Source organism: Callospermophilus lateralis, chromosome 20 (genome assembly GCF_048772815.1).
Source record: "Callospermophilus lateralis isolate mCalLat2 chromosome 20, mCalLat2.hap1, whole genome shotgun sequence".
Taxonomy (NCBI): Eukaryota; Metazoa; Chordata; class Mammalia; order Rodentia; family Sciuridae; genus Callospermophilus; species Callospermophilus lateralis.
In genome coordinates, this window is record NC_135324.1 from 18,719,423 (window position 1) to 19,007,780 (window position 288,358).

The following is a 288,358-nucleotide window of genomic DNA, read 5'->3' on the forward strand; positions in this document are numbered from 1 at the left end:
ATATCAAATAAAATAGATTTCAAGCCAAAGTTAATCAAAAGGGATGAAGAGGGACACTACATACTGCTCAAGGGAACCATACACCAACAAGACATAACAATCATAAATATATATGCCCCAAAAAATGGTGCAGCTATGTTCATCAAACAAACTCTTCTCAAGTTCAAGAGTCTAATAGACCAACATACAATAATCATGGGAGACTTCAACACACCTCTCTCACCACTGGACAGATCTTCCAAACAACAGTTGAATAAGGAAACTATAGAACTCAATAACATAATTAATAACCTAGACTTAATTGACATATATAGAATATACCACCCAAGATCAAGCAGTTACACTTTTTTCTCAGCAGCACATGGATCCTTCTCAAAAATAGATCATATATTATGTCACAGGGCAACTCTTAGACAATATAAAGGAGTAGAGATAATACCATGCATCTTATCTGATCATAATGGAATGAAATTGAAAATCAACGATAAAAGAAGTAAGGAAAAATCATGCATCACTTGGAGAATGAACAATAGGTTACTGAATGATCAATGGGTTATAGAAGACATCAAGGAGGAAATTAAAAAATTCTTAGAGATAAATGAAAACACAGACACAACATATCGGAATCTATGGGACACATTGAAAGCAGTTCTAAGAGGAAAATTTATTGCTTGGAGTTCATTCCTTAAAAAAAGAAAAAACCAACAAATAAATGATCTAATACTTCAACTCAAAGTCCTAGAAAAAGAAGAGCAAAACAACAGCAAAAGAAGTAGAAGACAAGAAATAATTAAAATCAGAGCTGAAATTAATGAAATCAAAACAAAAGAAACAATTGAAAAAATTGACAAAACTAAAAGTTGGTTCTTTGAAAAAATAAATAAAATTGACAGACCCTTAGCCACGCTAACGAAGAGAAGAAGAGAGAGAACTCAAATTACTAGCATACGGGATGAAAAAGGCAATATCACAACAGACACTTCAGAAATACAGAAGATTATCAGAAATTATTTTGAATCCTTATACTCCAATAAAATAGAAGATAGTGAAGGCATCGATAAATTTCTTAAGTCATATGATTTGCCCAGATTGAGTCAGGAGGATATAGACAACCTAAACAGACCAATATCAATTGAGGAAATAGAAGAAACCATCAAAAGACTACCAACTAAGAAAAGCCCAGGACCGGATGGGTATACAGCAGAGTTTTACAAAACCTTTAAAGAGGAACTAATACCAATACTTTTCAAGCTATTTCAGGAAATAGAAAAAGAGGGAGAACTTCCAAATTCATTCTATGAGGCCAACATCACCCTGATTCCTAAACCAGACAAAGACACTTCAAAGAAAGAAAACTACAGACCAATATCTCTAATGAACCTAGATGCAAAAATCCTCAATAAACTTCTGGCGAACCAGATACAAAAACATATCAAAAAAATTGTGCACCATGATCAGGTAGAATTTATCCCTGGGATGCAAGGTTGGTTCAATATACGGAAATCAATAAATGTTATTCACCACATCAATAGGCTTAAAAATAAGAACCATATGATCATCTCGATAGATGCGGAAAAAGCATTCGACAAAGTACAGCATCCCTTTATGTTCAAAACTCTAGAAAAACTAGGGATAACAGGAACATACCTCAATATTGTAAAAGCAATCTATGCTAAGCCTCAGGCTAGCATCATTCTGAATGGAGAAAAACTGAAGGCATTCCCTCTAAAATCTGGAACAAGACAGGGATGCCCTCTCTCACCACTTCTGTTCAACATAGTTCTCGAATCACTGGCCAGAGCAATTAGACAGATGAAAGAAATTAAAGGCATAAAAATAGGAAAAGAAGAACTCAAATTATCACTATTTGCAGATGACATGATTCTATACCTAGCAGACCCAAAAGGGTCTACAAAGAAACTATTAGAGCTAATAAATGAATTCAGCAAAGTGGCAGGATATAAAATCAACACGCATAAATCAAAGGCATTCCTGTATATCAGCGACAAATCCTCTGTAATGGAAATGAGGACAAACACCCCATTCACAATATCCTCAAAAAAAAATAAAATACTTGGGAATCAACCTAACAAAAGAGGTGAAAGACTTATACAATGAAAACTACAGAACCCTAAAGAGAGAAATAGAAGAAGATCTTAGAAGATGGAAAAATATACCCTGTTCATGGATAGGTAGAACTAACATCATCAAAATGGCGATATTACCAAAAGTTCTCTATAGGTTTAATGCAATGCCAATCAAAATCCCAACGGCATTTCTTGTAGAAATAGAGAAAGCAATCATGAAATTCATATGTAAAAATAAAAGACCCAGAATAGCAAAAACAATGCTAAGCAGGAAGTGTGAATCAGGCAGTATAGCTATACCAGACTTCAAACTATACTACAGAGCAATAGTAACAAAAACAGCATGGTACTGGTACCAAAACAGGCAGGTGGACCAATGGTACAGAATAGAGGACACAGAAACCAATCCACAAAACTACAACTATCTTATATTCGATAAAGGGGCTAAAAGCATGCAATGGAAGAAGGATAGCATCTTCAACAAATGGTGTTGGGAAAACTGGAAATCCATATGCAACAAAATGAAACTGAATCCCTTTCTCTCGCCATGCACAAAAGTTAACTCAAAGTGGATCAAGGAACTTGATATCAAATCAGAGACATGGCGTCTGATAGAAGAAAAAGTTGGCTATGATCTACATACTGTGGGGTCGGGCTCCAAATTCCTCAATAGGACACCCATAGCACAACAGTTAATAACTAGAATCAACAAATGGGACTTACTCAAACTAAAAAGTTTTTTCTCAGCAAAAGAAACAATAAGAGAGGTAAATAGGGAGCCTACGTCCTGGGAACAAATCTTTACTCCTCACACTTCAGACAGAGCCCTAATATCCAGAATATACAAAGAACTAAAAAAATTAGACAATGAGATAACAAATAACCCAATCAACAAATGGGCCAAGGACCTGAACAGAAATTTCTCAGAGGAGGACATACAATCAATCAACAAGTATATGAAAAAATGCTCACCATCTCTAGCAGTCAGAGAAATGCAAATCAAAACCACCCTAAGATACCATCTCACTCCAGTCAGATTGGCAGCCATTAGGAAGTCAAACAACAACAAGTGCTGGCGAGGATGTGGGGAAAAGGGTACTCTTGTACATTGCTGGTGGGACTGCAAATTGGTGCGGCCAATTTGGAAAGCAGTATGGAGATTTCTTGGAAAGCTCGGAATGGAACCACCATTTGATCCAGCTATTCCCCTACTCGGTCTATTCCCTAAAGACCTAAAAAGAGCACACTATAGGGACACTGCTACATCCATGTTCATAGCAGCACAATTCACAATAGCAAGACTGTGGAACCAACCTAGATGCCCTTCAATAGACGAATGGATAAAAAAAATGTGGCATTTATACACAATGGAGTATTACTCTGCATTAAGAAATGACAAAATCATAGAATTTGGAGGGAAATGGATGGCATTAGAGCAGATTATGCTAAGTGAAGCTAGCCAATCCCTTAAAAACAAATGCCAAATGTCTTCTTTGATATAAGGAGAGTAACTAAGAACAGAGTAGGGACGAAGAGCATGAGAAGAAGATTAACATTAAACAGGGATGAGAGGTGGGAGGGAAAGGGAGAGAGAAGGGAAATTGCATGTAAATGGAAGGAGACCCTCAGGGGTATACAAAATTACATACAAGAGGAAGTGAGGGGAAAGGAGGAAAAATATAAGGGGGAGAAATGAATTACAGTAGAGGGGGTAGAGAGAGAAGAGGGGAGGGGAGGGGGGAGGGGGGATAGTAGAGGATAGGAAAGGCAGCAGAATACAACAGTCACCAGAATGGCAATATGTAAATCAATGGTTGTACAACTGATGTGATTCTGCAATCTGTATATGGGGTAAAAATGGGAGCTCATATCCCACTTGAATCAAAGTGTGAAATATGATATATCAAGAACTATGTAATGTTTTGAACAACCTACAATAAAAATTAATTAAAAAAAAAGTCATGAAGAGAAGAAAAATGTCTTCACTCTAAAGTTGACATGAGAGTCTAGAAAATCCCTGAGTTTCTATTCATATACTTCTGGAAATAATAAGTGAATATAAAAGAGGTAGGATAAAAAGATAATATGCAAAACTCAAGTGCTTTCCAATATAAAAGAAATGGCTCTATAATATGTGAAATAAAGTCTAAAAACAATGGAATTTATATTTATAGTAGATATTAATAGTAGTACCACCAAAACTAAGATATTGAGGTTTAAGTCTAAAAGTATGTTCAAGCTCTCTATATGTTGAAAGTACAATGAAAGAAATCAAAGATCTAAACAGAGGGAAATATGTTCTGTGTTGATGTCAACTCTTAAGAATTTATTTGCAGATTCAATGCAATTCCAATCAAAATTAGAGCAAAACATTTTGTAGATACTGATACTAATTTCAAAGTTTACATAGCAAAGGAAAAGATGTAGGGTAGCTAACAAAATATTCAAAAAAGAAGAAGAAGAAAGTTGGAGGAATCAACACCATCCAAGTCCAAGGTTTAATAGCTGCTACGATGATCAAGATGGTGTGGTGTTGGTGACAGATCACAGGACAGAATAGAGAGCCCAGAGAGACACCTGCACAAATATAGTCAATCAATATTTGATAAAGACATAAAAGGAATACAATGGAGAGAGGATTATATTTTAACAAATGGTACTAAAAAATGAATGCCCATGTGCCAATAAATAAAGTTAGGAACAGACCTTAAATCTATACAGATGTTAGCTCAAAATGTATGATATAAAAAACAAAACTATAAATCTTTTAGAAGAAAACCTGGTGTGAAATCTATGTGATTTGAGGTTTGGATAGAATACCAAAAGCATAATCCATGAAAAAAAATTTTTTAAATAAACATTATTGTTAAAATTTTAAAATGTTTGCTCTGCCAAAGATACTATTAAGAAAATGAAAAGAAAGTTTATGAACAGGGAGAAATATTGAAGAAAACATATCTGATAAGCTATTGCATCCCAAATTGATAAAAACAAAATCCTTAAAACCCAATAACAAGACAACAATTTGATTTAGAAATGAACTAAAGTATTCAACACACACCTCAGTAAAGAAGACATACAGGTGGCAAGTAAAGATATGAAAAGAAACTTGGCATCATCTATGTTAAGGAAACACAAATTAAAAGAACAACAAGAAATACTGCACATACATTAGATGCCTAAAAACAAAAACCCAAGAACACCAACTATGGATGAGGGTGTGTAGCAATGGGAGCACTGCTGCACTCCTCCCAGGTAGGCAAAATGGTGCACCCACTGTGGAAAACAGACTTAACATGGGATCTAGCAACTCTGTTCCTAGGTGTCTACCCAACTGATTGAAAAGCCAATGTCTACAAAAAGTTGCATATAAATTTTTATGGTAGATTTATTCATAAATGATGAAAAGTATTAACCAACAAGATGTCTGTCAATAGGAGAATAGATTAACACGCCATGGTACAACCTCACTAGGAATAGTATCTATGATGAAGAGAAATATGCAATGTGGAAAAAACAGACATGGAAGAAATGCACATTTCTGCTCGTAAGTGAATGGAGCCATGTGAAAAGATCACATGTGACAGTGCTCCAAGCACAATGCACTTTGAAAGAGGGAAAGATTACTGATAAAATCAGAGTCCACCAGGTCTCTTGGGCAAAGGCAGAGAGGGCTAAAACAATGAAGCCCAAGGAATGTTTAGGCCAGGAAAACCCTTCTGTTTTACTCTGTAAGGTTACATATAGGACATGGAACTTCATAGCACAAGAATGAACCTTCATATATGCAACTAAAACCCATTTAGGAGGTAAGGAGATCCTAGCCTTAAATGAAAAATGTAACAAATTCAGACAAACCTGAGTACATTACACCTCACTGAAGTGGGGACAGGGAAAGGGGATGCTCTAGGTAACTCTGGACGCAAGTGGACCCTGAGATGAAAGGCAAGAGAAACAATAGTTGGCATTGTTTTGTAGCCTCATAGTGTTTCCTAAGGACCAACAGTTCTGATAGCTTATAAATGTGTACAGGAATTACATAAGCAGGCTTCCTGGTGCTGGAGTAGGAGTTTAGAGAGAAGGCAGGGAATGTTTAAATCAGCTTTTCATCTCTGTGACCCAAATAGATGACAACAACAACTTGGAGGAGCAAAAATGTACTCTGGCTCATAGATTCAGAGGGCTCAGTCTGTGGTCAGCTGGCTCCGTTGCTCTGGGTCTCAGGTGAGGCAGAATGTCATGGCAGAAGGGTGTAGTGGAGGAAAGTTGCTCAGCTCTTGGCAGCCCAGAAGTAGAAAGGAAGGGAGGGAAGGAGAAAGGGGCCGGGACAGAGACAGTCCCTTAGGCCACACCCCCATGTCCTGCCTGTCTGGTTTTCACCGCCTCACAGCAAGTACATTCAGATGATTAATACATCCAATAGATTAATCCACCAAGGAGTCAGAGCCCTCAAGATACAATCATTTCATCTCTGAACATTGCAGCACTACCTAACACACGAGCTTTGGGGGGACACTGCAAATCCAAACACAATGGGGGAGGAGTCTCTATGACACACGTGGCAATGAGTGAGAGTTGAAGACATTAGCAGGAGTTCCTGATTCATGCTTAGTTGAGTGTGGGTAGAAATAGTTGCATACAGAATTACAGGTGTTAGGATACACATGTATTTTCTTTTGTCTGACAGCTAAAAGTACCTAGAGACAACACCCAATGGTACTGTGCAACATTAATACCCAGACCTTGGTTTGCAATACCATTCTCTAATAAAATTGACCAAAGCTCCTTGGAGAAACAGCTAATTGGAGGACTAGGCAGGAAATATGAAAGAAGTGCCTGGAGCATCTCATGATGCCTGAAAGTCCAGTAATGCTAAAAACCCAAACAAGCAAAAAATCCACAAGAAGGCAGTATAAGAGCCACCTTCAAAAGCTCCCAGTAGACAAAGCAACAAGATAAATGAAATAATATGGGATTGTAGCCAAAAGTAAAAAATATATGGGCAAGAGCTTATACTATTATAAATAAATAGTTCAAGAAATAAAGGCATAAACAAGATAAGAGGTAGAATTTCCACTTGGGGAGGTGAAGCCCAACTCCGGCTCCTGTGGTCTGTGCATCGCCACCTCTTGCCTAGCACTACGATATGGGAAGGAAGAAGCAGAACCCTGACCTCCATGGCCCACCCAGGTTATTAGGTCAGTAGCAACCTTTCCTCACCTGAACCTTTCACATAACATGGAGCAAAAGGCAAGTTCATGGTTTTCCTTCCCCAGCTCACGAGCCTTTTCTCATCAAGAGGAAAACATAAGGTACATCTTAACCTCAGAATGTTCCATAAACTACGTCAAAGAATGCCTTAAAACTGCCAAGCTCTTTAAAAACAAGGAAAGTCTCAGGAATTGTCACCATCAAGAGAAGCTCAAGGCAAAAAGAATAAATGTAATGTATTAACCTGCATTAGGCCTTAAAAAGGAAAAAAGATTTTAGGTACACGCCAAGAAAATATTAATAAAGTATGGACTTAAGTTAATCATAGTTTTGAATATTAATTCATCAACTGTGACAAATGTACCATATTAGCGAAATGCTAATAATAGAAAAAAATGGATGTGAAGTATGTGGAACTCTGTGAAATAGCCTTACGGCTTTCTGAAAATTTAAAACTATTCCAAAACAAAAGGCTTATTTAGAGAATTTATAATAGGGGAAACAAACAATATAGTTTCAAAAACCCAAAGCCATGACACTGAAGAGCACACATGATGGCAAATAAGCCATGAAGAGAGGTTCAGCCTCATTATCCAAATGCAAAGCAGAACCACAAGGAGAGATTGCAAACCCCATTGGAATGACTGATGCTGAAAATGCTGGTATCACCCAGCGCTGGAGAGGAGGCAGAAACCAAGGTGCCCACAACAGTCTTTCCAGTGGGAAAGCCACTGGCCACTCTGGAAATGTTGGGGAGCTCCATGCACCACAGTAGGACCAAGCAGTTAAGTCCTGGACACTTCTCCTACAGAAATGAACTTTTATCTCCACATAAAAACTGTACACTATGCTTTTAGCAACACACATGGGCTCTCTCTCTCTCTCTCTCTCTCTCTCTCTCTCTCTCTCACACACACACACGCACACACACACACACACACACACACAGTTTTGAATAATCCAGAACTCAGCGATCATCCCTCCCATGAGTCCTCACTGGGGAAAACAACTTCCTAACAGAAGACACATGAAGGAAATATAGCAAAAGACCACCCCTGAGGACTAGAGAGGCGCAGTGTAGACACGAAGCCAGACAAACACAGGAACCACATACCCACCCGGGAGTGACAGGAGGGAGCACTCACCAAGAGGGGTGCACACCAGCAGATGAGACCTGGAGAAAGTCCAGACTCAAGCTCAATAGGGAAGAAGCCTAGGAAGACGTCTGCAGCTCATACCACATTAAGTGGTTCACGAAAAATAAGAAAATCTCAACACAACACGGACAAAGGTCACAAACAGACCCTGTTCCCTGCTGTCTCTCTCTCTTATATATATATACACACACAGCAGTGACATGATTTAAAAATACCAGGTATAAAAAAATGATGAATCACAGGTGCTAGTGACGGTCACTAAGACAGACACCCTGCAACAGATCCAGCAGCACTGCAGAATGAAATGACACCTTTGGAAAGCAGTGTCTCAGATGCCAAAACAAACTTGCACCTAAACCTTCAAATGTTCATCAGAAAGAAATATTCCCACACATGGTCCCCATGACTCCTCTTGCAAGGCATCTATTGGAATGTAATTCCACATTTGCACAAGGACATTTAACAATGCCATACTTTATTTAACACTAACTGCCACTCGTTCTAGTAAGTGCTTGACATACGCACAGTATTTTAATCCCCATAGCTCCATGATGTAAATATTATAAAAAGATACATAGTATGGAAATAATGTAGGCCACAGAGCAGGAATATATCAAACATATGCAGATATATTCTGCAATTGCTACTCCATGAAGACACATAGCAACCACCACCTAGAGCTGTGCTAGGCGCTGCGATGTTCCGCAGTTTTCTTTAAAGGACCCCACAAATTTCTCTTAAAAGAGATCAAGAATAACAGGCAGAGAGATAGAAGCGGGTATACTGCTAGGTTGATTAAATGCTTGCAACTTGTAAAAACATACCTAAGGACCTTCATGGGTTTTTAAACATTATTGTTGTAAAGCAGAGGTAGCAAGCTGGCGGCAGTCACACCACATGGCCAGCTAGGCGATTTCTTTGGCATTCTGCAATTACCATATGCTCTCATTTCTCTTGTCTACTCTTCTTTTCCTTGCTATCCATTATTTTATTCTTTCAATCTGCTTCATCCCATTGTGGTCCGAAATTTAGTACAGAAATACCTGAGGTGCACTGTCAACCATAGAGACAGTGGGCTCCACCCCAGTCCCAGCAACACCCTTCTCTGGCAGGTGGGGTAACATGGGGAGCTGCCCCTGAAAGGTTTCTTGGATGATTACGACTCACACCCTGTCCAGAGAACCACTGCTAACTCCCACCCGTAACACAGGAGGCTGCTGCCCTCACTGGAAGAGAGAGATCCAAGGCAGATGGCAGATCTTTCCTGGGCCCCCAAATTGCATGGATCAGAATAAGTATATTAGTTAGAGCCAGACTTCTCCAGACATGACCTGTGGGTAAAAAGCAGCCCAGGGACTATGCATGCATGTGTGTGTGAGCAGGGATTTCCCAATGCAGGGGTTTTCCAGCTGTGCAACATGGGTGGTCTCTTTCCCTTTTCTCCATCCCTCACTTCAAGTGGATGAACTCTTTGCCTTTATCTGTTACACACTTAGTATTCCATGAAATATTTCATTTGATAAAATTTTCTGCCTCTCAAGGGGAAATGTTTGAAAAACTATTGGTATGGTTGTACCATGAACTTCTTAAACTGATTTGCCATGCTGACAGCGCAGAGACCTGAGGTCAAAGAGAGACATGGGAAAGAGCTCATAAAAAGGAGGAAAGGCAGAATGCCATTTTGGGTTTCCTCTTATTTAACATTGACCCCTGTTGAGAAATTGGAACTCTTGGGTTTGCTCTGTTAGTTTAATTTCTAATGTTTGACCTTGGACTTTATCTCTTAGGTCAACTGATTTCTAACTTTTTCTGTGGTTTGATACAAAAGAAAATCTAAACTTGTCCTCACCCTCTAAGAGTCAGTCCTTATGTTATCTCCCCAAGTGAAGATTCTGACTTCTTCCATCATATTTAAAGAATCCTTCCCTTTTTGCCACAACCCTTTACAGGCATTTAACACAGAATTGTAAATGACGGTTTGCATATGTATATCCTCTCTAGAGAATGGCCAAATTGTAAACACAGGCATAATAGGTACATGCAAATGATTGCAGGAATCTAATTACAGAGCAAAAGATACAGGCCTGTGCATGAGCTAATTCTACAGTGTCTTCAGATCCTCTTACTAAAGTGTTACCCATTTTAAATTTGTCTTCTATTTTGGGATTTATTTTCTTGCTTTTTGATCTTCATTTTTGGTGAAAATGTTAGAAGAATATGATGTTGCCTGCTGCTGGGTTCATGTTGAAAACGGCACTATGTCGAGGTGCAGCTTGGAACGGGACAGCATATGTAAATGTGTTGGTGACACTAAAAATACATGGATAAATGATGCATGACAGCCACCGAGGGTGCACAACTCTGTGTTTATATAGTACCTACATGTAGACATTAGGATTCTATTTATGCACTTGCCAAGAAGGGGAAGAGAGTCTACATATGTCTCGTAAATATGGATCCGGGCTCACGCCCAGTGCAGATGCTGCAGCGAGACACTAGTGGGGAAGGGGCTTGCTGCTCTGGGAGCAGGCTGTCTGTCAGATCATTTCCCCGGAATAGGTTTCTGGAAACATGAGCAAAGATGATGGCCCCCAGACAATGAAAATTTATCCAAAGAGGATGAAAATTTCTTTCCACAGTGTTTCAGCAGAAGGCATATTTCGTCATAATTTTTGGAAAAATGATAATCCATAAATGTCACTTGTGGCTACTTTTACTTAAAAGAACCCAAGCACCCTGTTTCCCAATCCCCTAGAGAGGTCAGAATGACACCTGTGCCTGGTCTATGGCAGGGGAGTGACTTGAGAGGAGGCTGCGGGGCTCAGGAGAGGGTGTCCACAATGTCAGGTGCATTTAAAGGCTCTGCCTCAGAGTCATGAAAGCCACACGAGAGCCCTGGTAGTAGCACTCAGTGTCTGTAAATTTAGGCCTCCAAGCCCAGATTGTTTTATCTATAGTGTAGGGATGATTACACGTATCTACCACATCCTGGAGTATTTAAATGGTAGAACCAGGCACAGTGGCACATGCCTGTCATTCCAGACACTCAGGAGGCTGAGGCAGGAGGATCACATGCTCAAGACCAGCCTGGGCACTTTAGTGACCCTGTCTTAAATAAATAAATGAGGAATTGGGCTCTAACTATGGGGAAAAGCACTCCTGTGTCCTATCTCCAGTGTTGGAAAAAGAAAACATGACATGGTAGAATGCTGGTAACATGATTAGCAATAGAGACAGGGCATTTTAAGATACAATGCATGGTCACTATTCATTATATTACACTCCATTAATAGTTCTCCTTCAAGCAAAATAGGATTTACTTCCTCATTTAGAACTATAGTAAATAACATTTTAATATTCTCATTCCAAAGTATGAGTGTATAATTCCAAAATAACTTAGCACATACAAACTTTCCTCAAAATCTGGATATTTTTCCCCACTTATGTTATAATATTTATAATATTTATAATATTAGACCTTGCTCTGAGATTGTTACACTATGTTCAAAACTTTGGCAGTCCAAGTGTTCATCTTATGACACACAAAAACTAAAGCAAATTCCATGTCTACTGTCCAATTCTACTCTAATATTTTCTTCCAAAATAGCATCGAAAATGTGCTATAGGTTTTGCTGATAGGGTTCTGGAATATTTAGCATGGTTTAGTTAAAAAGTTTCTATAATTTTGTTACTTCCTTTTTGTCCCTCAGTTAAAAAAAAACAAAACACAATTCATTGTTGCAATAGGAGAAATTACTTACTTAGAGAGCTATCGGCAAAAGTAAGTCAATAGCCACTTAACTAGCACTGTTTCTGAAAAGGTCCTCTCCTTACTGCATACTCAAGTATTAACATTCGATGATGCAGAATCCTTGTCTTGAATTTGGAGAATCTGACTCTTTATGAGCTCAATTCTACAGAGCCTAATCCACATGCAGGACAAGGATGAGGTATCCTGAGGGTACTTCCTGCTCTTTTCCTTCTATTAGTTCTTTGACTTTTTTTTTTTTTCACTCTTCCCACTCCTCCTTCCTCTCTTATTCATTTCTTACACCGACAATGACATATAAGTAAAATGGGAAATATAAGATTCTGGCTTTGAGTAGCAAATGTGCACAATAGACCTCTGTTCTGCTCATGAACTCAGATGTCACATGAAGGACTTCTTCTGTGTGGTAGAACTATTCCACAGTGGTCTGGTCAGGTGTGAGTCTCACAGCCTCAGCTCATACCCCCTCAGCCTGTATAGTTGATGTCTACTGCTCTACCACAGGAGAGTTTGATACACAGGAAGCAATGCTGACCTGATCCTTCAGGAGGTTTGAGATGCTACAACTATTGCTCCCTCTAAAATAATTTTCTCTAAATAACCCAAGAAATAAAAGTCAATTAACTAGAAAAGAGTAACATCTCCATATCAGGATTAATAATAAAAACTGAGCAATCATATTCTTAGCAAGTAGATGACTCTTCTTCAACATGGTGGCTTGGCTTAGGGAACAGGCTCACTAAAGTTTTAAGCAATCATAATATAATTTTAATAAGGTTGCGTTTTTATTGGGTCCATTGAAGCACTCTTTCTGATCCCTCATATCATACTCAGCAGTTAAGCAGTTTTCTTGTGGAGCTTTTATAACCACCTCATTTGGCATTAGTTATATCTTTTAGTTTAATTAAAGCATTCCTCTTGCTCAGGAATCGGCAATTGTTTTTGGTTCTCCCATTATGTCTAATTGTTTTCTTTGATACATGCAAAACCTGGCAATTTTTCATGGCTAATTAAATCAACACTTGACCACTGTATCGAATGCTTAGCTTGGTTTTCCTTCTAATCTTGCTTTCCTGAGCTTCTGCACATGCCACATCTTGGAAGGATTGATCCTATTAGCAAGGTGCACACTGCCTACAACTTGTCCCTTCCCTTCCCTTCCGTAGAGGCAAGGTGCATATTCCAGGAATTCCAGCAGAGGGCAGTCAAGCAAGAATAATCCTTTCTGTAACAGGAGGAGAAATTGATGATGATGTTTCCTGATACTTTTTCAAATCAAATTAACATCGGAGTGTGTGTGAGCGTGTGGATGTGTGTTGGGGCTGGGGGTGGGTGGAACAAATCTCTCCTTGGCGAGCCAACTCGTTTCTCACTTAACCTCTCTCTCAGCTGAATAAGAGCCACTGTGTGCACAAGATAAGAGACAAGATATTTTCAAAACACTCCTAGTATTAAAACCAAAGCCATAAATTCTGTTACATCAACTGACATTTTTATCACTCCCTACTTTGGCTTCTTTTACATTTTATGGATTTTAAGACTAAGTTCATATCATACTTGAGGGAAGTAATCAAACTTTTGAAAAATACTATTTCTCACCAAGAGATCTTTAAAATAAAACATATTAATTACAAAGTAATAATATAAACAAAAGTAAGTTGGAAAAAAATGGAACATGTATTCTCTATTCCCATTAAGGAGACAGGAGATGGAATGGCTCATCCCCAGAATCGCACTTAGAACATGGTTAACAACCCCAGCTGCCATTCCTGGCCACTGAGACCTCCACGCTGTGCCAGCTGCTCCTTTTTAAAGAGGCCTCTCTCTCCAAACAGCTGGGAACACCACTCCAGGATCAACTGGCCAGGGCTGGGGAACTTCAGTTCCTCCAAGGCACACTTCCAGTGGTGTGCTGGGGAAGGGTTAACAACCAGCTCTACAGGAGCAAAGAGTCCCCTTCACAGCTTTTGCCAATTTCCATAGTGTAAATTTTCAGTGATGTCACACTACCAACAAAAAGTTAATGGTCACATAGCAGGAAAAGATGCAGAGATCATGATTCCAGCTGACAGCTGGGTAGACATAAGTAACCTTAAGGGCAAAGACAACTGTAAAATGCAGGAAGCAATAACTTTTGAGTGTTTGTTACTTTTTGTTTTTAACACAATTTCTTTAACTACAAATTAGTATAACTAATTTTTGACAATAGCTATATTTAACAACTGGCTTACAAAATGACTAAAAATTTAACAGTGATCTCTTGGGAGGTAATAATTTAAATTCACTGTAAATATGTCAGACATTCTAGAACTTACACCTAGAGGTGCAGGATACTGGAGCATCAGGCACTTACGTGGAAAAGCAGTGAAGTTTTCACAGGGGGTTTGAATGTTCTTAGCACAGAAATGCATGTTCCCTTAGTGGACAGCACTCTAACTTTGAAAATCATTTTCTCCCCTGATAGTCACATATTTTCATATATAATCATGTACATGCTTTTAAAATTTTTTACCATATCTGAGAACATCTGTTATTATTTAACTTTGTAAAAATCAACTCAGCTTTTAAAATTAATAGTATTTAAAAAGACAACATCACATTCATACAGGGAAAATCATTATTATTTCTATAAACATTTGTTGGCCATACTATTCATAATAGAAACAAAAGGAAATTCTATCTTTTAGATACCTTTTAGCTACCATTACCAAAAGCTTTATATCTGAGGCTTACTCTCTTTTTGTCAAAAGATGTTGTAGCAAGCTTTTAAAAGATGGTCATTAACACCATTTTTTAAAAAGATGGGTGTTAAAAAGAAAGCTTATTAACACCCATGGGCATAATCAGAAATTGAAACTGAATTTAAAAAGATACTTTCTGGGCCTGGTGTATAGTTCAGTGGTAAAGTATTTGTCTAGTATGAACAAGGCCCAGGGTCATTCCCCAGTACCAATAAATCAATAAGTAAAAATTAAAAGGGACTTTCTCATCATGCAATTCAGTGATTTTATTTTCATGTCCATGTCCTTGTACATGAAATCCTTGAAGTGCACACTACAGTCACCTTGTCTCCAATAGAAGGGGTGCATTCCTGATTCTTAACATCACACATACTACCAGGCAAGCAGGCTAACCCCCCACCTTATACTTTTCCTTCTCCAGACCGCAGGCTCTAGCAGTTCTGTCGCAGAATTAGCCATTTTACTTTAAGAGTCTGGGCAGATTACTTAATCTCTGCTAATCCTGAGTCTCCCACTCAGTTACCATGAAGAATAAAAGCAGTTATCCCAGTAATTAACTAGGATAAAGCAAGGGTTCCACAAAAGCTAGGTGCAATTGCTGTTCTGGGTGGAGTTGGGAGGCTTAATAAACCCAACTATTGTTATGCTCTAATTCGGGACCTCCAGAGACCACCAGAGACCCAAGATCGATGTAAGCAGCAAAGAGGTGTTTATTGCGAGCTAGCTCGGTCCTCCGCACACACACACACAGCAACTGGTGACACTGAGAGGCCCCGAGCCCAGGGTTTGCAGCAGTTTTATACATTCTTTGGAGAGGGCAGGGACTTCACATACATCATAGCAAATCATCACACACCGCGGGAAAATCAAATAACAACTCTAAAACATGATTAGCACATTCACTGGTGGGAACAAGTTAGGTAGGGGTGATTGGTCAGTACAAAAGGGGTATTCATTTGAACTGATTGGTTTAAGCCAAGAGGGGTGTATGTGCTGAACTACATGGTTTCCCAACTTGTTATCAACCACCATGAACTGCTGGGAGGGTTATCTGTCATCCCAGGTATTTCCCTGTCTCATGCTGATTGGTGGCTGCTAGGGGGCTGCTATGGATCCTCACCTAGCCTGACTGAGTCAGGGACACCTGGCGCAGCAGATCTCTCCTGTTATTTGTAGATAAACAACTTAGCAGGGTGGGAATGTGCCTAGGAGTGCTCTGTGGGTTTTTCCAAGGACAAAGGCCATGTCCCTTCCTTGGACAGGCTTTGCTCTGAGATAGAGGCTGGTTTTTCATTATGTGGTTCCTGACCCTCATCACATTAAAGCCTTCAATGAGAAGCAGAGACTTCATGGGATGAACAGTCTTTTTTAATATTATTTTTTTAGTTATAAGTGGACACAGTGTCCTTACTTTGTTTTATGTGGTGCTGAGGATCAAACCCAGTGCCTCACACAGGCCAGGTAAGTGCTCCACCTCTGAGCCACATCCCCGGCCAGAGGGGATGAACACTCTTAGGGGCAGAAAGAAGTATCAGTTAATTGCTGCTCATTCATGAGAAAAGAAAACACCAGACCAAGGAAGGTATTTCTAATATAAGAATAAAAGGAAACCATGTGTGCCTGAGCAAGAAGCTGACATCTCTCAACACATCTTGCCAACCTCATTGAACAGTAGTAGTTGGGACTTATGGTCAGGATTCAGGGTGATCAAGGAAATTTTAAACATTTTCAATTATTTGTTTAGGAAGGTTAGTGTGTAGCACCCTTTGTAAGTCTTTTTTTTTTTTTAAGAGAGAGAGAGAGAGAGAGAGAGAGAGAGAGAGAGAATTTTTTAATATTTATTTTCTAGTTTTTTCGGCGGACACAACATCTTTGTATGTGGTGCTGAGTATCAAACCCGAGCCGCACGCGTCCCAGGCAAGCACGCTACTGCTTGAGCCACATCCCCAGCCCTGTAAGTCTTTTTTAAAAATGCTTAAATTTTCTAAAGTTGGTTAAATGTATGTAATTTGATGATTTTATTTTATAGGCATAGAAAGAAAATGGAAAGTTTATATTAAAATGTTAATGATTGCTATTGTTAGATTCTGGTTGTGATTTTTATGTGCTTTTGTGTGATCATTTCCAAATTTTCTTGAATGTGTACTATCTTGCAATGCATAAAAGATTGTTTTATAAGAAACAATTTTGTAACTAAAGGGAACTACTTTACTTTTTCAAAAACTTTGATTTAAAATAATATCTGCTTCAGAGCCAGGAATGTGGCTCAGTGATCAAGTGCATGCCTAAGCCTTGGGTTCAGTCTCCAGCACCTAATAAAAATATAATAATAGTAATATCTGCTTCTCTGAGGGTCCTTGATTGGACCATGACTGTGGCTCTTCCATTGAGTGTCATCAGATTCATAAACACAGAAGGGACAAACCATTTTACAACTATTCCAATTGATAAACATGGCTTTAAAGCTCTTTTTAATAATGATGACAAATTTAACTATGGTCATTCCTAGTCTGCTAAGCATTTTTCCCTTCATTTTTTCTTAGAACATGTGAAAAAAATATAAATCAAATGTAATAAGAAATCCTGGGTAAAATAATCCAAAAGATCAAAATGAATGAACAACGCCATTGTTTTGAATATGATCCAGTAACACCGTGATCAGTAGTATTATGTATTTGGTTTAGCTATAAAACTTTCCAATTTTAATTTTTATGTTTATCTCTTAAAATGGAGATAATGTGAGATAAAACCCATTAGACAAGTAAGGCCTCAATGGTATTTCCCACTAGCTTTAGTAATGCCCCCCAAAGCTCAAACACTATAATTAAACTAACAAGGGATAAGTACATAATATAACAAGGAATAATAACATAAGTTCTCCTCATACATTGGGCATTGAGTGTCAATGATATTGATTCTACTATTCATATTCCTGCTCTGTGGTTCTCCCCTTTACTCTCTGTCCCTCTATCCATTCTTCGGTCCATGCAGCTCCCATGCCTCTGTTCCTCCATCTTCTCTATTCCTTCCTGTCACGGACCTATCAGGGAAACTTCAGAAAGCTCCATCTTCCTAGAACAATGCACATTTTCACAAAAACTTACACGAGATGTCTCACACATCATCTCTGCAACTCAGCATTCAAGAATCCCTGCTCTACATCCTCTAGTTTTTATTTTTTAAATTATCTCATGTTGCAATACTTTAAGCAACAATAAATTCTAATTAATTAATTTGAAAAACTTTAAGATAACCTGTTTTTGATTTGCTGGGATTCCACAACAATGTTATTGGGCATGACATCACCAACCCACTCCCCTTTTTCTTTTTTCTCTTTTTTTAAGGATAGTTTGGGATCAATCTCAAGATATTTCCCCCAAAGATGGTGGAATGAGATGGACACCATTACCCTAGGTACATGTACGACCGCACATATGGTGCGACACTACATCATGTACAACCAGAGAAATAAGAAGCTGAGCTGCAACTGTGTACAATGAACCGAAATGCATTCTGCTGTCATATATACCAAATTAAAATTAACTAACTAAAAATAAAGCTATTAAGGGAAATGACAAAAAAATTTCCCCCTTTTTCCCATTTCCTTGCTTTTATTATTCTACCTTCAGAAAGAAACCCACAACTCTATCTTCCAAATTTAAAATTGATTTCTTTGCTAATATTTTTATTTTAATTACCAAGAACTCTCTTTGGATTTCTGTTTCTATGTTTTTTCCACATTTTTAATTGTTGTATTATGGTAGTACATAATTCTGTTTATTATTTTTAAAATAGTATTATAGTTGTGCTTTATGAAAGTAATGTCACAAATGTCTCTCAGTGTTCTAATTAATTTTCTTTTTAATTTTTCTTGTTTGTAACTTATCTAACTTACCCTCATGACTTTGTCTACTCCCAATTGCCTCTCAAGGGTCCAATTTCCAAACACCATCAACATGTGAATTTGGGGACAAAGTTTCAATACATGAACTTTTAAAAAATTTATTTATTCTAGTTAGTTATACATATAACCAATACAAGAGCTTTTGGGGGCACATCTGACTAAGGCAGTGTCATTCCTAAAGGTTTTCCAATGTCAGAATGTGGAGGTCTGTCCTTTGTAGCTGGTCAGTTGAGCCAAAAGAGAAATCTATTGCCTCTACCTGAGAGAGGGTGTCTGACTGCTGGTGTTCTTCACATTGTCAATGGTAATGACTTATTTTCAACTCCAGAATTTGAGTACAGCCCTTGTTCCTAGCCCATTTTTAGTATGCTCTTGCTAAGCACTTCAGTGTATCAGTGTAATTCAGCTACTGACTAAGTTAAACCAAAGCAGGGTAGATCTTTGCGCTAGTTCAGCTCACCCAAGAAGCAGAAACCCACATGTGATTTAAAGCACAAGGGTTTTATTAAGGAAAATGCCTATGTGAGAGGAAATGGAAGGGACCCAGGCAATGTTGGGCAGGCAGTCAGACCATCAGGTAGGGCTGACTCTCAGTAAAGGACAAAGGAATGTATGCAGTCCAAAGAAGTTAGACCAAGCTGCTGGGGGGCCCCCGGGTCAACTGTGGAAGCCCTGGACCGGCTGCTACACTCAGGCACTGGGTTTCCCAGTGCAGCAGCTGGGGTTGTTGGCCAGTTATACTTCCTGCAGAGGCACAGCTCATGGTCACCATCTTCCTCAAGGTTCTGCATATTTCTGCTTTTACTAAAGGAAGAGTTGATTCGGCTGTTTGTCACCTCTGCTGATGATTCTAATCTAGGATCACATTTTTGGAGGTGTGTCTTTATTTCCAATTCTTTCTGACTTTCTTCATCCAGTTCTCAATTTTATCTTCTTTTTGTTGCATCTTTAATATTTTTCTTCAAAATGTCTAGTTTGTCTCCAAATCATGAGCATAGAACCAATACCTTTTAAATGGTATTTCTGTTAATATTTTAATCAACGTTTTACTTTTAAGTAATTGTGGATTCACCTGCAGTCATAAGATCTAATGCAGAGTTTTCTTAACCCAGTTTCCTCCGAGGGTAACATTTTGTACATCATCACAACAAAGCTGTTTATTTACACTGATACAGTGAAGACACAAGACATTGCTGTGTTAGCTTTTCATCACTGTGACCAAATACCGACAGGAACAATTTAGAGGAGGAAAAGTTCATGGTTTCAGAGGTTCATCTCATGGTTGGCTGGCGTCATTGCTCTGGGCCTGCGGTAAAGCAAGGCATTAGGGCAGGAGGGCATGGAGGAGAAGCACTGCTCCCTTTAAGGCCTCCAGGAAGCAGAGAGAGAGAGAGAAAAGCAAGAAACCAGGGACAAGATACAATTCCCAAGGACATGCCCTAGTGATCAGTTTCCTCTAGCCACATCCCACTTGCCTGTGGTTACCACCCAGTACAGTAGTGTTAGGTGGGCAGGCTTCCCTTCCCCCTCCCCTTTCATGGCGGCTGTGGGCGGGGACTTACCACCTGCGCAATGCCCAATCAGAAGATGACATAGCAAAGGACCCCAACCAGCACGGGTTCCCACTGGTGGAAGCAATAGCCCTGTCACCTCACATCAGCCCTGATGACCCACCGGGATAGGCAGGCGCCCCCTAAATTTGGCTTGGCCAACCTGCTGTCAGTAGATGCAATTTAGGTGGCCTAGACCCTCCTACCTCCAGTTTCCCTTATTAGCTTTGTTCCTGCTTTGCCTGCCTGCGACTTCCCCGGCCCTCACCCTTTAGGGACTAGTGAACCTGGCCCGGGGAGCGCCCCCCAATAAACCTTCTTTTGGTGCCTCATTCTTGCTCTGTGGTTGCTGATCTCGAGCGCCCCCTTTCTGCTTTACAAGTGGTCCTTTAAAATTATTAATGCATCAATGGATTAATCCACTGATGAGGTTACAGCTCTCATAATTGAATCATATCACCTCTGAACATTCCCACATTGCCTAACACATGAGCTTTTGGGAAACACCTCACAGTCAACGAGGAAGCTATAAGGTTGTTAATTAATGTGTCCTGGGCTGCTCCATCCTGCCCTTCCCCCTTCAGCCCACCTGGTTCCCACCCTCTTGGCCGTCCCATGGAGCATCCCTGGGCCTAGTCACATCTGCAGGAAGGAGAGAGACAAGGGCAAGAGGGCAGGAGAACAAAGGAAGCCTAGGACGCATAAAAGGGCAGAACACCTCGCTTCTGGGGATACCAGGATACCAGATGTGGCCCCCTTCTCCCTCCAGGGAGAAGTCTATGTTACCCTTTTTTAATAAACCCTGCTTTATCTGCTTGCCTCGGGTGCTTCTCTAATGTTCAAACTTAAACATGTGGGGAAGCAGGACTCGTCACTAGTAACCTAACCGGGGGTATCAAACCACAACATTTAACATCATCATAAGAACCTTTGACTCCACCTTTCATAGTCATGCCTGCCTACATGCTGTTCCCACTCTCTTCCTCACTTCTGTCAACCATAACCTCTTCTCCAAATCTATAAATTTTGTCATTTCCAGAATGTTATTATAAATGGAGTGATGCGGTATATAACCTTTTCAGATTGACTTTTATCACTTAGCATACAACTGTAAATCCATTGAGGTCGTTTCTTTTTATTGTTGGGTTGTATTTCATGGAATAGATGCAAGGCAGTTTGTTTAACTACTCAATCCCTCCAGGACATCTGGGTTGTGTTCAGTTTTTGCTTATTATAAACAAAGCTTATGTAAACATTTATACACAGGCTTTTTGTGAACATAAGTTTTTATTTCTCTGGGGTAAATGCCCAAGAATATAATTCCTGCATTAGTTTTCAAGGAAACTAGCAAACATTTTTTTTCAAAGTGGCACTACCAATTTATGTTCTCTTTAGCAACATATGTCTGATCTGGTTATGCAGAACTTCTATATTATCTACTGAACTTCTATATTATTTGTCACTATTTTTTTATTTCAGTCCTTCTTAAGGAACATAGTAAAGTGATATTTCATTGTAGTTTTAACTGTTATTTCACTAATTAATGACTAGTTTTAACTGTTATTTCACTAGTTAATGACTAATAAGGTTATTTTCATGTGAGTATTTGCTACTTACAAATCCTTTTCATGACTTTTGTCCATTTTTTACTGGATTATTTGTTGATTTAATACTGAGTTTTGTCAGTTCTTTATATGTTCTATATGCTAGTCCCCTTTCATTTATGTAATTTCAAACATTTTCTCCAAATATACAACTTCAATTTTCATTTTTTAGCTGGGTCTTTCCTTAAAAAAAATCGTTTTGTTTTTTTTGGACTGGGGATTGAACTCAGGAGTGCTCTACCCCAGCCTTATTTTGTATTTTACATAGAGACAGGGTTTCACTGAGTTGTTTAGGGCTTCCCTAAGTTGCTGAGACTGGCTTTGAACTCATGATCTTCTTGCCTCAACATCCTGAACCGCTGGGATTACAGACGTGTGACACTACAGCTGGTTTAGGCTTTGTTTTGATGAGGTCCTGATTTATCAATTTTTCTTTTGATTAATTATGCTTTTTGTTGTTAAATCTAAGAATTTTAAAATTCAATCATAAACGTATGTTCTTCATTGAAGTCCACTGATCCATTTTGAGACACTTTTATTGTTTTTGTTTTGTTTTGTTTTGGTACTGGGGATTGAACACAGGGGTTCTCTCAACTACCTGGTTACATCCCCAGCCCTATTTATTCATGTATTTATTTATTTATTTTGGGATAAGGTCTAAGTTGCTTAAGGCCTTGCTAAGTTGCTGACTTACATACGTTGAATATAAAGCGTGAAATTCTGTAATAGTTCTTTTTTGTTGTTGTTATTGCTTGCTTTTTAACTTAAGAATGTGGTATCATTTGCTAAAAAGACTATTTTCTTCCATTTACTTGGTTTTTTCTTTTCTCATCATTTTCAAATATCAGATATGTTTGTGTAAGTTTATTCCTGGGTTGTACATTCTATTCAATTGATCCATGGATCTATTCTTCCATCAGTATCTCACATTTCTGATTTCTACATATAATAATCCTTGAGATGACATAGACTTACTCTTTTTCAAAATTATTTCAGATATTCTTTTTGAAAAAATTTAAAATAATTTCAAAATATTCTTGTCAATATCTATAAAATTGTTTATGAGCTTCTTAAACATTTCTTCTGAATTCATTTAGAATCATATCAGACCATCCTAAGAATTTTGCTCAACTGTTGAGCATAATTTGAAAAATTTAAGAGGAGCTGGAAAATCTATTGTGCTTACCCATATCTTGCTTAGCATATTCTTTCTTCCTGATGTTCCAAGTTTGCTTCTTCATTGTTTTCTTTCTGTTGGAGAACTTTTGTAAGTCACTGTAGGGTTAGTCTGCTTGTGACAAACTCTTAGTTTTTCTTCTTATGAGAATATCTTGATTTTTCCCTTCCTTCCTTCCTTTAATATATCTTGTTGGATTTAGGATTCTAGGTTGACAGTTCTTTTCTTTCAGCATTTGAAAATGCCCTCCCTGCTGGCCTCCATGGTTTCTGTCGAGAAATCTGCTTTCTTTTGAATTATCTTTTCTCATAGGTAAAATGTCTCTCTCTCTCTCTCACTGCTTTCAAGATGTTTTCTGTCTCTTTTCAGAAAGTTTTGTGTACTTATTCTTATTGTACATTTATTTGGGTTTAACTGTTTTGGAGTTTGCTCAACTTCTTGAATCTGTGGGTTTGTGGCTTTGTCAATGGGGAACATGGGTCATTATGTCTTTGATGGCTTTTTCAGCTCTAGGATCTTTTTCCTTTATTTTAACAATTCCAAAGATCTAAACATTCAGTCTTCTTTTAAAAACCCAAGGGCCCTTCAAGCTCTCTTTATTTTTTAAAGTCTACTTTTTCTCTGTTTTTCAGACAGGATAATTTCTATTATCCTCTAATCCACTTGGGGTGCCTCACTACAGCCTAGTCAGAGAGAATATCTGGTGTCTCAGTGATTCTTGTTGGTATTTTGCTGGTGGAGTGGGGTCATGGTATTTTTGTGGTGTTTGACTTGGGCAGTGTGGTCATGGTCTAAAGGCTTTTGTCTTGCTAGTCCACCTCTTTTTTGGTCCATTAGTTGAAGAGAACAGGGTCTTCTTCATCTGTGCCCATTAGCATTTCTGGGTAACCAGCTCTATCAGCTCCTAGACTAGGATGTATGAGGTAGAAAGAAAGCCATATCCCTCAAAGTCATGTTTTTCAGTTCCCATGACCTTGAGTCAGTCCTTCCTCTCCTGTATGGCCACCTTTTTCTGTGGCTTTTAAAATATAGAATGTTCAGGTGGATGAACTGTTCTTACAGGAGGGATAAGGAACATTCACATCAACTCAAGCCTTTTTGGAAATGGACAATTTCTGGCAATATATATTTGTGAAATGTTTTTACTGTCTGACTCAAATACCATGAGCTTCATTTTTTCTGCTTCAGAATCTTGGGAAAAGCTCATTTCCCCCGATTACTCATTAAAGAGGGTAGGTTCAGGTTCTATACAAGTATTTTTTCATAAAATTTTTGTCTTTCTCATCTCTCAAGTATCAACCTGCTTATTCTTAGAATTCCCTTTTTCTCTTTGTCTCTCCAAATTAGGGAATGGTTGGTATGAACTACATCTAACCAATTTCACCATGCTTTTCACTTTTACATAGGGAATATTTCTTTTTTATGTGAAATGTAAATCTGTCCACAGGATATAACTTCATAAGGTGGCCTAGTTAAATGGGAAATGACAAATTCTTCACAATACCTGAAATAGGATGTATTTCACACAGTATGAGTACTATGGATCTGCTACTCAAGCCTTTTCTCTGACTCATCAACCCCATTAAGCTCAGTCCAGATTTAGGAGTAGACTGTTCCTTATGCAAAAAATGCTCTGAATCACCATTCACATTGCAACCCAAAGTCACCTCCTTAGAAACGCTGTTCCTGACCTCCTAGTCAAAATCATCATTTCAAGGGCAGAGTATGCTCGATTCCTTTCTCCTACAGTGTTTTCTTCAGACCAGGTCTCAGGACCTGAAATTCCTATTAATTTACTTGCATACTTTATATTTGATTTCTATATTTTTTCCCAGTTTGATGAGAAAGGAAATTATTTTGAATAAATGAATGGCTAACTGGTAAGCATGACATATATTATAAAACAGTCTTTTATTCATGATTAACTTTAAGATTTTAAGTTTTGGTGTGGAAATGATTTTAAAAATTACACATGGTATTATCTTTCCTAGACAGTTCTTAGATCATTGTATTATAGTGGGTTTATGATATTTCCAATATGATATTCTATTTAAATACACACTGAGAAACAAATTTATATCACAGACACCTATAGTATAGCTTTTTAAAAAAAGAAAAGAAAAGCAGGGAAAGTCCTGAATAATTTTAGTAGTAAATCCTGAGGTAGAGCTTTATATAAATATCATGTTCAAAAAAGAAGAGCCAAAAAGATCATTGTTCTTTAGAATTTCAATGCACCTACCGATTTCAATGAAGAAATGTTCTTTTTCTTTTTTGGCTAAAAAAAAAAAAAAAAAAAAAAAAAAAAGATGTAGCTCTTGTACAGGATATTTAGGAGGTCAAAAAGAGCAATAAACAGAACTACTAGTTTAGGTAATAATGAAGAACAAGTTTAGCACTCTGGACATTTTAATTGTCTGGAGATTCCTCTTCTGGCTTACAAGAGCTCATTTTTTCTAAGTGTCTCTGTTGTCTTCTTTGGGATTTAGGCCACAGTGTTTCACCAGCACTCCTGCTCAAGTCCAGGCATCCATAGGAAGATGTTGAGGTGGAAACATTCTACTTCTTCAGACTTTGTCACAGAAGCATACTGTGCAGTCGTGCCCACGAAAATAATGTATTTCTTGCTGCCATTTATTCTTAGTATCTTCTCCTCTTAGCGTTCCTTGAGGTTGAGGTACATGAGCAGAAGGATGCGTGTGTGAAGCAGTTACCATTATTACCGAGCAGTCCAGTGGCCCGAGTCAGCTCATGCATAATTTGTTTGTGCGTAATACACATTATGCAGCATCAGCTGCCCCTGCCTGGGGGAGAGGTGCTTGTGGCTTCTGCTCACCCTTCTCTCTTCTTCATTAAATGACCTTTACTCCCATCCCACCTCCACCTTCATCTCCACATGGCCAAAGCCAACTATTTCAACCCCAAGAGCCACCCATGTAGAAAGTGATTTCTCTTCTTCTCAAAACCCCTCAGACTTTATTGATCACCCTCGTTGGATAGATAAAAAGATATATTTATGAATCATTCTGTTCTGAAGGTTGGGTTACTGGCCTCCTCACACTCTTTCTGCCAACTGCTGCCCACTTTCTGAAAAACGTTCCCTATTTCCTCCCCTCCCTGCTACACATGACTCACGAGGAAGCAAATGTGCTCTGGCACCAGGGTCACCCACCAAACCCACAGCATCTCATGAGATAGATTGCTGTGGTGTGGGCCTGGGATGTGTCCCCTGGGTCACATGAAAAGAAAGTGGGAAGTGGAGGTTTCAGCCACTTCTCTTCATGGAGCTCAGATAGGAAGACCTCATACTGGAAGTGAATCATATTCCTTGCCTGCTCACAACACTCAGGGCTCCCATTTTCCCCAGGACAGACCACATTTTGGAACAGTGAGAGGTTCCTCAGTGACCAGTGCTTTTGTAACTTATCCTTTCTCCCCTTCCTCTTGCACTTTCTGCTCCAGGCCTGTGGGCCTCTGTGCTGTTGCACAATGCACCTGGGATGCTCCACCTTGAAACCTACTGCAGACTGCGCAGTCTCACAAAAGTCATGTTGAAACCTGATCCCTGATCCCTCCCCTATGGTGCCTGCAGCTCAAGCCTTTGGGAGGTGAAAGGTTTAGGTAGGTTTACCTGGTTTAGGCTTAGGCTGGAGCTTGATGGGATAATGGGATCCAATAAGGGATGTGAAGCTGACTCTCTCTCTACCACTTGAAGATGCAAATTGGGAAGTGGGCTCACCAAGACCCCAGCAATCCTGGCACCTGGGTCTTGGACTTCCAGCATCCCCAACTGTGAAATATAAACACCTCTCCTTGTACAGTAGCTTGCTACAGCCACCCAAGTGGAGCAAGATCTGGCTGTGTCCTCATGCTCCCTCTGCTTATGATCTGTTTTTTCAGGCACCTGTGTGATGAGTCCCTGGCTTCTCCTGGTCAATGGCACAATTACCCTGTCAATGAGGCCACTCTGACACTTGCCACTGTAACAGCCTCCCTCCCCATTCCTAGCATACTTGTCTCCTTCCAGGGCTCCAGCTGTTTTTTACCTTTAGCACCTGCCCCTTTCTAATGTTTTTCTTCCATCTCTTCTGTGATGGCCATGATGTCTGCTGTGTTTGCACAGCAGGGTGTGCACAGCAGGGTGTGAGCACTGAATACATATTTAATAAATGAGTATTTGTCCAGCCATTTTCTAGGATGTGCACAAAGGGGCAGCACAGGAAGGTCTGAGCCCACAGGCAGCACAAGACATCCATAGTCAACCTGTGTGTTTGTGAATTCTGTATTTGTGGTAATCCAATTGTGGATGAAGAATACTCAAAAATTGTACCTGTGCTAAACAAGTAAAGCCTTTTCTTCATGTTATCATCCACTGATCACACAATAGGCAGCTATTTACATAGCATGGATACTGCACTAAGCATCCTAAGCAATGATGATGATGGAAAGCAGCTGGGCATTTGCTGGCTGCATGACAGATGCTGCACTATTTTATGTAGGCACTTGGGTGTGTGGGGGATTTGGCAATGAAGAACAGTCCTGGGTCCAATCACCCTGGAAGCCAAGGAATGGCTGTGCATGCACAAAGAAAGTCAGAAAGGAGATACAGGCAAAGGAGGGTGGCCTGGACCTGGCTCCACAGCCCTCCAGAGGCCCTTCTCTACCCAGCCTTACTCCACATGACATCACTGTGTTCATAACATAAGCTTCCTGCTCCATGCAAGCCAGCTCCAGAAACCTCAGTTTGAATGAAGCCTCTGCATAATAACACATAAGAAGGCCAAAGCCAAGTCATCAAGGTCTGTCTTTCCACCATCTCCCTTGATTTGACCCAATGCTTTGCATGCAGTGTACACATTTATGTTAAATGAATGAATGCAGCTTTGCTTACCTGGAGTCTCACTCCCCAGGTTTTGCCCCATAGTGAGGAATTCCTACCCTGCCACTGCTCACAGTCACACTCACACCTTGACACACTGGCTTCCCTATGCTGTCTAACCCTGATTTGCTGTTAAACTAAGCCCTGTGTATTGCAGATCATTATTGGCACATCTTATGTTAGCATTTTTCAATCCTCCTCTGGACCCCGTTTGCATGTGATCACTTTCTGTTGAGGTCCAGCCAACCTGCCACCAGCACCATCAGCTCATGTCTTTTTGCAATAGTGATGCTGAAGCCAGATTTAAAATTAGGTAGTCAGTGTAGTTAAGTAAATCAGGTCTAATATCATATCGAGTGAAATCTAAAATGGAGGCCATGCTGACAATGATTCCGGAAAAGCAGGACAACTCAGGAAAGGCCCTAGGCCAAAGTCCACCCCAAAGAAATGTTAATGAAACCCAGGGAACAGCCCCAGCAGGTTTGAAGATAGCCCATCCCAAAGAAGTGTTAATGAAGTCCTTCCTGCCCAGATTACCTGTGTCCCAACTCTTTCAACCTACATTCCATCACCAAAACTATAAAAAGGGGAGACAACCGCACTTCCACGGATTCCACCTCTTGGGTCCCCTTCTTCCTCCGGGAGAAGTCTTTTCTGCTGTCCTTTAATAAACTTCTAATTTCTACTCTGACCTTGCCTTGGCATGCTCTCTGGTGTTATTCTTCAACATTGGCGTGCTCTCTGGTGTTATTCTTCAACATTGGGGAAGCAAGGACTAGTCACCGGTCAACAGCGGTAACAATGCCTTCTGTACCATGCAGAATTGGCTTGGCACTCCTGAATCAGCAACATGAAGTTAAAAACAACATTCCAGGGCTTGGGATGTGGCTCAAGTGGTAGCGCGCTTGCCTGGCATGCATGCGGCCTGGGTTCGATCCTCAGCACCACATACAAACAAAGATGTTGTGTCCACCGAAAACTAAAAAATAAATATTAAAAATTCTCTCTTTAAAAAAAATAAATAAATAAAAAATAAAAATAAAAAAAATAAAAACAACTTTCCAAGATGGGGCTCCACAACTGAGGAAGGGAAGTTCTACCACTGGATTACAAATATTCAAAACACTGACAGTACATTTACAAGGTTGTTGAAAAAGACTGTAATAAGTTCTGAGAATGTTAGAATTAAAAATTATTTTTTTTCAATTATAATGAAAATTTATAAAAATAGCTGTCACTTAGTCCATCAAAGGTGGGGATTAGAGGAGGCTGAGCCAATTCTGGGAATGCTTTGGTATCTTTCCTAAACGTCCCTCTCTTCCCTAGAAGATGCTATTTGAGAAGAGTTTTTCTCCTTAAATAAGTGTTTTTCTCTTCCTTCAATGTACTTATTATGGAGGAAATCTTAATCGTAGTTGTGCTGGAAGAGGTGAGTGTCCACCTGAAAGTAAACAAAACTAGATACAGACCTGAATCAGTCAACTCTGCACCTAGACCTTACCCAGAAAAACTCAAAAATATATCATGTACCTGATATAAAATGCAAAATGGCAAAGCTCCTGTAAAAGAAGATAAGTTTGGTTATGAGGCTTTATACACAACATCAACAATGAAAAAACAGAAACTATCTCAGCAGACACTTACTATGAAAGATGGACAAGTGCAAAATAAGATATGGAACACCTTCAACTTCACTGTCAATAGGGGATGTAAATGGAAACAGCATAAGAAATGAGGCTAAAATTAAAATTAAATATGACAATGTCAGTTGTAGGTCAGGGCAAGGGGCTTCAGGAGCTCTGCTTTGCTGCTTCTGGGACTGCAAAGGGGAACAGCCACCCTCGCAGACAGCGTGGCAGTTCAGCACAAGCCTAGTCTTACCATGTGACCTGGCAACTGTGCTCCTGAGGCTTATCAAACTGATCTGAAAATTCATGTCCACATACAAACTAGTCCACATCTACATCAATAGGCGAATGAATGGACTCTGGTCTTTCCATACAAAAGAACACTCTTCAGTGAAAAAAAAAGGAATGAGCTATTGAGCTTCCCAAAGATGTGGATCAATGCTGAGTGCTGCTGCTAAGTGAAGGAGGCCAGGATGAGCAGGTCACACTCTGAGTGGCTCCAGTACACACCTTCTGGGGCAAACACAACAGGGAAGATGGCCAACTTGTTGGTGGCCACCAGGGGTTGTGTGGGGTCAGGAGGGAGTTCAGTAGATCAAGCACAGCTGACTTTTTAGTGCAGTCAGAAATTCTGTCTGACACTGTAATTAATGGTAGAAAGGAGACATTTGTCAAAGTCATGGAAACTTACAGCACAAACAGTGAATTTTAAAGAGTGTGCTGTAGTGTGGATCTGGAATGTCCCCCCAAGCACACGTGTTAAAGGCTTGGTCCCCAGGCTAGTATTCTTGAGAAGAGGGGAAGCTTTGGAAGTGAGGCCTAGTGGGAGGTTTTAAGGTCATTGAGGGCATGCCCTTGAAGGGGACTATGGGACCCTGACCCCTCCTTTCTCTCTCCCCATTGTAAGAGGAGCAGCCCCTTCTGTCACCAAGTGCTATCTCAGCCCAGGCCCAGAACAACAGGGCCAACCAACCATGGACTGCAACCTCAACAACTGTAAGTCAAAAGAAACTTTTTCTCTTTATAAGTTGATCGTCTCAGGTATTTGCCATAGTGACAGAAAACTTATACAGTATCTAAATTAAAAATAATAAAGGAGGTTGGAGAATGAAAGGATAAAATCTAAAATGTGACAAAATCATCTAATTACACTGAAGAGGTTAAGATAGAAAGGACAGACCTAAGTAATGTTGGAAATAACTGGAATCCATCAGGCTGAAGGCAAGAGGTATTGCACATAAGGACTGGACTGAACTGGATGGAGACACTTCCCTGGGAACATGGGCGATCACCTCTGAAGGCACCCTACAGACACCCTGGAAATGAACAGCTGATCAAACAAGTGAGAACCATTGGGAACAGATTCTAAAGTCGGAGTGGAGAAAGACAGTGTGCTTCACATAGTAACAGATCAGAGATGGAGACCTCAGTACGAACTTGTGTTCAAAGTAGCACAGATGTGGACTGTCACATGTGGAAATGCTTCTTGACGTACGCATATAGCTTACACATGTACATTTCTTTGCTTTTTCAGCAGAGAAGCTCTAGAGCCAGTGACATCCTAGGAATAGGGTGCAGATCTAGTCATAAATGAGACTGTGCTTTCTGATGCCACCCTTGAATGAAAGGAGCCAGAAGTCCTTGCAGAGATGCCTGTTTTAGGTCTGGGACAGCAAACACAGCAGAAGAGCCTAGGATGTCCTGCAGTGCCAGAGTGAGGAGGCACCCAAGAACACCCCAGAATGATGGAAGTCTGTCAAAGGACATCAGAGCTGCTAAAAAGTCTCCAGTGGCCAAAGATGGAAAAAATCTGAGCCATAAAATGCATGAGGATTATAACCTAAAGAACAAAACAAATACTTATGGGTCCATATAAATAGGTAAGTGAACACATGAGAACAAACTCATTCTATGGGCAGAAAAATTCAAATGACTTATTTAGATCTTTACTCCTAGAGCTGGAGTAGGATTCCCATTCCTCCAGTGTGGGCTGAGAGTGACCTCCTTCCACAGGGTGCAGTGAGCAAAGAGGACAATGCCAGCACCCTGCGGCAGAACCTGGCAATACTGTCTCCCCAGGTGATAGAGACTAGTGTCCTAGTGACTGGCCACTAGGAGTACAGAAGCACCTGTCTCTGCCTCTTCTTCCCCAAACCCATAACCCCTGTTTGCTCCCAAGAAAGACATTAGCCACATCCCAACTGATAGAGCTCTTACAAAGTGCCAAAACAGAGCACAAGAAAACTACCAATGTCATTGACAGAGAGCAGCATCTGAGGAAGGCTCACTGTGCAGAGTAGCGTGAGTCAGGACCACCAAAGGTCAGGTGGTGTCCTGGATCCTGGAACAGAGAAAGGTCCTCATAGACATTAAACATCCTCCGGTTGCTGTACTGTCACAATGATGAGTCTATTTACCCACTGTGACAAAACAGCACTCATGGTTAATAAGAATGAGCCAGGCTTCATGAATTGTAACAAACATGCCATGCTGATGTAAGATGGCAGCAGTGGGAAAAGTGTAGGAGAGAGATCTAGGAACTCTAGCTCCCATTTTTTTTTTCTGTAAATCTAACACAATTCTAAAATAAAAAGCTTATTTTTAAAAAGTAATGAGGAATTGGCTTCAAGTACAAAACTGCCTTCCTTCGAAGAGAAGCCTCTCTGGTTCTCTTGCTTGGCACTGGGTACTCTTCAGAGCGTGGCACATGCACAGCTAGCTTACAAGACCTGCTAGGCATGCTCGCCAAATGCTGAGCTGAACCGTAAGATGGGATGCAGCCACCCCTACTCCTACCTGTCACAATTACAAACGCCAGCCAAAGAAAAGGGAACAGAAGAGAGATGTGAAGATGAAAAAGAGGCATATCTGCTAATGAAAAGAAGCATAAGCACATTTACACTAAAAGCCAGAGTCAGTGACAGTGACTGTAAGCATCTCTGAGTGGCCCTCAGCTACGGAGCAGACACCTCTGCCTAAAGGAGATGCCTCTTCGGGAAATGGAAGATGTACAGCTCATAAACTCTGTTACAGGCTTCAGCAGAGGATTAAAGACACTTGGGATTCCTTAGGAAGATTCAGCTTTCAATTGACCATTAATCAATCAATTTGGTGAATGAAAAGTGACTCTGGTTCCTCGGGAGTTAATCGGACACTAAGAACACACTTCGGAGAAGAAGAGTGTAGAGCCAGCTTCGCTGGTGTTCTCCATCAATATAGCTCAATTCAAAGTTGTCATCAATTATTTACCAGTTCTAAGCCAGCTAAGCAGCTATACTAAGGTACAGATACTTTCAGATTTTCCACTTATTAACAAGCACTGTCAAATATGACAGCAGGTGTATACTGCAGCTACTGAAGATACACGTTTGAAGTGAGTCACCTAGCGTTTCTTATTATAGCCACCATGGGATCTATCCTCAGTTTTTGCAAAGAAAAAAAAAGTGCATTCTGTCATCACTAATTTTTGACTCAAAAAAAATTGACCCCAACAGTCAACAGTAATGGTATTGTATACCGACTGACAATGGTTTGCACAGAATAAAGCAGCTCTTACTAAGGCTGCTCTTCAGACTACACTTTGTAACTCTTGCTGCAGAAGTGCTCATTTTCTTTATAGCAATCCCAGAAGTTCGTCAGAGGACTAAATACAGGGACAGTTTCACACCAGGGCTCCTTACCCACACAGGCAAATACCCGTTGGCCTGCACATCAGTGGTTCCCACATCTGCGGATTCAATTGCCAATCAAAAATATCAGGGAGAAATCTGCATCTGTACCGAACATGCACAGATTTCTTTCTTGCCATTATATTCTAAGCAGTATACTAAAACTACGGTCTGTGTACCACTCACAGTTGCATTAAATATTACAATTAGTATTACAAATATGGCTTAAAGTATGCAAGGGCATGTGCATGAGTTCTATACAGAAATGACAGCATTTTGCAGAAGAGACTACAACAGTATCTGTGGGGTCCTAGAACCTATTGCCCACAGATACTAAGGACATCCGTATTTACTTTGGATTTGATACTTTCTTTGATTTCCAGGGGTATGAACAGGCTATTGATAGATTCCACATATCACTTATATGTTTTAGAAATACTTGCATGTATCCAGTACCAATAAGGCAATATTTTAAGTTTTTCTTTATGGGAGTGACTACCATGTGCTAGACTGTATCTCATAAGAAAATTTTATAGTGCTTCATGCTGCTGCTAAGGGCAAAACTCTTTCTACACTTCTACTCTGACATCCTTCCTTTGTTGGCCTGGGTCCTCACGAATACAAAACAGCTACTATACCTCCAGTCATCACATTCACCTTCTTAACAAGGAAGAGAACACAGTCAAATAGAAAAAAGCTTTTGCCTCATGAAGTTTCATATGTAAGAAGGAAAAACTCCCTGTCAGTCTTAATCTCCTATCTTATGACTCAGAACATTGTCTCCTGCCCATTGTTAAACCAATCAGTAGTTGAGGGGAATAAGATCATTTTATCATGATTTGTTTTGGCCAGCCAGAATCTATCAAAATCGAACAATCTTACTGTCCCATGGGAATAAATCAGGGTTCTGTATGGTAGAAATTAGTTTATCATGGGATGCCTTTTAAGTAGGAAGAAAAAAAAAAAAAAACCAAACAAAGACAAAAATGAGATGTACCCCACAGTCCTAGATACCAGGGCAAGGACTGTCCCTGTGCAAGCCTCCCAGCTCTACCATGTCCTGCAGGCTCACCATGCAGCCACAGCAGAACCCAGTTGAACCAAAGTGACGTGAAGCCCCTCCCTGCCACTCATCCACATCAAGAATATACATCCCCAAGTACTGGAAAGACGGATATGGTGGTGATGGTGTGCCTGACAGCACCAACAGCAACGATGGCAGAGCTCACATGTGAAGGGCGCTTTGCCTGACACACATAAGCATATCTGAGCATCACTGCCACCCTGGGAGACAGATGGCATCAGCACCATTATGTTGCACAGAGGAGAGACTGTCAACTCTGTCAGGGTCCCCCAACACTCCTGCGTGGGTGGCTCCCTGGGAGCACCCTCAGCTCTCAGCTTGCAGCTGTCCTCATGCTAGGATTTATTACAGTGAAAGGACACAGAGCCAAAGCATTAAGGAGTGTGAGGGAGGCCAGACAGGAGCTTCCAGCAGCCACTCGCAGTATAGCTGCAGGGGACACAATGGGTCACAACATGCATGAAGATTGCCTTCCAGAGACACTCTTGAGAGATTCCCTGTCCAGAAGTTTCACAGGGGGCTGGGCACACAAGCAACACCTGCCTGACAACACCAAAATCCCAGATTCCACAAAGGAGAGCAGGGTTCAACATGAGTCTCATTGCTCATCCAAACAGTCTACACACAAGGGTCCATTTCTATCTGCCAAGGTGTTGGAACCTCCCCAAGTCCAAGTTCACACACCCTAGCCCAAGGCCAGCACTCTGAGCAGGTTGCTCTGAGGACAGCCCCATCACCTGTCTAGAGCACCCTAATGCTGGCACTTGAACCTGGATATTCCATCACCCACTATTGCTCATGACTACAAAGCGGCAACATTAGCAGGAAGAGGAGTAGATACAGGGACATCTGTAACTAGTGGTGATCATGAGAAAATGTCTTGCCCTAAATCACAAGCAAACTTTGCAAAAGATTTCAGAATGATGACCCAAAACAAGCCTATCCAAATGCTAAAGTTGAGCTTCCCCAGTTAAACCATGCTGTTTTATAAAATTGATCTGTAATAAATACATTTAAAATGCACTGCAAATTTATCTCAATAAGTAATAAAACACATGACTACAATCCTTCCATATTCAGAAGGGTTTAAAACTCTATCACAGTTTTTGGTATCTGCAAATTAATAAATTTCAAAGGAACTTGAGAAATAAAATTTGACTTTAGATTAGAATAGCATTAAACATGAATTTAAAGCTATAGCATGTAATGTGATCTGTAGAAAAACAAGATATAAAAGATATTATTAAATGAAAGGCACTATAAGCATTACTACTTTTATTTTTATATAAATTTTATTTGAGTACATGACTAATGAATTCCATTTGGAGAATCATATCTTTAAGATCAACTAGCGAAATGCACCAGCATAATGCAAGTTAGCATACAAGTCCATATCCCAGAAGTAGAATAACCTTCAAATATCAGTTATGGCATACAATTACACCAAGCAATGCCCACTCTCATTAATGAAGCTTGCAAAATGTATCATCATCATCATTGCAAGTAATTATAACAAAATTTGGGCATGCACAATGCAGAATATTTTATTTATTCATACTCTTTCCTTGCTGCCTTTTCCTTGGGGAAAGCTAATATCTGGATTGAAGCCATCAGGCAGAAGTTACAAGAGGGAAAACAAGCTCATGACAGGATCACAGCTGGCCAACCCGCTCCTGGAGCGGGCAGGTTGGACTAGAAGAGGAGCTGGTACTCTTATTAAGGTTCTAAATCCTGGAACGCCAGAGCAGTTATTTCTAAATTAAATATCTAAGAGCAGAAGTTGTAAAACTCTCTGTGAAGTTTAGATATTATTATTAAATCATTCTAATTTTCCACAACATGAGGGAGAGTACTTGATTCATTGGTGGTGGTATGGGAATAGTTAGCCATAGATGAACTCCTGGTACAAACTATTCTTCAAAGACCTATCTCCCTTCCTCCCCCCTTTCTCTCTCTCTCTCTCTCCCTCTCTCTCTCTCTCTCTCTCTCTCTCTCTCTCTCTCTCTCTCACACACACACACACACACACACACACACACACCTCTCTATTATATTTAACTCTTGCTGCAAAACATTCCAAAAAGAAGATGATAACTATCTTTAAAAGAAGCATTCACTAGGAACCAACATTGCTGAGCATATAATGTTGCTAACAAACTCAACTACTGAATTCTAGCAGGCCTCATCTAAGGAGTCAGGCCCTATGGTTTACTTATATTTTGCAAGACTGACAAAGAACAAAAGTTGTTCATAAGTAGGAGATGTCCTTACCAATCAAAACAATCAGAAAATGTTAGTTTCCTGACGCTTGACGTTTTCTGACTCCCACGAGTTTCTCCCACAAACCTCCCAGATTGACAGATACCTGAGTGGGAAAGGGGAACTCAGTATAAGAAGGAAAACTCAGGAAAGGAAGTAAACTCCTGTGTAACTTTAGAGATAACCACCACCACACTGATGGCTCCTGTCTCTCAACTGCCAGTATGAAGAAAACTTGCCAAGCACTCAGTTTCCCCAGAGACTAACAAAATTGTACAATGCCTGTTAAGTGGTCCTTGCCTTCAAAGTCTTGGGAACTACTTGCATTTTTGCTTTCATATAGCTGAACACACAGTTCTTAGATATTCAAAGAAATTGCTCATAATTTTCAAGCTAAAGTCACAATATATATTACTGAATCAAGCTGCAAGACTGGGAGATGGCCATGCTCAAAAGTTTTTCTGGGTGCTGACTAAAATTTTACAGAGTCTTTGAAATATAAATTTGACCTCAAAAGGAATGGAAGTGTACTCATTTAAGATATGAGGTTCCCTTTTAGGAAGAGTATCCATGCTTGCTGGAAATGCCAGTTACCAACTTCAACCAGAAGCTCTGACCAGACTTGCAGGGGTCCTGACTGGGACACCCTCTGTCCACAGGCTTTCTTCTGTTTTCTGTGGTAGAGTGCCCCCGACCCTGCCCCAGTTTGATACAACAAGCACAGCTCAGTGGCAAAGATCAACTTGAAACTAAATGCATATTTCAAATCTATCATCTGAAGAATTTGAAGATTAAGATTCCTATTTTTAAGAAGTCAGTATAAGTCTCTCAACCCTTTGCCAATGCCATAATAAAACTGTTTTCTTGTTGGCAAAGTGAATTTAACTTCTGTTTTCCATGAACAGAGCATGGAATAAACCCAGGATATTTTCTAAAAATAACCCAGATAGCAGGGGGCACTAGTCCTAGATAACCTGCGGACATTAGTGCCACTCACAATTATATCACAGGACATTCCCACAGTGATAAGTAAAACTGCTGTCCTTTTTTTTTTTTTTTCCAGTTCTATTTTTATTGTAGCATTAGGAGGGTGCTTTACTATGAGCATTTTTTAATTCAAAAGTCACCAGATGCAATAGGTTCACCTGTGGTCACAAACCTAGAACTCCTAGTTGAAAAAAAATCATAAAAGGATAGAATTGAAAGCCAAGAAGCTCTGGAGAAGCCATGGTTGATGTGTCATAGGCACAGAAAGCTGAACCTCCTCACTAATGCTTGTTCCTTCTGTTGAGGCAGGTGTGTTCTATCTGAAGGAGAGACCAAGTGCAACTAGGAAAATCCTGCTAAGTTAGCCTTGTGGAAAAATAGCAGTCCACAAGTTAGGTAAGGAACATGTTTTCTCAAACAAAAGACAGTTTGAGATGAACCAAGGATGATTCTAATGCAAGTGTAAGAAAGGACTGCATTCATATTGCTAGAGGAAATGGAATTGCTGCCTAGAAAACAATTATTCTTTGTTGCTAGGAAAAATGTAAAAATATCTATTGTTAATCTGGAAAAGTGGGAATTAGTTGAGGAAGGAGATAAATAGCATGCAATCAAGTTTCTAATTACTTGATTTATTTTAATCATTTTGTCTACTTCTATTTAAAGGATTTTAATTGTACATAGGAATGAAAAAAATAAATTGTAATTTTTAAAGAATGAAAATTAATATATACTGTTTGTGAATTCCAAAAATTTGAAAAAGTATAATGCTGAATACTTTCTCATGTGAAATTCTCATGGATCATTTCTGGTGAATGGAATTCTCTGCCTCATTGCAATGTTTATTTATTCACATCTACGAGATCTATATCCAGAGAAATGACAACTGTTTGGGTGACCTCAAGATTCCTTTTATATAGCATCTACTACCCTCATACCCTCCTTTCCTTCTTCTGCTAGGCTGAACATGATTCCTCTTGGGGGTACTGGAAGTGGTGTTAGGATCAGGTTATAGCCTTCAGATTTTCTTGCACAAATCTCAGAGCTGAGGTATAGAGGAAATCCAGAGATTTAAATTTAAGCTCCTCTTTCCCACAACTGATATCTTTGCTTATGATAGGAAAAAATACTTTGGGTCAGTAAGACACTAAATTTTCCACTTTGTCACTAACAAAATAAAGCTGTGGGAAGCCTAGGTTTTAATCTACTCATAATGAAGTCTGAAAAATGCTAGGAGAGAAAAGGATTTAAAAAAGCATCAATCTGACATATGTACCACTATGCAATATATATATTAGAAGTAAATCTGTGTGAAGTCTTCAACCAAGGTGAGACTATTCTTATTTCCAGAACTGAGATCTGGAGATTCACTGTTGAATTCTTTTTTTTTTTTTTTTTCTCATTGTACATATAAAGGAACTATGGGGTTTTACCCAAAGGGACTGATTTATGAGAGAACCACCAAGAGTAGATTTCAGGTACATCTAGAACCAAGTCAAATTTCCCTTATTACATCACACACTGCCTTTGATGAATAACAACAGGTGAAAAGAAAATTGCAAGTAGCATACAGTCAAATGCCAAATAAATAATAGACATCATGTGTGCCAACATTTCAGGAGAAGGGAGGATTGCAGTGGTATCAGAGGCACTGTGGTTTCTTTATCACAAATAAATGGGGGGAGACAGCCAACTGACTAGCAGTTTTTCCAAAAAAAATGGTAAATTTAAAAATTTTAAGCTGGGCGCAGTGGCCATACCTATAATTCCAGATAGAGACTAAGCCAGGAGGATGGTAAATTCAAGGCCCTGAGAAACTTGGCAAGAACATGTCTCAAAACAAAACCACAACAAAATAAAAAGGCTCCTAATGTAGCCCAGGGATAGAGCGCCCCTAGGTTCAACCCCAGTAATCAAGGAAGAAAGAGGTGTCTAAGACATCTGGCGTTCACTCTACTACATATTTTGTGCTTATTTTTATTTCCTTTTGCAAATTTATTTGTTGCCACTTCAAAGAATGTAGGAGTTGTGATAAGCTAAAGAGGTATTTTAGAGTAGTATTTAAGGTTTAAACATAACCTGGATCCCAAATTTGTAACTTAGTAGCAGAGCAGCTCTGGGCAAGTGTTTCAACTCCCAGTTTCTTCATTCATAAAAAGGGAACCAGACAGTTAGTTTAGGAGGTGTTGTGGGTATGGACAAAATAAATCTCATCACACACAGGGCTTAGCAGAAGACCAGACATACAATTAAGAACTCAATACATGGAAGCACTTAGGCATGATAATTGTTATAAAATTGAAGAAAGGGCAGAGTTTGCCTACATTGTAAAAGGGAAAGATATGGTCCTGCAGGCCATGGGTTGTTTTTTGGTTTTTTTTTTGTAATGAAGACTAAAGCTAGGAACACTCAACCACTGACATATATCCTCAGCTTTTTTTTTTTTTTTTTTTAATTTTGAGGTAGCATCTTACTAAATTGCTGAGATAACAGTAGTGTCCCTAGCTGATTTTTTTTATTCATACCAATGAAATACCATCTTTAGCCCACACCTCCTGACACACAAGGTACACATATTTATTTATATATTACATGCATCTCTCTAGGTGTTCTATTCTCAAAGGTAATAGAGAATATAAATCCAGATTTGAACTATCTCCTTGATAATTCTGATTTTTGGTGATTATTGTCAATTATGACTAGATAGTTATTTTTTAAAGTCTTAGAGTGGTGCTGAAGAGAGAGCAGTGCCTGAATAGCAGGAAGCTTGCTTGCATGGCTCTGTGATCTTCAGGTGTGACTCCTGAGCATGGATCTCCCTAATCCACTTCTAAATTTAGTTTAGAAAAAAACTAAGTTGCATAACCTGTAAATCTTATTTAAAAAGCACAGGTGGCCTTCATTGTGTCCAAATGATCTGAGAGCAACTAAATGGGAGAGGATTCCTTGCTGGCTGCTTCCAGGGAAGGATATACACTTTGTGATTTGAGACCTCCAGATAGGAGAACCAAGTGAGATGGTTATTGTCCAGCACTACAGGTGACATAAGCAAAGCTGACTTTTCCTACCTACCTTTAGTTTCTAGGAGATCCTACACAGGTGGCATGGAATTGCCCTGTCTACCCACATCGTCTGGACTATTACCACACAAAAAGGAAACGTGTCCAAGGAGTTTCTCAGTGTGGAGAAGTCAAAACAGAATGTTTGAGGGCTTCTTCTCGCAGCAACACACAGGGTAATTTGTATAAAATGAAAGGGGGAAAAAATGGACTAATTAAAAACAAACCTGTTTCGTAGACTCTAGGTTCTACATAAAGTTTTGCAAAGAATAAAATAAACACCACTAAAGGTTTTGCTTTTTGCCTCTAGTGATCCTGCAGAAAGGTGCTGACTCCTTGCACAGCATCAGGGTAGCTGTGGTGGCTCCAGGCATAGCTTGGAGACATGACAAGATCCTGCAAAGGAGACATTTGAAGTTGCCACTTACAAAACTTTGTAAAAATCATACTCAGCCGTGCATTCATTAATGACACAGATGCGCTCTGAGGGATGCATTTTGGGTGATTTCTCTGCTGTGCAAACATCAAAGAGGGTACTGACAGTACTAAGGCAACATCACCAGGCAACCTGAGCTTGCAGGACCATTGGCCTAGGATAGAAATGTTCACACAGCCTGTGACTGAATCTATTTTAATGATTGAGGTATTTACTTTATTATTTCTGCTTATTTATTATTTAGTATTTAATTTAATTTTTAAAGGGAAGAATAACCCCCAAGGAAGTCCCACTCCTATCTCATGGGCAGGACTGTGTCACATGCCTCTGCTTTCCATGCACATGAGGATGGAAAGGGGGTGAGTGGCATCTCAGCTTCCCAAGTGGGAAGCTGGCTGTGCCCATGAGGAAGGAGTTGGGGGAATAGCTACTACCCAGCAGCATGTGAAATGAGACCTTAAAGGGTGGTATCCACAGAATCAAGAGACACGTCCTAACAAGAAGAAAAGAACAGGGAGTTTGTTGTAGACAGGTAGTACAGGCTGAGTGTGATGTCAGAGAAGAAGAACAGCTTCAAGTCTTTGAGACTGGGTGGTCAGGAAAAGGTAATAACATTGGCAGAACAGAGAGCCAGGAGGCTCTACTCTGTCCAAGAATATTATGCAAAATAAAATTAAGTAACAGTTATTAAGAATTCACCCCACACCAGATGCTGCAGAGTGCCTCCTCACTTAATTCATACACTAAGCCATCTTAGGATCCATCTTAAGTAACTTCTTCCAAGAGAAGGCAATGAGCTCCAGGTGGGAACGCTGGATCTGAGGCTACACAGGGATGCCCATGAGGAAGCTGAAGCTGAAGCTGGACAGGAACTACCACTTGCAGCCAAGGTAGGACTGCAGGGATCACCCACAGCCACTCAGAAAGGGCACAGCCTGGGAGTGACCTGTGGCTGGGAGCACCCAAGGACAGGGACTCATTTCAATTCAGTGAGTGAATCTGCAAGAATCTACCCACGTGTATGAGAGTCTCAGCAAATGAGACAAGAAAACATAAACCTGAGGTGAGCTCCTGGCAATAACACTCATTTTCCTAAAACTCTATTTTTAATCTTTCCACTGCAGCTTCTTTTGAGTTAAAGAAAGCCATCCTGAAGCATCTGCTGACTTGACTTACATTAATGTGTCCTGCGCTGTTTATACAATGACAGAGAAAGCAACACTCTAAAAATATGTACATTTACCTAAACAATGGAGGCCTCCACGTCTAGATCATTCATAAGATCTATTACTACTGAATTAATAAAGCCCCACTTCTTTTGTCTGTGCGTACACTTGCAACACAGTAATTTAATTGTGAAGCTACTGTACCAAATCTCATGAGTTTCCCCCAAATCCCACACTAATGCCATTTTGTTCCATTAACTTTTATAATCTCCTGGCACTTGATAAATTCTGAATTGTGCCATTATTTGAATATGTCAGTCTTTGGTGAATAGAAGCAAATGGAACTTTATTCCTCTAATACTTCAATAACGATATAGATAAAGAGAAGCGCAAATGAGCTGACAACTGTGAGAAATAAAAACTTTATTCTATCATTTATATAAACAAACTGTTTAGAAAAATTTCAGTGGTGAATTATATATTTTAACATGGCTAAATGCACTTCTCTGGCAAGATCTTGCATGCAGACGACGTTGTTTCATTTTCATGCACAGAGCCTTGGATTTTCTACCTTATCTATCATAAAGTACAGTGAAGTGCAGAGAGTTCTGTGGAATGCTTAAGTCTAAAATAGACTGAATAAATTAGATTTGTGTGGGTGGCAAAATCTAAGGTCTGCTATCAAGTGGCCCTAAGTCTCGTAATGATAAGAAGAAAACAGAAAACACACCCTTCCCCTGGAGTCCTGCAGTGTGATAAGCTATTTGGAGCACCACCAGTCCACAGCATCAGGCCCTTCTCTGCTGCCAATCACATGGGAAGGAAGTTTTGGGTGGGTCAGCCAAGAGGGTTGACAGCAGCAAAAATCATGCATTGGAGAGAAAAATATGGAAAGGGATGGAAATAGAGCTGCTTGAGACCCAGGGCCATTCACGCCACATGTAAGTAATGCTTTGTGGAAGGTGTGCTTTGTCTAAGAGGCCGGGGGCGGGGGTAATTTTTGGTTTCCTATTTACATGGGATCGTCACACATATTGCTATCAACAGAAATAGAGTCAAATGAATACAAACACATAAAATTTTAACTCATCCTAATTGAGAAGTGACTATGCTCTGTTTTCACTTCTAAGTGTTTAAAGCTGTATGTACAATGAACTGCCTCTACTCCATCCTCCCTCACTCCAATTGATCATGCACAGCAACCTATTGTCCCAGCACAGTTTTTCTATATAAGCTTAAATGATTTGTTTAGATTCTCATTGGAATGTTTCATTGAGATATGAGGAAATTACAGCACTAAATTAACACTCAATGTAATTTATGACTATTTTTATATTTAATTAAAAATAGCAAAGTCTTCCTTCTTATGATCGACCTAGTTACTTTTAAACCAACATCACTGACTCACATATTATAGTACATAATTATCAAGTGCTGTATATAATAATTTTAGGTTGTTATAAAAACACTGTAAATGAAGGAATGATTGAATTAATAAATAAACAAATGCTTTAATACAGGAAAACAACAATGCAGGGTTCTTCCCCCTTCTTTAATTATTTTCTGGCATTCCTTTGTACCCACTAAAGACCTCAGGAAACCTGAAAGCTACATTAAAGATATTATATGAATACAAATATAGGTAAATTAAAGATAGCTTTTCTGAATGTGCCACTTAAACATCATTAGTTAATTTCTCTTTTTCATGTACATTAGATTACTGATGTGTTCTCAACGTTTTATAACAGACCTAGGAAAACAGATTTGGAATCTTGATGGGTGGAAGAAGATGAGAGAGATTGTTGGAATAGTAGACGAGATTTATTCGAAAATGGCAGCAGCCCCTAGCGAGCCCCCATCTTTCAGCTCCAGCCTCACGAGCCCTTCCATAGGCCTTTTTTATGCAGGCCAGACAGAGAAGGCACACTGCCAACAGGCTACGTCAATGGGCGGATGCTCACCGGCAGATGTCTAAGACCTCAAGTACAAAGGGTGAATCAGGGTGTTCATGATCTTAGCTATACAGTAAGAATAGACCACTGGAAGCCTGGAAGAGGGAATCTAAGTATAGCCATCTTGAGCCTGCCCAACAACTGGATATCTCTATCACTTCTGAAGTCTGCTTTAAAATCTATATATTCTTTCCAAATGAAGCTTGTAATTAGTTCCTGTTAAAGAGAATTTATACATTTATTTAGATTATTTCTTTTCTTTGAGAGTTAATTGGCCCTTTTTTCATTGGGATTAAATTTTATATCCTTTTTTTTTTTTACATAGACTTAGAGCATATTTCATCCTTAATTTTTAACCTATGGACTCCCAGAAATTTTCTTTTGCATATAAAATTATTTCAGGTTCTCTCAATACATGACAGCTGCTTTGAGTGATACCGATGTTTTTCTGATAATAAAAAAAATACAAAGATGAAAGCCTTCACTCCAATCATTCTGATTATCTAATGAGAAACATTTAATTTTGCTGGAGTTAGAAGAAACTTCAACCAAGCAAACCAGAGAGAAACTGACCTTATTCAGTTCTCCCACCCCAATATTTTTAAAAAGTAAAATCTTTTAAGATCTTATCACATAATTTTGCTTCAGTCCCAGAAAATATATCTGGGATTTTATTAAATATGCTAAAATTTATACTATCATTTTCCTCAAATAGGGTATGTTTTCTAGTTTTTCCAGCACACTGAAATCACCTGAAAGGCACCATTAAAATGAAAATTTTTATGTGGACGTTACAATTTCAATCATGTAAACTCCTGACTTCTTGCTGCAATACACTACTTTCACATGATTTTGCCCAACTTCCTACTTGAATTTGGTGTATGGGATTAAATTCTTCCTAATTGATTAATGAAACCAGACATAAACTGAGTTACAAACCTCTCTTATAGAACTGGCTGAATGAAAATGATTTAGAAAAATCAAGTGAAATAACAAAAAAATTTTCTAACCATTAACTGACATACTAATAGTGTTATTAAAGTTTTCTGAATTAAAAAATAAGACAAAAGTTAATAGAGCTTTTAAATCTAGTAACAAAGACAGAAGATTAAACTAAAAGAATCCTATGTTTTTCCCTAACTTTAATTCTAAATACATCCAGAGGTTTACTTTTGCTCTTATTACATGATGAACACAGAGCTGCAGCTCAGTGGCAGGCACATGTGCAGCTCAGCACCAGAAAAAAATAAATAAATAGCAAAAATGCCCATGAATGAGCATATGAAGTGATTATCTACAGCTCTGTACTTGATAGATGGGCACAGAATTTGAGATTGATTCTTTCTTTCCATGTTTAGAAAAGCTGTGCCACCGTCTTCCAGTTTGCATTATTTCCGATGAGATATTTCATTTCTCTTTTAACCTATCTGTAACACGTCATAACGATACCTTCAGAAAGAGTGACACATCTTTTTGCCCCAACTTTTAGATAATTTGATATGCTTTGATACAGTTTTATTTCTGTTTCCTGCATCTGAGGCTCATTGAACTTCTTTAATATGTGGACTCACAATTTTCACCACATTTGGAGAAATTATGACTGTTATTAACATGTTTTATGTCTCTCTCTCTCTCTCTCTCTCTCTCTCTCTCTCTCTCTCTCTCCTTTTTCTTTTTCTTTCTTTCTTTCTTTCTTTCTTTCTTTCTTTCTTTTTTTTTTTGTTTTTGATACTGGGGTTGAACCCAGGGGTACTTTACCACTGAGCTACATTCCCAGTCCTTTTGTTATTTTGAGGCAGGGTCTTGCTAAGTTGCTGAGTTGGCCTCAAACTTTTGATCCTCCTGCCCTGCTCCCAAGTCTCTGGGATGACAGGCATGCACCACCATACCTGGCTTTTCATGTCTCTTCACTGCATCTCTTTCTGGGTCTCACAATTAGACTGTTTAATGTTGTTCTAAAGCTCGGGATGCTTCCTCCTCCTCTCTTCTTCATGTGTTTATATTTTTAATTTGTGTAATATTTTAGAGAAATTCTATTGCTAGATCTTCCAGATCACTAATCTTTTCTTATGCAGTATTTAATCTGCTTTTAATCCAATTCAGGATAATTTTTCACCTCAGAAATTGTATTTTTCATTGCCACAAGTTCCAACTGGTTCCTATTCAGCTCTTTCATGTCTCTCCTTCTACTGTCACCTTCTTCCAGTCTTCCTTGCCCTGCGTGAGCTCTGGGTTTGATTCTTCCTTTTCCCTCCTGTTAAGTCTTTCCTGGGTTCTGCAGTTCCCTCTCATGTATGCTGAGCCATATTCACTCTAAGACTTGATAATTTGCTCCGTGCACATCTCTATCCTCTCCAGTACTCTGACAGGGGAATTCTGTCTGTCTTCACTTTCCCGAGTTCTGAACTCTGTCTTGTCAACTCTGGGAGATTGACAGACTCTGTTTGGGGCCCCCAACCCTGTGATATCTCTTCAGGCAGCAAACTGGGATAATGACAGTCCCCAACTCATTTCCTTCTGATCATGTCCCATGATTGTAGACTATATTTGTGGGGTTTATTATCATTTTTTCAGATGGCAGAGGAAGTCTGGTTCTTACCTCATTTATGTAGAAATATAAATCCCTTATTACCCATTTGATAGATGTGAGTGGTGATATTAACCATCATCACCAGCATCAAATATGCCTTGCCTTCCCCTTAATTCTTGCAGGGAATTGATTCCAGACAGCTCAAGTGTCCTAAAAATAAATCCCAAATCAGCAGATGCTCAAGCTTCTTATATAAAATAGCCTATACACGCCCTCTTATATATTTTAAGCTATCTGTTATTTGTAATACCTAATATGATTGAAATGCTATATAAATAGTAGTTACACTGTGTTGTTCAAGGAATAATGACAAGAAAAAAAGTCTGTGCATATCAGTACAGAAGAAATTTTTAAAACCCTTTCTCTCCATGGTTGATTGGTCCATGGATATGGAGAGTCAACTGCACACTCATGTCCAAAAAGGGCAAAACTTTTTATTCATGCTGTCCTGACATAATAATAGAGCCTAAATGTTCCTGGGAGAAAGATGGTTGTGTTTGTCAGCTCTCTTCACTGTGACAAAGACCCAACAAGAAAAACTTCAAGGAGGAAAACTATTTTGGCTCATGGTTTCAGAAGCTCAGTCTGTGGTTGGCTGACTGCAAAGGTCTAGACACCAGGTGAGGCAGAGCATCATGGTGAAAGGGTATGGAGAAACAAAGCTGCTCAGGACATAATGAGCAAGAAGCAGAGAGGACTCCACTCACCAGGAATACAATATGACCCTAAAGGCACACTGCCAGAGACCTGCTTCTTCCAGCCACACCCTACCTGCCCACAGTTAACACCCAGTTAATCCATATCAACGGGCTAATCCACTAATTAGGTTATGGCTCTTATAATCTAACCATTTCACCTCTGAACATTCCTGCATTGTCTCACCTCTCATCCAGACCATAGAAGAGAGTCCCCGGTTTACAATGTTTGGTGTGATTTTTTTGACTTTACAATGGTATAAGAGCAATATACATTCAGTAGAAACCATTCTTCAGTTCTGACTTTCTCTGTCTTCCCTGGCTACCAACATGCCTGGCAGCTTGGGTGAGCTGCAGCTCCTCATGTCACCTACTCAAAGGGGAAGCGACCGGCGCTCTATGGAGCTGTGGCCAGCACTGTTTGGATTCTGTGCGCTGGGGTCTTGCATCTTACCATGTCTAAAACAATGCCTCTCTCTCCTGCCTCTGGTGAGGAGCAAAGCCATTACTGAGTCGAAGCTCAGGGAACTGCCAGCACAAAGGCAGCAACAATAATGACCACAGCACCTGAGTCAGGCCTTGTGTAGCTGGCGAGCTCCACCACCCTCAAGGATAGAAAGGGTACCCTTTTCCCCACATCCTCACCAGCACTTATTGTTGTTTGACTTCATAATGGCTGCCACTCTTACTGGAGTGAGGTGGTATCTTAGGGTGGTTTTAATTTGCATTTCTCTGACTGCTAGAGATGGTGAGCATTTTTTCATGTACTTGTTGATTGATTGTATGTCCTCTCTGTGAATTGCCTGTTCAGGTCCTTGGCCCATTTGTTGATTGGGTTGTGGCATCTATACACAATGGAGTACTACGCAGCACTAAAAAATGATAAAATCATAGAATTTGCAGGGAAATGGATGGCATTAGAGCAGATTATGCTAAGCGAAGCTAGCCAATTCTTAAAAAACAAATGCCAAATGTCTTCTTTGAAATAAAGAGAGCAACTAAGAACAGAACAGGGAGGAAGAGCATGAGGAAAAGATTAACATTAAACAAAGACGATTGGGGGGAGAGAAAGGGAGAGAGAAGGGAAAACATATGGAAATGGTAGGAGACCCTCAATGTTACACAAAATACATAGAAGAGGTTGTGAGGGGAAAGGGCGGGGGAAACAAGGGAGAGAATTAAACAACAGCACATGAGGTAGAGAGGGAAGATGGGAGGGGAGGGGAGGGGGGATAGTAGGGGATAGGAAAGGTAGCAGAATACAACAGTCACTAATATGCCATTATGTAAAAAGGTGAGTGTGTAACCGATGTGATTCTGCAATATGTATTTGGGGTAAAAATGGGAGTTCATAACCCAATTGAGTCAAATGTATGAAAGATGATACATCGTGAGCTTTGTAATGTTTTGAACAACCAATAAAAATTAAAAAAAAATTAAAAAAATTTAAAAAAAGGATAGAAAGGGCTCATCAGTGCTGCCTGGGATTGTCAGCACTGGTTAAATCCACTGTTATCACAAAGAAAAGGGTGGGGCCCCATGATGGTCTGGAAAAATCGCTCATTACACAGTGGAAGCCCAGATACAGAGTATATGCTGTCACTGATCTGGGCTGGAGCCAGAAGTGTTTTCAACATGCTAACAGATGATCCTATCCTTATGCAAATGCGGAAAGCGAGTCAGAGGTGGTTCCAAAACTTCCAGAGCTATAGTTGTCCTAATGTGAAGGTCATGGTGGGACAGCATGTGCCCATAGGGAAGGTGCTGAGGCTTTGAGGATCAGCTGCCTAGGATAATGAGGGATGAGAACAATTTGTCAGAACAAATAGTTAATATCAATGGATGGCGTATCCTGAAAGCGTCTGCCAGAGTGTACACACATTCATCATCAGTAATCCAAGATAGTGCAAGAATTTAAGGCAGGAAAAGTAATGCTGCTTCAAGGCAGAAATGTATCAGAGTCAAAATGAAAGCCTTTCTGAATCTACCATTGGAGAACTCTAGCTCAGTTGAGAATATGAGCAAGCACACGCCTCCCGTTTATTATGGCTGCGCTGAGAGAGCCTGATTGACAGCACTGTTGTTCAAAGACTGGTTTTTGAACTTATTATTCCAGAGGCAGCAGAGTTTGCAGGTACAACAGCACTGTGTTCAAGACTCTCCACATTTTAGATGATGCTCTAGGGCATCCATAGCACATCTGGAAACAATCACATCTGTGCTACCAGCAGAACAAAGGGCAGCAGCTGGGTGTGAATCAAGCTATTTATGTCACACATTGGCACAGGCTGTTGAAGGGATTAAATCTGGCCGACCGCTCTCAAGAGTTTAAGAAAGGTTTAAACATTCTAAATCCTATCCAGAGTATCATGGAGCACGGGTTGAAGTCACATAGCAAAACATGAAGAGCATTTGGAAGAGAGCTTTGAAGACATATGTGAACACATTCAAAGATTTTAACAAAGCTCCTGCTCTTGATGAAACAGTAGTGCTTGGGATATAGCTGGCATGGGATGCTGATGAGGAGGTTCCTGAGCCTGCCAGCATCAAGGCAGAAGGCTTTACAAGGAGGAGCTGGTTGAATTGGAGGAATAAAGAAGAAAGTAAGTTGAGGCACTGAGGAATTTCAGAGCAAAGACACTGGTGGAGATAGGTGCTTCTATCGGCAATGCCTTAAGAGTGTCGGAAGAAATGGACGTCAATGAGGAGGTTTGCAAGAGCTGTTGTACAGATTAGGTTGCTCTGATTTGCTATGAGAAATAGACAGTAAAAACAAGGAAGAAACTATAGTCAAAACTTGATGTCTTCCTCAAAAACCCAGTGCTTGCTAACCCATCCATGAATGTCAATGCCTGGTACTCTCTGCAGCTATGCTTGAGCCTCAACAGGAGAGAGAATTTGATCACTGTCATTGCTGCATGCTCAGCATCTAGGAATCAATTTCACTTCAATGCTTCAAACACCCTTCAGGTCCAGCCTACCTTCAGCTGTGCATGTTCAGGGGGACACATATGCTATCATTCTATTTTTCACTTTCAGTATGGCTTTAAATAAATTATATAAGATATTCAACATCGTATTGTAAAATAGGAAGTTAGATGGTTTTGCCCACCTTACGAGTGTTCTGGAACATCGAAGGCCACTGGGCTAAGCACTGCTGTTCAGTAGGAGAGGTGCTCGGAATGTACTTTCAACCAATGCTGCCTTAAGCTTTTGGTGGGCTTACCTGGGTGCAATTGTCAGAGTACAACTAGGAGGTCACTGAAGAAGACAGCAAGAATGAAGGAACCATAACAAAATATGAAAGGAAACAATGTCCCAAATTTGGAGGTAAATTAAGAAGATGGCACAGAAGGGCAGAACTTGAGTGAAAGTTCTTAGTCCTCCACACATCTGCTCAGAACTCAGAAAGAGCCGCTGCCTGATTCCACACCACACTGCCATGGACCTCCACACCATCAAGCCGGAGTCAAAACAGAGAGGATTGTGTGATGCCCACAGCCACCACACTGTGCTGGGGATACACCTACTGCCTGTTCCAAGCAGCAGCATTTGGTGATCATTTCAGCTACAGTGACACTAAGGGATGGTCATTGTTATTAGTTCTCATTCAACAGAAGAGGAAACTGGTGCAGAGAGTGGATAAGCCTCCTGCCCCAAGTCAATAACCAAGTGGTAGTGCTGGGACATTGAGCCCCTTGGTCAGGGGTCAGTAAAGGATCTGCACAGATCCACAATGTGACCCCCTGGACAAGAATAAGAAAGACAGAAAGAGTGACAAAAGAAGGGAGGGAAAGAGGGAAGACCTTAAAAATGAGATTGGAAATCCCAGAACTCCTAAATGCTGTGCAGGTGTACTGTCCCAAATCAATCAATCTGTGGCTGAGATCAAATTGGCCTACCTAAGAACTGGAGAAAGGGACAAGGAAAAAAAGAGTGAAAGAGGATGTAAAAAAAGGGGGGGAAAGGTTTTAACAAAAACTTGGATGGTAAATATGTGAAAGAAAAACAAAACCAAAAACAGTTCAACACCAGGAGCAGTATCTATGCAAAGCTAAAAGGAAAGACAAAGAAATTTGTCAGATATTGCAGACCCATCGAGGACAGGCCAAGGCAGCAGGCGGCCAGAAGTTCAGATACAGCCTGCTTTACTCAAACAGAGATCTGATTACAATTTCATGTACCTACCAACTTTCCTCCAGTGCTGGCCTCTGTTTTTAAACATCTATTTACAAAATCAATATATGTTAGGCATATTTTATTCTTTTGCAAGAGGGCACTGTGAGGAGAGGACAGACAGGGAGATGGTGGGATTTGAAAGGAGAAAACTGAAAAAGAATAATAGATAGGTGTCAAAATTTCTCTCCATATAAGGGGAGTACATTAGTATTCTGATAAAATATTTTAATATATTTCACTCTTGCTGCATCAGTTAGAGACTCTTTTGAGCTGATTATTTTCTCTTTTGAAATGTAAATGAACACTTGAAAGTTGAGCTTTATTCAGTCTTTCAGCCATAACTTATATCAGCGAATCAGGTCCACACCTAGTTGAGATATACACAGCCCCCATGGGCGAGGCAACAGGATGGAAAAGGAAACATATGGAACCTGAAGGAACCCTTTCACTGTGTCACAACCGAGAGGCAGCTCATTTAGGGCAGCTCTGTTCTTCACTGTGCAGGATGTTTTTTGTTTTTTTTTTTTTTTTTAGAGAGAGTGAGAGAGGGAGAGAGAGAGAGAGAGAATTTTTAATATTTATTTTTTAGTTATCGGCGGACACAGCATCTTTGTTGGTATGTGGTGCTGAGAATCGAACCCGGGCAGCACGCATGCCAGGCGAGCGCGCTACCACTTGAGCCACATCCCCAGCCCCTGTGCAGGATGTTTCTTGTGTAACAGGGTTTTTATGCTCCAGGCTCCTGTCCTCATATACCAGAGCAGCAGCTGTCCCCACCCACTGGGGACGTATTCCAATACTCTCAGGGATGCCTGGAATTTTGGATACTATCAAACCCTACATGGACTATCTTTTCTCCTATACATACATACCTATGATAAGTTTAATTTATAAATTAGACATACTAAGTGATTAACAACAATAACTAATAAGCTAGAATTGTAACAATATGCAGTAAAAAGTTATGTGAATGTGGTTATTCTTTCTGCCTCTCAAAATATTCTATTGTGCTGCAGTCATTCACCCTCTGGTGATGGCATGAGTTGATACAATGTCTGCAGGTTAAGATGAAGTCTGGAGCCAGCAGAGACATTGGGATGAAGCATCAGACTCTGTAAGGGTTATTGAAACACAAACAACGTGACACTGTGACAGCTGATGTGATCACACAGATGTCCACTGAGCAGCTACTGGGTCAGAAATAGGAACAGTGTGGCTTACTGGAAAAGGGGTGATTCATATCCTGATTGGGATGAAAGAAGATGGTGCCAGATTTTATCACACCCTCAGAATGCTGAACAATTTAAAACTTAAGAATTATTGCTGGAATTTTCCTTTTAATATGATCAGACTGTGGGTAACTGAACCCATGGGTAAATAAATGTGGAAAATGAAATTGCAGATGGAGGGTCCACAGTACCATTTCCAGCCACCATGGCAACCTAAGGCACTCTCTAATGACCACTGCCTGCTTTGACAAGAGACTCCAAATGTGTCAACAAGGAGCCCTGTCTAGGTGATAAGTTTGCCTGACTTAGGCCTGCAGCAACTGGCATGCCTCTGCCTGAGCTGTTTGTCAAGGTGCACACGCAGGGGTTTCATGGATTAAAGACTTGTTCCCCCAAAGCAGCAGTGTTCAAAGTTGGGGCTTTGGGGAAGTATTCCCTTATGAGAACTCTGACCTCTTTAATGAATTAACCCATTGGTAGATTTATACTTGAGTGGATTACTGGGACATGGTGGAAGCTATAGGAGGTGGAACCTAGTTGAGGGGAGTGTGGATGTGTCCTTGGGAACCATATCTGGTCCTGGTGTTTCCTTCTTCTTCCTCTCCTTCCTCTTTCTTCTCCTCTTCTTCTTACCCTTCTCTCCCTCTTCCATTTCTTCTTCCTCCTCTTTCCCTCTTCTTCCTCTTCTTCCTCCTTCTCTCTTTCTCTTCCTTCCTCCCTCCCTCCCTCCTTCTTGGCTGCCAGAAGCTGAGCAGCTTCCCTCCACCATGGCCTTCCACTATGATATTCTCCCTCACCTCAGGCCCAATGCAACCAAGAAAGTCAATCAAAGCCAAACCTCTGAAACAGCCCAAATAAATATGTCCTTCCCTGAGATGATTTTCTCAAGTATGTCTGTCACAGTAAAGGAAAGCTGACTAAGGTTTAGAGGTATGCTATGGGGATTTGACCTTACACAATTAGGAAAGCTGGGTAAATAGAAGCTAAACAGTTTTTGTCTTTCTGACATTGGATTCTAGCCAGCAGAGAAGGTTGTCAGGGAGGGAAGACTTTGTGTAAAGAGAAGACTTTGTGCAAGAGCAAGCCACATCACAGGGGCAGGGGCTGGGACCCGGCAGTTTGCCCTGGACCTTCACTTCTTTCTGCCTCCACCCCTGAAGAGGCATGTGTCCTGCAGGAGAAGTGGGTACCCTTAATCCCAGGTCTAAACATTCAACATCCAGGGAGATGGAGAGGCTAAAGGAAGAGATGCTGGATGCAGACTGGCAGACTAGAGTTGCCACACCAATGAGGAGCCAGCAGATAAGGAACAACACCGAGGAGGTTCAAAAGGGGAACCTCAGCCTCCAAGAGTGAAGAGGCAATGTAGCTAACGCTGCACTGATGTTAGAAGGCATTCAGAAGAATCTCCCACAAAAATATCATTCATGGTGCTCCCTAACTGGAAACATGCAAAGAAAGGACTTTCAGGAAATGTGGTACAGCCTAACTAAGCTGCCACCTTATAAGGCCACCTCATACACCTGGAGTTCTGTAGTGTACAGCCTGCACAATGGAAGGTGTCAACCTGAAGATACAGTCAAGCAAACACTAAAACATTCTAACTCGCAGGTCAGGGCTAGAGGGAAGAGACAATAGTGATGCAAAAGGCTGGCAGAGGGACACCCTGCTTATTCTGAGAATCTGGCAACTGGGAGAAATGAACTGGCAATGCAGCAATTTTCCCTCTTAATGGTATTATCTTAGAATCCTAAGGCCCGCCCCAGAATCCCTATCAAACCATCTAGAAGGAAATGGACACTTTCATGTCACCTTTCACAAAGGCAAAAGATCTTAGATTAATCCTATACCTTCTTAACTTCGAACCAGATTTATGAGAAAAAGAATAGCTTTTGGTTTTCTTCTTGTGTCCTATGCATCTTAGAGGAAATTCATCATTGAAGAAAAGGAACCTTGGGCCTTTTATTTATCAGTGAAGGAAAGAAATGCCCCTTTTAGTCTAATGTGTGGAAAGAACAGTTCCCCTTTCATCATCTCTACTTTGTCCCATTCCAACATTTAACCTTTTTTGTGTGTGTATGTGTGTTTCTCTTTGCCCACTAAAATTTTCTCATCTCCAGAAGTCTGATTTTTTTCCCTTAGAATTTGTATAACATCCATAATTGTGTATTCTTAGTGTGCTATGATATTACCTATATATGCCCTACGTGGTTTTAACTTTATTACATTTATCATTTAGGGACATACTGATATTCTTTTCCAATTAGTCTCTATGGCTCTTCAAAGAATTATTTTATCTCAGATAACATCAAATAAAACTGCTTACAATTTTTTATTTGCTTTATAGTTCTTTAAAGGACACAAAGACATCATTTGTGAATAGCTGATCAAATGTTAGAATTTCCTTTTGGATCCAAACATCCTGTTAAACAGATTGCATTTGAAGTTCAACTTATTTAAATATCTTGCTTTATGCTCGACCCATGAGGGGTGGTCTAGCGAAAAGACTGGTACAGATAAGGGTTTTCTTTCTTTCCCTCTTGTCACTGCTGCAGGGAGAAGCCCCAACACTGCCTGAGAGAACGACAGTCGTCTATTCTAGTGGCAAAGGAGTTCTTGGGATGTCAGGGGCAAAGACAATCGTGAAGAGGACAAAGAACTTGGCAGAGAACTAATGCCATTAGAACACCTCCATGTAGATGGGAGATCTCCCTCCCCCAAAGAGGCAGACACTTCCAGATATTAACATTTAGGGGAAATTCTTCTGACATGCTATATTGATTAAGTAAGGCTTCATTTTCAGCATCATCATGCCTCTGTCAATAATATCTATTCATTTACATAATTATCTTAAATAATTATTGAGAATGTAGCAAGCAGTACTGTACTGTAACTATCTTATAAATCAATAGCTCCTCATTAATAAATAATGTCAAAATAATTTATAATACAAACTCAGGCACATTTTAAAGGGGAAATGGCATTTTGCTTTGCTAGAATCACTGTTATCCAAATATTATGAAACATCCAGATTTTTATGAATAAAATAATGCTGCAATTTCTGTAATTTGTAAAAATAAAATAGATTTGAGTTTATAAATGTACTAAAAGGTCACTGTCTTTTAAAAAGCAACACTATACCTACAGGCAGTCAGCATTCATTCTCATCTCTGCAATAGTTTTGAGAGATTGAGGAGGAGAATCTATATTACTGTCCTCAATTTGATACACTTTTTCCCCTTTGGAGGGTTTTCCAGTAAATTTCAGTTTAAGCAAATACGTCATAGTAGTCAATACAAAGGAAATTCATCTGGATCTCAACTAGTGTTTTAAAGGTAAAGCTGTATTCTCTAGGATAAAATTAATGGCTAATGAAGGCTGTTTTAAAAAATATGTTTTCTAATAATAGTTTTATTTATTTTATTGACTTTCTCAGTTTTTGCCCCTTAAAAGTTTAATTGGAAAAAAAGCAGAAACCATAAAAATTAAAATCACAGACTTAAACATAAATATTCATAAGGCATTATTTGTAATAGCTAAAATGGAAATCCACTCAACTATTCATCAACAGGTGCACATGTAAATAAATTGCGGTATATCCATACAATGAAATACAATAAAAGTAAATGAAGTATTGACACAAATATAGATGAATTTGAAGATAACTGTGCTTACCCATGTTTACTGCAGTGTGAATCACAGTAGCCACAATATGGAACCAGCCCAGGTCCCTGTCAACAGATAATAAAGATAATGTGTTATATACACACAATGGAGTTTTGCTGTGCCATAAAGAATAAAATCATGGCATTTGCTGGTAAATGGATGAAACTGGAAAGCATCATGCTAAGTGAAATAAGGCAGACTCAGAAAGAAAAGGGTCATATGTTTTCTCTCATATGTGAAAGCTAAAGGGAATAAATAAATAAAAAAGAGATTTCACAAAAATTAAAAGGAGATCAATAGAGCAGAGGAAGGGAATAGGGGAGAGAGGAGGAAGGGAAGAGAGGTCCTGAGGAATGAGATTGAGTAAATTATGTGCATGTAGAAATATATCACAATGAAACCCACTGTTGTGCATAATTATAATGCATCAATTTTAAAAAAAAAAAAAGAAAGATCATTATGCTTAATGAAAGATTTAGGCAAAAAAGAACTCATGTTGTATGACTCCATTCATATTTAATCTAGAAAACACAAGCTGATTTAAAGGGAATGACAAAGGAAGAGCAGGCTTGCCTGGGAGTGGGGTGGAGGGGCATTGAGAATACCAAGGGGTGAGGGGAAGTGCAGGGACAAGGATGCTGCTCACAATTGCAGTGATAGTCTACTGAGCGCACTGATATCACAAAACTGACCGGTGCACGTTTAAATGTGCATGCCAATCATACCTCAGTGAAGTAGCAGAAAAGAGTGGCTCACACGAACTTGTCTTCACTGCATGTTTACTGTATGTCAGGCTCTTCTTCAAGGTCTTTTCTTTGGTTAACCTGTTCGGCATCACAATCCCCCTCCCCCAACAATTCCCAAGCAGCAGCCATGGTTTTCTCTGCAGTTGAGGAGACTGACACATAGAGCTCCCCCACTTAGCCCACAGTGTCCACTTTCCCACAACCCTCACAGGCCTCTCCTGCTCACAGCCCTAGCTGACCAACTCTGCTGGCTGCAGACTGGATCCCAACTCCAATCTGGCAAATGGATTGGACGGGGCACCTTGAATCAACCACTTGGGATGTAATTTGTCATGGCCTCATCAGAGAATAGGGGACTAGAAATGGAAGTGCAGAGCAAGGCTATGTGTTCAGATCAAAAAATAAATATTTATTTCTCTGTAAGTGACACTAACTTAGCATCCGAGCCCACATTTCTGTACCTGGTGTGAAACAAGTTTTCAAATTCAAGTTAAGTCAATCTCTTAGCTCTCATGGTCAATGTAACTTCCCCTTGCTTTGCCACTTTTAGTACATGGTAGCTCTGTTATTGCTGGTCTTTGCTTAGGTGGAGCGCATCCTGCTCGTCTTTGGGGATGATCTCTTTCCCCACTGCTTCTTCTTTCCATGTTTAACACCCTATATTGTCTTTACTTGTGTCCTCTATTTGCACCCACTAGTGACATGTCTTATTGTGACCCAAAGCCCTGTTCCTATTTGCTGGTGATCTTGAACACTCATCTCAAACTTGGAGAAGTTTGGAATTCTCCCCAGGTGTCCTGATAATGAATTGACCTCCTGCACTCCACCTAATACCTGTCATCAATACAATACATTGATACAAGATAGGGTGCAGAGACTTCCTGTAAGTCTTATCAGGCTTGGGATGTAGCTCAGGGGTAAGGTGCATTTTTAGCATGCATGAGCCCTGAGTTCAATTCTCATCACCAGAAAGGGAGAGAGGGAGGGAGGGAGGGAGGGAGGTTGGGGGAGAGGGAGAGAGAGAGAATGACGTAGTCTTAAAATTCACTGGAGCCTTCTAGAAAACTGACAAAGATTATTTAGGGATCCTATTGCTTCGATCTCCAGGATTATATAAAACAATAATGTCCCAAGTCCCTTTTAAATGAACATCAGTGTCTAAACAAACCTAGTCACACATCCTCTTCAAACTTTGCTCCTATTCCTTTGTTAGAATTTAATTTTCTGGGATGGTTAGCTTAAATGCTACTTTCAAGCAATTTTGTATTCTTATCTAATATATAATTTATGGTTTAAGTGGGATCATGACTCTTTGGTACTTATCCTAAGAAGGACTTGCTTTTAAAATGACTGAGTCTTCTGTGAACCTAAAGTGAAATTTGAATCTCAAAGCTAAGGAGCCCTTTGTTCAAGATTGCATTTAATTTAAAAACTGCTCCTGCTCTTGGTCATGATGGAATAAATGGCACTGGACTTGCACTTATTCATACAGAGTTACAAGAGCAGACAAAGTACACAAAGACTGATTTCAAGCACTGGATGAGAGGCAAAAAAATAAATATATGTGTGTTTATACACACACTCTCACACACACAAGTATGTGTATGTATATATATATATATATGTGTGTGTGTGTGTGTGTGTGTGTGTGTGTGTGTGTGTGTATATATATATATATATATATATATATATATATATATATATATATATATATTCTATGATTTTGCTATTCTCAGCAAAAGAGCAGGAGCTACACAAAAGAACAACATGGAAACTCTAGAACTGGAAGCACCTCTGGTTGTGACAGTGGGGCTGCACAGAATACACAAGGCATACTTATTGCATCTCTGGACTTGTAGCTTTGGTGCAGGAGGGGGCCCAAGTGCAGGGCAGACTTGCTGGGCTAAGAACACAGATCGGAGTTGCTGAGTGCCCTCTGCAGAGTGTGGTTATAGGAAAGAGGCTGTCAAGTAGGAGAAGCAGGTTTCCCCACAGCTGCATGGGGTGAAGGGCTGCCTTGTGCATGTTAAGGGTTAGGGTTAAGGAAATCTGGTGCCATGTGATGTGCGAGAGTGAGCACTGAATGCAGGCCCCGCAGGGCTAGATGGCCTCTGGGCCAACCAAGTGCAGACATCTTGCTGAGCATTCTGGACTTTCAGCTCACACTAAGAAAGGACATGTCCTGGGCATGATCATTAGGGCCTAGAGCATGAACTATTTCCTAGTACTAGGGAAGGGATTGAAAGGACCCACCCTAAGAAAAAGAAAACGGAGCCTGCCATGATCAACCGTGTGGAGCAGCAGGAAGAGGAACAGGAGAGAGAAAAGGAAAGGGGAAAAGAAAGAGAAAAGAAGAAGAAAAAGAAAGCGCTGTCAACCAGTAATTAAATATCCAGGATAAATATCTTCCACAGAGGAGAGTGAACTAATGTCATTTTTAGATAACCAAAAGTGGAGAATCTCTCACCTGTAGACAGGCAAGAAATGCTGAAGACAGTCCTTCAGGCTGAAGGGGAAGGTGACAGATGAAGATAAAGTTTCCATAGGAATGACAGGAGAATGAATGGGACTGCACTCTCCTGTGTTCATATATGAATACACCACAGTGAAACTCCACATCATGTAACAAGGATGGGATTCTAGTTAGAATAAGTCATATTCCATGTATGAATCATATAGCAAAATACACTCTACTGTCATGTATGTCTAAAAATAAAAATAATAAAAAATTAAATAAAAAGAGAAGTAGGTAGATAGATAGATTGATTGATTGATAGAGGTCTCCAAAAGGGACAGAGAGGAGTAGAAATGGAAACTGAGTCAACATAAGAAATTTCCTTCTCTAAGTTTCTTTATAAGATGACCAGCTCTAAATACCATTGATTTGCATAAAATGTGTGTGCATGCATAAAATTTTGCATATGTACATATGAATGAAATGATAAGTCATTACCCATGACAGTAAGGGGAACAACAGTCACACTAACTAACATTTACTATGCATATTGCAAATGTCACAGGAATTAGGAATCTTCAAAATAAACTCACCAACAAACACCATTCACATTTATTTCTTAATATTTCTCACTGTCAACCAAGGTCTAAAGGTGATTAAAAAAAACAACAACTCTGTAATGTATAAAAATAATTTGGTCAAGGTAAGCAGCTTTTTAAAAGACCTGTCATGATACAAGAATAAAACTTACTCTTTTTTATTTCACTTACTATCTCATACCTAAACTTCTGATGAACTTTAATAACATCTGATAAATCCTCGTGGTGGTATGCTATAGTGTGTTGTGGAGTTTTCTTCTTGTTTTATTCACCTTTGTCCTTGACATTTTGGACCAATATTTATTAAATATTGGTCCAATTTGGACCAATATTCACTCCATGTGAATTCTTATACCAAGGGCACAAAATCCCAAAGAGAAATTTTCGATGTAAAATATTTGATCGCATATATTTGATCGCATATATTGGTCATTGGAATGACGATGGAGAAAATTCAAATCAATCATGCTAAATCATAGAGATTCCATTCTGCATCAGAAAACATGCTTTCAAAGGAGTGACATCACTTCCTGTGACACCTAATCTGTGTTTGTATCCAATGCACAAATGCTTCAGAGAGGTCTACTCTGCAAATGCATTCTCAAATCCATTAATCTGAATTGGTGACATTATCTACACAATGATTAACAGTATAGCCTTACAGTATGCATGCAACTTCATTGTTTTACAAATAATGGGAAGCCATAATATGGTGTTCTTTAGTTCATATAAGAGACTGACTAACATGATAGCATGCACTTATTATTTGTTAAAAGTCTTGGCTTCATGCTCTGGATCCCATTTTAACAAGAACAAGAATGTGTCAGGAGATAACCCTGAAAATTTTTCCTTTGACCAATGGTACCTCCTGCTGGACAGTTTGCCCTTACACGTTCTATTTCTGGATCAGATTTGGTCATAAAGTAGAGATACTGAGGTGTGAATGAAAATAGAAAAAACTGATCATGAAAAGTTCATTCAGAGTATCTCTATTCTAAAAATAAAAACAGACTTTAACAAGAAAAGTTGATCTCTGAGATCACACTCCTAGAAAGGAACCATGCACAATGAACATTATTTGGACAAACCTTTTTTGTTTTTTTCTTTTTTAATGTGCTAGCCCCCCTTGGATCTGTCCCCTGAGGCTGGCCTGCATGTTTGTACTCCAGGATTGTCTGCTTATTGCCTCCTGGTTTTCCCTGCCTGAGCTTCACCAGACACCATGCTCCCTTCACTCCCACTCATCAGATGAAAGCTTGCCTCTCAAGGGATTCAAATCAGAAGCAAACCAGACTCTTCTCCTGGGAGGAGACTCCTGTGGCCCAGAGACATCACTAGGCTGAGGAGTGAATGGTCTAAAGAGTTGTGAGGACACACTTAACACCACGTCCAACACCACTCATGCCATGCAGGTAATAGGTAGAATGCCAGGTGCCAGTCCATTATGTCTAAAGATGAGGTGCATGAGAAAATCAATACTACGCTTGTTTAAATCTACAGCTCCCATGAAAAACATCTGCAAGTGCTCAGAGACAGCAATGCAATGCAAAGTGTATCATCTACCCTTAAAAAATAGTGCTTTTCCAAATAAAAGAAAATCCCATATGGAAAACTCAAGAAAGGTCTGGAGATGTGGCTCAGTGGTAGAATACTTGTCTAGCATGCAGGAGGCCCTGGATTTGATCCCAAGTACAGGGGGAAAATATCTGCTGGGAAACTAGAAAATCTACCACAAGTAGCCTCTCAGAAAATTCGAATAAGGCCATATACTCCTAAGAACAAAAGCTAATTTAAAGAGTGAAACCAAAGTTAAAAGGCAATGAGAGGCAATGCAGAGAAAACTAAGGCCAAACAACAGAAAAAATTTCAGGTATTAGGACTTAACACATGTTTAAAATACATCAACCAAAATTAGTTGTAATTTTTAAAAAATTTATTGTAATTAGTTATACATGACAGCAAAATGCATTTTGATTCATTGTGCACAAATGGAACACAACTTCTCATTTCTCTGGTTGTACACAATGTAGAGTCACACCATATGTGCAGTCATATCTGTACCTAGGGTTAGACATTATTTTAAATTATAGAATTCATAAAATTTTCTGTCCTCATAAAAATTCTCTCTTCATAATGAAGTCTTACACAAGGATTTCAAAATTTGAAAATTATTCATCCACTAGGTCTCAAAATATGATAGCCATTTCATAAATGTAACATGTAGTGTACAGGTATAGGCAAGGATAATCAAAGATAAACTTTCCAATAATTCAAAGCCTCCAAAGTGAGAAATGTGGACATCAAATTGAGTAATAGGCTTCTTTTGATGCAGAAATATTGGAAAATAGTTGACCAAAGTATAAAAAATGGAAATCACCACAGGGACTGAGACCTGCTTCGTGAAGGACCTGGAGGCATGGCACCCTCAGGGGTGGGAACGGGTGCTCCCAGCTCCCAAAGTGCCTGTGGAACTGTGCTTACCTGACTGGTGGAGACATCCTTGTCTGTCTTGAAGAGGAGACAGACATTGCTTTCACTGAGGAATAATACTAACAACAATGTTAAAATGGGAGAGAAGATGAGCAGGAGGGAACGTGTCTGTGGTGTCCTCTCCACTCATTCCACACTGGTAACTCATCATCCCTTTCAGTCTGGACATTTCCACCTTAGATCTCCTTTAGCTCCTATGCTGCCTCTGCTCACTGCTTTAAGATCATTGCGGGACTACTGCCTTCCAAATGTCTTTCTGACCCCACTAATATGTAAAATTTAGGTAATTTGCTTTTCCTAAGGACAGTGATTAAAGGGAAGTAGATCAAGGTTACAACTACTTGAGTTGGCATCTAATGCCACAGCCTCAGAAAAGACAAATAAAGGAAGTTGGTAATCCTGTGTATTCTGACTTTGATATGAAGGAAAATGCTATCATCAGCTTTTAATCTACTGTTCTTATTTATCGAGCAATTTTTCATTGATGTCGATCAGATCAAACATGGAGCAAGATACACTGGACAGAGACAGAGACTGAGCTCTTAGGGACCTGGAGTATGGTCAGGAAAATAGGACAGGTTTACAGAGACTACAATGGAGATACTCAACACAAGAGCTCCAAGTGGGATCTGAGGCCGGAAAGGTCACTTTCAGATGCATGAGAAGGGAAAGGCTACAGGGAGGAAGCAGGGAATACAGAGGGATGCTAGCCCCAGAATCATGTCTAGGAACCTACACAAAATTGTGGCTGTGGGACTGTGTGTGGGAAGTCATTTAAAGAAATCTGACCATCCAAGGTCTTAACTTGCTGAAGTTCACCTTATTGATATGGGAGGAATTGGAAGTTATTTTGTATAAAAATTGACTGACCTAGGTAGATTTTAAAAGATGAGAATCTTGGAACTAAGTACAAGAAGAAATGAAGTTGGAAAAGCAGAGTAAATGGACACAAGGAAATCAGATAAAATTGTTGTCCAGGTAGAACACTGCAGAAGAAAAACCACTTTAGGGGAAAAAAAAAAAAAAAAATAAAGGAAATGACGACCTTTAGGAATGGTGAACTATTCATCACCCAAGGTGGTTCTTTTAGTTTTTGATCTTCCACTGAAAATAGTATTACCCTTACCTAAGTATCTAATAATAAATGCTCCTTAGAATATTATTCCAAAATTTTAAAAATGTCTGCACATGATCAAAATAACTTGAAATGTATTCTGTAGCTTTTATACACTAGAAAAAAAGTTCTTTTCAAAATACCAACTGCTAGATGAACTTCCAGAGATTGTAGCTTTCTTTTAACCCAAATCATCTGTGTATATATTTCAATATATTTTTTCTACACTTTTTAATATTAATTCTAAGAAATGAATGGAAGGTGTGGAAAGAAAGGATGGAGGAATCTTTGTCCATTTGGGGAGAGTTCATATTTTTACCCTGTTTTGCAGGCTGTAATTTTAAATAAGTGCTAGCCGAGAGGTTTCATTGTTTAGAACCACAGGCTTTATATTACCTTAAAAAAAAAAAAAACCTCTCAGCCACATGATTCTGGCAGCAATGCAAATCTAGCACCACCCAGGAGGGAGCAGGCTAGCTCCTCTGCTCATTTCTGCCAGGGTAGAGGAATGCTGGACACCAGGAGAGTAAGGAGGCTGCAGCACACTGCTCCCCAGCCCCACACCTTGGGCCTCCTGTTGGGACACACAGGTAAGCTGCTGGGCACTGATCCAAGCAGAGCACTACTTGGGAGCAAGCCACAAAGGTCAAGTTCACGGCACTGGAGGAGCCTCACACGGCTTCTCAACACCTCCCTTTGGCTGTAGTTGGGCTCGTTAGGTCCCAGGCTTATTACTTTACCCATAAATTCCTAAAATGATTCTTTTGCATGTTATTATTTATATCTTTGCAAATTACTCTGCATCAGGCTGTCCAGAAGGCTATAAAGATACACTAAAATAGCAACTGAACATGTTTGCTCATAACAAACCCACAGCTAGTTATTAACCTGTTATTCTTTGTTATTCAGAAACTGGATGATCTTTCAGCAATCTTTATTGCTTAACAATGGACTACTTCTGTATAGGAAGTTCAGTTCTCAATGTCAATGTTTTAAAATAACAAATGGATAAAGTATAGGACAACAATGAAGTAAAACACTATAAAGATGAAATCTTCCCATAATATGGCAGTAGTCTCAAAATATAAAACTTAGTGTTATAAATTTGGGTTATTAATGAATTTTTTATATCACAATTTGTATTTACATTTAGATGTCAGAAACTGAGCTGGAAAAGATAAAAATAGGAACAGCCCAGCATTTTGAAAATGACAAAAAGAATGTTTCTTGGTTGAAGGAAGGTAAGTCCTTATGCTCTTGATTTTTTTATATTGGTGTAAAAACTGTGATTTTATTTATAAGCAAAAGATGCTAAGGTAGAAGAAGATAGGCCTCAAGAGTTCAAGTGATTTTTGTACTTCTGATTTTCTTTTTGTCACACAAGTGGCCTAAGTAGTATCGTGAGCATCTTCAGTACTGAAATCCCTCTTAAAGTCTCTGTATGGCAGGAAACAGGTTACTCTGCTGGTAAGGTGTAATGCTCATTTTTACCTCGGGAATATATTCTCTTTGAGGGCTTTGTACTACTGTAGGTTTTTCTCCTTTATGGTCAAGAAGTCTAAGTAATTGGAGGACAAGTATTTTTAAATAATAATCACAGAAAGGAAAGCCTGCTGTAGGAAACAATGCCTACAAATAGAATCACCGTTCACCGCAATTAGGGAGGCCACCTTCCCCAGGGAGCGCACTGCAGCCACCAGCACAGCATGCGTAAACGGCTGCTTCTTGAAACACACACAATCGATATCCCTCCTGTGAGAAGTATACATCCGTGCACTTTGGAAACTAGGTCTAAAGTGATTATTTGCCAGAAGGCTTCATTTTCTCGTCTTTTGGTGTTATAAATGTCTTTAACATCTCTTAAAGAAAGCTGATTTGGTACTGCATCTAAAGGGATGCTCCATCTTGTTCACCTTTTAATTAGTCTACTAAATTGCAAGAAAACAGCTCTTAAGTAGTTAAAAGTTTTAATACTTGTCTTATGAGGTAGAAGGCAACTGATAAAAATATCAAGAAACTTATATAAACCCAAACAGCAATAATAACGTTAGCAACACTTGCAGTGTGTCATGGCGACTGCTGAACAGGGCAACCCCTTGCTGCACACCCCTCATCTACCAGTGAGACCACAGAGCCTGACAGAGCTCCAGGGACTTGCCCAAATTACAAGGTTACAAATCCCAAGTGGTGCAAACCTGGGCCATGATTCTAACCACCACCAGCACGATCACCAGGAACAATGGCTGAGTCAGCTGTCAGGACGGGATCCTTGATCACAAGGCCTTTTCTACAATGTTCAACACCTCCAACAGCTTCACCAGATCTCACTGCACTCCCATCCTGCCTCTACTCTTACACTAAAAATATTCCCTTTAAAAAAATATCCTTTCTTTTATCCAATTGCCTGCAACTAAATTTAATAATAAGAACTTGTTTCTTTAAGGGAATTTATTTCTAATAAAATAGTAGACACAGATATAAACTACTCTCATAATTAGTCTCTTCAAAAGCCACAGGGCTAGAAAATACTCTAACTTCTTTTTATCAAAAGATCTGTTAAATAGACCACTTTAAAAATAACAGGGAAGGAAAAAATAACTTGGCTCAAAACACCCCTTGCTTCTCTCATGAACTCCAAATCCATGGAGATAGAGCTGTTCCTCCCTGCTACACACAGTGAAGCTCATATTACTTATTTTTACTTTAATTGCTCTAAGCTGTGGGTGTCTCATAGAGATATAGTAATGAAATTGATAGACCAATCAATTGTTTCCTGAAGAATTTTCTTTAAAAATATTATGTCCATTAAGTACAACATAGGCATTGAATTCTTGTAATCTATAAAGTCTAATTTCCCAGCTGACCTGTATTATCCCATTTGGACACTTCATTTAAGCTACACTCAAATTATGTTTACAATATTTCATAAAAGGAAATTGAGCCAGATTCGACATGACAAAATCTTAATTAGGAATTATCAGGATGGGTTAGTTTTCAAACATAACTGTCTTTCTCTTTTGCGATTAAGAAAAAGTATATGAATCGGCTTATATTAAAAATAAAATAAAATAAAATAAAAGACAAACCATGTGCAGTGGAAAGAACACATCTGAAGTCAGGCAGACCTGGCATTAGATCTGCACTTCGATGTGTGACTGCAACGTGGTACCTCACCTTTCTGGGCCTCAGTTTCCTTGCCTGGAGATTAGACTACCTGCTTTGTGAGATTATGGAAATGAGATTCCATTATTTCTGTTTCTTTCCTTTTTTAAAACATGACTCAAAATAGTACAGTTATGTTTTTTGAAAGCGTGGCTCACATCATAAACACCTGTACTGAAAACAGCACTGTGTATTTCAGTGTTCTGTGTACATCCTTTTGATGCCTACAATCTGGTGTGCAGTAGAATTGTCTCTGTTTTACTGATTACGGGTTTGCAGTTAGGAGAAACTTTGCATCTTGCTCAAACTTGCAGAACAGGTAAGTGGCCGACTGAATCTCAAACCCAGACCCCCAGGTTCCAACTTTTATTCTTTTAATTAAACCACTTGCTCAAGGGACTTCCCCAACAGCAATCAATAAAAGTTTTGAATTCAACAACCTTTTTCCCACCACCCCACTTTATAAAAGTGAAATACATGCTTGAAGGTTTTCAAAACAGTTTTCTTCTCAGATGACAAAAGTGGTGACATCTCTACATCTCGCAGGGCAGAGCCTCTGTTGCCGCCAGAGGAACCCTTTCCTTGCTGAGTTCAGGTTGAAGCGCCACCCACTGGGCGGTGTGCTCAGGGCACCCAGCATAGCACAGGACCTTCTGCAAGCATGGCAGGGTGCCAGAGTCAGCGCTCTCTTCCCCATCCGGAGGGCAGCTAGTTTTCTAACTCCTCACCTCCAAAAATCTTTCAAATGCAATCCAGGGTTTAATAACTGTAATTTATTAATATATAGACAAAGTCTTAGAGCGCTTGTGTTCAGGGATCTTATTGTTTAATTCTTTTGCTTTTGTGGGAAAGAAGAAAGGCTCTTATCTGCCCTCACATGGATCAAGGGCTTGAGAGCTCAGGGGTGGTATCAAAGAGCTGAGGAAAGTCACACCCAGGGCTATCTCAATAACTAAGGTGAAACTGTTTGAGAAACACCACAGGCAGAACTGAACGGAATCCTATTTCACCCTCTCTCAAGTCATCCAATCACCTACCAATACCACTTGTGTTGCCCTGAACTTCTAATTTCTAAAATTGCACATGTGTCTGATTCTTGGGATCTAACTGAAGGAATTAGAAAATAATGCTAAAGAGCAAGACAACTGATTCTGAAATAAGATGTTCAGGGACATTTTTGGAGAAAACTTGCTTTAAGATCATCAGAGAAACAAGACTTGATATTGAAATAAACACCAAGAAAGGGAACTGTATCATGTAATTGGACCCAAGTGACCTGAAGGCCACTCACCATCTCTCTGCACTGGTGAAGAGGAGTTAAAGCTAGGGCCAAAGCCACCAGGGAGGCTGGAGAGGCTGTGTTGGAGTGAGGGAAGTGGGTGTGTTGGCTAGCTGTCTTTGTGTGCATTAACACATTAGAAAAAGGGAAAACAACTGAATTCCAACTTCACGTCAAGTGGTTGGACATTGGTTCCATGTTGTTACTGTGGATCTGAGAGCAGGGACTAATGTTCACATCAGTATGTAAATCTAACGGGTGTGCAGAGTGGTGTAGGGCAGGCAGAGGAAAGGACGAAATGGAAGAGAATGGTGGCTAAGACAGGAATATAGGTCCTGAGTGAAAAACTATATGAAGAAAAAATTGATGTAACATAGAAATTGGGGGGGGGGAATTACAGGTGGAACAAGATAGTGCAATACCCCCATTAAGTCAGGGAGCCGTCTGGGTAAGCATTTCAGTGAGCATTTCAGCTTGCAGCTCACACCATTTGACATGGAAGAGAAAAATTGCAAGAAGGGTTGGAGGCCCTTAAATTGTTGCCATTTGCAGTTTAAAATGACAGCATCACCAGTGTTTGTGGCAATTCTTTAGTGTCTCCTGAGTTTTCAGTAGAAACTGGAAGTCTGGGTTTCTATGTGAAATCTCTTCACTGCTAAAGAATAAGTAATAAAATGATTACAAAGACAACAATAAGATATCAGGCGGAACAAGTGAAGCCAGGTTCTGTGGGTATCTGTCAGTCCACAGTTGCCAGTTGGTAACTGCTGCCATAGGAGTTTGCATCTAGAAAAAATCTAATATAATTTCCTGAAACTGGTTTTCCATAAACATGGCTATAACAGCACAGATATCTACCAATCAATCATCTCCCTACCTACCAGTCTCTATACTCATACTTACACGTATATAGTATGTATTTACATATATGTATAAGCAAAGGTAAGATAATAATCATTTAACCTAGATAATGTGAAATTAAGAATATTGAAATAAAAAAACTCTTCTTCCAAAGACTAGCTACCTGTGATTGTTTTAGAGGATTTTTCTCTTCATAGTCATGATTGGGAAAGAACAAAATCATGCCAAGGTGCAAATGTACATTCAATGCACCCAAACAATGACCTGGCATCTTGAATACACTGGTTATCATTTAATCAGAATTAATAAACATTAGAAACTAACAATCCAAAATACTGGAAAATAACCTAGAGGTCCAAAAATCCATGTTCCCCAAGTTCCCTACTGAATGTAAGGCAAAGCCTGAAATTCCGCCTTGTTCCTGACCTCATGCTTGTTTGCAAATGAGATGGAGAAAGTGAACATCTTACATTTATTAGCATTCATAAAACCATGGACTTCTCTTTAATTCCAAGTGAAGGTGATTTATTCACTTGCTCAAATATTAATTTGAGGTCATGAACATTAAAATGATTCCAAAACTTTCATTTTATTCAATTTAGGAACCATCTGATGTGGCTCCTCTTGAACCTACAGACAACTAAAGACACGGATTCCAAAAGATGAAAATGTCAATGATTCCAGTGCTTAAGGAACTAAGAGCTCTGCTATAATGCCTAAATATTAACCCATGCTAATTCTGTCACTCAGATAATTCTCCCTTCTAAAAGGGTGTGTGTGTGTGTGTGTGTGTGTGTGTGTGTGTGTGTCTGGCTTAAAAATGCAGCCCAGGTAATGCCTATTTTAAATTGTTAATTCACAAGTAGCCTATCTGGACATCTCTTTACTATGTAAACACAGGAAATGGAATCATTAGCTCTTACTTCTGTACTTTCCATTAATTTGTGAAAATGTGTTACATAGCAGCCAAAGGAGGGTAGAGGAGAAGGCATCAGAGAAATAGAACGTTGTTTTGTTTCATGCATGGAAATCAGATATGAAGACGTGCCCTAGGGAGTCACATCACTGAGTAAAACAAGGACTTTGCCTCAGTCTATGCTGAATCCCACAGATACCAACAGAACACCACAGACTGGGTGATTTGGGAAAAATGAATTTTTTGCAGTTTGGGGGCAAAGAGGTCCAAGGTCAAGGGCCCTCACATGGTGATGCCTCTGACTAGGTCACCCATTCTCACACATGCCTTCCAGGGGACAAGTTCAACCCTCAGCAGACATTCCAGGTAAATCTGACCAGGGTCACTGCTTAAGACCAGGGTCATGCTAGAGACTGGTATGGAATCAGTTGCGTGGGTGTCAGCCCTGGGAGGGGCACCCAGCTGAGAATTCAATGATAAAAAGGAGCCAGCTCAGCTCTGTAAAACTTCTAAGGAGCAACCCAACAGGGAGCAGAGGCTGTGTTCAGAGACTGGACAGGAAGGATGAAAACAAAAAGACAAAGGAGGGAGGGAGGGAGGGAGGGAGGGAGGGAGGGAAGGGACGTGCTTGTGTTGGAAGGTGGGAGCTTGCTGGCCAGGTGGGGCATTGGATAGGTTTTCCTACTGGAAATGAGCAGACACTGGAGATTCTAAGCTGGGGGATGTGAGCAATCATGTATATTGCATGAGATGAAGACATCAACAGAAAGAAAGCACAGAAGATTGTGATTGGTCAAGCCAAAGATGATAACAGGGATAGGATGTCCCTGGGAAGGTGGAAGAAATGGATGAGGAATCTATTTGGAACTGGAGCCTAAAGAACTGGCTGTTGCTTTGGTGTGGGGTGACAGAAAGAAAGGAAGCCAAGGTGACTCCTGGCTTGAGACACTACATGATGGCAACGCTGAGTGGAGAAGAACAAGAGGCTGACCAGCCAAGGGGGGATCAGGACAGGTCATTTATGGAAGGAACCAGGAATATCTCTGTGAGCATTGCCACTGGGCCAACAGTATGTGCAGAATATGTAGCATCAGTTGATCTATGTGGAGTAACACAGACAAGGACATTCTCCTTGAGATTTTGCTTAGACCCTGAAGGAATAAAAATGAAATAAAATTTCTGGTTGAAGGAATGGCAAGTTCAAAGGTGCTAGAAAAAAAAAAGTGTCATGCTCAAAAGGGGACAGAAAGCAAGAGTTACTGGAACATTTTGGCCCAAAAGAAGATTGGCACCCCATGAGCACAAACAGGGACTTCAGCCAGGAAGGAGTTCTAGAGTCTTTCCTCCACCCAGATGGGCAATTTGAATTCCACTAACCTCTTTCCCCTGGGAATGCCTACCAAAGACACAGCTCGCATTGTAGTAATTATCCCTAAAGAACTAGGCGTGCAACTTCCAAAATTTAGCAAAACTGAAAGATAACTTTATCAGCTCTTAAGAGGAAAATTATGGACACTGAGTCTGGATAAGTTAGAAGGGGTTTATGGGAGGGTAGGAGAGCAGCTCCCAGGGCGGAAGGCAAGCTGAAGCACGTGAGGCAGGGACCAATCCAGCTCCTGTGAGTGTGAGAGGAAGACGATATGTTCAGGTCAGCCCTCATGGAATAAAGGAGCTCCACAGAATGCTTCTATCCTCAGCCCTCCTCTGGACTGTGAGAGAGGTCATCAACTTCAACCATGAGTCCACCTCCAGGCCAGGCAGCAGGGGACCCTGGGCAACAGCACTGCAAGGCTACACGGAGGAGAGGCCGTGTTTCTTCAGAAGCACACAGTCCCACATCAGCACAAAGGTGATTGCCTGCTGCACTGCCCCAGTCTACTCCAAGAGCCAGGAAGCAGTGACCTCCTTCTAGAGCTTTGCTCCACAAGGGGCAATATTTTCTAAGTACCCGACGTGCTGCTGATGAAGCACTGAACATTTCAGGAAGGAGCAGCACTTAAATGTCTTGGCTTCGACTAAAGGTCTAATGCCAGAATCATTTTGATTCTCTGATAACCTTATTTTATGTTTAGAAAGTTCAGGGAAAGATGAGATCTTCCGTGTTCTCATAGGTCAACAAATTAAATTCCAGTGGCACATCCTACACTTGGCGGTTGAAATTTCCTCCCAACTCAGCCTATAAAGTAGTCAGTCCATTTCGTATGAAATGATGCTCTGATCCCAATGGAGCGGAGGCCTAGAAGTTGCTATGTCAGCCTGAGATGACGACCCGATGAATTAATCAGTACAAAGTCCCTATCAGTTATTAAACAGCAGATTTAAAGACTCTCTTCCAATGATGATAGGGTAGTACATCAAAACCAGAATGATCTTAGCTCACCATTATTAATTGTGATTTTATGAACTAGGAGTGAAACAATCCATAGAGACTGGGAGCCAATCTCTCCTATCTCAACAAGAAGAGAAAAATGTAGATAACTAAAAACTTTGAGAGATTTACACCTTTCAACAGAGATTTCCAGCCGAATCATTCATTTTTGCCTGTGTCACAACAGCCATTGATGTGATACACCTAATCAACATTAGCAGAAAGAGCAATCTCATGGCGAGAGGGAAAAGACTCTTAGGTTCCACGCCTCAGGGATAAGGACATTGCCTTTTTTGTAAATTTCACAAAGAGATACTTTGCGTTTATATGATTATGGCCCATTTCTTTCAGCTTAGGAGATGCATTTAGAGGGAATATAGTCTCCAATAAAAGGCACCTATACAAGGTGCTCACCAGACCATTAGTAAAGAAAAGGAACGTGAACAGAGAGAATGGAGACATCACTCCACATGCATAAATCATTTCAAGCATTTCAACTATTATTTAAGTCTGTGGAGAAGTGAATGCAAAGACAAAGGCAAGGGCAAGCACAGGAGTTCTGCCCATGTATGCCTTGAAGCAGCAGCAGCAAGGACAATGTGTAGAGGCCCGGGTTAAAAAAGACATGGCAGCTCTTCCTCCTGAAAAGTGTTGGCCAGCTCCATGTCACTGTGACCAAAGCAAGACCTAAGCAACCTAGGGGAGGGAAGGCTTATTTTGGGCCTGTGGTTTCAGAGGTTCAGTCCATGGACTACACTGTTTTGGGCCCAGATAAGGCAGAATGTCATGATGGAAGGGCATGACATCCAGGAGAGGGTCAAAGGAGCCAAGGACAAAATACGCAATCCCCAAGGCACACCCCAGTGACCTACCTCCTCAAGTCACAGCCCATCTGCCTGTCAACATCCATAATGCATTCAAACCGTTAACCCATCAAATGGATTAATCCCCTGGTTATCATAATCTAACCATTTCACCTCCTCCATTAACATTGGGGTTTTGGGGGGACAACCTTATATCCAAACCATAGCACATATGAATAGGGCTCTGAAACAAAGCAGTTATATTGCAGAATGTAAGAGAAGACTTCATGACTACCTGTTTTTATTTTTTTCGTGGTTCTAGGGACTAAAACCAGGGGTGCTCTATCACTGAAACACATCCCAGCCCTTTTTATTTTATTGTTTTAAATTCTGAGACAGGATCTTCCTTGTGATTCTCCTGCCTCAGTCTCCTGAGTCACTGGGATTATAGGTGTACACCACTGTACCCAGCTTAAGGAAAAAAAAAAGGAAGGGAAGGAGGGAGGGGACTGGAGAAGAAAGCCTACATTTGCACCCCTCTTTTACTGTGGAAATTTTTCCTTCTTATATTTAGAAAATTCAGCATTATAGATAGGAAAGAAAAGCTCTTCTAGAGACACAAAAGATCAAAATAAAACATCTTAACTATAAATTTCATGAAAATATAAAAAAAATCTATAACTATTCCATTCTCTTCTGGAGAATAAAGAATAAAGCAAATTCTATATCCAGATCACAAATTAATTTAAAAAATTAACACTGCTCTTTACATGCATCTTAAAACTAATCTCCAACATGTGCAAATCCAGATTGCCAAGACGAACTTTTCACACTATACAAGCAGCATTTGTTTTATAAAATAATATAAACTTAAGTAAACTAGATCAACAAATGTTCTCCTTTCCTGCAAGACACAGACTTACACATGGAAGAGTCGGTAATTCTCACACTCGAGAAACTTAAAATTCAGTTTGGGAACAAAACACCAACAGTACCTCCTGTCTGCTGTGGAAGTAGACAAGCAGAGGTCTCTGGTGGGACTTCAAATGCAGCAGGTTGTGCAAAACCAGCATGGAAACGTGTTTTTAGTATTAACTCTCACACACACCAAACCACAGGAACAACCCAAGTCCTAAGAGGCAGCTTTCTCTTACAATTAAAAGAGAAAGTATTTATTTGCTTTTGATGAACTTAGCAGGTTTGTTCCAAAACAACTACATAAAGGAGTCACTTCAAAACAGCAGTATTGATTTTAAAATATTAGATTTCTAACATTTCTCTTTAAAAGACCTTCTGTGTAAATATTTATTTTGTTTTATTGGTTTTTTATATACATAACATTAATAATTTCTGACAAAATTATAAAAGCATGGAATATAATTTGCTCTAATTCAATTCCCAGACTTTCCCTTCACCTCCACTCCTCCCTCATCCTGTTCTTTTCCCTCTACTCTACTAATCTTTCTGCAATTTACTTATAGTTTTTTTTAATTAGTGCCTTGTGGATGTGTATGATAGTCAGATTCGCTGTGATGTATTCATATATGTACACAGGAAAGTTAGGTCAAATTCATCTCACTGTTATTCCCTATCCTATCCCTCCTCCCTTCCCTTCATTCCACTTTGACTCCACTGAACTTTCTTCTATACTTTTTACCTCTCTCCCCGTTTTGGATTAACTTTTGCATATCAGAGAAAACATTCAACATTTTATTTTGGGGGACTGGCTTATTTTGCTTAGCATGACAATTTCCAGTTCCATCCATTTAATAGCAAAAACCATTTCATTATTCTTTATGGTTGAATAATACTTCATTGTTATAAACACCTCATTTTCTTTATCCATTCATCTATTGGAGGGTACCTATGTTGGTTCCACAGCTTGGCTATTGTAAATTGTGCTGCTATAAACATTGATATAGCTGTGTCACTGTAAGTATGCTGATTTTTAGTTCTTTTGAATAAATACAGAGGAGTGGGCTAGCTGAGTCATATGGTGGTCCCATTCCTACTTCTATGAGGAATCTCTATACTTATTTCCAAAGAGGTTTCACTAATTTGCAGTCCTACCAGTAATGTATGAATATATCTTTTTCCCCCACATCCTCACCAACATTTAATATTATTTGTATTCTTGATAATTGCTATGCAATATTTTTTATCACCCCTCCTATTTTATTTTTCTCTTTAAAATATAAAATAATGAATTTCCTCTTTCTAAAATGAAGAAAAAACACAACACACAGCGATAGAGATACTATAAAAGTACAAATTCTGTAGGCCCACACTTGCAGATTAAATAATAGTGCTCTGCCTCTGAATTCTGGGGCAAGGAAACAACCTAGTAGGAATATCTACATAACTTAATATGATAGGATATATGTTTTACCTCAGATATATTTAACTCATTAAGTCCCAAGTTTTCAGTTCTGTGAAAATAATAATTATTTTGAAGTGACCATGGGTTATTATATTGGTCAATCTAAGCTTTCATAGGTGTTCCACATTTGGCAGCAGTACAAAATGGGTTAAGGAAATTAGTCTCATATTCAACTTACACAGATATAGTGAGAAATAACTAAGTCTAACAATTTGTGATAATCATGAGACCAAATAATACAGATACTTAGGAATCAAATTTGATTTTCAAAAAACATTCAACAGGGAAAAGCCACAGGGTTACAGACTAATATTTTGTTGGGGAAAAATATTTTATTCCTTCCTTTTTCTGGCCTTCCCAAAACACATCTACCAGGTACCTTTTGTATATAAGAAAATATGGTGGTTCCTATATGAGAACCAAACACAAGTAAGGATCAAGGCACCTATAGACAGATGGGACATTACCAGGAACTGGAAGTTCCCGCCTTCCTACCTATCTACCTCTACTCCACAATCTCCCACAACTCAACAAACTCAGCCAAAGGAGAAATTCTGTGAATAACACAGCAAATCCATAGGCAGCAACACTGCAAACTGATGGATTTAGTCTTCAGGCATGAAAGCAGCCATATCTGAGGTGTGTTCTGTCCAGACAATGGCACACAGAATTGACTGGGCAAAGGGCATGGGGATAGGAAAGGACTACCTAGATTTTGGCTGTTTGATGGAGGACTTCCCCCAGGCTGTGAGTGTAAACTGAATGTCATAGGAGGCAGGGGAACAATCTGCACCTTGGGCTTGGGGCCAGGAAGGCAGGGAAGACCTAAAAAAGACTCAGTTCTGCACTGCAGATGAGATCTGTGATTGAAAGAGCTTCATGGAGATGGACTGGAAAAGAAAAGTCTGGGGACAAAGAATGTGAAAGCCACAGCTTATAAGGGGTGACTTCTGAACTCAGTTGCTGATTTCCAAAGTGACAGATCAAAGGAGCTGTCCCCAAAAGAGTGCTGGCCCAGCTATGGACTGGAAGTGGTGAGAGGAAAGAGTGTTGAGAGATTACATAAAACTTATTTAGCGGGAATTTCTAACACATATCTCTGTTTGTATGACTTAATGTAAATTATATGCTTATTTTAGAAAATGAGAAAATGAAAATGACAAAAAATTATTCCAGATCCCAACACCCGTAGGTAGCCCCGGTATATATTATGTGGTTTATATTTGTGTCTGTATATGTCTGTGTGTATGTTTCCAGTGACAGTTTACAATCCATTGCACTGACATGAATTTGTAGTCTTAATATTAGCATGCATTATACTTAATACCATGTTTTTCTGGTTGCTAGAGATGTTCAACTATTTTTTCATATATTTGTTGGTCATTTATATTTCATCTTTTAAAAAGTTTCTGTTTTGTTCTTTTGCCCATTTGATGATTGGGGCTCTTTTTTTTTTTTCTGGGTGTTAAGTTTTTTGAGTTCTGTATATACTTCTGGATGTTAATCCTCTATCAAAGTAGTAGCTGGCCAAGATTTTCTCCCATGCTGTAGGCTGTGTCTTCATGCTCTTGATCATTTTGTTTGCTGTACAGAAGATTTTCAGTTTCACAGCATCCCACTTATTGATTCTTGGTTTTATTTCTTGTGCTTTGTGGGGCTTGTTAAGGAAGACAGTGCTAGCAGCATTGTGATGGAGTGTTGACCCTGTTTTAAGTTTCTGGCCTAATTTTAAGTCTTTGATTCATTTCAATTTGAATTGTGCAGGGTGAAAGACAGGGATCTAGTTTCATTTTTTTCTACATATAGCGATCCAACACCATTTTTCTCAACATGATTTTATTTTTCTCAACACCATTTGTTAAAAAGGCTCCCTTTTCACCAAAATATATTTTTGGTACCATTGTCAAGTATCAGATAGACATAAGTATGTGGGTTTGTCTCTGTATTTAATATTCTGTTCCATTGGTCTTCATGCCTATTTTAATGCTCTTTTTGTTACTGTAGCTCTGTAGTATAATTTCACACCAGGTATTTTGATGCCTCCTGCATTGCCATTTTGATAATATTAATTCTGCCTATTCAAGAAGAGGGGTAATCTTTCCATCTTATAAGGTTTTCTTCATCTTATTTATTCAGTGTTCTATGATTTTCATTGTAGAGCACTTTTACCTCCTTGGTTAGATTAATTCACTTTTATAGGTTATTATAAACAGGATGGTTATCCTGATTTTTTAAGTGAATCACTGTTGGAATATGAGAAGATATTGATCTGTGGGTGTTGATCTTGAATCCTGCTACTCTGCTGAACTCATAAGCTCTAGAAATCTTCCGGTGTTTTTTTGTTTTTCTTTTTTTTTGGGGGGGGGTATCTTATAGCATAGGTGCATTTCATCGACAAAGATAGTTTGACTTCTTTTCCTATTTGTATCCCTTTGATTTTCTTTTCTTCCTGATGACTCTGGCTAATGTTTCAAGGTTTATATTCAACAGGATTGGTGAAAGTGGATAGCCTTGTCTTGTAGATGACTTTAGAGGAAATGCTTTTAGTTTTTCTCCATTCTCCATATGCTGGCTTGGGTTTGTCACAAATAGCCTTTATGATGTTACATAAGTTCCTTTCATCCCTAGCTTCTCCAGTATTTTTACATGAATGAGTGCTAGATTATATCACAGATCTCTCTGTATATTCTAAAATGATCATGTGATTTTCTTGTTCTTAATTCTGTTGAAGTGATGAATTATGTTTATTGATTTGTGAATATTGAAACAAATTTACATCCCTGGAATGAAACCTACTTGATCATGATGTATTATCTTCTTGATGTATTTTTGAAAGCATTTTCCTAATGTTTTATTAAGGGTCTCTGCATCTATGTTCGTGGAGGGATATTGATCTATAGTTTTCTTTTTTTGATGTGTCTTTTGTCTGTTTTGGAATCAGGGTTATGCTGGCTTCATAGCATGTATCTGGTAGAGTTCCTTCCCTCTCAAGTTCATGGGATAATTTGACAAAGACTGACATTAGTTCTTCATTAAATATCCAGTACAGCTGAGTTGAAATCCATTGATCTTGGGCTTTTCTTTTCTTTTTCTTTTTTTTGGAAAGCTTTTAATTACTGTTTCAATTTCACTACTGAATATTTGTCTATTTAGGTTTTCTATATTTTCCTGATTCAATTTAAGGAAGTCATGTATATCTAGAAATTGGCCAATGTCTTCTAGATTTTTCAGTTTTTTGGAATATATTTCAAAATAATTTCTAATGATGCTTTGAATTTCAGAACAGTTTGTGGTGATATTCCCTTTTTTCATCTCTGGTTGTATTTATTTGAGACTTATCTTTCTTTTGATTAAGAGTTTATCAATCTTATCATTTTGAATTACCAACTCTGTTACCTTGATCCTGTGTACTTTTTATTCTCAATTTCATTAATTTTGGCTCGCCTCTTAATTATTTCCTGTCTTCTACTAATTTTGGTATTAGTTTGTTCTTCTTTTTCCATGGCTTTGAGGTGGAGCACAAATGGTGATTTGGGATCTATTTTTTTTCTTTAATGTAGGCACTCAGTGCTATAAATTTTCCTCTTAGAATTGCTTTCATACTGTCCCAGAGATATTGATATGTTGCATCTTCTCTCATTTCTGCAAATTTCTTGATTTCTACTCCCATTGTTTCTTTGATCCATTCTTCGAGATTGTTCAATTTCCATGTGTTTTTGTGGTCTCTTATTTTTCTTGCTGATTTCTATTTTCATTCCATTATGATCTGATGGGTTGTATTGATTTGTATTAACTTTTTTTTGTATTTACTTAGATTTACTTTGTGAAGTAGAATATGGTCTATTGTGAAAAAAGTTCCATGAATTATTGAGAAGGTAAATTCAGCTGTTTGGGGGTGGAATATTCTGTAGATGTCCACTGAGTCAATTTGATTTGCAATATTATTATAATAATTATCTCTATTGATTTTATATTGTGACAACCTACCTATTAGTCATAAGGGTGTGTTGAAACCACACAGTATTATTGTGTTTGGGCCTATCTGAGATTTAATGCCATGGAGTACTTTTTATTGTAATTAAGTTGCTGTCATTTGAGGCATATTTACTTTTGTTCTATTTTCTTATTGCATTGTTCCTTTACCAGGATGGAATGGCATTCCTTGTCTCTCCTGATCAATTTTTGCTTTAAATCTACTTTCTCTAATATGAGAATAGCTACCCCTGCTTATATTTGAGGTCTATTTGCATGGAATATTTTTTTCATCCTTTCACCTTTAGCTTATAAATGTTTTTTTCCTTTAAGAGGAGTCTGTTCTAAATAACATAGTTGCATCTTGTTTTTTGTTTTTTTTTTTTGATCTATTTATCTAAGTCTTTTAATTGGGGAGTTGAGACTATTAACATTGTTAGTATGAATATGTTTGTGGATTCTTGCCATTCTGATTTTTTGCTATAGTCAATGCTTTCTTGATTCTTATTTACTATAATATGATTCTACTTATCTTTCTGTATTTGGAAGCTTGGGGGTTGGTTTTTGAATTCCTCTTCCTCAGTATGCAGTTTTGACTATTCTTTATATTGCTGGCTTGGTGGTCACAGATTTCTTCAGTTTATTCTGGTCACAAAAAGGTTTTTTCCCCCTTGAGTTTGAAAAGTGTGATTTGCACCATCAAGTAGTTTTGCCTGGCAGTTGTTTTCTTTTAAAGCTTGAAATATCTCATTCCAGGTCCTCCTTGATTTTAGGGTCTGAATAGAAAAATCATACATGAGTCTTAATGATTTGCCTCTAAATATGACCTGATGTTTCTCTCTTGCAACTTTTAATATTCTTATACATTCAGAATTTTGGTTATGTCTTGGAGAACTTTTCATTTGATCAGGTCTATTTGGGGTCCTGTACACTTTCTGTATGTGAATATTTCTCTCAGTTCTGATATGGAAAAATGTTTGAAAATGTTCCTACTACCTTTATCTTATCTCTCTATATTCTCTTCTATGCCTATGGTTCTCAGGGATGGTCTTTTAATGTTGTCCCAGAGGTCTTATATATTTTGATCATGTTGTATAACTTTTTTCCCTTTGTTATATTCTGCATACTCACATACCTTTTAAGACCTGAAATTTCACTTTTTATGTTACCTAATGTTAGTGATGCCTTAAAGTGAATGAATTTTGTCTTTCATTTCTAGTTCTGCTTGGTCTCTTTTTGCTATTTCTTTATTAGTCTTTCATCTCCTGTATTTGTCCTCTTAATTCATTAGTAAGATCATCTTTTAGTTCACTAAGTTTCTTAATAGTCCAGTTTTTCATAATATTTCTCTGGGATTTCATCCACACCAATGTGAATCCTTCATTGGGTGATTTTTTGGTGGGCGACTTTCCTGTTTCCTCATGTCTTCAGAGGTCTTGGACTTGCACATTAATTGAGGTAGATTCCCTTTCCTCTTTTTTATATGTGTCCTTTTGTGTGTAATTATCTGATCTGTTCTGGGACTTTGTTTTTTTTATGAGTAGATGTTATGGGATGGGACCTGCAGTCCCTCTCTCTTTCTCTTTGGGTCTTTGTTAGTTTGGGGCTTTTGTCTCCTCAATTCTTTGAGTTGGAGAAATGTCAGGGCTCCGGCAGATTGTGTAAGGAGTGAGATTCACTGTAGTTTGGTTGAAATGTATTTTTCAGTATCGGGATTTCTACCCTGTGATCTTCAAATGTGACAGTCTCTTTGCAGCCCCTCACTGAGGGAGACTGGAGTCAGAGGGCACTAATATCAACAACAGAGGTAAAGCCTTAAAACAAATGTCTGGTGCCTTCTTTGACACTATAAGACTAACTGCTATATATATAGGTGGGGTTCAGCATTTGATAAGAGTACCAACATTAAAAAATATGAATTAGATCAAGCATTCAACAGCAGGTTTCTGCTATGTTGTCCACTATATTAGTAGTTCCAAAAACAAGAATGACGTAGGAATTAAATAAACCATAAAGTTTCTGTTATTTAGTGGGATCAAGTTTCTTAAGAGAAAATAGGGTAGAAAGTAGGAGAAAGTTTGAAGTGTTTGAAACAGTGATCAGAGGAAAGGCAGGAGACAGCAGGTATTAGTAGTGAAGAAGGAATAAGTTAACTGAACATAGTGAAAAAGAAAAAAGAGAAAGGAATAGGATATTGTTGCTATTACTGGGGAAAGAGAGTGACAAAGGAAAGACAGGAGGTCCCAGAACCCAGGTAAAAATGAACCAGCAAATATAAGATCAAAATCACTTGAATATAATTGCATTCCACCTAAGTGTAATCTAGGCTAAATAATGAATAGAGGCATACACAACCACATATGCACCCTCACACACACAAAATCATGCCACAATGGAAAAAAGAGAATAATACAATATAATAAAATGATGCTTAAAAAATTCTGAAAAAACTAAATCATTAAAATCAAAAACCACTAAAGATTATAAAACAATAAAATTGAAAAAAAACATTTAAAACTTTTAAAAAGTTAAATATGGGAATATGAAGGAAAAAAGAAGAAAAGCAAAAGGAAGAAAAAAATCTTAATAGGTTTTAGAGGGCTTGTATCTATTGTCGTGGTTAAACTGCTGGCAGGATTGGATTTTCAGTTTATTTATTTATGTATTTATTTCGTTCTGTTTAGGTACAGTCAGTGTTCTTGTGTTCCTCACCTTACTGCCAGCTTCCAATCTCCCAGTATTGGTTGGGACAGACTGGGGTGCTGATGAATTCTGTGATCCTGCAGCGGGGGTGATGCAGAGTTTTTATAGAGTTTCCAGTTGGTGGGATTTGCACTTATGTGGGTTTGGGGATTTTGTTGGCTGGTATTTGATGTGTGGTCGACTCCTCCTATTGGTACCCAGCTCTGGATCTCTGGGGCTTGGGGGAAAATCCACTTTAATAGGATAGGGCCCAAACCTCCAGAGGCTTCACCCTCACCGCTATAGATGTGACTTACCCAAGGTCTACCCTGCGTGCAGGTGTGCTTGCACGGCTGGTGTGGCAATAGCTTTTATGGGGCGCCAGCTCTTCCGGAGTTTTCACCCTTGGAAGCCGAGGCTGAGCGGTGCAGGTACATTGTTCTTTGCACTCGTTTCAGCCTCTCAGGTTCAGGCGCCCCCGGAATGTGTTCGAGGCTGTGGGTAGGTTCCTCGGAGTTCCCACTCTTGAGTCTGTTCGCAGCTGCAGGAGATACCCTGCGCCTGCGCACCTGCTACTCTGGCCCGCGAGCTCTGAGGGGAGGGCGCTCTGAACCGCACAGGCCTCCCAGCTGTCCCCACGCCCCATTTCGGGTCTGTCTTCCCTGGGCCGCTTCCCCAACTCCTGTCCACTTAAGTCAGCCTTCCTCTGGGAAGGTCTCCCCGTAGCCCTCCCGCATGTTTCATCTTCATTCCTGCCGCCATTGCTGGACCCACTCCACATGTGGCGCTCTGAGGTGTTACTTCTGCACTCCGGCCACCCATTCCTGGGCCTCTCTGGGCTTTTTTCACCATTCAGTACTATGTCTAGGCGAGGTTCCTCAGGCACAGCCTCCCGCTTTGCCGGCCTGGCGCCGAGTAGCGGCCGCCTACACATCTCCTCTCCGCCATCTTGCTCCATCTGGCCGCACTACGCTATGAAGGCAAAAGCGGAAGCAGAAGGTCTGCAAAGGTCACGCGGCGGAAGTAGAAGGGCGTCGGAGGTCACGCGGCAGAAATGGAAGGTCTTCGGAGGTCACGTGGCGGAAGTAGCAGGTTCTCAGAGGTCACGTGGAGGAAGTAGAAGGTGCGCAGAGGTCACGTGCCAAGGTCTAAAGCTGCGCAGGTGATAGATAGCAGGGCCAGGTGAGGCCCCCGTTCTGGTCCCTGTGTTGTGCTTTTCCATCACTGACTCTGCTGAACTCGACTTGAGGATCCATAACCCGGAGCCCCTTGTTGGCACCTTGTCAGGAGGAATATAAATAGGACTTTTAGGTAAACATGTTTTGAAGTAATGTGACAAACAAGTGTGACTTAGCAAATGTGACTTAGCAAATAAGTGTAGTAAACAAGTATGGAGTAGATAGATAAGAATATGTTTTTGCAAGTGATGATGTAAACAACCTAAAGTGTGGTAAACAAGTAGGGTATATAAAGGCCGGGAAGGCTGAGCACTTCGGTCAGTTCAGGTCCTCGTTACCGGACCAACATCAGGCGAACTGAACCCCGCCAGTCTCTGTTCCCGAGCTGTTGTACGGAGAGTGTGGCTGCGTGAATAAACCGAGCATTCGAAAAGACAGCACGAGTGTCGTGTCCTGTGTTCACGGCGCGGATCCCCGGACCAGACCGGATACCCTGAGCGGTGAATCTTGTTCCTGACTTCGGGACCCCTGGGAGGAGATCACAGACGGCTTGCTCCCGTTCTGCTCGCGACACACCTGTTTTGACAACTAAAGTTAGAGGACGCAGCGAAGTTTGGTCAAGTCCCTGAAGTTCATGCATCTTTACTCCTTCGTTCATTTTCTCTAAACGCCTGTTTTCAGGACATTCCATGACTTGAATGGGAAAGAGAACTTATTTATAAATAGTGATTAAACAGTGTACAATGAAGTGTGATGGTGTAAAAATAGTGCAGGATTGTGAGTGTGTAATATTGCTGCATTCATATTTGAGAAAGAAGTTGGAGCTTGGTTCCCATAATATCAAGTCATTCAGGACACAGTAAATTACATGAGTTAATAATTTTACTATCTTCCCCTAGATGTTGGCTAAAACAAAACCATGGACGAGGGAGGAGGGAAATGGAATTCTTATTTTGTTTGCTTATCTTTGTGAAACAATCACTTGAAAATAGAACATCACATCAAAGTATGGGGGGGGGCGGGAATAATTCCAGTGGCAGAATCAACTATGATCAGATTAAATAAGAGCATTTTTTTTTTTTTTTGGCATGGCTAATAAGCAAATCAAACCCCTGCAAACGTAAGGATATTTGGATGATGAATCTAACGTTAATTTTCAAAAAGCCATATCTGGCAAAACCTTCTCTCCAGCAATAAAATTATATCACACACAGATCAGTTTCTCATATTCAGTAAGTTGTGCCCATTGCAAACTTAGACGTGACCCTGATTTTCCTTTGTATAGTTGAGTCTTAAAAACGCATCCCCCTGAGGCTGGGGATGTAGCTCAAGCGATAGCGTGCTCACTTGGCATGTGCAGGGTGCTGGGATTGATCCTCAGCACCACATAAGAATAAAATAAAGATGTTGTGTCCACCAAAAACTAAAAAATAAATATTAAAAAAATTCTCTCTCTCTTAAAAAAAATGCATCCCCCTAAATCTTCAAATAGCAGGGATTAGCGAAGAATAAAGGAGAATACTGTGTAGAAGCATTAGCCCTAAACAAACTTAGCCTTTTTCAGATAACCATTATGAATTGTATCCGTTGTTGTTTCCAATTCTGAATTACCTTCAACAACACCTTGGTGGTCAGAAGGCTGTGAATTGTAATAATCATTCTTTGTAGCTAAAACTTTTTTTCAGATAGTCTAATACTACTTTTAAAAATGCATAATTTCTTAGTGCTGCACTACAAAAGTAAAAAAAAAATCATAAAATGCTTAAAGAAGGAAGGATTTTAACTCCTCATTTTACATAAGGGAGGAAACTAAGCAAAATAATTTTGCATCCTTGAAGAGATACAGACGGAGTAACTTGTCTGGTGTCACACTGCAATAATAGAGACAGAGAGCCACCAGTATAACAGTAGAGCTAGAAAGACACAAAGTGAATCATAGACTAATAGCTTTGTACCTTAAAAAAGTTTACTTTCTTTCAGATTTAAAATTGTCCTCTTACATGAGCTAGACAAAGCCTGACAAATGATTGTGTCTTAGAAATAAAGTAGGGCCATTGGAAACCATTAAGCAAGATTTAAGTCAGAGCTACATAGATACCAAATGCATATCATTTTGAACTCTTTTTTCTTCCACTACTGTGAATTTAAGCAGAGCTCCAGGTATGATGGATATGTGCTTTACACCTGAGCCACATCCCCAGCTGCCTTTTCCTTAGAGGCAGGGTCTCCCTAGGTTGCCGAGGCTGGCCTTGAACTTTTGATCCTCCTGCCTCAGCCTCAGAGTCACTGGGATGACAGGCATGTGCCAGCACACCACGCTTTAAACTGCTTCTTATCAACTGTCAGTGACTCCCAGGAGTGCTGTGATGAAGCAGATGCCATGCAGGACAAGCATGTCTGTCCTGAGTGCCAGAGGGAAAAGCAACTGCAGATTTTCAAAGGGGTCACCCTTCCTGACTTCTGTTTATAGTTCTATGTTAAGGACATTGTTCCTGCTCAGGAGAATCTTGGAGGGTAAGGAGAGCTAGGGTCAAAGAGTCAGAAAAAGTACAACACACTGTGAAAAGTACAAGAACAGAACTCTGTCCAAGATTCTGGGTCTTTCCAGAGAATGGATTTTGACAATCTATTAGTCATTATAAACATAACAGGTGTACATATTGAGAGTTTACAATGTGCTCAGCACACTCCTAAGCATTTACATGCATTAACCCAGTGAGTTGTCTCAAAGATCATAGGAGATTCTGCTGTTATTATCCCTAATTTACAGATGAGAAAACAGAATCCTAGATCAGTACCAGAGACGGGGGGAGCTGGTTCTAACCCCAGAGCTCTGGCTCCAGAGTCTTTTATGTTAACCATTAGAATATCTGAAAAACTAATTTTATTGATAAAATTGCTTCAAGAATATATTCCTTCCCTAGTAAGGAATTAGTATTCTGAAAGTATATTGATTTCAGTTTAACCCGTGTATTTACCATTGGCAGTGAAACTTCAGAAAGACAGGGATTAATTAGTTGTATGAGTCTCATGGATGTTTGGTGTTTGTCATTCTATAAAGACAGGAGTTGTTCTTTCTTTGTTTTTTATGTGTTTTCAGAAAGGTCAACAGGGTTTTGCTGGAAACATATGGAAAGGCAAATGCAGCCTTTGCTGGAGGACAATTTGGAATGGGCTAACTTGGTTCTATGAAAGCATAGGGCAAGATTCCAGAAACCAGCCACAGGGATCAACAGGAACACGTACCCTGGCCTTCTCTAAGGGCAGTCAACACATTTGCTGCCAGCGCTCATTAGGTCTCTCTTACGAGGCAAAGCCCATCAAGGATCCACCAGAGGACCCTCACTTTCACAGAATTTTACAACAAGGTAACAGCTTCTCAGCCTAAATTGACTTTAAAACCAAGCTCTTTACAGGATTTCAAAAAGCCACTGGGTGTAGCCCAGTGTAGAGCACTAACCCAGCATGTGTAAGGTCCTGGGTCCAGTCTCTAGCTCCCCAGAAAAACAAACAAATAAAAATGAAAAACTAGACAATAAGTCAGAATCTTCACCACCCAAATTCGCCAGAACCCTTGGCGTAATGGTGTAGTGAAAGGGCACAATAGACAGAATCAGAAATTAGGGGGAGTTAATAATTCTATAGGGTTATTAAAGGAAAATATATTGAATATTTGATTTTTGACATTTTACACATTCTTTTAAAAATATATTATGTACTTGCCATCCAGATTTAATTGATATTAACATTTGGCCATATTTGCTTTCTTTCGAAAAAAAAAAAAAAAGATATAAGAATCGCACAGTCTTTTTTTTCTGTCTTACCCTGTGAAAAGTCAAGATTCCAACTTGAAACCTTGAAATACAGAAAGGATATTCAAATCCCTACCTTTAAGGAACCTGACCCAGTATAAACCCCTTCCATCTGCCCAGGCTCCAGGGTGAGGGGGACATAGTGAATCCCCCTGAACAGAAGCTGGCAGAGGCTTGAGGGGGTGGTTTGAATCATATCTGTCAAATTCTGAGACTGTTCCACAGCAAGTGTTGCCAAATGCAAGGTCCGTCCTGTCTCCAAGGTCCTGTCTGTTTGCTTCAGTCCATAACATTCAGGAGAGTTGACAACACTTCGCAGTCTGAACAGGAACCACCTAGTCTCAGCTTCTGCTGAGTCCAGGCCCTTTGTATTCAGCCATCACCAAGTGTTTTCCATCGCCAGGTACAGCGCATCCAGAACCCCAAACGATCAACTAGAGGACTGACTGGGCAGTTTCACAAGGTTTCCACCGTCACCTCCCCGTCTTCCTACCCAGTGAAGAAGGGGTGCACAGTCACTCTCCTCAGGATGGCTCACATTCCCAACCACCCCATGCTGCCTGGATAAATCCTGTCATTTGTTGTTCATCACGACCAAGGTGTGATGAACGACTGCTTCTGTGGGCAGGGGTCAAGATCCTGCCTTCCAAACAAGGCTCTGGGGAGTGACAAGCACAAGAACTTCAGAACATGACAGGGGCCAGGGGAAGCTTTGCTGAGAAGGGGACTCTTCACTGATTCTGAAGAGAAGAAAGAGTTCACTCGTGGGAGAGGAGCAGAGAGAAATGACGAAGGGCCTTCAGGACAGGCACCCATGGGGGCAAACACTGGAGACACAGCAGCCAGGCATGGAGACCTCTATTTGATTTGACACATGGAGCAACTGTTTGTTTTGAGATCCTGCCTGTGCCAGGCATGCATGTGATCTCATCCTATCAGCTCAGTCACTGTGAAAGAGACTTTGGGGAAGTGTGGGTCACTGGACCATCCAAGAGCACTAGGCTAGCAAACGGGAAAGGCAGAACTCTGAAACTTATGGTTGATCCATCAGACTGAGGGGAGTGAAATAATGACATTCTGGAAAGAGTGGGTCAGTGCAAGCAGCCTTTACGTGCCCTCCTGAAAGTCAAGGCATTTGGAAGTTGACAGGAGTCCATGAAGGGTGCCTTGGAGATATGCATGCAGAAGATGGGATCAGATGTGCATTTCTGCACAGCCCCCCAGCATGGGGAACACAGACAAGAGTCATGAGGGTGGGAGCTAGGCTAATGGCAAAGATAGCAGCCCAGCCCAGCTCCTCTGGAAGGCAGGCCTGGAGGCCAGGGCTGGGCAGGAGGGACAGTCCTAAGGACTTCCTGACTTCTCTGACATACAGAATTAAGTATTGAAGTCATACAGATCTAGATTCAAACCTTAGTTGTGCCACCCACTCTGGATGTGGCCAGGACCATTTGTTTGATTCCTCTGAGTCTTGGTTTCTTCCCATCTATAAGATAGTAATAATACTACATGCTTTGCAGGTTTCTTAGGAAATGCTAGCTGGCATGTACCACTTGCTACATTAAAACATGGGTGGTACTTCCTGTTGCCATTGGTCTATGGAATGATGGAGTAGAGGAAAGGGTCTGGGATGACACTTGGGAGTCTGGAACTTTAGGGAGGAGAGGAAAGCTGATGAGGGACAAATTTGGTAGTGTGGTGCTGGCAGGCAGCTAAGCAGATGGGGGTCTGCTCAGAGCAGCTTCATTGATTTTCTTGGCCACTCAGACCATTATAAAGAGGGGAAAGAAACCCATTTGGTGGGGCCCAGTTCTGTTAAACGCTAAACAACTAAAGTCCCTATTTTACATGTGTGTTATTTCACTTGTCTTCACAACAACCCTTTGATATGAAGTGTTTGCTATGAAGAAGAATCAGAGCAAAGTGAACATAAGTGATTTTACCAGGCCACCCAATTATCAATTGATAGAGCTACAGATGCCACTTAGACTTAATTCTAAAACCCTGGTCCCCGCCACATCCCCATGGCCCAACATATTCATCATAGAAGTTTGATCATACATACAAAACATACTTTCCGAAGTCAAGCTTGTTTTCTTAAATTTTATGTACATGCAATGTATAAAGGCATTCAAGTCTATGAGAATAATATTGCAAATGTCAACACCAACAGCTGATAACAAAGAACAACCAGAATTCCCAGACGGTGCTGGTGGGTAGATAAACTGGAGCCGTTTTGGAAAATTCCTACACAGTACCCATTGAAAGCTAAGTCTGCCCAGTTACAACCTATCAATCCTACTTCCTGGGTTTATACCAATAAAAATGGGTATTTTAAGTCCACCAAAGTACATGTAAGAATGTTGAAGTCTTTCTTCTTCATAAGAGCCAATTGCTGAGCATTACTTAAATGTCCTCCCAACAATAAAATGAGCAAATATTGTAGTGTAGTCCTACAAAGGAATGTTATAAAGAAATAAAAAAAAAAAAATGAAACACTGGCACATGCAAAACATGGGTAGATCTTGCAGGCACAATGCTGAACAAATAAAGTTAGATATAAAAGGATATACACTGCAGATTCTGTTCATAGGAAGAACAGAGGCAGGGACTCCATAGTAATAGAAATCCTGAGTTCCCCTTGGAGCGAAGCTGCTGAGTGGGAGGGGGCACAAAGGAGCTGTCTAGTGTGCTGGATATGATGGGTGGTAAATACTTAGGTGTGCACATATGTAAAAACAAATTGAGCTGTCTACAAAAAGTTTATCCACTTTATTCTATGTAAGTTTTATCTCCATAACGACTGAAACTAAAACAAAGAGGACTCCTGCAACCTTGCCAGTAGGCTCTCCATCACAGACCTCCAAATAGAACTGATTTCCATTTTAGTGGATCTGCCTCACCTATTTGTGTCCTGCACCTGGCCCTCAGTGGGACCCAGCAGGCACTGCATAAGAAACAAGTGCATGCCTGTACACTGAAGAAGCTCCTCCTATTTTCCAGTGGGAAGATGTTGCTTGGGCGAACCATAAACCCCAGTGGTCCCATGTCCTGCAGCTCAGGAGCTGGTGGATCCCTCCCATTACCTGGCCATACATTCATTAGAAGAAACAAACCAGAAAACCAGGCAGCAGTTGTGTGGCATGACACAGCAGTATTGCTTGCATTAGGCCAATTTTCCACTTATGGCAGCGGTAATAGCACTAAAAGCCAATAAAAGCGGTCTCTGTTCGTTCAGAGATCAGCTTTTACGGCTTATTCTAAATATTATCAAGTGAATCAAGAGCCATCATTATAGTGTCTAAAATGCTTTCATACCTCGTAAGCAAACAGTGTGACTTTGACAAATAATCATTAGCACGTCCGTGTGAGGCCAGTGCTGAGGGAAAAAAGTCAAATAATAGATATTTCTGTTTACATAAGTCACTGAGGCAATGCTGGTGAGTTTCAGAATAAACAAAATGGATTTCATGTATAAAATGATACACTATCCCTTCAACAATCCCAGCATGTCTTGGTATTTGATTTCCAGGCTGCAGAAGATGCAGGCTACTTGATCTGCCCCAGCTTCCTCAGTCCCTTATGGCATGTGAGGAAAGTTGGAGAAAGCCAAGCAGGGCTCAGCCAATTGCCAGCCTCTCCAAAGTTCTTTAGGCCCCATGGGAAATAAATCTCAAGAGTTCTACTCCTCTCATAGCAAATTTGGTGATGACTCCCACAGGCCAGGCCAAGATGGCTTGCTTACCAGGAGTTTCTTGGGAAAATGTAAATCCAGCACAAACCCAGGAGAAGCAAAGCTCAGGCCAGTTCTGCTTGTTCGTGGAGGATTTTGCACTGATGACAGTCAAGAACACAACTCTTTGGAGTATAATTTGGCAAGGTGGTCAGCTGCAGGACAAGGGGTTGGCAGATGTTTCTCTGGAATGGGCTAGGTAATAAATATTTGGGGCCTTGCAGGCCATATAGACCTGGTCACAGCTCTTTCAACTGCCATTAATGGCATGAGAACATACAAAGGGCATGTAATGAGTGTTTCAACAAGACTTGATCTCCAAAAGCAGGGCAGGAGGCTGTGCCTAGCCTCTGAGCCCTGGTGTACCAGCACCTGCACCAGCTTATGATCAGATCTGTCAGGACAGTCTTATGCTTACTGTATATACCACGGTACCCTCAGGCAAGTGTCCAGCTCAGAACACATGTTGGATACTGGGTATTTATCAAATATATATTGAATGGATTATAATTCTTAAAAGCACATATAATCCACTGGCTAGCCACTTCAAGAGATTATCCCAAGGAAACAATCAGTCGTATAGAATTTGCTATGAGTACTTGACAACAATATTTGTTTACAATAGTAAGACAGTAGAAATAATATAAATATTCAGGTCTGGGGAGCAGATGAACAAAATATGCCCATTCATAAGATGAAATGTTTGTCATGATGAGTTATGATAAAATGGTGACATGTATTGAAAATATTTAATGCTCTAAAATAATTTCAAATATTTTAAGCAAAAGTTTTATTTAATGTTATCTTGATTCTCACAGAGAGTTATCGCCTTATGGTATTCATTCTCTGTGCTTCGACTTAGTTTACAAAACCAGTACAAATCTTGAGGGGTAGACAGTTCAAGTTTTAAAGTTATGTTGGTAGCAATATCTAGTATTTTTTAAAACACTTGTTAATGCATATTCAATTTGGAGGCTGCTTACTAAGTTCTCCAGTCAATGTAATGTTAATTATTTGGAGAAAAATACTTTCCACATGTATCTCATAATGCTGAGTTGATGAACAATGTCATTAAAAAATTATATATCAGTGCTCATTTCTGCCAGTCGTTTCATATTTCAGAGAAGTGAAGTTTATTTTGCTGAATATGATGACTCTAAACCTGGCTGCTTTTTCAAAGTGATAATTTATCTGCAGTCAAAAGCACCAAAATATTATATTCGAAGTTTCGTAGTTAAACTCACTGAGATTGTTAAAAATATATATATCAGCTCTCTATATATACATAGACACATACACACACAAGAATTCCACATTATTTCCTACAGAATTTCTTTATTACATCCTTAAACACAGAGCTGCTATTTTTTTACTTTCATTTATGTTATAACACCACTTGGAGTTTTTTTGTTTTTGTTTTGTTTTGTTTTGTTTTCCAGAGGGGGAATACTAGGGATTGAATCAAGGAGCACTTAACCTCTGAACCATATCTGTAGCTCTTTTTATTTTGAGACAGGGTCTTGCTAAGTTGTCTAAGGACTTCCTAAATTGCTGAGGCTGGCTGCAAATCTGCCATCCTCCTGCCTCAGCCTCCCAGACTGCTAGGATTATAGGCATTTGCTACCATATTCAGCACCACCTATTTTTGAAAGGCAAGAGAGTTTGGTATCAAGAAGCAAATTGTGAACTTCATTGTACATTTAACTATGACACAGATCTGAAATCACTACCCTTGAGAAACTGATGGGTTAGCAACGGTGCAAGGCGGCTCAGCCCAGAGCCCTGAAGCAAGTGCACCCAGCTCATGGGCCTCTCACCCTCCTCTACTCTGAAGCTCTTGAAAGGCTCCGAAAGCAACAGACAAGACCTGCATTTGCTTTTCTTAAATGTCATAACCAGACTTTTCACCAGAATCACCCTTTCCCGATTAGGTGGCCTCACTGCATTATCTGATGTTTGCTGTTTTGGAGAGTTTTTCCTGGACTGAATTCCAGGTTATGCAAATAATCCCAAAACACTCCTGGGGAGAAACAATCCTGTGATCTCATCCTGCACCTCTTAAGACTTTCCTTTGGATTCAATGTCTTAGCATCTCATTTTTAAGAAAGAAAAAAAAAGGTGCTAAATACTAAATAAATATATGCTTTCTTAGAGAAATTCTCAGATAATTGGTTGAATCAAGCTTTAGTGAACTATCTGGGCTTAACACACTGGCTGCTTCACCTCTGGGAACAAAACTGCATGTACGTGGGACTCTCAAGGGATCCCTCTCAGCCTTGCTGACTCCTGGGGAACATCTGAGATTCAAATGCCTCTCAGGACCTAGCACCTGGTCATTTTGAGTTTGCAAACCCTGAGCAAAATCAATGCTGAATTATGGGGATCCTCAAGATGTAAACTTTTATAAGTGGCCTATGATGCAATATTAGAAATAAAAATGTTATTATTAAAAACCAGTCCCTTGAAGTTACCCACTCACATATGCACACAGAGAAAGTGCTGGCAGGCCATGAATTCCAGCTTGTATTTTGCCTACACTGGACTGGATCTATGCAGCCAGCCTTGGAAGGACTAGAGAAAGTTTCAACAAGTTAGGCATCCCAGGACTCAGTTACGACAGCCAGCCCCCAATCAGCAAGCACGGGAAACAAAAGGAAGCCCTGAAATAGATTCTGTATTTCTGTGAATTGATCTGTATTTTGTATTTTTAGTTTAATATCAATTTAGGGAATGGGGCTATATATATATTTTTATAAAACTATTTTGCAACCTGTTCTCACTTTCCATACTATGAAATAGTTTGTATTACCATACTATAAATATTTTGCAATAGCTTGTGATACTAATATTCAGCTGTACCTTTTTGCAAGAGCTCATTTGTAACATCAACTGATCAATGAGACGCCAACTACTTTTTCAAAGTTGCTTAAATTGTCTGAATAATCCACATTTTAAACTAATGTAAACTCTCTAAATTTATTTGCCTAATGTTGTGGCTTGCATTATGGGATCTCTCAGAATTTTTTGTCTTCTTGGTGTCCTTCCTTCCCTGAAGGAGAAGAAGACTCACGGAATTCTTTATCTTTGTACTTCTATTCAGTTCTTAATTTCTACTTCAACCTGTATGCCTTTCCTTTTTTCTTCCAGTTTTAAGTGTAGACTACTGACTTCAGTTATTGTCATTTAAGAATGCTGATTTATCTGTTTATACGGGACTCATGTCTCATGTTTGGAAATTTAGAAATACTACGTAATTTTGTTTTGATTTTTACTAATAGGAATTTGGGAAAACAATATTTAAAGTTCCAGCTGACTAAACTTAAAAAAATTATCATTAATTTTTAATTTAAGGCACAACAGTGAAACATGGCCTGTACATTCTCAGTGTTTGGGGAATTTATTGGTATTTTCTTTTGATCTAGCATTTGATACGTGACTACTATTTTTTTGTGTGTGTGAACAATGAATGTGGATATTTCAAATAAATATTCCACATATTTTAAAAAGAATATCATTTTTCTGACACAATTTAGTCCTAAAAATTCTGTTATTCTAATCTTTACTGTTATATAATCTATGTTACTTTTAACTGATTGATAAAGGATATTAAGATTTCCCATTTTAACGGTGCTTTTCTCATTTTAACCTTTATGATCTGCATGAAGCTGAGGACAACTTCTGGATCAGAGAGAACTCGGTGTTTGAGCTGCCTCCCTGATTAATCATTAGTAGTGGGCCTGCATGTATGCTCCAGAAAATCACGCTCATTAATCGATCCTGTATAAACCTCTTAATACTAGATAGTTACTAATAATAGTTTAATTTTCTTGTAAATGAAAAAAGGTGTTTCTGAAGCAAATACCCAGATATGATGTGGAATCTTCATTGCAGCACTTTTCTGAAGGAATTGCCAAAATCAATACATTTTTAAGAAAAGCATTGTTCTCATCAGCTGCCAAAAAAAAAAAAAAAAAAAAAAAAAAAACATGGGAGGCTGAACAGGTGATGGTTTCAAAAGGAATACTCTAGGCCATCCATGCCATCATCTGTCTGTCCGAAGCCACAGTATGTGCAACAGGGAGGATGAGGCCCGACTCAACCGTGTCCTGGGGGTCGGGATGCTTCCAGGGCCTCCTCAAGGCTGCACTGTTGCCTGGATGCTGATAGCTGGCAAGGGAAGTCCATCTGTGGGGGCAGAGGGCAGGAGGGAAATCCCGGGACCTTTCTCTCAATTTTGCTACAAACCAAAAACTGCTAAAAAATAAAAAAAAAAAAAAAAAAAAAGGAGAGGAGTGGGTAGAGAGGGGCTAGAAAGTTCCATCCTTGGCTCCAGTTCTCACATAGGTGATGTACTCCTCCGAACAGATTAGTGCTCACATCAAATTCCCGTTTCACTTTAACACAACTTATTTCCTAAAAACACTTAGACCTACTCCAGCATCCTTTATCTTAAACTCTGCTGTGCAGCTGCTATGAAAATATTATTTGAAAAACAATCTGTATTACAAAGTCCATGATCTTATAAAGTTAGGCCCATACACTAAATCTACATTATTTTAGAAATTCCTTCACACTGCACACCTGTAATCCCAGTGGCTTAGGAGGATGAGACAGGAGGATCACAAGTTCAAAGCCAGCCTCAGCAACTTGGTGAGGCCCTAAGCAATTTGGTCAGTCCCATCTCTAAATTTAAAAATCATAAAAAGGACTGTGGCTCAGTGCTTACACACTCCTGGGTTCAATCCCTGCTACCCAAATACAAACAAACAAACAAAAAAAAAAACCCTTCACACTCCTAAGATTTATCCATTGGTTCTTGGCTTTGTTTTTGCTCTTTGTAAATATGAAGCCTCCGACTAAGACAATTAAGGAATTAAGCAAAATCATTGCATAATAATTTATTTTAAAAAGGAAACCTGACATTCCTGTCCTCATCCCCAACCCATGGCCCGCAATTCTGGAAGTGACCCAGCAGCATTGTCAGAGGGAAATTATAACTGGACACTGATGAGACGGAGGGTAAAGAAAGCCAGGAGAGCAAATGTTGGCAGGGTCCCTCCAAACATGGCCCAGATAGGCTCCTCAGTCCTCAGAGATGGCCTCAGTCCTCTCACAGGGCCAGACCCTGCCAGGTGTGGCGACAGAAGCATCAGGTTGTAGTTCCCAGACTGTTACCCAAATGGTTTCTGCCATATGTGTGAACTATCTCTTTTGATATTTAATGATTTGTTACATAATGGATTTGTTTCAAAATTAAATAAATATATTTTAAGAGAAAATGACATATCACCATGATAAGTAGAAAAGCAAATGGGTTCCAGTTGCCATAAACTGTTGACATTAAACAATTGCAGCTTAATCCAAATGGCACTCAACTTTATACATGGAAAATTTGGAATCTGATATAAACAAATCAATTTGCAAAAATGTATAGCTAAAAATGTTCCTCTTTCAGTGAAAAGAACAGAGGTTTATAGACATGTTATAATGAAGCGAGATTCTGCTTCAGCCTAATAAATTGGCAGACAAAGATAAATTAACCAAAATAATTTCAATTGACTTCTGGCTGAAATACAGCCAAAGAGATCTCATATTCTGTTTTTTTGTCTGGAAATACCACCTCATTTGGAAAGACCCAAAGGATATTGAGCAAGATGGGCCTTACCCACTGACTGCTGCCACTCAGTGTGGGCAAGGAGAAAAGGGGCTCCTGATGAGGGCTTCCTGGGTCTGTGGAATTCTCAGGTGTCTTCGTGGAGCCCGTCCTAAGGTCTTGAATAAGGCTAACCGAGGAGGGAAAAGGCTGTTGATATTTGAGGACTGGTTAGTGGATGAAGGAGCTTAATAGAATTTCTTTCAGGTCCCTTGGGACGAACCCATCACATACACAGAGTGTGTTTGAAGCCCCCTTCCCATCTCAGGTGCTTCACCTCATCTAAAGCTCACCATCACTGCAGAAGGTGGTCCCAGCTCTGTCCCCACTCCACACACCTGTGCAGACTGAGTTGCTGGGAGCCAGGCAGCACGGGAACGTTTCCTCCCTTCTGGAGCTGTAGGCTGACTCTTGCCCTAGTGCAGTCACCTTTCTAAGTCACAACCCCCTGAGCATTTCCACAGTTTAGTCCCTGCCATGGTCTGGTTTGTCACCACTCTTTGAGGCTTAACTATGCAACATGCAGTGATGGCAATGGCATCTAGTGGGATGGGTGGGGAGGTCCCGCGGATAGATCAGTGCTGGCCGAGGGAGTGCGTTCTTGCTCATGAGGGACTGCATTAGCCACCTCAGGACAAAGTCACCCCCCAACCCAAGGCATGGACTCTTCTACTCACTCCAGATTGTCCTTCCACTTTCCATCAAAATCCTGGATTTCCAGAATCATGATCCTAAATAAATCTCTTTTCTTCACAAATTAAGCAGTCTTAGCTCTCCTGTTAGAGCAAGAGAGAGTGGGTTATGACAGCTCCCTCTCACGGAACTGGGGATGAAGTTGACCCCACCTGACCCTGGATTGGTAGCTAGTCCTGCAATGGCTATTTCCAAGGGTCTCTACTTCTGATGGCCCAGGCCCTCCTTAACTGTCCTAGGGTAGCCGGGATGGTTTCCTCATGAGCTCTGTGATCCTGTGTCTATGAAAGGTATATGGAGGTGGCATGGGCTGGTAGGGCTGATGCTCACCAAGTCCCAAAGTCCAAGGACATTTCCTACCCGCCCTTCCATTCCTTTCTCCCAGCACATCTGCTCTAAATTGAAGGCTTGTATGGTCTTGCCAACTAGTAGTGAAGAGTATCGCTTTGAAGAATATTTCACTAGGTTCATCTTTCTGCCCTCCTCATCCGGATGATTATAATTAATCTTCTGCACCCCAGCTTACATGTGACCTTCCTAGAGTGCCTTACGTGAACCCCAGACTATTCCACTCTCCCCACCACATCCGCCTACACCCCAGAGCTCCCACTGCTCCCTGCATTTCCCCGTCCTCTGTGTTTTCCTGATTTGGCATTGAACAGCCTTACCGTGGGACTGCATCTACCTTGCTCACTATGTTTAGTAGAGTAAATGGCGTCTTTGAGGTGTTCGGCAAGTTTCTGTTGGCTAGGTGATTGCCTTGGGGCACTGCCTGATCCCTGCAACTATCGGATTCCCCCAGACTCACTTTGTTTATGTTCCATGCTCAGAAAGAGTGTTCCGATTGTGTCTCCCACAGGAAGAGGATGTGCCATGAGGCACCCTGGTCCTTGTGCTTGTTCTCTAAATCAGCAGCTGAAACTCAGTTTTAGACATTCGCCTCATGAGCCTGATGGCTCTGAGATGGCCCTGAAAGATAAATCCACTCTTAGAAGATTAAACAAAGGTGTGTTTCTCAGCCCATAAAGACAATCAAGTCTGGCACTATGGAAATTATTGAGGGAGGCTGAACTGAGGAGAACATTGACACCACCAAGGACACTTAAAGGTGAAAACACAGAGAAGACACGCACAAGCCATGGCCATGGTTTCCTTAGGCAATCTGCACATTTTACAAAAAATGAAAAAGTGCAAAAATTATGTAACATTTTAAATATCTATATTTTAGTCATTTAAAGGTAATGCTTTTTGAGAAAATAAAAATGCAAAGTGATTATGCTAGTCACAAGATGATTATAGAGACTTAAAAATAATAATAATGACTCACAGTGAACTTAATGCTTCCATCTATAAGAGGGTAGGAGGTCTGAATCATCCCCCACTGTCACCAACTCAAAAGCTGGAAAAACACACAAAACACCTGTCACAATCAGGAACAGGAATGGCAGGATTATGGCTCTGGAGACAAAGGAAACAAGGACAGTCCTGCCACTGCCCAGGCCATCTGCCCAGGGGTAATTTCTGGACTGTGGCCCGGCAATGGGAACTCAGAGCTGGGAGATGTCCGAGTTCCCAGCTTGAAGAAGTGGGTAAGGAATTTGGGGGAGGTGAAAGAAAATAGAAATTGCAGGGCAGAGAAGCCAAGAGCAAGGCCCTATGTAGGAAAATATTCTATAGATTTGCATTTGTGTCCTTTGCTGAATAGCATCCACAGGTGTAGGATAAACCCCCCATGAGACAAGGGACAGCACTTTCTGGCAAGTCATTGCAAACTGAAGCAATGTGTTGACCCCATCCCTAGGGTTAGATCTTCAATTCTGGGAAAGAACAATTACCAGAGCTCTGTAAGTCACACATTTCCCAGAGATCATTCAGGACTCAGAAGTACCTGAATTCCCACCAACCTGAGGGGAGAAGCCTTTGTGAGCACAACAAATCCAGAAAAGACCCCAGGTAGCACCTCAGAGGAAAGGCAACATAGCCCTAGAGTAAAGGTTGCTAAAGACTCACCCTTAAAGCCTTAAAATAAAATGTAAAAGAATCATGCTGGTGACAATTAAGTATCATTAGAACAAAGTTAATACTCAGAGGAATGAAAAAAAGCCCAGCACTCAGTAACGTAACACACTGCCCAGCACACAGTAAAAAATTACTAAACAGGGAAGAAGTAGGAATATGTGATCCATAGTCAGATGGGGAAAAAAAAATCAGTTGATTGAAAACAGAACGATAAATGACACATATGATGGAATTTTCCGTCAAAGGTGTCAAAACAGCTATCACAATTCAGCTCCACATGCTTAGAGATGTAAAGGAAAAGACAAAAAGAATAAGAAGAGTGATGAATTACATAGAAATAAGTAAAATGGAATTTTTAGAAAAATGAAATATCTAAAATTAAAGTTTCCCTAGATGGTATTCACAGTAGATTAGACACTGCAGATAAAAATCCCAGTGAACTTGAGAATATAGTAACAGAAACCAGTCAAAGCAAAGCACAGAGAAAAAAATATATATATCAATGGGGACAAGATAGGCTGTGGATCTACAGGACAATACCAACCATCTGCCACAAGTGCAATTGGAGGAGCAGAGGAGAAGAGCAAGACAGAAAGCAGAAAAATACTTGAAGAAATGACAATTTTGGAAGGGTCAATTTTGATGAAGATGATAAACCTATAGATCCAAGAATTTCAACCCCACATGGAAAAAAAAAAATGGTGCACGCAGTAATTCAGATACACGACACAGTATAAAACCACAGAGTAGAGGCTTAGTGGTCTAGAGCGCAGCAGTGCGCGTCTGCACACGTGTTACATGTAATCTCGTTCGGAATTAACTTTAAATTTCTTTTATTTTGACAGTAAAGTTAATTCCGAATGAAATGACCTTTCAAGTCCCCCCAAAATATTGCCTGTGACAAACACTTAACAATTCTATGTGTACTATAAGTGGTCTTAATTCATTTGTACAGAAAAAAATTATCAAAACTGTTCCTGCTCTTTTACGGAAATTTTATTGAAGTCCCTCTGCATTGAATCTGCCTCATCAAAGCATGGTGTAGCAGATGGGACTCGCGAGGTTCCATCCTTTCTGCTTTGGCTCCTAGGAATCTCAGAGTCAAATTCTGCTCTAAGCCCCAGGGCCTGTTTTCAGTCTAACATTACGGGCACGACTAATTATCCATTCCCATCTTTTCCTTAGACGACCTTGGTTCTTTCATCTTTAATTGATGTTCTACTGAAAGTAGAAATTGTTGGAAGTGAAGAAAGCCCTTCCGGGATGCCAAGGAAACCAAGGAGAGGAAGCACAACAGGGCAGAGCTGGCCACAGCAGGGAAGAGAGTCATGCCCACCCTGTGCAGGCACGTGCTCTGCCACTGAGCCACACCACCAGCCAGCTCTCTGTTTTAGTATGAGACAGGGTCTCCAGAGGTTGCCCAAGCTGGCCTCAAACCTGCGAGCCTCCTGTGTCAGCCTCCCCCAGTAGTTGGGATGACAGGTGTGTGCCACCATAACTGGCTGAGATCACTCTCTGTAACAGTTTGTACCAACTGAATTCTATGTGCCAGAAACCATGCTAAGTTCTGTACATGCAGAATCTCATTTTTCTTTCTCTGTTTGTTTGCAGTGCTAGGGATTGAACCCAGGGCCTCCTGCATATTGAAAAATGCTCTCCACTGAGCCGTATGCCAGCCCTTGGGCACTATGTCATTAATCCTCAGTTACACTCTGTTACAAGTTCTCCATCATACAGAGCAGAGAATAAGCCTTTGAGTGGTTAGATACTTCCTAATGGCACCGGGCTCAAGTATCCAATGCCTACTCTCTATAGTCCCTGGACCTTCCTGTGTATCTGAGTCTAAATCAGAAAATATAAGGGGTGATGGTGGGATTATCAGTAGGTGGGTGGGGGTTGAAACCTTGATTATCAATCAGGATTAGAGAACAAAGCGAGAAAAACACAATCACAACTGTCAGGGGAAGCCACTCCAGAAATGCCGAAAGGACAGGGCTGCTGGGGAGTGAAGCGGCAGCGCTGGCATGGCATACGCAGGTCACTGTGGGAAGCACAACTATGAGTGTGTGATGAAGGGCACACCAAGGGAGCATGCAGGGAGAAAGCCGCCCAGCACTAGATCCTGGTGTGGTGTGAACGGGGCCTGGGTTGATTTGAAGCGTCAGGATGGAGTCTCATGAGCTGTGACCAGCAAATGTCTTTGGTTCAATTTTAAGGAATGCAGAGGAGGACTAAGTCCAAACGCCCTCTGTTAACGTACACTTGGCTTTTGTGACTTTATCCAAAATTCATGGAACTCAACGCTAAATAAAACTTTGAAGTGCGCATATGCTTACTGTTTGAGTAATTTCCGCAAGGTCTGTTTGATGCCACAGGGAATCTTTCCAAGAGTTTGGGGTTCACAATTTCTGCAAACATTATGACCTTGAGAAAACCTCTTGTCCAGACTACAGCTGGAGGTTTATCAGTCTGGGCCCTCACCGGAAACGATGGCACATTCTCTAATGGGAACAGAAGTTCATAAAGGAACTGTATTTTAAAGTATGGGAACACATTAGACCTTTGGTTTTGGGGGACTGGCTTACTTCACTTAGCATAATAGTCTCTAGATCCACCCATCTGCTGGCAAATGCTATAAAGTCATTCTTCTTTATGGCTGAGTAATATTCCATTGTGTTTATACGGCACCTATGTCAATTCCATAGCTTAGCTCTTCTAATTTGAGCTGCTATAAACATTGATTGATTGATGCTAAGTGAAGTAACCCTCTCCCCCAAAAGAAAATGTCAACTGTTTTCTCTGATATGTGGAAGCTAATGCACAATAAGGAGGGTGGTGAGAGGAACAAGAGAAGCGCAGTAGATTAGACAGTGGGGAATGAGGGAAGGGAGGGAGAATCCGTGAAGGAAAGACAGTGGAATGACAGTTTTCCCACGTACATACATGAAAACAACACAGTGAATCCCACCACCATGTGCACCCATAAGAATGGGACTCTAACTAGAATAAGATAGATTCTAAGCTTGTAGAAGTATATCAAAGTGGATTCCATTGTCACTACAAAGAACCAATAAATTTAAAAATAAATAAATAAATAAATGATTTTAAAAATATAAAGTGTGGTTACACAGATGTTAGGAAAACCAAGAAGAGAGAATACAGTACCTTGGAGCTGGGTGGTAGTGTCGGGAAATGTGTTTATCTCCCCTATAAGGCAGACTGATGGGAGCTGAGAGGAAAGATGAAGGAATGCAGCATGCAGAACCCCTCACCCCCACCCTCATTTCACGATGGGTACCTCCTGTCCACGACCCAACCCAATGGGAAGATGAGGGACAGCTGAGCTGTTGTGGGCTGCACTGTGTCACCTCCAAAAGACACATTAGGGTCCTAACACCTGGTGTCTCTGGACAGGACTTTATTAGGAAGTAGAGTTGTTGCAGGTGTAAAGAGCTGAGTTCAGAGGAGGTCAGATACAGAAACACAGTGGACCCCCAAGTCCAGCAGGACTGGGATCCTTGAAGAAAATGGCAAAGAAAAGACCCAGGTAAACAGGGAAGGCCCCTGTGATGACAAAGGCAGAGTCACCCAGCTGCCATCCAAGGAACGCCCCTGATGGCCAGTGAGCCACCAGAAGGCAGGGAGAGGTGGGGACGCCCACGATGGTCCAGCCAGCAGAAGGCAGGGGGAGGCAGAAAGGTTCCCTTATGGGTTTCAGAGGGGACACGGTTGAAAGGAAGCAGAAAGCCAATAAACACTCCACGGGGGGCAGTGCAGAAAGCCCTGGCTCCGATTTCTCACATGGTCACGACGACTGTTGTACACAAGGGTGAGTGTTCACATACAATTCCAACACACCCAGACCCTAAATCTATCCCTAAGTAATTCAATTCTACCTGGTTGGGTAGAAAACAATGGTTCTGTGTCCTTGAAAGGTAGTGTGAGATTCCACCCTACTCCTTTCTCTTGGGTGTTCAGCATAGACTACAAATCCTGGGGGCTGCCTGGAGCCAAGGCTGCAGACCTGAGCAAAGGGCCCCACAGGATCAGGGCACTTGCCCGTCACCCTGGGACATGCACAGTGGGCACTGAGAGTGAACAGGGGCCACAGTACATTTTTAAGCAGCGAACCAACACGATAATGCATGTGATCTTGATCTAATGAGTGTGCTCCAACTTCAGTACCTTTCTCTATTATCTCATGCAACTTTCCTTTTCTTGTAGCTATTTCTCAAAACCATATTTAATTATTAAAGTGAGAGGTGCTCTGTTGGGGTATGAGCCCAACTTAGAGGAAATAATAATGACCAGCCACCAGGCCTTCGCCTGCCCTCTGCACTTTGGCATGCTTCCTTATTGCTTCTGTTTTATTGGCTAAATACCATTTTATTGCAAGGTTCCATTTCCCTGTTGTTGACCATTTATATGAAGCTTTCACTGTGTTCACTATGTAAAACATGATTCGATTCACATTCTTATACATGAAACTGTAACTGCATAGTCTCCTCTTATTTTTGTACATTCCCAGTTGCGTAGGAGCCTAGGAATATTTTTTAAAGACTGTGCCCATCAGTAACTCTCCATTTGCAATTGATAAAAATTCATATCATACTAACTTAAGAAAGAAACTGCACTGGCTTGTACTAGTGGATAGTGTCAGCACTGAGCCCCATTCAGTCACAACGGGACAAACACAACTATGTTTTATTCTAGAAGATGACAGTCTGTATCTTTACATTGATATCTGTAATCCATTTCAAGTTAAAGTTTTGTGTGTGATGGAAAATGAAAGTTGGAATGCATTTTATTTTTTTCTTAAAAATATCCAAGTATTGAAAAAAAATACCAGGTATTTTCTTAAAAATATCCAGCATTTTTTTCCACTAATGACCTTGGTTGTTTGTCAAAACATCAATTGACTATATGTGTCAATGTCGATTTCTGGACTCTTTCTTGCATTTCATTGAACTACATGTCCATCCTCATATCAATGCCATGCTTTCCTGATTACTGCGGCTTTTTCTGTAAATCGTGAAATCAGGTAGTAAATGATTTCTAATGTGTTTCTCCTTTTCAAAATTGTTTGGGCTCATTCGTACCAATATCTACTGCTAGGATTTTGGATGGGATTGCACTGAATCTAAAGGCACTTTGCAAAGGATTATCATCTTACAAGACTGAATCTACCAATCCATGAGCAGGCATATATCTCCATTTTCTCAGGCACTCTCTCAGCAGCATTTCTTGGTTTTTAGTGTGTGGGTCTTACACAAACTTCCTAAATCTATCCCTAAGTAATTCATGCTGTTTGATTGCATTGCATGTGACTTGTTTTCTTCTAATTCAATTCCAGTTCTCTCCCCTCATCCTCTCTGTCCCTCCTTTTTCCCCTCTCCCATCTTTTATTTTTGGTACTGAGGATTGAACCCAGGGATGCTTAACCATTAAGTCAGATCCCCAACCCTTTTTTGTATTTTATTTAGAGAACAGGCCTCACACAATGTCTTAGGGCCTTGCTAAGTTGCTGAGGCTGGCTTTGAACTTGTGATCCTCCTGCCTCACCTCCAGAGCTGCTGAGTTTATAGGCACGTATCACATGCCCAGCTCCACTCATCTATGAAATGTGTTTTTGCTCTTGGGCACATCTTTCCTGCCATTTTCAGGTTTTCTCCATGAGGAATGATGGCCAGGGACATTCCTAAATCTAATTCCTTAAAGGTAAAGATTTAAAAGTGAACAATTCTTTCCTGTTAGCTCCCTGGAGAGTTTCCCACAGAAGTCCATTCTCCCCTTGCCTGAGTGGCCAGATGGACCCGGCTGTAGAACTGGGGAGTTTGCTGATGGCAGCCAGCGAAGGCCAGTGCACCCTTAGCCCAGGCCCCATAGCAGCATGACACGTATTATCAAGTTGCTTTCTAGGAAAGCTGGGCTGTGTAAACTCCCACCAATAGCTGTAATGTCCCCTTTTCTGTCCGTATACACGTGGGGTCAAGCTCTGACTCACAACGATGACCCCTTGTCTCTCCACGATGGCCCTTCTCTCCTCTCAGCAGCGATCCGGGGAGACAATTTATTTCCCAGGGAATTCTATGTATTGACCTAAGAAGTTTATCCAAGCTCCTAGTTGCAGACACCTACAGTATCAGTGTGTTAAACATGTCCAGAAGGCTCTTAACCTGGAAGTCAATGATTAACACAGGAATTTATGGAATAAACGAGGAGACCAATACCATTATTTGGACCTTTCCAATGCTTCTCTGTATTATCAGTAAAGAGGGGCACAGTTTTAGACTTTCCTGAGTAATGCATTATTTATTTTACATATGGAGCAGAAAGGGGAATGGGTTTTCCATATTACAATCATTTCTTTAAAGTCTTTATGGTTTCTTAGTGAACGCTTAGCAGACTTAGAACTAATTAAACAGTGGGTTCTGAGTTCCTCCTAGAGTTAATATACCTCCCTGAACTAGAATTGGGAGCACAAGGTGTTATTAATTCCAGTTTACAGCCAGTGCTCCATTTTAAAGAAATCTGAGAGATTAGTTTGCACAGTGGGTCCTCAGTTGATAAAACCAACCAAATCATGTCTCTCTAATATCAAGTGCATTTCTCTCTGTAGGTTCAGTAAACCTGTATCATGATTCCCCAAAAGCGGTCTTAATTTTACTGGCAACATTTTACAACATAATTTTACAATGTAATTAAAGTTTTAGCATTTCAATCTCAATTAGAAGGACCCATCTTAAAGAGATATTGCTAACCATGAGGATATGCACAGATAAAAATATTTGATCTTCTCGGTTCTTGCTCTTTAAACAAGATCCCTAAATTTGCAGTGTGTTATTACTAATCCTACTAAAAATAATTTCAGACAGTAGTATTATACCTATAAAGTGGTTCGAATCTGGGAGGAGACAGAAGGGGTGGAATCTGATTCTAAATTTCATGTTGTAAAAATTCTACTAATTATCCATGTAACTTATTCTTTTTTTTCATAAATGCTCAGGATCTTCAATTTGTCTGTAGCCAAAGCATTAAAGAACCCTCTGCTGTGATCAGGCTCCCACCAATTGGTGTGCATTGGCCGTTCCCATTCCCAAGGTTCAGAGGGTACATATATCATGTTGAGGGCTGGACGTCTGTATACATCCCAGAATCAAAGAGCCAGCCTGCTCACCTCTATCTGCTTATTATGGATCAAATGCAAGCACAGCCCAAACTCACCTTTGGGCCTTCTATTCATCTATAAAATTCTAAAATATGACTCATAGAAGTTCTGTTTTTAAAAAATTGTCATTAGAATTTGTGGCTCAGTGGTAGAGCGCTCACCTAGCATGTGTGAGTCCCTGGGTTCAATCCTCAGCACCACATAAAAATAAATAAACAAATAAATAAAGGTATTGTGCCCAACTACAACTAAAAAATAAATATTTAAAAAATTTGTCATTAATCCAATCCACTTTTCTCCTATAGCCGATTGACATCTTAAATTCCTTTTACTTAAAAAGAAAAGTCAAAATAACTTCCTTGATATCAAAGGATGGCTGTGGTTCTAGAGCTTCATGGCCGATGGCATCAACAAAGGGAGGCCCTTCCCGCTGACCTACAGCTTCTGCCTGAGAATTCTCTTCTCCATGCCAGTTTCCCACACATTTCAAAAAAAAAAAATATTTAAAATTATAGGAAACAACCTCAATGTCCATCAACTGATGAGTTTGAGCCACATGCATTGCCAAAGAGCAAGAATATCAAGCCACAATAAGGGAGTGGTTGAGGTGGAAACAAGAAACACAAGAACTACTACATGTGTTTTCCCATTTTTCAAATAAAGATGAGAGATGCTATGTATCCATCATGCATGAAAGAATATACAGGAAATTGCCAACAGTTGATCTACCAACTGGGGACAGGTGATTGGAAGTCCCCAACGGAGCCATGGGACTGTGTCCCTATAGGCCTCCTTTTCATTTTATAATCTTGAGAAAAGATCTTAAGTAATGAGCTAACTTCTCAGTAATCCTTGATTTTATAGACAGTTGTTTTTGACTTTGTGTTTTTAAGTATGATTACCTCTGCCACCTCATTATTAGGAAAAAGACTTGCACTTAATACTCCAAAAGCTTTCTTCGTGAAAACTAATTTTCTCCAAAGTTTAATGGAAGGAAAGCCCAAAAGCATGTCTATTTTTGCTTTCATATCCTTTGTATCTAAGATGGATTATGTTATTTCAGTTCATGCCCACATCTGTTTATAATAATGTAAAACTCGTACAAAACAAAATAATAATTGAGAATAATTGCCCAGACGGAATACAAATAAGCAATTCTGGAATGTTTTGGGTTGAGCTTTCTTTAAAAGAGTCTTTTAAGTAGTCTCAAAATATGACTTTAATTTATCCATTAAATTCAACTGAATTCAAATACAGACTTCATAGCTGTTAAAATCATGCAATTGACACTAATGTTTTATCATTACTAGTTAGCATACAATTTTTTTCATAATTGCCACTAGGTTTTGTTATGTACAATTGCCCCCAAATTTTAACATTCTGAAAAGAATATTAAAAATATAAATATACTGATGAAATAACTGCTACTTGAATCCAACTGTACAGATTCATAATTAATCTTATCTTTGCAATTGTTCACCCTGTTTTGATTTTTCAGAACCACCTGTCCTACTATGCCAATGGACCACATTAGGAAAGCTTCTGGGTTTTGATTTATTTTTAGAAGTGTTGAATACTTTTGATATATTTAAATATTTTTATCTCCTGGATCAGATTTTTTGTAAACAGGCTTACTTGAAACAGGAATTTCAAACTACATGGGCCATGGCATGGTCCGGTTGGGGTTTACTTATGCTTGGAGTTCAGGGTCTGGGTGAAAGGTTCTCAGTGTGGACACAGACGTGCCTTCTCAGGCAGCTGCTCTGGTTCTTCTGAAACTCCTCAGGCCAGCTCCTCTCAGACCATTCAGTGCCCTGGGACAGGCCAACTCTCACACGCACGCGCCTCTGTATCTTGCCTAATGGAGCAGTCTCCCGGGCACACAGTTTGATCCAGGCTCCCTTGGGTCTTCACCAGGAAGGCACCTTCTCAGAAGAGACTGAGCCCGGCCCCTTTCTAAAATGTCCCATCTCACTTAGGAGCTGCCTTTTATTTACTTAATAGTACTTATCACAATCGAAAGTGATTTTCATTTTATTTATTTAGCTTCTGTGAAGTTTCTTTATGAGTTAGCTTTTGTCCGGGTTACATCCTGGCACCTGTTATGGGTTCTATTTTATTTTATTATTTTCTTTTTTTGTAAATAAAAGATAATATAGTCCCTTATGACAAACTCAACTGGAGCCAAAAAAAAGCTGCCCCTCCTCCTGGGCACACATTCCTCAGCTGACTGGGAATATCCTGATCTCAATACCCGCCCCACTTGCTTGTTCATGGTGATTTCCTGGACTTGCTTAGCTTTTGAGATTTCCCTTTGAGTCAGATTTTAAACCAGCTATTCTCTTAAACTTGTCTTAGTTGAAGCACTTAGCTCCATAGCCCACCAATAGCTCCGACTACAGAGCTTATACTTTCAGTTGAGATCACCAAGCTCTAAGCCACCAACCATCAATAAGAGTCATATGTTAATGCAAATGAGGTAGCGCCTACAAAAGGAAAGTCTCGTGGGATACCCTCATGCCACACCACACCTGTGGGAAATCAGAGCATATAGCAAATGCAATGTAAACCTAAGAATACACTGGGGTATGAGTTTGCACCTTCCATCTTGTTCGAGGTCACCAAGTAAAGGATCTGGTTGTTGCTCAGCTACGACTCATTGCATTACTGAAGCTTTTCAGACATATGTGAGCTGAGGTCCCACTGCAGCTGTACTATCATGAGGCCAAGCAAGGGTGTGCACACAAGATGCAACTCAGGGAACAGAGAGTTGTAGAACAAGAAGCTGATCTAATACACACTATTGTGCAAGGAGACAGAGACCTGGAGTGTCTATAACCTTAGACCTCGAGAGGCGTCATCAGATAAATCTGACTGAGACGATGTCTTCATTAGGACACAGTGAACACAGAGATATGAGGGTAGAACACTGTAGCAATCATCTCACCCTCTGGACATGAAGTTCTAACAACTCAGATGCTGGAACTGAAACTCTACAAAGCACTGGCATCTCAAAATCCTGAGACCATGATGACCTCAGGAAGACGGGAGTCACCATTTCCAAAGATGTGGGAGAAGACACCTGTCTGCAGTTTCTCTAATGGAATTATGATGCATGGGTGAGGCGGGGAGCTGCACTCTACTGGTCGCAGAGCTTGGCTCAGTGAGCACCATTCCCCAGTGCAAGGCACAACCCAAGCCTCCCTGGAAAGGCCTCAGAATGACAACCTCACAAAATCTCACTTTTAATCAGATCACGTCAGCATGTTGTTATTGAACGGTTTCTCTTTCTCTACATAGATTAAGTTTCATCAGTGCTCGCTCTGCTAGCTGAAGGCACTTCTGCTTGGTGACGCCTTCGTACTCTTTGACAACCTGCCCATTAAACTTGGCTTCCCCCAAAAAGAGCCAATCCTGCAGAGGAGTCCATATGTTTATGTCTATAAATCCAGAGGGAACACAATATTCTCTTGGTTCACAGTTGCAAGGTGCTTCCAGGACAAACAAAGGAATTGCCAGTGGAAACTCTGGATATTAGTATTTTAAGTGTTCTGGGCAAGCTGGAAATTTTTGTGAAATAAAAACATACAGTAATTTGAAATTACACACATTCACTGAAGAAACCACAGGCAGACTGGCTGCTCACAGGCTCCGTTCCTGCCCAAAGAGTTTAATGGTTTTTCTTTTAAGTGTTACTTGAAAATATTTACCTACAAGCTCAAAGAAATGTCCTAGAGTTTATTAAAATCTGCTTGGAAAACACTATATTTTTTTAATGATTCATTATCAAGAAAAATGAAATTAAAAAAAAATATTGTCAAAAAGCAAGAACATAGGGTGTGGCTTCTTTTCACCTAGCAAACAAGTTGTCATTAGCGACAATAAAATTACAACTAATTTACAAATTATGCACTACAAGGAGAAAACTAATAAGTAGTAATAAATATACCTCGACAGATTCCATGCTTTTGCTGCCCAGAATGAGAAAAATCAAGAGGCCTGATTTGAGAAGTTGGGAAAAAGTGTTAAAAACTCCAGACCCCTCAAAATGTTTATTGAACAGAGAATAACTAGCAACAGATTGAAAAGAAATACCTTGGCTTAAGCCACGCAGCCGAAGAAGGGACATAAAATGTGCACAAGCTGACCACTCTCTTTGTTGAAAAGCAATCAAAACCCCCAAGTCAGAAGTTCCCTCTAGACTTGACAGCAATACAGCTCGAGCTGGGGAGCAGGGGAATCAGATGAGGTGCCACAGCACACGCCACTTGGCAGCCTTAAGTCAGAAAACAAACTCGCCCCTCAAGAATTTTTTTTTATTAGAGTTAGCAAATAAAGGAATCTTAGTACTTTATTTTATGACCACTGGCATTGGTGCTTAGGATTTGAAATAACTACCGTGTCTTAGCAACTCTCATCTTAGCAAAATAAATAGAGCAAGGAGCAAACCGCCTCCCTGCTCTGCTGAGGGCTCCTCCACACCCACAACAGGAAGCCGGCCATGGAGGGCGGCTATCACATGGGGGCGCTGTGGAGCAAGTCAGCTGCCCCGTGACCACCACAGAGCACTGATTTCACAGCAGGGTCACCTGTGATGACATGTTTTAAGAAAACTACTCACTGGGAGGGGAAGCCTTGAAGGAAGGAGGGAAAGATGACTGACCAAAGGAAGGAGGGAGGGAGGGGACCCTGATTTGGAGTGATTTTCTGCCTCCTGCTCTCCCATTACGCAGCAGTCGCAGCCATGGTGGCATCCACTAGTTGTTCCCTAAACTGTGTTCAAGCTGATGCTCAAACTTGCACAGGAAAAGTTCATCCCAGAGGCACCGAAGTCTGTGGAGGCTCCAAATCATAACCAAAGGAGAACCGAGGCACCCAACAACCCTTGAATGCAGGAGTGAATCCAACTCTGTGTCTTCAAACTGGTTAGAAATAGGAAAGACACCAGCCCTGGAAAATGCCTGCACCCACCACTAGCAGAGGCCCTACATAGAATTAAGACCAGACACACACATGCCACTCATATCAGGCAAGCTCAGACTGTGCAATGTGAAGGAAAGATCAGGGGCTTTGTGGTGAGGCAGACTCAAGTGGGGACTGGATGGGGACTGTCATCTTCCCCTGACTCTGCAACCTATAATATGACATTGGGTATCTGAGCTCTTGTGTTCTTCAGCCAGAGGGATAAGACTCTCTGGGAAAAGAGGTGGGGGTGAAGCCGTCAGTGGGACTAACCCAGCTCTTTCCTGGTGGGCCAGTTCAGGTTCACTTCCATCCCCTCGCTTCCGTTGACCTGAGTGACAGAGGCGCCCTCTGCAGGACCGCCTGGCTGTGCTCTAACCAGGTTGAGCAGTTGAGTTGAGCGGTTGAGTTCTTTGCTTCGTTAACTCTTCAATCTGTCACCTCCTCTCCATTCCCATTTGCAAATTAACATCTTGTTTAAGCCTTCATTACCTCTTGCCTGAACTATTGATTGCAAGAGCCCAAACACTGCTGTTCTAATCTTGTCCCTCCCAATCTGCTGCCAGCACTCTTTCTAAATTTGACTATGAATTCTCCTGCTTTAAATTCTCCTCTCAATGACATATAGGGCCTCCAACTTCTAAGCCGTGCCTACTTCTCAAGTCCCATTTCCCATTTTTTCCTCTCCTGAGCCTCACACTCCTGTCAAACGCAGCTCCATGACTCAACATGTTGGCAATTGTCATGCCGCTTAACATTTTCATCCAGGGGAGAGATTCCTGCAGAACTTGATACAAGCACTGTCCTTACAGGAAGACACCCCTGCTGTCAGCATTCTGCAAGGATCATAGCTGCACGTTGTACTGTCTTTGGGCGACAGTGTTACGTACGACAAGGCTTTGCAATTGTTGTCTTGCTTCTGTGGCACTCTCACTAGACTGTCAGTCACAGATTTCAAGTCAGAAACTACAGTTTAGTAAGCTCTGCCTAAGGCCTGAGTTTAGTAGGTGCTTAATAAATCTTAGCCCATTTTCTCTACCAACCATCCTCCTACCCTTTGAATAATGAAAACGTGGATTGGGTTGACTTGCTTAGACTTTTGTTTCCATCATCCCAATTTCAGGTGTTATTTTGATAATGTAATATTTAATTCAAAAGAAAACTAAGCTTCTTTACACAGAAAACAGGAACTTAGAAGGAAAAAATGATCCGTGATGCTGTTTTTGTGCTTGGTGAATATTTTTTAGTTGTCATGTTTTCTCAGGGACCATGATTCCATTTTGTGGGTTTGTAACCTTGAACCTTTCATTAGGCTCTGCCTCACTCTCCTTGCAGTTTCATCTGATCTCTCTCTTGCTTTACATTCTACTTCCTGGGCAACTGACCATTGCATGGATATGGTCAGAATAAAATGAATAATGATGATGACTTAGATGAAAAGACTTTTCATTTACTAGTAAAGAGTCATAAATTCTGAATTTTGAAACAGATAAACAAATATTATATCTTAAAATTCTAATACAATGAAGTTGCAGCTTGGGTTTGCAGTTCAAAAGCTGGGACCACATCTAAGATTAAATTTCTTAAAGTCTTCTGAAAAATTTGTATTTATATAATAGATAACATATATTCTATGATAAAGAACACATACAAAATACTCAAGAGTACAATTGCATTTCTATAATATAATTTTCTTGGTTGACTTAATACTTCACTAATTCTCCCAAGGAGAATTATTCAGGGAGATTTATTTTTTCCCATCCAGAATTCCTCTGTTCCCAGTGTTGTGAGAAATGCTGCCTATACCTGTGGGTAAGATGTGTCCCCAATTTCATCCCGTATATGCTAAAGAATATGGTGCAATGGAAATGAAACCACAGAGGGAGCATTATTATATGCTTGGAAAAGGAGGGAAATGAGGAAAGTTAGAAGGAAGGAGAGAACTTGAATTCAGTGGCCCAAGAATAAATTCACTCAAGCAAAAAAGGATTGGTCTTCCACCATGTGCTTGATACCATACTTAGCACTCAGGAAAAGAAACTCAAAAATAAAATTCTTTATCCTTCCTGGGATGTCAGGGAAGACTGACTGAATATTGTGCTATAACTTGAGCCTAGCATTGTCCAAGAGTATTCCATCCAATTTCTACAATCATGAATTATAGAAAGAGTCATGTCTAAATATAATATAATTGTTTGTTATTATTTGAAAAGGAAAACAGATTTACAGATTTTTAGATGGGAGGTTTAAGAATAACAACAAAAAATCTTCTAATGTCTTTTCTCTAAAAACTTTCTTTACCCCACTTATAATCTATTTCCTAAAGAGTACACAAAGCCTTGTTTTCCTAGTTAGGACTGCCAGATTAAATATAGACTGCCCAGTTAAATTTAAATTTCAGAAAAATGATGCATACTTTTTTAGTATTTTGTCCCATATATTGTTATATAGATGTAAATTGTTGTCAATTTCAGTATTGCATCTTACATATTGTATGTGACATCCTTATTCTAAAATCCTGTGTTATTTAGCTGAAATTCAAATGTAACTGCATATCCTGGATTCTTATTTGCCATATCTGATAACTTTATTTATAATGCCCCCATCAATCATCACCCTCCCAGTTGGAGTCCACCGCCGTGTTGTCTCAATGGATGTGACAGCCTGGGCCATGTCTGAGGGCAATTGGCAACTCTCCTCATGTCCACAGCAGCCACACACTCCAAGCACGTTGCCTCAGACACTTCCTGCCCAGCTCTCTTTCCTAAACTGCTTCTGGTTCAGTGCACAAGTAACAACATCTGACCTTTATCCTTTCTACCTTATGAAGAAAACAGAAATTTTCTATGGAGGTAAAAATATCAAAAATTAAAAATGACGATGAACTTTTCCAAGACTCTTAAGGCTGTCAATACTTTATGCTTTTAAATAGTTGCCATGGTTCACCCCAGAAGCATCTGCACACATGCACGGTTTTGTTCATGGTGTGTAGTGAACTTTGATATCTCTGGGGAATAAAAGAACTCTCTATCTGTCTATCTACACATATATATTTAACAATGCAAGTTATTGTTATATAAATGTAGGCTGTTGTCAATTTCAGTTCCCTGCTACATCAGAAGAACAAAGCAGGCAGGAGGAGCAAGAGGATGATCTAATATGCCTACGCTAATAACAAAGCCAGTGTCCTGAATTGGCAGTGGCAGCTCTGCTGCAGAGATTGTTTTTAACACCACCAGGAGACATTCAAAAACACTGGATGGTGACAGGAAGAGCACATTTTAAATTGTCAACCTTTATGATGTCCTTTTGAAGAATAGCAATTACATAACTCAGGGAGCTTTATTTTGCATTTGAAAATATATATACATATATAAAGCAGTTTGCAGAGTGTTATGCAAGACTCCATGGTCTGAATTCTTTGTAGAAATTAAAGTTACTTATTTTTAACTGTCATCTTTCCCCCTTTTATTACCTGGTTACTAGTTAAGGTTGGCATCAATATTAAGTAGTTCAGAATTTAAATGAATTTTTACTTAAATTATTAACAAATTAATTTAAGGAGGCCGTCAAACATATGACTTTTCATATGTTATTTCTTAAGTATACTCAAGGTCTGGTTTATAGTTTTCCAAGGTTCATGTACTTTTTTAATCTACATGGCATTAAAAACAATAGGAGATTTTGCTAATATTTAGATATTCTGTTTAAGATTTAAGCCACTTTTTTAAGACAATGAGAGGAAAATATTATCCAGAAGTAATTTTGTATTGCCAAAATTTCATTTGTGTTTTTTTCTTTTTCTAAGTCTCATCTTCTTTTGAAATAATTTTAGAAAAGGAAAAAAAAAACTCTTCAAAAATATAGACTTAATGCCAAGAGAAAAGCGTCGCAAGTCCCCTAAATAGTTCATGTATTTTCTAAATGAATGATTTAAAACAGCTATTAAAGGAGAGGAAATGAGCTCAGGTTTCTAGTAATGACTTCTCCTCTTCGAAATGAAATCTGTAAATCCCTGATTGCAATTCCAAATACCCAAAGGAGCAGCAGCTCTGGGACCAGGGCTCACTGACTTTATGTCTAATAGCGCCAGAGAAGTAGCATGACTTTTATATAAGTAATTTGGGAGAATATTCAGAATTTATAGTCCTGGAGACAAGTTATGAATGAATTTCCTTTTTAAAGTACATTATTCTGAAAATCAACTTTTCTACCCAAATTGTAAGCAGAGCACATAGGAATGTGAGAGGCACGGGTATGTATGCAGGGACGTGTATGTGTTTATATATGCATGCACACACATGCACAAAGTAGAAGTACCATTTTACGCATAAGAGCATAATGATTCAGCCTGTGACTGTTAATAAAAATGCATTTCTAACCATCACATTTGAGTCTATTATTCTAAGTTAATTGCATTTGCCCTAAAGAGACTTACAGCTGGCTGTCAGCCTGTGTGTGTCAGTTTCCTTTCATTCATCAGTCAATCTTGTCTCCTCTTCTTTCTACATCCCCTCTATTGATCAGATAGATTTGTTAGCATATCTGCACAACTTTCACAGCCTTAAAAAATAACAATAATCTCTATAATGTTATTAGATGCCTTGATGGCGTTGTTCATTTGCACGTTCTTTTAATTGCTGTTTCAGGAGCCAATAGGCTAATGGGACTGCCATTAAATATGATAACTGTACCCCATTCAAGGGGCATTGAGAAGAAGCTGCATGTGAAAATCTACACTGCAGTGGCCTTTAGCACCTGGGCTTCACGGCTGGAGCAGGAACTCCTCTGCAGGGTGAACATGAGTTCTGGCAGAAGTGCTTTAGAGAGCAAGACAACATCTTGATAAAACCGGTCCTCTGCAGAGAATGCACTATTAGGAGGCAAAGTGGATTAAAGAAGCAAATGGACACCTCGTTCCTATTTGAGCAAAAGAAAGCCAGTGGGGGAGCAGAGGAGCAGGGAGGTGATGGCGGGAAGTGGTTAAGGTGGAAAGTCTGAGAAGATTTAGCCTCCTCCTTCAGCAAGTCAGGTGGCAGGATAAATGGCATCATAGTGTGAGGAGATAATTAGTAGATCATAAGTGAGGCAGTTGAAAGGTGACCCTCGCTTCCTCTGTGACTCAGTCTAAGGGACTCTAGACAATTAGGACATGTTTCCCATCTGTGTGATGCAGGGCTCCTCCAAGGCACGAAGCCGTCAGCACCTGCATGTGCTGCCAAGTTCAGCGTTTATGGAAATTCCTTCCATCTTGTGTTTCAACCTGGCTTTAGACCTGGGATCCCAATGGGTTGCTTTCACCCTCAAGGGACACTAGGAATGCCTGGGGACATCACAGGAAGTGTGGCCAGGTGTCTGGTGGGTAGAGGCCAGGGACACTGCCCCCAGCCCACCACACACAGCATAGCCCCACCTACTAAGAATTCTCCAGCCCCAAATGCCAGTCGTGCCCATGTTAAGAGAACCTGCCTCAGATGGGGGCAGGAACATGCTTAGAACTGAAGACCCAACTTTACATCCCAGTCCAGCCAGCATGCAGCAAGTGGGATTCAAGCACCTCTGGGTGACAGCAGCACAACACCTTCACTTGCCTATTAAATTACATAACCCATTACCTAGACCCCAGGAACGCTGGAGCCCAATGCAGCCATTCCAAAGACCTCCAAGATGCATGAGCCAAAACAAACAAACAAACAAACAAAAAAACCAGATAAAGCCTTCAGCAGTAGAATCGTGCCACAGCCCCTCATCCTCAACAGATCTTCCCAGATGTTCATGAGCCACGACTCAGGGAGCAGAAGATGAGATTGAGAAGACAATGGAGGATAGAGAAGGGTTACCACTGAGAGTCAGGAGAAAGATGAAACAGACTCTTTCACCTTACAAAGAACACCAAAAAGAATGACCAGCAATCTGCTAAAAGCTGTGTCACAATAATGGCTATGTTGCTGTTAATAGTTAGGTTAGGCCTGGGGCAATATTTTTTAAAACTGGGTTTTTTTTGTTTGTTTGTTTGTTTTGTTTTTTTTTGCTGGAGGCTTTTTACCCACCTGACTAGACACCCTACCACCAAACCCCTCCCTGGCACAGATGGCCAGGACATTTGCTTTGTGAAATACTCCATATTTCCACAGCCACCCACCAGACAAAAATTAGATTACCAATGCTTGTGTAAACTTTCCAAGCTCTGACACAATAAGATTCCAGGAAATGTACATGCGCAGCTAAAAGCAGCGTTATACATAATGCACTGTAATTCCAACAGACAAGTTGCTATCTTCGATAGATACACACACTTTTCCATGCCAAACACATGAACGTCAATACATTTTTCTCAAGTTAAAATGGAAACCATTTAACAGATATAATGGGCACAATGAATTTCATTTTGCATTACTAACGCAGCAGAGGAGGAGGGAAGGTTTGGCAAGGCTCACAATGAGGCCAAGAAGACAGAAAACAGCTTAGAAGCCACCCCACTCATCTCATCCCAGCCACTGCCCCCAGGTGCAGTCCTGGAACTCAACTGTCACTGACATGTCTTATTCTGCAAAATCTAATGCTCCCCAAACAAATTCACTACAAATGGAAAGTTCAGGGATGGACATAGTCAAGAACCAGTTTTGCTAAAGGATTAAGAGTGTCACTATGTATCTTCCCTGCTCATTCTGATGACCTGTTATCATGGTCAAGTTGATTTTAGAGGTGATTAACTGGAGGCAAATGACAGAATGTTGTGTCAGGTAAAACAACGTAGGCAGAGACTCCAGAGTCCTATTCCCAGCCCTTTCTTTTCCAAGAGGTCATTCATCTCCAAGTTTCCTTTTTGTCACTGTCATATCTATGTCAAAAATAGCAGTAGGCATCATCGGCCTTTACCCGTGCCAGGAAATTGTCTCAAGGCTTGCCATCATCAAAGATGGCTCATTCAGCCATGGTCGGTCATCACTTACCTAGGAAGCATGCTGACACTAAGTACTAGGTTTGGATATTAAAAGTCTAAGGCCCTAAATAAGGATTGTCACATACTTCACAATGGGACCTGTGCACAGGTTTCTGGCACAGGCAGACCCTGATTCTAAACCCATCTCCATTACGTGGGAACTAGGGAAGATTGAGAAAATTACCAGTGTCCATTTCTGCATTTATAAAATGGGTACAGTTTCCCCAAATTAATGGATGTTAGGAAGGATTCAGCGTAAAGCTTTGGGCACATCAGTGGGTTGGTAACGCCTGGGGTAGCAGAACCAGGATAAAACGTCCAACCACCCCCTGAGGAAATGTGTGTTTCTGTCACTTCTTGACTCTTTGGCCCTGGGTAAGTTATTTAACACCATTAAGTCTGTTTCCTCATGCCCAAAATGGGGGTAATGCTAGTAGCAATCCCTCTAAGGTTGTTGGAAGATCAAAGTGAGAAAATAAAAATAAGCGGTCTAACAATTTCCTACCTCATGACACATTCCATTTTAGTCCTGATCATCCTTTTTTTTCCTTGATTAATTAATTTGTTTATTCTAATGAGGTCTATATGATAGAATGCATTTTGATTCATCATACACAATTGCAGCACAACGTTTCATTTCTCTGGCTGTACACGAGGTAGCGTCACACCCTATGAGCAGTCACCCATGTACCTAGGGTGATGATGTCCGTCTTATTACACCATCTTTCCTTCCCCCTCCCCATCATCCACTTATCAGAGAGAACATTTGGCCTTTGGTTTTTGGGGATTCTTTACATCACATTTATTTCTCTAGTACTAGACACCAGAACAATTGGTGGAAACCTCTGAAAATGTAAATGCACACACAGAGAGACACTCGGAAAACAACTGTACCTGTGATCAGCCTCCACCACGCCTTGTGACGGAGCCAGGGCTGCCACCAGACTGTTTAGGCTTTCAGTCTCCCAAACGGAGAGCAAAATAAAATGCTTTTTCTTTATAAGTTAAAAAAGAAAAAGAAGACAATTGGCAAAGCCCAACAGATTCTGCATTGTTTACCATGAGTTCCTCCAATAACTTTCTTTTCTTTGAATTTACTTTTGCCCCTAGCAAATAAAAACAAACCTATATGTAATGAAGTTTGAAAAGCAGAAATGGGACAATGTTCATGAGGATCCCTCCCATGTCAACAACCTCTCGCAGGAACACAAGCCTCCAGGGGCTAATGCGTCATGGGGTAGCTCATCCAGGTACAGAAGTTCTCTGTGAGCATGACAGGCTGCGAAGGCCCTGAGAGCTGGTGGGTTGAGGGTTACCAAGTGTTCATAGCAGAACCACAGCGGCTACCTGCAGACACAGCTCTGAGGAGCATCTTTGCCTTTGAAGGGTCAGGATGAGATAGTAAGCAACTGACTTGGCTCCTCGGCAAGTGATGGATCAAACTAGGTGAGAAGTATTTGGAGTTTGCCACCTGCTTATCAAGGATCCTGATCCTGTCATCTTTCAGGCCTGTGTCACTGAAGTCTTCAGGACACCTCTTAATACCGGAATGTCAGATCCCAGTGACGGGCGCTGGTGTAGGCAAATGATTCACACTTGTAACTTGTTTCTGTTTTTCTGTGTGGAATGGACTTTTGAAAACGAGAGGCTTCTAACGTGTTTCGTGTTTAGCCAGATGAAAAATAAACCAGATTGGTCCTATAATCAGCAATAGAAAGAGAAACAAATTAAGTACTTGTAATTGAAGCTTGAGGAATAGGAGAATTCACACTTCCCCACAGCTATTATTCCAGGCAGTCTGTGTCAGAATTAAAAGCCAACCAGTGCATCTGTTTATATTGCCAAGGATTTTCACAGTAAGAAGGGCTAGGAAACACATATTTTTTAATTAGGGTCCAAATTCCAAAGAACACTAAAAAATAGTATTTCAAAAATATATGTTCTTATGATTTTGATTGTCCAATGTCTAAACAAAGACAAAAAACACGCTGCTTATTCTCCTTCACAAATACAAGTGAAGGGGGGAAAGTAATTCTGTTGCTTTGGCCATGGACTCCCTTCTTTTTTAATTTTTTTTTTTTTTTTTTTTTTTTTTTTGTTATCCTGCTTGCTTCTGGCTTAGCTACTACTTTTCTTTCCCAGGATAAACTAATATAGGAAAAGCCAAACATGGCAGGTTTCCTTGATCCCCACGGAAGATCCACCAGGTTACCAAGTGTTCATAGCAGAACCACAGCGGCTACCTGCAATTACCAGTTTAAACTTTAAAATAATTTCCCTCATATTGTACTACACTAACTGTTTGGCACCTTGAGCTTCTCATAAAAAGAAAAGTCCTATTTAAATTCGTGTTGATGCATAGAATGCTCTAGTATTCAAGTCTATCGTGGCCCTATTTCTGCAACTCACCCACAAAATATTTCACAATATTTTCTACCATTTCAAAGACCATTCCTTTGGTCAGTAAAAGGAAAAAAATATGAACTAAATAAGCAATATTCTGCACATAGACTAAACTTCATTGCCTCATTTGTTTATCCAACAAATACTGGTTGATGCATACTATCTGGGAAACTGACGAGGACGAAGATATGTCAGCCTGTGACATAACATACCACAGGGTGCTGCTCTAAGCTCCAGCAAGGGAGGCACAGAACCCTGGAAGCATAAAGGAAGAAGGCTGTTCCTTCTCGAAGCTTGACCCTCAAGTCTCGTCCAGCCTTCAGAGATTACTGACCCTTAGGCCCTTTCATTTTACTATGTAGGATATTAAGGTATCAGGAAGTTGAGCTTCCTAAGGATAAAGCCGCTTACTAGAAAACAACAGGACTAGAATTCACGTCATGGTGTGCAAATCGCACACGCTTTAGACAGCAACATACTTCCCTTTAAAAATAATCAGACCTGTTTTTCCTCAATAACCAGGATAACAATGAAATTCAAGTTCATGAAGTTCAAGTTCAACTTCAAGTTGGCTGAACTTGGGAGTGTAATTTGAGAATGAAGAACAGAATTAATATCCAAACTAATTGCACAGCACCAAGAAGGTAGAGAGGCAGGTCTGTGAAGCCAGATCTGGGTTCTAATCTCGCATCTACCACAGCCTGGAGGAACTTGGGTGACAGTGGGACGCCAAGCATCATGTGATTTTTAAAAGAATCCTTCCAACCAGGATAACAATGTCCACAAGACACAAGTCAACTTCATGACATGGTTGAATGGAGTCGGCACTCGCACGAGTCCCTGTCCCTTCTTTTCACTATGGTAAACTGAATAAAATATGAGGTGAAAGACCAGGCCAGGTCAGCAGAGACGGCCTCTCTGTTTCTTCATTCCTTTCCATTTGTTTTCGCCCAAGATTCAGGCTCCAATTTCAAGTCATTTTTCTAAATCATTTTTGGCATACCTTCCCACAATTAAACATTTCCACTGAGTATTTTGGGAATTAGGAAGCAAAGACTAAACAATTAAATTTACAGAATTTAATCAACTCACATCCTTTAAAGAGAGATGGGAAGAAAATAGAGACATAAGAAAGAGTCAAAATGAATGAAACTCCTGTCCATTTCTGTGAGTCCTCCCCATCAACACCTGGATGGGGGGGCTTTGTAGACTTAGAGTGTGCAGGAGTAGGCAGCCTTCCACGCTGGACAAGGAGCAGCTAACTCCAGGGACCTGCACGACAAAGTCAGTGCCTGCCATTGCCCTGTTCCCTGGCTATTTGTCCTATTTTGTGGCTTTGTTCTTAGGCTGACTTCTTACACAAGGTAGGAAAGAAGGCTCAGTCCATCCCAAGCCCGCAGACTGCACACCCACCCCGTTCTGGGTGTTAATTTCCAATCTCAGGTGATGCCCAGCATGGTTCTCAGGGATTCTCATAACCACCACAGGACAAAGCGGCCAGAAGGTGGAGACTCCGGCTGCCATATGTCTGCATGAGCCTCACCTGCTCCAGCCACTCGGCACCATCCAGCTCTTGTTCCTGAGAAAGGGTAGAAAGGGATCCTGGATAAGCAAAGACCGGAGGTCCACTTAGTTCCTGTCCTTTTCCCTTCTGGTAGGATTTTCCAGCTTCCTTCTAAATCCTTCTGGAAACCCTGGTAAGCTCATCCTATCTACTTTCTCTGGGCATAGGTTCCTGTGTTGACTGAAGGACACTGTTGGTGCAATATAGTAAGGGCAGAACTCTGCCCCTCCCCATGTCTACAAAATGGCTGTGAAAACATCAGCATGCCAATGATCACGCAGGCACATTTTTCAAAGCATGCTTCTGTCTTTGAGGTACTCGTAATCTATCTGTACAAACACCAGGCAAGACAAGGCTAGCAACTGTTTACTGCTTTGAGCAATACATAGATTCAGAGTCTGCTCTTATGCAGGACAGCAGGTTTAGCTCTGTGAGAGTAAAAACTCAAAGGATAGGTTTGGAAGAGGTCTAAGTCTTCACCTTCAGCTTGACACCACATGGAAGGTAATATTTGATCTTCATTCTAGAGAAAGAGCAGAAATTTGACTATGAGTAGAAGAGAAAGAAGGCCAGGCACAAGAGGCCAGGACGGAGAAGTATAAAATGTGTTTTCTACTTTGGTTAAAACCTTACACATAGCACAGGGCATGGTGGTGCATGCCTATAATCCCAGTGGCTTGGGAGCCTGAGGCAGGCAGATGGCGAATTCAAAGCCAGCCTCAGTAATGGAGGGTTTTAAGCAACTCAGTGAGACCCTGTCTCTAAATAAAATACAAATTAGGGCTGGGGATGTGGCTCAGTGGTCGAGTGCCCCTGAGTTCTATCCCTGGTTCCAAAAAAACCAAAACGAACGAACAAAAAAACCTTATACATAGGAGAGGGACAGGGATGGACACAGCCAGGTAGTTTTTAAGCAATCACCTGGGCACACCTGTGCTCCATAATGTGCTGTGGGAGGAGCTCTGGAAGACAAGGCAGGTGCCCAGGAGCCTACTTCCAGGACTTGTCCAGGGGAAACCCAGCTTCACAATGATAAACACAGCATAGTCCAGCTTACAACAGGTCAAAGCTGTGTGTGTCCATAAACAGATGCTAAGGTATCACCCCTGCAGATGGTGAGAACCAAGTGCATTTTCCAACCGAGACTTGGAACAGAGTAAGCAGCAGCGAGGCAGAGACTCTGCTGACACTATTCCTGTTGCTTAAATCATAATTTCTTACAAGAAAATCTACCTGCATGCTGCATGCTGAATAAAGAAAGATTTTACTGCCATTTTCTGCTAAAATGAGGGTCAAATGAATGGCAAGATAAGGAGGGGAATTTTTTTTAAATAAAATTATTTGGAATTGCCATGTGGCAGGTCGCTCATGCTTGAAGCCACACATTAGGAAGAAAACAATTTGCAAAAGGGATCATCTCAGAGCCAATATGGAGGTGGGTGCAGGGAATTCTCCAGAGGCTGTTGGAATATATGTGTGTAATAAACAAGTATCAGCAAATGCTTAGGGTTGAGAGGGCAACCAGTTCTTTTCTAAGTAAGGAAGGTTAAGTCATCAAAGTGATGTCTTCGGGTGTTCTTTTGGGAAGTGTCTAGCAGACAACAGATCTGGGCTCAGAGGCCACAGGGCAGAGCTCCACTGAAGTTAGACTTGCCAGTCATCTCCGTGGAAGAGACAGCTACCCAGGGAATGAAATCAGGAGGTCACCAGGGTAGAGACCAGCCCAGCCAGGAGGGTCAGAGAGCTGAGACAAACTGGGTAAAGGCCACCTAACAGAGAAGGAAAACAGTGTGCCTGCTCATCCGCTCCCTGTAAATATCTTCAAGCACATTGTGCCAAATATTCCATAGGTCTGAGGACAGAATTGTAAAGTTTCAAAAAAAAAAATGGTATAGGACCACCTGTAGGGGACTACCCCCATGCTAGGTCCTCAAAGCTCTCCCAGCATTAGGTGCCTGCAATGGCAGGTGAGCTTCAGTCCACCTTTGAAGCGACACTTTCTCTTTTTCCTGTGGATGTAGAAATGAGACTTGGGAAAGTGGGACCATTTGTCCTGGGTCATGCAGTTAGCAAGTGTCAAGGACGCCAAATCTGCTGCCATATGGCCCTCACACACTGGGCAACATAGCCTCTGAGAAGTGCCAGCCAATGGATCTTGGAGAAGCATTCAGAAGAGCTAGGATTCCAGGTTACAGATTAGGGCAGAGTCTTGGGCTTGACTGACTGTGAATCAAGGAAGATGGAAACTGCCTAAAGGTCACTGAGTTGGTGACTAGAGGCACGTGTGCTCCTGTGTTAATTCACTGGACAATCACTTATTAAGCGCCTACTGTATATCATTGCCTGGGCTTTGGAGGGCCGTTTCATTAGTGCAGGGATAAAGACCAGGGACAGAATATAAACCCCAAAGGAACACCCCGAGTGACCTCTTCCTCTAGTCACACTTAACCTGTCTATAGTTACTTTCCAGTTAACTCATATCAATAGGTTAATCCATCCATTAGGTTCCAGCTCTAATAATATAATCATTTCATCTCTGAACATTCTTGCGTTATCTCATACAAGAGCTTTTGGGGAACACCACATATCTAAAGCAAAATAGAAACAAGAGCTTTTGGGGGACACCACATATCTAAAGCACAACAGAAACTGTACTAGTAAATCCTTTTGGGACAGTAGTCAGGCCTGGCTACAACTGCATCATCTTCCAATCTACAAAGGCAGTGCCCAGGGGCAACCCAGATCAAAAAAGTCAGAAAACCTAGAAGTTTCTTTAGGCTAAAGCTATTTAACACAGGCTGTAAAAATGAGCTAGAAGATGTTGGGGGGGATTATTCATTTTTGATACCCATGCTTTCCCAAAAATTATTTTCTAAAGCAAATTTCAGATATTAACCTCATCCCTTTGAGGGCCCCAACATTTATGGTCAATTATGATTTTAAGTGGCAGATTTTTTTTCTCTCTTTATACAAAATAATGACTTAACCTAGGAAGACAGGTGGAACCTAAGAAATTTGAGGGCAAGGTGGTGTAATGCCTGTCATTCCAGAGGAAGAATGCAAGTTTGCCTGTCATCCCAGCGGCTTGGGAGGCTGAGGCAGGAGGATCACAAGTTCAAAGCCAGCCTCAGCAACTTAAAAAGGCCCTAAGAAACTTAGCAATACCCCATCTATAAATAAAATATAAAAAGTGCTGGAGATGTGGCTCAGTGGGTAAGTCCTCCTGGGCTCAATTCCTGGTATCAAAAAAAAAAGTGAGATTCTGTTACTGGCAGTTCATAAAATAACAGATAACTGTGTGATCACTGTGAGTCTCAAAATCATTGACTTTGGTTAGAGCCACATCATAGTGCCCAGTCATGTGAGTGGTGGGTATGAATACAGAGGCGCTCAGCACATGCGCACTAATCATGGGGTTAAGGGTAAAGAGGAACAACTCTGAGATTTTATACCTTATAATGGCAGCCATAGTAATAGCGACTTTGTGCATCCAGAGCTGTTTGGAAGGACTAAGATTTCACATGGCACACATCCTCCCAGAGCAGATCAATATTTATTCTTCCCAGTGTGTAGAGTATACAGTTGGGGCACCTCGAGGTGAAAGCGTCACACTGCCAGTGCTGCAGTGTCAGCCTCAGAACTTGGAGATCACATCTCCCAGTTCATTATGTCAGAGTAACAGAATGACCCTCACCACGGAGCATGTTCATTAGTTGTTAGGCCGGGAGAGCAGAGAGGCAGAGAAGATGCTCGGGGGCTACCGCTCTGAGCCGCCATCAGGAAACGGGATGTGACTTGAGGTAGCATCAGGCCTGCAAGGAAAAGACGCACACGTCCAGCAGGACTGGTTCTTCCTTCTACATGGGAACTCACTTCTGTGGCTCCTGGTCCAGGCAGGTCCACTGCCACTAATTGGCAGGAGGGCTGGAGAGTGGGGGTTTCCCCCTCTCATTTAGCGTGCTTCACTGATTAAGCAAATCAACCTTAATTAGTAACTAGCAGGGCAAGGGCTCGGCAGGGTTCCCTGCAGCAGGCTCCAACCCAGCAACTTGAGGCCATTCAGAGGCAATCAGCCCGGGCAACTAACAAGTCACTCAGAGCAGGCTGGAATGGGCTCTTTGTCTTGTCCCTGTGAAGTACACCTGTGATGCCAGTTAGACGGGAGCTGGGTTAGAGTTTTCACTCCCGCAGGTGGTGGAAGCTGTGGGGTAGAGCCGGCTCAGAAAGAGAAAGGATGCCAGTTTGCCTGAACAGCCAGAAACCAAAGGGAGTGGCATGCGGTTTGTCTAGCAGGTGCCCTGGGATGCAGTGCGGCAGCATGGCAGCATCCTGGGGGCGAGTGTCCGCAGGTGGTGCTGCAGGAACGCTGACCCCTCACTCCTCCTACGGCTTGCTGTTGGCCAGGGCTGTGTCCCTCAAGGAGACTTCTTTTCACTTGGCAGCCCGAGCCCGCCAGACAATGATAGTTTTCATGTGCGATATATGTACTAAAATGTCCTGTGTGCTCTCAGTACATTCTGCTGTTTTGTTAGGAAAGGCAGAAAAGTGTGTGTTGCAAATGCACAGCCATGGCCAGAGGTTAGCGCTCCAGGGCTAGCACTATACCTGTAGCCTGCCAGGTTCACGGGAGGGTCTCCAGACCCCAAGGAGTGGCAGGGAAAGAGCAAACTGTGATCAGGCTAGTCTTTCTATTCAAATTAAGCTTCCCCTTTTTAATAAAGAGCTGAGTCTGTCCTATTGCTCTTCTGTGATTTGGGAGGAAGAGGGAGAGGACCAGCAACTTCCTTCTATCTGACTACATTTCTGGCCCTGGGTCTCACTGGGAAGTGCTGCCATCAAAACTCAAACAGAATACAGGAATGGGGTGAAGCATTCCATAGCCGAATCACCATTTGGAAGAGGGACCCACCCCAAACTACTGGCTTCCCTGATTAATAAGCTACGGCTTGCTGTTGTTACCACAACCCAGACTATTTGTTGCTAAATGAAAGTGAAAATAGTAAACCATAAATAAACAATTTTCATCAGCCAATCTCAAGAGAAATTCTGCTACTCCAACATCCCTGCTCTGGCCAGCTCTAAAAACATATATGCATATGTGATCCATCTATTATCTGCCCAGTGGTAACCATAAGTGTGTTGAGGTTTGGGGAACCAAGTAATCGCTATTGCGGTTAGAAATAGGGTTTGACACCAGTCTGCAAATAAAGACAGATTTTTAGAAACGACACATGGATGGAAAGAATTGTTACTGCCACAAGAAGAATAAAACCACACTTTTAGGTTGTGGTAAACTACATTTGTCTTCTTCAAAAGAACAAGGGATTAGTGGTCCAACACAGCCCGCAGTGGGTACTAATAACAGTACAGAGTGAATGAATGGCTTCTGTGTCAGACACCTTGGATTCCAGTCCTGACCTCGCCACTTTTAATGCCATAATATTAAGTAAATTAAGTAAATCTCAGCTCTCCCGTTTCTTAACTGGCAAAAATGAATGGCAGTAACTGTATCGACCGTGGAGCGTTTCTCATGGGATAAAATTAGATAATAAATATGCCATGCCTTACACAAGTCCTGGAACTCAATAAATAGGAAATATTTCTTTTGTGGTAATTCCATAGCATACACAAAAACATGTTTCCTGATTAATTCATGTATTAGTTGTATTCCAGATAAATATGCTGAAGTGAACGATAGCAGCTGTGGTAAGCGACCACCCCTGAATTCCAGGACCTAATTTAATAAAAGGCAATTCTTGGCCCCTGAAACCTCAACACAGCAAGATTCTCCAGCTGCTTCCCAGGATCTGGTGACTCGGAGATCCAGGCTTTTCCCTTGTAGCTCTGATGTACCTGGGGTGCCCCTCACAGTGTCCCTGCCTTCTGCTGGCCAATATGCACACTGGCCAGGTGCAGCATCGTGGTGCACACTGAAGGGCCCAAACCTGCAAGTGAGGTGTGCACCATCTCTGCCCACACCCTTTGGGCTAGAACTACCTATATGCCCCAGCTAGATGCAAGGAGACCAGAAAATGTAGGGAAGGTCTCTGACACATGCATCTAGCCTGTCTCTGTCACTGACATAAATCTTTAGGAGGTACAGATAGTCTAATTATGAATATCTTCTGCCGTATTAGACACATTGGATATACCAATATATGCAATGTGGATCTTTCTGCATATGCAATGGCACTGGTGACCACTAAATCTTTTACATGCTCACCTCCCTGGGATGATTCTGGGCTTTCCTCCTATTTCCTGAGCATTCTTCATCACTCTCCTTTCCTCTGTTTACATACATACCAGGATGCCGATTTAAAAATAAATAAATAAATAAATAAATAAATAAATAAATAAATAAATCACAAAATGCTTCATGTTTTTTACAAGAGAAGGTGCACCCTTCCTACTGATCCTACAGTAAGCTCTTGATTCATCTTCTCTGGGAAGACAGATGATGAAGGATAAGCTGGGTGTCCCACATGGATTCCCCACTATGTCTGTCCAAGCATTTGTCACCTGGTATTCTGTGTCTCTTCAGTGGACTTGGCCATGGGAATGGGATCCATTCAAAGGCTGACTTATCTGTGTTTCTCCATGCATGCCGATGTCTGCCACATAGTAGACACCCAACCCCACTGCCTGAAGGGGTTAAGGAATTTCAAGGTGTAACACAGCTTGTATGTCCTAGGAGGTCAAGAAAACCAGGGACAAAGGAGACTCAAGTGTTGCCAATCAGAAAGCAAGCAATCATGGTAACAACTTACGGGAGGAATGCACGTTTTCTTCAGAATGCTTTACTATTCCAGAGGTCTTGCCTTTGTTTTTATTTTCAACATTATTACCATAGTTAGAGTAAAAATAAGCAGTCTTAAGCATTTCCTACAGACTCTAGAAGTCAGAAAAAGAGAAACTTGGAACAACCACACAGGAGTCCTCCTCCCCACTCTTTTGGGCTAAATCAAAGCAAAGTCTATCTGTGAATCTCTATTCATATTTTTTAGTAGCCAAATATCAGTTACAAGATGAAAAACTCCTTCTGAGAGTTAGGAGAGAATATTTATGCTGAACATGGTTACTTTCCAAGTTAAATTTTGATTAGAGAAAAGTTTCAATTTATATTTGCCAAGATTTTCTACTAACAGTGAAACAAAAGTAATATAGGGTTCTTCGGTATTCTGGCATTATTGTCCTATTTAAATTTTATGAGAGCTATTCACCTTGGAAAAGTTCCTTGATATTAAAACATCTTAATTAAGGTTAATGAAGACTACAGACCTACTATTAAAGTATTTAGCACAGGTTACTCTAACAGTAGGGGTGACCTATTCAAATCTGACATTATTCAAGTATTTCCTTTGCATACCATTTAAATTGCTTGCTGTATTACTATTGTAACACTACTGCATTATCAACTCACATTCAACATGCATTTCCTTTCTGTGTCTCATTTGTAAACTGTGGTATAATGCTCAGCCCACCGACTTTGGTGAGGACATAGAAACTTAGCTTCAGAAAGCCTTATAACACTGCTGGACATAGGAAAGCCTCCTGAAGTGTTTAGCTATTGGTACCTATTACATTTTCACTTCCATATACCACGCCCCCGTCGGCGTACTCCCACTGCCTACTGGCCTTGGACCCTACTGGGATTGACAGCCTCCATGGGGCTAAAGTTAAGGGTCTGTTTTCCAAAGGGCCTCCTTTGCACCATTTGGTTCTTTAAATCTCACCTCTTCTCTTGAAGTATGCTCAGTTCTTTGGGGCAGAAGAAGAGGTTTGGAAAGCAACCACAATCAGATAAGCAGAGACCAGAGCCAGGGCAGGAGGAAAAGCTGTAATGCGCTTGCTGGTTAGTGTGCCCAGTCTTCTTGCCTCCCTGACTTCTCCACAATCATGGCGTCTCTAGGACGAAACTAGGATCTCGTGTCATTCCTTCTTCAAACCTCTGCTCAGGCTCTCAAAGAGCAGGTCAGGAACTTGCAGATAGCCGGAGCTCTTAAGTATTTCCAGAATGAGTAGTGAGCTACCCTCTGGCTTCCCTTCACCTTCTGGGTAGGGACTCCATGGGGTTTTCTGAGGAATGCAATCAATTATCATCATTTTTAAAAAAAGGAAATGAATGCAGATTAATTTATCCTGAAACATGCCTAGAATATTCCCCTAGGCATGTTGTCTCTAATCCTGTAAATGTTACATCAAATACAACCTAGTAGATGACGATAGAGCAAGGGTCCCTGCTCTCTATCCATGAGCAACATTTGCCTAAGTGTCACTCATTCAGAGTGACTTCAATCCCACCACAGATCTTAAACTAGAAAGCAGTATTTCTAAAGGGAGATATCTCCGGTGTTGGTGTTCTTGTCACAAAAGTGCATATCCCTCTGTTGTTTCATCTTTGTGGGTTCAAGAAACACCAAGCCTCTTCATTCAGAGGAGGAAAAAAAAATTATTATTTTACAAATTTTCTATAGAAAACTTGGAATTAGGCATGCTTTCTGCACCTTCAGTGTTCCAGAGAAAAGCATTCTGGGGTTGTGGGGGGGGGGAGAGGGCTGAGTAAACAGTAGACACTGACTCTCAGCACACCACTGCTTTCTTCAACTAGAATAATAAAAATTTGCAAATGAACAAAAGAGTGGGAGGTAGCTATCTGATTCACAATGTTTTTGAGATAAAGAACACCGTAAAAAAAAGAGCAAGGTGAATAATGCAGCATTGTTAACAGAGTCTGACATTCCTAGGCTGTGACTCTCAGGCAGAGCTCAGCAAATGAGCACCTAGAGCCACCCCCAAAGGGGGAGGGAGGCATATAATTACCACCCTCACTGAGGAGACTTGAAGAGAATCTAGAGAAAAGTTTATTGAAAAACATATTGACATATCAGTATTATAAATTACTTTCTCTTATTAAACCAAAAAATAACTTTCTTTTGTGGGCTAGCTCATCCTGGTACAAAAGGTGTATCATGAAAAGACATTCCTGCTTTCAAAAGCCTTTTCTTATATTGGAAAACACCTACCCTGTATTTATTCTGTAACTGTTCCAACAGCCATCATATATTAGAAGCATATCTTCCCAATACACTTTAACCTCCATTGCCTGGAGCTCACCTCTCAGTATTGATATGTCTCCTACCGAAAATCTCATGGAAACCTTGTATTGAGTCAAAATGAATGAATCTGTTTTCCCGCCCTTTGCAAAAATAAAAGATCTATATTATATCTTCATTTCACATACATTTCCAGCCATCTCCATTCTCTGGTGCACAGTTAAGGGGTGGGAAGAGGACCGCAAAATCTCCAGCGATGTTGTCAATGGCAATGTTTGGAGAGAATTGGGGTTGGCACCGTGCTGGGTGAACATGGAAATGAACAGGCAATGAACTTTCTCCTGATGCTCAGCTCCACTGGTCTCGGGTGCATTTCCTAGTGGGTGTGGTAGAAAGGTCTCTCTCCATCCCGTCACTGCCTCCAGGTCTGAGAAGTCCAAGGGGCAAACGTAAAGTGAGATGCTCAGAGAGCATTGTGAAAATCATAGCGCCCTGCTAAATGCCCCTCTGCAGGGAGCTTCCCCGACTTCAGACAGCAGGCTCATTAAGTGCCATCACTGAATGAGAGGACCATGGGGGTTTTGAGATTTTGATTTTTTTTTTAAATAAAGAGCAGCACCTTTTTATGGAACTCCTAGAGCCCATCCAAAGGGCTTTGGGGGTAGATGGTAGAACGGTGCAGGAAGCAGCTCAGCTGGCCACGGTGCAGTGCCAGCGGCCACAGGGCAACATGGGCACAAATACCCTGGTATTACTTGTTCTCTGAATGTGATACGTCCACTCTGGGTGGAAACCTGAACTGGGCCTTTGAATCAGCCCACTCATAGACAGCAGAAAGTAGATTCTTTTTTTTTTTTAAAGCGAGCGAGAGAGAGAGAGAGAGAGAGAGAGAGAGAGAGAGAATTTTTTAATATTTATTTTTTAGTTTTCGGTGGACACAACATCTTTGTTTGTACGTGGTGCTGAGGATCGAACCCGGGCCGCACGCATGCCAGGCGAGCGCGCTACCACTTGAGCCACATCCCCAGCCCCAGAAAGTAGATTCTAACTACTCAAGTTCACTCTGTTTCTCCCACCTTCGATTATTTCCCCTCTGCTCCTTAGTGATAAAGATGCACATGCAGATTTAGTTCTTACACTAATCTGGTGCTTTCTGTAATGTCTGTTGTGATAAGGAACAGACTAAGATAGGAGAGGGAAATTAAGACTATTGATACTGCATTCTGACTAAAGATAGCGTGGGAGACCCCAGGTCGGATTGATCAGGCAGGGGCAGAAATAGCACACAGCCAGGAGGAGCCCAGGCTGGGCCTGAGGGAGTGACCACAACAGTCAGCCTTGGGGAGGGTCCATAGCAGGGCCCACAGCAGCCTCAGGCTCACTGGCATGCAAATGAAATGGCCACATACCACCTTGGAGTTTACCTGGATGAGGCGGTAGGCCAGGAAGAGAAACGTCCCAGACGTGAGTGGTGGCGATGAGCCTGGGACAGTGGCAAGGAGGCACCTGTGGGGCCACTGTAACAGCTCACAGTGCAATGGTCTCAGAGGTTCCTCACTTCCAGGTGACATGGCACCAGTTTCCAGGAATTTAGAATAGGAACTCGTGCTTACGGAGGAAGCATGGCGGCTGGGATGTGGGCCCTGGGCACAGAGTGGGGTTCTTTCCATACTCTGCGGTTGATTTTAAGGGATCTGCATACAGACTAGTGGTGGAAGGACAGATCTGTAACATCAGAATTGACCAGGTTCAAGTCTGGTCTCTTCTGGACTCTTCCAGAAGGCCCTTGTGGCCTTCAGCAAACTGCTCACCTCTGAGTTTCAGTTGCCTTTTGACAGACTCTGAATATGTGAACAGGAAATGACACGTCTTGCTGAAAGTATCCCTCTCCCACTTTACCATCCTGCCACAAACACACACACTCTGAGGACAGGAGAGCACAGGGGAGGTGGGGGAAGCAGAGGTGAGCAGTGAGATCGCCAGGCTTCCCTCACTCTCCCTTTAATCTTCAGAGATGTCAGGATTGTCTCCAAGGAGGCTTATGGAATCGGAAGTCCTGGGGGAGTAAGGGCAATCTGGGTTTCCACAAGCACAATGGGATTCCCCCCAGGCTGGAGTTGGAGAAGTACTGTCCTCGGTGGCGTCACAGAACTAGATCAGTGGCTCCTGCTAATACCCCGTCCACACCCCACAGAACATCAGCAGGACTGCAGCCTGCCCACCTGAGGTCTTCCTCACCAAGCAGCCTCAGAGGAGCAAGGGCAATGCCTTGACAGTGAGCAAAGCCGATCCGAGGACTTATGGAGCACCCTTAAGGAAAAACTCCTCTTGCCACAGTGACTGAATTGAAGTCACCTGAAATGCTTGTACTGTCACCCAGGGACACTTCGTAGCAGGATGGCTCATTCTAGGTTTAACTATCCCAGGGCTAAGGGGTTAGGATGCTGGTGTGACCAGGAGGCCCCGGCTCCCTCTAAACTATTGTCCCTTTAGGGGCTGATCCTGACCTTCTGCAAATGTGTCTGGCGTCCAATTCAAGAGAGAAGAGTCCAGAGCAGATTGAGCAGTAGTACCAAACTGCTTTGCTTGAAAGGGATTCATCCCAAGAACTCAATCATAAGACACACATACACAAACAAATCCATAAATAACAACTACTGAATTTGATATAAAATGCATAGCTTCATACAGCTCATTTCACAAAAATGAAAATGTCAAGGAGCTCTCCGCAATGTCCTAAGAAGACCAGTTTAATCTATAAGGTAAAAAAGAATTCAGTGACCAAGAATTGCAGAGTCTTCATCTTTAGTTGCCAAGAACTCAGATTTTTACCCAAACCCACAGCTCTGACTTTGCTCTTCTACCTCGAGGTCTCAAGGAATCAAATGGCAGAACTTCTTGGCCTCTGTAAGCCTCTGAGCCTGCAGTGTGGGGTGGAATGTGTGCAGGGAAGAAGGAACTGGACCAAGTCAATGCCCACAAGGCAGATGTGGTCAATTGCTATTTACTGAATGGGCCCGGTACTCATGCGCACTTGGGATTCAAGCCAGGTACCACTGTTTTGTTTTTCCTATGACGACCTAATTGATTGAGGTTCTTAAAGGGAATCAGGTGATTAATCGACCCTGATGATGAGAACCCACACTCACCATCTCCTTGAGCTGTAACTTTGGAAAACTGCTCTACAAAGTCAGCTGGACATAAAAGTACCTATGAAGTTCTGAGAAGTGGGACAATAGCCAAATTGCCTTTACCCCATCCTGCAAGACCTCTCACATTGTCCTCTCTACCCCTTCATCTGAAATGAGGCCTCACTCGGGAATTGTGACCTGTCCATCAAGAAGTGGAATTAAACTGGTTCATGAAAATCAGCTTAGAGTTGGCATAGAAGGGATGCCCAGGAGCAGTCTGTGGCCCCAGGGGCTCAACTGTGCCTTATCTGTCTTCTTGTCTCCTGCTCACATCACAGTGGTACGTGAATTCAAAGGTTCACTCAGCTCTGACTGCCTTAGGGATCAGAAGGCATAGTCCCTTGCTCTACAAGAGCATTTTCCTCACTAGAGTAGAGCCTATGATAGCTTTCTCTTTGGGTTATTCTGAAGATGAAATGAGAATTCACCTAAGGCACCTGCTCAAGACTTCCTAGTGTGGAGTGCTAGCTATCACTCTTTTCACTATGAGAGCAGATACCAAGGGATGGATGGATGGATGGATAGATGGATGGGCATGAAGGAGAAGAAAGCATCTTCCAGCTATGATGTATTCCATATATAAAATTCTACAGTTGAGTTTCCAAAGAACTTATCTGTAAACTGTTTTAGCCAGCTTTTTCATTCCTGGGACCAAAAGACTTGGCAGGAACAATTAGAAGAGGAAATGTTTATTGGGGGGCTCACAGTTTTAGAGGCCACAGATGGCCAACTCCAACTCCATTCCTCTGGGCCCAAGGTGAGGCAGACCATCATGGCAGAAGACTGTGCCAGAAGAAAGCAGCTCAGGAATAACACCATGAAGCCGAGAGAGAGAGAGAGAGAGAGAGAGAGAGAGAGAGAGAGAGAGAGAGAGAGAGAGAATGCACTCTCTCTGCTCACCAGGAACAAAATATACACCCCAAAATCATGCCCCCAGCAACCCACCTCCTCCAGCCACACCCTACCTGTCTATAGTTACCACCCAGCTAGTTCATTCTAGTGGATTATACACTGATTAGGTTAAAACTCTCATAACCCTATCACTTCACCTCTCAATGTTTTTGCTTATCTCACACACGAGCTTTTGGGGGCCACCTCATATCCAACCATAACACAAATATTTCGCCAGTCTGGCTATTTTTGTGGCTGTTTGGATGTAATACAGCATACAGTTTGCGAACAAGACTAGAAGCCTGAGAGGGAGGTTTGAAGTGCTTCCTCCTGCCAGTGCGTAGGCTGCTGTGCACCTGCGTTCCTTCAACCTTCATGCCAGACGTGGTCCATTCTCGGGAATGCCCAGGCAGGCCCTTCCCTCACGGTGGGCAAGGCACTCTTACCTACTTGTCAAGGAAGCACAGAAAAGAAAACTGCTTTATTTTACTCAAGTCAAGGAAGGCCTCCGAGAGGTGGAGATCTCCATGAGGGTGGGAAATAGGTTTGGTTCATCTCATGTTCCTGGTACTTGAAGAATTTCTAGAATATTTACACAATTGGGAGATACAACTGGGTGTGGGTGTGCTGTTAGGTGGAGCTGGGACTCCAAAGAGACCAGGGTCCTGGAAAGTCAACAAACACTCCTATTCCCAAAATATTACTATTTCTAGTAAATCATTTTGAAAAGAAATATTCCTTCAGTGAAAAAATATTTTCCTTAGTTTTTGGTTAAATTTGGTTTTGCATTGAAATTTTCATTAGGAAAATTTGAAAAATTTACAAAAATTGGAAAATTCAGAAATATGTGGAAAACACATTCAGCAAGAACATTTGGAAAATGCAGAAAATACTTTTGTGGATGAAGCCGTAATGAAGAAAAAATTCATTTTAACTTAATAAAACTTAAATAAAAATCAATTATAATGTATCCCCTCGTATCACACCCTACTGTCACCCTGAGAGGACGAACAGCCGTCCTGTACCCTGTGGGTCCTCAGGACATGGAGTTCCACCAGGGTTAACTCTGTGGGTTGAGATTTGCCTTGGCACTTCATAAGAAGCATTTATACCAGTCAACAGCTTCTTTCTTGTCTTGGTCTCTTAAATCTTGGCACCCTAATTTTTGCTGTCTTCGTCAGCAAAAATGGACATTAAATAATGATTTCAAGAAGCTCCTCATGGGAGTTTATCCTCTTCTCATAATATATGAAAAAACAGTTGTTCTCTCACAGAGAACACAAGTTGATTGAGGATTACATTTTGGGGATATGATCTTACTCTTTCAAAATTTTTAATATGTTACATCACTGTTTTCTAACAGTTTGGTACAAGAACAATTTATGAAAAAACTCAAGACATTTCTGTCTTTCTTAATCTGATTTTTCTTTCCTGGTTGCTTGAAAAGTCTTATTTTTGTTATTAAAATATTTTCTAGGATTGCAGTCCTCTTTTTACTAAATTTTGGACAGCAGAGGATACATTTAAAACTGGTTTCTGCTCAGGACATGCTTCAGGATCATCTTGAATCAAAGTTTGTGCTTAGACTGCCTTAGTTTCCCCTTTGGGAAAGTGTTTCTCACACAGAATCCATGTGCTCTGGCCTCTGTATCTAGCAACAACTTACCACAACAAATTCTTTGTCCCTCATTTTTCAGCTATAACAGAATTTTCAACATTTGTTTTCTGGCCAGTCACAGTGGCACACACCTTTAATCCCAGCAGCTCGGGAGGCTGAAGCAGGAGGATCACAGTTCAAAGCCAGCCTCAGCAAAAGTGGGGCCCTAAGCTACTCAGTGAGGCCCTGTATCTAAATAAAATACAAAACAGGGCTTGGGGATGTGGCTCAGTGATCAAGTGTCCCTGAGTTCAATCCCCTGTTCTCCCCCTCAAAGTGCTTTCTGTATTTCCAGTGGTATTTTCTGCAGTGTCGATTCTGTTCTTTACTGCCTCTAAGGCAGATTTTAATTCTGTAATTACATTTTTGATATCTTCATATCTTTCTTATTTCACACATAACCCTTTGGGTCTATCATGTTGACTCTTCATTTCATTCATTTGTTCTTTAAGATATTTCTTCTCTTCTGTACAAAGTTCTTCTTGCAACCTAAAGAAAACCTTACATGGCTTTTGGAAACGTTCTTCTATTTGTTGTAACAGCCCACTCGTGGCCCACTCGTGGCTTGGTTAGAATGACAAAGAGCTATAAACCTCTCTTGGCAACATAGAAAGCAATGCCATTCTAGAGAGATGCAGCCCAGCTTTCCGGTTGTCACACACTGAGTTTCCTGTGGCAGGACAAGCAGAACATAAAGGTAAACTCATCTTATTTCAGTAGAGCCAACCCAAATGCTAGATGGATGAGGTTCTCTAGCTTCGTTACAAAGAGCTAAAAGTTTGCATAAATATACCCAGGGGTATCACTGCCAAACTCCATGGATGTGTGCTCTCTTCTCTTTCTGTATTTTCAGAGGTTTTTCAGAAGGAAATGAGGAGGCTACACCAAGGTCTACAAGGTAGAGCATACCTTAAACTTGGAAGCCTCAATACAATGACTATTTGGCCTTTGGAAATAATTTTTTCAAACCTCTCATTATTCATAAGTGGAACAAATGAATACTCTTTTTTCTAAAAGAAGACTTTTTTTTTTTCCTTGAAATGACCCAAACACTTCATAAAATTGTCCCATTATTTTTAAGACCTGAGATTTTAAACTAACTTTGCGGTAGCTTATTTTAACACTCTAACATATATTCAGCAAGCATAGTTCACCTCGACAGGCTTGAAGGCTGCATATTTTATGCTTGGACAAAGAGCAGACTGTAGGTCTTTCGCCAAGCACAGTCAATGCACTTGAGTATGGGTTCCCGAAAATGCTGAAGAATTTTTTTTTCTATTTATTGTTATAGCTTGAATCCTTGTGTCTCTTGTAGGCTTTAAGTGACATAAATATGCATTTCCATCTGCACATCCTTGTCAGGAATAGTTCTGCTGGGAGGTGTTATGCCACCCAAGTACTTCCAGAATAGAGTCTGTTAATCCTGTTACCACTATAGAAACTCCAAGGAGAAGTCTACTCAGGGCACTTCTGCAGCTGCTGTGGCTGCGATGGTTCCAGCAACCACACCCGTGGTACCGAGAGGAAGCAGGAGAGCTGGATTCCTCCAGTAGCACAACAATATGGAGCCCTGACCTCAGTCTCTCCTTTGTGATGGTGGTCTTCAAAGTTCTTACTGTAAACCTTGTAAACCTCGAGTAGTGAAAACGGAGGAAGAGAACAAGCCCACCTGATTCACGCACCCATTCACACTCCCACACACACAATGGATACATGTGCTACCATATTCACTGTCATACACAATATTAAATGTGCAAAAGGAGTGACTGCATATGAAGATTTAAAACTAGAAATAGATGGTCTAACCCCAATGGATAGAATTGGGCCACCTGGAGACCACTGGGCTAACTTCTACCAGGTGGGACAACAAGAAATCGATCATAGAGCTCCAATCAGGCCTTTCGATAGACTCCATAATGCAGTTGGGAACGCTGTGGGTGGAGCACCATGAGTAAGCCTGACCGTGTCCTCTCCAATCCCCCCTCCCTTATCTGTTGACCTTCAGCCACGGTGGCCTGACTGCTGGGCTCTGTGGGCCCTCAGCACAGATCTGGTCTCCAGCCTACATTTACAACGTTGGATGCCAACCAGTCAAGCTAGGGGTCCACAAGGAGCCTCCTAAGTCCACCACCTGATTTGTCACCTCTCAGCCCTCCTGATTCAAAGACTAGAACCAAACAAAAGAAACCAGATACAATCTGCGGCCATTCAATAAAGATTTTTAACAAGAATGTATTGATCTCTAAGTACAGAATGGGTGTTTTGAAGTGCCCAGTTCCATTGAACACAAGAGTTCTCAGAATTACCCAACATCTAGCTGTAGAACAAACTTCCACAGAAAAAAGTAGATATGAAGAAATCCTATCCTTGTGGGACTGTAAGACCAGCTACTCAGCTGTCCCAAGTGGACACTAAGATTCAAGTTTCTTTCAAACTGATAAAAATGACTCATTTTAATGGTGAAACCTAGAATTCACCAAAGAACAGCTCTTCCCGATCTCTGTTGGTATATACAAGAGAAAGCTGACAATCTCTGGAGCTTTAGAAATTCAGCCATTAATTCAATAGGAGTTTTCCTGTGGGTTCAACCTACAGAAACAGATTCTCTCTCTCTCTCTCTCTCTCTCTCTCTCTCTCTCTCTCTCTCTCTCTCTCTCTCACACACACACACACACACACACACACACACACACATACACCAGAGTATTTATCATATCAAAAATCAGAAACAACCTACATTTTATTGAATGGGGAACTGATTACTCATTTCTACCTTTACTAGAAGAAACATTAGTGCATTCTTTGATCTTTCTTACACAGAGCACCTACTTTATACAGGTGGCCCACTAGGACAGGAATTAATAAGCACAGATAAAGCTTCCTAAGGGTGGCATCTTAGTGAAGTGTGGGAAGAAGCAGGTGAACCAATAAAATATTTTTAGAGTGTTGAAAACACTTGAATTAAAGACTGGCATGATAGTAATGGCCCAGTGGTGAGGACTGTGGCTGCTTCATATCAGGTGGACCAGGCAGGGTCCTCCAGGGGACCAGAGCCAGCAGGACATGTATATGCATGGTTATAAAAGGGGACTTGTGCCAGGTGCAGTGGTCCATGCCTGTAATGTCAGCGGCTTGGGAGGCTGAGACAGGAAGATGGCAAGTTCAAAGCCAGCCTCAGCAACTTAGTGAGGTGCTAAGCAACTCATCGAGACTCTATCTCTAAAAAAGATACAAAATAGGGCTGGAGATGTGGCTCAGTGTTCAAGTGCCCCTGAGTTTAATCCCCAGTACCAAAAAAAAAAAAAAAGGAGGGGTGGAATGGGCAGGGAGGACTTGTTAGAATGCCCTACAGGGTCAGAAGTCAGAAGGAGCTAGTCCCAGGACAGTCATCTGCAGACTGGAGCAGACTCTTAATCCTAGGCATCTCTCAATCCCATCAAGTTGGCAATCCAGAGGAACCACCACACAGGACTCCTCCTCCTTGGCACCACAAACATTTGGAACCACATTTTTGATGGGTTTGGTGGTGGGGGAGCAGAATAGGACATTTAGCAGAATCCTGGCATCTAGATAATACCAGTCACCCCATCTTGCTCAGGACAATGAAAACTGTCTCTAGACATGTTCCTTTATGGGTAAAACCTGCCCCAGGTGAGAACCATTGTTTTCAGTGTAGTGAAAGGGAAGGCCTCTCTGAGGAGGTGATATGTGGGTTAACACCTGAGTGTATTTTCAAACCCTCTTTAAGATGTAGGGAAATGCTTTAATACAGTGGTAACATAAGATGCTAAACAAGATCCCAGTACTTGTTTCTAAAATCTTTAACTAGACAGACAGAATAGCATTTTGGTTAGGAGCATAGACCTAGAGCAGGGCTGTCTTGGTTTACATTTCAACTCCACTTCATCCTTGCTGGGTGACCTTGGATAAGTTATTTAACATCTCTATGCTCCTGCACAATCGTGGGAAATCAGGATGCCATCATCAGTACCTGCTGCACAGGGCTGAAGGGAGTACTAAAGGGGCTAATAGATACAAAGATTTTTAGAAGAATGAGTGACATCTGGGAATTACTAGACATTTTAATTCAGACTTATATATTAAGTAAAACCAGGATACAAAATGTTTATTAGATATTCAAATATGTTTCAGTAGATTAATATTCTAATTAATAGATTCTAATGTAATATTTAGTGATTAGAATGTCATATGCATTTGAATTTGCAGATAAATTAGAACATACAGGATATATTTTTATTCTAAATACCATCATATAGATGTACCAGATATTTCCATTTTTGTGAAAGAAATTCAACAATGCATTTAAAATCATAAGAATTATACAGATTTATTTACTTTCTATCTTTTTATGTTCATTACAGTTTTACATACAAATGCAAATATTGCTTTCAAGTCAAAGTAAAAATAAATATGTAAGCATAAGAGAGAGAAATTAGTAGACTTTCCCCAGGACCCAGGGTCATACCAAGAGTGGGGGAGAAAGACAATGGGATGTGCTCAGAAGACCTCTCCTAGGGACGAGTTCCCATCATCCAACAGCTGAGACACCTGCCTGTCATCTGTCAGCCAGTCCAGCAGTCACCTGAAAGTTATTTAACACTTGATTTCTGCCAGATGCCATGCTGGGTGCTGGAAAATCCAAGGTGACTGAAGCACGTGTTCCTCAAGGAGCTCAGAGAGGAAGGGGAAGAGAACCGGGTTATGGCCAATCATGGAGCTAGAACCGGAAGAAGGGCTGTGACGGGGGCCAGCATGCACCCAGACCTCCCAGCTACTCCTAGGGACATGCTTTTCACTGGGGTCAAGACTGGGGCAGGGAGCTACTGGCACTGGGCTTCAGGGTAAGACTGGAAAACTCAACTACTAGTTGCCAAAAGGAACAAAAGGCCCCAACTAGTTGACAAAAGGCCCCGTACACCACTGGGGCCCCTTGATGAAGTAGCAGCAGCACCAGTTACCCTGCAGAGAAGGTGTCAAGAAGGCACAGTTGTTGAACTTCAGGAAAACACCCCAACCTCACGCCAAAGGGCCTGGTTTCCAAAGATGTTTGAGAACTAGGAGACCCAGGAATTAGAAGACAGAAGTTCCAGAGCCAGCTCAGCCTCTTCCCAGCTGGACACTCTTGGGCACTAGAGCTTCCTCATTCATCTGACAGTGAAAATACTTTGCAAAACTGTTGTGAGCACCAAAGGTCACAATGCCACATTTTGGGATGAATGAATTGTGATTGTTCTAATGTAATAGAGAATATTTCAACCGGAGTTCAATTTTTTAACATTTATATTTAAATACCGATAGTAAAAATACTTGTGTGTATAATACCAATGATGCCTGGGTTTGTAGCCTGATTGGCTTCATGTATCTTTTGTTTTTTGAAGCCCTAAACCTATTACCAATCCCAGTGCATTAAGCTGTTAAAATGTAACCTTTTTTCCCCACTCAGGTAATAACCACTTTTTTTCCTCAGGTAACATAATCTTTATTTTCTGAGATACTTTCTACACATGTTAAATAGAAGGTAACTGCATAAAAATGCAATGGAAACTCATGTCATAAGGTCAGACTGTTTTTGTGTTGAAAGAAGGTTCCAGCATCTCTTAGGAGTCACTTGCTCCGTGTTACCAGCTGATGACATGGCTATAAGAGTGGATCACCTCTCCAGTGCCACTCTACAGAGCAGGGTGAGGGGGCGAGCAGAAAACCGAGGAAATCATCTGGAACAGAAGGAAACAGCCACAGAGCCTGTCAGCCCCAGAGTTAGGAGTTGCTCCACAGGATGGAGGAGCCTGGGGAGGCCTGCTTGGCCTCCCTTCCTCGGCTCTGCATACCCTTTCATCATCTTCACCTTGAACATTCACTGCCATTATTTCTGGAGAAATAATATGCTTTTGCTCTTTCCCACTTTTTAAAGAAGATTTGGGAAGGATGATTGAAAGGGCTTCAAATGTTCTCCTGTCACGGCCCTTGATAAACATTTCATCCGACGCTTTTGAGGACGAGCTGCTGTTGAAGGGCTATGTAAGACGCATCAAAACCAGGATGTATAGAACTGCCACTTTTACTTGAAAGTCTTTAAAGGACATCTTCCAACTGGAGCTGTGTTTGAAAGTTAAAGAAAAATATGCCGGATGTATTTAGCTCACTTATTCGTCCCAAAAGTTAAAACTCATGAACCTGAGGTTTTGTTCTCTCCAATCTGACAGGCAACCGAGATAGGTTGAAACTCCTTGATGACAGATACCTGTGCACTTCCAAAAGGTGATAAGGATTCAAAAAGTCTTCATCCATCAGCTGGAGAAAATTATCTACTCATCTTCTTCCTTCACCCTCCAAAGAAGAAAGTAGTGTTCTGTTGAAAATATGGCTTCCTTAAGGACCAGTCGCATTTTATTTTGTTTTTGCCAATGCTGAGGATTCTTATCTTCCTGATCCTGCTGTTTTCAGCCATCCTCCTCCATTTTCCAGTTTTACTCAATATAAGAATAAAAGTAATCTACATATCTAATGATTTTCACTACATTTGATCACATCAGATGATTTCCTGTATTTTATGTATTCTGTTACTGCCTAGAATGTGGTCAGACATTCTAACAACAGCAAAGCGTAATTTCTAACACTTGTGTGAACTCTATCAAGTTCTTATAGAAAAAAAAAGAAATTTCTCTACAGTGTCATTTCAGTTAACTATGTTACCAGCCACAGCCATTCATTACTGCTTTGGCGGCTCATACCTTGAAATGTCACACGTCTGCCTTGATCTGATCTCAACCACAGATAATGACAGTACTAAATTCTAAGCCAGAGAACAGTGGATGGAAATCCAAGGGAAAATATAATTCACCTCTGTAGGGTAGAGAAGAATCCATACATTCGAAATCCACACTCACTTTTAAAGTTTTGGTCTAGAACTACACCGCCACTGTGCCTTAAAGCCTAATCCAAAAATTTTCATCAAGGCATCTGGAGTTTTCCAAAAGAAAATCTTAGCCACAGCTGCCTGTTTCAACAGCTGCCTGGCCAGAGGGTGGTGGGTCAAGTGAGAACGGGAAGAAGGAGAGACGCATAGGAGCTGCCGACATTTTGAACATGTGAAGGGGTGTGTGCTGTGTTCCTTCTAATTTATGAGTCATGAGATCAGAAGGACCAATTGTGAAACCTCATTTGATTGCAGTGTATGAGATATTTTGGTCCTCATCACATGGACACCAGTGGCCATCCAAAGAAGCCCACTGTGAGGGCACAGACAGTGTCACTCGGATGGCTGGCAAGGGGAAGGAACAGCCTCTGCGGACCTGAGAGATATTTGGAAGGAAGAACAAAATAGAACTCGTAAATGACTGGACAGAGGGAAGGGCTTTGGACCTGGGGAACAGGGAAAGAGACAATCCAAGAAGAGAAACCAACTCTGCACTCTCCCAGGAGGGCCAAGTTACCCATCTAGGGGAGGAGGAGAAGGAAGGGCTTAGTGTAAGGCATGTAAAATTGAGAAGATTTGTCTGGAAACCCAAATAAAACAGCCAGTAACTCAGTTCCAAGGTGACCCAGGGCCTCCTAAGAACCAAGGCCTGGATCCCCCAGGGTTAGCACAGGCCGACCTGGAGGCTGCAGCTGACTGGCCGCATGGAGCTCCCAGGGTGGGGTACAGGGAAAGAGACTAAGGGGACTGAGGCCTTCGGAATAAGGATGTTGAAGGAGTTGGAGGGAAGGCACGTGAGTGACAGGGCCTCAGGTCAGACACCGAAATGAGAAGGCAGAGGGGAAGATGGGAGGGGCAGGAAGAGGGAGGCTAGGGAGGCTGGGGAGGCTGGGGAGGCCAGGGAGGCCAGGGAAAAGGATGGGAAAGAGGAAAGAGAGAGGAAGAGGCTGCATACCCACATTTACGTCCATAAAGACTGTAAAACTGATAAAGTCACATTTACTGAGCACAAAGGAAGAGCACAGAAATGTTTCCTTCATAACAAAAAGTAAATAAATTACTAGCGCCTGTCACACTGATTCATCTCTTGCATGTGGGTCCTCAATAAATGTTAATTGAATTAAATTAATAACATTTGCTCAATGGTAATAAAAAATTAATTAACTGTCCATCTTTCTGTTACTTAGTTTATGCCCAGTGGTTCTTGCAATTACTTCTAACCCAAATAGGAATTTTCTATTTCACTGAGGTTCATGATACGCTTTAATTTTTTTTTCTAAGAACTAGATAAGCGCTCCTAATTTTTGTCCTAATTTTGTTTTTTTTCCTTCTGTTGAAAAAAAATTATTTTCCCGAGTTAATGTCAAGAACTATGTATAACATCCCAAATATAGTTTCTCGCGCCTTATTTAATTCCAAAATAGTTTTCTCTGCAGAAGATGTGCTGCCACTGTTCATGTGCTTCTCCTTTTAGCTTTTTCTACTTTATGATACTTTGGGTACAATGTCAAGTAACACCGTAGAGGAAGGAATCTGGGGACATTATTGCTAGCATTCCGTCTTCAAAAAATGGAAGATGTCAGTAACATTCACCCAAAAACTGTGACTCCCTTCAGATGTCAGAATTCTGGGCTGAACAGACTGAGTTCTAGAATGTGTGTGTCAGATGATTCTTTAATGAGCAACAGATAGCTCCCCCTGGGGAGTGAAAAAAATAAAAATATAAACAGAGAGATGGAATTAAAATAACTTTATGAATGGCAGTTCAACTTCTCCACAAAATCCTCTCCGTACAAGCCTCGTGTGCTCCAAATGGTTGCTTAATGTAGCACCACTTACATTCAAAATGCTATACTTAAAACTTAAAATTAAAAAGAGAATCATATACCACTTGGCTGTATGCTGCGTTCTCCCCGTGTTCTTACATTCCAGTAACCTCTATCCAACTTTTTTTTTTTTGTTTCTGAATTACTTTGTGCAAAAGCAATTTAAATTACATGCAACCTGACTACGTGTGATAATTTGAACTGATTGTTAATTAATTCTATTAAGTAAATAGCTGCTTGCAATCTCCGCTCTCATCAAGGTTTCGTTATCTATCAGCTCTTTCTCAGCTGAGGTCTTCAAAACAGCTGTGACTGAACAGGCAGGTTTCCCCAAGTGGGCAAGAGACTACTTTTACCTTGCAAACATCGCTAAATGAAATGAGGCTTCTTTCCAGGCTGGCTTTAGGGTAGGGGATACACTTCAGGACTCAGAGTGCAGGGGTTTTGCTCAAGAACACTTTTAGCAGTTAGGGAGCCAAGGTGAAAGCTAACAATGAATCAGAGATGTCTTGTGGAATGCAAAAGAGACAAGGATAAGAGCAAAGCTTTGGGAACCCACTGGTCCTAGGTTCGAATTCCAGCTCTAACATCAACTGATGAGCAGGCCTTGGGCAGCTCACCTGGACCAGTGTTCTGAGTCCTGATTCCTCTCATTCATCTGTTAACTGCAGGCACCAACTTCTGCTTCAGCCATCTGCTCCCAGGAAGGGAGCAAGGCATACTCCCAGCATCACAGAGAACATGAGTGCATGGAACGTGGCATAAGATCAACCAAGCTGCACGTGTGCATTCCAAATGGGGGCAATCCTGTCCCATAGGGGACATTTGACATTGTCTACAAACACTTTTGATGGGCACAATCTAGGGGGACAGGTGCTACTAGTGTCCAATGGGTACAGGACAGGGATGCAACTAACCATCGTATCTGGCCCAACATGTAGATCTTGCTCCAGAGGGTCTCACACTGTGTTTGACAGTCCATCTGTTTGTGATATTGGTTGGTTACTGGGGGCTTTGATATCTAAAGAAGAAAAACAACCTTATTTTCCTGCTCATCATTATCATTACTTCATTAATTTGGTGAATCCCTCTTGCATGGAAGAAGCCTAGAATTTCCCCATCTGTAGAGTCAATTCGATTTCAATATTCAACACTGTGCTAATTGCTGTCAACAATAGATGTTTCCCTGGTCCCCATCTTTCAAGGGTGGATTAAACTGCAACCAAGAGATTTAAAACCAGCAACATACAGGGAAGGGAATAAAAATGAAGCATTTTTGAAAACCAAGGCTGTTTGGAAAATCATAAACAAAAATGGCCTAAGATGACTATATGTAGCAAGCCGACTATTAGGCCTCCTGTCAGTTCTGAACTGCCAGAGAGCAACCATAGCCTGGCCAGTCTCTGAGAATCACTGACTCACATCTGTAGGATGTTCTCTCTCCTCTATTCACAAAAGTGAGAGGTCCCGGGGGTCCCCAAACTAGACTGCCTATGAGGAATTTAAAAAATCCTCCAGGGATTATGAGATAATTGGTCTGCTAGGGAGGGAGGTGTCTGACCTCTAAAAATCAGTTCAAATTTTTAGATTTCTCAAGTGATTCTACTACATAGAATCCTGCAGAGATTTCCATTTGCCCCAAATGAAGACGCACCTTGAGATGGGCGAGGAAGATGGGCATGGCAAGGATGTTTTCCTTGCTGTGAGCTGCATTTGAGTGGTGAATCATGCCAGGTTGCCAATCATCATCTTTGTGTCAGTGGCTCAGTGGGCACTAGGCAGTCAGAGGCCCTGGGCTGGCTGTGGGAATGCCATTCCCAGAACCCACCCTTACCACTCCCAGCAGTGTCACCAAACTCCAGAATCATAGATGTCCCTGGGAATCCCCAGGCTGCATGTTGGAGAGGACCTTCTTCTGTTCCCTCTCTTACCCATCTCAGGACTCTGCTTATTGTGGAGGTGAGTTGTGCTAACTGCACCTCCGTCCAGCCTGGGCCTCACTCTGCTCTCACATGCTTAAAGGATGTGTCTCTTTCAGGCACTTCTGATCACTGTAGTGTGCATAGTCACTGCTTTGCTAATCTGTATCATGTTTTTGTCACTACTAGTACTCAGGTCCAACCTTGTACCTGTCACATAACAGACTCCAATTATTATGTAGTTTGGGTAGATTAAACACCAGAGCCCCAAATGCAAGAAACGCTGGCCTTCCCGGCTTCCTCTCCACCTCTTCAAACAGGAATCTTCATTAGGACTTTTGCTAGAAGTTCCTTGAACATCTCTGGCACTTGCACCAGCTGATTCCATGGAATAAGGTATGTCCCCAGGAAGCACACCCCCAAAGCCACAGAGGTGATCACCTGGCAAGGGACCTAGCAAGTGCCAAGGCAGAGAAAGGGGTGGCAACAGAGCTTCTTAGGAAAAGAAGTAGGAAGGGGCCGTGGAATAAATCAACAAAACATGACACCATTGATAGAGGAAAACATAATAAAGGACCTGATTGAGGGCACACCTTGTAACTCAGCAGGGCTGCCCAGCAGTTAAGACCTTGTCCCTGTGAATCAGATCCTTGGTGCACCACCAAAGGGTGCTGATGACCTCCTAGGAGATTTGCTGATCTGAGGGAATGAATTCCTTATTTCTCCCTGCTCATTAACACACACACACACACACACACACACACACACAAACCAAACAAAAAAAACCCAAAACCTGTAGTAGAGATACGTGTTACAAATTAATGGGATAGGCAGAGCTTATAAAGTGTATAAAATTTAATAATTGTATTCTATTTTTAATTGTACTTTTTTCAAGAATAACCCTGCTAAAATACTGCTCCATCCTTGTTCAGCTGACTTTATTCTTATGTCCTAGAATGTGAACTCTGTAAACTACAGGAGGTTGGTGTGTGTGCTTTCTTTTCTTGTCTAGATGCGCAACTCACAAATGAAAACCACACAGATGAGAAACCCATTAATGCTATGGTTATAAATTCAGTCTCTGAATTCAACATCACAGATGGACCAGCCAAGGAAACCCCCAATGAGAAAAAGCTGTCAGCATCCAGCACGTCACTGTCCTCCCTGGAAGAATGTCAGACAGAACGCTCCTACCTCCAAACCAACCCTTCAGAGCGTCAAAGAGACATGGAGGGTATGTCTCCCAGAATCCAACCCTTTCTAAATGAGGCGCCCCAGCCCCCAGCCCCTGCAAAAATCACTACATATGCTGTGAGGGAAAAAAAAAGTCTTTATGAATATTAAACAGCTTGACTTGGATTTGAAATCCCTGGTGAGTGACACATGTCAAGGTCACTTTGCAGTTGTGAGGTGCTTGGCAGATTGTTTGCTCTCAAAGTGGGGAATCAGAGGCGATGTATCTTACATAGTAGGGAGGGGCAGAATCGTTCTTATACAGGGCTGTGAAGTGGGCAGGGGAAAATGGCAGACGTTGCCTTCTCAGAGATGGGATTATTCAGCCCATGGCTCCAGGCAGAGAGGAGAAGGCAGAGTGGACGGGGATGAAAATGCTGGAAGCACAGAAATCGAGGCGGTATCAGATACCAAGATGCTTGCGTCAGCTGTCTCTGAAGAAGGTTTGCTTCCCCTAGGTAATATCACTTTCCAGGCATTCTGATCAGAGAAACCTAGAGCAAAGCACCCCAGGCACAACATAAAGGGCACATCATGTTTGCAGAGGCAGTTTCAAATTGATCTCTGCTCAACACTGGGCACCATCAAGTTCAAAGTCTCCGACTCCGCCCCGGCGCATACAGAGTTTAACTCAGGTCGAGGTTCCTGTGACCTTCAGAGGGACACATCCACTCGAGTTCTGCTTTCACTCTCTTGTGTTGCATTTAAAGGAAGGCTGGGGTTTTTCAGAGGAAAACGTAACAGGGTATTGATGTTCTCTGCCCTTAAACTCATATTTAATTTTATAGACAAGAAAAATTTTTAAATAAACTTAAAAGCCCATTTGACATCCCACTCATTTAACTCTTGCCTCTGACGTTTATTCACTGTAAAAAACTGGACACATTTTATTTCTTGTCTTCTATTTTTTAAAATCATCTTTCACTCTCAGTTTCAGTTACATAGCATTACATAGTAGGACTAGTAACACACCATGGCACCTTTGAGGATCAATGAAATAACATGTATAAAGCAAGCACACAGTAGGAATTCAATTCTAGCTTTTGTTATGGTTTCAGTGTCAGGAAGGAAGAAGAGAGAAGACCCCTAACACAGGTTATCAAGGTGGAACTGTGTACAGATGTTGAAGTAGCTTCTTTAGGCTAGAAACTCTAGACCTGATTGCCTGCAGCTGCAGGAGAGATGGGAATGACAATGTGGAGAAGTGAACAGGTGCACCCATGGGACCAGGACAAGCCCGAGAGCAAGTGTCACCTAAAGGCCACTTCTTCTACATGATTCCAGCTGATGGGGGCCAGAGGACACCCAGACCCAGAGTTAAAGATCTTGAAGCATTCCAAGAATAGCCAGAGGTTAGGATGGGAAGTTTCTGAATTTCCCAGTGTTGGAAGCTCGTTCTATCTATTTGATGGAGTGCAAGACACTCCCACAGACACATCTTGGAGCTGACTTTGGCGTGCAGACCACAGTGCCCATCCAGAATCATGCTCAAGTTTCTAGCTTTGGCAGAAGTGAACACCAGTCGGGAGAACGGGCAAAGCAAAGGAGTTCTCTGCAAAAGCTTTGCAATACTGCAGCATTTTGCTGGGTTGTACCGGAAAGCATGTGTAGTGCTCCATGAGGAGTGTTAGCCTCATGGCCCCAGAGGTAGGAACTGCCATTCCACATGTCCACAGAGTAAGACTTTCGTCCCTCCCATCAGGGATCGTGAGAGGAGAAGGACTGGCCTGCTACCATGATATCTGATCCCCCGTGTTCTCAGGGCCGGGCCAAAATGACAGCTCCGATAAAATGGCAGTTAATACTCAAAAGCCTCCTACAGAAAAATAACAGCTCACTCTTGGCTAAAAAGAGCAAAGGAGATTCACAAGGATAAATGAATGCAGTGGTTCTCCAAAGAACTGGACTGAAGCCAGCACCAGCCCGCACATTCAGGCTTCAGCTGGTGGCACAGGTAACCACCACCCCCAACTTAGGGCTCCCCCCACCCCCGACTGTGAAACATCTCTTTCATGCAGTGTTGACACCTGCACAAAGAGAAAGCAAACAACTCAGGCTAAAGACCCACGGACAGCGACAAGGAACTCATTATCTTAAACAGGAAAATCAAGAGTTAAGTCAGACGCGCTTCGTTTTAGGGAATCTTTGATAGTAATTAATTTAAGGATGCCGAAATTGAGAACCGGGGTCATTGTTCGTACTGAGATAAATACAGAAATATCTTTCAGGAACAGCAGGGAAAACAGAAGGGAAAAGAGAAGATTGCATCCACTTTCGTGTAGTTTGTGGTTAATTTATCTTCAGATGTATAAACGAGTGCATAGGAATGGATGCTTAATTGCTAATATCTATTATTTATATACATTGCCCCACTTAAAACAGGATGGAAAAGCCTCACACATGCAGATTCTGTGAAATGTGCCGCGTCCATTAGCGTGGTTCATGGTGTGTGCTCTGATGGGAGTTAAGAGGATCTCTACTGCACATCACAGGCCACGGGCTGCGGCACTGCTTTGTTATTAAATCATGGTTCAAAATGTGTGGTCCCTTCCCAGAATAAAATAGGAAAAGTACAGAGAGCTATCTGTACCTGCTTCTGTGTCTGGGTTCTTCTGATTGCAGAAGCATCCCCAGGGATAAGAAAACCAGGGGTACACATGGTATTAGAAGCCAGCTCCCTTCTAAAACAATCCTGAGCATATGCCTAATTGATATATAATTTTGAATTTGAGATGTCTCATTCAGGTGGAAGAGGCAAACCATAAATATAAGACACCTCAAAAGAACAGTCTTAATTACAGCATGGGCTACTGAATAAAATGATTACATTTTCTACACTGTAAATTTCATACAATTAAATATAGTGGTGTCACCTTTATAAAATGTTTCAATTTTATAATTATTTCAGTTCATTTGCTCAGAAAAAAACATAAGCACAGATTTACCAAGTATCACCCAAACCTAGTCATTCTGGTTCTAAAGAACTGACTCGGATGTTACTTGTGCTTGTCTGAACTTAAATAGATCTTGACATATTTAAATAGCTATTAAAATTGATAACATCAGGGATGATACCCCACCCAGAGAAAGGCATTCAGTCACTCTTTATTTATTCCTATTCTACCTTACAGACTCTCTTTTTTTTTTTTTAGAACTTAATATTGGGGGAGTGAGAGCCAATTTTTAGACCTTTCAATCAAAAACTTTTAGCCATCAGTGGGAGCCATGGGGTCCTGAGCCTCATTATGAGGGCAGTTGTGTGAATCACAGGATGGTTCTAGAAGACTGGATCTGGATTGGCTTCACCTGGCCTCTGTTCTTGTGTTGCTTTGCTTTAGGGGAGAAGGAGCCGGCACTGTTGGTTTTGTGGAGTCACTTCTGTAAGAACCATGTTCTTCTGCTCAGGAGGCTAAGACAGGAGGATGGCAAGTTCTAAGCCAGCCTCAGCAATAGCAAGGTGCCAACAACTCAGTGAAACCCTATCTCTAAATAAAATACAAAATAGTGCTGGGGATGGGGCTCAGTGATCGAGTGCCCCTGAGTTCAATTCCTGGTACCAAAAAAAAAAAAAAAAAAAAAAAAAGACCATGTTCTTGTTATTTGGATGAGATCCCTCAGTAGCAGGGGTGTGCTTCTGAAGTTGTTTTGGGAACTACAGTTGGCAGCTTAGATGCCTCAGCCGCCTCCACCTGATTGTGGCACCATGATGGCAGTAGAGAAACCCAGGAGCAAGGTGCAGGCTGTGGTGGTGGCAGTGAGCCTGGAGTTGACCTCAGGTCCCTTTATGGAACGTCCTTGTATAATTATATTTTCTGCTTTACTTAAACATGATCCTTCCTAATTAAGAGGGACACGTCCCCCTCTTAATCGGCCAAAAGCCAGTGTATGTTTAGCACCTCTGGAAGTTGTATCATCTCTCCTTATCCTTAGGGTCCAGGAGGTTCCCTGTGGATGTGAGAGGAGACGAAGCCACCCTGGGAGGGATCTGCCATGGCTTCTTGCTCCAGTCAACACCACTCTGGACTGTGCACTGCAGGTGTCCAACCATCTTACGCAAGAAGCAGGACAGCCTGCTGGGCACACTGACAGCAGCAAATTAGAGCAGATGCCGGGACCAGTGGCTTGACAGAGGGGCTTTCCTGTGCAAGGAATGTTTGCAAAGGTCCCAGAGGAGCTTTAAGGTTTGTAAGATGAACAGCGAGACAGCCCAGAAGCAGGGCTATGGGAAGGCCCTGCCCTCCTCCTGTGTCCCTGCAGGCTGGGGGCAGGGGCCCTTCACTAACTTGCAGGCCATGGCAACCAGCCTTACTGACAGGCCACCAGGGATGTATTAGCCACAACCTCAGGGACAAAAGAACTCCAAGGGGAAAGCAGTGCCCAGAGCCAAGAGAGGGTGTGAGGAACACCCTGGGCTCCCCTTCTTCCAGCTTCCCAGCTCCTCCCGCAGCCTCCATGAGCCCAGTCATGAACGTCAGAACAGGGAAAACAGAGGACAGCAGGCCATTGGTAAGCGCAGCGTCCTGCGCTGTGCCCAAGACAGGCAGGAGAGAGCAAGTGTTCAGAGGGCTGAGCTTCCTGTTCCTAGGCTCTGGGTGGGACAGCCAACAACACACTCTCCACCAGTCCCTCCTCTGTAAACAGGGAAGGTAACACCACCACCCCCCAGTGCCTTTCTGAGGCCTGTGTGAGGTGCACAGAACAGGTGGAGGCATGCAGATTGGCCCTTGGTGAATCAGGGACCCCTGACCACGAGGGAGAGGGCACAGGCTTTAGATCCAGAGGGATGAGACAGGCATCTCTACTTTACCACCTCAGGATCAGGAGGACTCCGGGCCCTCAGTGCCAACACCTGGACCATAGTCCTTTCACTGAAAAGCAGGGATCGCAAAGCTTCCCACTCAGAATCAGCCACAGAAAAGGCTTTCCTACCTCCTGTGACGTGAAACCAGCTGACAGACTCACTAGGTCAATGCCATCTCAGGGTCGGGCCATGAAGGAGAAATAAAGCAGGGGCTGTGGAAGGTTCGGAAATGATGTGGCTTCCAACGTTTTAAGACAGACCTAAAAGTTTGCTCAGGAGTTGGGTACAGCTGGGGGAGGGTGTGTGACACATCAGAAAGCTCAGCACACACACGGATCCTGAGCTAGGCTAGTGCCAAACAGGGACGTTCACACAATGCAGCTGTGGTGTGGTGAGGATTGAGGAGAGCAGGTCCTGGGGTCAGGAAGGAGGAAGAGACCCAAAGATATGGGGCTTTTAGGCTCTAGCAAGCCTTGGGGACTGGGGGGGGGGTTGGTGGTGGAGTTTTCTAATGTCAGATTACAAATATCACAGCTGCTGAATCTGAAGTGGGCCCCTGTGATTGCAGAATGTCCTCCAGAGGAGGCCTCTGGAGATGGCTGATAGGGCCAGAGCTCAGACAGTGGCTCTGCAGGAGGCAGAGGCCAGAGGGAAACAGGGCAGGATGCAGGGATGCCCTAGACATGGGGGAAGCAATAAGAGAAAGGGAAATGGCAAAGAGTCCCTCCAGGTTCCTGGAGAATTCACCTGGGCATTCAGGAGCCACTCCTAAGAGAAACCAGAGGAGGGACAGGTGTGTGGGAGGGGGGACGAGGAAGGCCCCAATGCAGTGAGGCCTTGGCATGTGAGATGTCCTGCAAACACTGAAGAGGTGTGATGTAGGCCACAGTGTACGTGGCGTTCCTTCCTGGGGAACAGCAAGAAGGGTACGAATCACAGGATGTGACTCTGATGTCAATTTACGGAACGTGAGTGGGCAAAGGAAGATGACCTCCTTCAGGTGCAGGGAGACCCCGACACCCTTCCTAAACAGTTGCACTCTTGTCCTTTGACCCATTTACATGACATCTGTGCCAGCCAAAATTGGCTCTATGCAAAACAGGTTTTTTGTTTTTGTTTTTGCCTACTGGTGAAGAATTATTTAATACGTGATTTAGGAAAAGTACGGAACAAGCCTGAAAGTTTGGAAAAATCTGTTTTCAATTCATTAATGTTACCTTGGTGTTTTTTTTTTTTTTTTTTTTTTTTGCGGGGGGGGGGCAAGAGGCTCTGCCTTTTATAAGTAAATAAAAAGGACTGACTTAGAAACAGAAAAAAACCAGCGCTACTCTCAAGTGCAAAATAGAAAGGGGCAGAAATCCAATGCCAAATTGGCCAAATAATTAGGCCAAAACTTTCTTTTTCTTTCTCACTCTCTTTCTCTCTCTCTCTCTCTCTCTCTCTCTCTCTCTCTCTCTTTAATGAATAAAATCTAAGATCTGCATCAAAAGCAGAGATGTTCAGAGTCTGTCAACTTGAGGAGACGTTGGAAAGTGTGATTGAAGAAGAATATGTGCCCTCAGGAAACCATGAGGCCCCCATCCTCACGCTACCTACGGCGAGAATCACCAGGTCCTCCCTCATGTCAGTCCCCCTGCCTCCTGCCCTCCTTACTCCAAACCCACGTTGAGCCTTGTATGCATAAAGCCCAGGGTCCCTGGGGTCGTTTTTATAGAGTCGTAAGCCTGAGTGGGTCCTCCAAGGGATCATGGAGGACCTCTTGCCTGGGGCTGCTATGGGAGCAACCTCAGTGCTGCCAACATTCATGAGGTCACAGTTGCCACCCGCTCTAGAAAAGCCAGTGCAAATAGAGTCCATGTCCTGTTACTAACTCACCCTCGAGTTTCTGTGGGTGGTGGGTGCTGATACGACTGAGATGGCCACTTGCTAGGAGCCAGCCAAAGCTAATGAAAACACGCCCAGGCTGGCAAGAGATGAGCACCCACCAGCAGAGGTACTGTGGAAAATGCAGCCTAACTATAAATACCACGTAATGACCACCACACCTGCAGCAATATATGGCAATTAAAGTCATCGTAAAAATCATGGTGTGTTTTATTTTACCACCAGCTCACTGGGAAGGAAGGGGGTGGTGGGAGGGAGCAAGGAAGATCTCTGTTTATCTATACTCAGGATTCACTTTAGAGTGTCAGATAGTGCTTTCACAATACGTTAAAACTACTTACTTTATACCATTTGCTCCTTTTCTGAGCACGTTTACAAGTTCATAAAAGAAAGCAACCTTTTCTGGAAAAGTCGGTTGGAAGTAAATGGACAGGGCAGAAAGCACTACAATTTCTTTGTGGTGGGCAGGGGGTCTCTTCTGCATGCTCTACAGTCCCGTCCATCCAAGTCTGAATACCCGAAAATCAGTCACATGCCATTGAGAAATGAGACCCTCATGAGAATCAAAGCTTGATCAGTGGATAAGCCCGTCTGAGGGGGAATGTTCTGGAAGCTGACTCTCAATCGTCAGCAACCTTCAGATGACAGATTTTGATTAACTGGATGACTTATCCCATGAACACTTACCTGCCTTCTCCAAAGAAGCTCACACATGTTTGAAGCATTATAAACTTGAAAATAAGTTATGATTTTAACAAGAGAACTGTTACATCTTCAACTAATTCCCTTTATGGAAACCAAAAAAATAAAATAATCTATAACCCGTTGCAGCTGTTTGGCTAGAATTACCAATTACCTTCAGCGCTGCAGAGATACTTCCCAGATTTTTACAAGTCTGCATAGTAAATTTTTAAACCAATTTTCTTAAAGAGGACTGATAAGATTTAAAACCTTTTAGACCTATGATGACGTACTTCACTTAAACACTTGAATATAAAATCAAGGCTCTGCAGAACTGGAGGGAAAAGGAGACAGGAACTAAAAATGAAACACAACCCCAAAAGCTGTGATTCTTTTAAAAAGCATTTATATTAAGTTTTGAAATGTGCTCTTCGGTTGCATTTATGGGTGTGGTGGATTTCCTGGAATCCACGGTGGAACACATAACAAAGCATGGTGACAAGAAGTGAGAGCTGGGTAGCCTCTCCTGTCCAGCTCTTGAGGCTCCAGCAAAGGCTCTGTTTTTTTTTTCAAAACAGCTTCAAGGTCTCCAGGTAGGTAGCTAATTCTGTGGCTTCCTAGCACCTCTGTAGGCAAAGTAAGTAAAGGAACAGAGAAAAGGGATAGCATTTTAAATAACCTGATGATGTGGAATCAATAGGAAATGCTCAGGAGTTAATAAAGCATTACTTCAGTAGTGACAGTGGTGGCATGGGGGTGGGGCTCAAGTGGGCCAGGGTGAGCTGTCCCCTGGCATGGACAGACAATCAAGAGTCAGCTATGAAGCCCACCTATGCGCCCCTTGCTGATGCCCCCCATAGGTGTTACTATCCATCTTCTTTTTTGTTTTATTTTTGTTCATGTGCAATAATAATTTTATCAGCCATTATTTTAATGGTACATATTTCCAGGTACAGAGTAGTAATTTAGTGCACATATGAGGATCAGAGCTGGGTGGTTAGCAATTCCTTCTCCTTAAACACTTAACAGTGATTCCATTCTCATGTAGTAATGGCATCTCCTTCTTTCAACAGAGGAGTGTGCCTCACTGATCCTCGCCTGTCTGTTCTGCCAGTTTGGGGACTGTCTGCTGATGCTTCCTGACACCTGTGAAGCGGTGTGCACCAGCCTGTGCTGCCCCTCTCATGGGTACCACCATGCCAGGGATGAGGAGCACCCGCGTGGGGACTGCAGCTGCAGTTGTGACGTGGACTGCAGCCTCTTTGAGTCCTGCCACGAGACCAGCGAGTGTCTGGAGCTGGCCATGGAGATCTCCGAAATGTGCTACCGCTAGCGCCACCCACCCAGGAGCCCCCACAAGGGCATCAACGGGAGGGGAAATTCCATTGCAAAGAAACAGGGGTTTCCATGTGCCCAAATGCAGGGCTGTATTGCAGTTCTTGGACGCTTGGGGCCATTTCATTCTGCATCTGTCTGGGAAACTTAGCATGGTCCACTCAGTGGTCTCATTCCAATTTCACAAACGCATGGCTTGCTGAAGAGTACGCGCCTCAATCGATGAGATGAACAAATCGTGAATACCTCCTAAAGGCCATAGGTGTGCGATGCTCCTTGAGTACCCAGTAGCATGCTAAGCTGCTCTATGCTGCTGCACTTGGCCTGCTTCATGGATTCAGCCTCATTCACAAATTCAGGACAGATTAGTGCTTTCTTTCAGCATTGACATACATTAGCTCGCCTTTCTAATGGATTCATGCATAAACATTATGCATTGTTGGTTATTATTAATAATGTATTGTATAACATCATTTTGTAATTAAAAATTTATTTATACAGTCTCTTAAAATTCACTTATAGGTACAGTTTAGGTAGGAAAGGGAATTAAATGAATTAGAAACCATGTTCCTGTAATTACAACAGATGTCTCTGAAGCATCTCCAGTGAATTCTGAATCTGGTATACACTTCAGGAGGGTGCTGATGATCCCAGACCGTGTTATGGTGTGGGTGTGACTATGTCATCCCAGGCAACGATATTCTCAATTTGTTCCAGAAAGGCTTCTCTTTATTCTAATAAACCTAAATGGGAACAATGTGCATGTTTCAAGAAAATTATCTCTGATACTTGATTATTCCTTTTTCTCATTTCTGTCAGGTATCATAAGCAACAGGATATTAAAACAGAATCGGCTTATTTTATAAACTCTCCTTTTTTCACCTATCTCCCCATTTTCTCTAGTATTTTATTTTTTTATTTATTCTAATTTGTTATATATAACAGCAGAATGCATTTCCATTCATAGTTCACATATAGAGCATAATTTTTCATATGTTGTACACAACATAGAGTCACACCATTTTGGTCTTCATACATGTACTTAGGGCAATGATGTCCATCTCATTCTACCACCTTTCCTATTCCCATATCCCCTTGCTTCCCCTCCCTCCCCTTTAGTTCATTTATTCCTCCCATGTTCCTCCCGCCATCCCCATTATGAATCAACATACTATATCAGAGAAAACATTCAGCATTTGGGTTTGAGAGATTAGCTAACTTCATTTAGCATTATATTCTCCAACTCCATCCACCTGCAAATGCCATGATTTTATTCTCTTTTAATGCTGAGTAATAGTCCATTGTGTATATATATGCCACAGATTTTTTATCCATTCATCTGCTGAAGGGCATCAAGGTTGCTTACACAGTTTAGCTGTTGTGAATTGAGCTGCCATGAACATTGATGTGGCTGTGCTACTATAATATACTGAATTAATAAATGGGATAAACTCAAACTAGAAAGCTGCTTCTCATCAAAAGAAACTACCAATGAGGTGAACAGAGAGCCTACATTTGGGGAGCAAATTTTTACCACACACACATACACCAGATAGAGCACTAATAACTAGGGATATATAAAGAACTCAAAAAACTTAACATCAAAAATACAAACAACCCAATCAATAATTGGGCTAAGGAGCCGAACAAACACTTTTCAGAAGAAGATTATACAATCAACAAATATATAAAAAAATGTTCAACATCTCTAGCAATTAGAGTAATGCAAATCAAAACTACTGTAAGATTTTATCTCATTCCAGTCAGAATGGCAGTTATCAAGAATACAGACAACAATAAATGTTGGCGAGGATATGGGGGAAAAGGCACACTCATACATTGCTGGTGGGACTGCAAATTGGTACAACCAACCTGGAAAGCAGTATGGAGATTCCTCAGAAAATTTGGAATGGAACCACCATTTGACCCAGTTATCCCACTCCTCAGTCTATATTCAAAGGACTTAAAATCAGCATACTCTAGAAAAAAACTCTCCTTTTAATGGCACCCAAAAGAAACCCACACAGGTTCCTATTTAGCCCCAAATTTACTGAGAGAGCATGTGTTTCAATAGTCAGATTTCTTCTTTGTGCTAAATTGATAAATATTGAATACTTCCTTATACTTACAATGTTTTCTTTAAAAGATTGACATGAAGTGGTTTTCAACTTAATTAAGACAAAAAGTTTGCAGGGAAAGCACATGGAATTTGAAGTCACTTTGGAATCTGTAGGCCTAATTCTTTAGGTGCAAGGAGGACAATTTCTCATTAGTGCTTCTATATCCCCTGGAGACAGCATAATCATTGGATATCAAGAAACACAAGGCATCAATAACCAAACGAAGAACAGGAAAGTGAAAGGGAGAGTTGAAAGAGATTTAGGTATTGTGCGGAAACAGACAGACTTCAAAGCACATTTTTTACTTGCCTTGGGTACTATCAGGAAAACCAATGCTTGTTTTACTTCTACAGTCATCTAGCACATTTTTTCAGTCTGCAATAAATTCCCCCAACATTGAAAACTATTAACCTTAAAAGTATTTTTTTTCAGCTGCCTCCAGAAGGTATTTAACCTCCCTTGAGTTGGCAGGGCATGTGCGGTCAAGGCTGGCCTGGCTCCTGTCGACCGTGGCACTCGCTGTTCATGAACACAGAGCAGGAGAGTCCTCAGGCCCTCCTAGAGGCTCCATCCTCTTGCCTTTAGGAAGCTCAAAAACACAGCTCCAACCTCTATGGTACTCTATGCTCAGAACTTGCAGATGATGAGCAAAAGAAAAGAAAAACATTCATAGGACAGGAGACAACCCAGGGTTACTCTTCTCCAACATTCTCATATTTTGTGCAAGAAAGAGGAGGCCCCAGAGCTGCCCGGCAGAGACCACACAGGGGGCCGGGCTGGGAGTCAGCACTCTAACTGGGAGTCTGATTTTCTGACCACACAGCCTGCTCCTTAGCTCCCCGTGGGAGTCCAGGGACACACAGCAGACAGCATCCTGGACAGCAGTGACTTGAGCCCCCAGTCACCCTGGCCGTCTCCGGGCTCCCCCTCAACTCACCAGACAGCACTAGAGGAACAGGCCTGTGCCCATGGGGCCTCTGCAGGCCTGTGCCCACAACACGGTGCCTGCCATCACTGATCCGGCCATGGCACACTGGGGTTACACATTTCCATCACTGACTCCTCACTCTATCTGACCCTCATACCCTCAAGTTTTGCAAAGCTTGTGCATTTTAAATGTGAATTGAATGCCTGTCGACTAGAGACATAAAAGCCACCAGGTCTTATTTTACACTGTGGTCAGAACACTCCAAAATCTTTCTGTGGCCTCCTTCTATGGTTTGTTAACTTGCGCCTCACTTTCAGAATTCACCGCACTCTCCCAGAAAGGGTCGGTGATACAGAGTGTGAAATTTCTTTTCTTTATAACCAATAATAAAACATCATCCATCTTGCAATCATGAATGACTGTTTCAATTGAATTTTTACATGATAAAACACACACAGCTGAGGACCCACAATTGTAGGGGTAAGATCAAAAAAGACTGCTGTTATTGATTAAATACAAATATCAGGATCTGAGAAGGCTCTGTATTTTATGTCATGGTGAACTTGTGATTAGTAATCATGTTGTTCTTTAAGATGGGGCTTCCCAGAAAATAGAGCATTCTGATGGAAGGAAGAATGCTCAAATAAAAGACACCTGAGAACATACAATCTGTACAAGAACTGAGAACACAATTTCTCTTCCTCACAGCAACAGAACCCTGGAGTTACATTGTCTCTGCTTGACTCAGTGGATTTCTATAAAGCCAGTGCTTCTCTAAAAGCCCCCCCAAATATGGAAAGCAATGAAGAAATGAAGTTATGTTTAATTTACTAATGAAATCTTCCCACTACATGAGCTGATACAATGTTAATTATGAATGCTGGACAATCAATGTTAATAGAGTAAAAGTGGCTTTCACTTTTTCCAAGGGAACAAGAAAACACATCCAGGCAGAGAAACGTGACAAACAGGAAACATGATGTGAAAACACTCCAGCATTTTTTTCCCAAGCATAAACATAAGTGGGAAATTGTGGGATAGATTTCATTACCCAGTGCTGGTTAGTTTCCCCTCTACAAAATGAAAGAAAGAATAACGTGCCATGGTAGCTTTTCTGTCACTGTAACAAATACCTAGGATAATCGACTTATAAAAGGAAAGGTTTCTTTCTGGCTCACAGTTTTAGAGGTTCCAGTCTATGATCAGTTGCTCTTGGACTTGTGGGGAGGCAGCACACCATGGTGGGAGCATATGACAGAGCAAGACCACTCACCACGGGGCCAGGAACTGCAATGGAGAAAGAAGAAGGGACCTGCCATCACTTTCAAAGGCATGCCCCCACCCAATGTCAGAAGACCTCCCATGAGGCTCCACTCCTTAAAGGCACCACAACTTCCCGAGAGCACCATGCAGGGGACCAAGTCTGCAGCACGTGGGCTGTATCAGACATTCAAGATGCAAAGCTCTGCCGTGCACTCTCAGGGACGGGCTCTGATCCGGCCATGCCACACTCTTAAGGATCATCCAACGCCTGGTCCTCAGGCCCTGGAGACAGGTGGCCTTTGATGAAACTCAGACACTTGGCTTGCTAGCTTGTGGGGTGTTCTTTGAAGAGGAGACTGAATAAAAGCCCACACTTGCCACACTCAGCTTCACATGGGCTGGGTAGAGAGGCAACAGAAGAGAAAAACGGATGACTTACTAGGGATTATAAACTATGCAGGACGGAGACTCTGTTACTCCTCAAAGTGAGCTCTAGATGGCTCCTAATATTTGAGACAGAGCCAAGGATGCAGGAGAGGTGAGGAGCAGGGTGAAGCCTGCTGCATTATGTGAATAGAAGTGCCACCTTCTGGTCGGCCACCTGTATGTGCCAACTGTCTGCTTAGCCACCACCTGTGAATCAGTGGCTCTCACCTGGGGGCAGTTTTACCTCTCTCCACACTTGCTTTTATTTAGTTTGATTTTATTGATAGATACAGACAGACAGACAGGGTCTCACTAAGTTGCTGAGACTGTCCTGGAATTTGTGATCCTCCTGCCTCAGCCACCTGAGTAGCTGGAATCACAGGTGTGCACCACTGTGCCCTACTCCTCTCTTCCCGAAGTCTACAAACATGATTGGTTGTCAAAATGGACTCTGTGTGTGTGTGTGTGTGTGTGTGTGTGTGTGTGTAGTGAGGCTGTATCTAGCCCCAATGGGCAGAAGCCAGGGACAATGCTGAACACCCTACCATGAGCAGGGCAGTCCCAAAATAAAGAAAGACCCACGTATCAGGAGGGCGAGGCTGAGGAGCCTGCTTGGAAGACCTTCATCAGTCTCAATTAGCCATCCCCACATTTACCCCAAAGAACTGTGAAGAACAGAGTGGCCAGATAGAATGCACCATGCCCAGTTATCTTCGAATTTCAGAAAAGCAACAAGTAATATCTTAATAGCATGTCCCCACTATTGCAAGTGACCTGCATATACCACAAAAATCACTCCTGATTAATCTGCGATTCCAATGTAACCGGGTGTCTTGTATTTCCACTTGCAAATCTGCAACCATGGTTCAAGGCACTCCATGTCTTGAGAAGGGATCAGGTGCCAGAACCTTGAGCTTTCTCCCGGCCTCCATTGGAGGAGGATTGCTTTGTCTCTTCAGTTAGGGCCAAGGCATCCCTGGGGCCATGGTTTGCACTGATAGTGTAATGCATGACAGGTTGGGGCAGTCCAGTTTTCAGCTCCAAAGTGCATTCCTTGCTGTCCAGGCTTTCATAGGACACTGCCTGGAGTAAGCCATCTCCTGTTTCACATCCAGACAGAAGCTGAAGAGGACCTCAGCCAGGACTATCTTGCTTCAAGGGGAAGGGAGTGGGCACAGCACACTTAAGTGCCCCCTAAAGTTCACATGTTAAATGGTTGGCCCAGCCTGTCACTTGTGGGGCGGTGGAGGAACCTCAGAGGAGGGCCTGGTGGCAGGTCTTTGGGTCATTGGGGCACAACCTCAGAGGGGTAGTGGGGCCACGGTCTGTTCCTCACCTTCTACTCCCAGCCATGAGGTGGATGGTTCCTCCTCTTCCTCTAGTTTTCTGCCATGATGGGCTGCTGCAGCCCACTCCATGACCACAGGGCAACAACCTTGAGCCAAGATCTCTGAAATTGTCCTTCCTCTATGAGTCCAGGGTGTCTGGGGTTTGTCACAGTGAAGGAAAGCTGACCAACGCATGAGTACAAGCACTCATTCAGGCCTGGGGGTCTAAACACTGTTTTCTGATTCCGTTCTTGGCTGGAAAGACCCATCCTGAGTGGGGCTTACACAATCACCGGGGAGTGTTGCCCCTGTCTAGCTATTTGTCAGGAGTGAGTGGCGGGGGAAGAGGGATGGAGGCATTTCTGGCTACTGAAACCCCAGCCTCACCATGCACTCTTAGTAGAGTTAGGGGTAGGCGATTTAATAAATGAAATATTAATTATTTTATAGGTGAGAAAAATTATCACACAGAACACATTTCAGTACTTTACTCTGACCAGCCCTATGAAACAGGTTCTGTTTCTCCATTTCTCTTGGGGAAACAGAGACTCAAAGAGACTAAGCACCTTGCCCAAGGTCACGCAGCGGATAAGCACTTGTCACAGGTTTGAACCCAGGTCAGTCCGTTCAAAGCCTGGGCTTGTAATTAGCCTACAAGTTATGCTCGCAGAGATGGTCAAGCCAAGGAGAAGTTCAAGCATTCACTTTCAAAGCAGAGAAATATAATGACTATGTATTCAAAGAAGAAACATTCTCTGATAGTAAATGTCTTTAAAGTTGTTATCCAATGCAATGATTAGAATCTGGAACATCTTCAAAATGCTTTTAAGATATGTACCCAATGAGTAATAAATGCAAAGTCAATGTATTGCAATTTAATCCTGGCGTGGGGTAGCTCTACCTCACTCATCTGTGGCTGCACAGACTACCTTTTAGTGCTCTGTTACAGCAAAGCAACTTTGATCTCTGCTTCCAGAGAGTCCATCGGACCCAGTGCATCCCAGCTGGCTCCTCATTAGCATTCCACCGGAGAGTTCTAGGAGCATGAATGGTTTTTATTCAGTCAACAACACTACAGTCCACCAGATGCATTCCGATACTTAGACCTTTTATCTCAAAAGCTGTGCAGAATCCAAGGTCATGGTAACCTCTTTTATGATTTATTGTTCCTCAAATGTACTTACAGTGGATGTACAAAGCCACAACTTATTTTGTGGATACAGAGCTTTCATTAGGATCAGTGCTCCCTCGCCGCATTCTCTTTGTTTCTTCTTTGAGCACTTTTCTGCGATGGTCCGCACTCCATAGCAAGTTCCCGTAAAATTAAACAATAAAACAAATTAGGAACATTGGGCAAGACTTGGTAGCTAAGCTACTCAGCATTTGCCATTGAGACTCTTCAGAGAGTGGCAGTCACGGGTCCAAGTCAAATGGCTTTGCAGCACAAGGTTCAGGTCCCTGAAATCTAGAGGAAGGCAAAAGCAGGGATGGTGCCAAGGTCACCACTCCGCCATTATTACGGTCTCCTGATTGCTGATTTGGACATGTCAGTAGCCCAGAGTGAGTTAATGGAACTGTCCCTTGGGAGGCCACATGGAATTGGGGCTCCAATATTAGAGAAAGGTCTCAACAGAGCCACAGCCCCATGAAGTTGGGTCTGGCTTGTTCTGGTGCCTTTCATTCTAAGGAATAACATGCATGAGTTCTTAGCTTCCGTTTACTGACATTTTCATAATAATGTATTAGAGATAAATAATTGAGAGATAAAAGGGTCCATCATCCTGCACTCTACCAATGGCATTTGCCTACTATTTTGGCAAATGCTAGGTGAAACTGAAGCAGGGGTGTGACCAATTGGGTGACCAATTAGGAGTTTCCTATCAGGCTCCAGGTAAGACCTAGTAGGGACCAGGACACAGATGATGACTGGGAAGACAGACCCCAACTTTCTGAGGAGCAGATGAAAAGCTGATGAAGAACAGCAGAGGATTATGGGATAAAATGGTGGAGGAGGAAGATGGGCCGTGTGACAGGGTGGGAGACAAATTAAAGCAAGGGACTCTGGGGATGGAGCAGGAGCAATTGCAATCAGCACGGGATGCTGGTGGCTGGAAATAGCATAGTGGAGGGGACAGCAGGAGGGAAGAGATGGATGGGAAAGAAATCAGAAAAGGCCCATTAGTGCTCTTGCAAACTCTTCTTATTTTAAGACCCAAATATTCCCCACTGTCTATCACATCTATGAGTCATGAGGCCATTATTTTCATTAGGCAAGAAACGGGTTGGGGAGGGGGGTTCTATTCCAAGTGGAAAGTCAAGGTATATTTTTAGCGACATTAAGCCCGCCTTCTGCTGCTCTGCACACTGATGTAATTCCAACATAAAACATAATCTATAATATTCCAGGGGAACAAATCCAATTCTTGGTCATATAAATTTTCATATAAGTCCATCACAATTCATTCCCAAAACATCTCATTCTCTTTGAAAGCTGAAGCTGCAGCAACTGATCAAAAAGAGTATTTTAAAATTGCTCTGGAATTTTCAGAGATGCTAAATCTAACCTGCCTACGGTGCAGGACCAATCCCCCAAACTTTAAATCAGAGGTAAAGCATTTTATGCTTTAAAAGATATATTCCTCAAAGTTTATCATGGTATATTAAAGTCAAATGTGAGTTATTACTCACCAAATCCAGAGCTGACGTCTCTCCTTGATTACCCTAGGTAGGCGAGAATAAGTATCTTCCAACCAACATATTTTTTATCTTTTCATCTGCCTCTTGCTATTTACAATAGAGTGAAAAATAATAGCCCAGGAGTGACTCTGCTGGGCTGGACTATGTGCAAATCCCATCTGACTACACTCTAAATCGTATTCCAGGCCCCTGGCAAGTTCGGCTGCATGGAGAAAATGGAAACTGACTTCTCCATAGCTAGGTGGGTCCTGCAGGAATAATCAGTGTAGACGCATCTGATGAACCTGCAGCCCATTTGCATGGCTTGGAAATGTGTATTTATTGGTTGGGCCTGAAATTTATATATTTCTGCCTTGGCTGGGGCATTTTCTCTATGAGGGAGAGAGTTTTGCCATGGTGAGAGTGCCCTGTGGAACTTGGCAGAAATTGTATAACTAATAGTATTTGTACAGGAAAAACCTCGTTAGTCTTTCTGGTTTTGTCCATTGTAAACACAGCTTATAATGGTTAACTCAAAGTTCCTCCTAGGAGCCGAGGGAAGAGGAGCAATGGAGGCCACCCTTCAGCTACCTCAAAAGGGCTGCACCTCTCATTGGTGGGAGCAGAAGACCCTCTGTCAGAGGAACATCCTGCGTGGTCACAGTGCCTGCTCTAGGATGCAATCTTATCATGCAAGTGTGCTCCATGAGAAGATTTTACGTTAGCCGTAAGGAGGAGGAAAAGTTGCCATCAACACAGAGACATAGCTACCACTCCATACTGCCACTTAGTGGCTAAACGTCCTGGGCTAGTAACTAACCTCTCTGAGGTTCCTCATGGATAAAATGTGGTTAATGTGACCCCCTCCACTGGGTCACTGTGAGGAGTGAGAGATCATTCAGTAAGGCCCATGGCGTAAGTACAATACCTTCAGCACACCCACAAAATTGCTTGGAGCACATTGATATTACTACCTAGTTCACCAGTTTCATAATATCTGAGAGATGTCTATGCTTCTGTATCATCCCACCTCATATAATAGTTGTAGCTACTCCTGGAAACCAGCACAGCCAGCTCCTGTCTCTTTATTTTTCCTGCTATTGCACACATTTCCCCCCCCAAAGACTAGGGCAATATTTTCTATAGTAGGAAATTTTAATGAGCACTTATGATGTACTGAACAGATCATGAACAGCTGTTAGCACATTCTCCCACTGAATCACAGGACCCCTCCTGAGAAGGGCATCATGATGCCAAATTACCTATGGGGAAGAGTGAGGCCTGGAGAGGTTAAATAACAGTGGGGTAGCACCATAGCAGAGTGGGTGTCTGAACTTTGGAGGCTGAGCCCAAAGCCCTGTTCTCAACCTCTCTACTAAAGTCAAGAAAGAATGTTGCAGAGATGACCAGGGTGGGAGGCCAGGAGGATTTTAACAAGTTGGACAGAGGGAGACAGAAAGGGATGTGCTTCCGAGGTGGCTTTCAGGGCAGCACAGAGAAGACAGGAGGCTTCTTTACAGGAGCCAGAGGGGCTCCAGAGAGAGCCTGTTATGGCCCCGTTTCATAGGGACAAGGTGAGGTGCAGCGACTCCCACCCAGGAAGCCAGAGGGTTCCTCTGATTTGGAGCAGACAAAGGGAGAGCCAGAGATAGCACCCTGCTCCCCGCCAGCACAGTGGGGGAGGTGCCCTGGGGACTTCTAACCCACCCTGCAGTGAGGTACCAGAGAGACGTGGCCCCGAGCTGCCTCCCGCTGCCATCAGGGGGCATTTGAAGGTGCTCAGGACTTCAGCAGAAAGAAGCAAGGTATGTAACACAAGTGCATAAATGCATTTTCCCAGGGGTACATTTTCCCAGAACAGGAATATGGGGCAGGAGATTATTCTCCTGACAGGGGACTCCCAGGAGTCCACAAAAGGCACTCTTGATGAAACGCACACCTTAAATATGTGCCCTGCCCACAGAACCTAAGGCCAGCTTATAAGGGTGTCAATCAAATTAGGAGCTTCCTGTCTTAGTCACACTTCTACCCGACCACCCTTGGTCAAGTCAGAAACCAAAATGCTAACTAAAAGAACAGATACCGCATGCCTTCCCCAGCAGCCAGTCTGCATGGCAGTCCTCAGTGGGGACAGAGATGAATGTCCACGGGAACCAAATCACAGTATGGTGATCCACACTCAACTAGGTTGTGACATGAGGTTGGTTATGGCCCAAAGGGTGTCTGTAACTATAGAGTCAACAGAAATACCATGGGGCCCATGTCAGTCAGTTTGTCACTGCTGCGACAAAATGCCTGAGAAAATCAATCATAAGATGGAAAGATTCATTTTGGCTCAGGGTTTCAGAGGGTTCTGTCTATGGGCACTTGGCTCTGTTGCTGTGGGGCCCGTGGTGAGGCAGAACATCTTGAAGGGGAGCATGGGGCAGAGGAAAGCTTCTCACCTCACAGTGGCCAGAACCAGAGAGAGAGAGAGAGGAAGGGACTGGCCCTGTGTCCCCTTCAAGGTCACCCCACATGACCTGACTTCCTGCCACCAGGTCCCACCCCTAGAGTTCCACCACCTCCCAGTAGCCACAGGCTGGCAACGAAGCCTTTGGGGAAATTTAAGATGCAAACCTAATAGGGCCTTCCTGTGTACACGCAAGGGCCAGGGACAGGCTTCTTCCAGCACACACACAGGGGAGAATGGGGACAGAGAAACGGAAAGTGGCTTTGATGATGGTCCTATTGCATACTACTTGTTTGAGCACTACCACCCTGTGGAGGCTTCCAGGGCTCCCTGCTCAGTCATGATGTCCGTGAAGTCGGGTTCTGATTTCACCACATTCCCCTGTCTCACCACTGCCAATTAAATTCCTTCCAATGATTAGGAAAACATTAGGGGGGAAAATCCCATTATTCAAAACAAGAGGTCACCTCTGGGATCTGACTTGAATCTGAAAGACACGCGGTTATCCAAAGTCAACCACAAAGTCAACGACTCCTCTGGGTCTCAGAGTAGGCAAGGCTTTGTGTGACTTATGTAGTGACAGGAAAGGATCCAGGGGTCTGAGGTGACCATGGGCCGAGGGCATCTCTGCAGGCCACTGTGCCAGTTGCTGGCAGAAGATGGTCCTCACCCTCTACCCCATCTTTTAGAACATTCTGTGAAAGTGCTTCAAGAAAAAGGTGGAAATTGAATTTAGGTGGTGCATCCTGCATCTGCCAAATGGGGAGGTGATTTTTTTATTCTTTTTCTGGCCATGAAAATGGAGTTTCCAGAAAGTGAGAGCCAGAGACACCCAAGGGTAGCTCATGATGTCTCTGTTCTGTGAAGCTCCAACACGGTCCACATGGTCCACACGTCCGGGTAGGGCTTCCCGCCCTCTGCCTAGAGGTGCACACGGAACCTTCAACCAGGGAGAAGCCTGGGCTAAGTGAGCACACCTCTTACTCCTCACCTACTGGGAAGAGAAGGCAGAAGGGGCACCCCCGGAACAGCTGGGCACCTGCAGGAAGGTTTCAGGCAGACATTCCAAGGGTATGTTGGACTTCGTTCTTATCTTGCCTAAGGTAAAATGTGTGGCCCAAAGACATTTTAATACACCCCTCCTTGTGTGGTGAAATCCCATGACGGCTTTCTTCTGGAATGGGGGAGAGGTTCCCATTCTGTGGGGCATGATGCTTAACTCTTGGTAGAATCTCTTCAAGAATCAAGGCTGCAAAGTGATCTGAATTGTATCTTAAAAGTTATTTTAATTTTGCTCTTTTACAAGAACATATTAACATGTTGAAAGGGGCTCACCAGAGCTCATGTTTCATTAACATCTAGGTTGAATGCTTCTGGCTGAAGTAAAACGAGATTCTTTGGAATCCATGGATAGGGACCTAGACACGATTTCCCACCTCGTCACATAGGGCCTGGTGAGCGTCTGCTTGTGCTAACAAGCCTCCTGGTATGCGGGCTGCTGTGCAGCAAATCTGGTCCTGTGTTTTGTACCTAATCCCCAGGCCCCATCTGAGGACTGGAGAGGGAGGTGCTGAGCAAGGAGACATCTCTCAAGCTCCATGGACTCGCTGGAAAGGTGACACAGCTAATGGTTCTCTTTCCAGCTACTGCTCACGACTGAATTATTCAGTGAGAGCCAGGACTTCAGATTCTAGTTTTTACTCACCCTTCCTGCTTGGCTTCCTTCTTTTAATCTTTAACTTATGATTGTCTAAACATCAACTTAGTTACTGATCCTTAGGAATTATGGGCTACACACATAAAACCAAAGAGGATGGAAGAGAGGAGTGAGAGCCCTGTGTAGCTAAGCCACAGGGCCTGGCATTTCCCTAAGGCTGTCCCACAGCACTGTAGGGACTCTGTGGGAGAAGTCTTCTAAGATCAAATGGTACACTATTACCTCTTTTTTGGAGACTCACCAGGTCCATTAAATGCTCTGTGAAGTCCTGAATTTGGGGGCAGGGGGGGGGGCGCTGGCCTCATGGGTTAACTCAGGATTTCCAGCACGTCTGTTAGCCAACCCTGTCTATTAATCTGGGCAAACATATTTGAAACATTGGTTTCAGCATTTATTTTACATTTCCGAAGCATCGTGCATGGTGCATTTCACTGGGTATTATAAATTCTTTTAGACAGTTATACAAGACAGTTTTCAGAGCTCACCAAATGACCCAAAGCCCCATCTTTACAACCACACTGCTTCAAATAAGAATCTGCACCAACATGGAGCATCCATCTGCTTTCGCTCGCAGAACTAAGAATTGGGAATCTTTTCAACATGACATCCAAAAGAAGACAGAGAGCCTGCTACAGGGAAGCAGGGACACACTCTCTCTCGCCCCTCTCTTTGTTTCAGGGTGCACAGACTTGCTCTCCTGCATCTCACTGTCTCTCTAAACACATCCCTGGGCACTGGTCCTTTTGTCTTTTAACTGCTTGGTTTGGTTTGGGAACTAGAAAGTACTCCTTTTGTTACTGAATTGGTTCATAAGGATAGAAGAGCATCATAGATTTTGGGGATCTGGGGGTGCTTCATTCATATTCTGACACTCAAACAACCAGGCTTCTCCTTTTACTGAGAATCCAGACACCCCAGGACATTGTCACTGGCTTCCAGAGAAAACTGCTCCCCAAATAATAAAGAAGCCTGTCATTTGGGGGTTTACGCATTAGTCACATCAGAATTTCATTTACACCTTTGGCAGCTCTTCTGTCCAAAAAAGGCACTGCTTTCAAGTTCCGAGATGACTCTGCCTCTGCAAAACCCCTGCTCTTTATGATACCAGGCTGAGCCATGTCACATGAGCCACCCAGATGAGAGAAGTGGCAACAGTATGTGTGCTGCGAACGGTGGACCATTTTCTTCTTCATGCTTCCTGAAAACTCGAAAGGACCAAGGAAATAAAGCCATAATGCACATTCGTAATAATTTTGTTGGGCAAGTCACTTAAGTTTCCCAAGCCCCAGATTCCTCTGCTGGAACATGGAGATCATACACTAACTTCAATCTAGTACCAGGCACAGTGGCCACATCTGTAATCCCAGCTTGGGAGGCTGAGGCAGGAGGATCATGAGTTCAAAGTCAGCCTCAGCAAAGGTGAGGCACTAAGCAACTCAGTAAGACCTTGTCTCTGAATAAAATACAGAATAGATCTGGGGAGGTGGCTCAGTGATTGAGTGTCCCTGAGTTTAATCCCTGGTACCCCACCCCCCAAAAAAACACTTCAATCTAGTGAAAATGCACAAGAAGTATTTTGAGACACAGCAAGCGCTCATGAAGAATCATCACTGTTAAAATCCGAAGGTCCAAGGAGGATTCGGATGTCTTCTTTCCCCTCAATCGTCATACAGGAGAGACTTTCTAAACGTTCAAATTTCAGTTTTGATCAACTCTCTCATAAAAGTAATTTTTTTGCATCATTAATATATGGTTATGAAAAAAATCCAATTAGTCTTTAGTTCTCATGAAATTATGGGCCATTAGCATGATAAGGAATGAAAAAGTGCTCCGAGAGAGAGAGAGAGAGAGAGAAAAAAAGAGAGAGAGAGAAGAAGAAGAAGAAGAAGAACAGTTAACTATGAAGTGTTCCTTCGTGGTGAACTTCCCTGCAGGTGGGAGCTCAGCCACAGTCGCCCTAAATTAGCCAGAAATTGACATCACCGAGAAGGATTCTGCCATCTCCAGGACTTGGAACTGTTAGATTTATGTTTCAGTAAAACTGAACTAAATTGGGCTAAAGTCACATTTGGGGGCTCACTGTAAACGAGCCCATGAAATCACTTGAGATGGAGCTGAAATTTCCAAAGCGTCGTCTTCTCAGGGACAAGGAGCCGACCGCCAGTCCTGGGGCATTCGCTGAGGCCGCCCCAATCTGTTCCTTTTACGTCCAACGTCAAAGGCGGGCGGTCTCCTTTCCAATTGTACCCTGAACACGCTCCCCCATAAAGGGCGGTTTAGAGGCCAGCTGCAGCGGAGCCTTTTCTTGGAGACCACAGTTTCAAACAAACGACTGGGCAGCAGCCAGGATCTATATGGGCTCACGAAGACTGTAAAACATTTGGTGCCGGGTGGAAGGCGGCGGCGGCGAGCGCTGCCAGACGTGCTCGGCTTTCTTGCACCTGTGCCAAGTGGGCTGCGGCTCCCCAGCCCCTGCTTTCCAAGGTGGGGTGGGGGCTGGGAGAGAGGCAGGCGTTGGAAGGGCATGTGCCACCGGCATGGAGCGGCCGTCCCCACCCTCAGACACCCCTTTCCTACATGGTCCCCTCTCTGTGGGTGAAGCCAGGATCTAGGCCCATCTCGGTGCTGGAATTCTGAGCCCAGGCACCCTGAGGACACTCCCTCTCCAACCCCACTCCCCATCTTCCACCTAGATTCTCTTGCCTGAACTTTCATGGATTCATCCCGGTCCATCCATCGCTGGCCCCCAATTGCCGATTATTTCAAGGAAATAATTTGTGCATTGACACAGTTTGTAATATGCAAATATATGTGTGGAAGAAAGTATATGTTTCTTAAAGGAAGAACACCCAAAATGTTTTCGGATGAAAGTGTGAAAATGTCTAAACATAGATGACATGATACAGACCATGAGAAAGTCAATTTGAAATTACCCTGGAATCTTGTGAGAATGTTTTCAAAAGAAGGAGAATTCAGGGAAGGGAAGTCTCTCCCACTCTGCACAGCAGGGTTGAGGATCAACAGCCCCTGGGTGGGGAATTGATTGCCTGGTGTTTTATCGCTGGATTTAACAGCCCCATGAGCTGAAGTGAGGCCCTTATTTTTTCCGGTTTGCAGGTAAAGAAAGTGAGGGTTGGAAGAATAAAATCAAGTGGTGCTCAGAGGAGCAGACCTGCACTGTCAGATGCCCCTAGGTGACCATACTCCTCTTCAAGACAAGCCCCTTCTGTTCTGCCATGTGAAAAAATCACACTTAGAGATTCACTCTTTGGGCTTCAAATGTACACGTGTTAAAACATAAGTGTCCTCTCAAGACAAAATATGCTGCTCCATCGACCACTTTGCCTTATCAGGAGTGGGAAAATTGGACCCTTTGCTCCGGGCATGCTTCACATGATAGGAAGGACAGAGCCACACTGGCGATAGAGCCTGAGGACAGCAGGTGCTAGGAGAAGATGGTGGCAAAGAAGTCCCTAACACTGTGGCTGCCTCTGCCCCGGCTTGCCTAGCACTTTTAGTGTGCACCCTCTGCTCCTCGGACATGCTCCATGCTTTGGGGGCCAGAGAAATCTGGCCTTTGCACAAGAGGAGTGTTTTTCTACCCCTAGCCACTTGCCCCTGCAGCCTCTCCACCTGGCCCTTGTAGCTGGCCACTCAGGTCTACAGCTAGTGTGAGTTCATGCCACTTATTGCCCCTGTAACTCCCAAGCCAGGACAGCAACAGTGCCTGTGTTTTGCACCATCGTGTCCCTGACAAGTAGAACTCCCGGCCCACAAGAGTTGCAGGCTGGTGCTCAGGGCAGATGCAAGGGTGCAGAGCTCCATGTCTTTCAGGGTAGTCTTTTCTGAAGCCTCAGCCACAACTCACTCTTGCTCAATTGTCATTGATGTGATTCGGAGGTTCTTGTCCACGTGAGTAGCTAGAGGACCCCTGTCCTGAGGAAAGATGGCTTTTATTGTCTAAGCCTTAGTTATTATAAATACATGTGTGTAAACGCTTACACAGGTAAGCATTAGGTCTTATATATTCTACTTCTCTCCACCCAAAAGTACACAGGTAGCACATATTGTCTACATACATTTGAATAACTATCAGCTTGATCATTATTTTGCTATTATTGGAAGAGGCCCCCCCACTTTGTCTAGGAGCTTATTCTGTGCTCAGCACTGGCCTAAGCAATTTATAGATATTGTGACATCAGCCTTCACAAAAACTTTCTTTGAAAGATTACTATCTTCATCTAACATCTGAAGAAGCAGGCCTCAGTACAATTAAGACATCTGTCCAAGGCTCCTCCAACCCAGGGTCAACATGTAAGTTTACTTAAAACAATAGTTTATGGTCAAGCACAGCTGACTTCAATCCCTCATTCTATCACTGGAAAACACAAAACAAGCACATGTCCTCTTCTTCACCCCTCTTCTCTCTTTTTACAGAGAGAGAAAGAGAGAGAGAGAGGAGGAGGAGAACAATGCACAAAGCTTAAGTAAAGCAACAAACTCTACACCCCAGATGAGAGCAGGAAGAGAAGCAACAGAGTAGGGGTGAGGCCACAGGATGCTGGCCTGTCCTGTGCATACTCGGTGGCTGCAGGCATTCACCTGCTGGAGCAGGTCTGTCTCAGGCTTTTCCCCTGGAGACTTTGGGACGAAGCAAGCCTGTCCCTGTGACTCAACAGTTCAAGCACCAGTTCACTGGCCCTTTGCAGAAATATAACAGAGGACATTCCAACTTTCAGAAGGCAGTGAAACAGGCCCTTGCTCTCTTCCCACTCTGAGATACACTCAGTCTCTGCCTACACACACTTTGCCCCACACCCAGCCCCCACTCAGAAGCACAGACTGGGCTGGCAAATAAAGATGCTGGCTTTGAAGAGCTAGCTGTACTGTCAGGGAGCTCGGACCTTCAGCAAGTGAGTCGCACACGGACGGCACTAAGGGGTGCTCAACCCAGTACCCTGGCAGGTCGATGGGGACAGGGTGGTGGCCATGGGCAACTGAGCGGCTCTTCCCCTCAGCCACTCTGCTATCTGCCTTCCCTGTGCAATGCGGTTTACTCTTCTAGAATGTACTTGACACGTTCCACCTGATGACAGAGCAGTGTGCCCAGGCAATGTCTAGGCACCTGGACGCTCCCTTCTACAAAGGGGGAGCAAGAGGTTAAGGAAGGAGAGAGAACCAGGGAGCAGCCACAGAGTGCCAGGGCTCCAGAGGGATTTCGGGAGCCTCCCAGCTGTGAGTGGCTTCACTCTTGAGCCTCCACTTCTGTCCACTCTTTGTGACGGGCCAGGGACCCTGCTGACACAGAGGTTTCCCCCACGGGGCTGTGGTGGCCTCAGAGGCAATAAAAGACAAGACAAATCTGCCCACTTGCTTGCAAAGCTCTGACCCTGGCTCCATGAGCAATTCAGAAATCACTTTTCCTGGTGAGGCGTTTGTCCTTTCTTACCACCTCAGCAGGGGAAAGTCCCCGGTGCCTCTCCAAGGTCTTGGCAGAGCTGGAAGCTCCCAGCACTCGAGGCCTGCAGCTCAGGGCTGTGTCCCAGCTGCAAGTGCTTGGGCCCTTCTCTGTTGAACCTATTTTCTTGGGTTGCAGGGACTCTTCCTCTAACAGAGGTGCATTAGTGGGAGATTTATGCTAATATCTCACCCATGGAAATCTCGAGGCTCACTATATTCCCATTTGGTCTGAGACAAGCGGCCAGGGTCCAGGCCTTAACACGGTTTCCGGGAAGGCTACCGTAACTGAAGAAATGCTGATTTGCTGGCAATTATGTATTCCAGGAAGAGGGCTCTCTTAAGTGTATCAGGCCTGCCACGGAAAGTTGTTTCAAAGCCCCTCCTCCCTCCACACATCCCAGCCTAAGAGGAGAGCAGAAATTTTGTCCTGGTAGAGAGGTGCTGGCAGGGGAGGCTGCAGCCATTTGCAGAGCCCCCCTAGGACAATGGGACAGCCCTTCTGGGGGAAGGGTGCTGTATCCCCAGCAACTGCTCCTAGGATGGCCCTGCCAGCATGTGTGCGGCCAACTGGTCCCTCGTGCTATCTATAACGCTCGGCATATGGCGGGGGAGTGTTGATAGATACATGCATACACCATACATCTTCGCAGCAAGTACATATAGAGACCATCCAACTGTATATTTTGCAGACATACAAACACGCACATATATCGTCCATATGTTCAAACAATTTTTAAACTGTACCATGAACAAATAAAGATCTCCTTACATTAAAAGTTGCTTGAGGCACCAGAGCGGACCCTTGAGAGCATGCATTTTAAAGACGGACAGAAGGGCATTCAAATTCCAATCTTTCCCTTTCCAGTTATGTGACCTCTTCTTTAAAATGGGAGCGATCAAGGATCTTCATGGGACAACTGAAGTCAGCCTGGGATCGTGCGCGTTAACACCCCCAGGACATTGCCTAGTGCAAGGCAAGCTCTCAGGAATTATTGGTAGTATTCATACCAGGCAGGATTCGAGGTTGGGACCATCATGGATCCTTGAAGAGAGGGCAAAGCAAACAGCAGGATGCTATTCAGTGTACATCTTCATCCTCCAACAGCTAGCGTTCCCCGCACCACACCTCAGCCCCTGGCAGGAACAGATGCACTGCCGTTCTTGCCCTGTTCTGCCTTTCTCTCCTCATTGCATCACAACCTTGAACTCAGGGAGACAGTGTTTTTATCTTTGTTTTTTTACCTTCTGGATCATGGTGGATGCTCAACAAATACTGACTGAAAAAAAAAAAAAAAAAACAGTCTGAATGGGTAACATACCCTTTCAGCGCACACAGCTCTTTCTGCAAACAGGGACGCGGTCAGGCAGGGCATGTTCAAATGTAAATCATTATCACAGTAAAAGCTGATCTTTTAAACTAAGAAGTCCAGATAAAGCAAAGGAGCACAAAAGGCACACATTTTCTTGAGACTTTTTTCTTCCTCTAAGAATAGACAGGTGTACACATATTTCCTGGTTGTCAGGATATCACCAAAGGCCGAAGGATATCTCACAATCATACTCTGTGTCATTTTCCTTGTTCTATCCTTAATGAATCATCTCACGTTTTCAGTTGAGCTAAAGCAAAGATCTCACAGACTCATAAGAAACACCCAGTAAAGAACTCTTCCAAGTATTTGTAAATATTGCAACACCCCCCTCCCCAGACATTTTATAGTCTTCTTCTCTACCTACTGGAGAAGAATGATAAATTTAAGCCTTCATCAAGTCTTCCTGTCACAGGCAACTTAGTTTTAAGAGAAAGCAATTATCTTTTCACAGTCTTACTTTATCAGTTTGTGTGATGTTTGCTCAGCTACATATATAACAAGCACATTAGGCATTCATAGACTTGGGAATATAGTACCTGATCTTGTGAGTAGAGAACCCAAAGGAGAGGGGTATTAGAGTATTTTGTCTTTATACCTGATAGGTGCACGTTTTCTGGAAGGAATAGAGATGTATAAATCTGGGAAGTTGCGTATCTGGGATTTGGATATGAAAACCTTGAATTGTTTTTGGAACAACTCTGGGAGTACCTGTTTTGGAAGGGTTAGAAAAAGAAGAAAATTCAAAGTTTTACATCATGAGAGTCATTTTTAAATCCACATCAAGTCAAGGTAATCATGAAAAGTGGGAATGGCCGCCCTCCCCAGTGCAGTCCTAAGATGCACTAGGTTTGCTAGATCTGCACAAGGAACTTCCACTTTCCTTCCTCCTCTACTTACCCTGGTATAATCAAGCCTATGAGATTCTCTCCAGCACATTTCCTGAGTTGCTTCTGAGCAACTTGAGTTCTAGCAGATGGGCTCTTGCAGGGATGCCCCCAAACAGGCACAAATAGGTTCAATCCTGCATAGTAGCCCTCCCTCCCCATTTGCTGGGACCTAGTTCCACCAAAGAAGATGCATCAAAGCATGAAGAAGACAGGGAACCCATTCATACCCCATTTGGTAAATATTTTTTGGTCTTGGTGAATTCAGTAAACTCAAATTCTTTCCTCAAGTGTGAATCCCTGATCCAGGGGTATGTTGTAGCTAAGCTAAATTCAAGTCTGAGACCAGGAACAGAAGTATCTCTGGATGACAGTGCCACTGAATGGTAAGGAAGTGCTACAGAATGGAAAGTAATACAAATTGAAGTCTAACGACGACGTGGAAAGGTGCTTTGGTGGCCCCGTGTAAGGAGTAACTGTAAGTTGTCAGGAAACCCCATCTACAAACTTGTGGGGTTTGTTGCCCCTTGAAAAACCCACAACCCAGCTTTTTATCATCATAAATAAATTTGGTGCCATGAATATCTTGTCATAATGCAATAGTCCCGGAAGCCACCCACGGGAAGCCAGAACATTCTAAGCCCTTATCTTCTTCTCAGAAGTCTATTACCTAGACATTTGGAGAGGGAAGGGTAAGAGAAAGGATAAACCCAAATCCTTGGTATTTGCAGGTATATAGCCCTGGGTCAGCTCCACTGTGTCCACTCGCCTAAGCTGTTTGTTCAAATGTACTCCTGCCTCCTCTTCTAGAGGCCTATTTCAGACCTGTACCTCCTGAGGTACGGTCACGTGAGTCAGGAGATTCAGGAGAAGTTTCCAGATGGAGCCCATGAGAAGGAGCCAATAGGTGCAAGGCTTTTCCCTGCTAATTCTGGTTGGTCCAGTGGTAGGCTGATGACCTAAACTGACCCAAGCTCACCGCAAGGAAGGGCATCCCAGCAGATGGGGATGGAGGTGCTCTTCCTTATCTTCTTTGGAACTGATGTCTTGGTCGCTATTGGCAGCCAACTTGCGGCCATGAGTGACTCAGTGCCCAATCTATATTCACATTATTGGCAGGGAAGAGCTGGACTTCGAAGTCCCTAATATAGTTAAACCACTGTGTCAATCAAAAGCCAAACCTGTTCATCTGAAGACTTTCTACTAATTGAGATAACAAATTTCCTTATTACTTCAGCCAAGTGTATACCAGCTTTTATAATATAGAAGAAAAACTATGGTATTAAAAGTCCATATTGATTTTAAGATATATTTCAATTTGAAACATTAAAATATATATGGGGGGCATGGGGGAAAGTACTTATTAGAATTTGGGAAATAAGCTATAACACAAAAATATGTTAGAATTGGCTTGGTTCATGATTTTGAAATTAGATTGTCCACTTAGGATTTATGGTCTATAATTAGAAGTGGTTCCAGTTCACTGGCTACTCCTTCATAGATGGCAGCCTAAGAAATCTTAGACCTCACTACTACTAATTGAGTAGATAATTGAAAGCATAGAAGATTAACCTTTTCTGGATTTTTTTTCACTTGTAGGCACGTGAATACAATAAAACTAGACTCAGTATGAAAAATAGGTACATTATTAAGAAAAACTATCTAAAGTTCTTAGACACCATGAAGTACCTCTAGTTCACATAATTTTTTCCTTCTGACTAATGGCAATTTACCTAAGTCGAGTTACTACGTATCTTAACCATTTCTAGGATTTTTTATCACTCCACTCTCTCGCAGTTCCTCTCTGCATGGCTTGATGTACATTCTATTTTGGTTCAACTCAGAGACTGGTTTCAGATACAGCTGCTTCCTAAAGCAACTAACACTTTTCCTTCTCTATTTAGCCACTTACACTCTTTAAAACACACTTAAAAAGATATCGACATATGATCGAATTCACCATCTAGATTTTTTGCAGAAAGATGAAGTACTACAGTTTTTCAGCCCAAGCAATTCCTTCTCACTGTGCTCCCTGCCCTTACTAAATGCTTGGGTGCCGCAGTGCCTGCTTCAATTTTGAAACAAACCCCCCAGTTCGCACAACCGCCCCAAATGTGAAATTCAGTCACAAGACGGCCACTATTCGTTACCTAAGAGACATGTGAGCAATGCGGCTGATTAGGATGCTTTGTAAAAAGGAGGTCCAGGTCACCAAACGGAGAATGTCATTACCAACCTGAACAATTCTCCGGAGGAGATTTTTCCTTTTTGTGAGTTCATCAGCAGCCATTCTGCTTCCCAGACATTCAATGCTCTTCAGATGTAAAACATGGACCTCAGTCATGTTAAGATAGTTCTAGGAGATTTCTCTACAACTTAAGTGCTCTCGGTCATTTCTCATGCTGAAATATAAGAATGTATTGCTTTAAGGAGAAAACTTGATGAGTATTGGGGCTGCTGATCCTGGTTTTTATTATCTTTAAAGAGCAAATTTAAATACAGATATGCTTTTAATCTTGCTAATGTGATTAACAGGGCGGTAGAAATAATTATGCGAGCTTTCAAAAAGCATTTTCTGTTTTGGCATTTTGGAGCAGGATTAATGGAAATAACTGGCAATTCAGAGAAACAAATGTTCTAAAAAGTTTTTGCAAGGATCATCATCCATTTTGACTGTATGTAAACTCTCCTGTTTATTAGAAGCACACACAGAAGCTGTAGTGGTGGGAAAGACTGAAGATGATATATTGCCTAAACAGGTGTTTAAAACATGACATACATTTGAGTTTGCTTTTTTGTTTGGTTTTGTGTATGTGTGTATGCATGTGTGTGAGTATGTATGTGTTGATATAGATTGTTTTATACTGTTGTGAAAATTTGAACAAATTTTATGTCATTTCTTGAAATATCCAAAGCCATTTTTAAAAATGGATTTTGAAAAGGCACTACAAAAGGTGCTAGGCATTCAATAAATGTTTTTAGCAAATTATTTATTTTGGGAGGGTTATTGGGGATTGAATTCAGGGGCACTCAGCCACTTGACCACATCCCCAGCCTTATTTTGTATTTTATTTAAAGACAGGGTCTCACTGAGTTGCTTAGTATCTCGCCATTGCTGAGGCTGGTTTTGAAATCTAGATCCTCTTGTCTGAGCCTCCTGAGCCCCTGGGATTATAGGCAATCGCCACCGCACCTGGCTTGTTTTTAGCAAATAAAACAGAACTGATTTGTTCAGTTCCCCAATGAGACACAGAGCATAGACTATTTTTAAGATAATTTATGCTTAAAAAAAGAAAAATAAAGGCTGCAGAACAGTGGCACATACTACAATCTACAAAACTCTCAGCACCTTAGCACAGCAGGGCATCAAGACTCTATTGGGATAAATTTAGACCACATACATCTATCCAAGAAGGAAAATGAGTGGTGGCTAAGTGCTCAAAGCACTAGCTTAGATCTCCTCCTGAGCCCTTCATGCCCCGAAGCACCTTGTATGGATGGTCCATGTCCTCTGTCATGTGTGATGAGGCAAACTTACCTGCTAGTGGAAATTATTAGCACATATAAATTCTGATAAAGAAAATCAGAGAGGGCATAAAAGTGACATGTGACCTAACTGATGTTTCTTAAAGGTATACAGGTAGCTGCTCAGGAGGATCAGCTCCCCAACCTCACTCTCGTTGTCTTCTCTGAGTCAAGGACTCAGAACTTGTCCAGCCTAGGAAGTGCCCAGCTAAGATCTTGAACCTCCCAGGCTGCCTTTTGGCCATGATGGGCCATGACTAATAGTTGCTCAATGAGCCTTCAGGAAGAATAAGTCTGTCTCCCAAGAGATGGGTCCCCAAGGCACACACCTCCTCCCTCAGCCATCCCAGAGCTAGCTCGGACCCAAACCTGTGCTGACATCATCCAAGCAGCTTACTATACTAAATAAAAAATATCTCCTGAAACACCACGAAAGAAAATAAAACCAGCATTCGTAAGAAAACTCGCATAATGAACTTTTTACCCCTTTAAAAAATAACACCAGAAAGCTGGCAGTAGGTACATCTCAATGGCATGGAATTTCCAAAGACTAGAAATGAAGCTTTGTTTCTCTTTCTCAGGGATGCAGGTGGGGCCATAAACTCTCTGTAGCATGACGCACAGAACACCCCATGGCCAACATGAGACCGTCCCCTGAAAAAAAAAAAAAAAAAAAGGCCACTAACGAAACAAAGTAACGATTTAGGGGGAAAATCTGTTTGAGTTCCAATTACTAACTAGCCTATAAGGAATTTAAAAATATTTTACCTGGCCTGTAGTTACCTATGGAATAACGGGCAAAAGATGTAAAAACTGAACCTGAATGGTACAAATCTTAGCAGAAAGTTCTCTGTAATGGGAACCGTGTTTCCAGTGGATCAGATCAACTGCCTCTGCTCAATCACTGTGGTTCAGCGGTTTCTCGCCAGACAGTGTCTCCTTGTCGGGTTATTTTCCAGAGACAAAAAGACCAAGTCACTGCCTACTTCACAGACCACCAGGAGCACAGGACAGAACAGTCCTGCTGCAGGCTTAGACAATAGAATCCTGCTCTCGAGGCTCCTGCAGCCAAGTCTCCCTTCCCCATGCCCAGCGTTGCCTGTGATCCACGGCGGGGTGAGGGAGTCCCTCATTTCTGAATAGCCAGTGATTTTTGTCTTGGTTTTCTGGCATAATGATGATGCCCTTGAAAAAGACTAGAGAAAATTAAAAGGCAACCAGATTGTCTCGTATGTATACCAAGCAGTGTTTAAACAGCATACAAGCATCATTTCTGTTTTCTCTAATAGACACCTCAAATCCGAATAAAAACCGGGAGTCAAACTCCCCGAAAAGACTGTGCCTTTTAAATTACATCGATGTCCATTTTTCCATGTTTTTTTTTCAAAATAATTTTAGCCAAAACTATACTCAGATTTTCCATTTTCTGCAGCGCTCATTTTGAAAATGTATCTTTATTTATAGCATTATACATAAAACCTATAAATGCTCAGAACAGTATGGGTTTGACACGCCTGCAGGTTTTTTTAAACTTATATTCACAGTATCTTCCAGGAGAGATATACGGCAATGAAGTCGAGCTTCTGCTAACCTTCGAGGCATAACTCCTGGTACTCCTAGATTTACTGGTTGTCGGAGCTCTGTAAGCGGGGAAAACAGGGGGTGATCTATCCCTGCCACTTGGAGATACAAATTCCCCATAAAATTCTGATATTCATAGATGGTCCTCACAGAATAGTGCTCTTAATTTGAGAGAGAGTACAGAGAATAAGTAATGTGAAAACGATCTTAAAAAAAAAAAAAAAAAAAAAAAAAACCAGCGTGTTTTCCGGACAGCAGGAAAGCAGTCGGCTATTTCTGGAACTCTTTGGGTTCTTAAAAATACCACAGAGCCAAATTCTGCCCTCCAATGATTTTTCTTCAAGTTGCCTGAGTCCATATGCTTCTGGAAACTGGATTCACCGGCTTGCATTTCAAGGTCCAGTTGTACAGGTATTGCACAAAACTAAGTTTTTGTGTGTATAGGAACATTGTAGTTAAATATTTCCTGAAGCAAACTGTGTTCAAGGACTGTGGAGAAGTAGGGAAAGGGGGAGATCAATGGGAGATCCCCAAACAACTCTTCATCTGCTAATTTTTCTTATGAGGATTCTTCATCTTTGGAAAACATGAGGACATACAAGAGCACAGAAATAATGTCTGGAAGATTTTTATTTATGGTCACTAAAAAAGTAATAATGCCCTCACTATTTCCACTTGGAAGAAATTTTATACCCATCAGTAATTGAGTAAAATACAAATTTCTATGCAAAGTATCATAAAATATAGAAAAAGAAAAAAGGAAAATCAAGACAGTAAGGGATTCTGCTTAAAACTGTTATTCTTGGAAGTCTGGTTGCCAATTTAATACCATATGGCCATTAATTGTACAGTATAAAGTAAAATATTACGTGCTTTCCCGTATAATTAATGAATCTTAAATTCAAGAATTTAAAAGAGGCAAAAATCATTCTGCCAGATACCAGACATTCAGGAACCTCTGTGCAATATCACAAATCTTCTTTTAAATTTTCTGTCATTTTTTTTATAAAGCTATATTCATCTTCAAATCAAAAGTACCTGTTTCATTTTTCAGATAATAAGTAAAAAAAAAAACTTTTCCTACATCTGCACAAAATATGTCTATCCTCATTAGATCCATTTTCTCAATTAAATTCAAGTTTCTCTGTCCAAAAGGCATAAATCTGGGTATTGATTTAACTATAAAATCATGAAACTCCCGGTAGTCTTCTAAAACCATTTTACTTGGATGAGCATATAAGCTTTTAAAATATCAAGTTATTCCAGTATTTAATACACATAACTGCTTCCAGAGGCTAAAGTACAGCTGCCCATTCCATTTGAAGGACTACAGCTAGAGAGCCTGCCAATGTCCCACAACTTTCTTGGTTTTTTCCAAGCATTTGCTTCTATTTTATTCAACATGAGCTTGATACCTTCTGAAGAACAACCATATCACCAGCAGCCAAAATCAATAACCTATCTAATCAAGGCCTATAAACTCACAACAGACCCTCGGTGCTCTGTTCCATAAAATGTGGTTCTTTCTCAGTCCTTCCTTGCAAAACAGTCTTACTCTAAATTTATTATCCTCCTCTGACAAGGTTAGGGCATTGTCTACCTCGAGACCTTTTTGGGGAGCAAATCAATTACCGCTTGAAGAGAAAAAGAGAAAAAGAAAAGGCCTCTCCAAGCGCTTCTTGAAATCTTCTTATTTAGCTCCAATTTTCTTTTGAAAGCAAGGACTCTCCTCCATGAAGCTTCCCCGCAACAACCCGCTACTTCCCTTCAAATAAAAATCATGAGTAAATATTTCATAGACATGTCTCTAGTGTGAACTGCACAATATGAAAAGGAGATGTTAAAGAAATATTTCTCTAAATCATACCAAATAAGAAATACAAACATTTTCCTAGATCCATGATGTTTTGAAGTGTAAGCCACAAATTCTCCTTGCATAAAACATCATATGCTTTTTTGATATCCTCAGAGCTGGGGCTGAATAGCCTTCAGTCAATGACTTCATCGTGTATTTGATACTTACATTTATTTTAAGCTTCTTCAAATGGTATTTTCCATCTTAAAACTGAGAAGGGTTTTTGCCTTGAAAGATTATTCATAGGTAGCAATATAAGCAGAACCAAAGTTTATCCAAAATTTCTCTTTTTTCTCCCAGATCTGTGACATTAAACACATGTGTGCAAGTCTACTTTCCATGATAGGAATTTTCCTTTTATATTTTAGTTGTTTTTTGAGTCTTTATCCCCTGCTAGATAATTCTCATTCATCCTCTCTCTCTCTCTCTCTCTCTCCAGTGAACATGAGGACCTCACCTGGTTTCTACAGGGCTTCTATGACAAGACTCACAGTGTTGTCCATGGTGAACATGGCTAGGGACCCAGATGGACATTGGCAAACACAGAGAACAGCTGGAGAACCTGAATCAAATACCAGAAAACATACTGATGTGAGTTCTATGTGTTACTCAGGTTTTTTGTTTGTTTGTTTGTTTTCAAAATACAACCTGAATCCCCTATGGACTAGTGTGAGGAAGTAAGATTTATTACCAACCCTAAGCAAGATATATGCTAAGAAATAGACGGACAAGCAGAAACGATACTATCTATTGCGCATACTCCACAGAAGCCTGATGGTAAGAGAGAGGGGCCCTGAATAAGCGTTGATGTGCAGACATTAGTGCTGATGTTGGCTGTAAACGCCGAGCCCAGCGGCACTCTTATCTGCTCTCATTGATTTGGCAGGCTTGAGTTCTTTCAGGATCTACAGATAGTCCCGTATTTCACAGGGCTGATCTCTCCTGCCACTTTGCCATGGGTTTTGCATTCATTTCAGGCTCAACTGGAAGTTCACTCGGGTCCCTTCTTAAGCACAGGACTCTCCCCCAGTGCTCATGCTCTCTGTGCTGGTTTCCTCTAAAAGGCCTGACCCACTCCGTAGGTTATGAGCCATTTGCCAGTGGAGGTCACAGACAGTCCTTATCTGCCACCCCTTCCTCCTCCTGTTCCCTCGGGAGCAACCTCATCCTCCTTCAAGACAGCGTTGTAGGAAGGTGGGGTCTGTGGCCAGAAGAGACCAACTCTCCTAGGACAGGTGATCATTTGCCCTCTTCCTGTAACCAAAACACCAAGAGGCAGAAAGGGACATCAGGGGCACTCTGGGCCTCCATGTAGACTACCTGAGGTGCTCACGTCTTTGACCACAGAGACAACACTGTAGTTCTCACTCCTTCAAACCACTTCTGCAATGGTGGAATCTGATGTCGTTTTCAAGAGGGTGGCTCTCCAAGGTGCAGTTTCCTCATCGTTCTCACATCCAGATGGAATCCCAAATCAACCCTTTGGCCACTCTCATCTGATCACTCAGGGTGATCCTTCAAATTCAGCAACAGGGACGACAGCGCCACCTGCAAGGACCATAGGCCTCTCCAGCTGCCCAGCACTGCGAAACTTTAGCAGGGGCGCCGCCACCATATTGCAATAGATGGTGCGAATGTCCCTCAGGGCCCGTGAAGTCCAGTTGTTTCCCCAGCTGCTCAGAAAGTGTTAAGGTCTGTAAACAAGTCTGGATGACTGGCATTTTGCCAGAGGGAGTGGTTTGTGAAGTAACGCCAGCGAGCCATTAATTGTGGAGATTTCTTATTGGTTGACTGCTGTATCTAGTTTATGCTAATTAGATAAGCTGTGTGGAATGTATAAATACCCCTCCTGTCCTACAATAAACGGCTCCCACTCCTGCTGTATCAATGTACACAAGTTGTTCGTCACTGGTACTTTCAGTGGACAGAATATTCAGGAGATAGAGATCTCCAGGAGGAAGAAAATCAGGAGTCCTCTTGAGGAGGTGGGGAGGAGCTGGCCTCTCTCCTCAGGCTCTGAGCCGCCACATTGCCTCAGGCATCTCGATAAGGCTGTGCCTCTCAGAACACAACATGGGGTTCTCATCTCTTCTTGTCAGTATTGTACTGAAGTTTTAGCCAATGCAATCAGGAAAAAAAAAAAATGATATTAAGGTACCTGGCCTGGAAAGAAGCCATACAACTGTCTACATTTGCAGATGTCATGATACTATGTGTGGAAAAACTTGAAGAATCCACACACACAAACGAAATAGCATTAGAACTAACAGAATAGTATAGCAAGACCACAGGATTAAAAATCAACTGTGTTTCTAAATACAAACATCAAAAAATCCAAAAATCAAATTTAAGATACATCTTATAAGAGCTTTAAAATCATAAAATATTTAGGAATCAAATTTAACACAATTTTCAGACTTGTTACTGAAAACTACAAAATATAGATAAGAAAAAGAAAATGGAAGATATGAAATTCCATACTCATGAACTGGAATGTTCAGGGTTGTGAGATGATGATGATCCCCCAAATGACCTATGGATTCCATGTAGTTCTTTTCAAATCCCCATCAGAATTTTGATCACATGTTTGTATGTATGTTTCAGAAATCAACAAGCTGATTATTAGATTTCTATGGAAAGCAAAAGAGCTGGAATAGCCAAAGGAGTTTGGAAAAAGAAAAAATTAAAAATTTTTGCATTTTGATTTAAATTTTACTGTAAATCTACAGTTATTAAGACAGTATAGTGCTGGCATAAGGATAGACATATAGATCAATGGAACAGAGTTGATTTCAGAAATATATTATGCTATGGTCAATTAAATATTCAACAAACACACAACGAGAATTCATTGGAGAAATGATACCATCCTTAATAAATTATGCTGATACAATAAGCTACCTGCATGCAATACATAGGAAAGGAGAAAGCAATGGGGAAAAGCAAGGGAAGAAGGGTAGGAGAGAAAGGACGAAGGAGGGAGGGAGATAGGAGAAAGAGAAAGATGGAGAGAGAAGGAACACACACCCCGACTTCACACATAGACAAAAATTAGCTCAAAATGCATTATAGACTTTGATGTAAGGGCTAGAACCATAAAACTTTTAAAAGAAAAGAAAATCTTAAAGACCTTGGATTGAGCAAACATTTCTTAGCTGTAACATGAAAAGCATGATCCATAAAAGAAAAAACTGATAAATCATATTCAAATTTAAAATGTTTGCATTTCCAGAGACATCATTAAGAAAATGAAAAGGCAAGCAATAAAATAGGTAAAATATTTGCAAAGTACATATCTAATCAAGAGCTTATATCCATAAAAGAAGAATTATGACTCATCAATAATAAGATATGTTGTCTAATGAAAATAGGCAAAAGACTTAAATGAATATTTCTCCAATGAAGATACATGGATGGCTAATGAGCACACAAAGAGATGTTCATGGTTATTAGTCACTGGTAAAAGACAGATACCACAATAATAAAGAATTTCATATTCAATAGAATGGTTAAATTGAACAAAGAAGTCAGTAAAGTTGGGCAGAAATTTCATTTCCTGCACGTGGCTGATATAAATGCAAAAAGGTATATGATCATGCCTAACTCATTCCTCAACATGCTAAATGTTGAGTTGCTAGATGACCCAGCTGTTCCACTTGTAGGTCTCCACCCAAGGGAAATGAAAATGTATTTGCACACAAAGACTGGCTGCGAATGTCCTTAGTAGTGCCACCCAAATATTCCAAACTTAGAAGTACCCCAAATATCGATCAGCTGGTGAGTAGGTAAACAAAATATGGTATGCCCATACAGTGGAATACTATTCAACAACGAAGAGGAATGAGCTACAGAGCTACGTGTTGGAACACCAGGGGGGGAAAAAACTCAAAAAGTGAAAGGCATCTAATAGAAAACACCACAACTTACTTGACTCCATTCATGTAAAATGCCCGGGAAAGGCGAAGCTGTAATAATCAAAAGTAGATGATGTGGCTAGGGTGAAAGCAGGGGGGAGGGAAGAAGGACTAACAGGGAACATAAATGATAGATCCTGCTGGAATGATTAAACCTGGAGAAACTGGTTTGTAGTAACAGTGTGCAAAATCACTAAAATACCTGGAATTGCACATTTGAGAAGGATAAAATGTCTGACATGTGAAGAAAACCAAATAAGGTTATTTAAAAAATAAAAATAAAAACGTATAGGATCCCACCTGGCATTTAAGATAAAAATCCTGTAAGACACAAGATCTGTATCCGTTCATCAGCCAATGAACAGTGGCTCATTCTGCTTCTTGGCTCTGTGAGCAGTGCTGTGGTGACCACGGACAGCAGGCGTCTGTTCCACGTGTTGGCTTCATTTCCTTGGGCCTGTTCCCAGCCGGGGCTGCTGGATCTCACCTAGTTCCTGGTCTGCTGCCTGCGAAGGCAGTGCTGATTCCCAGTCCTGCAGAGTATGGGCCAGGCTCCCTCTTCTGCACGTACACTTGCTAGCTTCTGTCTCTTCCGCACCTGCCATTCTTGCTGGGGTGGTGTGAGACCTCACTGTGCTTTGCATTTGCATCCCGTGACTTTTTGGTGATGTTGGGCACTTTTCACACGCTGGCCGGCCACATGTGTCTTCTTTAGAGAAATACTTACGTAGATCTGTTGCTCATTTTTTAAAATATATATATTTTTTTTTTTTAAATTGTCAATGGACCTTTATTTTTTAATATGCGGTGGTGAGAATCGAACCCAGTGCCTCACACATGCTCAACAAAGGCTTACCACTGAGCCCCAGTCCCAGCCCCTGTTGCTCACTTTTAAAGTAACTAGTGGGTCAAGAAAACGTGGTACACGCACACAGTGTGATACCATAAAGAAAGTAATCCTGTAATTGTCAAAACCATAGATGGAACCAGAGATAACTATGTTAAATGAAGCCAGACAGATACACTCTGGCAGCGTATGATCTTGCTCATATGTGGACACATTCACCGGACCCCAGGTACCCTCTTGAAGTTGAGAATGGGAGAAAAAAGGGATTAGAGGTGGGGTGATAGGTACTAACTTGTGTCTTTCCAAAAGTTGGAGAAAAGGTTTTGAATATTTTTACCATAAATAAATTAAAAAAACAATACTTGAGGAGACAGACAACTTTGCCCTGACTTAAAAAATCATATGACATATACCAGTATCACAAGATCACATGGTACCCCCTGGATTTATACAAGTTTTTATGTTTTTATCTATCATTTAAAATATTTAATTTAAATTATCTAATTTCAAGCAGAATCTAATTCTTCTTACTACAGACATAGGAGTCCAAGGGCCTCTGCCCCTATTACCCAGCATAAGCACCTGTTCCCCACTAGCTGCCCCAGGGCTTCCTAGCCCACTGGGACACTTTCCCCCTAAACTCTCCACCCCGCCCTGTCCATGTCTCTTACAACCTCCTGAGCATACTGTACTGTGCCCCTCGCCTCCTTCTCAGGCTCAATCTGGACTCAGGTGCCACCTGACCACACACCCCTTGCCTGGGACTAGGGCAGTTTCTAGTCAGGGGACACTGGCCCTGTCAGAGGGAGCTTCAAATTCCCCCTCACTACATTCCATGCAGCCAGAGTCATGTGTGGCTTAGCAATAATTTACGGAGTCTGCATTAGATCTTCATGGGTGTGTTTGCACCAAGCAACACTCAATGACAGTGGAATAAATAAATAAAAATGTTTAAGAAAGGATTGAAGTCCCCCAAAAACATACTTATATATTTTTAAAATATCTGTTAAAGCAGTCAAAGAAGCCCAGGCCTGTTGCCTCTTACCCTGCATTCTAAAAGGTTACACATCCAAGACCAGTAGAAATTAACTCTGCAGGAAGAGGTAAAACAAAGGTTTAGGTGTGTCCAACACACGAGCTGGGAAGGAACCCTGAGCCCTCTGTTCCTGAATTCCCTCCGGGTGCTGCAAACCTGAAGTGGCACTTTTGTGAATGAAGCATGGACTGCTTACCAAGAGGACTTGATAAGCCACAACTTAGCAACTCCGGTGTCTTAAAATAGAAGCATACTTTGTCAGAATTCTTCCCCTTTTTTAAACTCCTATAATTTTTTCAAATGGAGAAAAAAAAATCAGACATTTACCAAGAGTTTAGACATCAAAATTTTCACCAAACGACCTGTCTTCATCACAGGAAATAACTACTCTTGCTAAGGTTTTTATTCTTCAAACGATTTCTAAATTGCCCCCTTCTTTTTTTTTTTTTAATACATAACAGATAACAACGTACATCATTCCACTTTTTGTCACTTTTGATAGGATCTTCACATTTCTGATTCATTCTTTAGTCCTGTCTCCAGAAAACATTGGTTGTTGAAAGATGTGGCAAACCTTCTGGGGGTTTGCAGGAGGCTGGGTGCCTCCCCGACTGGCCTTGTCCAAGCTCGGTCCTTATGCCTGATGCAGGTGAATCTGGGTCTCACTGGCATTTTGCAGATAGGTAACAGAGTCAAAGTGCATCAGCTCAGATCGTTCAGTTTGGAAGGAGGCTGGGATTTGGGGCAGAGGATTTGCTTTGAGTCTTGGATGTGATTCTTAGAGATTTGAGCAAATCGCTGGAGTTCTCAAGTCTGCAAAGTGGGAGTGAGCCTCAGAGGTTATACCCCCTGGAGAGCTGCTTGGAAGTAAATGTGTATTAAATATTTAGTGAGTCTGCTTCACAAAGATGTGTGTTCAATATCTGAGGAGCTCTCACACCTATCAGCCCTATTATTTGTCCCACTGTGCATTTCTCCATAAGCTCCTCCTTGCCCTCTACCCTTAGCAAGAACTGGGTTTTCAATACAGATCCATTTTGCAGGATCAGAGAAAGAGAGACTCATAAGCAAATAAGCCAAAACCCAAAGGATATTTCTGGAATGTCTTCTGTTATTCCAAAGAAATGCAGGAAAAAGGGATAGAAAGAAGGTGTCATTACTGCCCAAGCCAATTTGATTCTTGCCAACCTAATTAAATATGTCCCAAGTATATAAAATATGTCACCCCTGATCACAGCATCCTGTGAAGACCTTCATCTTATTAAGAGCTCACATTAATGCTTCTTCCACATAAATTTTATACCCAGACAGGTACTCTTTGAGGAGGCTGACACCAGGAATGGCCTGAATTAGGGTGACAAAAGCAAAAGATAGATCACCGGAGCTTGTCTCAACAGGAAGAGGAATGAGGGTTCCATCCCCCATTATTGCCCAATTCTAATGCACTAGTGTTATCTTCTGAAAAAGTCTCCTTCCTCAGGCCTCACGCTCCTGAGCCTCTGCAGGGGTCGGGGGCTCCACATGCTAGAGGAGCAAACCACAGCCCCCAGAGCCATGATACCATGTTGAGAGGCCCTTCAGGACCCCCGAGATGCCAGATGAGGAAGATGAGGCCAGATGCGTGCCGTGCCTGGAGGTGCAGGCATGGAGGCGTACTACAGAGTTCTGAGAGAGAAGAACAAAGCTGATATAAGTAAGATTTTTAGCAGAACAATTTGACCACAAAACCTACAATGAATCATTATTTCCTAGAACAAACATGGGGTTTTATCACCTTAGGAGACAGGAGACCTTCCATGTGCATGGTTTCCTCTGGGCTTAAGGAGCTCAGCCTCCAAGGGTCACAGGCACAGCCCATCAGCCAGAGCAAAGCCACCGCCACAGGACTCTGGATATCTGCGGACGGCTCCTCCCACATCCCAGTCTCTCTCATTCCCTGAGCCACCATGGCTTCTTGCATCTGCAGCTAAACCTAAGCTTTGCTTCTTTACGGAGGCTGAGGTTCCAGGCCATTCCCTCCAGGGCCTGGGCTCAAGTTTCATTACTTCCCTAGACACTCACTAGCCCAGGGCTCTCAACTCTGCACACTGCAGCGTGAAGAGCTTTAAAACTCGGTGCTCAGCGCCTGCCACACACCAATCCCAGGCTGCCTGCTGTCCCTGGGAGAGGGGCAGAAGAGGAACGTGACACAGTGACCAAGGGAGAGCACCTGGGCCAGATAGCCTGGCTTAAAAGGTGGCCGTGCCACTTTTGCTCCTTGTATGGTCACAGGCAAGCTATCAGTGAAGCCCTGGGCCTCAGCTAACCTCCCTAAAGTGAGGAAAATAATAGATGCTCCTGTGGAGACATGGTGACCACTGACTAAACCCACGCATGCCAAGCCCGAGGGACCTTGCCTGGCGCAGAGCAAGGCCTACAGCATCGGGCAGGGGTCTGTAGGGAGGGGTTATTATAATTTTCTGATCTTGATTTAATTGAATTCTGCCTTAAGAGGCCCCTAAAACCACATTGAACAGAAAACCAGTTTCAGGAAGTGTTTGGCTGTGGCAGAAGCTTCTGCATTTAAGGCTGAGGAAAAAAAAAAAAAAGTCAATGACAGGGTGAGCAGGAATTCAGGAAACTGCTACGAGGAGCAAGTCGAGGGGCAGAAGGACAACTGCTACAGGATTCCAAGTCCAGGAGGTCCCTAGAGTCACCAGTGAGCAAGCAGGATGGTGGTCTCGGGCTGGGGAAGGGAGCACCACGCAAGTCCGTGTTTTGTTGTTGCTGTATTGGAACATCTGAGGCTGGGCACTCAGAAAGAAAAGAGGTTTATGCAGCTCATGGTTTGGGAGGCTGTAAGTCCAGACACCACAAGGAGGGCTCTGGCAGGGACCCTGGACTGTATTGCCCCCGGGGTGGTATCACAGTGGCAGGAGAGCATGCCAGAGGGAGCAAGACCCAGACAGGAAGCAGAAGGGTGGACTTGCCAAGTGCTCTTCTTTTCACCGCTCACTTGGGAACTCACTCAGGGGTCCCTCAGAGCTGTCTGATCCTTTCTGAGGGCCTGGACATAAGGACGTCCCTAGGCTTCCAACTGACGCCCTGGCAGATGTGGTCTCCTCCCACCTGAACCAGGGCCACTGGGCACCACTTTTCAGCTTGGAAAGATGAAAAACCCCCTGGGCAGGTGGTAGTGACACTTACATAGAAACGCTGCTCGACTGTATGCTGGCAAGGGTTAAAATGCTATCTTTAAAAAAAATGCTATCTTTTATGTTGTGACATTTTATCACAATAAAAAAGTTGAGTTTAGAAATCACAGGAATAGAGAATATATTTAAATATAGTTCTCCCTGACTGCAAAATTACTTTTTAAAAAATTTTTTTTTTAGTTGTTGATGGACCTTTATTTTTTATCTATTTGTATGCGGTGCTGGGAATCGAACCCAGGGCCTCACTCATGCCAGACAAGTACTCTGCCTCTGAGCCCAGCCCCAGCCCTGCAGGATTACTTTCAGTCTATTAAAAACCCATCTGTGTGCTTCTTTCCACGTTCCCCAGTTGAAGGCCACATTTCAATAATTTGTTTTAAATCCCAACCTCACTTTCCATAGGTGCAACGGGAAGTTGACCCAACCACCAAAACATACCTCTGAGACACCCGCTGCTGAGGAGCAGAGCTGTACAAAAGGCCCCATAACTTGAGGGACCCCTGCAAACAGAAACTGTGAGTGCCAAAGGGGAAAATTTCACTGACGTTGGAAGCTTCTGTCGAGCTGACGTGTGATGGATGCCGTGACAGCTTTTCCCTGGACCCTCTCGGTGTTCTTGACTTTGTAAAGTCATTTTAGAAACTTGGGGAGGGGGGTGAAGATTTTAAAAATACTTCATTGACATCCCAAGGGCACATACACTGACAGGATAACGCTCCCCACTTTGGGATCATTTTCCGCTACTGCAGAGGGAAGAACAAATAGCTACTCTGAATTCACATTTCCCATTTTCAATTGATCCAGGCTTTCCACTGACTCTGACTTCCCAATTCCTTTGACTCTACCAGTCACTGTGGGTCCCCTAAGGGTATTTTTTGTGTTGAAGCGAGTCACCATCTAGCAGCCTGATGGCTTTTAGTCTTCCGAAGCTCATTGACTGAGAAAATAATCCACACACAGGCAGCCTATTCTAACAATATCCCCAGGGGAGAGCCCATCACCACCCACCTCAGTGGTGGTCACAGAGGGCTTTAGAGCAAAACACCTTGGTCTGCAGAATATAAAGTGCCAATTCTACAGGTTTTGATGAAAAAGAAAGAAAGGAAAACTGTACCTGCTTAGGTGATATAAGGGAAGGTACCCACTGTCACCTCTGAGCAGAAGAGAGGCAGAGACAAGGACCATGGGTCAGAGGCACTCATAGAATGTGCACCTTGCCTTATCAAATGAAAATCCAAAACAGAAAGGGCTTCAAACATTTTGTGATTCCAAGAATACAACCTGTCCTCACTTCCAGGGATAATCCTTGCTCAAAACCACATGCTTGAAATGCGATCTTCAAATTCTCTCGCAAATCACTGGGTGACACTTTTTCCCCCCTTAATGGTATTACAAAGCAAGGGTTTGATTTCAATATAGAAATATGTTTAAATAGGAAGGATAAACATAGTTCTGCATCAGGTGCCATAATTGTACCTCATTTTACAAATATTTTCACTCCAGCCTGCATAACTGCAGTATAATTAGGAAGAAAGGATAGAGGGACGTGGGATTATGCTTCTGTTTGCAATTTTATAGACAGCCATGCTTTCCTTTCCGCACTGGGATCTGCAGCTGGAAAACATCCTCAACAGGAATTTTAATAATCTGATCTTATTTAAAATTGCTTCCTTCCTCTGTATACCTATTTCTTTTTTTTTTTTTTTTTTTTTTTTGGTGTGGGGGGAGGTGAGATCTAGTGTTTAAAATTTTGGGATTATTTTAGAAACTGAGAAACAATTCACTCATGTACTCAAAGGCAAAAACTCTTGGGTTCTGGGTTTCAGATGACGGAAATAGCAGGAAGTAAATACAACTGATTATGTGAAAAATTCAGTTGGGAAGATGTTGGAATTGTAATTTTGGTCTTAGACTTCTCTAGTTTTAAAATTGTCTTTTGAGGGGGAAAAGGATGCTTTAATTTATTCCTTGCTTTATCATTTCCATCTCGTTTTAATGTTTGCTCGCTTTGCAAAGACGGCATCAAAATGGGAAAGACCAAAGACCAGCGAGCCCATTTTACAGTTGAGGGTGACGAGGTTCTTAGAGACAGGGAAAGCGAGGAGGTGAACAGCCACTCAGTGCCCCAATTTAAAAAGCAATCATCACCCTGGTCTGTTCCAATGGAATCCAGACTAGACTGAAACTCATAGTACTAGGTGCCTCCACCCGGCAGTAGCAATCACTTCTACTATGCAGCCTCGTCCAGCACCCCCGAACCGGCCCACCTGAGCAGAGCCCCAAGACACTCCACTGGCTGAGCAGCCCTGCGGGGACCCAAGGCCTGAGCTCAGGAACCCAGGTCCTGCCACCTCTTCTGGGTCCCAGGTCAGGCTTCCTCCCTTTGCTCCTCCAGCCCAAGCACAGAGCTGCTTCCCCATTATTATCCATCCATTTCTTGCCTCAGCCTTTCTCCTTGTACCTAGCCAGAGCCCTCTGATAATTTTTGCCCATCAAAATACACAAAGTGAGACTGTTCTTTGGACTAGAAACCGTCAGCCCTGACCACACAAACAGGTTCCCAACCAGTAAGAACCACTTCTTCGCACATGTTGCTGCTCATGTCATCACGTACAGTGACACGTTTTCAAGTCAAGATGACCCAAGGAAGTGGATGTCCATGCACATGGCTTGCTCTTCCTAAAGACCGGTCATACGCACCCCGGAGGGACATCCATGAGCCACTGGGCTCCTTCCACACTCCCCAAGCTCCAGGCTTAAATGCAAACAGCTTCTATACTCTGTTTAGAAAACGGAGCCTCCCCGTCACCACTACTGAAACCTCAAGCCACCCAGTTCCTCCTCATCCATGTCCTTTAGGGTTATCTCAATGCCACACCCTTGACTCAGTCGAGGGTACAAAACCAAGAGCCATGTTTTTCTGGAATACTAAAAGAAATCCTGCTAATCTATCACTAATTTAAACATTACCAATTTAAAATGTTCAGGATCAGAGCCAAACAGGGTTCAACTTTTTGAAGACTTGGCCTGATCTATTTTTTGTGGTGTTTTAATTAACATCCTGCTCCTAAAGATTTCAAGAGGTCTGTGATAGTTGGAAGAACTAGTTCTAGCAAAATAATATTCTGATGAGTTAACATGTAAAGGAGTTAGAAATATAGGAACCGCATTTTCCTTGAGACACACAGGAATTTAAGTTAGTGGGAAGCCAGGCCTGATGGCACATGGCTGTAATCCCAGCAGTTCGGGAGGCTGACGCAGGCAGATTGCAAGTTCAAGGTCAGCTTCTGCAACTTAGTGAGGCCCTATATAACCTATAGAGGCTCTGACTCAAAATAAAAAATAAAAAGGTCTGTGGATGTGGTTCAGTGGTTAGGTGCCCATGGGTTCAATCCCTGGTGCCCAAAATACAAACAAACAAAACAGTGGGAGGAACTGGCAACACATATCTTGAGTTGTATTGAAACCAGGATGTTTGAATAAACAGTCGACATTCACTAATTCAAAGTGAGTCGAGGTTCCCAGTCCTGAGTTATTACAGCCCTTCAAGGGGCGAGGAAACCCGTCACTTTCGGGTTTCAGGTAAGCTTTACTCTGCAGATTGGGTAGATGCACATCAGATTCCAGGAACCTCTGTGGTCACATCATGAGAAACAGCAAAGATACTAAAACAGAAGGGACGCCCTCGGTTCTGGCCCTCATGAACCAGAAGACCATTAGGAATGAAAAACTAGGAAAGAGCGTATCCAGAGTGTAAGGATCAAGTTTTGAAAGGGAGTTAGGGTTGAACATCCAATTTAGAAAGAGTGTGGCTTTTTAAACAATCTAACAATAAGCAAATCGCTGAGGAAACTAAAGAGTGTCATATGTTGGGGTTTCCCCTTTGAACTAGGGACTGCAACTTGGAGCTGCCAATCACCAAGGCTTGTGAGTGGGAAATGGGCAGACCTGCGACGATTTCTCTGGTGTCCAGTGCTTGAATGGAGCTGAAAATGAACCAAGCAGAACTTCTAGGACCAGACTGTGAATTCCATTGGCTTGAAAATCACCTCTAGGGTTGTCCAGAGCCCTTTATGAAATGGCAGAAGTCAAGGTAGCTGTACGATGGTTGGTCAACCTTCTCTTTCTTGTGTCAGAATCCCCCAGAGACGTTGTTGGAAGGCAGATTGCTTAGTCCCAGCCGGAGAGTTTGGGATTCAGTAGTTCAGGGAGTGGTAGGGGGATGCCTAAGAATTTTCATTTCTAACAGACCAGCTCCCGCTGATGCTGCTGGTCTGAATACCATAAACCACAGGCTCAGACACAGTAAGATCTATCTAAGCCACTCCTCAACCCAGGAAGACTGCACCTGCTTCCCATTAGTGTCCTAGAAACTCTCAGGGCTCCAGGCTCTGCTTTGTCTCCTAGTAGACCAGACCTGCTTAAGGAACTGGTGGATTATAATAAACAGAGCACCATCAAAGTCATTGTAAATGCTTTTTAAATGAAATTTGCACACCTTCGAGAAAGTTTTTTAAGATGAATAAATTGGGAGTAATTCTTGGCACCACATTTGACCTTCTGCTGAGGGCTAATTTTCAGAGCTTCAAGTTACTCTGATAGTTCAGGGTCTCACACTGATGGATGTCTAGACTAATTTTGATTTCATCCATTCCTAGAGAGACACACAGTGTGATGGTCAAGTAGCCAGGTGCCTCTGTGTCCCTCTGTCCCTCCTGGACTCACCGAACAGGACAAACTGAACAGAATATCACGTTTTGCAGGAATCACTCCTATAAACTCTTCAAACAAGATTTCTCTTTTTGCTTAGATGCCTCCAAGAACAGGAGACCAATTACCTCTGAAGGCAAGAGTTCCTCATTCTGGAGGGTGAGAGAACATAGGGTGTCCATATGAACTGTGTACTGTTTGCTTCCCAAAAGGCCCTTCTCATCCCTCCCTCATCTGGACCTCTAGGTCCTTCTCTTGGTCTTCTGCTTTAACAGTTACTGCCTTTGACTGTGCCTGGAATATTGTCCCCGTGATCATTCTGATTTTTTTTTAAATTAAACTACAGTAAAATATTTTTTGAGTACATGTCCATAAATTTCAAGGCAAATGCAGATTCGTGCGGGCAGCCCCATGATCAGGTTCAGAACCTTACCAAACCACCAAACCGGCCATAGGCCGCTCCCTCCTACTCACTCCCCTCCCCAGCCCTGCCAACCTTGACCTAATTTCCAGCTCTGTTTTTTTCTGATCAAGAGCATGACACCTGGAATCCCACAGCGTGGGGCCCATGACCCCAGCTATTCTCGCTTGGCATAATGTGTTGAGGTTCAATCAGGTATGGATCATCTGTGTTTTTATTACCAGGTAGTCTCCTGTTATAATGATTGGTCACAGTCCATTCATCCATTCATCTCGTGATGGGTATTTGGGATGTGTCCTCTTTGGAATAATTATGACTAGAACTGCATAGAAATTTGTGGGCAGTTTCTGCGTGTGGACATAAGTTGTCCTCTCTCTAAGGTGAATACCTATCAGGGATTCACTAAGTGACATGATAAGCAGGTGTTTAACTTTGTAAGAAACCACTGCTGCAGACCAGCTGCGTACTGCTCTGTTCCCATTGATGATGCTTGAAGATTTCAGCTCTTCCACGTTCTCACGGCCGCTGGGGAGACTTGGCAAATGTAAGTTATTGTTTCCAATAGGAATATGGTCTTATCTCCTTTTGGGTTTAGCTATATGTCCTTAGAGGATGACACCGTGGCACATCTTTCCGTGGCCACGAGTGCCTTATGTGTATCCTCTTTGGTAGATTGCCTAACCTTTTGCCACTGTGAAATTTCTCTGTCATGAGTTTTAGGGTTCTTTATTCAAGCTACAAGTCCCTTGTCAGAGATGTAATTTTAAAACATCAAATCCAAGGCTATACCTTGATTTTCATTTTCTTAATGTCTTTTGCAGAGAGTTTTGATTTTGACGATGCCCAATATCTCTTTTTTTTTTTCCCTTCTGTGGATTGTCTTGGTGTCTGTCACATCTAAGAACTCTGTTGAACTCCAGCTCGCCAAGTTTCTTCTATGTGTTCTTCTAAGATTTTACAACTTTATGTTTATTCTCTAGGATCCATTTTAACTCATAATTACATAGATGTGAGATTTAGATGTAGGTTTATTTCCCTGCAGATAGATATCCCATTGTTCCAACACTCCTTGTTTAAGAGACTATGTTTTCTTCAAATAATTTCCTCCCACCTTTAAAAACACCAGCCGTAGGTTCTGTTCTGGACCTGGCCTGTTCCGTCATCTGCACGTGACCCGCTAACAGTAGCACCCGCTTCTACCTCTGCAAGTGTCCAGGAAGTCCTAAGCTGGGTAAAGTGATGCCTCTGCCTTCATTCTTTTTCCGAAAAATCTAGCTACTCTAGATCCTTGCCTTTCTACAAAAATTTCAGAATCAGCTGTTCTATATCTACAAAAAAAATCATGCTGGAATTTCATACGACATTATATTAAACCTACAGATCAATCAGGAAAGAATTAACATCTTCACTGTGAATTGGAAGACCGTTGACTGAGTCCTCCAATCCAGGAACGTAAGATGTGTCTCTATGGTTCATCTTTGATTTCTTTCATCAGTGGTATAATTGTCAGCGTATAGATCCTTTGACTCTTCTTTTGGGATTCTACCCAAGTGTTTCCTTTTATAGTAGCTATCGTAGACAGTATTTTAAAAACTTTTGTTTCCTATTTTTTCACTGATAGCATCTAGAAAAATGAGATTATTTTGGTTAATTGTGTATCCTGTGTCTTTGATAGACTCACTTATTTCTGGGACTATCTTGTGTATCTCATGGGATTTTGTACTTTGAAATTCATAGCATCTGTGAGCAGGTGAGGATCTTTTTTTTCTTTCCAATAAGAATGCCTTTGACAACTTTTCCTTGCCTGGTTGTACTAGCTATGATTTCCATTATAATTCTGAAAGAGGAAACCCATCCTTGCTTTTTCCCCTGACCTACAGGGAAAACAGCCCCCCATGGGAGCTTATTTCACGTCAAGTTAAGTGAATAAGCCAGACAGAAAACAAAGACTGCATGCCCTCCCTCATACATGAGAGCTACAATAGAAAGATGGCCAGAAAACAGAAGAGGTGTTAGGAAGTGGGGTGGGGACAGAGGAGGATGGTGACTGATACATGGCATATGTGTCTATAGAATTATCTTAGTGAATCCCATTCATCTACACAATGTGTGTTGGCAATTGTATGATGTTAGCCTACTGAACATCAAATTGAGAGATTTTTGTTCTTATTGTGTTAAGAGATTTTGATCAGAGATGGGTATTGGAATTCATCAAATTCTTCTTCTGAACCAACTGATATTTTAATATGGATTTTCTGATTCAGACTATTAATATTGCAGACTACATGCATTTTCAAATATTGAACCAGACTTTCAGTTAAAAAATAAACAATAAGAGAGGTTAAATAGGGAGCCTACATCATGGGAACAAATTTTTACTCCTCACACTTCAGATAGAGCCCTAATATCCAGAGTATACAAAGAACTCAAAAAATTAGACAATAATATAACAAATAACCCAATCAATAAATGGGCCAAGGACCTGAACAGACACTTCTCAGAGGAGGACATACAATCAATCAACAAGTACATGAAAAAATGCTCACCATCTTTAGCAGTCAGAGAAATGCAAATCAAAACCACCCTAAGATACCATCTCACTCCAGTAAGACTGGCAGCCATTATGAAGTCAAACAACAACAAGTGCTGGCGAGGATGTGGGGAAAAGGGTACTCTGGTACATTGCTGGTGGGACTGCAAACTGGTGCGGCCAATTTGGAAAGCAGTATGGAGATTCCTGGGAAAGCTGGGAATGGAACCACCATTTGACCCAGCCATTGCCCTTCTCGGTCTATTCCCTGAAGACCTTAAAAGAGCATACTACAGAGATACTGCCACATCGATGTTCATAGCAGCACAATTCACAATTGCTAGACTGTGGAACCAACCCAGATGCCCTTCAATAGATGAATGGATAAAAAAAATGTGGCATTTATACACCATGGAGTATTACGCAGCACTAAAAAATGACAAAATCATGGAATTTGCAGGGAAATGGATGGCATTAGAGCAGATTATGCTTAGTGAAGCTAGCCAATCCCTAAAAAACAAATGCCAAATGTCTTCTTTGATATAATGAGAGCAACTAAGAACAGAGCAGGGAGGAAGAGCAGGAAGAAAAGATTAACATTAATCAGAGACATGAGGTGGGAGGGAAAGGGAGAGAAACGGGAAATTGCATGGAAATGGAGGGAGACCCTCAATGTTATACAAAATTACATATGAGAAGTTGTGAGGGGAAGGGGAAAATAAACAAGGAGGGAAATGAATTACAGTAGATGGGGTAGAGAGAGAAGATGAGAGGGGAGGGGAGGGGAGGGGAGGATAGTAGAGGATAGGAAAGGTAGCAGAATACAACAGTTACTAATAGGGCATTATGTAAAAATGTGGATGTGTAACCGATGTGATTCTGTAATCTGTATTGGGGGTAAAAATGGGAGTTCATAATCCACTTGAATCTAATATATGTAATATGAGATGTCAAGAGCTTTGTAATATTTTGAACAACCAATAAAAAAAAAGATGAAAAAAATAAATCCCTAATAGCCATGGTGTATTTGTTAGGGTTCCATCACCATGACAAATTACTTAAGAAAATCAACTAGTAGAAAGAAAGAGTTATTTTGGTTCATGGTTTTAGAGGTTGCAGTCCATGGGTTTGGGGTTGTTTTGAGATGGGGCCTCACTAAGTTGCCCAGGCTGGCTTTGAACTTGCAATTGAATATCACAATTTTCCTTTTCAATCTCACAGATTTCCTTCTATTCTTCTTCCTGTTTGCTTTGTTATTTTTTCTCTTCTTTTCCTACTTTCTTCAGGTAGAAGCTCACATTACTTATTTTAGAATATTCTTCTTTTCCAACAGAAGCATTTGGAGTTATAAATTTTTTCAGTACTACATTAGCTGCAACCCACAAATTTTGTTCGCTTATAACTTCATTTGTTTTGTTTGAAATATACTAGAATTTCCCCTGAAATTTCCTTTTGGACCCATGGATCAGTCAGAAGTATGTTGCTTACTCTCCAAATGTTGGGTTTTTAGCTATTACCCTTCTCTCGGTTTCTATTTTAATACATTATAGCTGGGGAGCGTATTTAGTATGACGTCAATTATTAAAGCATGTTAAGGCTTCCTTTGTGACCAGGGATGGGGTCTCTCCTGGGTTATATTTCATGTACTCTTCAAAAAGTTTTTTTTTTTTTTTCCTGTTGGATTCGGATGGAGGCTCCTATCCACGTGGCTCTGCGTGTATTTGGCTGGCACTGCTGCTCGGTTCAGGGCCTGTGGTGTCTGTCTGCTTGCTCTTCGGGCCAGAGGGCAGCTCTGGAACTCGCAGCCTCAGTGCTGGGCTTCTTGGTTTGGCTTTCCTTTGTGTTGGCAGTTGCTTCATGGATTTTGAAGTTCTGAGAGGTGACTCCAGTCTGTGAAAACACGTGGCAAGGTCAGGGGCATGGGGTTCTCTGTGACAGGACAAGATCTGCCCTGTCTGCCCTGGGTAAGAGGAGAGAAGAGGGGAGAAACATAGGAGGATGTGACTTAGGTCCCTGTAGGAGCTGGCCCATGGAGGAACCGGAGCCAGCTAAGCAGAAGCCACCTCGGCAGATCATTCTTTCCTGAGTATGTCTGTCTTTTGCACCGGGGCAAGATGCAGTGTTGCTTAGAGGGGAACATGACCTTGAAACCCACATCTCCACATGCACAGAAATTCTAACCCACAATCTTGGAAATCCAAAGATCATAGTATTAGAGGGGACGGGTTTTGTCAATCTAGGTCAGGAAAGCTTTGACAAGGAAAGGGACCTGTACCCACGCAGCCATACTGGGGCCTGCTGAAGCTTTCTCAGCACAGGTAAGACGGGGAGAGAGAAGTATTTTATACATAGACATTCAGAGGCCTTTAATGTAAAGGCCAATTGGCCAATTTTCTGCCTGTCCCTATGAATCGTCTTACTAATAAATAATCCATGTTGTTTAATGAGAAAAATTATGATCGAGGTAAAAATGTAAAGCATTTTAATGGGCTGTCTTTACGAAAGGTCACTGCCCTTTCTAAATATTTTTTGATGATTCTACCATACAGGAAAACTGTTTTCAAGTGCACACACTTGATGTCAGTTACTCTAGCAACTTGAGGACACTAGGTGTACTGGATAGGAATCCAAAGTTGTGTCCAAAAATGCTTAGCAAGGGTCACAGTGAGGGTCACCAGCCGTGTATTTATAAAGGCTACAAACAGGAATCACATACAAGTACTTCTCATGAGTAAAGAAGACAGCACGAGGTTCTGGAGGACAGCAGAAAATACTGACCACCTCCAAAGCTGAGAGGACTTAGAAAGAATTAACAACCAACATGAGGGCAGGCTCGGAGTCAGCAGGGAATCAGAGCACAGGAGATGAGGACAGCAGGGCTCACTGTGACCTGAAGGTCCAAGGGAAGGCGTGGCTTCCAAAGGAGCCACAGGTCATAAGCGGAGGCCTCCCGCTAGCCCAGCAGACCTCCCCCATGCCACTCACATTCCCTACCCCCTCCCCGCCTGCTGGGAACTCACATTGACCCAACCCAACTTTATATGGGTGACCCAGAAAAGTTGGCCTCCCAGGCTGAGAGCTCTGCACCCTGCACCAGTTCACTAGCCAGTTCCTCGTCTCCTCTGACCACTTGTGGTGAGTCTTTGCATTTGTGTCTTCTCTCTTTGTTCTCAGGAGGAGTCCTACAACCCTGAGGCCACCTTAACCCTTTGTTAGCCTTTCTGTCACACACACACACACACACACACACACACACGCACGCACACCATTGTGTAAAGCATGATGTGTGACTTGAATGTTATAGATACTGGTAGTTAAGATCAGAATAAAAGAACCTGTGATTTCCTGGCTCTTGGCTACCAAGTGACTTGGAGTACCCAGAGAATGGCAACTGATGGAAGGGCCGCAGCTGGTGGACTGCGATTCAGTAAACTGACACTGTGCAGACACAGATGTGTGCAGCCTCTGTTGATGGCCTGGCTTGCTCACCACCCCCTGTTCCAGGCCTGTGGCAAGGCAGTACATCATGTGGATAAAAGCCACTTACTTCATCACCAGGAAGGAAAAAGAGGAAGAGAAAAGGGTAGGGCCTCACTAACCCCTAAGGACCTGCCATAAGGCCTTACCTCTCAAGGTTTCCGCTACCTCCTGATGGCTCTGTTTCTCTGGAGAATCCCAATACAGATTTTGATGCCCAAAAGCGGAGGTGCTGCTGAAACAAATACCTAAATATGTGGAAGCAGCTTGGTGGTGGGTAGAGGCTGAGGGAGTTTTGAGGTTCCTGCTACGTGGGGGAAACCTATTTGCCAAGAATGACCTGTCTAGGGAATTCCTTTGTGGGTCCAGAAGAGGACACAGTGGAAACAATGTCCATCTTCTTAATGTCTCAGTGGCCCTGAGGAGAATGGCATAGAAATGCAGATGGTAAGGGCCACTCTGATGGCTTCTCATGGACAAGAGGTCCTTGCTTTGGAAGACAGGAAGGCCTCGGCACAAAATAGCCAAGAAGTCGGCTGCACTGTGCTCACATCCCAGGGCTCTGTGGGAGACGGGCTTGTGCACGATGAAACTGGGGTTGAGGAGATTTCTAAATGAATGGCTGAGGGAGAAGTTTGCCTGGGCTTGGCTGCAAATAATGACATGTGAAAAGACAGAAATGATGTAAAGATGAACTGCCAATCAAAAGGGACGCAGAAGTGACAATCTCAGCCCATCCACAGTGGAAGGCAGAAGAGAGCCTGGACAGGATGCGCACAAAGGGTTTGGACAAGTTCAACAAGGAGACAGGTGTGGATCGGCCACCTAGTGGAGCCAAAGGGGAAAGGAGGCAGCCACCCTGCATAAGCCAGCACCTGTCATCCAAGACAAGGGCAGAAGGGCCCCAGGGGATTTGGAGAATGTCAGAACTGCCCTTCATATTAAGGGTCTGCTGGCCAAACGGTTTCCAATAAGGGACCCCTGCTCCCAGTACTGCCTCCCACCTCAGACTCTGTACCCCCAACTCAAATGCCATGTGACTCAGCACCCTCGATGTATCCAGCATGTGCTGTACCCACAAATGCTGGGCCAGGCTGCACTGCCTCCACCTGGATCTTAAAGGATGCCCAGAGAGCCATAGGACCCAGTCAGAGGGCCACTGTAGGGCCTGGCTAGGTAAGTAAGTGCCCAGCAAATAAACGCCCCCAGTGGGTCCAGAAGACTGGGCCGCTGCTCCCCGGGGCCTGAAGGGCAGAGCACTGGGCCCAAGAGAATGACTGCCAAGACCTGCGACTCAATGCGGCCTACCTCCCACCTCTGTATTTTGAACATATGACATTTGAACTTGCAGGTTCCAGATAGGCCTTCAGAGCTGTAAGGAAGACATTTCTATTGTCTCAAAGTCACCTTCTCCATGATGGTTTGTTATAGCAGCCTGAACCGTCTAAGCCAGATGCTGATCAGAAAAAAATACTGGGATTTCAGTGAACACAGATTTCAAATGTCCAATGAGTACATTGTTAGAAAAAGCATTAAGAAAAAAACAGCAGAAAACTAACTTCCTGTGAAGGTTTACCATCAACACACTCGTCCATCCCCATCCAAAAGCTATTCGTATGAATGATGCCCAGGCCTCCTGCTCAGCAACTCCACCCTGATACAATACACTCAGAAATAAAAATGTTAAACATAAATAAACAAAAGGACAGCAATAACTGGAATGAGAACTCAGATGGAAACACCCTGAAAGTCTATCATCAAGCTTCACATTAATAAATCATGACATGTTTTTACTACTGAACTGCACGATCCAATTCGGATGTCACTCACCACGGGTGGTGCTTGAAATTCCAAATCCAGAGGTGCTGTAAGAATGAAGTATACTTGAGATACCCAAGACAGTATGAAAAATGAGCATGTCAAATGTCTCATTAATAAATTTCATATTAATTACATTCTGAAATGATAGACATGTTGAGTTAGCTAAAAATAATACTATTAAAATTAATTTTTCCTATTTCTTTTTTACCTTTTTATGTGGCCACTAGAAAATGTACAATGACATTTGTGGCTTATGTTGTATTTTCACTGGACAGCCCTGCTCTACATCAGGAATTGGCAACCTGTAAAGGACCCAATAATAAATATTTTAGTTTTTTTTAGGTCATGTAGCTTCTACCTACACATCTGAGCTCAGACAACATTTAAACAAATGAGCAGACTGTGCCCCAGTAAGACTTGGTTTATGGACACTGCTAATTGAGTTTCATGAATGTGCACATTATGTAATATCACTCTTTCAATCTTTTCCCCAACAATTTAAAGATTTGAACAACATTCCTAGTTTAGGGACCCCAAAAAACAGGCACCTTTTGACAAGGTCAAAAGTCAGCCTGCCAATCCCTGTTATAGACTGTTAATCAATTACCAAAAAGAATGAATTAGATCTCTAAGTTCTGTAAATGCTTTCTTTGAACAGTATATTGCATAGTAATATGTACAGCATGTTATATGTTTGTAAAAACAGCAAAATTATTGTTTGTATATATTCCTAATTTTATATGGCTATAGACTAAAGAAGGATACACAGCAAACTCTTTATCTAACCTGGTTACTAATATGATATGACATTGCAGAAAAGAAGGAAACTATCTAGATTATCTTTGTCTGTATCATGTTTCCCTGATCACAGAAATTATGAATAATTCATAATTAAAATTCTGATAATATTCACAAAAATAACACAAAATTTCATCATATAAACATAAATATTACATAGTAGCACATTTTCCATCACTATAATGAAATGTCTGAGGCTACATACTTTGTAAAGAAAAAGGGTTTAGTTAGCTTATGGTTCTGCAGACCCAAGAGCATGGTGCCAGCTTCTGCTTGGCCCTACTGATTGTCTCATCAAGGCAGATGGGATCTTTCTGTGGAGCACAGGAGGGGCATGTGCCTGGACAGGCAGCAAGAGAGTGATGCAGGAGAGTTGCACTTGCTCTTTCATAACTACCCTCCAACAAGAACTGTCCAGGCTCCCACAAGAACTGGTCAGTTTCTGATGAGGGCAAGGCTCTCACTGACCTTATTACTCCCTACCAGGTCCCACACCTTGAAGGTCCCACACTGCAGCCCAACCCCAGCAACTGGGGACTAAGCTTCAAACACTGAATCTTGAGCCGCACTGTCAAAACTTATCCAAACTGTTGCAACCTCTGTCATTGATGCATTGACATTGTTAATCCCTCCAAATAACTATTTATCATAACAGCAAAAACTGGAGGAGAAACATCAGAACAAAATTTTAGTATGTAGAAAAAAGTTTCAGCTGAAGATTTTTTTTTTATCTTTCTTTGAAGAGTCTGCCTCAAAGTCTACCTTTAGATGAGTAAATAGACCCAGGCCAACCTACTCTGGGCTCTTGATAAAGTTCAGAGTTGTCATAGGCTCTTATTCCTTCAGAACATACTTAATGGATGGATTTAGCAGATGTCTTCTTTTCAATTGGTTCTTGTTATCTATTGCAACATAGAAAATGACTCCCCAAGACTTACAATCCTAAAGCAAGGGTAGACTTCAGCTTCTCACACAGCCTCAGTGCATCAAGAACTCAGAGACATTGAGCTATTCATTCTGCCTCAGTTTCCCAAGAGACTTGGGCTATAATCATTTAAGGTTTGACTGGGGCATAGGGTTCATTTCCAAGTGGTCCACTCTGACTATTGTGAGCCAAAGGCCTTGAATTTGTGACCCCTGGATTCTTCCATAGATCTGGTTCACATCCTCAGCTGGCTTGCCCCAAGTGAGAACATAGGAAAGAAGGTGAAAACAAGCTCCCATGCCTTCTATAGTCTATCCATGGAAGTCACATATGCACAATAACCTGTTGGTCAGTTCTAGTTGATGGAGGGTCCAACCAAGGTGTTAAACACCAGGACGCAACAACCAGTGGCCGCCATCTTGGAAGCCAACCACATAGAGTTGCCCAAGAATATTTACAGAGATAACCATGGGCATGGCCTCAACCTATCAGCCATGTTTTACAAATGGAAATCTAATGAAAACATTCAAACTTTGTGTGTTGCTATCTTGAAGGGAAAAAAATCTTTATATTATATTAAAAGCATACTTAACTATAACTTGTCAAATATTTGACAACCAACAAATCAGTGCTTTTAAAACACTTAGAGAATACAGAGTATTTTATACAAGCAAATTACCTATTCGTACAGGATGCGTGCTCAACTGCATAAATAAAAGAAGCAAGGCAGTAGATGGAGCAGAACTGTACTGTGAAAATGATCTGCTTTAGCTTATCATGTTCTAGAGGAAGAGTATGTATAGCCCAGAAAGCACAAAAATTCATTTGATGAAAAAAATCAAATACTAAATAGCACATGGACCAAGCTATTGGAAAAGCACTAGGTGTCGAAGAAAGACTACAGGATATCTGCTAATGATGTTGGCTCCCTCTGGATGCTCGGGTGGGCAGGATCACTTTCCTATTGGATTATATATTTTTATCTATAATGTCCACAGAGAACACACATCAATCACCATAATGAGAAAAATGCCCATTGTCTTTTTTTCTGGCTTGCATTACCAGACTTCTGTTCTCTAAATTGCCATTTGAAAAATTGTATTTGAGATGCATAAATCATTCATCCAAACCCAAAAGGGATAAGGTACCTGGTCTAACATTTATTCTCAAGGCTGTTGGAAGCTAATTGAGGATAAGTAAAAATAAGAGGTAAATTTCATTTACATTAACTTATTTTTATGGTCCATAAGGTCAGAGGTAAAGGTTTTGTCCCTTTCAGGTCCATAAAATATGGATTGCTATTTTCAGCAGTGGTAGTAGCCATTCCCATTAGTCAGTCATAAAATCTTATGAAGTATTGACATGATAAAACAATGGAACTGAGAAAAAAAACAACAGAGCCCACATTTTATTGACAAATAAATGCATGAACTTAAATTGTCTCTCAACACCTTTATACTTGATTGACATATTATCAGAAAAATACATATTTAAAATATCTAAGATCAATAATTTCAAAATAATTCTTCAGTACAGATAAAAATACAAATTCAATCCAATCCTAATTCATATTTGGGTTCATGCCGCTTTGACAGTTACATTTTATGGCAAAATGTACTTTAATTTCATATTCAAACTTTTTTTCAGCTTTTCTTAGAGAATTCGCTTCTTAATTTATGACAGCCCTTGCTCAATTCAAGCTTCATTCACTTTTAGATACTTTGGAGAGATAAATAACTGATGCACTGTGCCATTCATGGATAATATAGTGCCTGCAACTTAAGAAAATAAAATAGGTAGCCGAAGAGATATATTTGTTTTTGAAATAAATATATATCATATGTATAAGTAATAAAATAACAGTAAATTAGGAATATGTTGTAAAAAATGCTTTCCCATTTTATTGAGATTAAGTTATATGCTGTAATATATTGTTGAGACACATACAGTGAAAGAAGGAAATACCTTACTTTGTCTTAGACTGAATGGGATGGCTTGAGGGTGAAGCACAGTCCAGGTACATGTCTAATCTTATCACTGAGTGCTGCTTTCAGTGTATATCCATGGGGAAGTGTTATCTTTTGTAGATAAAACATTATATGCCATTGCAACCTCAGTAGATGCAAATACGAGGAACAAAGTTTATCTCCCTTGGCATTGAACACTTTTCTCCAATTCATAGGTCCTGATATAGTGACTGATTTTTTTTTCATGAAAATGTAGAATAATGACATATTCACAATCATCTGTGGAGTAGGGGAGGTAACAACTCATGTACCCATCATACTGAGTGCTTCCTATGCAGCAGGAACACTGTGGGACCCCATGTCTGTGCATGTCACTCCAGCTAGGCATGCAATGACCTGGCAAGGTGTAAAAATACTGTTGACATGTTACAGGTGAGGAGGCCCAAAGTAGTTTGGACCCAAGGCTGGATTCTTAGCTGCTTTACCCCAGGGAACTACCTCCCTGTGTCTCTGGGCCTGAAGAAGGAGCACCCACTGCTCTTCTGCTCCCCCATCCCTCCCTCTCAGCAGATACAGATTCCCTGGCAAAACCCAACAAGGTGTCCCAGGGTTTAGCTCAGTCCTGACACTGCCTGCAGGTGGTGTCAGACCCACAAGTTAGCATCTGGGCCCCACAGGGCTGCCCCCACTTCTGACAACTGTCCAGGGAACACTGGATTCCACTTACAGTTTCTTACCAAAGGACAACTCAAAACGGTTGGTGGGAAGAGTTTCTCAGGGCAGGGATGGCCGAGCGTGGAGGCCACTGGGCAGCCCACCCTCCGAGTGTTTAGCAGCAGGGGCTCTCTAGCCCTGTGCTTTACAGTTTGCGTGCAGGCTTCCTTACTTACTGGCATGTGTGATGAAATCATCAGCCACTGGAAAACAATTTCCTGAGGTCAGGGGTAGTGCTGAAAGTTCCAACCCTCTGACCACCCAAGGCTACCCAGGGCCCTCAGCCCAGAAGGCATCTCATTAGCATGTAAAACACAGGCATCAATTCAGGTATTTCCGAGGTTTTAGGAACTCTGTGCCATAAAGGGGAAGAGAGGCCAAATGTATTTCTTATCCTATGACAATATCACGGTGTCCGTACTCTTGCTTCTCTCAGCTGTTCCCACATGGAGTTCTTAACACACACCACGCACCAAGCTGCAAACATTCGTTCTGAAGTCTCAGAAGTAAGTCAGAAGCTTGTTGCTGCCTCTGTGCCATCTGCCTTGCAAAGCCCACCTTTGAAACAATTCCAGCATCTCAAAACATCTCCTGTCTCTTCTCTAGATTTGGTGATAAGCAGCGCATTGGTAGGCATGGTCCCAAATTGCAAATTCTATTACCTCAAGTCACCAAACCCTCAGTAACTGGCGTGAGATCAATGACACAAAGAAACAGCGAACTTGAGAGTAACTTTCCCATGCCCACCCTACCCCAGGTAACTAACTCAGTCTTGGCAGCTCTAGTTCTCTGTCACCAAGGGTTTTCAGCAGACAATGAGATGTGGTAGTGGGGTGGGTGTTGTCTCAGGGGTCACTTCCACACAGGGTTCCACCTACTCAGGGAGAAAACAAAAAGCCACTTTGTCCTAGTGACTGTATGACAACATGGCACACTTAGAACTTCCAGAAACATCTTGTTCCCAGACTGAGTTGTCCCTGAGACTGGCTCTGGAGGCTCAGAGACCCCAAGCCCATCAATGATTCCAGGGAACCACAGAAAATGCTGGATCAGAGCCACTTCGACATCCCGTTCTCTAAACCAGCCTGAGTCAATTCCTGTTGCTGATGGCCCAAGGTGCCCTTCTTTATACCAGAGATGACCACATGTGGTCATGTATCTCAGCAGTCACGATCCCTCCTAATTGGCTGCGGTTTCAGCTTATACAGTTAAGAAACTATCCCAAACCCTTGTGGCATAAACCCACCCATGGTACCCTCAGCTTCTGAAGGGGGTTGGCACAGAGGGAACAGTCTCCACACCCTGTGCTCCCATGGCAGGGAAGCCAGGAGTCTTCAGGGTTCTTGAAGACAGAGGGCTGGTATCACTAAGTGTTTAGTCATCTTTTTTGCTACTGTGACCAAAAGACCTTAAAAGAATAATTTTAGAGGAGAAAAAGTTAACTTGATGCTCATAGTTTCAGAAGTCTTCTTAATCACAGACTGTCTACGACAGCTTGTTAATTGCTGTGACCCAAAGACCTGACAGGAACAATTAGAAGAGGGAAGGTTTATTTGGGGCTCACAGTTTTAAAGGTCTCAGTCCACAGTCGGCCAACTTCATTGCTCTGGGCCGGAGGTGGGGTAGAACATCATAGTGGAAGGGTGTGGTGGAGGAAGCAGCTCAGGATGTGGCAACAGGAAGCAGACAGAGAGAACTCTGCTCATGAGCGATAAAATTTAAACCCCTAAGACAAACCCCAGTGACCTTCCTCCTCCAGCCACAGCCCACCTGCCTTCACTTACCACCCAGCTAACCCACACCCATGAATTAATCCACGGATTCAGTTCAAGCTCTTATAATCTGATCACGTCACCCCTAAACATTCCTACATTGTCTCACACATGAGCTTTTGGGGAACCCCTCACATCTAAACCATAACACTTAGGTTCACCCACTGGTGTGGATTTGCTGGCTGCTGCCTGAGAACCTGGTTAACACTGCTGACTGGATCAGGGACCCTAGATTCTCCACGAGGGAAGGGTCCCCCCAAGCTCCAAGAGTGGGTTCCACAGGCATGGCTCCCAGTGGAAAGCCCGAGCCAGGGACAGCTCACCTTTGATGCGCTGACTTCAGAAGTCACCCAGTGTCACCTCCCTGCTTGCTACAGCTCAAGGCAGTCACCAAGTTCCATCCAGTTCCAAGATGAGGGAACAAGGAAATGTCATTATCACATTGTAAGAATAGCTTGCAAGATGGGATGTATATTTGTATGGACAACTTTGGAAATGCAATCTGCCACAGCTTGCTTCAGGCCACAGTACTTCACAACCCTAGCACATGCAAAACATCCCATTCCTCTCCCAGAACCCTCTAGCTTGAGTACAGAATCAGCTCAACGTCCAGGATCTTGTCATTTGAACCAGGTCCAGGAGCAGATGAGGCTCCTCGGATGCTCTTCCTTAACTGAGGCCTCTAGACTATATTCCTCTTTGCCTAGAGACTATGAGCCAAAGAGACAAGCATCCTCCTCGAAATACATGCCACGTGCAACAACAGGACAGGCACGGAGCACTTGCTAAGGACAGTCCTTTTAATAAAGGGGGAGATGGTAGACAGGCCTTCTTCACACTCTATTCCAGTTCTAACACTCAGACAAGAGTACATTCCATCCCATGTCAGAGCCTGTCCTGGGGACTTTCGGCACAGTTCTTGATGGCATTCTCTGAGTTTCATTTCTTTTTCCATAAAATGAAGCCCATGTTACAGCTGAGCAATTCCCAGTCCTCTTCCTTCCCATAGAATCCAAGTGTCTCTTTCCACTTTGCCCTGTCCCAGTCTCTTTCATTCCAACCTGATGTCATTATTTTTAAAAAATTTTTAGAATTCTCTATTATTATTACTTTTAGTTGTAGTTGGACACAATACCTTTAGTTTTCGGTTTAGATGGACACTATATCTTTACTTTTTATTTTATTTTTATTTATTTTTATGTGCTGCTGAGGATGGAACCCAGGGCCTCGTACCTGCTAGGTGAGTGCTCTACCGCTGAGCCTCAAGCCCAGCCCCTGGTGTAATTATTTTAAAACCTTGTGTGTGCTTCTTAGGGATGGGTTTGTATGACATTAGACAAAAGCTACAGGCACTAACGGCTTCCAGCTGAGCCTTTCCCCATCTTGGGTTTCCGTGAGGCTGATGTGACGCTGCCAGGGAGCCTCAGAGGCCCTGGTGTAAGTTTTCAGTGCCACTTAAGCCTCTGAGGCCTTGGAGGGGTGGTGGCATCCCACATTTGGTTTTATTGTTATGAAACATTTCCCTGACAACCTCCTGAATGTGATCTCCACCCGGAAAGCATTTTCTAATTTGAGAAGCCCAGAGTGCCTGGAACAAGAGGCAATTTACATCCAAATGTGACAAGGCTTGGCCCCTCCATCTTCCCTCCAGACTTCACTTGAAAGGGGACACCTTCGTCCACCTAGTGTCCCTTCTGCACACTGCTGCAGGTGACAGTGCTGACACACTTTCCAGTCTTATGTCACACTGTCCTTGATCTCCAGCTTCCAGTATCACCTTCCTCATGTCCTCAGAAGACCTCTGCAGCCTCTTCAAGGGTGATCAGACTTCTGCACCTCCCTCCCTTGCAGCACCCCCTTTGAGACTCATCACGTGTCCCCACAGTGTCTTCATGTCTCCAATGTCACCTACCGCTGCACACAGTGGAGAGTGTTGTTATGCTGCCTTCTCCAAATGGAGCCCAAATACTTCCCTGCTACATGCTACTCAGCCTAAATCCTGCTGGTCTAAGACAATAGTCACCGCATTCTGGAGCCCAGACAGGGAACATGCACAGAGGGCTTGTGCCTGCTCCATGGTTTCTGGGGCATCAGAAGCCAAAGCTCAAAGGCCAGAGACAGAATTATCTGAAGGCTATGGGTCCTATTGGTCTAATAGTTGGGACGCCCACCTGTGGTCCACAGTACTGTCCTGGGCCTCCTCACAGTACATCTCCTGGATCCAAAGGCAAAGGCCTTGAGAGGAGCAAGAAGGACAGAGATGGTGTGTCACTTTTAATGAACTTATCTCAGAGACAGCCCAGCGCCACCTCTTCCCATGTCCCCTCCACTAAGTCACAAAGTCCATCCATTTTGAAAAGATGGTGCTGAGAAATTGGCGCAGAATCTTGTACCACATCAGACTCAGTCCCACGTGAACCAAAGGCCCAAGTGTAAGCCATGGAACCTTGGATCCCCCGGACAGTGGATGAGAGCTCCTGGACAGAACCTGGCCATAGCTTCCTCTGCACACCACACCAAAAATCTGAGGCAAAAAGGCCACCGAAGCAAGTCGGACCACACCAAACCAGAAAGCTCTGCCTGAAAGCTGAGGAAACCACCAACCGAGTGAGACAGCCAGCCGCTCCTGGTGCGTGAATGACATCGGCAACCTTTCACCTGATAAGAAGTTAACATCCAGATATAGACAGAGCGTCCCCAACTCCAATATAGAAGGGCAACAGCAACAAAAGCCCACCTCAAACAACAACAGCAACACAAAGACACTAAATTTAAATTTAATTTAAATTTAAACTGGAGCAAAGGACCCCAATAATCATTTCTCCAAGACATAAGAAGGCCACAGGTCTATGAAAAAGCTCATTAACCATTAAGGAAACGCAAGTCAAAGCCACAAGGAGACAGGCCCTCAGACCTGTGACCACAGTGATCAAAAAGACCTTAGGCGGGCATTGAGGAGGGTGTGAAGAAAAGGGAGCCCTGGACATGCTGGTGAGATCATAAGTCAGCATAGCAACCATGGAAAACAGTGTGGAGACAGAACTGCAGCCATACTGCACTACAACATGTGAGCTGACCAGGGACCATGTATGCAGCAGCTGTCCTGTAAGACTGGGGACATCCTGGTTAAGTTAGCACAGGTGCATGCTGTGATGCTCACAGAAAGACAAAACTACCCCACCAGGTGCTGCTGGGGATAGAGCCTCACAAAGTGACCCATGACTGTACCCCTTGACCCAGCATTCCCTCTGCTGGGCACATATGCCAAGGAAATGAAATTGGCCCTTCAGAGAGACATCTGCACTCCCACTGAGGCCTTATCCATGGGAACCAAGATACGGGCACAGCTCAGCATGCATGGGTGGATGTCACAAGTACTGTCATACACTCTCAGGCCAAGGACACTGAGTCACCTGCACCACTGCTTCAAGGTCCTGTTCACATCTTCTAGAACAAGACCCCACCCCTTCCCAATCTCTAATGACTGAAGAGATTTTCAGGGTAGATGATCTGTAACATTTTTTGCACATCAACTCCTTCATTTTTGAAAGATGCCTAAATGTTTTCCACCTCTCTGGACCTTTTTTTATGTAACTTTGTTTAAATATTGGCTTCCTCGTCTAAGCAATGAGCATAATAACGGTGTTTGCTCCTTTGACATCACCATGAAAATAAAATGATATATATGTAGGATTCAAAGCAAAACCTGGATCTCTGTAAATGCTCAGTAACACTGCCTACTATTCATAGAGAATTCGGCCACATTTTGACAACCATACCAGTGTGATCATTTGGGAAGCACATAAGCTACAAAAGAGGTTACTTTTATCAAAATGTTAAGTCGACATGATACAGACAGAACCCAGATGCTTATAACCTCAGCCTCACATAAATGAGAATAGAGAGTGTTCTTTTCTGTTATTTTTTAATAGAAAATATTTATGGGTACCAGACTGAGTGTTAGAGATTTATATGTATTTGATGCTTACATAAACCTTGTAAGGCAGTTTTTAGAATTGAAAAAAGACCATGTTTGCTGAATCTGAAATATGACTTTTCTATACCGCTGTAAATTCTCTACACTTTTAAAACTTTTCACTTTCCTGCACTACCAGATATACCTGGCAAAAATGTTTAAGAGAGATACCAAGGGTTATTAATAGACATCATTGGTAATAAACCACAATGTTAATTTCATGCTCCAAATGCTACTTATCTAGCTCCTGATTGAAAAGAACTCCTCATCTGGCCCTCTCCACCCCATGTCATCCCAAGGCAGAACCACAGATTGGTTCTCTTTCTTAAGGAGTTAGGCAATCTAAAGATAAATAGGGAAGGCCAAATTTTCACATGAGTTTCTAAAATGAGAGGAAAATTCCTAAGGGAAGAGCAACACAGGAAATCCCTCTAACTGTATGACATCTTTATCCAGATCACTGAAGCCCTAACCCAACAAATTCACCTTCTGAATCATCAAGGTACCTTTTAAACATGAGGAGCTTAGACTATTAAGTTGGTTTCAACCCAGAACTTTCAGAACTAATATTTGCTGAGAATCTCCAGAAAGGGTCTGAGAAGTACATCCCTCAAGTCTTTAACCTTAAGCCTTGTTTTCATTCTCCTGGCAGGCCAGGTGTGCACAGGTGTGCAATCCAGGGACTCTTGGGATGGACTGAGAAGTAGCATGTAGCCCTGGAAACTAACAGAGGAGTGGCAGGTTTGATCTAGAAAGAGAATGAGGGCACACCTGGGGTAGAGAGTGCTAGGTGGGGTGACTCACAGTGGCACTCCAAATGTCAGGATTGAGCAGAGGCAGAAGCACTTGGGACGTGGGAACAGGGAGAGGAGGTGCTCCAGGTAAGTTCATCTCACCTCAGAACATTTCTACAGGCCATTCCACATGCTCCTCCTAGGAACTCCAAAGTGCACAGGGGCATCACTCCTGCTGGCCCTGCCTCAGCTGCATACTCACAGTGAGAACTGAACTATCACCTACAAAATGTGCATGGTGGACCAACTCTGGGACAGTGGACAGGTTTTATACCACTTACTGACGAGGGTCAGTCACAGGGATCTCAAGCCATTTTCACTAATGAAATTTTTTTCAAAAGTCTGATCCCTTCTGTCTCATTTGTGGCATGTTGGAGACTGGAGCCATCCTCTGTCCTGCCCAGGCTGGACAAGGTCAGATTCTGATGCCTCGTGGTCCCAACCCCATCTTGCTCACAGCCCGCTTGCTGGATACTGATCCAGCCCTGCCCCTAAGGGGGCAATGAGAATAGCCCTGAAGTCAAAAATCACAATAGCAACAGTAGAGTTTCCAATATAAAAACTTCACTCTTCCTTTTGAAACAAAAATAAGTGACATTTTATATCTTCTTAGGGGGAAAATTGGGGGTTAATATAGACTTCTCATAAACATGAAAGCCTGTCCTGCAGTGGTCTAGCTTTGTTCCTAAGAGCAATTTCTGTCATTATTTAAGGCCTTCATTCATGCAAATATAATATATGCTATATTTGACATTTTAAAATACACTTAATTTCCCTTGATTAGAACCCTACTTGGGGATTGAAAATGAAACTCAATGGTAGAGGAGTTGCCTAGCCTGTGAAAGGTGCTGGGCTCCTCTCCCCACTTACTTACTTACTTTCTTTCTTTCTTTCTTTCTTTCTCTTTCTTTCTTTCTTTCATTCTCTCTTTAATGCTCAGCTTTTCATAATCAATCCTACTATAGAAAGCAGTGAAGGAAGTTTTTTGAGTTTTTTCACTAAAAAAAAATATTATGGAAAACTTGTTTAGCTAGATTCTTCCTTATAGCAGAATGTTCTGGTAGTATGTCTGCTCTCTGGACCCTCAGCTTTGACAGTAAGATAAAACTCTAATCATGAAAGAACACACATCAGGTAAAATGTCTCCAACTAATACTGAACATTTGGACATGGTTGTAAATCATGTTCCTTAGTAGCTAACTCCCAGGTGAGCTTAAGAATGGGTGTCTCCCCTTGATGGTGCAAATCTGTGATCAGTCACACCACTACCTTGGAGGTCTATTCATTATTTCATTCAGTACTTACATACAGAAAACCTGCACTGAGCAAGTACTCAGATGAGCTTGAAGAGGAACTCACCCATGAACTTCACTCATTTACTTAACAAGAGACTGTGCACTGGAGATGCAGCAAAATAGACCAGAAGACCCTGGGGGACCACACCCAGGCGACCCCAGCCAGGAGTTCAAGAGACTACTCAATGTTCAGGAAACCAGGCCAAGGGAGACCAACTTGCCGGGGGTGCTCAACTAGGGTGTCAAGCTGGGCCTGGATGGCTCCTGGGCACCTGGTCCTGCTCACAGGAAAAAGCATCATATGGACCCCCCCCCACTGCCTGGGGGGCTGTGTGCTCACTCATCTATACAGGACAACTCCCTTTCATTCGGATATCCTCTCAAAATTAGTCTGAAGGTGAATCCTCACCCTCCAGAGCCAGAGGGTCTCACCTTTCTGCACTTCCCACCTCCCAGCACACGTGCAGACTGGGACCCACACTTCCCCTGAGTTTGGAGGCTCCTTAGAGGCTTCTGACCCCTGCTCGGTCCCCGCCCAGGTGATATGAGCAGTTACTGAAACATGGGAACTACTACCTGACTGCTGCTTTCCAAGCCAGGCTGAACATGGGAATCCCCTGAACATACCTTCAAAAACTGAAGTTTCCAGAAAAGAATTATCTAGTATCTAGTATTGTGGTCCCTGAAGTCTGGACCCTCGTCCAGCAAGAGCTGGGTACTTACTAGAGTGTAAAATCTTGGGATCCCTGCCAAGGCCCTTCCAATGGGAAGTCTGCAGATGAGGCCTGGTGTTCTGAGCTGTAACAAGCCCCTAAGCGAAGTGAGATACTAACCATGGATAAAAGTCACAGAACAGGGGTTCTGGATGACTCTACACACCCCAGGTGAGCTGGCAGACGGCAAAGTTGGGAACCACCAGGACAGCATTTCCCACCACCGAGAGCACCATTCAGTATGCCCCAGGGAGGAGACTAAAGAGTACAAAATTTTGAAAAAAAAAAAAATTCAAGAGAAATAAGGGTGTAGAAATTTGGCGGAGAATGCAAGAACCAAATATCATTGTGGTTAATTACAAGACATTCTAAAGTTACACTGTAGGGTTAAAGAAACACACTTATTTTCCAAAGCAATCCTATTTTACAACCCAGAAAACTAATTTTTAAAAGTTATCTATTCTGAAGCCATATATTCCAAAGGAAAATAGTTTAAAGAATACATGACTGAAATAAATAAAAAAGTTGCTTTTATAGCTTTTCATGAAACACAAGACATTTTCCTATTAGTATTCCTATTTGAATTTAATGTTTTTTTTTCTTTTTTACTTCATTTCTATCTATCTATTTATTTATTTATTTTGGTACCAGAGATTGAACCCAGGGGTTCCTAACCACTGAACTACATCCCTACCTCTTTTTATTTATTTATTTTTTATTTTGAGATAGTGTCTTGCTAAGTTGCTTAGGGCTTCACTAAGTTGCTGAGGCTGGCTTTGAACTTGCAATCCTCCTGCCTCAGCCTCCCAAGCTGCTGGGATCACAGAGATGCACCACTGCACCCTGGCTGTTTGGTTTTAAATGCTCTTAATATGATTATATGCTTGTTAATAAGAGTATCTATGACCTTTGTGTCCTTTAATAGTTGAAAATCATGGGAAACAAGGTAAAAGAAATGCTGTCATATTTCTGACTAGAACAGTTAGTCCAAGCAAGAAGACCATCCTCCATGGCTAAGACCGTTTCCCTCTTAAGGATTCCAAAGAGGGAGAATGACCCACAGAAGCCTTGCAGTAGACTAGTCCCCGGCAGCCTACAGCACTCCCTAAATCCCACCTCTATCTGTGGAGACCTTCCTGGTCAGTGGCCTGGTCCCCTGTGTTTCTCACGAAGCTCATGTGCCTGGACCATGCCAGGTGCCTTGCACACATAGAGCCCCCTCCATCACCAGCAAATGACCCAAGGATAGCATTCTGGTTGCAGGACTTTCAGATCAGAGGGCAAAAGCTCAGAGATGGTCAGCCCTGTGGCTGGCTCCAGGCAGGGGGCCACCAGTAGCTGTCTTTCCAGGTCACTCCCTGCCTCCTTAGTGTCAACGGGACACCAGGACACATGGACACTCAGGGAAGATGAAGCATTTGCCTAGACATCCCCTTACTCAGGGCTGGTGTGGGGCACGACGGGGGAGGAGCAGGGAGGGAGGCTGCCTCCTACCCCTGACCTTTGCTCACTTATATCACTACTGGGGATGCCCTCCTGAGGTAGTCTCCCACCAAGTCAGGAGCTACCCCAAGGTTGAGCGCATAAGCCTGAAGGCCTGGCTGAGTTGGGTCCCCATGTGCAGGGATTCTTGTTGGCATGGCTGTGTACATTAAGCAGACAGATAGTGTCCTCACTGTGTCAAGAGGCAGAGATCAGCCTGTGACAGCAAATCAGTCTGTGTTTGGCTCCTGGGCTTGGTTGATTCACAAAAGTGCTAACCCCTCAACCCAGATCAGCCATCGCTAACATGGGTGTCTCAGTGCGCTGCCCCAACAACCTGCCTTCTCAGACGCTAAGCCCCACATGCCCTATATCCCCGGGCTCCAGCCTGAACTCCTCACCCTGTTCCAAAGCCTCCCTGAGACAGACATCTTTGGTGACAAGTGTAGGGAAAATGTAGCGAAGAGTTAAAAGTGAATCTCTTACCTCTTTGAACTGTTTTCTTCATACTTGGTGTACACAGATACATTTTTGATGTGTTAACTAGGAAAGCTGACTAGGACAGAACAAAGAGGCTGTCACCGGGAGGAAGGCACTGACAGAAAGCCACCCCGCCCTATTGAAGAACTGTCAAGCCCGTCCCAGGGCTCCAGGGTTGTCTGTGGTATTTATCAGAGACCTCAATCTGCTACAGGAAATTAAAAATAATAATAATAATAAGTCTATCCACTGGACGTTTATTAAAGGAATCTAAAATTATATTACATCTAAAATAGCTGAAAGGAGTATTTTAACAATCAATGCAAGGTTGTTTCTACCAAATATATATGTGTACATGTTTGTGTATTCACATGTATCTTTTCTAACCACAAAATACACGCATGTAGAAAGAATTAATATGTACACATAGGTGGCATCTCTCGTGTCATCTGCACACATGCAGGCTTAGAACATATTTTATCACTATCTGGGGAACCTTTTAATGCATTTTGCTCCATGTAACCTTTACTTTAATATTGCATCTACAATTGAATCTTTTAAATCTGAAATCAAACAAGGTCCTTTCAGGCAAGTGGATTTCTTCATTTCATGTTGCTTTACTGACTCAAAAATATTTTGCTGAATACCATTCCTGGCTCAAAGGTAACAAAAGTACTTGCTTGATTCCATGCCTTTACATACTAATTACAAAACTGTGTGTTCTATACGTGCTATTTGGTCTCAGTCCTAATAATTGTATTGAATGGAATTCCAAAACCTAAGCAAACACACCATATGAAATAAGAATAAATTGCTCATCTTTCAAAACCCCAAAGGTATGAGCATGAGATGAAAAGAAAACTATGAAAGTGAGCACAGAAAAGAAAAATTTGCACCACTGCTACGCAGAAATGATACATGTACTGATATTAATGTAAAACCTTGCATTTTGGGGTCGCAGTGCCAGGTTATATGACAGGTTTTGGATTTCAGTTGTATTACTGAGGAGTTGTGTGACATGGACAGGTTATTTAGCTCCTCTCATCCTCAGTTTCTTCATCTGGACAGTGGGAATGAAGTCTACCTCATAATGGTGGTCTAAATGCAGAAATAATCACAAAAGCTGGCTCCCTGGAAACCATCTCCCAAGGAAGCAAGAACCTGTTAGAGGAGGCAAGGGAGGGGAATCCGTGGTTAAATGACTTGGGGAGTGTGCACTGAGCCGTGCAGAACACATTTCTCTTTTAAAGGACAGAATGCAGAGCTTCTCAGAGACTTCCACATGTTCATGTGTCTTCCAACCACAAATACAACTCAGTATGAGTTCCATGAATTCCACCGGAGCCATCTCATAATGCCTAGGACTGGGGGCATCAAGCACAGTCACTGTCCCTCAAGCACAGTTTCACACCTCACACACACGACTGACTCTGGGGGCACTAGGAAAAACACAGAATAACAGACACTGGACGCTACCCAGTAACCAGCCACTGCTGCTTCAGCCGTAAAATGATTTCCATGCCCTGAATTGACAATCAAACCTACCTTCCCTGTCTGTGTTGAAAAGAAATCCTCTAGAGGACAAATTTATTAGGTAAATAAATTGCTGGAAATGCTTTTCCTATTAGGAATTTGTTAGTCGTTTAAATTAGATTTCCTTCTCAGGGGCTTGGTTGTATTTATGCATCTAAACATTTATCAGGTTGGACTGTGCACAGTGCGAGGGTCTACACGAAATCAGGACAAGCCCTGGGGGAGGCTGGCAGTTAGTGACACAGGTTTTGGAAACTTTCACCTCAGACCAATCCAGAGGAAGGTCTGCAGATGGGGAGAGCTTACCTCCATAGTCCCCCTGTTTATTTTCAGTTTCGAAAGCCAAAGTGCTGCACAGAGCAAGGGTTCCCTAAATACAGCTGATCTAACTTTTCAATCGATTGACGGCAGGAAGAATTGATGATTCACTTCTCCCCTTTCTGAAAACTCTCTCCTCTGAAAATTTCAACCTTTAGGAAGGATCTGATAAATAATACCAAGTTCACTGGCATTTCAAACAGACAAGACGTTGATCTATTTTAAACCGTGATGAATGTCATATTTCCATTCAAATTTGGGATGATCACACTTTCAGCTACCAACCAACTATGGAAAAAAAATCCTTCAGACAACAATAAGCTCTTAATTGAAGATTTCTCTTAAAAATTTTTAATAGAATAATGTGGGTGTTATCCTTCTGAAAAACAAAATTACTTTTAATGAAGCAGTTCAAAATCAGGGCAGGGGAAGAGCAAAGAGTTTCCTTGAGGTTCTGGTGACAGTTTACATAAAAAGATGTTTTATTTTCTCTTTGTGGGGTGTACACCATCATTTTGTCCTATTATTCCTGACACACGTAGTTCATCATATTAGCATCTTTGTGGGAAACAAGAAAGCAATTAAGGTTTTTGCTCTACTTTTTTTTTTTTTCCTTTCAGGAGACAGAGATTTTTGCTTTCCTTCGAAACTCTTAATGAGGAGGAGAACCTGGTCAAACACCAAACGCACAGGTTTTAAAATGCAATAAAGATAGAGCTTTAATAATTTTCAATTACAGTTATTCTGCAATAATATTAGCAAATCTCATCTAAAAAGTAAATTATTCATTGAGTAGGAAATGGGAAAGCTTCGGGACTGTGTGGCTCTCCCATTTAAAGTTTCACTAAGATTCTCCTTGATAAGGTCCTTTAAAAAGATTACATATTTTATACTTTGTTTCTATCTCTTTCTTCATTCATGATGCTGTTTCTACTTTTTAATATACTTTTCTAACAAAACACAGTAGTTACAGAATGGCCATTCAGAGAGGATCTATTCAGAATAAGTATTCATTCACTTGCAGCCAGAAATACTGATAATATGATTTTTTATTTAGTTTTAATACATTTTTTCATTTGCAGCAAATGAAACTTAGAACAAAATTTTTAAAAAAGACTGTCATTGGCTTTCGTTAGAAAATTAGTAAGAAAAAGTCTTTCCTATTGCTTTTACATTAGCAAATCTTGCTTTCCATGTAAATAAATAGATAATTTATTGGGAGGTGCATAGAATATAGCAAAAGTATAAAATCGCAGAAAATATTTTAAATCAAAATAATATACGACAAAATGAGAAAAAGGACAATGAAGACCACTTCCTTTAAAAAAGGCGGGGGGGAACATCACCCTTCTCTGAGAAATTGAAAACAACTCATTGACTCAGTCATTTTTTTATATTCCTTCTGCAATTAATGCCAACCCTCGTCCTCAGATAAATGCTAGATTCTTTTTGACCTCTCCCCACTCTCCTTTCTCTTGCCATGAATTTAGTTGCCTTTGTTAAATTTCCCTGCCTTGAAATTGAAGATGCTGTCACAAATGCACCCGAGTGGTCAGATTTGCACAGAACTCTTGCAGTGAAATTGGACTGGAAGACCACACGTAGAGAATTCTAGAGCAAATTCCAAAATGAACTAAAAAGACACTTCTCAGAAGAAGTAGCAGAAATGGCCGAGAAATAGAAGGAAAATGTTCAACACTATCAGCCATTAAGGAAATGCAAATCAAAACTATGCTGGAGTTTCATCAGAAATCAGCCATCAAGAATACAAATAATAAATGCTGGAGAGGATGTGGTGGAAATGGAACACTGTTAGAGTGTTGGTAGGACTGTAAATTAGTCAACCACTATGTAAATCAATATAGATGTTCCTCAAAAGACTAGGCATGGAACGACCATAGGACCCAGCTAGACCACTTTCTAGGATTTACCTTGAAGAATTAAAGTCCTCCTACTAGAGTGACACATGCATATCCATGTTTACAGCAGTACCATTCACAATAGCCAAACTATACCAGCCTAGGTGTCCACCAACGGATAAATGGATCAAGAAAATGTGGTATAGGTACACAATGGGGTTTCACTCAGCCATAAAGAAAAGTGAAACTGTCATTTGCAGGAAAATGGATGGAAGTAGAGACCATCATGATAAACAAAATAAGTCAAACTCTTCATAGTGTCAAGGGTCATATATTTTCTCTCATTTGTAGAAGTTAGAGAGGGAAAAGGAAAAGAAAGATATTGGGGGGGGGGCATGGGGATCTCCCAAAAATCAAAGGTAGATCTGTAGAGGAAAGAGACCAAGGGATGAGAGGTGGGGAGAAGAGGAGAAGAGATGGGGAGTGACACAGGCTGAATCAGAGTGTTATATTGTATGCACATATAGATATGTAACAAGTTCTACATTATGTAAAAATAGAATACCAATTTTTAAAAGTGGAGAAGGGGGGAAGAATTCTAGAGCCTATTGCAAACTTTCATGAGATTTGTGAGACATGCTTCTGAGTACATAGCGTAAGAGCTGAAGTCTCCAACTTGTCTCACACTAAGCCCAGGGGTTGGAGATGGCCGTGCCCTGGGAAATGAGGCAGCCTGGGTCAGGCTCAGGAGTTCTGCTAACTCCTGTCTTAGAGTAACATGTATGTTTTTCTCCCAATCTTATTTAAGGAAAGTGTTTGTTCATAGGAAGCGAAATGGGGACAAGGGTCCCTTACAACTGCCTCTAATTTCCCCAATTCCACTTGATAGAGTATTTGACTTTATCACCAAGGCAGAGACTTCAATGACACCCTGCCCTTCAAAGCCCCTCTCAGCTCTGCCTCCTAGACAAGACCTGGACACCTGGGTCCTCGCTCACTTAGGTTGCTTTTCAAATTCAGGCTCAGCCAGTCACTAGCAAAATTGAGCCTCTCTGCAGTTCTGTTTCCTTCCTTTGGAAAACAGGCACAGTAATAGTGGCCACCTCATGGATTACCAAGATGGCCAAAGGACACAAACACACTCCAGATTCTTGTGGCAGTACCTGGCACACTGTAGACAATTGCTGAAGATGAGGCAGTCAGCAGTGAACTGGTCTGATGAGAAGACGAGAATAATAAGCCGTCTTTTGCTGTCTTGTCCAAGTTTTCCTGGCTCAAAAGAAGCTATACCCTGAGGTGGAATTTGTCCCCTTCCAATCCAGCCTGGTATGCTTGATTCTGTAATTTCCCTGTGTGATTTACACAGTCCTCTTCTTTACTGCTCTCGGGCTCTCTCTCTCTCCAGGGAAATATTGACACACATTTCTTTGATATGACCAAATTATCATTAGTGAGTATAAAAATGCTTGGCAAAAACACAAAAATAAATCAGTTCCTGATGATGCTAAATGAAAAGGTATCCCAAAGGAAGTGATGTCTTCAGCAAAATGAATATTTGCTTAAGAATCCCCACTTGGATAACTGATATGTTAAATACAGGGATATTTTAAAACCTTGAATCATTATGGAATATTTTTCCATTTTTTCGTTGTTTATCATCTCTTCTTGGCCCTTGTTGAAGACATTTCTTTAAAAGAAAAAAAAAACATTTCTCTAATGTCTTGATTCCTCAAACTTTACTTTTCCCTGACTTCATTTTTGGGTACTGAAATATGTAAAATGAGGATGGATGAACAGAGGCACCAAAAAATTCTAAAATGCAGCCCTGCTGTAGAAATAAAGGGTCCCTACCCACCTCAGTATGTAGGAGTCTCTTGACAAATTGGGCAAATAGAAACTTACTAAAAGTGCCTTTGATTCTCGAGTTTCAATATCTGTTTGCACAACTTACATGGGTCTACCTCTCTTAATTTTGATTTGTATGCTACTATATTGAGGTGGGGGTGAGCTGGAGAAGATATTGCCAACTCTCTCCTGCAGGAGCTAGAAGCAGCACATGGCAAAAGCAGATCTACAAGTCCCAGGCCGTACCAGGAGCATGCCACAACGCCCAGCAAAGCCATGGGTAGGATCTGGGGTCCAGCTTTGTCTTTATAGGCACAACTAGCAGGCCAGCATGCACCAGGCTCAGGCTCCTGCAGTTCACAGCCACTTGGGGTCCACACCCTTTCTCACACTCTGCTCTGTGGGCTCAGATCTGAGACAAGAGGGTTTACACCTCCAGTGTGATCCACCTGCGCATTCCAATCTCCTCAGGGACCCCTGTTCTGCTCGGTTGCTGTAACAAGATTCAACAAGATACGTAACAGATCTACAGTTTTTATTCATTGGGTGTCACCAACTTCTCTCACACACCTGGCCATCGGGTGGCCTAAGCAACTGACATTTGCCGCTGTAGATCTGGAGACTGCAAGGCCAAGATCAAGTGCCTTTCAGCTGGTTCTGGGTGGGCCATCTGCTCCCTGGCTGCCTTCTTGCTGTGTGCTAGAATGGCAGGGAGCAAGCCAGCTCTGGTATTTTCCTCTACTTATAGGGACATAAACCACAGCAGGGGGACTCCTGCCACATGACCTCATCTAAACCCAGTGACTTCCAAAGGCCATACTCCCAAATACCATCATATTAAAGATTAGTGCTACAACATTGTTAGGGAGATATCTAGTTCATACACGCCATGTCCAGAGCTGTCTTCTAAAACACAACCACAGATAAACTTGCACATATCATTTGACATTCATAGGTGTACTGGACCAAATCCCTTAAGGATAGCTACTCCCTTGACTATTTGAATTGATGGTCAAGTAACACATAACTAATACTATCTTTAGATAACATATAGTGAGACTTGGTTATCTAAATTTTTACAAGCCATCTAATATTACCTTAGTACATGGACTGGTTTTTACGTAATGGTGAATTTTGTTTGCCTAAGGTCACACAAATTTAACCAAGCTGTTATTTACTGTTGCTTGTAAGAACTATGCAGGATCCAAATATCAACTGCCTGATAACAGGGAAAAGATTGACTTAGGGAAAATAAGGAAGAATGTGATTACATCACAGCATTACAACGGCAAATGAATACTTCCAGGTTTTCTAATTTCTATTTTATCCTCAAGCATGGTGTGATAAAACTTGGTAATTAAAGTAACTGCCATATGCTATTATGTATGTCCGCTTTGTTCTAGGAGAGATGTATGTCCTTTCTCGTGCTTTACTCTCTGCCATCTGTGGAAATGCATCCGGTGGCAAACAGATCTGCAGTTCTTCCACATGAGGCTCTAAGGCACTACTGCCTGGGTCCTAGATCCAGCCGTGCTCTAGAGGTCTCCTGATGATACTACAGAAAGCGTGGTGTGAGTCATGGGAGAGGAACATTAGTGACCTCCTTTGTCACACTCTCTGGAGATCAAAGGAAATCAGGCCCACTATGTAAGCGAGCGTCTTTGCACCTAAGATCTGTCTTTTGAAAGAATACTCAACTGGACTTTAAAACCCAACTTAAGCATCAAACTTCCAACTGGCAAGTTTGTCTATTTGTACTTACTGAGGTTGCATTATTTGGCATTTTCTAACTGCCAGGCTTTCCCTCTGCCTGCCTGAGTTTCCCAGGGCACCATGCTTTCTAAGTATGGAGAAGTCCCAGATTTCCTTGGATACTGGGGCTCTGCACATCCATGAGGCTGTAGTGGCCCACCATAGTCTTGCCCCGTATTTTATCCTGGACTATACTTGCTTTTTGAAGTTAACTCACACAATTTCCAATTGCTTGGCTCAAAACTGCATCTCACACCAGCTCATCCTTCCTTCCTGGGCTCAATTTCTCTCTTCCTGAAGCCCATCTTTTGGACTTTATTTTAACAAGGTCCTTTGGGAGAACCCTGCTCTCTGTTGTCACCTTTACTTCTGAACAGCGGGTTAGCAGGAAACATAATGGCAGGTTCGTAGTTACTTGCTGCCCTTTGCTGGTGATTCATTGTCTTCTGGCACCTGTTGTTACTGGGAGCACCCTACTCCTTGTGGAAGTACTGCGCCTTTGAAGGTAATCTATCATTTCTCTCTAGTTGTTCTTGAGGTTTTCAATTGTCTTTGTTGTCTTTGTTGATTTATGGTATTTCTGGGTTTGATTTCTTTTCATTTACCCTGTGTACAAGTCAATGTACTGCTTGTCTCTCATTAATACTTCAAGTTATCCACCATCATACAGCTTTTCTGCCATTTATTCTATTCTTTCCTTCCAGAAAAATCTAGTAAGCCTTTTGGACCTTCTCTTTCTATCTTCTATGTCTTGCAGTATCACTTTAGAGGGACGTCATCATTCAGTCTGTAGCATGTAGTATGCAAATATTGTAGCAGGGAAATAGTGACAAGGGTCTCATCAGGGCTCCTTGGGTGGCTGGTGATGAAGCAGAGCTGAAAAATTCTGGCATAGACAACACATGCCAAGTTTGGAGCTGGCTGAGCCAGGTGCCATCTGTGCTGTCTCTGTGCACTCAGCCCTCCATGTTGGTCACTCTAGGCTGCCCCTGTTCTTGGACCTGACATACGACTGAAGCATACGTGATTGACAGAGAGAGAGACCAGCAAGCTTTTCAACTTCTGTACATATAGTTGGAATTCCTTTTTTAAAACAAGAAAGAGCTCTTCAAAAAAGCAGTCTAACACAAATCACCATTGGCTCAACATTCATGTTTAAAGAACAAGAGGAAAACATTTCTAAATCCAAAACACGACCTCTGACTGATTTTAGACTATTATTATTTTCCACGTAAATTAACTTTAAGGATAAATATAGTGGTTCTAATATATTTTAAAAAGCTATAAGTTACCTATGGGAGAGCGAAATCACCATTGAATGAAACTTGATATCCAGGAAGATGGACCGGGCTTATCCCGCCCTTCACACCTAATTCATCGCTGGGTTCTTCAATTTAAGAATCATGAATCCAAATACATGCCAGCTAAAATTCTCCACATCTCCGGATTATCCCTGCATTGCAATTTAGGAGACAGTCACCTCTCAGAGGTTGGTACATAGAATCCTCCTTGTCCCCATAGTCTATATCCCATTAATTCCTATGACAAATCTACTTTCCATTCATAATCTCTTTTATACACTATCAAAAGAAATTTGAGGAGGATTAAAATGTCAATTTACACATACAAATAATTCAAATTGGAAGAAAAACTGAAGGAGAAATTCAGAGAGCAGCACTGAGAACAAGTGAGCTGGGTGCAGAACAGTTCCGCATCCGCGTTGCCATGAGAGCAGTCCCAGACCCTGCACTGACGCCTGAGGTCACTAGGTTTTAATCCCAACCTTCCTTCTGGGTTCCTGTCAACCATTTCCCTGCAGGAAATCTATTTCAGACAAACTGAAATGACTCCCAATTTAATGACACACAAAGCTACTTTTCCTACCTCATATATTTTCTCAAACATTCCCTCCTTTCAATAGGTTCTCACCTCGTTCCACACCTCAGCTCGCATGCAGCCATCTCCAGGAAGTCTCCTCGGGCTGGGCCGTAAGATGAGCTTCCTCGCTCTTCCCTTTGAGTCTGATTAGCCTTTAATACTGACCTTCTACTATACTTTAGTCTTCCCTCTCACCCTGCCCACTTTGGTGAAGTGACATTCTCAGTGCCAGATACGCGTCCGTCACATCTGGACCCCCACCCCCAGCATTCCAGATCACACTGCTGAGGGTCCCCCACTTCAGAAGCTACCGGGTCCCTGCTCCAAGGAGTGAGTTGAGGATGTCACTCAGATTGGAAGTAGCATTTGCAATTCAATGTGAGCTCTTCAGAAAATAGCTCCTATTAGGCAAGGATTTTGTGAATCATTAACAGCAGGACGGCAGATTCATTTAAATAACATTTCTTTTATAAAATTCAAAGGTTATTTTAGCCCAAACATGTATAGCCCCCATGAGTGAACCTTTGATGGTTGCTATGACCTCAACCGACTGGTAAGAAACCCTTGCTACCCCACAGGTGGCCCAGAAACCAAGAGCAGGTTTGTTCAGCTTGGCACTTGTTAGAAATGCAGATTCTCAGGAAGCTCTCAGACCACCCTTGGGAATCCAGATCTGCATGATGAGAATCACAATCCAGGGGTCGAGGCTCTGGTTTTAATGTCTAGGTGGACATGTATCAAATCCATGTCCAAACGCAATTTGTCTACATATTTACTAAGCGAACATTATCAAAATCCTGTCCAGTTTAATTGGTAGAATTTAGCATGAAGAAGTTAACTGTAAGCCAGGCACAGTGGCACACACCTGTAATCCCAACAGTTTAGGAGGCCAAGGCAGGAGGATTTGGAGCTCAAAGCAAGCCTCGGCAACTTGGTGAGGCCCTAAGCAACACAGTGAGACTCTGTCTCTAAATAAAATACAAAAAAGGGCTGGGGATGTGGCTCAGTGGTAGAGTGCTTATGAGTTCAATCCCTGGTACCAAAAAAAAAAAAAAAAAAAAAAGTTAACTGCACATATCTTAAACCCCAAAATTAAAATGATCTAAAATACCATCTCAAATACTTGTCTTACATTTTTCCCTCAGATTTTCAAAAAAGCAGCCTAGCAAAAGCAGTAAAGAGTAGGGAGCACCAGCTATGTGGTTGTTCCTGAAATTTCTCCTCTCCTACAAGAAATGAGAAAGGCTAAATATCAACATGACAGGGTTGGAATGGAGAGGCGGAATCCCAGGTGGGGCTCTTGAGCTCCAAATTGTTTGATTTGCGCCTACGAGGAGCAGCAGAGTTCCTCTCTCACCTCTGAGACCCAGAAGACCCCCGAGAAGGGTGGAAATATGGTCTCCCCGCCAGGCTGACACCCTTAATTATGGCTTTTGAGCTTTTGATGTTCTGACACATAAATAGCTAAAAATTCGCTTTTTCATTTTGTGCACTTGCAAGTTGGAAATGTCATCAAGTTTCATCAAGATTGAAATGGGGTCCAATTTGCTAAAAACGCCTCATGCATAAGGAAGTCTTGTGCTCTCTTCCACATGGGAGTCAGCCGGCTCAGTGCATTATGCACCCCGTGCTGGAAGGATCTCGACCTGCCACTCAAACCCTGAAACAAGGGAGCCGTGGGGCTTCAGGGTCTTGGCACTTCCAGAGGGTGGGGGCCAGCACTCAGAGACTCAGTGCCCCAATCCACCACTCTCTGTCCCTGCTAGGAAAGAAAGTACGGTGTGCAAATGCACCTACAGCTTCTCTCCGCTCCGTATTTGGGAATTACAGTGGGCTCCTCTGCAGTGCTGTGCCCCCAACACAAAGAACATCAAATGAAGAGAGAAACATAATTGCCATTTTGTGTCCCTTTTGCTTTTAGTGAAGTAAGAAACCAACAACTTCTTTCCTTGATGATAGGAAAGCAAAGTGAACAAGTCAGTGGAAGTCTCCCTGGGTAAGATCTCACCCTATCTTTTTAAATTGGGGTCATATTTCCCTTGATTCTGTCTGGAAACTATGGGAAGAAAAAAACTATCTCCCTGAAATAAGACTCAATGCCTAATAACAATCCTTACAGGGGCTGGAGTTACTTTCCAGGTGCACCCATTTTTGTTTATCTGTTTTCCCGATGGTGATCGTCTTCCTCTAGGGCTCCTCCCCTGATAGCCATGTAATTACTAATTCAGTCACTGACCGATTCAGGCTACCCAGAACCTACACAGGAAGGGGCTTTTCTGTCCAGAAGTCCACACTTCGAGGAAGGGGCGTAACCATGTCAGAAGATTCTCCAGTAGAAGCTCAAAGATGGGAAACAAAAGCCAGGAAATGAGTGAGTGCCAAGCTTTTCCACTACCCTCAGACAAAAGCTCACTCAGGTCTCAGCCCCACTTGAAGGAACCACCACAAAGAAAAATTTCTGTGAAATCTCGTCTCAAAAAATGCAAAACGAGCCAGGTACCCTGGCACATGCCTGTAAACCCCAGTGGCTTGGGAGGCTAAGGAAGCAGGATTGCAAGTTCAAAGCCAGCCTCAGCAAGGAGGTCTGAAGCAACTTGGCGAGACTCTGTCTCTAAATAAAATATAAAACGGGCTGGGGATTTGGCTTAGTGATTAAGTGCCCCTGGGTTCAATACCTGGTCCCCCTCAAAAAAACCAAAATGTATAATGGTTTTGGATTTTAATTCTGCATCAGTTTTAAAGATTTCTAAAAATATTTCCAAGCGTCTTGCCATGTTCTAGCACTGACGTTCAAAGGTTCCAAGAACATCCTGACCACTTCTCTAGGTGGGTGCTCTGCCCCTAGCCTAGGTTGAGAATTCAGGGTCAGGAGATCCTAAGTGTTCTCACTCCTACCAGTACTGTCAAAACACTAACCACCTTCATTAGCTGCCGCAGGCTGTACGCATTGCCCCACTTCAGGGTTGACACACCCTCAGGAAGGAGCTAGGAGGTCCCTCTGATAGACCTGGAAACCAAGGTGGAGAGCAGCTGCATGACACAGTTACGTATCACAGCCCAGAACAGGCTTTTACAGACTGCTCCCATCACAGATTGCCTCTCTGTACTTGTTTCTCACAAATAAAAAAAATCCTACGAGGGCATCACTGACTCTTATGTCCATAAGGGGAAACTGAGAGTTCCAGCTTCACACTGTGCAATTAATAAGCGACAGAACAATCTACATGGATCTTCTGACTAATACCACCGAGTTTCCGCTCTGCCACTGACACTGAGGTCATTTCCAAGTCTATGTTTCTAGACATCTATGATGGAAAAAAGGCTTATATGAATCAATAGAACACGATGAAACTTGGAGTCTTTATTTTCATGCAAATAGTCTCAGGATGAAGGGCAAGACATAAAGATTCAATGACCTTAATTGTAAAAGAATTAAAAATTCCATTAGTAACTATCACAATTTAATAATGCTCATTTTTTTTGCAAGAACGGGTGATAGTTACAGGAAATTATAGCAACCTCTTAATTTCTACAATGATTTCTTCAAGTGCATTTTCCTAGTTAAAGATTAGATGCCTTTTTTAGCTGCCAATAACAAAGAGGTTGAATATCTTTGCCAGTAAGAAAGTCCCCACGTTCAAAGCTGGCTAAATTGGGAGTGGGCTACCTTGTACAGTAGTGAGTCCCTTGCTCCCAGGGGAACTCAACGAGAAACTCTGTGAAAACTTGCGAAGACATACCAGAAGAGACTGACAATCTTTTAGGGCAAAAGAAAATCTCATTAAAGCCATGGATCTTCCCCCACCACCACCACCCCAGAAATATACAGATGTAACAATTCTGAATACATTGTGGCAAGAATTTCACTCTGTCATGTCTAAGGGGCTTGGTCTAAATCCGACACTATGTGACCAGGAGGAATTTCCATAGCCTTTGTCCCTTCTCCCTCCTTCAAACTCACTTCTACACAGACACAGAAACAGTCTGGCAGGCATGGCGGTTTACTTTGCTTTAATTTTTAATTTGTTAAATCAAGGGATTTCACATAAACATTCGGATTCTGGCTTCTGTTGGAAAACATCAGCGCCTGGGGTGACAGTGGGCCTGAATTCTAGCAGGGTTCCCTCAGCAGAAGGGGAGTGCTGGCCCCTCCTGAAAGGGTCCACCCCACTCTCCAGCACCACCCAGACTGCTTCACTCAAGATCTTCCCCAGTCGCTCTACGTTTGTATTTATTTATTTATTCTAATGAGGTCTATATGACAGCAGAATGAATTTTGATTCACTGAACACAGTTGCACCACGACTTTTCATTTCTCTGGTTGTACACACGAAAAATCGTACCATATATACAGTCATACATGTACCTAAAGTAATGATTCCCATCTCATTCCATCATCTTTCCTACCACCCCCATGCCACTTCCCCACCTTTCTCCTCCCTCCCCTTTGCCCAATCACAGTTGTTCCATTTTTCCCATGCCCCCCCCATTATGGTTCAGCATCCGCTTATCAGAAAGAACATTTGGCCTTTGGTTTGGGGAACTGGCTTACTAAGAATGATATTATCTAGCTCCACCCATTTACCTGCCAATGCCATGATTTTATTCTCTTTTAAGGCTGAATAATATTCCATTGGGTATATATACCACTGTTTCTTTCACTTAACACCAAAAAAAAAAAAACCCAATTAATAAATGGGCTAAGAAGCTGAATAGACACTTCTCAGAAGAAGATATACAACTGATCAACAAATACATGAAAAAATGTTCAACATCTCTAGTAATTAGGAAATGCAAATCAAAACTACCTTAAGATTCCATCTCATGCCAGTCATATTGGCAGTTATCAAGTATAAAAACAACAATCGGTGTTGGTGAGGATGTGAGGGGAAAGGCACACTCATTCATTGCTGGTGGGACTGCAAATTGATGCAGCCAGTCTGGAAAGGAATATGGAGATTTCTTGGAAAATTGGGAATGGAACCAACATTTGACCCAGCTATCCCACTCCTCGGTCTACACCCAAAGGACTTAAAAACATCATGCTATAGTGACACAGCCATATCAATGTTCATAGCAGCTCAATTCACAGTAGCTAAACTGTAGAACCAACCTAGCTGCCCTTCAATAGTCACTCTAGGTTTGAGGCTGCCATCCCTGAAATAGACACTGGGTTTTGACAGAGCCATTTCTTAAGTGGTCATCGAAGGCACTGGTGGGCTTTCCTTCAACCACACTGTCCTCCTCAATGGAGACACACACAGAAAGTGCATGGGAAGTGACAAGGGGAAGGCTTGGGTCAGGTCACAGAACAGAGCACAGCAATGGTGCCTTTTGCAACGTGAGCCCAAGAAGCAGCCGAACACACTGATAATGTCACTCTGCCCATTTTCTCCTATGGCTCCAGAAGGAAACAGGGTTAGCATGTATGTAGAAGATCCAGGATGCACCATCTTGTGAATCAGAGCTGGTTCTCCAAAGCATGGGCTGGAGCTTCAACCTAGGGCTATTTGTACAGAAAAAGAGACAGATTCTCCCTTTCACTTCCCAGTTCACCTTGCAGAACAGATCCCCCCGACACCCCCCCACAGCCCTGGTCATTCAAGGCAGAAGGACTAGACAGGGGAAGGGGCCTGAGTTGAAGACACAGATGCACTTGCAGGGTCCCTCCATTTAGCTACAAACTGGGATTCTAAGAAAGTTCCAGAAGTGCCTACAAAAGTGATAACTTGGTAGAGCCTGAGCTTCTGCAGGGCTCACCCCAACAACTAGATGGTTTTGGAGGCCAGCAGCAAGCGTGTTTGTGTCTGCTAACAAACCTAGCTCCGGTGCTTTCGGGTGGCTTCGCAGCACTTCATCCATGTGGCAGTTTGTAGGTGGTTATTGAAAAATTGTGTTTTCATTGCTAAGAATAGAAAAAAGAATTAAAGGATGTAATTGCTGATTCTAGAAATAGAAATTTTCCACCTTATAAACATAATTCCAATAAGACAAAATGGAATCAGTGAGCATCCCATATTGGCAAGTTCTTCACCTCAATTTTGACCTCATATCACCAATTAGCTCTGAAGAAAAAATTGAGTGGAAAACATAAGGCAATACTGGAACTGCATCAAAAACAGGAAGAGCGATGGCTCTCTCTGGAGAGCTGGGTGCTGGTGTTGGGACCCACCGTGATGTTGGAACCTGCATCGCAAAGCCCCTGGTAACCCGAGCACAGGCAGCCCTCCCCTGTTAACAATCTGTCTACGTTCACAGGAAAAAAAACCGTGACTAAGTCATGCCTTGGGAGCCTGGTTTTGCTATTAATTGATTCTGCAGATTCATTCCCTTCACAGATCCCTCTTCTGTTCTATTTTCCTGTGGTCAAATGAGGAATGCCATCCTTGCAGGGACAGAATAACACAATCATGAATACACAAGTGCTAGCAAATGCCACCCCCCCCCAGGTCTATTTTTGGTATGTTAGCAAGTGGTGTCAATGATGTCTATTATCTCACAAAACACAGCTCACAAGCAGGGAAGCTACATTTTCTTTTTTTTTTCTTCCCCTCAAAGACAAAAAAATCAAAAGATACAATATTTTATCATATAATTGATGCAATTAGAACAGCCTCATTGAGCATGAACGTAAACTTGAATATAAACATCAAGGAAAACGGTCAACAAAATACTGACTCCTCCTCTAATGCAGTTCCTTTAAGTTTTTGTTTCTATTAAAGAATCACTCTAATATTTTCCTAGGTAAAAATGATCAATACGCAATTTTCAAAATAAGCGATTGTAAATATTTAAATATTCGCTTGCTCCTTCCCCCCTGCCATTTGTTATTGTAACACTTATAGCTTTAAATATTAGCCCCGTCCTATTTATAATGACACCGGATTGCACCACTCATTTATCTACTTAAGAAAGGCAATTTGGAGAAGGGCTAGCTACCGTGGTGGCAATTTGTCATTAACAGCAGTTCTAATTAAATAGCCTCATCTACACATTATGGCACCATCTTGTACAGTTTCCCTGAGACTCGATATCTTCTAAGCCATAATAATACACCCGATCAAAAATTCAGCTGCTTATGAAAGTGAGAAAATAGTGATTTACATGTTACACTTTAAAAGCTTCATCAAAGCTGTAATAATTTTGTTGGATAAACAATGTGATTCTTGAGATTAATAAGAATTTCTAAATATGAACAATATGTACCCTGAGGAGAATATTATCTAACGAGGAACTGATAAATTATGTTGGGCAAATAATCTGCATACTGAAACGTGCGTAATGGAGACAGGAAATTAAATATTGAAATGGGTAAATAACACGCAGTTTGGTGGGTGGGTTTCTCCCCCACCCACCCCACCCCTTGGTTGGGTTAAATCCCAGTGTCAAAATCATGGATGACCAGGGTAAATCCTTGTCCTTCACACAAGAGAACAGGAGAAAACAGATGCATCTCAGGTCCAGGCTGACGCCGGGCAGACAGGAAGTCCTTTGATGAATTTCTCTGCTGGGAAGAGATACTTGGGAAAGAGTGAAGGGAATATCTATGGGTTTTTCCCCCCTTTACTTCCTACAGGCACATTTGGGACTTCTTAATTTCACCTTTGAAAACTGGAATCAAATGGTACTGGTTGGAAAGATAAGGGAAAGTCCCAATTAACAGAAATGCATATGTCAGAGCTGGCCACCCCCCGTGTGGCTGAGAATGTCCCTGTCCCATAGGCTGTCGGGGTGGGGGGGGACTCCCCTCCCCAATGGAGCAGGGGGCGAGTCCCAGCAGGCGCTGTCTTCTCCTTCAGGACTGGGACTTGCGGGAGGAAAAGGTCAAGAGCAGCCCCCATGGTTCTCTACGGAGGGCTATGCACACTATTAGGAGGGGACACTAGGAGTTGGGGGGCATGGAAAGCTTTCCCAGGGATTAGGTTAGGAGTCAGTGTTCTCAAGCAGAGGGAACAGCTCGAGTGGAGCATGGGGCAGGGCGGCAGGAGGTGGGAAGGTGGGGGACAGGACGGCAGGCAGAGGAATGGACAGCTCAGTGTGACGCCAGCATGTCACTGTCACTGCCTGAGGGCTGCTGTCCAGAACAGGAAAGTCCGTAGACGCCAGGCCGCTGGAGAGCGGGTAGGAGTCCTGGACGCCAATTCCCAGAAAGCCTTAATGACCACGAAAACCCTTACCACGAGGCTTAGCTTGGGCGGGAACGCGACGGGGGCCTCGTTCCGCCCAGCGCTCCTGAAGCCCGAGGCCTCGAGCGTGACGAGGTTGTGGAGTGGCCAGTGCTTCCACGCGCTGCCCTCGGAGAACAAAGGGTGGAAGGGACCCCTGAGGAGACTCCTCAACACGCGGTGACACGTGAGATGCCAACAGCCTCTGACCCGCCAGCTCCTCCCCCACAGGACCCTACAAACGTCTCAGACCTAAGTGTCAACATACCTGAGGGAGAGGCAGAAGGGCGGAGGCAGCCAGGGCAAGATGGCAGCCAGGAGGTCGGCGCTTGGAGAAAGACTTCCGGTGAGCTCAACTTCCTGCTTGACACGCGTGGGGGACCCAGTCAGAGGGGCACTTCCTGCTCCTGCCCGGAAGTAGAGGGGCCCAAGAGAAAAACTGAAACAGACGCTGGATTCAGTGGGCAACAGTGAACAACAGTGAGGGGATCGTGCATGGGGAGAGGAGGGGAGGAGGAAGTCCCGAGACCATAAGGAACAAGCAACAGCACCCGCCAGACTCCCAGCTCTGGGCCCCTCTCTTCAGAGAAGGCCTCTGTGACTCTGTGGCCTTTGCAATAACCTGCTGCTCCCTGTCTCTGCGCCCTGTTCCTTGGTTCTTTGCTGACCGGAAACAAGAACCCAGTGCCCCGAGAGAGTAATATACCCATATAAGAACCCTTTTTTTTTTTTAATTTTTTTTTTTTTAGTTGTAGTTGGACACAATACCTTTATTTTATGTATTTATTGTTGTATGATGCTGAGGATCGAACCCAGGGCCTCGCCCACGGTAGGCGAGTGCTTTACTGCTGAGCCACAACCCCAGCCCCTAAGAATCTTTATTGCACTAGTGTTTACACTGGAACAAATGCCTATCCAAAAAAAAAAAAAAAAAAATCCAAAATAGTGGAAGCACAGCGTCTCCTAGGATGAAACATCAAGCTGCTTGGAAAGGGAACTAGAATGTCATACCTCAAAGGTGGCCCTCCTAAATACAGTGTTGAGCAAAGAGGAAAAGGAGTCACAGCAAGATACTCACAGTTTCAGAGTATGCATTGTAGCTTCTGTTGCCTGCAGGCGCACCTGGAGGTGGCTGTGTGTAGAGGAAGGCATGGGAACTGAGAATAACCACCACCACCCTTTAAAGCGTATTTGCGTTTTTTCCTAGAGGGGGACAAAAAAAGACAGGATTTTTTTTTTTTTTTTAAACAGGGTAGTAGGGACATGAGAATTTATTGTAATCTTCATTATATTTTTTATGTCCAAGCACACCTAAATAAAATTTAAATGTTAAAAGAGAAGGTCGATGATTCAGGCAGCAGCGAGGTGGATGGGGAAGGTGGGGAGAAGAGAGAGGAGGAGCAGGGATTCCCTCGGGGCCAGCTCACAGCCCTCTGTGTTCCTAAAAGGACTGAGCAAAACGCTGACTTTACCTGAACTTAACCCTCCAAGTTCACAACAATAATAATGAAAATAAAATCCCACAAGCAGGTATATTTGGCAAAAGGGGCACGGGCTGAAAACCAGAGGGCACAGCTGACTCGGTTCTAATGCAGAAGTAACACGGTCCCAGAGGAAGGAGAAAAGCTAATTTGACCTTTCAGCCCCTGGCTCCGTATTTATCGTCTGGTGATGATAATGTGGAGAATGTTGTGAGGATTAATAAATTCATTTCTCGGGCTTTGCAGATAAAAATGTGCTCCGTAAGTGCTTTATTTTAAGAACTATGGAAGGGTTTGTTTATTCCAGGATCCCATTCAGCCGTCCCTTAAACCTTATCTCCCCGTTCTGGGTTTTGTGATGAATATGAGGTCTTCTGAGCGAGTGGGAGTAACCTTTGAGGATTATGCATTTTAAGCGCCGGTTCACAATGAGTATGTGACCAGATATATGTCACATAGGGGAAGTCAAAAATATAATCCCTACGAGGTTAATGACACAGATTGTATTTGGAGTTTCAATTTGCTGCGGTAATTCTAGGCATTTTAGAATAAGGGACTTCGGCCTTAGCACCCCATGTCTGCAATGCAAACTCCCTGATACAGGGTCTACAAGGGGTAAGCTGGGGTTTGGGTTGGAGGCTGAAAATCAGCTCAGAAAATTTAGTGGAAACATGCAGAATGTGTTCCTCACCGAGTTACTTCAGGAAGTTTCTTTGAGTGGCTCTTCCAGTAGCACGGAATGGTCTGTCCCGATTCGTCCACACTTCCTTTCCCCACGAGCCTTTGGGAAAAGGCTCATGCTTGGAGAAGGCTTCCCTGCTAATGACGGGCAGCAGAGCTCACGCCCAGGAACCAAGTCGGGGTGCACACCGCTCTCCTGAGGGCGACTCTGCCCCTCCCCACCTGAGCAGCTACCAGGCTATGCTGTGCCAACTCCATAGGCACCCACTCCATAAGTGCTTTATGTGCCACCATGCATGGCAGAATGTGGCTCTGCATGGTGCCCTGTGCTGCTGGACCTCGGAGGTGGAACAGCAGGCCGCCTGCTTGCTGGGGACCGCCTGCTCTGCTGTGGTAAGGAGGGATCAGCAAGTCGCAACACGTTTGTCTGGTGACTGTGTCTTCTGGGAGCCCCCAAGGCCACCTTGGCAATTTCACTCCAGCACAGGTCACAGGCTGGTTGGTTTGACCTCCTAGCAGTGGGCATTGCTGACCATCGCCTGGCACAACAGGGCTGCACGCTGCTGTTGGTGAAGCATAGCCTTGGGGTGCTTCATGGGGAGTGCGTCTAGAGCAACATGTGGCCAGGAGGTTTTGCTGTCATGTGACTGTCACACAGTGTACCTGCACAGAATAAGATGGTGAAGATGACTACCCTGTCACTAGGTGACCCAGTCCTCTGGGATCACTATGGGCTCATTGTTGACTAAACTTCCTTAGGGCACACTCTAACTGACCCTGAAGGCAGCTCCCAAGACACACTCCCCCCGTGCCCCCACGCCCTGGGACTTGTGGTGCCTGCTCTTCAGTATCACCAGGACCTGTGACTTATGTCCAAGCAGATGATAGGCTGTCACCTCCCATGACTCGTCCTGGCGTGGCCTCAGTCTCTCCTGCTGCCTTTAACACAGCCATCAGCCACGGGCATAGGCACCCGGGAAGGAAGCAGGGTGCCCCCCCGCCCAGCCAGCAAAACATGCAGGCCCTGGGCTAGTCACCCAGAGGATCTGAATCCTGCCAAGAACCTGTGAGCCTAGAAAACACCCCTCCCCTTGGAGTCCCTCAGCAGGGACCTTCACCAGGGCCAGCCCCCGAGACCCTGGCACAGAGCACCACCTCGTCAATGTGCCTTCAGGCCAGGCAGCTTCAAGATGCCAAAAATGCATTGGGTTGGTCTCCAAGACTGCAGTTCTTTGTCACACAGCAATAGGAAAGTGGGACGTCAGCTAAGGAGCAAGCTTCGAGGGGTGGCCGTTATGCACTGCGATGTGACCCCTCGGAGCTCTGAAGGAGGGAAGGAGACAAACTCTCACACAGCATTGCCATGTTATAGAACACGCTCTCACCCCCACCCCCCCGTGGGGACTGTGACCAGTCTAAGCACTCTCTCAATATGTTCATACCTAATCGTCACCACCACTATCACTGACTGTTAGACGACGCTGTTGGGCACAGGGCTGAGACCCTGGGGGGAGAGCAGAGACAGAAGAACACTGAGAGCCACAGCGAGGGGCTTTGCCTGGTCTGAGGAGCGATGGGGTGGAGTCCACGGGGTGCTTGGTGGGGTGGCCTCCTTGATCACATTTGCGTTTTGAGACCCTCACTCAGGAGTCAAGAATAGAGTCCAAGGCAATTAGATTTTTTTCTGGCGAAAGATAATCGGGTGTCCTAACCCAGGTTGGGGGCAGGGGCAGCAGACACCATCAGGAGATATTTTGAAAATAAAAATGAACAGAAATTGAATAAGGGGAGGTGATGGGAGCGACCAGGGATGACCCACAGACTTGAGCCATGCATAACTGGAACTTTGTATCATTTGCACCAATTACAGGCTGATGGCTCTGTGATTTCCAAAGTCAAAGGCAGCGCCTCTGGGAAGTTGGCCCCCAGAGTCAGGTTTGTGGTTTCCCCAGATATCACCGCATGAAAGGGAAAAGCTGCTGCAGGAGGTGAGGGGTTACAAACCCTCCCCGAAAGGCACCTGAGGGCTTTGGCTGAACACTTCAATCACTCATTTAAAAATCAAATAGCTTTGGTTTTAGAAAACACATTTTTTTAAATGAGTGGGCCAATATGGTTTGCTCCAGGCATTATTTCAAACACTCGCTTCAGATGTCTTTCTGAGTCTCCTTTTGCTTCTCTAAACCAAAGAGATCCAACCACTCCAACCCATCACCTGGGGTTCATGGAATTTCACAGACCTGACTCCTTCATTCCACAGCTGTCCCGGGCTCCTCTGCGCACCACACCCCAAATCCCAGCCCTGCGTCCAGTTGGCAGGAATGTTCTGCCAACTGGATGGTACCCAGAGAGGAGCCTGGTGCGTGTCACGTAAATAAGAAATTAACATCGAGGCGTGGCGCACAGCTCACCCAGTGCAGCTGATCCAGCCTCTCCCAACCGCTAAGCCATCTCTTTTTCTCCAGGCACAAAGATCTACCACCCAAGCCAAAGGCTGTTCAAACTAGCACAAGCCTCTGGACTCTCCAGAGCATCCTGAGCATTGTTGTAAACATCCACTTCCTCACCTACAGTGTGCACCTGGTGACAGTCACCCACAATATGGCCCACAGTGGGGTCTCTGTAGTATCCACTGCGGAGATGACCCCTGCCTGGTGCTGTGCAGGAATGGGGGCAAGAACCTTGAGGGCAGAGAGAAGTCGCCCTTGGCCACCACCAGAGCATCACTTTTGAAGTGGAAGAGGCCAGGAACGGGTGAGGGTTTCTAAGAACATGGATCCTAAGGATGTGTAGCAGGCCAGGCCCCCTCACTCTCCCATGTCACCCCCGGGAGTCCCAGCCACCAATCTGCAGAGGAAGCTGGCAGGAGCATCCACCTGGGGGAAAGACCTCTAGACAATGCACCCAGAGACCCTCCCGTGAGAATGTGGCACAGCAGATCCCTGCACCCAGGCAGCCCGGGCTCCCCCTGCACAGGTGCAAGCAGCCACAGCCACACCTGTGCACTGAGTGCCCCGGTGTTCAGGACCAGTCAGCTGCAATGTTAAAGGAAAAGGTCACTGGAAGGAAAGGTAAGCACCCCAGGGAATGTGAAGCACCAGCTACGTGCTCAGCAGTGCCGTGAGTACTGACAGGAGCACAGCAGCCCTTCCGCACAGCCTGGCTTGGAAACAGAAGAGGCGCTTCTCTGGGTACGACTAGGAAGAGCTGCTTTGAATCAGAACCACAGAAACAGGCCCAGGTGAGATGAATGGGTAGGGGACTCCACAGCCAGGAGAGGAGAGCTCCTGAAGAGCAGGGGCACGCGCTGGGTCAACATAGACCATCAAATGGAAGGCCAAAGATTCTCCCGGGGAAAAGCAGCCCAATCCACGGCCAAAGGTATGAATGAGGACGGCACACGGGGAAGAAACTGGCAGGTCTCCTGTGCAGAATAAAAGTGTGTATACCACATTAAAGAAGCACGATCTTCTAAAATCTCACCTAGATCCATTCTCACTTCATTCATTGCTTAATTCCAAGGAATCTGTAACTTTGTAGATGGGCCTGATGAGACCAGAGAGGGTTGATTACAAACCAAAGTCAACCAGCACAGTGGAGACCCAGGGCTGTGTCTTCACTCTATGATCCTTTGACTCATTTTAGATATCATGGTGTAAGGCTCCGAGAGAAAAAAAGTTTAAAAAAATAAAAACAGCAAAAGAACCCCCCAAAAAACTTCTAGTTTTTATTTCATCCAGAAATAATAAGACAGACAGGGGTCCCAACTGTGGGCAGGTGCAGTGGGCCTGAAGATGGGAGGCTGGTGTCCTTGGGGTAGGGCTGTGTGGGCAGTGTCCTCAGCCGTCCTGCGTCCACATCTTCTGAATACAGTTGAGAGAGACTAAGGGGACTCATGTCCTCAGCCTACGTCCCCTGAGTCTCAGGTCTCAGAAGCCATCACCACGTGTCTTTCAGGTTGCTTCAAGGTCATGGTGCCATCAGACCTTTGCCCTGACTGGCAGCCTGGCCCTGCCCACTTGCTTTGCAGACCGAGCACAGGTCTCAGGATTCTTCAGTTCTGCAGTGTTTATTTTAAGATGCTTCATGGACACGTTCAGAAGGTAGTGGCTCAAAGCGACCATGAGCAGGATTTGGGTTATTCCGTGAGCAGCAGGAAATCAATCTCTGTTTGGTTTCACTTCAAAATAACCGGTTGCCATTGAGTTGACCAAAGCTGTTCTGGTTTGAACAGGACGCTGTGCCCAGATGGCACCCAGTTTCAGGGCCGACCCTGTAAGCCAACACACCCACCCAGCCGACATGGTGATGCACGTGAAAGTGCTCTGGTCGAGGGGAGAGATCCGAGGAACACAAATGCATCCGTGGGGAGGGCTGCGACCTCACTAGAAGCCACATCTTCCTGGTGCCCAGAATTTTGGAAACGATGCAGACCCGGCCTCGCTGCCATGTCACCAAAAATAGGCTTGCGCCATTTCCCCCCTGGGGTCCTGTGTGAGGTCACCCAGCGGCCCTCGAGGGGCCGATCCGTCCCATCTGTATGTGCACCGTGACGGATGGATGAGCAGAGATGAACCGAGACCCCTTCTCAGAGACTGACCTAAGTTAGGGTCCCACTTACATGCCAGGCCTGAGTGTCATATTAACATGCACGTTGACCCTGTGTGCTCAGGAGCCGGGGCGGGGGGTTCTAACAATCCACTGCATACTAAATCTATCTAAGTAAATAATTATTTTTAAACCGAAGATTTAGGCAGCTTCGGTATTCCACATTATGCTAATGTTTGACAATTACTAAGTGTGGGGATCAGCTAGCTTTTTTTTTTTTTAACTTTAATTTAAAGCAATTTGACATGGGAAGGTTATATTTTAGTTGGCAATAAAAGCTGTACTTTTAACATAAGTGTACAGTAGGCCCTGGGGTATGTGACGATTATCTTTTTCTGCAATTATGTGGTGTTCTACATAAATGTTTTAGAAAAAAAAAATTTAGAAATATCAGAAGTGCCAACTTCTCTCCAAGTACGCGGGGAACCATCAGGACCGGAGCCCACTCTTCTCACGACGTGGGTTGAGGTTTCCCCCTAGCGGTCACACGGGGAACGACGCCAGCTGGCTTTGAATAAATTAATTCCGATGATATCTTAAAAACACACACTTAGCAACCAGAATATCGATTCCGTGAACATTCTGTCTTGAGATGCAGTTGTTCAGTTTCACAAGCTAAATGCCATTAGCAGTAAGAGCAAGTCTCTGAACCAATTAACCTATTTTTCTGGAGATGCTGTGCTTACCAAAATAAAAAGAACATTTCTCAGATGGTGTTTGCCATGCTTGTCTTTCAGATGTCCCGGAGAAAAGGAAATGATTTGTTGCCAGGAATTGGGTAACTTTCCTCTTTTCTGCTCTCTTCAGAGGATTGGACTCGAGCGAAGCAAAATAATAATATTTTGTTCTTGAGAGCAGGAAGGTGGCCCTCACCCAGCTCACGGCCCTTCACTTCTTCACATTTGTCTTGGAGGTGTTCATACTTAACTAATGGGAGAGAGCAAGGGAAGAGCCCAGGGGAGGAGTTAATCGATAGCCACTGCCAATTTTTCATTATTATGGGATGCTCCCTTCCTATAATAGGAAATCACTCAAGAAGAGTCCGGCCAGGGGAACACAGGCATCCCCCGGCCGTCTGCTTAATAGGTACATTTAATCCATCAAAGCAGAGACGCGGGGCTGGGAAAGTGGGGTCCCTCGCTCTGCCTGGGAGGATGACCCTTGGAAGTAAAAGTTGCTCGTGGACAAATACTGCTTTTGAAGCCTGCGCAGTTCGTGATTATTCCTAACAGGAATGACAGTGCTTTTTAGTTGAGGATATGCTTTTCCTTGGCCCTCACCTAACCACCTAGAAAATAACCTCTGACTGTCCTCTAGAAAGCCCCGTGCGGTTCTTACAGGCATCTTCCAGAGGAACGAGCCAGTGTTCTTCTTAGCGGTGGTCCTACAGGGTGGCCAAGTGACGTAGTTTGGATCTGCAGTGTTCTCAAAGGACCTCCTGTTAAAGGTGTGATGGGCCACTTGGAGCTATCTGGAGGTGGTGGAGGCTTTAAGAGGAGGGGCCTCTGGGAGGTCTCTAGGTCACTAGGGTGTGCCCCTGATGGAAGACTATTCAAGTTGAACCTTTGGCTCCACCACAAGCTCCCTCCCCACCATGATGTGCTGCCTTATCTCAGGCCCCATGAACCAGAAGCTCCAGAATCATGAGCCAAAATAAAACTTTTTTTCTCTATAAAGTAGATTATTTCTGGCATTTTATTACAGAAAGAGATGGCTGACTAACACACCAAGCCCAGCTTCTCTGTCTACAAAATACCCCCCACTTTATAGCAGTGAAATAGTTAGCAGCACAGGCCAAGTTTGAATTTAACTGTGTCGTTTCTGAGATGAAGAACCTCAGTTAATTTCTTCCCTCCTCTATGTGCCTCAGTTTCCCTGTGCATAGCTGGGGATGATCACTGTATGTATCTCACAAGGTCATTGTGAAAATTGTTGTTGATGGATATTAAGCACTTAGAGCCTGGCTCATAGCACACATTCTCCAATAAACACTAATTGGTATCTTGTTGATCTTCACCATATACCTAGTAGCTTTTCCAGTAAAGTTCTACTGTTCTTGTCTGGTTATTTGGAAAGATTTCCAAACCAAAATAGCTTTCTGGGAAATAGTCAGACTCTAACGAAAAATTTCCAAGCTTCCTCCACACAGTTTGCCCTTCAAGCGTCATCTTGTATTGTCCCAGTTTCGTGCAGAGGAATTTACATCCTCTATTTTGACTCCTTGATGGTGACCTGGGAGGGCTGCTGGTTATTCCTGGTGTTTGCTGTGGAATGTGCCTCCTCACCTGCTCTGTGCCCGTCTCACAGCTCTCACCTGAGACCTGCAGGGGTCATCTATCTGTTCTCATCCTCTCTGCGTCACTGCTACGGGGAGACTCATGCAGCGGGCCATGTGCAAGTCTGTGGACCCAAGGGGCTGACCTAAAGCCTGGAATTGTCCCACCTACTGCTGTCTCCCTTCCCCACAGAGCATCCCAGACCCACAGACGGGTCGTGGCCAGCCTCTGCATGCCCGCATGACATCTCTAGCTGTGTTCTCGGTTCCCTCATGGACGCTCCACGGTACAGACCTGTACCTTGGGTCATGTTCTCATATTGTCTCACTTCTCCTTTGAAACTGCTCCTTAATCCCTTCTTAGTCAGTGCAACTTGTGCAGTAGGACCACCTCCCAGCTCCAAGGTGGGGCACAGACGCCAGGTCTGCACACGTGCACCCTAACCAAAGTGACCAGGGCAGGGGCCACCTCGCCCCCCAAGCCTGACTATTGGTATCTGATGGAAGCAGTACAGAAGACACTGTCTTCATCTGCTGAATTCTAGACTGAGCCTGGAGCATCTGGAGACCCAAAGTGAAGGGAATCTGCCTGCAAATAAAGCCCTGAGAGCCAATAAAGCCCCTTTAAATTCACATGAATGTGGACTAGTGTTGTGGTACTTGCCCTCCCCACACGCCCCTCAGGAATGAGCACAGTGTGTTGCTGTCGACCTGGTTCTGCCTCGGGTGTGTGCTGTCGGGGTGAAGACCTGGGGAACCCAGAGCCCAGGCCTCTCTCGATCATTCTAGGCTCATGTCTCTGGGTCTGGGGCAGTTAGGATGATACACAGCCTCAATCCTTCCTCCCCACCTCCCCACCGCTTTATCTCTGCAGAAGGAGAGCGGCCTTTGAGATCTCCCGATTCACTCAGTGGGAGGGAGACCCTGGGGCCATCTCTGCTCAGGACGATATGCCTGGAAACTGGCTTGAGACCTGGGAAGCTCTAAGGAGAATTCCAGCAGGTCGCAGTCATGGGGTCTGGTCAGACTCAAGGTGCTGGCAGAGAACACTGGGACCCCATGTGGCAGGAAAGTGCCACCCGGGGCACAGCACTCGCTGCTGCTTTGGAAACCGGCGTCTGCATCGACTGGTAAGCACGTTTGTTTGCGGACAGGATTCTGGGCCTGGGCTCAGTAAACTCACCAAGTGCAAAGCCCGCAAAGCCAGCAGGACTGGGCTAGGCCTCACAAGAGGACGATCCTTGATCCTTGGCCACTGTGAACATCTCAGAGAAAGAGCAGGGCAGAGACCCAGAGCCAGAGAACTTGAGTGCAGTGAGCCCTCCGAGCCTCCTGGAGAAAAGCAGAGGTCGACTTAGACGGCCTGATGCTCAGGAAGGAAGCTTCCGGGCTCCTGGCGGGAATGTGGATAGTTCCACTGGATACTAAGGGGTCCCACGCACTCTGCAGCCTTGGGCAGGTCCCTTTCTTTTTCCATACCTGAGTTTTTCCATCCGTGAAACGGGACTGACAAGGTCTGGGGCTCATCGTGGGGACTGTACAAGCCGGCGTGCAACGCAGGGCAAGCTGCCTTGTGCACGAGGAGAGCTCAGCTCGGCCCGCAGAGCTTGGCCTGACCACACAAGAACCCCTACCTGGAAAGACCGCACACGGAAACGACTCGAGACCAACACCGCCCAGGACTCGGGGGCCCACAGCTACAGAATCTGAAGAAGCCAATTCCAGAAGGGACAGAAAATCCTATCGGGCCTGGCAGCACGTCCAATGTAAACCCACTCCAGACTGGAAGTCTGAAGCTCTTGTTCTAGCAGCCGACCCAGACAGGACGGAGCGTGGCGAGGTGCCCAGGGAGCGTCCCAGCCAAGCCAACCAGCGGCAAGGCCTCAGCTGTGCGAGGCTGGGGCTCTGGGCAGAGCAAGTCAGTTCTCTGTATTTATTTTCTTTCATTTCAGCTCCAGAGCAAATCGATCCTTTTAAAAATACCCAAATTTGTATTAGTCAAGGGAAAAGAATCTTCACCCTCGAGGCAGAAGGTGTAGTCAGGTACCCCAGAGAGTGGCCATCATGAGTCCCCAAGACAGGGCCCCCAAGAGGACCTGCGACCCTAGATGGGAGGGGGTGGAGGAAGGTGGGCCAGCCCTGGTCCCTGGCCAGGATCATCCGGGACTTGAGCTGGCCTCTTCCAGTGGTTTTCTTAGTGATAACAGGCTGACATTTTCCTGAAAGGCCTTCCACATCCAAAAAGAACCTTCTGGAAGGTTTTGGAAACAACACAGCTGCCATGATAAACTCTGACTGGGAAAGGGATACACTGAAGAAGCGCCTGGACAATTCCTGGACTACCTAGTCACCCAGGAGTCTGGATGTCATCTCCTCTTGAAAGTCTAAGGAGAAGGAGTTCCTCGTGTCCATCAACTTGTGATTCCTTGGAAAGACTGTCTTGGGTCCGTGGAATCGGTCTGGGGGCACTGGACAGGCAAGTTGTTGGTGGTCTTTGAAAGAAGCTGACAATGTATAATTCTTTGTGCTTAAATTTGGTCCATGAATAAACAGCCATATCATGCTTGTTAAAATATTAACAAAATCGGGGAGGAAGATAGGATTCGTTTGCAAATATCAGGAAACAGTTTGGGGGAGGAGAGACTTAATATATTGAGAAGGGACCTCCCCCCGACAAAAAAGGAACTTAATGCAAAGTCTATAACAGAGAACTCAAGTTAGGACATCAATCCAAAGCCAGGTCCCTGTGGCCACCCCCAACAGAGGGAATGTCACAAATGAGGTGCTTGAGCCCACATACTCCAGCCTGGCTCCCCCAACCTGTCTCCAGGGCGTGAGTGCCCACAAGCTACCTTGGCTCATAACCAAGGAGATGACGAAGGGGAGAATCGAGGGGCGCTCCAGGGTCTGTTCCGGACGCCGGCCCTTACCGGCAAGGACAGTGAGCAGATGAATGAGCAGCTACCGCTTGCTTTTGAAAAGTTCTTCCTTTCACGTGTCAACGTGAACCTCTAGCGTGACGAAATCCTTGCACAAGCATGAGAGCCACAGTCACATGTGACCTCCGGATGAAGCCAAATGGCAAACAATAAAGCCTTTCACAACCACTGGTCCTGGCAAATAATCACAACCCTGGCTCTTTGCTAAAACGGAATGTCTTCTCTTCTGAGAAGTCACATGTTCCCGAAGAGCTGCACCGAGCAGAGCAACAGAGGCCTCGGAGGTCCTGGATCCACCAGTAGCCAGGGGTCAGCAGGGAAGGCTATTCTAGCTGCCTTTTGTGGGTGCTGCATGAACGACCTGCTTTAGAAATCCCGACTTAGTAGCCATACCACAGACCCTAGGGCCTGGCTGGATTCAAGTCCAGCACCACCGCCTGCCAGTCAGTATGAACCTGGACAAATTACCTAACCTCTGTCAGCAGTTTCTGCATCTGAGCGAAGGTGACGGCAGCAGCTTCCATCTCTGTTCCTACCAGGAAGACCACGTGAGTTCCTTCAGAGCCAGCAGTTTCTGCATCCGAGCTCAGGTGACGTGCATCTGTGTTTGCCACAGGGAGGTGGCCGTTAATGCCCCGCACCCTGTAGGGAGCCCTTTTGACAGATAAGCTTTGTAGGAAACGAGAACAAGGCCCAAGGACACCCAGCCAAGGAAGGGCCGAGCTGGGATCCGAGCACGGTTGCACTGCCCCGTCTTCCTGCTGACTATGCTGGATTTCTTCTAAGGATTTGGCAAGCGAGTGGGTGAGAAGGCAAAAAAACCCAGGAACCAACGCGGCTCGAAGGCCCCATTTCAGGAAAAAAGCTCAAGAGCAACGATCCCGTCCTAAACCCCTTCCCTCCAGCCAGCTTATAGTTCAGCTCCTGTTCAACCTGCCGTTCTCAGTTTAAATGGCATGCTGGCCAAGATGCCCCGTCCAGTGCCCTGAGCTCCTGTCCCATGTAAGACCCTCCTGGCCACTGCTCTTAAACACATGCACCTTTTTAAATTAATATCGTAATTATATTAAAATTCTCTGTTAGGAAATTAGTTGTTGCACCGCCATCTCTTTCTGGCCATGTACATTGTAAGAAGTCAATAACCAGACTCATTTTGGTTGCCAATATATCATTGGAGCCAGGGCTTGGCATACAATAGGGGCCCAATAAATGATGAGTGAATGGGTGGAAGAAAGTTTGGTCCAGAGAAAATGTTGTTAGGGGCCATTGATGCAAAAGTAAATCAGTACTAAGGCACAGTATCCTGCCATTCACCCCGTGGCAAAAGCCAGAAAGCAAAAATTTAAATCACTTATTTTTTTCCAAAGTCAAAGTCCCACGAAGCACTTACTAAACATGACTTGCCTATTAAACACAGAGAAATTTGGTTGTTCATGTTTTGATGAGAGGTGTTTATTTTGATACCATTTCATGAATCCCAAACCAGTGAGCCAATAGGTTGATACTGTCTAGAAGGCAAATTACCCCATCCATCTACAAAGAATGTAAGTGTCCGCGGGCTCTTTCTTGGAGTTTGGAATTCTAGTTCAAAGCTCAGTCCTTGGTGAAGGATGGGGTCTGAGAATTTCTAAATGACGTGAGGAAGGAGCCCGTCCCATCGGTAGAGAGCACGGATCTTACACAGGCCAGAGGGCACTCTGTCCACCATGGCCTCCAGGCACCCCCAGAGCTCCAGGGGAGGCTCTTGGATCTCTGCTTGAGATACAGCAACCTGGGGGCAAAGCTGACCGGCAGCTTCCACCCCAGAGACCTGCCCTGTGTTCACAGGTCAGGGACCTCCACATTCAAGGTGGACCCACCTGTCTGAGTCGATCACTCCGGGGTCTGCTCTTCCCTCTCAGTCGCCTCTGGCCTCATGACTTGGGTGTTTCCAGAATCGACAATTGGTGGAAGCCTCATTTGCAATTTTCAGTGCGGTATAGTTTCTGTATTTTCCATGTAAAGACTAGTTTCAAGAAAAACACCCATGAATCTATAATGACCTCCACAGACAGCTTTGATCTTTGTGGTTTCAGTTACCTGTGGTCCGCCAAAATTCCAGAAATAAACAATTCGTAAGTATGAAACTGGCCCCTGTTCAACTTAGCAGGATAAAATCTCAAGTCCTCACCTTGCACCCACCCAGAACATGAAGCACCCTTACTCCAGTGTATCCCTACTGTATATGCCACCTGCCCATCAGTCACTTTGTCGCCCTGTAGGTTGTCGGATCCGCCATCACAGTATCAGGGTGCTTATGTTCAAGAGATGACTTTAAGAATGGTCCCCATGGGTAAGAGAAGTGGTGCTGGGAATCTGGATATGCCAAAGCAGAGTCGTGGCATGCTTCCTTTCAGTAAAAGGGCAAAGTTCTTGACTTCATAAGGGGAAAAAAAGTGGTACGCTGAAGATGCTAAGAGCTATGGTATCCATGAAATTGTGAAGAAGGAAAAGAAATTGGAGCTAGTTTTGCTCTCACACCTAAAATCACAAAAGTTGCATGATAAGTGCTAAGTTAAGATGGAGAGGCACCAGGTTTATGCATGTTTGTATGAGAAAAAGCACACTGAATGTAGGGCTCAGCACTAGCAGCTTCAGGCATCCAGCAGGGCTTGGAACTCCTCCCCTGTGCATTAGCGGAGACTGCCATGTATTCGTTGGTCTTTGTGCCTTGCAGAAACGTACCTTTCTCAAGTTCAAATAAGAGAAGCTCCCACCCTTGCTGAACCATGCACCAGCGAGTTCTTTGAGTGGCGGGACTCCTTCTAAAGCTATACTGGATGCACACTGTCCCTGGGAACGTCCAAGACTGCGTGTTTCTCTCAGTCATGGGAGCATATGGTCACAGTCCACCAGCCACGTGCTAGGGTGGGCATGCAGTCTTTGAGAAGAGCCTGCCCACATGGAGCTAATCACCTTGTTAGGGAGAAAGGTTGCTTATTAGTAGACAGATAGTGATGAGGAAATCAAACAAAGTGCCCAGGAAAACCAGGCAATATCCATGAAGTGGCTAGAACATTGGAGGGACCCAATATATGAATAAACACATCAAATAAAAGTGTTCTGAGAGCCAAGAACAACTACGAACAGACTGCATTCAGCCCTCCTGGGCTGCAAAGAAAGCATGATGGGCTCTGCAGCCTCCTTGTCCAGCACTTACCAGGAGGCCTAAATACCACGTTCCCAAAGCCATCAGCTGGACTTTTTTCTCCGCCACTTCTCAGGGTGATTTTGGCAATGCCATCAGATTGGTTTTGCTGCGTCTGTCAGTCTCTACCAAGTGTTTTCCAGGCACTACCTCATTTAATCCTCAAATGCGTCAACAAATGCTGGGTGTGGTGGCACATGCCTGCAATTCCCATGATTTGGGAGGCTGAGGATGGAGGATGGCCAGTTTGAGGCCAGCCTGGGCAGTTTAGAGAGCCCTGTCTCCAAATGAAAAGAGCAGGGGTGTGGCTCAGTGATGAAGCGCTTGCCCGGCAGGTAGAGACCCTGGGTTCCATCCCCAGCACAATGAAAGCAGAAACCACAGTCCGGAGGCAAGAAGCCATCTACCACCACCCGCGTTAGCTGAAGTCTGGGTGCCTGAGAACCTTAGAACTCACCTTGAACTTGCCCTGGTCACTGAATCACCCGAACCAGATTTACAGGTCTCTTGATCAGAGATCAGTTGTTCTAAACCAAACCACTAGGGCAGAAAGGAATTTAACACCTGAAATCAAGAGCTTACGGAACTGTTGGGAGGGCAAAAGAAGTAGGTGAGGCTGGGCAACCACACCTACAGACTCACCGGCCAGGAACCTCTGTGTCTGCCTCTCGCTCACGAGCGTGGGGGATCTGGAAGCTTCCTGCAGATTTGCTGTTCAAGACACTGTGATTCGGGCACAATCCAGGATCAGGCCGGCCACTGCTAACCCACACCCAGGAAGTTACCCCAGGCACTAGAACGCCCCTTTCCAAATTCTAACTGTGTGTACTGGGGTGTGCTTCAGCCGCAAGGGAACTGGGGCTTGCAGCCATTGTCTAACCAACCAGTGACATTAGAAGAGAAGCCAAAGGTGCGCTAAGTGGCCACACCTGCAGCAAGGGGCATGCGGAGAGACCTCGTTCCTGGGTCACGTCCAACTTCACACTAGTAGAAGAACACCCTTCCATCTTCTTCCTGCAACCCCCAACCTCTGACAAAAATCACACAATGGGACTGCGGATAGGGACCTGCTGTTTACCGCTGGGGGCGGAGGGTGGGCATGGGCCATGCAGGGAAGAATTGCAGCAGAGGTGCGGGCTGGGTGGAGGAATACCAGGAGCAGCGGCGGCCAGCAGTCAGAGGCTTGAGAGGACAGGACGCTGGGGCTGGCGGCTGCTGAAGAGTGAACAGGAGAAAGATGACCGTGTTCACAGGGTCGTCGCCTTGAGAGAATCATCACCCTGTTCTACCCTGGACTACCAACACGGGCAAAGTGCTGTCAGCTCCCGGGGGTCCGAGATGTGCACAGTCGTCCACCTCTAATTAGGTTGTGATGGCAGCGCTCTGTGGGCTGCCGTTGGTGAGTGTGGCATGGCACAGAACGGCAGGCGCTGCGCTGGTTTGTGGCATCCTAGGTTAATAGGAACCCGTCGTCAAAATAAATCGAGTTCTTTTCTTTTAAAAGTGCTTTGTATTCTGCTATGGGATAGCAAACATGTCTGTTGCATGTATCCATTGTGAGCTGACAGCGGCACACCCATAAACTCACTACCTAATTCAGGACCCATCCGGCTGGAGCAGCTGTGGGGTTTCGCTGATACCCTGATACCTCCTTTCCCTTTCATTCCTAATGAACTCTTATCCCAGAGTTTGGGATTTGCAACCCCTTGCTTTAAAAACACATAGTGTCATCCCGTGGGGGCAATCTGAAATAACTTCAAGTTAGCACACGTCAGTCTTCTCCTAATCCACAGCCATTTGTGTTCTTGTAAACAATTTTCTTTTGAAACCTATTTATCCGGGAAAGAAAATAGCAGAAGTCCTGGGCATTTCCCAGCAGAAGGGAGAAAGGAAGAGCAGGTATCTTCTGTGAACACTGGATTCACTTTACCCTCTGAGCAAGTTTACATTCTCCGGCTCTCCCTGGTGAAACTGGGGCTAATTTTTACTGTTTTTCACAATGGTGAGCCAGCCACAGAGGTAATGAAATTAAGCTTCCTTCACTTCTCACAAATTCCCCCACAAAGCAAGGCTGTAACGCACGAAATGCAGAATAAATAGGTGGCTGGTTTTCAAGACTTGAGCCATAACTGATTTGTCACCGTGTCCCTTAACAACATATTTGTATTTTGCAAAATGTATGATTTTTTTTTAGCCCCCGAACAAATATATTTACATAACTGTGTCTAACGAGAAATTACATTTAACTTCTCAGAAATGACAATAACTAAAACCTGAACTGCCAATTCCACTTCATTAGTGCGGTGGAAATGCATTCCAAATGTTAATAAAAATTCCAACATGCTGATAAATTAGAGCTTCTGAGGAGCTTGTGACACCTTGGTTAATATATTCAACCTCAATTATATTTCTCTTCAGCACCCTGTTATCTGGAACCTTTGCTGGCAATCAGAGGTGCTGTTTTTCAGCGGCCAATTTTCTAGATAATGTAGCTTATCAACACTGTGGGTAAACTTGCCAATGGAATCAGGCCGCAGTGAACCACACACCCGCTAATTGCATCTCTTTTTTATGCATATTTACAGACTGTCACTTCAAAGAAATCAGTGGCCCATTGAGGCAGCCAGTTAGCTGGAAGAATTGCCTCTTGCAAATGAAAATTAGCAAACAAGCTAGTGATAAATATGAAATGAACAAAGTATAAAAATACTGTTTTGTTCCCAAACTTCCTTGTCATCCCAATTTATACTCCCAACAGAAGGAGTTTTGAACATAGGATTTGCCTTTTGTTTCAAATGAAGACAGAAAGAATTCTTCCTTAAACCCACTAACTAGGTAAAAGCCTATTAGCTTTCCCTTCTTCTCCCACGCCACCCCCACCCCAAATTTCTATTCACATAAACAGGTTATTAAATCCCGCGTTAAATTTGCTTTGGAGTTTGAATAGACAAATGACATGTTAACACTTCAGAAACAATTAACCCCAGGAACTTAATTAAGTTCTTCTGACTTTAAGGAAGCATATTTCAAAATAATGTTTTTAAACTCTCTGAGTTTGCTCAAGAATAGCAATTCTTCCTTCTCTAAAGAATTTACAAGTGCCGGCTACCAGCCGAGAGCTCTGCCAGGTTGCAGCCAGGTGAAGGGTGTGGCGTTAGGAGCCCCTTCTCTAGCCCTCTAGACCCGGGCCAGAAAACAGCAATCAGCAAAACCACTTTCCAAAAGCCCGGAACTGGCTTTGGGTACCAGAGAAGACGACGCTATAACTTCATCCTTGGGGCATGGCATAATCAAATTTGCAGAATTCGGGCCCTGTGTTTGTCTGAAATCTCTCCCCTGACTTTTTAGAATAACATTTTTAAATCTTTCGTCCCTACCATGATGTTTTCAAGGCAATATTAGGTTTTGGAAAATATGTCACTTTAATATAAGCAGGTCATTTTAATATAACTTAAAATAAACCACATACCAATTAAACTATAAATACTTTTAAAGGTCCGGTGCCAAACGGAGCCATTTGGAGTGGCAAAACTCAACAAACAAACGGCACTTAAAGTCTAGCCTTACAGCTGAGGTTCAGCGATACTGTGTTTGGTTTGGAGCGCAGAGCACCACACCTGCTGTGTGTCAGTCTCAGCCCTGCTCAGCTCTCTCCTGATGTCAGACAGAGCCTGTCGAGCACGGGTCTGCCCTTGTTGGCTTTTTGTTCTTTGAACAGAGCCTGAGCAACAACCCAAACACGGGTGAGAAGTCCAGGAAAACCTTCTATTGCAGGACGCCCACCACACCTACAGCAGACTGCTCCTTCCCTACGGGAGGAAACCGTGTTTCCTGGGCCATTAGGACTGTTCAGATGACAGCTTTAGAGCACTTCCCACACTGCAGACTAACTGTGCTTGATGTGGCTGCTTTCCTGCCCAGACCGGGAACCCCTTGAAGACAAGAATCCAGTGCAGGGAAGAAGACCCCTATCCAGGAGATCCTGCCTGGAGGGTGGAAGGCACCTGCACAGCGGTGGTGCACCAGGAACCAGGGACAGGAAGGAGGAGCTGTGGGCAGAGAAGGGGCCACTTTCTTCCACCCAGGGGGACTGTAAAAGAATTGCAGGACAGATGATATTGGAAGCAGACCTTAAAGACTAGGTCTTCCTACAGGGAAGGCATTTCAGGCAGACCCAACCACAGCCCACGCAGAGGGCAGGAGGGAGATGGGGCGCTTGTGGAGTTGGGGTGATCCGTGCAGCCAAAGCCTGGATAGTGGCGTCCACCAGCAGAGGAAGGACACCTGCAACTGGCTCCCTTAATTCTCATTCATTTTTATCCTGGGAAGGACAGGAGACAGGGAGTGGTGAGGCTTTTGGAACCAGTCGCACCCGGAAGACGACAGGAGACACCCTGATTAAGAGAGCCACCCACGGGCCGTCTCCGGGGTTCGCCTTCAGAGCTATGAAATCATAGACACGTGCCTGGGTTGTCTACAGCACAGGGAGACCCACCTCACAAGACACACCAGGAACCCTGTCACCTGCTCCATACAGGGACACCGAGGTGCGTGCGTCTCACTCTGAATCCAAGTAAATATCAATAAGCTTCCCTGTTCCTGCAGGAGTTCGTTGCAACTTGCCTCAAGATCTGTTCCTGAGAACACAGCGATTGTATCTAACGTAGTCTAACAGTTTATCCAAAAGCTTAGTTCATTATAAGTGGTTTTTATTTCTAACATCCACAGAAAGTTAACAAAACATGAGATTGTGTCACGCCACGGCAGCCGGTTTGTTCTCAGAGTAAATGCTTGAATTGATGGAGGTGATCATTCACTGTTTCTCAGCTTTCTTACGAGGGAGGCGAGGATCCTAGGAAATAAAAGGTGGTCAATGATTGTGGCGAGGATGCTGAGAGGGAGGCTGATCCTTCCAACGGGGTCACCGCCCGCCCGGCAGGAGGCAGGACCTCATCTAGTCTTGAGAAGTTCCTCCAAAGCAGGTATTTGTAGCCTTGTTTTTGGAAAAGAAGAAACTGAGGTGGCTCCTTCCGGCTGAGGCTTCAGGAGGGTTCAGGGCAGAGCTGGGTCCCCACCTAGGGGACACCCTTCCGAGCCTGTGCTGTGTCCCCTGTGCTGGGCTGCCTCTATCTAAATTGTCACAGTCGGCTTCTCTGTTTTATAGTGAGCTTGGCTGAATTCTGTTCAGGAAAGAAAAATCAGGGGGTGGGGGCAGGAAAGAGAAGGCTATGCAGGGAGAGGTGAGGGTGGGAGGCCGTCTGAGCACCCTCTGCGGGGCTCTCCACTCATCCTGATCCTCTCCTGTCTGGCCGCTGATGGATCCTTAGCTCCACTGGGGCAGGCACTGCACCTCTCTCGGGCCCCACTGTGTCCCCTGGGCCGCACAGAGCCAGCACACAGAGGTTGCTCTGCAAGTAAAATGCACACATACATTTGCTCGGTTGCCACAGAAGAAACTCTCCGAGACTAGCCAAGTTGTGAAGTCCTACTGGCCTTGAAGGGACTCCACCACACCCAGGACTGCAGTTTCACAGGCCATTCCCACACCTTTGTAACCATACTCTGCTTAGGAAGTCTAAATGACACCACTTGACTGCCACTGAGAAGGGACCTCGGGAGAATGGCCGGTGGGTGCCTGGTGTCTTAGTCTTTCCCACCTGGATTCTGGGCAAGCTTCACACCAAGAACTGACTCCCTCTGCCTGCTCTCCCCTTTTTAAAATGAAGTTCTCCGGGAGGCGACTTGAGGATAAGACGCTGACCAGAAACTTCACCACCCTCTGTGGTCTAGAGGTCAATTTCACTATGATTTAAAAAATAAAAAAATACATAAATAAAAGCATTCACACTTAGCCCAGTGGAGAATGGATTTCAACGGGGCTCCTGCCTGACTTTATGCCACCCACCCGCAACTCACGCTGCCACACATTCCAATGTGCAGCACACATTTGAACCAACCTGTAAACCTGCCTATTCATGTCACAAGTGGAGGACGCTGGGCCTTGGCCAGGGGCCCTGTCGTCCGCCCCCCTGAGCTGGATTTGTTGCCTGCTTTGCTGAGGTCCCATTAGACACCTGTTTTGTACTGTACTCCTCCTCGTCGGTTTTCCTTTTTCTGTTTTGTCTCAAGCTGTTCTGATTCTCTTTCCTCTTTTCCCAAGCCTTCTGCTTTTGGGGTTAAAACTACAACTTTAACTTTTTCTGGGTCCTCCCCTCCTGCCCTGGTCAGAAGAGCCTTGTTCTCTGTGATAGAATCATTCGTGAGAGGCTGAGTAGAGGGGAGCACAGGAGAACCCAGCTCAGGAAGAGGAAGGAAAACCCTATTTGGGGAAGAGGGCTGTGGAGACTGTCCGAGCATAGGACGGGATCGAGAAAACCGGAGGAGCTCACCCGGAAGCAAGACTCGTCCCCAGGCTGGGAGCGAGACAGATCACCCTGAAAGAGGTTTCACTTCATTTGAGGAATTGAGCCTTCAGCAATTACTCGGATGGGGTAGTCCTGCAGGAGCTTGTCTGAGCCCGGGAAACCTGGGTGACTTTGACGATCCTGAGAATGCCAAGTCCACTCAGTACTTGAGAGAGTGCGGGGTGGAGACAGAGACAGCTTTGAAAGTTTGTTTTTCTTTTTTTTAAATTGGTAAAATGTAATTTGTCCTGAGTATTTTTGACACAAGTCACCCATAATTGCCATTTCTGCAAGGTGTCTCAATCCCGATGGCACCATGTGCTGTTTAAATGACCATCCATTTGTCCGGAGGAGAAAAAAAGCCACAACATTGTCTATTAAGTGTCAAAAAGCCTTTTCTTTAACTGCAGAGGGCTTGGACAGAACTCAGGAAATACTTCAGCTGGAAAAGGAATGTTAAAAGCTACCCTTCAAGCTATTGGAAAACCTATTATCAAATGTTAAAACCTTTAAAAAAAAAAAAAGTTAAAAAAAAAAAGAAAGAAAAAGCCCTGGAGTGTCCCCATCATGATTGCACGTCTGTGTTTAGCAAAGTCCATCATTATTGATAATCAGAGACAAAACAACAATGGGTACGTTCTACCTGCTAATCAGGAGTCAGGGTGCTGAAACTCAGCGACTCGGAGAAAGGGATCTGGGGGCGTGTGTTTCTCTCCATGCGGGATCCACGCTTGCTGACAGAAATGCAGTAGATGCTTCTCATTATCACATCTCTAGGTCATCCTGTCAGCACTGGGGATACTTTAAGCAGCTCCTGTGTGGGAGAATCTAAACACACACACACACACACACACACACACACACACACACACGGAACAACACTCCTTTCCTAGAAAACGTGGTATGGCTGATGTACACAGCTGCGTGTATACCCCGTGCACAAGCCTTCTCCCGGTTCATAGGACATAATGAGAATTAATTAGCACATTCCTAAATCATTAGCCCCAATTTCCTCTCTAATGTGTGCATCTACGCATAACTGAAGATTTTCTAAAGAAAAGAGACAGACACCAGAAAGCTGGGGTCAGGGGCAGACACAGAGATGCTGTCTAAATGGATGTACTGTGACTGCGCCTCTTTGTGATGCAGAATTACAAATGATTTTAATTCAACCCCTTCACGAGGCGCGATTCCCCTTTTCTCCTGTTCTAAATACAGTACCAGCAAGCCCCCCAAATTCATTTCTTACAGACTTGGAGTATTTAAAAATTTCTCCAAAATGCCACATGTCAGTCAAAAAAGAAAATGATTGGCTTTTAAAATTATAATTTAAAGCACATTGACTAAAGGCTATGTTTTCATTAATGTTTAACTCCTTTTTAAGCTCCTGCATCTGCAGCTCTTGGGAAAATACTAGAAGTCGGGTTTCTACCTCCACATCCTTCTGGAAAACAAGAGCTACTATCTAAAAGCATAGAGTTGCTGTGCAGAATAGCCCCTGTGGATAGGAAGCGGTCCAGTGGCTCGCACCTCCCCACACTGTACACTGTTTGTTTGTTTGAAATAGAAACATCAAGAGCCTCTCGTTTCTATCTGTAAATGTTTAAAAATTAAATCTAACTGCTAAGCTTTAGGTAGTACTTATATGGGAAACTTATTTCTTTAATAGAATCATTTTATCTCCCCTAAGGGAAATTATTTTCTGTAGACAATGTAACCTTTTTGGACTATGAGTAACTCTTCTTAAATCATGGTAATAATGCATTTAAACAGGCATTATTTCAAAAAGAGTAGGATTTTCAGCAAAGCACCCACAAACCTGACAATGCCAAATAACGAAATAATCGTTTCAAATGTTTTATTTTCCTTTCCTTTTATGATAATTAAAAAAAACTGTATCTTAGTGATTGCACAAATGTATGCAGGTGATACAATGTAACAGAACTGCTCAAAACAAGAGGGAGCGCCTCAGATCTGTAGAACTGCACCTTGGATCTGTGGTCCCAACACCAGGGTTTTACCAGTCCCGTCTCTGACGTGTGCTGTGGCAGGTCCATTGTTTCCACAGGGGACACTGGCTGAAAGGTGGAGGGGTGGCACCCTTCCACAGTTGTGCGACTTCTTAAGAGTCTTCAGTTACTTCAGAATAAAAGATTAAAAATAATACCCCACTATGACTTCTTTGGGTTTTTCTTTTTTTTCCCATACCAGGGATAGAACTCAGGAGTGCTTAACCACTGAGCCACGCCCCCAGCCCTTTATAGTTTTTATGGTAAGACAGGGTCTCCCTAAGTTGCTTAGGGCCTCCCTAATTTGCTGAGATGGCCTTGAACTTCCACTCCTCTTGCCTCAGCCCCTCAAGCTGCTGGGATGATAGGTATGTGCCGCTGCACCCGTCTCTCAACAACAAGTCTGACTTCTCAGATGTGTTGGATTTTTACGTGACAACACACAGGAGAGATCTTGCTGAGATACAGATTTCATAACTTAGATTTCTGAAAAGTCCAGCATTGCACCTTCAACTGGTTCAGATCAGAGGGTGACACAAGCCTGGCCAGGCCCCTCATTTAACTCTCTCTGGCTGGTTTTTGCCTCCATCTTTCAACCCCACCCAGTATCCAACGGCTGCAATTCAGTGGCTGAGAGCCAGAGGTTGCTCTCCACCTCCTATGCATTCGTGGTCTAATCACTGACCTCTCAGCACCCAGTTTGCTCACCCGCCAAATGGGCATAATTGTAGTATTGTGAGGATGAGGGAGTCAGGAGCTTGGTGCCTGGCATCAGCGCACGGGTGGGCACTGGGACCTCAGGGAGCCTTCCTTGTCTTCACACAGGCGAGGGAGGGTGCTGGAGCCCCACGGAGCTCCCACACGCTGGTCCCTCCTCCTGCACAATCCAGCTCTTTCCAAGCCACAGCTCCCCTGTCTGGGAAAAAGAATAACCAGGCAGCGTCCAACCTGCAGCCAATGGTCCAGCACTGGGCTATTTCATGAGGGATGCTATTTTTACATTCAAAACCGTGGGTCTCCGTGTTTTGGTGCACTAAGGAATCCTCTAGGAAGTTTTGTTCCATCTTTCTAGCACTTGGCTCATTCAAAGTAGATGCTAATGATGGAAGACTAAAATCACCAATGTGAACCAGCTCGCTGAGGAGCGCAGCAGTGGCAGTGGCTTCGCAGAACCACTCTGGTGGCCGGAATCTTTCCTTTGTTAGATTCTGGGGTTCTCAAAGGGGCGGGGCCGCTCTGGGCTCGCGGCTGCAGCAGGCTGTGGGCTGCCCAGTTCTAGTGCCACTCAGTAGGTGCCTATCCTGCCAGCGAGGATGCCCAAGTGCAGCCGCTGCTCACCTGGCTATGTTGACATATTCCAAAAACCTAGCGAACGCCCCCAGGGCTGACCTTGAGTGCTCCAGCACTCCCTGTACACTTGCTCCTGGGCTGCTCGTCGGTATTATAAAGCGGCCTCACCATAATCCTGCAGGCATTCAAAGGGCTGGAATATCATATTCCGGAAATAGTTGGTTTGCTGTCAGAAGTACTTATTGACTGTGACTCGAGAAACCCTCATATAGATAAATCTAACAGCACAATAATTCAATATTTTTTTTTCTCCAAAACAAAACCATTAGCATTTTATTAGAAGAAATATTTCATCTCTCCTCTCTCTCTCCATTTAAACACGCCACAGATGTAGCACTCCGTGTGGGTTGCAAGAAAGTCAAAGAATATAATTTCTTGATTAATTGCCATACACAGGATCCAAGTTATGTACAATTTTGGTAGTTAACCCCAGCACCTCCCATAAGCAGTTACCGCTAACCCTTCCAAATAAGCACATTTATGATAAATCACTTGGAGCTCTTTAAGTGGATCAGGCCTTAAGTTATTCCTCGGGATGGATCATGTCATTTCCAATGTGCGCAAACTGCAGGAGAGAAATTCCTCTCTAAACCTCTGCACGGCCGCGGCGTTTCCCTCGCAGGCTTCACAGGAGTCTCAGTCAATATTTCTTATCTTATTTTTAAATATCTTGTGGTCTCAGAAATGGCTGGTGATTCAAAAATTACATCAGGAGTCCAAAGATAGACTAAGGGCTATGACTCCAATAAAAGCAGCTCTTCCAGAAAAGGGAAGGAAAATGCCCGTTGGTTTTAAGGGGACTGGGAATCAAAGAGCTATTCTTCGTTTGGCCAGTTAGAGTCTGTCTCTCTCCGCAAGCCAGCCACCACCGGTCCCCCACCATCTATTGACTGAACGGGGTGCATGAATGTAAACCCCAAGGATTCCTAGATTTTGATAGAGTGCTGAATTCTGAGGGGCCGATACTTTTTTAATAGACTTACTTCCCCACCACACACTGTTTTGTGAGTCAGTCTCTGTGCTGGTTATTTCACGGGTGGAGTGAAAAAGAAACGGAGATGGCCTCAGCAAGGCTCCCGGGATCGGGTGTGAATGGTGGGTGCAGGGTGTGAATGGGTGGGGTGCCCCATCTGGACGCATCCCACATTTTTATAAGGCAACCTCTGGTGTGAAAATTCTTTGCCGGGGATCCTGTAGCACTCAAATATGTTCTCTTTTTGCAGTTAGGCACAACTGTGGGAAGTTTCTGATTCCCAACAGGATTAGCCCACAGTACATAATGGCAAGTCCTTGCCATTCTCACCCTTGGGACCAATTCAGATTCAGACTGTCTCCTGCTTTCCCTCCAAGTTCCTCTTCTTTGCCTGTGCAGGTGCGTGTACCTAGAAGCGATTCCCTTAGTACTTATCCAGGCAACTCTCTCTTCTTTCCTTACAAGTGCACGGATATAAGAACTTTGTAACAAATGATCATGCATGGACCCTGTCCAGTGTGGAAAAGCAACACCCCCAGCTGCCCTTCCCTGGACTCCCACACCTCAATTTCCAGCGATGTGTGTTTGCTTAAAATAAATAGAATCAGCTTGGTTTCTCACAAGCTTTTTGACTCCTGTTGTCTAAGTGTCCCTACTAAGCAGGTACCACTCCTGCAATCAAGAGTGTTTTTAAAAAGAATTTGATAAATGCTCTATCTTTTTTCTTCCTTTAAAATAAAAAAAAAAAAAAAAGGAATGCCTGTGCTGGGTATTGTTTGTTTTCTGTTTTGTTGGTGTGGCTTTCGGTTTTGTTCTTGCTTTTGCAGGGTCCCTGACCCCTCTGGAGCGCCTTATTAACAGACCACTGTTGATTCCATCATTCGCTACCAGAAAGCGTTCCGTTGCACACACACAACAAGAATGAAGAGGGGTAACAACGGGGAGAAGAAAAAAAAAAAAAGAAAACGCCCTCTAAGTTTTCCCACACGTAGCCTATAATTTCCCAGTTGGCATAAGCAGTCGGCATATTTGAATAACCAACCAACATGCTGATTTAGCATTCGGCAGATGGACAGGAGGGGAAAGCCACGACTTTCAGAGGTGTTCCTCTAGCTGCAGATTCTCCCCGTGCCAGGACCCCTGGGGTTCCGAAGGCAGAGCCACCCTCTCCACTGCCTCGCCCGCAACGGGAGCCGTGCTCAGCCCCAACAGGTCCACTCCGATCAGTTTCAACCCCTGACGCGGCAGCAGAAATCAAATCATTCTCTTCCTCCCTATTTTTACCCACGGCATAAAAGAGACTATTTTACATGTTAATAGTAATCTGATGTGGTTGTATAAATCTGATATAAATATGATACTCTGTTTGGAAATGATGCTAATTTAGTTTAAAATGGAGATTACATTTCAACTTGTGAAAGAGCGCGGTGGAATATTAGCATTTGTGGCTGTTATGTAATTTCCCTTTACACTACACGAGTGTTACTCAAAAATCTTTTTCTGAGCCTCTTTGTCCAAAGATTTCCCATTCTTCCTATAAGAAAGAGCACTTCTCTATTTAACTACAAGTTAAACAGGTGGTAGAGACCCTTGAAAAAAGATTAACAACAACATTATAAATGCATTTTTGAAGAAACATTTCAAGTTACAGTGTAATAAACTGAACAGAATGTCCTAAGAATGTCAAACTGGGCACTGTAAAAATAAATGTTATTCCCAAGGAAAATAAAAAGTCTGCATATTTATGTAACATTCAGCAGATGGGCGTGATATTAATATAGGGTTTTCAGTTGTACTTTTATAGCTGCTAGATTTTCTTGCCTAACTTGGCAACCCGAGGCACCATTTGAGTTTTGGATTTGGACAATACTGCAACAGATGTCCAGACCAATAAAATAAATTCCTTAAGGGCTCTGCTTAATTTGTGTAATTGATCAATTTTGGTTACATAGGCCTCAGCTCACCAGCATGTAACTGCCTTCCACAAAAGCTTTGCAGTTGGGATTTCGTTCCATATGTTGCAAGTTTATGGGCTCTCTCTTTGATAACACTGCAAATAGAACAGAGTCTGCGGTGACACCTGTTGGCAGCCATCATAAACCCAGGGAGTGGGTGGCTGGGCAGGGGTTCTGAGCCTGCAGTGTTGACATTTTGGGCTGATTCTTTGGGGCAGGAGTTGAGGGAGCTGTGCTGGGCATTGTAGGAGGGTTCGAAGCATCTCTGTCTGCATCTACAAGATGCTAGTAGCACCCCCTCCCCCAGTAGTGACAACCAAAAATGTCTCAGGACAGTGCCACATGTCCCCAGGGGCCAGGGGTCAGCGTTGCCCCAGGTGAGAATGTTGGCACACAACAAATGGCTGAAGATCTCTCATACTTTTTAAACAAAACATAAAACTTTTTTTCTCACCTCAAAACCTCTCAGTCTTGTGATGGGTTCGCAGAAACTCATGAGAACTTGTGCCCAACGCGGGGGTCTCCATAACACACATGCCCCTGCTTGGTCCCTGCGCCCAGGCGGCTGGTAATGAAGACGTGGATTTTGAGGGCCGACTCTCGGTGTTCGCTGCTCACCTATTAAACTTGCCAGAGCTGCTGTGTTAATTATCTCCCGTATCCTTGATTTAGCATAATACGGCCTGCAGCCTGTGACAGAAATTAAAGGAAAGACCGGTGACCTCTTTTGTGATCGTGCTAATAACTACATGATAATAAATTAGTTTTCAATTTTCAGGAGACTTTACATGCTTAAAAAAAAAAAAAAAGCCACGAGTACATGATACACAAACTTGATGAAAGATAGCAAATCGGCACCCACTGGGAGTCTTCCTTACGTCACTGCCCCTGCAACAGGCGCGGGGAATTGAAGGCAGCTGCCCTGCAGCGTCCGGGGCTCCGGGCATTGCTGAGGGTCTTGATAATAAGATTAGGCCACTTTGCAATTCACTTTGGATACTTCAACGACATGGAAACACCATTCCCATCACTGTTTCGAGGTAGAGGAAACCCTTGACACACACTCTGGACACATCCAGGCACGTGGGTGCCCGCAGGGTTTCAGGGAGTCAGGCTGAGCTGAAGCATTCCTACTAACACCAGAATAAGAGTGTGCAAGGTGCGGTGAGTGTGAGGAGGTGCCATGGCTCCCAGGCACGGGGACACCTGCCTTGCCTCTGCTCCTAACTCTCGCAACTTTCTTCCCTTGGCTGGGGAAACACAAATAAGAAAAAAATGCTCAGCCCCGCTCTGGTGCACCATAATACTGAGCTAACTAGAAGACTACTCAGGCTCATTATACCAAGCAGGAGGAAGGGGCAGATCACACGAAAGCATGACCCTCGCCCAGCCCCGGGATGGTGTCAGAGCCCAAGTGGAACCACTGGTCCCCAATGTCTTTAAGACTTGGTGGCTCTGCAATTCCCTTCCCTTAAAACCAGAGTTCTGACTCTGGGAAGGAGAGTTCCCTTGGCCACTGCACCATCTTCTGGCCAAATGCTGAACTGCAGATTCCTGATTAAAGCGTGCACTCCCGGTTTCTGAGCACCAGGGTGGATCAGTCCTTGGGACACCTTAGTAGCCCGAGGACTTTAAGACAACAGGATGGCTAGATAGGAAACACTGACCATTTTCTCCTGATGGAATCAGAGGGCAGTGGAACTCTGTTTTAATACAGGTTTGTGTTTCATTCACAGTCTCAATTTTTTTTTTTAATCGCACAAATTTTTGTGGAAAGTCAGGTAGATATTTGGCAATTGGAGTTGGAGCCCAGAAATGTAGAAAGCGTGGTCCTGGTCCCTGAAAACTCACAACCTGGTCGTGTAACTTCAAGGTGTAGAGCAGGGAGATTCCGAAGAGGCCCTGTAGGCACAGGAGGAGTCGGACAGGGAGAGCTGAGCCCTGGCCTCACTGGGAGAGAGAGACTCCCTGTGCTCTGCTCCAGGAGGCAGCACTGCGGGGTGGGCAGTGGGATACTGCAGAGAGCGCAGGGGCCATGCGGAGGCCTCGCAGGGCTGCCTTCGGGGAGCCCCGAGCCCTCACTCACACTAGGGTGGCCAGAGCTGCACTCTGACCCCCTGCTGCACTGACCCCCACGCAGGGCCCATACCCAGAGGAAAGGCAGAGCGGCTTCTTGGAACACGGTCTGCAGAGGACAGATGGACAGGGCAGGCTGGAGGGATGCGGGAGGGAAGTCTGGCCGGGACAGGGTGCTGGCTGTGGTTTGGCGTGCCTTAAGTGTGCCCCCGGGGGCTGCCAGGGCTTGAAGCTTGGTACCCAGAGAGGTGAGGTTGAGAGGGGGTGCAACCTTTGAGAGACAGGCCCTGGAGGGAGGTAATCAGGTCACAGAGAACTGACCTTAGAAGGGATGAGTGAGACCCTGGTTAGTTCCCTCTAGAGTAAGCTGCTACAAAAAGAGCCGGCCTGGACCCTGATTCTCTCTAGCTTCCTGTCCCACCCTGTGATTGCCACAGTGGTTCTCCCACTGTGCTGGAGGGTGCCACCAGGCCTTCACCAGAGGCCACGCACATGGTCTTGGACTTTCAGCTTCTAAAACTGTGTGCTAAATAAACCTTTTGGGTTTTCTTTGTAAAGTATGCAGCCTCTGGGATTCTGTTATAGTGCCACAGACTCATGCAGCGCTCATTGACTTCTTTCCTTACAGCTGTGTTTACAGAAGAGGCATTCAGATCCCACCCAGAGGACGAACACTGATGGACTCACAGACAGGCCTGACCTGCTAAGGCTCTGTGGCTGCTGCCACCTGGACGATGCACTGTACCTTTAGGAAGAATAAGCAAACCAGTGGTGCAGAGGGCAATGTGGGAAAAAGAAATTTGAAACACAGGTGGGAAAACACAAAATCATTCACAAAGTTGCTGGTGGGTGTAAAGATACAATTTGTATAGAATAATGACCCTGCTCAAATATTACACAAAAAATAATCTGTTAATTAATGTCAAAATGCAGGAGGGAGGGGGAGGTCGGAAACAGTGGGTGAATGGGTGAGTGAGTCAATGCAGACATTTGCCAAGAGAGAGGGAAGAAGGGGAGCTACCAGGAGCATCTCAAAGGAGGTCAACCGGCTGGAAGCCGAGCAGGCGGGGCCCTAAGATGGACAGCAACAAATAACTCTTCAAGATTTGGCGGCTGAGCACAGGCTCATGGGTGGAAATGCACAAAGCAGGAAGAGAAGGCAGGTTTCCAAGAACAAAGGCAGATGCTGACTTAGGCACCCCAGGCTTCTGCAGCTCTGGGCTACCCAGCACAGAGCTCCGGGGAGCAAGTGTGGCCGACACGAGCAGCTCACTGTGGATCGAGGTCAGGACCAGATAGAGACGTGGGACTCATTCACACCCCACTCAGAGATGAGCACAAGAGAATGATCAGGAGGGGGAGATGTGAGAAGCCAGGGGCTGGGTGGAGAGCAGACACCAGGGTCAGGAGAAATCAGAATGGCTGAGAATTGCATTCAGCACAGAGGTGAGGGCTGAGGGCTGTGGAGATGTCACCGAAAGACCCCAGGAAGACATTGCAGAAGTTTCACATTTGATGAATATTTACTGAGTAGCTACAACATGCCTGGAGTCTGAGGAGAGGACACTGAGCAAGCAGCACCCATGCCCTCCCTGAGCGTGCATCTTCACAGAAGGGGAGCAGACGATGAAGGAATGGGTGTCTTAAGCAGACCCACACGCTATGGCGGGCATTGCACTGGTTGGAGGTACAGCAAACGTGCAATCCTGTACCATCCAACCTGATGTGCTGTCACAGGGTGGTGAGGGCTGGGCAGGACACACAGCAGCCAGGAGCAAGAGCTGGCCAAAGGAGAGGGCCCAGGGACACAGAGCAGGAGAGGCTTCCACGTCAGGGTGGCATGTGCACAGGACCTGACCGGAGGTAGCCGAGCATCAGAAACAGGAGACGCAGAGCGTGGGGTGAGTGGGGCTGGGCGAGGAGCGGAGAGGCCACGGCGTCTTACTGCTGGGTGTCATCGAGGAAGGTTCGGTTCGTGAGTAGGTTGGCGAAGACCAAGGCTGGGAGGGAAGCACTGCAGAGGCCCAAGGAGAACTCAGGGTGCAGGGCGGGGAGGGGAGAGCCCTGGGTCCCTGCCTACGTGATCATTCGTTCATTCCCCAAAACGGCCACAGCAGAGGGCAAAGCACCTGGGATGCAGCAGACTCAGGTGAAGAGCTGGCACCCTGGGGACGTCCTGGGGGACATACAGCAGAAGGAAGCCAGACAGAGCACCAGGGGGCAAGCACACCCCAGGAGGGCGGGTGCAGAAGGTTTCAGAGCTGCCTCTCAAAGGCTCCCAACCTCAGGGGCTGTCGGCTTGCTGAGGAGAGGCGCCTGGATGGGGCAGCTGGCCAGGTCACCCCGCAGGGGGTGGTGGTGCTGAGTCGAAGCAACCTGGGGACAGCATGCCCCGTCTACAGGAGCTGAGCCTCCACACTCCCGCCTGCAAAATCCAAAGCCCAGAAGTGCCAACTGCTCTCAAAGTCCCAGGGAGAAAGACGGGCATCCCTACGCGGCCTCTCGCTGTGTATGTTGTTAGGATTTTTAAAGAACTTTAAAACGTGATGCAAGTCAAACCAAACACATCTGCAGTCCAGATGGGGCTGCAGGTTGCTGGTCGGCACCTCTGGTTTAGAAGGAAGGTGTGAGCACGGTCCCAGATCCCATTGTGGCTCTGGGCTCCTGCCTGGGTCACACTGTGTGCCCGTGGCACCAAGTGGACGTCCTCATGATGCGCCTACACATCCCTCTGCCCACTGCACCTGTCAATCATGAATGGCGGCTGTTGCCCAGGTCCCCAGCTCTGGAGAGGTCTCCCCTCCGAGGTATCCCACAGCTCAACCTCTGTGGTGCCGTGGGATACATTTTTCTCCATTCCCCTCACACTGTGATTAGGACGTCAACCTGGACTGCTGGGGTCAGTCACCACCCCCCTCATTCCCTGGTCCTCTCTTGCCCGTCGAGCTGCTGAACACAGAGCTGTCACCCCTTCAGCTTAGCGTGACTCTCCCGGCTGCTCACAGAGCACAGGCAGCTTCCACTGGCCCACACCCTCCTGCCCTCACACCCTGGTGGCCCTGACCCAACACTTCTTTCCAAATGAAACCTCCTTCCGCGCCTGTATCTACCTGAGCTCTGCCAGCACAAACTGCCCCGTCCACCAACCTGCCCTCGTTTCTGCATTTTAGACCAGGTTTCCTTAGACCATCAGGCTGCAACAGCAGGCCAGGTAACTCTTGTTTGGGGTTGTCCTGTGCACCATGGCGTGATTCGGGGCAGCCTTGGACTCTACCCAGCTGAAGCCTTAATGTCTCCCTGCAGCTTGTGAGGCCAAGTGGGAGACGATGGAGAAGCCCAAGCCCCCACAGTACTGTCCCCTGAAGAGTCTCCCAATTACGTCTGAGCACTGTGTATCCATCCCCAGGCAGCAGAAGAGCTCCCACGGACACTGGAGGGGTGGTCGAGGAAGTCAGTTGCGTGGATTAGGGCACCGATAACCAGAGTCCACGTCGCTGACCTTTTCTCATCTCCTGGAGCCTCCCAGACTGCCAGGCTGGGGCAGGCTTCCTTGCCCGGGGCTCACACATCACAGACTCTACCTCGATGGTCAAGCTGTCCCCAGTCCCCAGCAGGGTGCTGGACAGAAAGGGGCATCTGTATCGGGCAGTGTACACCACACCTTGCATCTCCCACATCAGATTCTCAGCAAATCCCATTCCTCTTCCTCCTTAAGACAGCTGGCCATGGGCCACAACCACAGGCCATTTCTGGCCAGCACCAAGGGACAGTGATCTTCCATGTCTATAGACGCACACAGCACTTCCCAGTGCCTTGCTATGCGGGATTTCCCCAAATGAGGTCTTCCTCACCAATAAAATAGAAGATCCTGCACAGAGCCTGATTCCCAGTTTTTAACAGTTACCCTGCGCGATGGGTATATACCTGGTCATTCTAAATCTTTGTGAGACAAACGAGTCAAGGATAGTGGCCGCTCACTAGAACACGTGGCAAGTCCTCCCGCTCCCGTGGTACCATGCATCGGAGATGGCTAACTTCCTGGGTCCTCTTGGGCTGGCCTGAGGGACACTCATAGCTGGCCAAGTGTTATTCCTGGGTGTGTCTGAGGGGTGCTCCCAGGAGAAGTAAGTGCTGAGTCAACAGGATGCATGATGAGCACCCCAGTGGGTGGGGGGGGACATCTGGGGATCCATGCTGGGCGTGGACTGACAGAGGGGCAGAGCAAGGGCACTTACTGCCCCTTCTTAAGCTGGGGCTCACCTCTTCTGGCCTTAGACACCAGACACTGCTGGCTCGGGGCTGTGGGCTCAGACCAACAGACCCCGGGCGCCCCTTCTCGGGACAGGTTTGGGTTGGAGCCACAGCGCCAGCGACCCAGAACCTCCAGCTTGCAGACAGCAGATGCGGCACTTCTCAACTTTCTTACCTGAGCCAGGGGCTTCCTTCCTCCCATACACTTCTCTCTATCTGTCTATCTAGCTGGCTCCTATTGTTCTGGGTTTTTTTTTTTTTTTCCTGGCTAGCCCTGACTAATGCAGTAACCAAATCTTGATTTTTATGATCTCTTTCTAAAATGCTTACCTACTGGTCTCTTTCTATATTTGAAAACTAAATTTCTATTGATTCAGATTCAATTCTTACTTAGTTTAGAGCGAGCATGTCCCTCTGTAGATGTTATGTAGAAAAACCCAGTCGGTGCAGACGTTTTTCCATCCTCCGAGTCTGTGATGGGCTAGAATGAGTTCTGGGCTAGAGAAAACTGAGGCCAGACCCAGCCCGGGCTTGGGAACCGGCCTCCTCTGCACGTAAGCTGAGCACCAACATCTGGCCCCCACAGTGTAAAATGGGTACACCCCCTGGCAAGAGCGGGGACATCCTCCCCAAGGGCAGGGTTCAGAGTCCTACAGACCTGCTCCAGATCCATACGCTGGGTGCCCTCCTCATCCTGGTCATAGCAGCGTCTGCCCTTCGGGTTTCTTTAGGGGTAAAGTGGGAAGAGAGCGGAACCGCACCAGTATGAAGATTCCTGTGATGGCCAACAGCGGCTGGTCAGCTGCACGTCCTCAGTGAATTCAGGCCACTGTCACAGAGAAACAAGGAGTCAGTGGAATCACAAAGAACCCCGGACAAGAACATACTACAACCATCGGAAAGTTAAACGAGGACTGTGACCATTACCTAAGATCCATTTAAACAAAACTCTCCCTTCTCATTCATGAGCCACAAAGCCAGCCCAGGGACTTGGGGACTCAGCCTAGCCCCGGGTTCAGGACATGCATTTTATTTCAAAGTATATAAACCTGGAATTTTCCCCATCTTCATGACACCTCTGTGGGTGTCTAGACCTTTTTGTTCAACCTGGTGGTTCTGTGTGGAATATCTAAATCAGCTGGAACGCTCACTGCCCCCAGGTAAGGCAGATCAGAGCCACAGGTCCCAAATGAAGTCCCGAGGACACGCAGCTTCGCAGCCTGGGGGACAGAGTCCCCTGCATCACCACTGGGGGAGAAACAGTCACTGGCCTCTGCCCTTCTGGCCACCCTCGGCGCCTTCAATTCGTTGGTTTATGTGTGGTCCTCCGGCTCTTCCTCCTCAACCTCCTTGAAACAGGAAGAAATCCCACTCAATTCACAGCATTGAGAGATTCTTCTCAAAGGGAAAAAGCAGTAAGGAGATATTTTGACTAATTCAGAGCCAAAATCCTTTTTAAAAAATATCCGCATTTTATTCACTCAACAAATACTTAATCTCGAACTGAAATACCAAATAAACGTCTCAAGTTGCCCTTCCACATTAGCTCCAAGGACCTGGATTTTGCTTGACCTTGAACAAGATCTCACTCTCCAATTTCCCATCAATAAAGCCGAGATAATGACAGTATTTGCCCACTGCATGGGGGAATTGTAAAAATTAATTGAAATCTTGGGTGAAATGTGGTAGCAACACCACTGTTTTGTATTACCTCCTGACTTGTGTATGAATGAGTGTTGATTTAAAAAGACAAATCTCCCCACGTGTAGCATGATTGTACGGTGGAATTTTACACACACACCATGCACACGCAGGCACACACGCCCCTCCATATACATATGTATGTGCATATGTATAGTTTGGCATTTATACGAATGTGTGATCTCAGCAGCAGTTCAGTCAAAGGAAAAATTAGCTCCAGTTTTTTTTTCCCAAGGGAAATAATTTTCTGTTCAAGTTCTGTTATTTTCAAAGGACTCTAATGCTGTTATTTCAAAACGGAATGTCCTCAAATAAGGGAAAGACGATTCTTCATTGAATCATGCTTGCACATGCCAAATTTTCAGTGTTGTGTTAAAGGCCTACAAAAAAAAAAAAAAAAAAAATCTGATTTTTTTTAAAGTATGTAGAAACATTCCTTTTAAATGAACTAAAAATACTCCACCCCTTTGGTATCAGACAAATTTACCACAAAGATAAATGATTATAAAGAGAGATGGAAGATAGAAAAGAAGATGGGTATACGTAAAGAACGCATTATCTTTAGCCCCTCTCCCCCGTAAAAAGCTAAATTCCATCCAAGGAACTTCTTCTGCCTTCTGACTTTCTCAAACTCAGCGTTTTGTGATGCAGTTGTGGAAGGCAGAGCCCTGATGTGCTGGGGCAGGAGTGTGACGTGACTCCTCTCTCGGCACAGCCCGCTCAAGCAAGCGTCACCGATGTCCCTTCCTGCCTGTCTTGGGACACGAACAGATTCGATATTTCTTAGAGATACGTGTTTTCTCTGGATACACCTATTTTCATATCTGATTAGCAGACTAGGTGCCCTACAATTTTAAAACTAGTTCATTTATATAGATGAGACTTTTCTTCAACAGAGCCCCAGTTAGCTCCTGCCTTAGGAAGAGGGGCAGTCCCAGGCAGGCCCAAACACAGCGGGCTGAACACCACAGTCCAGAGAAAATGTGGATTCGAAAATGCTGTTTATCTTAGGGCATGATGAGAATCTTTTGTTAATTTAAATAACGATGTATCTTAACACCTAATAAAAAGTGTTAGATGTGAAGTATAAACATTTTATGGGTACACGATGAATTTTAACATTATTTAACTTGACTCTGTTAGGTCACTTTCTACCTAGACAGTATATTTCCATTAACATTTTTAACAAAGAGTGAGAAAGAGAGAAACCACATGTGAAATATCAAATGGGTCTTAAAAATGAAGAAAAGCAGGAAGGGTTCTCTCTAAATAGAGGTATAAAAAAGAAGGCAGAAATCAAAGACCATGAAGTACCCCTCTCACGGATAAGAAAAGACAGGGTCAAGAAGCTACTGAGTCTTTCCTTCCAGAGTTGAAATCCCATCCTTATTCCTCATCCCCATCAATGCAAGGCGACGACGGTCACCTGTCTTGGGTATGACCAGATCCTTGGGGTAGGACAGTGCTTCACACATAGTAGGTGCTCCGTAAATCTCTGCTGATACAGGAAGAAGGAAGGCCCACAGTGCACCTAGCACGTATGAGATTGGGTTAAAAGTACCGTGATTCCAGGGAGACCTTTGTGTGTCACCTTGTGGTTCAACCAGGAGGAGAGGAAGAAGAAAGAAAGGGCTGTCAATCTTCAGGGACACTTGGGGCTCTGGCTCCCTCGCCGCAGACCCTGAAGACTAAGGAAACAAAAGTTGCCCAGAGGATCCCTGGGATGCTAGTCCGTTCTTTCCCAAGAGGGAGACATTGATTTTAGCAAGAAAGGAGTGGAGTGAAGCAGTAAGACAGGAGATGTGTACACCACCACAGAGCAAGGGGCTCGGTGGGCAGCTGACCAAGGCACCGCTGGGTGCACTAGGCCCTGCCTGGCTCACGGACCCACCGTCCCCCAGACCTCAGGGCCCAAGGGCGAGGGGGCCCAGACGTGGGCTCCAATCTTGGAAGGAAAGAAAGGAGAAGTAGATAAGAAGGCAACACAATAGAAAGCTCTCTCTCCCTTTCCCAGCACATGGGCGTTGGAATTTGTGCAAAACTCCACGTGCTGTGAATGGCAACAGATCATGGCCACGGAAAGTCTGGGAAGAGCTTCGGAGGGAGGAGAGGATGGGAAATCCTTCTGGAAGTTTGAAAGCTCAGGGGAAAAAACGTAAGTAAACGGGGTGAGTAAATCTGTAGTTTTTCAAGAGTCGTAGAACCGCAGCACCATAGCAATACTTTTAGGATAAACTTTTAAACATACTGTAACCAAATACATTAAAGACTGAAAATCGTAACAGGCCAGGGTGTACTCAGAAAAATGCACGGGTCAGAGAAAATCACAGCAGCCGAAAATCAAACCCAGCCTATGACCACGGGTTTTCCAAATTCTTTATTAGGGAAACTTCAGACATGTGCAAATTTAACATCAATGCGTTCCTCCGTCACGGGCCCTCAATCGTCATCAATGTCTCGTCTATATTGTTTCATTTATACCCCTCGTTTCCTGTATGTCTGTTTTCTCACCTGAACCCCCTGGATCGTTTTGAAACAAATCTCAGAAGTTCCATCATTCATCCGTAAAGATTTCAGTGAAGATTTGTAAAAGATGAGGACATTTTAATAAAATGACTATGATATCAATATCACACCAAACAGAGCCAATGTTAATTCCTGAACATTATCAACCATCCAAATTTCAACCTCGATTTTCCCTGACATTTACACACAATGTCAGAAATTAGGAATTGAGAGTCGCATTGGGAAAATACAGTTATTTCAACCCAAAGTTTGTATTTCTGTCTTCTCTTGAAAACTTATGAAGATCTAGTAAGGCTGGGTGCCTGTGAACCAGGACCTGGGCAGAAACAGCGCCTCCTTCTGGCTAAGGCTGCTCTCCCAGTCTCCAGCTCACCTTGGACCTGCCTCACCCTGGGTCCTGCCTGCCCCACATCCCACAGTGGATGCTGGCTCTTGGACACAGTTGCATTTACAATCCTGAATCGAAGCAAACGCAAACAGGGGTGCTGGGAGCCCTCTGTTAGCTTTGGGGATTAATGTCATGGATGGCAAGCAGAGACATGGTGGAGCCTCACAGGCTTCAATAACACAGAGCAGAGAGCCACAAAAACCCGAAGACAAATGGTCAGATCTGAAGGTCACACCAAGGACAGAACAGGAGAGGATGCCAGACCAACAGACTAGGGAGCCAAGAGCGGAGTGCAGGAGTTAGGAGGCACAGACTGATTTGATTAACTCAAGAATTATTTGCAGAGCCAAATTATGTGCCGGTCTCCCTCTTTGTGCTCTGTTCCAGGGTCCAAAGACGGGCGATGTTGCTTTGGAAGGAGTTGTGCCAAGTCCAACACGACATAACGCCTCCCTCCTCCCGGTTCACTTGTCAGTTTTGAAACCTAAGAAAGTGAGCACACTAGGTTAAATTAAAAGTGCAGTCACTGGGACGGGTAGTAATGCTCTTAAAATTAAAATGAAAGTCTAAGACAAGATTTCTCACACCCACCTCTATCCACAGGCCGACTTCTCTGCAGATAGCTGGAATGTATAATATCCAATGTGAGAAAATGAGAGAGTTTGTGTTTAACGACTAGATGCTCTGCAAAATCAAAGGAGCTTAATTTTAAGAGGGGAGAAAGAAGGTATGTACCATTTGCTTGTTATGCACAATAGCAAATTAAAGACTAAAAGAAGGCAATGAGTGTGAAATATTAAATATTGACTTCCCAGTGATATTTGTGCACTCTGGTATTAATGGATAATAATAATTATTGTACCTTATCCAAGACACACCTAGACTGAGAGATTCAATTTCTAACACATGGGCTCGTGCGTCTGTCGATACACATGCCTGGTCCCCATTAGTGTTAATTGTATCAGAGGAAATGCACCAATGAAAACAGGAGAGACCCCCAGAAATGCCCTAGAGTGGGAAACCCAGAAGGGTTTCTCCCTGGCAAGTAAGTGAATTAACTCCAGTACAATTTTGCAAGATTTGAATGCGAATTCCGGACACAGAGAAGCTAAATATGCAAACGATTTAATAGAGACTACCTCACAGATTGCCACGCATCAGCCCCCTCGTACGTTGAGAACTCCAACGTGAGGTGGGACTCCACAGGGGAACCCAAGCATGAAAGTGGTTCTCCACCTGGGGCCCCACGGCGGCTGGCGCCTTCAGCAGGGAGGTGCCCTGCCCCTCTGCTCCCTACTCCACTGAAGTCTGCCTGAGCGCAGGACGTGAACCCCAGGGAAACACAACTCAGAGCCTCGAGGACTGTGCACAGAGGAAAGGCTGTGGGCTCCCGTCGGGAGGATCAGGGGCCAAGAGGGCTGAGCTCCAGTGTGACTTCAGCTGGGTGACCACAGGGGTGACATTGTAGTAGAACTCAGCATTTCTCTCTGTAAAGATGGAATGTGATTACCCTAAGCCACCTGCCTGTCTAGATTTGAAGGCTCCTGAGGATAAGTGTGCATGAAGCCACCACAAACTGTGATGCACAGCACCACCCCAAGGACAGTGAGAAATTCAGCAGTGTGAGTTCTGCTTTTTGGGGTGCTGATTTGCTCATTAGGGATGGTTTTGTCTTTTGAGTTTTTCCTAATACATAAGTGATACACGTCAACGTGTGTACCTGGGAACAAAACAGGCAGAAAGAAGACAACATATCATTCGTGTTCTTGCTGTCCTGAAATAATCCTTATCTCAATCTAAGATGGAGGTTCTCAAATGGTCCACTTTTGCCCCACCCCCACCCCAGGTGACACGGGGCACTTTGGGAGACATTTTTCATTATTTGCAATTCGGGGGGTGGGGGATACAGAATCTACTGGTGTCCAAGTGAAGGGAGGCCACAGCTGCTAAACACCCCACGGTGCACAGTCCAGTCCCCCACGATGAGGAATTATTCAGCCCCCAAACGTCAGCGGGGCCAAGCATAAGGATCCCTGAGCTAAACACATGGACATACCTGTAAATGTGACATCGCGGGGAACTTCAGTGCCAGGATGCCATCCCAAGTTGTCTTTCAGCAAATTACGCGCTAAGCAGAACACGTTCCCCAAGCCTCACGCTCACCAGAGTTGGGTCCTGTTGCAGTAGCCCCCACGCCAGGCACACTCGACTTCGCCCTGAAACTGCAAAACGTCTCCTCCTGGGTACCCCTTTTGCTACCCTCCCAGTCTCCTCTGACTGTTGGAAGTTGCCGAGGGAAGAGGAGAGAGGGCAGATGAGCATCAGGAATGCCTCTTTACTCCTGCAGAATGAATTCCCTGCAGTGGGCTCACATTGAGAGATCTGGAACTGGCTATCTGGAGGATGAGGGACACCACAGTCTTCACGGGGACATTGTTACCGTGGGAATATCCTCAGCGGTGATCATTTCTGTAGGCTTTTCTTATGAGCAAGTAGCTATGGAATTAAGAAAATAAGTTTTATATTTTGGTTTCTCTTTAATGAAATCTAATATTTTTTTTCTTTTTCTTTCTTTCTTTTTTTTTTTTTTTTTACGTGCCTGGGATTGACCCAGGAGCGCTCTTAACCACTAAGCCACACCTCTAGCCTTTTTGAAAATTTTTTTTTCATTTTTATTTTTATTTTGAGATAAAGTCTTACTAAGTTGCTTAGAGCCTCGCTAAATTGATGAAGCTGGCTTTGAACTTGTGATCTTCCTGCTTCAGCCTCCCAAACTGCTGGGATTACAAGTGTGTGTCACCACACCTGGCTAAATATTACTTTTAAACAGCTAAGAAAATAAACTCCACCAAAATAAATTTAATAATTAATGGAAATGGAAAGAAGTCACATAGGAAAGACGTTTCATAATTATTCTTAAGGGCATGGGATATAGCTCAGTGGTAGTGCTTGCCTAGCATGCCCAAGGCCATATGTTCAATTCCTAGCACCAGGCTGGTAGGGCTTTGGGGGGGGGGGGTTTGGTTCTCCAAAGCTTCTTTTTATTTTTATTTTCCTGAGACAGGGTCTCACTAAGTTGCTTAGAGCCTCACTAAATTGCTGAGGCTGGCCTTAAACTTTTGATCCTCCTGCCTAACCCTCCCCTGTCTCTGGGATTACAGGCATGTGCCTCCTGCACCTCTATCTCAATTTTTTGAACCTAATGACAAGGATTCTAGTTAAATGGGATCACAGTAGACAAAACCAGACCAATCAACCATATTATTTGCAATATATAGGGTATATCTTTATGTCTCTATAAATGTAATTCTAAACAATCCTTCTAACAGCACAAAATATTTCACTGTGTTGATATGATAAATTCTCAACTCTTTTTTTATTAACAATCTTTCATTGTCAATAGCAAGTACACAATACTATTCTAAATGCCCTCACTGCCAAATGCCTATGTACATCTTGAATTATGTAGTCAAATTAGAAGAATTCAAATTAGAAGTCAAAGTCTAGAATTCATATGGCTGAGTTATCCTCCAATAGGTTTTATTGAAAGACGAAACTCAAGTTCACCTTCATACTTGCTGGTTTATCTCCTCTAACAATCTGCTTCTATTCCTAGGGTAGCACCTGCTGCTATTCCTGGTGAGCAGGATGTTTTACAGGAACATGGATTTCTCTATGCCACAGTCTGACCCATGCTAACATTAAAGTGACTTCTGGGTTTTGATTCAGCCACTGATCACTGATCCTGAATCATCTCAGGTAGAAATTCACAATGGCAGACAAATAGCAAACCTGAGGAGGCCATCAGGGACCCTAGTTAGCAGTCTATCATTCTTTGACACTAACCTGAAGCCTCATGCAATTGACTGTACATCAATTCAATAAATATATGTAACTAGCTTTTTAAAATATCGTTCCCAAGCATTAATATAGGACTATTTTTGTTTGTTGTGATAGTTTCTCAGCAAACACAAAGAGAGGCCTTCATTTGAAATTTCAGGCCTTACCTTTGCTGGCCCTATTGATGGGGCTTGGAATTGACTCTTTCTTCTAAGAGAGCTCTGGTGTCCTGGGAGACCCTGGCCAAACACTGAGGTCTCAGCAGCTAGGGGTGTTATTCAGAAGTCACTCACTATGTTGTGTTTCTAACAATCATGTGCCTGGAAATAGGGGCCATTTATACAGAAAACAAAATATTTTTAATCAAGTGAAAGGGACCCTCCAGGTGCCTCAAGGTCTCCGCATGGATTGTGGCACTGTGGCTCCGCAGTTCTCCCTCTGGCCACCAGGGTGCCTCTCTCTGCCCCCAGAATCTGCTGTGCAGGGCGGCTCTGTAACACATCCTTCAAGTGTGAATTTATTCTTTCCCTCCTTGCTGGCAATTTCTACTTTTCCAGCTTGGCACATAGAATCTTGCAAGTCTCCCTGGAAGGTGACTCATATTTAAATATGAATGGGGCAGCTGGCTCCTGTTATCTTAAAGGGTTACATTATGTCATTGCACATTTTCAACCACACATTGATTCCAGTCGTGCAGATTTCTATGAGATCACAGGGACTTATAAAGTGTCTGAGATTTTTCCAGCTTCAAAAATCTAAGACCAACAAACTCTTTCTTAATAAATGCAGCAACAGCAACAAAATTCCCTCTGTTACCTGTCCTGCCATTTGGGATTCATTTCCAAAACATGGCAGTGACCACCGTGGTAATGACCATGATGACAATAATGAGGATGTTGACAGATGCCTATGTGCTCTGACTTCTCACCTCGTCCCAGGCGCTGTGTCCGCGGCTTCCCCGTCATCCTCCACTACCCCAGGAGAAGCCTCTCGCTGTTGTCACCTTCCACATGTGGGTCTCCAAGCTTCAGGGGATAAGGTCAACGAGCCAGGAGGGGGCAGGGCCAGGTGTACACACTGGAGACAGCCACCTGGGTTAGGAGCCTGGTTAGCCCTCTTGCCGGCATTGCGTCACCTGGGAAATCGTTCCTAGAGAAGCTCCTAATCCCACCAGGGCTGTGGTGTGGATTATGTGACATCCAGGCCCAATAACTAGACAGCGCCTGCTCTTCACCTCTGTGACCAAGACACTAAGAAGGAGGTATCTCAGGAGGGAAAGCGAATTTGGGGCTCATGGTTTTAGAAGACTAATTCATGGTGGCAGGTACGCTGTAATGTGTTGGTAGTAACCAAGTTCTCCAAGAAAAGGACACAGGGATCAGGGAGGGAAGGCAGGGCTACGGTACTACCTTCTCAAAGTCCATGTTGCTATTTGGTGCTACCCCTAGAGAGGGCAAAGCTTCCTCATCACAAATAGAACCAAGTCCTCTTAAGGTACCCAATAACAAGGAGTGTTTGAAGTTTCCAAGTACCGATTCTTCTGGGCCACAGACTACCGTAAACACTCCTGTGCAAGGAATGATTCACTCTTCATAGCGACCTCTCAAGGTAAGTTCAGGTAAGAGTTTGGGGTGGTGGGTAAGTCATGGCACCAGGATGTGAGCCTGCGCTTGCTCTTGCACCAGGTTGCCTGCCCTCCACGTTGGTGAAGACTGAGAGGCAGAGGGGCACACATTCTTGGTGGTTGTAGTCACAGTCTGCAACAGAGGGCCTGAAGCAGGGCAGCTCAGAACACGCGGAAAACGAGTGAGTGACTGGTGTATCCAGAGCCTGCATCCGCCAGAAGGCGTCTCTGAATTACAGATGATGAACAGTTTAGTGTGACTCATTGCTGGGGCTTGAGTGTGTCCTCCAAATTCATTTGGAAACAACTCCAACGCAACAGTGCCGGGGGCAGCTAACGGGAGGTGCTGAGGCTGCATGGCTCTGCCCTACTGATGGCCGCTGTGGACGTGGGCTCTCTTCTGCTCTTCTGCCATGGGAGGACACAGCATCCAGCCTCTCCTGCCCTCTTCCTTTCCAGGTGCAGATGCCATCAGGAGGCCCACACCAGGTGCCAGTGCCTTGGTCTCGGACTCCCCGTCTCCAGAACTGCAAGACTTTATAAATGACCAAGCCTCAGGCGTTCTCTTATAGCAGCACTGACACACTGACATGCATGTATTACCAGCAACATTACCTGCTGTCTGCCGAGCGCCCACCACACTCATTGCTCCTGGGCAAGCTTCATCCTTGATTCACTCAACAAATGCTGAGTGCCTGCTGTGTACACACATGCTCACTTTTGGGAAGGACACAGAGAAGCATCAGATAAAACAAGAAACATGATCTGCTATTGCTGTTGACTTTTGTCATCTTCCTGTGTGCGGGAAGCAGAACAGGGGTTCCCCAAAGACATGTGCATCCGAGTCTCCAGAGCCCACGGACGTGCCAACCTCTCCTCGCAAAGGAAATCTGCCAACGGGCCAAGGGTAGGGCTTTGGCATCGGGATTGGCCTAGGTGTCTGGCTGGGACAACTGAGTCAAGTCCTTACCTGAGCCTGTTCCTACGGAGCTGAGAGGCAAGGAAGAGGTGACCAGGGAGGAACCAGAAGACGTAGCCTGACTGGCCCTGGCAATGAGGGAGGTGCCGCCGACCAAGGAGCGTTGGGCGGCTTCCGGAGGTTCGAAAGGCAAAGAGAAAACCACCCAACACCTCCACTCAGGAGCATGGACCCGCCCACACCCGGCCTTGCCCTGTGACAGTCAGAGATGCACAATAACAAATTCACATTGTTTAAGCCACTGAGTTTGTAGTGATTTTTTTACATTAGCAATAGAAAATAACAGAATGGACAAGGATAAAAGAAACAGGGTTCTCAGGCTCCCTCACATTTCAAGGGCAAATATTAATTCTCATGCTTAAAAATTGGAAAGTAAAAGAACGTAATGAACAATAAAATAAATATTAGTATTGAGCCCTCTTGGATCCAGTTGCAGAAATCCCCATTACACACACACACACACACACACACACACACACACCACACACACATGGCCGATCTTCCACTTCGACAGTGTTCGGGGGTTGAAATGTGATCTCTTGCCCGTCGAGGTGGAGGGTCACTCCTCCTAATGGTCATTGGACTCTAGAGGTCCACCAAGAAGATATGCAACCAACACTTGCCTTCCATTTTTTTTTAAAAAAAACTTCAATTATTTTTGTTGGTCACACTCACCAATAAATTTGTTCTTTCAAGAATGTGTGTTTTCCACTTAGATCACTTCATCCACTGTGAAGGGAAACAGAAAAAGGATTGAAGCTGTGCTGAAAAGGAGAAAAAATTAATTTTCTTTCAGCGGGAGGACCTTGCTAAAATGAAACATCTTTCCCAAGAAAATGGATGCTAACGCAAGCCGGCAGTATACCAGCAAAGTCCTCTCATCATATTTTTCTTAGAGCTTACTCACATTTTAAAAATCGCCTTTTCTATCACCCCCAAGTGATGCTCAAAAAAAGATAAATCTCCTCTGGACAAGAGCGACTTTTTCCTGGCGTTCCTGGTGAAGTTACATAAGCTTCTGTGGAGTTGTCTTTCGACGGGGAAAACTTACCAAAAGGAAAGATCATTAACGGTTCAAAGGGATCATTTGTACGACTTGAAGAAGAGCTAGAGAACTCCCAGGTTTTCCCAAGGTGACCTGCCAGCATCTGAGGCCCAACTCTGTGCTTAGTGATGGCAGAAAATTCTCTGCGCCTGATATGTCACAAACGGTGTATTCAACTGATGGGCATTTGATATGTAATTTCAAACCCAACTTCATTTTACATAATGAGAAACGTAAGCACGATGCTCTTGGATGTCGTGGGATGGAGGGAGAGTATAAATTTTTAAGAAAATATGTATCTAGTCTTGAAAATATGTTATCACGCCCCTGGAGTAAGAGGTGGAGGGGGGGGTGGATAAAGAAAATGTCCACGGTGCCAGGGCGCAGGACTGCGGGAGAGCAGGTGTGCACCACTGAATGGGCCTCTGGGGATGGGAAGCTTTTAAAAGAGATTGATTCTCTTGCTTAACTAATGACTTCAAACCTGCTTTTAAATGTATTAATTACTTGTGGGAAAGAGTCTCCATTTGCTTCTAAATTGTTTCTCTGGGTGATTCTTTACTTGCAAAAATGTCTGGGCTAAAAGTGAACATTCTGTCACTAGATTTAAATAAAACATTTAAAGAGCATACTTAAATACACTATACGATTTAAATAGCATATTTTAAATATTTTATTTAAAATCATATAAAACATTTGAATTTAATTAAAATTATGCCAAACATATTTAAAAGAACATAAAACATTTAAGATTTTTGTTTTATATGCAAAATCATATATTTTCTACGTGAAATAGTGACATTTATTTCTTTAATGGATATACATATAGGCGCGAGAGTGAAAATCTCTTAAGAGAACTTGTTTTTCTTCCACTTGGGCATGTGAGTCCCTGTGCGTGACACCGGGGTATGAAAACCTCCACCCTGTGGTTGGTCTTGCGGAGTGTGTAAATTCTAATCAGGCAGCCGCCGCCTCTTCACTGCCTTTGATACCTGTTCTCAATGCGACAAAGTTGCTGATTCAATGACTTTTTAGTTTGATCTGCAGAAAGCATTTGAATCTACATAAAAGATGCGTGTTTGGTTTGCCCAAAATATTTTTAAATACTCAGAGTATAACATCACAGGGGCAGACGCCTCTATAGTCGTCGGAATGTTAAGCACAATTCCATATTGGGCCTGTGACTGAATTCTTGACTTCTGGCAGCCGAAGGATCCAGGTCCACCTGAATTGAATCTCTGCAGCCCCCAAGGCACAACCTATTTTCATTGTGCACCTCGAACCGTTTCCAGGGACATGGAGCTATTTTGCCAATTTGCTATCCAGGGCCAACTCGTGAGTCACAGGCAGCAGAGAGGAGAAACTTAATACACATGGCATTAATGAGTAGGCTGAGGATTAGTCATTTTAAACACTCCTTAGAAATACCATAAAGTCACAAATAACATTTTTAAAAGAACTTGCAGGCACCTTGATGTTGGAGCAACTATTTATTTTAATCCGGCATCTGATGGAACGTACCGGAATATCTTCCCTATGCCAAGATTTACATATCTTTTGCTATACAAACATTTGGAAAGAAAGACAAAAAAAAAAAAAAAAAAAAACCTAAATAAAGGTAATTGGATCAAATTCTTTACTCTAACTTTGGTTGCATGTTTCATAGTACTGAGGCTTTTTAGTTTCAAAGGTAATCTGGAGTTTTTAAAGTTTCATTTCCACATAAAATATATAGATAAGAGAAACACAGGAGGAGAAAGAATCGACATCAAAAACACATCTTTGGTTGGCCTCAAATGCATCTTAATACATAGAATGAATATCTAATTGTTAAAGTCAACACAAAAGAGAGAGCGTTTTCGAGGATCCCAACAGGATAATGCAATCCAGCAGTTTATAAACACGAGGCAGAAATTAAAATTAAAAACTACCCCAGGTCAGAAAGGATACCACTTTATAATTAGAGAAAAAACTCCCGGTACCCTGTGGAGATTAAGGAGATGGTTTCTGAGCATGTACATAAGAGACAAAAATAAACACCGCCCACAGTCTGGAAGCACAATGCTGTTCCCTGGTGATGGGAACACAAAGAGGAGCCTCTAACAAGCTCCAAAAATATGTGTGTGTGTATTTTAAGTAAAATTCAGCTTTCTAGCCAACTCCATTTTTTTCCCCCTTGCTGGAAATAATGAAGTAACCTAAAAGTGATCTGGGATGTGTGTAAA

The 288,358-nt window shown here is 43.0% G+C and overlaps 1 protein-coding gene across 2 annotated transcripts; it reads left to right on the plus strand.

The window, feature by feature from the left end:
* Positions 1-65,234: 65,234 nt before the first annotated feature.
* Positions 65,235-158,038, plus strand: Mdfic2 (MyoD family inhibitor domain containing 2). Of its 2 annotated transcripts, XM_077106162.1 has the most exons (4): positions 65,235-65,322; positions 122,727-122,765; positions 149,119-149,340; positions 157,779-158,038. In XM_077106162.1, the coding sequence occupies exons 1-4, from the start codon at positions 65,235-65,237 to the stop codon at positions 158,036-158,038; spliced, it is 609 nt and encodes a 202-aa protein (XP_076962277.1). The 2 variants fall into 2 exon arrangements, with proteins under 2 accessions (XP_076962277.1, XP_076962278.1); XM_077106163.1 differs by lacking the exon at positions 122,727-122,765.
* Positions 158,039-288,358: the final 130,320 nt, after the last annotated feature.

Bases quoted from the DNA above. Each gene is read 5' to 3' on its own strand.
- Mdfic2 (XM_077106162.1), top strand. From the start codon at position 65,235: ATGTCAGAAACTGAGCTGGAAAAGATAAAAATAGGAACAGCCCAGCAT. The intron at 65,323-122,726 runs GTAAGTCCTTAT...CCCTTCTGGTAG, and splicing joins TGTTTCTTGGTTGAAGGAAG to GATTTTCCAGCTTCCTTCTA. The intron at 122,766-149,118 runs GTAAGCTCATCC...TTTCTTGTCTAG, and splicing joins AAATCCTTCTGGAAACCCTG to ATGCGCAACTCACAAATGAA.